Genomic DNA, 288,358 nt, shown 5'->3' on the forward strand with positions numbered 1-288,358 from the left:
TTATTTATTTATTTATTTATTATTATTATTTTTTTATTGTTGGGGATTCATTGAGGGTACAATAAGCCAGGTTACACTGATTCATTTTACTATTTTCATGTTAATTTTACACTTTCAATTTTGACTGTAGGCCTACCGCCGACATCGTAGGCATGCTCAACTGGATGGCAAGAGCCAACCAAATACCTTCTGTTTCTCTGCCTCAACTGTGCCCGCAACTGACTTGTGCACGTGGTGGCACTCAGCCCTCGACTGATTTGACAGGTGGAGGTGGGTCAAGGAAGGCTGGAGACTGACCAACCCCAAAAGGCGGTAGCGTGGGAGGGGGTCGACTGAGGTCGATTCAGACGTGGGAGGCAGGTGTGCGGCGAAGGGACCAACAGAACCAAACACCCGAAGCAGCAACAGACCGCAAACACGGTGGGCGCCCGGGGACCGGTCCCGCTAGGCGGCGGGGGCGGGGCGGGGCCGCCGGGAAGCCCTCCCTTGGAGTAGCCGAGGTGACGGGTTGGGCGGGGGCCGGGGGGCGGGAGACGCTCTGTCCTACGCTTTCCCAGAGCTCGGTGGTTTAAAGATGGCGGCGGCGGTGGCTTCGTTGGGGGTGCGGAGCCGCGGGAGGAGGAGGGAGAAGGAGAATCTGTGAGTCGCCTAGAGGCAGCGAGGCGGCTGCTGTGAGGAGTTCGGGTGCGGAGCTGCCCGCGGCCCGGCCGCTGAGGGCCGAGGCCGGGGCCTGGGCTGAGAAGGAGAGGCCGGAGCAGCGCCGGGAGCCCGAGGCCAGAGCCAAGAAGGAATGTGACCAGGGGTCGGCGGGGGCGCGGGAGTACGCGAGCGCAGGGATGGGGCAGCAGGTGGGCCGCGTCGGGGAGGCTCCGGGGCTCCAGCAGCCTCAGCCCCGCGGGATCCGGGGCAGCAGTGCAGCCAGGCCCTCTGGCCGCAGGCGGGACCTGGCGGGGCGCGCCACCGAGACCGGCTTCAATATCTTCACCCAGCATGGTGAGTGTGTCTAGCAGCTGGCGTGAGGGCGTAGGGGAGGCCAGGGGTGAAGTCGAGGCGGGGTGGGAGGTGGACAGGCAGCTCACGGGGGTCGAGGCGTGGAGCGGTGCCTGAGAGTGGGGGCGGAATCTGCTGCCATCTGGGCCAGTCACGGGAGGCGAGTCACACCCCTCCCCCTCGCGTCTCCAGCCTGGCTGGCATCTCCCGGGGGCGGAGAAGGAAAGAGAAGTGGTCTTAGGACCGTGGATGGACTATCCTCTACCCTGGGACGGTACTAGGCGGCTGGAGGAGGACAGCGGATGGTATCCCCAGGGAAGGGAAGAATGAAGGGAGGTGTGAGCTCAGTCCGGGAAGTGGAAGTATAAACCGGTTGTTAGCGAAGGGAACTGGAGTTATACCCCTAGGCATTGGGAAATAGGAACTGAACCTCAGTAGGTAGTGTCATATAAAGGTGTATATACAGATCCAAGAGATGAGCCGTGTCAGGAGGGTGGACTGTGAACAGTGCCCTGAAATACCCTTCTATAGGAAAGATAAGAAAGATAGGGTAGGATTGTATGTGCAGTGTGTCTATGTGTTTTGTTTTTGTTTGTTTTTTACTAGAAATGTAGGGCTTTGCTAAAACCTCAGCACTGCGCTTTTGAGTAGGACACAATTCTGAGATGGCTGACAGGGGCTAGATTGGTGGGCATAGTTAGGACTTTGGCTTGGGTACGAACAAGTTTTTCTTTGTACTTTGTGTGTGTGTATGCATGCATGCATGTACATGGTTACGTGTATATATCCTCTATATAGTCTGGAATCTATTACTTTGATCTCATTATGTATTTTTAGAATAGCTGTCTCCAAACTCTTTTGTCATTCACTCAGTAAAAATTTTGAGCATGGACTTGGCACCCGTAGCACAGTGGTTACAGTGTTGGCCACGTACACCGAGGCTGGCAGATTTGAACCCAGCCTGAGCCAGCTAAGCAACAATGACAACTGCAACAGAAAGATAGCCAGGCGTTGTGGCAGGCACCTGTAGTCTCAGCTACTTGGGAGGCTGAGGCAAGATAATCGTTTAAGCCCAAGAGTTTGAGGTTGCTGTGAGCAGTGACGTGAGAGCACTCCATTGAGGGCAATATAGTGACACTCTGTCTCAAAAAAAATTGTTTTTTTGAGCATGTATTTTAATAACTTATGTATCTTTATTAATTATATAAATGTACTAGTGCACTTATATGTTATGCAATTTATAAACATGCACAGAAATAGAATTTAGAGAGAATTAGTTAAAAAAAAAGTGTTCTAGGGTGGCGCCTATGGCTCAGTGAGCAGGGCGCCGGCTCCATATGCCGAGGGTGGTGGGTTCAAACCCAGCCCCGGCCAAACTGCAACAAAAAAATAGCTGGGTGTTGTGGCGGGCGCCTGTAGTCCCAGCTACTCCGGAGGCTGAGGCAGAAGAATCGCCTAAGCCCAGGAGTTGGAGGTTGCTGTGAGCTGTGTGATGCCACGGCACTCTACTGAGGGCAATGAAGTGAAACTCTGTCTCTACAAAAAAAAAAAAGTGTTCTAATAGTTTTTTCCCCCTGCAGTCCAGTGTATTTTTTTGCACTTCCTCAGAGGAGTACTCATGCTACTTTTGAGACCATATTTGTAGTGGAAGGAAGAGTAGAGAAGGAGAAAAAACAAAATTGACCTTCATGGGGTTGAGATACCCTAAGTCCAGAGAGGGGCTGAAGACACAGAAGTAAACTCTATAAGGACTGGATAGTTGAAAATGGATGAATGGTAGCAAGCTGGAGTTTCACTGATGATACATATAGAAACTAAAAAAGGACAAAAACGGACAGTGTGTTCTATACTACACAATTTAGGGAAGGGGAGAAATAAAAAGAAATGTGAATTATTCATTAGAGATGGGGTTTTGAAGGAAGTAGTGATAGATGGTAGAATGCAAAGAAAAAGATGAACCAAAGGATCCATGACTAATGGGTGAATTGTGTCAGAGAGTCCTGAGTTTGGACTTTGTAAATAAAGTGAGTTGTTTCTTTTTTTTTTTTTTTGTGGTTTTTGGCCGAGGTTGGGTCTGAACCCACCACTTCCAGCATATGGGACTGGCGCCCCATCCCCTTGAGCCACAGGCGCCGCCCAAGTGAGTTGTTTCTTAATGAAAGACATACAGATGATCTACTATTAAAGATGTGCTTGAGTTGTCTCTTTGAGGTATAGGAACATTTTATAAAGGTGCTATATGAGACAGTCTTTATTTATTTATTTATTTATTTAGACAGAGTCTCAAGCTATTGCCCTGAGTAGAGTGCCATGATGTCACAGCTCACAGCAACCACAACCTCTTGGGCTTAAGTGATCCTCTTGCCTCAGCCTCCCAAGTAGCTGGGTCTACAGGTGCCTGCCACAATGACCGACTATTTTTTGGTTATAGTTGTCATTGTTGTTTGGTGGGCCCGGGCTGGATTCGAACCCACCAGGTCCGGTGTATGTGGCTGGCGCCCTAGCCACTTGAGCTACAGGCCCCGAGCTGAGACAGTCTTTATTAAAAGCACTTCCTAAAATGTAGGAGGAAAGAATGGATTTTTAGTTTTCAGGGAAGAAGTCATCCAAACAGCTTTGCTTTGCAGGAAGTGTTACTATGTAGTAAACGTGACTAAGGGGGCAACAGGGAGCCTCTTTTTTCAGTATCTTATTCTGGCCATAATATTTTCCAAGAAGAAGTCATGAAGAATAAAATACAAAGAGATTTTGAAGGATGAATAACATTTGGATCAATTGAGCGGGCAAAAGAGAGCAGGCTGGGCAGGAGAAACAGCTTGAACAGAAAACAATGGGAATGGATATTAATTTGCTGGTGTATAATCTGTCAGGAGTGAAGCAGCATGATGCATTGGAAAAAAAAATCCTAGAGGGAAAATTGGAAGAGTCAAATTATGGTCTTGTCTCCACCTGGTTGGGTGATTTAGTTACCATCTTTGTGGGTTTCTTTATATGTAAAGTAAGGAGATTGAACTGAATGATCTCTAAGATATTTTCTTGCTTTAAGATTTTATGATTCCTGGGCAGTACCTATGGATCAGTGGGTAGGGCACTGGCCCTATGTACCGAGGGTGGCGAGTTCAAACCTGGCCCCGGCCAAACTGCAAACAAAAAATAGCTGGGCATTGTGGCAAGCACCTGTAGTCCCAGCTACTCAGGAGGTTGAGGCAAGAGAATCACCTAAGCCCAGGAGTTGGAGGTTGCTGTGAGCTGTGATGCCGTAGCACTCTACCAAGGGCGATAAAGTGAGACTATGTCTCTTAAAAAAAGAAAAAAAAATTTTGATTCCAATTGAGAAGCAGTGGGAAGAAAACTTTGAATAGTTTGGGAGTAGGTTATGGAAAATCTGGCAGAGAAGTTTATATCAGTTTACCTGATTGTGTGATTTATAGTCTGTATCAGTAAGTCCAAGTATGACATGCTGAAAGACTGTCCTTCATTGGAGACAGTGGAAATAGGAGAGATAAGTTCGAGAGACATTTCATTCAAAAACAAAAGGTATTTTGAGCACATATTGTATGCTCAAAATAGCTTTGGGAATGTTCTGTGACCATGACAAGAGTCCTTGCCCTTGGGCAGCGCCTGTGGCTCAGTGAGTAGGGCACCGGCCCCATATGCCGAGGTGGTGGGTTCAAACCCAGCTCCGGCCAAACTGCAACAAAAAATAGCCGGGTGTTGTGGCGGGCGCCTGTAGTCCCAGCTGCTTGGAAGGCTGAGGCAAGAGAATCACGTAAGCCCAAGAGTTAGAGGTTGCTGTGATGCCACGGCACTCTACCCGAGGGCAGTATAGTGAGACTCTGTCTCTACAAAAAAAAAAAAAAAAAAAAAAGAGTCCTTGCCCTTGTAAAACTTAAAGAAGTTTATAATTTGGGCGGTGCCTGTGGCTCAGTTGGTAAGGCGCCGGCCCCATATACCGAGGACGTTGTGGCGGGCGCCTGTAGTCCCAGCTACTCAGGAGGCTGAGGCAAGAGAATTGTTTAAGCCCAGGAGTTGGAGGTTGCTGTGAGCTGTGTGATGCCATGGCACTCTACCGAGGGCCATAAAGTGAGACTCTGTCTCAAAAAAAAAAATAAATAAAAATAACAAAGAGAAGAGGAATTCATCTAAGTTTATAAAAGAGAAGACTTGATTTTGAAAAGGGGAGAATTAATCAAAGAACAATACTTAATGCATTGTATCAGAGATTATCTTTTTTCTGGGCGGCGCCTGTGGCTCAGTCGGTAGGGCGCCGGCCCGTATACAGAGGGTGGCGGGTTCAAACCCGGCCCCGGCCAAACTGCAACCAAAAAAATAGCCGGGCGTTGTAGTGGGTGCCTGTAGTCCCAGCCACTTGGGAGGCTGAGGCAAGAGAATCGCCTAAGCCCAGGAGTTGGAGGTTGCTGTGAGCTGTGTGATGCCACGGCACTCTACCGAGGGCCATAAAGTGAGACTCTGTCTCTACAAAAAAAAATAAAATAAAAAAAAAAAGAAGTTTATAATTTGATAAAGAGGATGAAATACGAGTGATTACTTTGGAGTATTTGTCAAGGGTATTAGATTCTGGAGCCATTCTGCCTGGATTTGAAACCTAGCGTAGCTGCTTAGGAGTTGTGTGACCTTGCGCAAGTTGTTTAGCCTTTTTGTGCCTTAGATTCTCCATTCATAAATTGGGGATGATAAAAGTGCCTAGTATTAAATGAGTTAATACACACAAAACTGGCCGGGCGTCTCACGCCTGTAATCCTGCACTGTGGGAGGCTGAGGCATTTGGATTGCTTGAGCTCAGAGTTGGAAACCAGCCTGAGCAAGAGCAAGACCCTGTCTCTACTAAAAATGGAAAAACTGAGGCAAGAAGATCACTTTAGCCCAAGAGTTTGAGGTTGCTGTGAGTTATGATGCCATAGCACTCTACCCAGGGTGACAGCTTGAGAATCTTTCTCAAAAAAAAAAAAAAAAAAAAAAAAAAAATCACACAAAAACTTAGAATAGTACCTGGCACATAGTAGGAGCTAAATTGTTATCTGAGGCCATTACTACTACTGTTATTGTTATTTAAAAAAGGGTTGGCGGGAGAGTGAGTGAGTTTAAGAAAAAAGGGGTTAAGTCAAAGATGACTCCAGGGTTTTGAACTTGGCTAAATGGGTAGATCAGCGGTTTTCAACCTGTGGGTTGTGGCCCCTTTGTAACAATGAAAATACATGGCGACATTAGGAAGATGATGGAGTAGATCACTGGGGTAGATGATGATTCTACTGACAAGTTTGGAGTTAGCAGCTGATTGAAAGGGGGTTGGGGAAAGAAGCTGATTGAGAAAGGATGGGAATAGTGCAAGTTTATTGGCAAAGACAAGCATGAAAAGAATGCAATTACCAAATAATATGAGGAAAAAGGTTAATTGAATAATGTTTTTTAGACATATGAATCTTTAAAGGCTTTTCTGTATATCAGAGTTTCTCGTCTTGGTAGTATTGACATTTTGGTATAGATTATTTTTTGTTGTGAGGGGCTGTCCTGTGCCTTGTAGGATGTTTAGCAGCATTGCTGGCCTTTACCCACTATATCCTGTAACACCGTTTTTTCTGCCCCTTAGTTGTTACAGCCAAAAATGTCTAGGTATTGCTAAATTCCCTGGGGGATAAAATTGCCCCAAATTAAGGACTACTGCTTAGAAGCATGTGGTAGATTCTAAATTCAAAGAATAAATGAATTAGATTCAAAAGCTCTTCAGTGGATATATCATTTAACATCTACATGAAAAAAACGAATAAATGAATTAGATTCAAAAGCTATTCAGTGGATAGATCATTTAACACCTACATGAAAAAAATCTCGATTTTGGAACTGGTGTACAAATCAGTGTCTGAGTTGGCAATATTAAGGTATTACCATATAATTTCATGTGGATTTTTTTTTTTTTTTGCAGTTTTTGGCTGGGGCTGGGTTGAACCCGCCACCTCTGGCATGTGAGGCCAGCGCCCTACTCCGTTGACCCACAGGCGCTACCCTGGATTTTTAATGTCAATCAAGTATCGTATTTAGTTAATCAGTCAAAATGTACATATGTTATAGAAATGGTTTATCAGAATCCATGCTTTTTCTCTTTTTAGCCAAAATGGTAATTTTTTCATACTAAATAATTTATGGGTAAGCTGTTCCTTGTCAAAGTGATTTTTATAAATGTAATTTAGAAGGCACAAAAATAATAGGACCTTTTTATTTGGTATGAAAGGAGTGAGTGCTATGTGACTTTTCTGAACTCTGCTATTAAATCTTTTTGGTGAGCTGATGCTTTGTGACTAGTAATCTAGTGTTGAACATTTACTTATCTTTAAATATCTGACATACCTTTCAACAGCTGAATGATTTCATGTCCACTTATTTTCTGAAAATTCTAAAAATTAACCTTAAATTATGAAGTTTTGAATAATAAAATTTTTCTCTTAAATCAAACTCATTATTTTAAGTGATCTGATTTATTACTTTTTTCTTTTGGTCTATAGATCATGTTTTAATATTTGCAGAATGAAGGACATAAGCATCCCAAGTTGAAGATGATGAAAAGATAGAAAGGCTGTTGTAAGACAGTTTTAATATGGTGACCTATTGTAGTGGTGACTGATTCTTATAAGAACTAAACTTTTTAAGAAAGGATCAACTGTTAGATTTTCATTAACTTCCAAATCTGTAAGTTACAGATGTATAGTGGTGTCTATATTTTTACAAAGTGACAAACTGAGTTGTGGTACAGATCAGATTCTGTTCAGCCCAAATGGCAGTGGGATCCCAAGTAAAATTATGAAGTCTGAAGTTTTCCTGTAAGGGTTTTCAGTCTGCTTTAAAAAGAAAAGAAAAAAAAAAAAGAAAGAAAAAGAAAAGAGAAAGTAACTGAAAACCAAAGAAAAACCAGCATCTCTTCCTTCTCCCCCCTCATTGTATTATTGTTTTCTTTACTTCACTTTATGAAAATAGGGAATGCTGATAATATTTATGTAGTCTTTTTAGAGTTTATGAAGATATTTTTATGTTTTTAATCTTGTTTGGCCTTTACAACTGCTCTGAAATAGGTGAGGCAGGTAATTAATTTTCCCATTGTATAGATGAAGAAGAAATTAGGGAATTAGGTGACTTTCCAAGGTCACATAGCTAAGTGATAGTGCTGGGACTGAAACCCAAGTTTTTGTCTGCAGGTCTTGCTATAATGTAGAGATATAAAGAGCACAGGTTTTAGAATCAGAATTGGATTCAAATCCTACCTTGTGCCTGACATTGGTACATGGTTTACTGGTTCACAACAGATTGTTGAAAGAATTATGTCTTAAAGGGTCTTAAAGTTATGTAAGACCCTTAAGAAGTGCTAGGCACTCAGTACTCAATATGTAGCAGTTTTATTGTCTTATTTACTTCAAGGTGATTGTGAAGATTGTATGAGAAGTGCTTTCTTTTTTCTTTCTTTTTTTTCTTTTTTTGAGACAGAGTCTCACTCAGTAACCCTGGGTGAGACTTCGTCTACCTTCCTGTGAAGGTAAATGGTATCCTCTTTGGATGATTTGTCTTAGTGACCGGATGTCAGAGGATCCATAGTGCATAGTCCTTGCCGTCATTCCTTGCATTCCTTCAAAGACATTGAACCAGAAACACTGACAAAGGCATAGAGACCTCATTCTAAGCTGGCACATTTGTTTGCTAGATAATATTTTTTTTCTTTTTTTTGAGACAGAGCTTCAAGCTGTCCCCCTGGGTAGGGTGCTGTGGCATCATAGCTCCCAGCAACCTCAAACTCCTGGGCTTAAGCAATTCTCTTACCTCAGCCTCTGCTGGGACTACAGGTGCCCGCTACAATGCCCGGCTATTTTTTGGTTGCAGTTGTCATTGTTGTTTTGGCAGGCCCGGGCTGGATTCGAACCCATCAGCACTGGCATATGTAGCTGGCGCCTTAGCTGCTTGAGCCACAGGCTCCGAGCCATTTTTAGATCATATATTTTTTTTTTTTTGTGGTTTTTTTTTTTTTTTTTTTTTTTTTGGCCGGGGCTGGGTTTGAACCCGCCACTTCTGGCATGGGGGACCGGCGCCCTACCTGCTGAGCCACAGGCACCGCTCTAGATCATATTTAATAGCTATTTTTTGCAGACAATTTTTATTTTTTAAGTCAGTCTCACTCTATTGCCTCAGGCCAGAGTGCTATGATAGTTCATAGCAACCTCAAACTACTGGGCTCAAGCAATCCTTTTGACTCAGCCTCCCTAATAGCTGGGACTACAGGCACCCACCACAATATCCACTTAATTTTTCTGTTTTTGCTGAAGATGGAGGTTTCCCTATTTCTGAGACTGGTCTCAAACTCCTGAGCTCATGCCATTTACCTCCCCCCAAGAGTTCTAGGATTATAGGTGTGAGCCACTGTGCCTGGCCACAGACAAGTTTTTTTTTATTTTTTAAATTTTTTTATTTGTAGAGACAGAGTCTCACTTTATCACCCTCGGTAGAGCGCTGTGGCATCACACAGCTCACAGCAACCTCCAACTCCTAGGCTTTGGCGTCTCTCTTGCCTCAGCCTCCCTAGTAGCTGGGAGTACAGACACCTGCCACAATGCTGGCTATTTTTTGTTGCAGTTTGGCCGGGGCTGGGTTTGAACCCACCACCCTCCGTATATGGGGCCATTGCCCTACCCACTGAGCCACAGGTGCCACCCCACAGACAAGTTTTTTATTTATTTATTTTTTGTAGAGACAGAGTCTCACTTTATGGCCCTCAGTAGAGTGCCGTGGCCTCACACAGCTCACAGCAACCTCCAACTCCTGGGCTTCAGCGATTCTCCTGCCTCAGCCTCCCAAGCAGCTGGGACTACAGGCGCCCACCACAACGCCCGGCTATTTTTTGGTTGCAGTTTGGCCGGGGCCGGGTCTGAACCCACCACCCTCCGTATATGGGGCCAGCGCCTCACCGACTGAGCCACAGGTGCTGCCCAGACAAGTTTTTTAATGACTTTTTTATTGTACTCTTCTTCATCTGACATCCTGAGACTTTTTTTTTTTTGGTCTCTCTATTATTTTTATCTCGGGTTGTAAAGCTTTTTCTTAATAGCTTGTTTTAGTAGACTCTTACTATTATTTTTATTTTTGAGACAGAGTTTAATTCATTGATCCTGGGGTTGAGCTCACAGCAACCTCAAACTCTTGGGCTCAAGCAATGCTCTTGCCACAGCCTCTCGAGTAGCTGGGACCACAGGCACCTACCATAACCCCTGGCTATTTTTAGAGATGGAGTCTTACTCTTGCTCAGGCTGGTCTCGAACTCCTAAGCTCAAGCCATCCACCCCGCTTAGCCTCCTAGAGTGTTGGGATTACAGGCCTGAGCCACTGCGCCTGGTCTAAGACTTAACATTTTTAAAGTTGTGAGTCAAATTGGGCTTTTCCTCAATATGGCACTTCTCATAGATTTCAAAGAACTTATGAAGCTCATCAGTCATAACAGATGTCTTTTGGAATAGGTATCTTTGGAGTCTCACATCGATCCTTCAAATCATGTAGAACAGTTGTGAAACTTTAATGAGAGAGCTTGTTAAAACACAGATTACTGGGTCTTACCTCCAGAGCTGCTGATTTAGGTTTGACTTGGGAATTTGCATTTCTGACAAATTTTCAGGTGTTGCTGGTGCTGCTTGTTCAGGGCCACCCTCTTGGCACTCCTGGTCTTGAGAGATTAAGAAGAGTAATGGTTCAAAGGTGATTTCAAGATTATCAGAAAACATAATTACTCTTTTAAAGCAATATCAAAAGTCCATTTGTTTGAAGTCTAATAGTATACACATGTAAGTGACAACTGTCTTATTCTATCTTCCTGGTATTTTATCTCTCTAAATTCATATGTTGAAGGTCTCTTGGGAGATACATTTCTAAAAGAATCTGGAGTAACTGGGGAAAAGGGAGGCAGAAAACATAGGAAGAATTCTGCTGATGGATTTGTGCTAAAGTAGGTTGGGGCTTCATTCCTGGAAGAACTGGGTGATGAAATAATTGCCATTTATTGAGTGCCATGTGCCAGGCATGTTCTAAATTTTTTTTTTTTTTTTTGAGACAGAGTCTCGATATGTCGCCTTGGTACAGTGCTGTGGCATCATAGCTCACAGCAACCTCAAACTCTTGGGCACAAGTGATTCTCTTGCCTCAGCCTCCCAAGTAGCTGGGACTACAGGTGCCTGCCACAACACCCAGCTAAGCATGTTCTAAATATTTAATATCCTTCCATTTCATTCCATGGACATATAAAAAAGAAAAAAATTAATATCTTTTTTTGTTTTGTTTAAATCTCATAAAACCATACTTGCCCAAATTGGAAAAGATTAGAGACCAAGAAATTTGGGTATCTATTTGTGATTCATAATTTTGGTATGTTACGGTATCTAGTTACCTTTTGGGGTATGTGTGTAAGTACTTAGGTGTGTGTGTATGTACAAGGATTTTTAGGTTTTTTACCTCATCTCTCCTGAGACCAGTGATGAACTTTTCAGAGTGATAGGGTTAGAGTTGCATAGTCTGTGGCTATGGATTGAGATTTAGATATATATGATGGTCTAGTGAATGGAGGAGTAGGCACTATGCCGTTTGGAATCTCCTGGTAATATTTTAAATACTGTCTTAATCTCTAGGTTTAGTGTTCAGTAATATTTCTCATTAAAGTTTTTATATTCCCACCTCCCCCTCTGTTGATAGGTTATCAAGGAGATTTACAGGTATCAGTGATGGTATTATTGGTCTACTATAAGAAGATGAATGTACTAAGCCATATTTCTTTATGAATGTGGACAAGAGTATAAAATATTAGCTTTATATATACCTTCTAATACATATTAGTAGTTGGCCCTCCTGGCAGAAAGTCTTTTAGAGAACTCCTGAACTGATTGTATTATGTATATATAGACAATGAGGTACTGATTGCATAAATATTTGTGTAAATGATTACAGATTCTAAGATAATTAGGTTGCAAAGACGGATTTCTTTATCTTACATCTTTTACATAGTACCTGCCACGTAGTACGTATTCTTAAGGAATTGACATTTTCTCCTTGTTTATTCAACATATATATTTTATATATATCTATAACAGTCAATGTCAATTAAAAGCATTTTGTTTTTTTTTTTTTGAGACAGAGTCTCACTTGCTCATCCTGGGTAGAGTGCCATGGCGTTTTAGCTCACAGCAACCTCAAACTCTTGGGCTCAAGTGATTATCTTGCCTCAGCCTCTCAAGTAGCTGGGACTATAGGTGCCTGCCACAGTGCCTGGCTGATTTTTTGAGACAGGGTCTCACTGTTGCTCAGGCTGGCCTTGAACTTGTGAGCTCTGGTAATCCACTTGCCTCAGCTTCCAAAGTGCTGGAATTACAGGTGCGATCTACTGCGCCTGAATGCCCGGCTATTTTTTCAAGGTGAGGTCTTTCTCTGGCTCAGGCTGGTCTTGAACCCGTGAACTCAGGCAGTCCACCTGCCTTGGCCTCTCAAGTTCTAGGATTACAGGCGTGAGCCACCTCACCTGGCCTCAATTAAAAGCATTTTAAATGACAACCTGTCTGAATAATAAACTGTTTTACTTGATACAAACTTTGTAGATAACTACTTTTCTCTTAATAACAGAATATCGAGATGTATGAGCTTATCTGCTGGAGCATTTTTTTTTTTTGTTGTTGTTGTTGTTTTTCGTGACAGAGTCTCAAGCTGTTGCCCTGGCTGGAGCGCTGTGGAGTCATAGCTCATAGCAACCCAAACTCTTGGGCTTAAATGATTCTCTTGCCTCAGCCTCCCAAGTAGTTGGGACTACAGGTGCCCGCTACAATGCCAGGTTATTTTTTTGTTGCAGTTGTCATTGTTTTTTTAGCTGGCCTGGGCTGGGTTCAAACTCAGTAGCCTCAATGAATGAGCCGGTGCCCTACCCACGGAGCTGCCCTTTTTTTTTGAGACAGAGTCTCATGTGAGACTCGGTAGAGTGCTGTGGCGTCATAGCTCACAGCAACCTCAAACTCTTGGGCTGAAGAGATTCTCTTGCCTCAGCCTCCCAAGTAGCTGGGACTACAGGCCCCTGCCACAATGCCCGGCTATTTTTTTGGTTGTAGTTGTCATTGTTGTTTGGCACGCCCTGGCTGGGTTCGAACCTGCCAGCTCCAGTGTATGTGATGGGCACCCTAGCCCCTGAGCTACAGGTGCCACTGAGCCCCAGTATTGGCTTTTGATCAGCCAAAAACAAAGCTCAGTGGGCTCAGCCATTTATATTTCCTGGTTTGCTTTCTAGGGAGAGGAAAGATTTAGAGAACTTTCACTTGATGTGGTCAAGGTCAAAGAAAATGTTTTGGAGTTTATCATAATAAACAGTATGTACAAATACAATTTTGTTCATTTGTTCCTTTCTCTGTGCTAATTCCAGCAAATTAAAATAACAAAGTTGAGCTAGGATTGAAGACTGCCACTTAGCATTTTGTGTTGTTTTTTTTTTTTTTTGTAGAGACAAGAGTCTCACTTTATGGCCCTCGGTAGAGTGCCGTGGCCTCACACAGCTCACAGCAACCTCCAACTCCTGGGCTTACGCGATTCTCTTGCCTCAGCCTCCCGAGTAGCTGGGACTACAGGCGCCCGCCACAACGCCCGGCTATTTTTTTGTTGTTGCAGTTTTGGCCAGGGCCGGGTTTGAACCCGCCACCCTTGGCATATGGGGCCGGCGCCCTACTCACTGAGCCACAGGCGCCACCCAGCATTTTATGTTCTTAAAACTGATAATACTAACAAGCACAATTTGTATCATTTCTTATAGGTAAGACAGATTTATACATAATGGAGCTTTCTTTTATTAAATTTGAAATTTGCATTTTTCAATTGCATAAAAATATATTAAAGTATCTCAGTGTAAAAGAATAACCAGAAATACAGAATTATATAGTGTAGAGATGAAAGTCCCCTTTGACATCCTCCCAGTACGTATTCTTTTAGAGGAAGCTAAAAGAATGGTTTTAGTTCATGATTTGATGAGTCTTTGACCAGAATTTTCTACGTATTTACATTTAGGAGTATACATATTAATACTTTTCTTGCCATTTTATAAATAGCATTATACTAAATGAATTTTTCCTCCCATATTTGTTTTTTGTATTTGCTTTGTCTGGAAGACCTATTCATGCCAGTATATGTAGGTTTCTCATCCTTTTTAGCAGTTTTATGGTGTTCCATGTTCTTGCTATATAATTTAACCACTTCCTTATTGATGAATATTTGTTTACAAGATTTTGTAAAGAAACTCCTTTGTTTTTCTTGTATTTTTTTTCTTATGTTTCCAATTTGATTCTATTTGAAATTTATATGTATTTGAGGTTGGGACCAACTTAATGCTTTTCCATTGACTAATTAGTGAATAGTCTGTCAATTCTCAATGATTTCAAGAGCCACATTATCATATATATACATAGGTCTACTATTCCTTTTTTTTTTTTTTTGAGACAGAGTCTCTGTTGCCCTGGGTAGAGTGCCGTGGCATGTTGTCATAGCTCACTGCAACCTCAGCCTATTGTGCTCAAGGGATCCTGGATCCTCCTGCCTCTGTCTCTAAGTAGCTGGGACTACAGGTACCTGCCACAATGCCCAGCTAGTTTTTCTGTTTCTTTTTAGTAGAGACAGGGTCTCACTCTTGCTCAGGCTGGTCTTGAACTCAGCCTCGAGTGCTAGGATTAGAGGCAGCAGCCACTGCACCTGGCCTTCTACCATTCCATTGATTTTTGTCTTCTGCACATTGTTAACTATTTTAATTGTTGTTTCACATTTATATAGTGTATAGTATGTGTGTCTGGCTAGCTCCCTTATCATTATGTCCTTTTCAAAATTTATTTGGATGTTGTTAAATTGTTGATGTGGTTGATGTTTGGGCTCTCCAAACTTCATGTTGCATTTTGAGCCCAATGTTGGAGGTGGGGCTGTGGGAGTTGTGGGAGGTGTTTGAATCTTGGGGGCAGGATCCCTTTTGAATGTACCTGGAAACATAAAATGCTAAGTGGCAGTCTTCAATCTATCGATGGTTCTCTATTTATACCCCTCCCCACATTACAATTTTGACTGGAGAGCTGTCTTTTTTTTTTTGAGACAGAGTCTCACTATGTCACTGTGGTAGAGTGTCATGGCATCAAGGCTCAGCAACCTCAAAACTCTTGGGCTTAAGAGATTCTCTTGCCTCAGCCTCCCAAGTAGCTGGGACTACAGGCACCTGCCACAACACCGGGCTGTTTTTTTGTTATTGTTGTCATTGTCGTTAGCAGGCCCTGGCGGGTTCGAATCCACCAGCCTTAGTGCATGTGGCCGCTGCCCTAACCACTGAGCTATAAACCCTGAGCCATCGCAAGCTTGGAGAGCTAGTTGTTGAAAGGAGCCTACCTAGTACTACCTCCTTCCTCTTTTGCTCCTTCTGCCATGTGACACGGCTGCTCCCCCTTTCCTTCTGCATTGATTGGAATCTTCTTGAAGCTTTCATTAGAAGCAGGTGCTGGTGTGACCCTTCTTGTACAGTCTCCAGAACCATAAGCTAAATAAAACCTCTTTTATAAATAAACAGACTCAGGTATTTTCTTTACAGCAATCAATGCAAATGGACCGACACAATTGTGTGTCTTTCAGAGGTCTTTAGGATTATGTTGTTAAGGTTTAGAAATCTTTTTATTGTTTTTTCTTTTTTTTTGAGATAGTCTCATTTGGTCGCCGTTGGTAGAGTGCTGTGACGTCACAGCTCATAGCAACTTCAAACTCTTGGGCTCAAGTGATTCTCTTGCCTCAGCCTCCCGAGTAGCTGGGACTACAGGTTCCCCCACAATGCCCAGGTGTTTTTAGAGACAGGGTCTTGCTGTTGTTCAGGCTGGTCTGGAACTCCTGAGCTCAGGCAATCCACCTGCTTTGGCCTACCAGAGTGTTGGGATTATAGGTGTGAGCCACCACATTCGGCCTTACATTTCTTAATTGTTTATTGCTAATACATGGGAAGACTAGTGATTTTTGGATGTCAAAGTCCCCTTTGACATCCTCCCAGTACGTATTCTTTTAGAGGAAGCTAAAAGAATGGTTTTAGTTCATGATTTGATGAGTCTTTGACCAGAATTTTCTACGTATTTACATTTAGGAGTATACATATTAATACTTTTCTTGCCATTTTATAAATAGCATTATACTAAATGAATTTTTCCTCCCATATTTGTTTTTTGTATTTGCTTTGTCTGGAAGACCTATTCATGCCAGTATATGTAGGTTTCTCATCCTTTTTAGCAGTTTTATGGTGTTCCATGTTCTTGCTATATAATTTAACCACTTCCTTATTGATGAATATTTGTTTACAAGATTTTGTAAAGAAACTCCTTTGTTTTTCTTGTATTTTTTTTCTTATGTTTCCAATTTGATTCTATTTGAAATTTATATGTATTTGAGGTTGGGACCAACTTAATGCTTTTCCATTGACTAATTAGTGAATAGTCTGTCAATTCTCAATGATTTCAAGAGCCACATTATCATATATATACATAGGTCTACTATTCCTTTTTTTTTTTTTTTGAGACAGAGTCTCTGTTGCCCTGGGTAGAGTGCCGTGGCATGTTGTCATAGCTCACTGCAACCTCAGCCTATTGTGCTCAAGGGATCCTGGATCCTCCTGCCTCTGTCTCTAAGTAGCTGGGACTACAGGTACCTGCCACAATGCCCAGCTAGTTTTTCTGTTTCTTTTTAGTAGAGACAGGGTCTCACTCTTGCTCAGGCTGGTCTTGAACTCAGCCTCGAGTGCTAGGATTAGAGGCAGCAGCCACTGCACCTGGCCTTCTACCATTCCATTGATTTTTGTCTTCTGCACATTGTTAACTATTTTAATTGTTGTTTCACATTTATATAGTGTATAGTATGTGTGTCTGGCTAGCTCCCTTATCATTATGTCCTTTTCAAAATTTATTTGGATGTTGTTAAATTGTTGATGTGGTTGATGTTTGGGCTCTCCAAACTTCATGTTGCATTTTGAGCCCAATGTTGGAGGTGGGGCTGTGGGAGTTGTGGGAGGTGTTTGAATCTTGGGGGCAGGATCCCTTTTGAATGTACCTGGAAACATAAAATGCTAAGTGGCAGTCTTCAATCTATCGATGGTTCTCTATTTATACCCCTCCCCACATTACAATTTTGACTGGAGAGCTGTCTTTTTTTTTTGAGACAGAGTCTCACTATGTCACTGTGGTAGAGTGTCATGGCATCAAGGCTCAGCAACCTCAAAACTCTTGGGCTTAAGAGATTCTCTTGCCTCAGCCTCCCAAGTAGCTGGGACTACAGGCACCTGCCACAACACCGGGCTGTTTTTTTGTTATTGTTGTCATTGTCGTTAGCAGGCCCTGGCGGGTTCGAATCCACCAGCCTTAGTGCATGTGGCCGCTGCCCTAACCACTGAGCTATAAACCCTGAGCCATCGCAAGCTTGGAGAGCTAGTTGTTGAAAGGAGCCTACCTAGTACTACCTCCTTCCTCTTTTGCTCCTTCTGCCATGTGACACGGCTGCTCCCCCTTTCCTTCTGCATTGATTGGAATCTTCTTGAAGCTTTCATTAGAAGCAGGTGCTGGTGTGACCCTTCTTGTACAGTCTCCAGAACCATAAGCTAAATAAAACCTCTTTTATAAATAAACAGACTCAGGTATTTTCTTTACAGCAATCAATGCAAATGGACCGACACAATTGTGTGTCTTTCAGAGGTCTTTAGGATTATGTTGTTAAGGTTTAGAAATCTTTTTATTGTTTTTTCTTTTTTTTTGAGATAGTCTCATTTGGTCGCCGTTGGTAGAGTGCTGTGACGTCACAGCTCATAGCAACTTCAAACTCTTGGGCTCAAGTGATTCTCTTGCCTCAGCCTCCCGAGTAGCTGGGACTACAGGTTCCCCCACAATGCCCAGGTGTTTTTAGAGACAGGGTCTTGCTGTTGTTCAGGCTGGTCTGGAACTCCTGAGCTCAGGCAATCCACCTGCTTTGGCCTACCAGAGTGTTGGGATTATAGGTGTGAGCCACCACATTCGGCCTTACATTTCTTAATTGTTTATTGCTAATACATGGGAAGACTAGTGATTTTTATATCCCAGTCTTGGGTCTGGCTGCCTTATGGTACTTGTATTACACCTACTTTTTTTTTTTGGAGACTGAGTTCTACTCTGTTGTCCCAGGCGAGAGTGCTGTGGTGTCATAGCTCACAGCAACCTCAAACTCCTGGGCTCAAGCCATCCTCCTGCCTCACCTTCCCAAGTAGCTGGACTATAAGCATGCACCATAATGCCCAGCTAATTTTCTCCTATTTAGAAGAGACCGGATCTTGCCCTTCCTCAGGCTGGTCTTGAACTACTGAGCTTAAATATTCCTACTGCCTTGCCCTCCCAACAGTGCTAGGATTATAGGTATGAGCCACCTTGTCTGGCCTATATCTAATAATTTTTCTTTCTAAGTGGGCAAGCATGTTATTGCCTGGAGTGTTAACTTTTTTCTTTCTTTCTTTCTTTTTTTTTTTTTGAGACAGTCATGCTCTGATGCTCTGGCTACAGTGTTGTGGCATCAGCTAGGATTACAAGTGTACACCACCACCTCCAGCTAATTTTTTCTGTTTTTTTTTTTTTTTTTTTAGTAGGGATGGGTATCTCTCTTACTCAAGCTGGTCTGGGAATTCCTGACCTGAAACAGTCTTCCTGACTGAGCCTCCCAGCATTCCAGGATTATAGGCATGAACCACCGTGCCTAGCCTATAGTGGTAATTTTGTACCACGTTTTTATCTTCTTAAGACTAATATTTTTAGAAAGGTTTTAAAAAAATTTTTTTTAATTTTAAGTACTATTCGGAGGGAGTGTTTTATCATTTTCCATCCTAATCATATTTTATTGATACTTAATATATTATAAAACATTTGGTTGGGAAGAAGTAGGATGGGTTACAGGAAAAGAGATCATTTATCCTTGTTATTTAATGAATTTTGATTATTATTAGTAATAACACATGTTTTGTTAATTTACTTTTTCTAAAATATATATAGTGCATATACCTAAAGAGTATGTATATGTAATAAATGTACATATATAAAAAAACTTAACATACATAGGTTGAGTATCCCTAACCCAAAATCTGAAATCCAGAGTGCTCCAAAATCCGAAACTGTTTTGAGTACCAACATGATGCTCAAAGGAAATGCTTGCTGGAGGCCATTTTAGAGTTTGAATTTCCAGATTAAAGACGCTCAATTGGTAACCAAGTATAATGCAGATATTCTAAAATCTGACAAAATGTGAAATCTGAAATACTTCTGGTTCTGAAACTCACTGAAATATTTTAGTACGGTTGGAGGAATTGTGATTACTTCTCCACATTCTGCATACTAGTGATTAGCATCTAGGATAAAGCATACAATTGCCAGTTAATTTGGATTTTTGCACTGACGGGAATATTGAATTTGATAAATACATTTCTTTTTTTTTTTTGCAGTTTTTGGTCGGGGCTGGCTTTGAACCCACCACCTCCGGCATATGGGGCTGGCACCCTACCCCTTTGAGCCACAGGTGCCGCCCGATAAATACATTTCTAATGTTGATGAGCTTGGTGACAATTCCTAATCACAATGCTACATCAGTAAGTCAGACTATATAGTTAGAATTCTGAGCATGGGTTTGGCAAATATAAATCTTTCAGCTATGGAAAAGATATATTCTGTAAGATACTGTGGAGGAACTCCAGATTCTCTCTAGATTGCCTCTGGACTTGTGTTTAGCTTTTGAATCAGTATATTTTTATAACTCTGCCCGTTAACTCTAACACCATGGTCTATCAAGAAATAACATTATATTTCGTAAAAATGTTTAATTATCAGAAATTAATTATCTTTTTAATTTTTTTTTTAAGTCATTTGAGCTGATATCAGCCCAGCTCACAGCAATCTCAAATTCCTAGGTTCAAGTGATCCTTATGCTTCAGTCCCCTCCCCCATCCTGAATAGCTGGGACTATAGGTGCACACTACTTGCCTGGCTAAAGTTTTTCTATTTTTAGTAGAGATGGGGTCTTGCTGTTGTTCAGGCTGGTCTCAGAATTCCTGGCCTCATGTATTGCTCCTGCCTCTGCCTCCCAAAATACTAGGATTACAGGAGTGAGTCATTGAACCTGGCTTTTTTTTTTTATTATACTGTGTTTTTATGAGATGTAGCTATGTTGAAATACAAATATTTCTAGTATTGCATTGTTAAACTACACCATGGTTTATTCAGAATTTTTCATATTAATGATACTTTTTCTCATTTTGCAAAAAAACTGATACTTGGAGTTTCTATTTGCTATTACTAGAAAATTATCTTTAGTTATTTTTACTAGAGGTACCCATGCAGACAGTTTTAAAAGTCAAAGAATATGACAAGGTTTATACTGAAAAAAATAAATAAATAAATAAAAGGCCGAGTGCAGTGGCTCATGACTGTAATCCCAGCACTTGGGAGGCCGAGGCTGGTAGATTGCCTGAGTTTACAGGTTCAAGACAAGCCTGAGCCAGAGCGAGACCCTGTATCTAAAAAATAATTGAGCGTTGTGGTGGGTGCCTGTAGTCCCAGCTACTTGGGAGGCCGAGGCAAGAGAATTACTTGAACCCAAAAGTTTGAGTCACTGTGAGCTAAGATGTCACAGCACTCTACCAAGGGTGACCAAGTGAGACTGTCTCAAAAAAGAAAAAAAGAAAAAAACTACTTAAAGCCAGCAGTAACTGATTATTTTTTTCCTAAATTGTCACCGTCCAGTGTGGCAACTGCTAGGCACTGTGGCTGTTGAGCACTTGAAATGTCCATTGTCCTACCTGAGAAGTACTGTAATAAGATAATACACTGTGTTTTTAAAAGTTAGTATAGCTCGGTGCCTGTAGCTCAAGCAGCTAAGGCGCCAGCCACATACACCAGAGCTGGCGGATTCGAATCCAGCCCGGGCCTGCCAAACAACAATGACAACTATAACCAAAAGAATAGCTGGGTGTTGTGGCGGGTGCCTGTAGTCCCAGCTACTTGGGAGGCAGAGGCAAGAGAATTGCTTAAGCCCAGGAGTTGGAGGTTGCTGTGAGCTTGTGATGGCATGGCACTCTACCCAGGGCGACAGCTTGAGGCTCTGTCTCAAAAAAAAAAAAAAAAAGAATGTAAAGTATTGATTGTATTAATAGATTTTACATTGATTACATGTTGAAATGATTAGGCTGTATCAGATTATATAAATATATTAAAATTTTATGAGTTAAAATGTAAAATGGCATTGTGGCTCACATTATATTTCTTTCTTTCTTTTTTTTGTACAGACAGTCTCACTTTATCGCCCTCTGTAGAGTACTGTAATGTTACAGCTCACAACAGTCTCCAACTCCTGGGCTTAGGCGATTCTCTTGCCTCAGCCTCCTGAGTGGCTGGGACTACAGGCGCCCACCACAACAACCGGCTATTTTTTTGTTGCAGTTTGGCCAGGGCTGGGTTTGAACCCGCCACCCTTGGTATATGGGGCCGGCACCCTACTCACTGAGCCACAGGCGCTGCCCTCACATTATATTTCTTTTTGACAGTACTGCTTTAGATGGTAAGCTCTGTGAGAGCAGGAACTTGGTTTTGTTCACCACTGTAGTTTTTTTTTGACACAGTCTCAAGCTGTTTCCCTGGGTAGAGCTGGCATCACAGCTCATAGCAACCTCAAACTCTTTGGCTTAAGTGATTCTCTTGCCTCAGCCTCCCCAAACGCCCACCTATTTTTTTGTTGCAGTTGTCGTTGTTTAGCTGGTCCAGGCTGGGTTTGAACCTGCCAGCCTCAGTGTCTGTGGCCGGTGCTCTACCCATTGAGCTATGGGTGCTGCCCCCCATTTGCTGTCTATGGTGAATGTATCCTACTTTTGTAAGCTTTTTTACTCTGTAAGCCTATCTTTTCTTTTCTTTTTGAGACAGAGTCTCCCTCTGTGCCCTGGGTAGAGTGCTATGGTGTCATAGCTCACTGCAACCTCAAACTCCTGAGCACAAGTGATTCTTTTGCCTTAGTCTCCTGAGTGGCTTGGACTACAGATGCCTGCCACAACGACTGGCTAGTTTTTCTATTTTTAGTAGAGATGGAGTCTCACTTTTGCTCAGGCTCGTCTCGAACTCCTGAACTGAGGAGATCTACCTCAGCCTCCAAGAATGCAGCCTTTCTCTTCCTCAATAAATTTTGTTGCGTGCTTGCCTTAAAAAATAAAAAAGATGGCGGCGCCTGTGGCTCAAAGGAGTAGGACGCCGGCCCCATATGCCAGAGGTGGCGGGTTCAAACCCCCCAGTCCCGGCCAAAAATTGCAAAAATAAATAAATAAATAAATAAATAAATAAATAGAAAAGAAATCATGTATTCTAATATACTGTACTTACAGATGGGTAAACTGATACTTGGAGAGTTGAAACAAGTATTGGACACATAGCTTAGTGGGAGAAAAAGTAAGATCTTTTTTCCTCAACTTATTGCTGGGTTCATGACTGAGACCACTATGGCAAAATAAAGATTTAATAAGAGAAAAGCATATAAATTTATGTGACTGAAGAACCTTCAGAAATGAAAATGCAAAGAAACAGGGCAACCTTACGTTACATTTAATGGAGACTGGACGGCTGTGTAGAAGAGTGATTGGACAAAGGAAGAATGATAATGGTAGTAAGCCGGGGAGCTAGGGGGGGACTTAACAAGGCCTGTTTGTTCAGATTCTTCTCTGTGTCCCTGTGTCTTCAGAGATAAGGACATTCCTTCCCTCTGGTTATAGGGAGGGTACTTCTGGAACAAGGGTCTTATAACCTACTTCAGAGAAGAAGATCATAGAATTCTTTTATGGTCTGCTTCAGAGTAGGTGGGTAGGAGAAGGTCAGAGAGAACTTCTTGCTTCTGTTTCCTCAGATGCCAAGATGAATTTTGGAATAATGTGACCTAGACTCATAGAGCACAGAAAGTAGAATTGAACCTCTTTTTCTAGGTTTAGTTTGTTATTTTGTTATTTTTTTTTTAATTTAAGAGACAGGTTTTTGTTTTATTACTTAGGTAGGAGTATAGTGGCAGAATCATAACTCAATGCAGTCTCCTGGGCTCAAGTGAGCCTCCTGCTTCTGTTTCCCAAGTAGCTAGGACTACAGGCATGTGCCATCATGCCCAATTACAAAAAACTTTTTTTTTTTTCTAGATATGAGGCCTTGGTATTTTGGCCAGGCTGGTCTCAAATTCCTGGCTTCAGGCTGTTTTCCTGCCTTGGCCTCCCCAGTGTGCTAGGATTACAGGTGTGAGCCAACATGCCTAGTCCCTATTTTTTACTTTTAATAGTGTTATAATGCTATGCAAAATAGTAATACATACTCTTTTGAAAATTCTAGTATATTATATATTTTATATATATTTATTGAGCATTTATGTGCCAACTCAACTCTAAGCTTTAATTATCTCATTTAATTGTCAGCCAGTAAGTGATGCAAACATTTATCAGAACAACGCATTTATAATTCCAAAATTCATATTCTTAACCATTATGCTTTAGTGGTGGAATGGTTTAAGAGTTGGGTGTTTATGTGTCAGACACTTTATTCTAGTATCTCATTTAATCCTCAGAATTACTGTGGGACCTGAACAAACTCCCTGGCTTTACAGACAAAGACATTTTGCTGAGAGAGTGTCTCCGACCTTAAAACTACACAGCATGATTTTAAGTTTTGTGGTTTCCCCAGTTCATTGCTACACCTATGGGGAAATAACTTGCATTGATGTTCCACTGTCTTCCTATGGCCTTCATGTCACTTTATTAAGGGTTAATGAATATAACTGATTTGTTTATTTTGAGGCTAGTCTTCCTGTACTATTTTTGTGCCTTTCTTAGATACTTTTTAGACTTAAATGTAAAAGAAATGTTAATGAGCTAATATAAATGAGCTAGCAACTATACAGGGGTCCTTAAACTATGGCCCGTGGACCACATGCGGCGGTGTGATTGTATTTGTTCCTGTTTTATTTTTTACTTCAAAATAAGATAAGTGCAGTGTGCATAGGAATTTGTTCATAGTTTTTTTTTTTTTTTTTAAACTATAGTCCGGCCCTCCAACGGTCTGAGGGACAGTGAACTGGCCCCCTGTTTAAAAAGTTTGAGGACACCTGAGAGGATCACTATTACTAGGAAAGTATTTCTTTAAAAAATACATTTAAGGCTCAGCACCTGTGGCTCAAGCTGCTAAGGCGCCAGCCACATATACCTGAGGTGTGGTGGGTTTGAATCCAGCCCAGGCCCACCAAACAATGACAGCTGCAACCAAAAAATAACCCGGCGTTGTGGTGGGCGCCTGTGGTCCCAGCTACTCGGGAGGCAGAGACAGGAGAATCACTTGAGCCCAGGAGGTGGAGGTTGCTGTGAGTTGTGATGCCACGGATCTCTACCCAGGGCGACAGCTTGAGGCTCTGTCTCAAAAAATAAAAAATAAATAAAAAATACATTTAAAAGATTACTAGAATGTTACCTTGTTACCTTAATGTAAGCAAATGTTATTTACACTTGGCAATTCTTTTTTTTTTTTTTGAGACAGAATCTCACTTTGTCGCCCTCATTCTCTCACACTGTGGGTGCCTATAGTCCCAACTACTTGGGAGGCTGAGGCAAGAGAATTGCTTAAGCCCAAGAGTTCGAGGTTGCTGTGAGCTGTGATGCCATGGCACTCTACACAGGGCGACAGCTTGAGACTCGGTCTCAAAAAAAAAAAAAAGTTAAGGCTGGGATAATTTTGAGACTTTAATATAAGGTAGTATGTTGTATTCAGAATTGTATTCTGCTTAGACTTGATCACCAGATTTCTGTGCTTCAGGATATACAGGTAAACATGTACAGTTGTGTTTTGTTATAATGCCAGCATTCTGATTGGATAAGTCTGGCATTTCAGTCAGGTAAATCACAGTCTTTCTTTTTTCTCTCACAAAGGACTTTTTGAAATGATCCTAAAATACCTTCTCGCTCATATAGGTAGAAAAGCTAGTTATAAGGGCCTTAAAAAAAAAAAAAAAGAATGAAGAACCAGTGGCGCTAATTCAGAAGGTGGTAGAAGGGAATGTTGTTATATGTGGGTACACTGGCACTCATAGTTGGGAATCAGTGTACAGTTGGGCCTCATGGAAACTGGAGCTGGTAAGCTATTAGACATTAAAACTGTACTCTTTCTTTCAGAGACTGCAAGGTTTTGGCATCTTCTTTTTGCTCTGTACATCTGTTCAGTTTTCCTTTCTTCCAACTGGCTTTCTCGGTTGTCAGCTTGTATATGGAGCATAGTGGCTGCTCTGGTCCTCTGCTCTCTGCTCTCTGTGCGTGTGTGTTTGTGTTTGGCATTTATCTTTGCTGCTGAATGGCTCTATCTTTTAAAATTGAAATCTTTTTTTATTTATTGTAGGGCTAGTGCATTTATGGTGGTTCAAAATTGAAAGGGTATAGAAGTCTTCTGCCACACTTTTCTCCCTAGCCGCCCAGATTTTTGGCAATCCAATTACCAGTTTCTTGTATAAACTTCCAAATATATGTTATGTGTGTGTGTTTTCCCTCATTCTTATTTTTTTAGACTAATGGAGGTATGTTATATATGTTGTTTTTACTTTGCTTTTTTTCCACTTAATTTATCTTGTAAATTCTTCCATGTCAGTAAATAAGGGACTTGGACTTTTTGTTTTTGTTATTTTTGCTTTTGTTTTTAGGGGGCAGAATGAATTGCCTTTTTTTTTTTTTTAATGGATGCATACCACTTTGTGTACAGATGAATTATACAATTAGGTTGTTTTCTGTTTTCCTGTTTCAAACAGTTCTGCAGTGAAAACCCTTACATGTGTTATTTTAGACGTATGCTAATACAGCTATAGAATAGGTGCCTTGAATTGGAATTGTTGACAGAAAAGATCTGGGGATTTGAAAATAACTATTTATTGAATTAAACTTTTATCTGCCCTTTTGTATACTAAAATCCTGTATGCCTTTGATTCTATTTTTAGGCTTTCTGTTCTGTTAATTTGCCTGTCAACTTATGTGCCACTGTCACACTGTTTTAGTTATTGTGCTTTACAATATGTAGTATAGCATGGTGGTTAAAGATACAGACTTGAACTAAACTGCCTGGCTTCGAATCTTGTCTTTACCTCTTTCTTAGCTGTGTGACTTTGAGCAAGTTACTTAACATCTCTGTAATTCAGTGTCCTTGTTTGTAAAATGGAGATGATGATGAGACCTATCTAATAGGGTTATTGTGAGGATTAAATGAGTTAAGGTATACTTAGTAAAGTGCTTAGCTTATAGTTAGTGCTATACTACATGTAAGTATTAGGGCTTTCTTCTTTTGTTGCTGTTACTGATAGAGTTGATTCCTCTTCATTGCTTTTTGTTTTCAGAATATTCCTGGCTATTCTTGTTTGCGTGTATTTAATTAACTTCAGAATCAGGTGGTCTACTTAATCAGGATAGACTAGGCAACGAGTTAGTAACAACAATAGTCCTCCTTGATTCTCCTCCCCCAGTGGATTAACAGATCAAGAGTCTGTCACGCACACTACAAGTCTAGTATGTATCAATGGGGGCTGGTTCCCCCTACCCACTCTGGGCAGGAGATGGGGGATGGGTTATGTCCATTTTTTTTGGTCACTCAGAGACCTAGGCTGACAGTCTTTGTCCATCATTCTAGAATGGTGGCATATGTCATTGCAGAGGGAAAGAAATAGTGATCAATCGATGGTAGTGGAAACTTTAAAGCCAGAAAAGACACATACCACTTTTTAAATATTTAATTGGCCAAAGCAAGTATGGGCCTCACATAATGTCAAGGGAATGGGGAAGATGTATAGTATAGTTTTGCTATGTGCCTTCAGAGGGCAGCTGGAAATTTTTTGTTTGTTTTGGAGGCAGAGTTTGTTGCCCTTGGTAGAGTGCCATGGCATAATAGCTCACAGCAACCTCAAACTTTTGGGCTCAAGCAATTCTCTTGCCTCAGCCTCTCAAGGAGCTGGGACTATAGGCACCCGCTAAAAAGCCCTGCTATTTTGAGAGATGAGGTCTCTGGCTCAGGCTGGCCTTGAACCGGTGAGCTCAGGCAATCCATCCGCCTCAGCCTTCCAGAGGGCGAGGATTACAGGCGTGGGCCACCGCAGCCCAGCTGGCAGCTGGAAACATTTGATGAAGAGCTGTAATGACTACCATGATTTGTTCCGCTGATTTGCTAAGTATTTGGGTCACCCTTTACATTACAGATAGCACACTAACTTAGCAAGCCCAGGTTTCTATCTAGAAACTACATTGGTCTGAAACTCTAGAATTTGAATGGCATTCAAAGCCTGTCAATCAGATTAAAAGGAAGTTCTTCTTAGTCCAGATGATTATGAATGAAATAAATAAGTACTCAGTTGGCTTGTTAAAAAAATCATCTTATTAGTATTTTTTTAGGTTCCTTGGTTGGAGTGGAGATGCAAAGGGAACTTTCACTTTTAACTCCATATGTCTGTGTGGTTAGGTTTTTGTTTTTTTTTTTTTTTTTTTTTTTTGTAGAGACAGAGTTTCGCTTTACTGCCCTCGGTAGAGGGCCGTGGCGTCACATGGCTCATAGCAACCTCCAGCTCTTGGGCTTACACGATTCTCTTGTCTCAGCCTCCCAAGTAGCTGGGACTACAGGCGCCCGCCACAACGCCCAGCTATTTTTTTGTTGCAGTTGGGCCGGGGCTGGGTTTGAACCCGCCACCCTCGGTATATGGAGCCGGCGCCCCACTCACTGAGCCACAGGCGCTGCCCAGGATTTTTTTGTTTTTTTAACAGTGAGCAGGTAGTATGTAAAAAGAAAAAGAAATTTTTGTTTATTTCCAGATGGGGTTTCCCTCTGTTGTCCTGGACCAGAGTACAGTGGCATCATCGAAGCTCGCTGAAACCTCAAACGCGCAGTCTCAAGTAGTCCTCCTGCCTCAGCCTTACTTACCACACCTGGCTAATTTTTCTGTTTTTGTGTAGAGACTGGGTCTCACTGTGTTGCCCAGGCTGGTCTTGAACTCTTGGCCTCAAATAGTCCTCCCAGAGTGTTAGGATTACAGGTGAAATCCTATTTAAAAAAAAAACGAAATAGTTTGGCATGGCGCCCGTAGCACAGGGGTTACGGCGCCTGCCACATACACCAAGGCTGGCGGGTTTGAAACCAGCTCGGGCCAGCTAAACAACAGTGACAACTGCAACAAAAAATAGCCGGGCATTGTGGTGGGTGCCTGTAGTCCCAGCTACTTGGGAGGCCGAGGCAAGAGAACGCTTAAGCCCAAGAGTTTGAGGTTGCTGGGAGCTGTGATGCCATAGCACTCTATCGAGGGCGACATAGTGAGACTCTTTCTCAAAAAATAATAGTTTGGGTGGCGCCTGTGGCTCAGTCGGTAAGGCGCCGGCCCCATATACTGAGGGTGGCGGGTTCAAACCCGGCCCCGGCTGAACTGCAACCAAAAAATAGCTGGGTGTGTGGCGGGCGCCTGTAGTCCCAGCTACTCGGGAGGCTGAGGCAAGAGAATTGCGGAAGCCCAGGAGTTAGAGGTTGCTGTGAGCTGTGTGATACACAGTACTCTACCGAGGGCCATAAAGTGAGACTCTGTCTCTACAAAAAAAAAAAAATAATAATAATAATAGTTTAAGAGCCTAACACAAGGTACTGCAAAAGAATTCTCTTATCTCCTATTCTTAGTAAATGAAATAATGTATAAATAAGCACATAAGTACATGGGTAGGACCTGAAATTTAAGACTTAACTCTAAATTTCCTGTGCTTTTCAGTATGCCAAGATGACTGTCCTAATGCATGGGCTTCTAAACAGTAATAGAAATGTAGTTTTTTTTTTTTAATTTGTGATGAACATAGCAACAAAAAGAGCTATTTACTTTTCTCATGAGTTAATTTCTTTTAAGAAGGAAGTGTGGGTTTTTTGTTCAGTTTTTAGGCGGTGATTTATGAAAGACTAGCTTTCCCACTGTGTTAGCAGCTAATTTATAAATGTACATGCTAATTGATAATAAGTAGAAATCTAACGGAACTAAGGCCTACTTTTTTCTTTTTTTTTTAAAAGCGTTAACAGTTGCTGATTCTGCTACAGCGTAGAAGACCAATAATAATATCTGTTAAATCGCATCAAATGATATTTATCCCAGTATGCTTTTTTTTTTTTTTTTTTGAGAGAGAGAGTCTTTTTTTTTTTTGTAGAGACGGAGTCTCACTTTATGGCCCTCTGTAGACTGCCATGGCGTCACACAACTCACAGCAACCTCCAAATCTTTGGGCTTAGGTGATTCTCTTGCCTCAGCCTCCCGAGCAGCTGGGACTACAGGCGCCCGCCACAACGCCCGGCTATTTTTTTGTTGCAGTTTGGCCAGGGCTGGGTTTGAACCAGCCACCCTCGGCATATGGGGCCGGCGCCCTACCCGCTGAGCCACAGGCGCCGCTGAGAGAGAGTCTTTTTCTGTTGCCCCATGTGGAGTGAGGTGGCATCATTGTAGCTCACTGTATCCTCAAACTCCTGGGCTCAAGTGATCCTCTTTCCTCAGCTTCCCAAATAGCTAGGACTACAGGCATGCACTACCATGCCTGGTTTTTAATTTGTGACTGACAGACTTCTGTTTAGTTTCTATCTTTGTGAAGCTAAATCTTAGAGGTCTAGCTATATGCTAAGGTTCTGTAATGTATAGAAATATTTTATTTTGGAAGGGGAACTGAATATCAGAAAACATAAATGTGACTTATTTTTACAGTTTTTATTGTCATTTGTTTCTTCAGATTACGTTCCTTGAAGGCTTCTGTATTCTCCATTCTGCTGACTCATATTAAGTTCTATAAGAACAGGACATACATCAACAGAAGTAATTGTAGGGGAAAAGCAGAAAACATGTCAGCAGTTATTTCAGGGTACAGATCAATCACTAATTCCTTTATAGTCCACTTTTACTGGACTGTACAACAGTTAGTATAACCAAAAGCTAGAGAAGTACAAATTTGTGTATAGATATTAAAGTCTTAAAAAAAAAAAAAAGTGCATCTCGGCGCCTGTAGCTCAAGCGACTAAGGCCACATACACCAGAGGTGGCAGGTTCGAATCCAGCCTGGGCCTGCCAAACAATGACAGCTATAACCAAAAAATAGCCGAGTGTTGTGGCAGGCACCTGTAGTCCCAGCTACTTGGGAGGCTGAGGCAAGAGAATCTCTTAAGCCCAAGAGTTTGAGGTTGCTGTGAGCTTTGATGCCATGACACTCTACCACAGTGACATAGTGAGACTCTGTCTCAAAAAAAAAAAAACCAAACCCAGCTCTCCAGTGAAAATATTAATGTGGGGAGGGTTATAGACGGAGAACCATCTATAGATTGAAGACTGCCACTTAGCATTTTATGTTTCCAGGTACATTCAAGAGGGATCCTGCCCCCAAGACTCAAACACCTCCCACAACTCCCACAAGCCCCACCTCCAACATTGGGCTCAAATTGCAACATGAAGTTTGAAAAGCCCAAACATCAACCACATCAACAATTTAATAACATCCAAATAAATTTTGAAAAGGACATAATGATAGGGGAGCTAGCCAGACACACATACTATACACTATATAAATGTGAAACAACAATTAAAATAGTTAACAATGTGCAGAAGACAAAAATCAATGGAATGGTAGAAGGCCAGGTGCAGTGGCTGCTGCCTCTAATCCTAGCACTCGAGGCTGAGTTCAAGACCAGCCTGAGCAAGAGTGAGACCCTGTCTACTAAAAAGAAACAGAAAAACTAGCTGGGCATTGTGGCAGGTACCTGTAGTCCCAGCTACTTGGAGACTGAGGCAAGAGGATCCAGGATCCCTTGAGCACAATAGGCTGAGGTTGCAGTGAGCTATGACAACATGCCACGGCACTCTACCCAGGGCAACAGAGACTCTGTCTCAAAAAAAAAAAAAAAGGAATAGTAGACCTATGTATATATATGATAATGTGGCTCTTGAAATCATTGAGAATTGACAGACTATTCACTAATTAGTCAATGGAAAAGCATTAAGTTGGTCCCAACCTCAAATACATATAAATTTCAAATAGAATCAAATTGGAAACATAAGAAAAAAAATACAAGAAAAACAAAGGAGTTTCTTTACAAAATCTTGTAAACAAATATTCATCAATAAGGAAGTGGTTAAATTATATAGCAAGAACATGGAACACCATAAAACTGCTAAAAAGGATGAGAAACCTACATATACTGGCATGAATAGGTCTTCCAGACAAAGCAAATACAAAAAACAAATATGGGAGGAAAAATTCATTTAGTATAATGCTATTTATAAAATGGCAAGAAAAGTATTAATATGTATACTCCTAAATGTAAATACGTAGAAAATTCTGGTCAAAGACTCATCAAATCATGAACTAAAACCATTCTTTTAGCTTCCTCTAAAAGAATACGTACTGGGAGGATGTCAAAGGGGACTTTCATCTCTACACTATATAATTCTGTATTTCTGGTTATTCTTTTACACTGAGATACTTTAATATATTTTTATGCAATTGAATAATGCAAATTTCAAATTTAATAAAAGAAAGCTCCATTATGTATAAATCTGTCTTACCTATAAGGAATGATACAAATTATGCTTGTTAGTATTATCAGTTTTAAGAACATAAAATGCTAAGTGGCAGTCTTCAATCCTAGCTCAGCTTTGTTATTTTAATTTGCTGGAATTAGCACAGAGAAAGGAACAAATGAACAAAATTGTGTTTGTACATACTGTTTATTATGATAAACTCCAAAACATTTTCTTTGACCTTGACCACATCAAGTGAAAGGTCTCTAAATCTTTCCTCTCCCTAGAAAGCAAACCAGGAAACATAAATGGCTGAGCCCACTGAGCTTTGTTTTTGGCTGATCAAAAGCCAATACTGGGGCTCAGCGGTGCCTGTATCTCAGGGGCTAGGGTGCCTGCCACATAACACTGGAGCTGGCAGGTTCGAACCCAGCCAGGGCCTGCGTCAAACAACAATGATAACTACAACCAAAAAAATAGCCAGGCATTGTGGCGGGGGCCTGTAGTCCCAGCTACTTGGGAGACTGAGGCAAGAAAATCTCTTAAGCCCAAGCGTTTCAGGTTGCTGTGAGCTGTGACGCCGTGGCACTCTACTAAGAGTCTCACATGAGACTCTGTCTCAAAGAAAGTCCTTTCCTTTTTTTTGAGACAGAATCTCAAGCTGTCGCTCTGGGTAGATTGCCGTGGCATCACAGCTCACAGCTGCCTCAAACTTATTTAGTAGAGGTGGGTGGTCGGGCGGGTGGGAGGGGTCTTGCTTTTGCTCAGGCTGGTCTTGAATTCCTAAGCTCAGGCAATCCACCTGCCTTGGCCTCCCAGAGTGCTAGTTTATTTTTTAAATAGTAACAATTCTATGGCTGTGAAGTGATATTTCACTGTCATTTTCATGTGCATTTCTCTAATAATTAGTGATGTTGGACACCTTTTAATGTTCTCATTGGTCATTTATGTATCTTTTTGAGGAAAATTTTTATTTCATTTCATTTTTGAATTGAGTTGTTTGCATTTTTATTATTGTTGGTCTTTTTTAATAGTGTTTTTGTTGTCTTCATTTACTGTCATTACCCTCTTTTTTTCTTTAAGTATATTAAACACAATGTATTATTAATAGTTATATTTGTTGCTGAATAACAAATTATTGTCAACTTTAGCAGCTTAGAAACAACTAACATGTTTATTATTTCACATGAATTTTGAGTGTCAGAAATCTGAGAGTAGCTTAACTAGGTGGTTCATGCTCAGGGTCTCTCATATGGTTCCAAGGTGCTGGCTGGAGACTTTGTGCAGACTCCAGGCAGCACCTTGAGCCTGGCTATTTGTTTTGTTTTTGTTTTTTTTGCAGTTTTTGGCTGGGGTTGGGTTTGAACCTGCCACCTTTGGCATATGGGGCCAGTACCCTACCCTTTTGAGCCACAGGTGCCGCCCTGAGCCTGGCTATTTTTTTGTTGCAGTTGTTCTTGTTGTTTAGCTGGCCCTGGCCAGGCTCCAACCCACCAGCCTCAGTGTTTGTGGGTGCCTGTCCACTGAGCCCTATCCCCTGAGCTACAGGCACCGCCAACAGCCAGGCTTTGTAGTGGGTGCCTGTAGTCCCAGCTACTTGGGAGGCTGAGGAAAGAGGATCACTTGAGCCCAGGAGGTTGCTGTGAGCTACGACACCACCGCACTTCACCCAGGGGGACAAAGTGAGAATCTGTCTCAAACAAAACAAAACAAAACAAAACCCAAAATAAGTAGGAATTGAGTTCCACCTCTTAAAGGTGCCCCAGAATTTGACAAGAAATAACCTTAGAGTAATTCTTGTACTGTGTTAATGCTAGTAATAAAGTGGCTGATATGAGAGTTTCCTTTTTTGTTTCAGGTTAATTTGAGGGTACAAAGAATTAGTTTACAATTTTGCATTTGTTAGGTAGAGTCCCTCTTATAATTGTGTCTTGGCCCCAAGAGGTGTGCCATCCATACACCCTAACATTGTGCTCATCAAGTGTGAGCACACTACCCCCTTTCTGTGCTCCCTTGTTTCCCACCCCCCATCTTGAATTGATTTGAGTTTTTCTCTTACTGAGTGTGCATTAGATCATCCACTGGCTTCATATTAGTATTGAGTACATTGGATTCTTGTGATAATTTCTAAGAGGAATATCTTTCAACTCCATCCAGTTTAATACGAAGGATATAAAGTCTCCATCTTTTTTTTTTTTTTTTAGAGATAGATTCTCATTCTGTCGCCCTCGGTAGAGTGCCATGGCATCACAGCTCACAGCAACCTCCAACTCCTGGGCTTAGGTGATTCTCTTGCCTCAGCCTCCCAAGTAGCTGGGACTACAGTCACAACTCCTGGCTATTTTTTTGTTGCAGTTTGGCTGGGGCCGGGTGAGAACCCGCCATTCTCGGTATATGGAGCCAGTGCTCTACCCACTGAGCCACAGGTGCCACCTGTCTCCATCTTTTTTAATAGATGAATAGTATATGTATACCACAGTTTGTTAATCCATTTCTGGGTTGGTGGACATTTAGGTTGTTTCCACATTTTGGTGATTGTAAATTGAGCTGTGATAAACAATCTGGTGCAAATGTCCTTATGAAAAAATGATTCTTTTTCTTCTGGGTAGATGCCTAGTAATGGGATTGTAGGATCAAATGGGAGGTCTAATTTGAGTTCTTTGTGGATTCTGTAACTTCCTTCCAAAGAGATCGTATTAGTTTGCAGTCCCACCAACAGTGTAAAAGTGTTCACCATCTACAGCTTTGATACTTTGTGATGTGGGTTATTCTTACTGGGTTTAGGTGACATCTCAGGGTGATTTTGATTTGCATTTCCCTAATGATTAGAAATAATGAGCATTTTTTTCAAATGTTTGTTAGCCATTCGTCTATCTTCCTTAGAGAAGGTTTTGTTCATATCTCTTGCCCAGTGGTAGATGGGATTGTTTGCTTTGTTTTTGTTGATTAATTTGTGTTCTTTGTAGATTCTAGTTATTAACTGTTTGTTGGATTCATGCAAATACCTTTTCTGATTCTGAAGGCTGTCTTTTTGCTTCACTTGTTGTGTCCTTAGCTATGCAGAAGCTTTTCAGCTTAATTGAGTTCCATTTATTTATTTTTGTTATGATTGCTGCCAAAGTCTTTGTCATAAAATATTTCCCCAGTCTGACATCATCAAGAGTTTTTTCCACCCTTTGTCTAAGATTTAAATCTTTTATCCATCTTGAGTCAATTTTTATAAGTACTGAAAGGTGTGGGTCCAGTTTCAGTCTTTTACTTGCGGTTATCCAGTTCTCCCAGCACCATTTATTAAATAGGGGTTCCTTTCTCCAGTATATGCTTTTGTTTGGTTTATCAAAGATTAGATGGCTATAAGAGATTACATCAATATTCATTAGTGAATTTGGTTTGTCATTCTCCTTTTTTAGTTATTAAGGATATCATATTGCTCAGACCAATTAAGGTCTATTTCATAAATCTGGGAGCAAAACCTTTCTTGGTTTTGGTGACAAGGTGAAGTTTGCTTTATAGAACATGTTGGGGAAAGTTTCTTGCTTCTCAATGTTTTGGGACAGGTTCTGCCATAGGTACAAGCTCATCTTGTAGGTAGGTACAAGCTCACTTTGAAGTTTGATAGAATTGCATGAAGCCATCTGATCCAGGCCTTTTTTTGTTGTTGTTGGAAGCTTTTTTATTGTTTCTTCTATCTCAGTGCTTGGTATTAGTATGTTCAAGAGATCTATTTCTTCCTGGTTAACACTAGAGAGATGGTATGTTTTCAGGTATTGGTCCATTTCTTCCATGTTGTCAAATTTCTGGGCATAGTTTTTTATAGTAGTTGGAAATAATCTCTTGCATCTCTGTGGTGTCAGTGGTTATTTCCCCCTTTTTGTTTCTGATTGAAGTTATTAAAGATTTTACTTTCCTATTTCTTTTTTTTTTTTTGTAGAGACAGAGTCTCACTGTACTGCCCTCTGTAGAGTGCCATGACGTCACAGGACTCACAGCAACCTCCAGCTCTTGGGCTTACGCAATTCTCCTGCCTCAGCCTCCCGAGCAGCTGGGACTACAGGCACCCACCACAACGTCTGGCTATTTTTTTTGTTGCAGTTTTGGCTGGGGCTGGGTTTGAACCTGCCACCCTCGGTAGATGGGGCCAGTGCCCTACTCACTGAGCCACAGGCGCTGCCCTTACTTTCCTATTTCTAGTCAGGTCAATGGTTTATCAATTTTAATTATCTTCCATCTTTTTGTTACATTGATTTTCTGAATGAGTCTTCTGTTTTCAATTTTATTTATTTCTTATTTAATTTTGGTTGTTTCTTTTCTTCTGCTAGGTTTAGGATTGGATTGCTTTTCTTTCTTTTTTTTTTTTTTTTGCAGTTTCTGGCCGAGGCTGGGTTTGAACCCGCCACCTCCGACATATGGGGCTGGTGCCCCTACTCCTTTGACCCACACAGGCACTGCCCCCTTTTCCATTTTTTTTTAGGATGAGTTGATTAGGTTGTTGATGTGCTGCTCTCTTTCTGTTTTTTCAGATATAGGGGTCTAATTTGCTAAATATCCCTCTTAGGATTGCTTTTGCAGTGTTCCATAGGTTTTGGTAGCTTATGTCTACATTGTTGTTATGTTCGAGGAAATTAATGATTTTCTCCTTTATATTTTCCTTTACCTGTCATTCAGCATAAGGTTGTTTAGTTTCCATGCCTTTGTGTGGGGATGAAAATGTTTGTTGAGGTTGAGTTCTACCTTTATTGCCTTGTGATCTGAGAAGATACAGATATTGTATTCCTTAGCTTTGGGATGGAGTGTTCTATAGATGTCTGTTAAGTACAGTTGTTCTAGGGTTGCCGTTAAGTTTCCTTTGTACCCTTTGTTTAGTTTCTGTTTAGAGGATCTGTCCAGCTCTGTCCCCTGGTATGATGGTGTTATAGGATATCATATTGCTCAGACCAATTAAGGTCTATTTCATAAATCTGGGAGCATTTAACTTGGGTGCATAATATTTAGAATTGAAATGTCCTCTTATTGTATTTGTCCTTTGACCAGTATGAAGTGATCATCTTTATCTTTCTTAACTTTACTTGCATTAAATCTGCTTGTATCTGAAAATAAGATTGTGACCTCTCTTTTCTTCTGATTTCCATTTGCCTATAATACAACTTTCCATTCTCTTACCCTGAGTTTTGTTTTGTCTTTTGAGGCTATGTATGTTTCTGGAGACAGCATAAGGATAGCTTGTGCTTTTTTATCCAGTCAGTCTTGAATTCAGTGGGGAATTCAAGATACTAAATTTATCAAGATAATTGGTAAGTGTGGTGGAGTTCTATTCATCTTATTTTGTGAAAGTCCATTGCTTAGTTTTATCCTTTACATCATTGTGGAAGCTAGGTTTTATCCTTTAGTTTGTGGGTGTTTACTTTGCTAATGGTCATTGCGGAGAATAGGTCTAAGTATTTTCTGTAGAGCTGGTCTTATTATGGTGAAGTTTCTCAATGTTTGCATATCCGTAAAAGATTTGATTTCTCCATCAATTTTAAAGCTCAGCTTAGCAGGATATAGAATTCTGGGCTGCAAATTGTTTTGTTTGTGAAGGTTAAAGAAAGATGACCATTCTCTTCTGGCTTGAAAAGTTTCAGTTGAGAAGTCTGCTCTCACCCTGATGGATCTGCCCCTGTAGGTCTATTGGCACTTACTCTTGGCTGCTTGCATAATTTTCTTTTTCTTCTTGACTTTGGACAGGTTTAAGGCAGTATGTCTTGGAGAAGCTCTGTTTGAGTTGAGACGACCCAGGGTTCAATATCTCTCTGAACGTAATGTGTTGGAATCTTTGCTGACACTTGGGAAATTTTCCTTTATGATATTCTCTAGTAGGGCTTCCATTCCTCTGGGGTTTTCTTCTTCTTCTGGGGTACTTATAATTTGTATGTTTGAACACTTTGTGAAGTTCCATAATTCTCTGAGTAAACATTCTGCTTTCTCTCTCTTCTTTTTTGCTTTGTTAACTGAAGATCCAGTTAAGGAAGAGAGCTGCCTGTGTTAGCTCAAGAGCTTTATCCTCTAGCTTTGAGATTCTTCTAATCTATTACTGATACTTTCTACTGCATCTTTAAGTTCCCTGATTAACTCCTTCAATTCCTTAAGCTCTGGCTCAGAGTCCTTAGCACAGTGGTTATGGCGCCAGCCACATACACAAGGGTGGTGAGTTTGAACCCAGCCCGGGCCAGCTAAACAACAATGACAACTGCAACAAAAAATAGCTGGGTGTTGTGGTGGGCACCTGTAGTCCCGGCTACAAGGGAGGCGGAGGCAAGAGAATCGTTTAAGCCCAAGAGTTTGAGGTTGCTGTGACACCACCACACTCTGCTGAGGGCGATATAGTGAGACTCTGTCTCAAAAAATATAAATACCTTAAGCTCTGCTATATCCTTTTTATATTCTCATATCTTTCATCCCTTATTTTATTGTGTTTTTGGATTTCCTTTTGGTTATTTTCCACTTTCTTAGCAATTTCCTTCATTGTTTTTACCACTCATATTTTAAATTCTCCTTCTGTCATTGCTAGCATTTCTTTATAGGTAGAATTCTCTGTGGTAGTTACCTCATAATTCCTTGGTGGGGGATGGGTTGTTCTGTTCTGGTTTTTCATGTTGCCAGGATTTTTTGGTTAATTCCTCCTCATGAGTGTTTTCTGTTTGTCTGCTTTGTTCCCCTACTTTTTTTTTTTTCACTTCCTCCATAGAAGGAGGAATCACTAGGTTGCCCTCCATAGAGTGCTGTGGCATCACAGCTCACAGCAACCTCAAACTCTTTGGGCTTAAGTGATTCTCCTGCCTCAGCCTCCCAAGTAGCTGGGACTACAGGTGCCCGCCGCAATGCCCAGCTATTTTTTGGCTGTAGTTGTCATTGCTGTTTGGCAGACCCAGGGTGGGCTCGAACCTATCAGCTCTGGTATATATGGCTGGCGCCCTAGCTGCTTGAGCTATAGGTGCCAGGCCCCATCTCTTTAAATTACCTTGTCTTTGTGCGTAGGTGTTGAAGTGTCCTTTTGGTATAGGACCAAAAGGAAGAGAAGAGTGAATGAAAAGCAAGAAGGGGAAAAGATAGAAATAGAGAAATGAAAAAGGAAATTGGAGTGTAAAAGGAAAGATTGACAAAAAGGAAAGAAGAACAGAGAGAGACAGGAGTAATAGTGGTGTTCAGCAGGGTGCTTTGACACCTGCAATTCCTGGCTTCTGGGGGCCTGGGATGGGTGCGTCCTTGGAGCTTAGGAGCTTCCTACCAGCCTGAGCAAAAGCAATACTCCACCTCCACAAAATAGAGAAGAAAAAACAAACAGCAGTATGTTACAGTGGGGACCTATCAAAAGCCCAAGCTAGAAGGACCCCCTAGACTAGGGCAAGGTCTCCTTTAGCCAGTCCAGTGCTGTGGCGCCCAGCACATGCCTCAGAGTTAGGTCTCATAAATTAAATGCACATTGACAAAGAATAAAACAGATCAGGAAAAAAGAAAAAATAATAATAAAAGTATATAAAGAAAACTGAAAATAAAAATTATGTAAGATGTTAAAAAAAAGGAGAGGGAGAGTATCTTAGTTGTTATTTGAGAAATTTATGTGGGAAAGATAAGAAAAGTAATAGAGGGCGGCGCCTGTGGCTCAGTGAGTAGGGCGCCGGCCCCATATGCCGAGGGTGGCGGGTTCAAACCCAGCCCCGGCCAAACTGCAACAAGAAATAGCCGGGCGTTGTGGTGGGCGCCTGTAGTCCCCGCTGCTCGGGAGGCTGAGGCAAGAGAATCGCGTAAGCCCAGGAGCTGGAGGTTGCTGTGAGCTGTGTGACGCCACGGCACTCTACCGAGGGCGGTACAGTGAGACTCTGTCTCTACAAAAAAAAGAAAAGTAATAGAAAAAAAAGAAATGTAGAAAAATCTTTACAAAAAGAGAGAAAAGGAGAGAAATGGAAAGGAAAGAAAGAATAAAAGGGATAGAAAAACGATAGCAAAAATGGAGCCCTTATTATTGAAGAATGTAAAAAGGAAAAAATAAAAATGCAAGAAAGCAAAACAGAAAGCCTTAAGGGAAAAATGGGGGAAAAGAATAGAAGGAGCAGAAAAACTGTAGTAAAATTGGGGCTCTTAGGATTGAAGAAAGAATCAATGAATAATTATAAATACAAAAAGAAAAAAAAGAAAAATCTAGGGAGAAAATTGAAGGAACAAAAAGGGAAATAAGATATATTGCCAGCTCCGTGCCTGTAGCACAGTTGTTTCGGCACCAGCCACATATACTGAAGCTGGCAGGTTCTAACCTGGCCCGGGCCAGCTAAACACCAAACACAACTGCAACAACAACAAAAATAGCTGGGTGTTCTGGCCTGCGCCTGTAGTCCCAGCTACTTGGGAGGCTGAGGCAAGAGAATCGCTTAAGCCCAGGAGGTTGAGGTTGCTGTGAGCCGTGACACCACGGCATTCTAATGAGGGCAACATAGTGAGACTCTGTCTCAACAACAACAACAACAAAAAAGGCTCAGTGCCTATAGCTCAGCGGCTAGGGTGCTGGCCACATATACTGGGGCTGGCGGGTTTGAACCAGGCCCGGGACTTGCCAAACAACAATGACAACTACAACAAAAAATAGTCAGGCGTTGTGGTGGGCATCTGTAGTCCCAGTTACTTGGGAGGCTGAGGCAAGAGAATTGCTTGAGCCCAGGAGTCTGAGGTTGCTGTGAGCTGTGACACCATGGCACTCCACCAAGGGCGACAAAGTAAGATTTTTGTCTCAAAAAACAGCAACAACAAAACATATATTGCCATTCTGGAGTATGAGATGCTAATCATAACACTGATACTGCTGTATAAGATAGGGGCTGGAAGCTACTATCTTTGCCAAGGAGTCTTCTGTTCCTACTTTCTTTGCCCTCAGTCCTCACAGGGTTGGGAGCCTGAAGCTCTGGTCAGCTAGCCTACTTAATAGACACACCTCCACCTTTCTAAACAGTGTCCCTTGGCCACACAGTGGCTTTCTCATGAAAGCATGTTTTGCTCATGTCTACCCATGGGTGGCTGGCAGCTCAGCAGGTATGCCAGAACTGGCCTCCCACTAGGACCCTGTGGTCTGATCCTGCAAGGTAGCTCTCCAGGATTTTTCTGTTGGTTCCTCCTCATGAGTAAGCTCCGCTCTGCCCTGTAGCTCAGTCCTGGCCCCTGGGTGCTGTTTAGGATCACTTGCTCTCCCAAGCTCTCCCAACGTAACTTCAGCAAGTGCTGAGGTTAAAAAATAATAATAATAATAATAAACAAAATAAAATAAAAAAGCCAAAACCCTACAGGGCAGGCCTCTGTCAGAAAACTGCTGCCAAATCCACCAGCCTCTGGCAGCCCACAAAAACTTGTCCCGTGTGCTGATTCTCCACTGCTCCTGACCTATTTGTTGGCTCCTGGAGTCTCCTGCTGCCTCCCTGTGCTCCCAAAGCAATGTTTTTGGTTAGGGTCCCCTACCCTGAGGTGGCTAGAGTCCTCCCTCCCTGATCTTACCAGGAGTGCCTGCAAAGGAGATGTCTCTAGTCCACCATCTTGATGATACATTCTCAAAGTTTTTTTATAACAAGGTAAAATCCTAATCTTAGGAATAATCTTAGGTGACAAAAACGTATCTTTTCATCTGATAGGTTTTGAGGAGGTCAATACTAATAGTATTTACATGGTGATTGGCATTGTTTTAGGTAGTTTACACATTTATCATGTAATCTTCATAACAACCATGTAAGATAATAGAACGCTTTAAGTCGCCCACTAATAATATTAGCAGCCATTGCTGAAATAAATCAAGTATAGGTGGGGTATATATTGCTGTGAGAGGCAATAACAGTGGAATTTTACTTAGGGAGGTTTGTTGATGTAGATGAGATTTGAAGGATAGATAGGAATTAAATAGGCCATGAATAGGGATGAAAAGAGTGTTTCAGATAGAGGGACCAGAGTAAAGACTGGATAGAGCAAGCATGGGAGTATTGTTTTCACTGTGTTCAAGTATAAAGCCCTGTACCTTTTGTATTCTTCAGTAGATTTTAATTATTTGCAAAAATATGAAGTAGTTAATATTTAATTTTTATTTATGTATACGTTATTGATGGCTTAAAAATTGTTTTCCAATTATTCTACATCTTAGAAGAAATTATATGATCTGTAAAAAAATAATTTCCATGGGTGGTGCCTGTGGCTCAAGGAGTAGGGCGCCAGTCCCATATGCCAGAGGTGGCGGGTTCAAACCCAGCCCCGGCCAAAAAAAAAAAAGAAAACGAAAAAGAAAAAAATAATAATTTCCAAACCCTTATTAGGAGTTTTTTGAGTTCAATTTTGATAATTGGCTCTTTAGAAAGAACTCTGTTTAATATTTATGATTTGATTGTTGACATTTAGATCAGTTAAGTAGTATAATTTCTTTAATAACTTCCTTTGCTTTGAATTGTATTATGAGGAACTATTAAATAAGATTGATTTTCACTTTCTAAATTCATGCTTATCATAACTAACAAAATTCTTAAAAGAGGTTATTATTATTATTATTATTATTGTTGTTGGGAATTCATTGAGAGTACAATAAGCCAGGTTACACTGATTGCATTTGTTAGGTAAAGTCCCTCTTGCAATCAAAAGAGGTTATTATATTTGAAATACTGGAAACAATATTTTTATCAAGGAACAGATGTGTTTCTATCTTATAGGGCCCCCATTGAATTCAAAATTTTGAAATTTACAAAAACCAAGGTTAACTTTGCTTTGACTATGGGGAAAAAGATACTTGTCAAGTGAGACTGTAAGTGAATTTATCATGATTAAAGACTTAAAACAAGTTTGATTGAGTAAACCAAAAAACTGTTCCTCACGAGTCCACTAGGGGATACTCCAGTACTTAGGAAGAAAATGCAGTTGCCAAGACAGCTTAAGAATTATCTCCCACTTAGTAAAATAAAATTATTGCTTTCCTATTTGTTTGTATGAAAAAGAAGTAGACTTTGGGGGCTGGTTTGGGTGATTAATTTGACAATTATATTCACCTTTAGGAAGAGTCTGCTGCATTTTTAAAGTGTGGAAATTCATAGTTTGATTTTTGTTGACCACTTTTTCTGGTAGTCTTGTCTCAAATTGACTTCCTCGAGACTTAAAAATAATACCTGATTATTATATTTTTTTTCTTCCTTGGTACAGGTAAATAATGGTTCTTATTTATTTATGAGTTGTACTCTTCCTTAGAATGTCAGAAAAACTTATATTTGGTTTGAGTTTGTTATAATTTTCTCCAGTATATCATATAGGCTATTCTAAATATTTATCTTAGTATGAAATGTAACCTTTGATACAGGCAACACAGAGGATAACTTGTTTTGCTATCAAGGATATTTAACAGTTTAATATTTTTATTTGTTTCTGATAATATAAGTAGACACAATATAATGTGACTTAATGTTTTAAAGGTAAATATATAAAATGCTGAGTTCTGTATTTAAAATAGTGAAATTTCAAGAAAATAATTTAGTCTCTTAAATTTATTAAGAAAAGATTATCAGACTTCTTGGTTACCTGGAAATTTATTCTCTTCCTAACCTATTTTTAAAATTTCTTCGCTGTAATAGATGATTGTATAAATTTTCCTGTATGCTGTGTATTTCTTTCCTCTGTTCCTAGCACAATAAGTATTTAAAACTTAAGAGCCATTATGATAGCATGATTTGGAAAATGGCAGTTATTCAGGCAATCAGGGACAAAAACAAGTATATTTGTCTAGTGAAGATAAAGGTTGTATAGATTTACTGAGAATTTGTTGTTATTAGAGTCTGAGTGATGATTTCATAAGTTATCAGAGAGACAGTAGGGTTGGGTAGAAGGGTTGCAGTTGGCATCTTATATCTTGTATTTTTGTTTTATCCCCATCTCCCTAATGAAATAGGGAAAGAACTAGAAAGTGTTGGGATAATTAGATGTTTTAGTTGTGCCTTTGGATAGATTGAATAGCATACTCAAGATGCTACCTGTATGTACCTGTGGTAGAGTGAGACCCAAGGTGTTCCTGTGGACCATTAGTTTCTGAAAACACCCTGCCCATATCCTGGCCCACATAGGGATATGTCTGTAAGCCTGACTAGCACTAGAGATGAGGTGCGCCACTCTGGTCACTTCTCCATTCCAGCTGTACTTTACTTCCCCATTCCAGCTATGCTGAGAAGTCTAATAAAAGCTTTGTGCAACTTTGTGGGAGCTGAGCTGACTCCTGGCCAGACGCGACTCACCTTTTCCCTATAATAAATTCTTTTCTCGTCCCTAGACTGGCCGCCTCTCCTTACAGACCTTCACCCCGGTTCTATGCCAGAACCTCTCAATAACTAGTTCCATAATGGCTGAGTATGGTGAAGTGCCCTGCTATGTACAAAGACTATGAATAAAATGTGATTGGTTTATATTTTGTTATAATTTTGATTGGAGCAGAAAGACAAAATGTCATAGTATTACAGTTAACCCTTCTATTTTTATATTCTTTGTGTTTGCAATAAAATTTCTTTTTCTTTTTCTTTTTTTGTAGAGACAGAGTTTCACTTTATTGCCCACAGTAGAGTGTGATGGCATCACACAGCTCCCAGCAACCTCCGACTCCTGGGCTTAGGTGATTCTCTTGCCTCAGCCTCCTAAGTAGCTGGGACTACAGGTGCCCGCCACAACTCCTGGCTATTTTTTTGTTGCAGTTTGGCCGGGGCAGGGTTTGAACCTGCCACCCGGATATATGGGGCTGGTGCCCTGCCCACTGAGCCACAGGCACTGCCTAAAATGTATTTTTCTTAAAGGGAGTTTAAAAACAAAGTAAGACCATTGATAGCACCTTTGCTTGGGTCTAACCTGTTAATTAATTTATTTTTTTTTTTAGACAGAGTCTTACTATGTTACCCTCAGTAGAATGCTGTGGCATCATAGCTCACAGCAACCTCAAACTCTTGGGCTTAAGCAATTCTCTTGCCTCAGACTCCTGAGTAGCTGGGACTACAGGCACCTGCCACAACGCCGGGCTGTGTTTTGGTTGCAGTTGTTGTTTAACTGGCCTGGGCCGGGCTTGAACCTGCCAGCTTCAGTGTATGTGGCCGGCACCCTACTCACTGAGCTATGGGCGCCAAGCCTAAACCGGTGACAGTTTCCAAATGATTGTCAAATTTTCTCTCTAATTTTGATTGAGGGAGTAATTGTTACGTCTTTCATTTAACTCAACACAGACTGTTTCTTAGTAAAATTCATTAGGAAAACTTGTTAGTGATTTTTAAAAATCTTACCAGTGGGCTTGGCACCCATAGGTCAGTGTTTAGGGCGCCAGCCACATACACCGAGGCTGGTGGATTTGGCCCCGGCCCTGGCCCCAGCCTGCTAAACAACAATGACAACTGTAACAACAACAGCAAAAAAATAGCTAGGCCTTGTGGCAGGCTCCTGTAGTCCCAGCTACTTGGGAGGCTGAGGCAAGAGAATCGCTTAAAGTCCAAGAGTTTGAGGTTGCTGTGAGCTGTGACGCCAGAGCACTCTACCAGGGGGAGAAAGTGAAACTCTGTCTCAAGAAAAACAAACAACAAAAAAAAAGTTAATAGTGTAGATTAAGTGATTGGAAAATATGTGCATATGAAGTAATTTCATTCAGAAAGATTAATTTTGTCATAGAGCATCTAATAATTTAATGTAGAAGAGTTAGAAAAATATATGGTGTTACCTTATGGCTTATAATCAGCGCTTAGTCTTTCAAATTATGTCTTCATAATCCTCATCTTTTGTAACATAATAAGAGTATAAAGTACTGAGAAGGCCATTAGGTCTAGTATGGGTCCATGACAGATTTCTTTGCTATCATTCTGTATTTCCTTTTCTGAAAGTGACCTTCCTATGTCCTTCCTGTCAGTTGAAAGGAACACTGTTTTCAAGAGAAGTGGGAGGGGCTTCCTGTTCAAATAGGGACTAACTGTGGTTAGAAGGGATAACGGTAAATGCCTAGATGGCTATTTCTGCTTTCCTCTTCTCAACCCTTTTCCCACCAATCCCATTAGCAGGTTTAGGCCCTTAAACTCTGGATATACTGGAACATATCCTAGAATGTTTTTTGTTATAGCTACTTTTGGTGACAAATGTTCTGATAACAATGAAACTTTATGTGAAATATGTATTGTGTTTCCTGGCAAAAAAAGCTCCAAACCCTTGGAATCTTTGGAGGGATAAGCGTGTCTTTTGTTTGCTAATCAGATGACTGATGTCTGGTGGCTTTAGAAAAGGGCCTAGTCACTTGAGACCAAGGCATTATTAGAAGGTTGGGACTTCAGCCCCCATCTCTAATTTCTGGGGAAGGGAGGGGAGAGTAGCTGAAAGTTAAGGCAGTCACCAGTGGCCAATAACTTAATCAATTATGCCTATTTAGTGCAGCCTCCATAAAACCCCAGAAGTACTGTGTTCAGAGAACGTCTGAATAACTGAACACGTGGTGGTTCTTGGGGGGTGGTACTCCAAGAGAAGGCCTAGAAGTCCTTGTCAGCACCTCCTCTGCCACACTTTGCCCTATACATCTCTTATATCTGACTGTTCATCTGTATCTTTTGTAATACTTTTTATAATAAATGGGTAAATGTAAGTATGGTGTCTTCTTGAGTTCTGTGAGCCACTGTAACAAATTGAACCCAAGTGGGAGATATAGGAACCCCAATTTATAGCTGGTTGATCATAGTTGGCCTGTAAGTTGGGGTAGCCTTGTGGGACTGAGCCTTCATCCTGTGGGATCTAATATTGTTTTAGGTAGATAGTCTCAAAATTGAGTTAAATTTAACTGGTGTCCACTGGAGAATCTGCAGAATTGTTTGCTTGTGTGGGGAAATACCCTTACACATCCTTGTAAGAATTGCCTTGAGTTGGGCGGCGCCTGTGGCTCAGTGAGTAGGGTGCTGGCCTCATATACCAAGGGTGGCGGGTTCAAACCCAGCCCTGGCCAAACTGCAACAAAAAAATAGCCCCGCATTGTGGCAGGCGCCTGTAATCCAGCTACTCAGGAGGCTGAGGCAAGATAATTGCTTAAGCCCAGGAGTTGGAAGTTGCTGTGAGCTGTGTGACTCGATAAAGTCTCTGTCTCTACAAAAAAAGAAAGAAAAGAAAAGAAAGAATTGCGTTGAGTGGTGTGTGAGAGTAGGAAAATCACCGTGGGATTTTGTTGTTCCTATCCTCAGTCGTCCTGCTTGGTGGCTGTTTTATTCTAGATGAATGAACTAGTGGATGTAGCTAACAACTTCCTAGTGACAAGGCAATTGCTAGTTAAGATGTAATATGATGCAAGAGTAAGTGAACATTGAAGAAGGGAACATTTAACTTCTTGTGCTTTGAGAAATTCCTCAGTAATCTTGTTGAAACACCACAGAACAACATGAAGATTGTCATATTTTGGCCATTAGTGTTCCACATCTTGAGAATGAAGAATTAAACTGGTAGGTTAATATAATTCAATCATCCTTATTATCTATTAAAATTTTGAATTTTAGGACGGCGCCTGTGGCTCAGTCGGTAAGGCGCCGGCCCCATATACCGAGGGTGGCAGGTTCAAACCCGGCCCCGGCTGAACTGCAACCAAAAAATAGCTGGGCGTTGTGGCGGGCGCCTGTAGTCCCAGCTACTCAGGAGGCTGAGGCAAGAGAATCGCTTCAGCCCAGGAGTTGGAGGTTGCTGTGAGCTGTGTGATGCCACGGTACTCTACCGAGGGCCATAAAGTGAGACTCTGTCTCTACAAAAAAAAAAAAAAAAAAGAAAAAAGTTAACACATTAATATAGTCGAAGATTTAAGAGGTGTACTTTTAATATTGTTTCTTTCTCCTTTTAGTCACCCAGTTCTCTTCCTCAAGGCAATCAATATTCTCAGTTTAAGTATACTTTTAACATTTATTATTTAAAGGACTTCTTTGCTCATAGATAATTCATGTTGATAACATGGATTATAGAGTCAGACATTTTAAAATTTCATTTACTCAACAGTACTGAGCACCTACCAGTACTATCTTGGTGCTAGGAATGTAGCAGTGGGTAAGTCACAATTCTTGCCTTCATAGAGATTACACTGTAGTGGGTGGAGACAGGCACTAACTATGTATTTATTGTATGATGTGATAATGAGACAGCTGGGTAAAGAGGTGGAGTGATAGTGGTGTTTTGGATAGGATGGTGTTTTGGATAGATGATTTGAATAGGATGGTCAAAGAAAGCATTAGGTGGGGTAACATTTGATCAGAGTATTAGGATCTCAAGTAATCAGATTGTGACTTTGGGGAGTAAAGCACTCCAAGAAGACGACTGTGGAAGGCAAAATTCTGGACAGTATATTTAAGACAGAGGTGAATATCCTTAAGGATCCTTCTCCATCCTCTCCAGAAGGATGGAGAAGGCCTGAATGGCTAGAGAGGACTGACTCGAGGAGCACAGTAAAGGATAATATATAAAAGGTAGAAGAAGGTAAGGGTTGTGTAGGATGTTAATGGAGACTGCTGATGGTCAATTCATATAGGGCATGTATACCATCATAAGGAATTCAGATTTTATTCTGAGTGGGATGGGAATCTATTGGAGAATTTAGATTTGTAAGATTCAGTGTGGCTGCTTTGTGGAGAATAACTCTTAGAGGCAAGAGTAAAAGCAGAAAGACTAGTTATGACTTTAAAATAGCCAAAGCATACATGTATACACAGTACTACATACAGTGACCTTTATCAAATTTAATTAGAGGAGAAAATAGTTTTCTCCCCTAGATTTGACTTCTACCCTTGAAAAATGGGGTTAAAGGGCGGCGCCTGTGGCTCAGTGAGTAGGGCGCCGGCCCCATATGCTGAGGGTGGCGGGTCCAAACCCAGCCCCGGCCAAACTGCAACAAAAAAATAGCCGGGCGTTGTGGCGGGCGCCTGTAGTCCCAGCTGCTCGGGAGGCTGAGGCAGGAGAATCGCCTAAGCCCAAGAGTTAGAGGTTGCTGTGAGCCGTGTGACGCCACAGCACTCTACCCGAGGGCGGTACAGTGACACTCTGTCTCTACCAAAAAAAAAAAAAGAAAAAAAAGAAAAATGGGGTTAAGGAAAAAATGAGGGGGCCGAGCGTGGTGGCTCATGCCTGTAATCCCCTAACACTCTGAGAGGCAGAGATGAGTGGACTACCAGAGCTCACGGGTTCAAGACTAGGCTGAGCAAGAGCAAGACTTCATTTCTAAAAATAGCTGGGTGTTGTGGTGGGCACCTGTAATCCCAGCTACTTAGGAGGCTGAGGCAAACGAATCACTGGAGTCCAAGACTTTGAGGTTGCTATGAGCTAAGCTGCCAAGGTACTCTACCACGGGCAGCAAAGTGAGACTCTGTCTCAAAAAAAAAAAAAAGAAAAGAATCCTGGCAGTCTGAGAGGGTGAGGTGGGAGGATCACTTGAGTTCATGAGTTCTAGACTAGCCTGAGCAAGAGCGAGACCACCATCTCTACTAAAAATAGATAAATTAACTGGGAGCTGTGGTGGGCATGTGTAGTCCCCTCTACTTGGGAGACTGAGGCAGCAGGAGCTTATTGCTGTGGTACTCTAGCCTGGGGCAATAGAGTGAGACTGTCCTAATAAAAAAAAAAACGAATTTCTAATAAATGTAATATATTCTTAACCAGTAATTTAATTATAGTTAAACTCTGGAGTGATTTAAACTTGTTCTCCCAAGTGTCATTTATATCTTGAAGAAATGCTGTTAAGATTCCCAAAATAAAGTCTTATACCTTTTATAGTTATATTATAGCATGTAATACATTTTAGTAGGCCTTCCAAAAAAAAGGCTGTCTTGTAGTTTTGACAAATTAAATATTGGGTACTATTTTTTCCTCTTCATTTTGACTAAATGACATTTGAATTTGAAACTGCTTTGATTTCTCTGGTATGTGTCAAAATGCTGAAAAGTATTTAAAAGGCAGAATACTTAGACTTAAGCAAACAGGTTGCTAGTGTGAAAGTAAATGGAATATAAAAATGTCAACATGTAAGATTTAACTTTCCCAGAGAATGATTAATATGTCTGAATTTGTCGGCAAATGCTATGTCTGATATTCTGGAAGGGAGATACAATATAGGAAATAAACCAGAAATTGGAGGATTTCCCAATTCTTTTTTTTTTTTTTTAAGAGACAGAGTCTCATTTTATTACCCTCGGTAGAGGGCCATGGCGTTACACAGCTCACAGCAACCTCCAACTCCTGGGCTTAGGCGATTCTCTTGCCTCAGCCTCCTGAGTAGCTGGGACTACAGGCACTTGCCACAACACCCGGCTATTTTGTTGTTGTTGTTTTTGCAGTTTGGCTGGGGCTGGGTTTGAACCAGCCACCCTTGGTATATGGGGCCGGTGCCCTACCCACTGAACCACAGGTGCTGCCTGGATTTCCTGATTCTTAATATATGAGTAAATAGAGGCACTATGAGTCAACAATGAAATCCTGGGATAGGCTTCAACCAGTAATCTGGCCCTCCTGGAGTCTGAGGCAGAGAATTGCTTAAGTTTAAGACCAGCTTAAGTGACAGTGACACCCATCTCTACTAAAAACAGACAAAATTAGGTGTTGTGGTGGGTGCCTGTAGTCCCAGCAACTTGGGAGACTGAGGCAGGTGGATCACTTGAGCCCTGGAATTTGAGGTTTCTCTTAGCTACAGTGAATGTAGCCACTGCTCAGGGTAACAAAGCAAGACTCCCTTAAAAAAAAAAAAAAAAAAAAAATGGATCAGGGAGACAAAAAGACCAGACATGGTAAACATGTAGGAAATGAAAAAACAAAGGAGACACTGTGAAGCACATTAAAACATAAATAGTGTTGGAAAGGGAAGAGAAATAGCAAACAAAGGTTAAAGGGAAAGCCCAGCATATTGAGAGTTTAAGAAAACTTTTAAATAAAGATTCGGTAGATCCAAGTCAAGTTTAATGTTGAAATGACTAGCATAGCCATACCAGGCTCAAAAAGTATTTTGAAAATGAATTCCAAAGCTATTGTATCACTCATTAAGTGGTTATAGCCTATAAGGACATTGCTGTTTTTCTCTACTCTAGATTTCTATTAATTTGATTTGCTTGTGTAGGCTGCCGAAAATATAATTTATGATGTAGCTATTTACTGTATTAAACTCCAGTTCACGTACTTTTTATAAGAAAACATAATGTGACATACCTCAGTTTGGTTCGTGGAATCCTAAGACCTTTGAGCTGAAAATAACTTTAGAGTGATCTTTCCCCTGCCTGTAATTTTACAGATAAGGAAATGGAAAACAGTGGCAAATTCTGCCATCTGGTTATGGCACAGAAAAAGACTAGACCTTCAGTCTTTTGAGTTCTGGTTCAGTGCTCTACAACTTTTTCCCTTATGTTTGTTTCATATTATTTCAGTTGTACATTAACAAAGGCAGGAGTTATCTTTTTTTGTCATATAGCTGCTTTGTGATTAATCTATTGAGTGATTTATGCAAACATAGAAAGAAGGTTTCTCTTCATGTTGAAAAGCTTCGTGATTGTCTTCCACCAAGTGAAAGTCAATCTGTAATTTCTAGGAAATTTATTATTCTATTCTTTCATCCTAATTGCTAGCTTTGTAGGCTTTATAGTTGTTGCTTTCTTATTTATTTTGATTTGAGTTAACATTTCACATATTTAAAATTTATTTGGGAGAGTTAAGTATGCAAAGTACAAGTGGAATTTTTCTGTTAAAAACTTATAGAAGCTTATTAATTCTTATTAATAAGAAGAGCTAGTTTGGCCTTGTAGTATGTCTGATTTACAGAATATTTTAGGATTTTTGTCACTGTTTTTTTTCTCTCTTTTTTTTTTTTCTTGTTAAATCATAGCTGTGTACATTAGTGCAATCAAGGGGTACAATGTGCTGGTTTCATATACAATCTGAAATATTCTCATCAAACTGTTCAACGTAGCCTTCATGGCATTTTCTTAGTTATTGTATGTAGACATTTGTATTCTGCCTTTAGTAAGTTTCGCCCGTACCCATTCTAAGATGCACCGTAGGTGTGGCCCACCCATTACCCTCCCTCCACTCTAACCTCCCCCCTCTCTTCCGCTTCCTTGGCCCTTTCCTCATAATCTTCTGCTATAGTTGGGTTATGTCTTCATGTGAAAGCTATAATTTAGCTTCATAGTAGGGCTGAGTACATTGGATACTTTTTCTTCCATTCTTGAGATACTTTGCTAAGAAGACTATGTTCCAGCTCCATCCATGTAAACATGAAAGAGGTTAAGTCTCCATCTTTCTTTAAGGCTGCATAATATTCCATGGTATACATGTATCACAATTTGCTAGTCCATTAGTGGGTCAATGGGCACTTGGGCTTCTTCCATGACTTAGCAATTATGAATTGGGTTGCAATAAACATTCTGGTACAGGTGTCTTTGTTATGTTGTGATTTTTTTGTCTGTGTTACGTTGTTATGTTGTGTCTTCTGGGTATAAACCTAGTAAAGGAATTATAGGATTGAATAGCAGGTCTATTTTTAGGTCTCTAAGTATTCTCCAAACATCCTTCCAGAAGGAACATATTAGAGTGCATTCCCACCAGCAGTGTAGAAGTGTGCCCTTTTCTCCACATCCACGCCAGCATCTCTGGTTTTGAGATTTTGTTATGTGGGCTCCTCTTACTGGGGTTAGGTGATATCTCAAAGTAGTTTTGATTTGCATTTCTCTGATGATTAAGGATGATGAGATTTTTTTCGTGTGTTTGTACATTGTGCATCTATCTTCTTTAGAGAAGTTTCTCTTCAAGTTCTTTGCCCATATGTTCTTTTCTTGATAATATGTTTGAGTTCTCTGTGGATTCTGGTTATTAGACCTGTATCGGAAGTATAACCTGCAAATATTTTTTCCCATTCTGAGGGCTGTCTGCTTGCTTTACTTGCTATGTTCTTGGCTGTGCAGAAGCTTTTTAGTTTGATCAGGTCCCAGTAATGTATTTTTGATGCTGCTTTAATTGCCTGGGGAGTCCTCCTCATAAAATATTCACCCAGGCCGATTCCTTCAAGAGTTTTCCCTGCACTGTCTTCAAATATTTTTATAGTTTCATGTCTTAAGTTTAAATCTTTTATCCAGTGAGATTCTATCTTAGTTAATGGTGAAAGGTGTGGGTCCAGTTTCAGTCTTCTACAGGTTGCCAGCCAGTTTACCCAGCACCATTTGTTAAATAGGGAATCTTTTCCCCACTGAATATTTTTAATTGGCTTGTCAAAGATCAAATAACGGTAAGTAGCTGGATTCATCTCTTGGTTCTCTATTCTGTTCCAGACATCTATTTCTCTGTTTTTGTGCCAATACCATGCTGTTTTGATCACTATCGATTTATAGTACAGTTGCAGGTCTGGTAGCGTGATTCTTCCTGCTGTGTTTTTCTTGCTGAGTAATGTTTTGGCTATTTGAGGTTTTTTCTGATTCCATATAAAACAAAGTACTATTTTTTCAAGATCTTTAAAATATGACAATGGAGCTTTAATAGGAATTGCATTAAAATTATATATTGCTTTGGGTAGTACAGACATTTTAACAATGTTGATTCTTCCCAGCCATGAGCATGGTATGTTTTTCCATTTGTTAACATCTTCAGCTATTTCTTTTCTTCTTTCTTTTTTTGGCCGGGGCTAGGTTTGAACCCGCCACCTCCGGCATATGGGACCGGTGCCCTACTCCTTGAACCACAGGTGCTGCCCTCTTTTTTTTTTTTATTGTTGGGGATTCATTGAGGGTACAATAAGCCAGGTTACATTGATTACATTTTTTAGGTAAAGTCCCTCTTGCAATCATGTCTTGCCCCCAGAAGGCGTGGCACACACCAAGGCCCCATCCCTCTCCCTCCTTCCCTCTTTCTGCTTTTCTTCCCCCCCATGACCTTAATTGTCATTAATTGTCCTCATATCAAAATTGAGTACATAGGATTCATGCTTCTTCATTCTTGTGATGCTTTACTAAGAATAATGTCTTCCACTTCCATCCAGGTTAATACGAAGGATGTAAAGTCTCCATTTTTTTAAATAGCTGAATAGTATTCTATGGTATACGTATACCACAGCTTGTTAATCCACTCCTGGGTTGGTGGGCATTTAGGCTGTTTCCACATTTTGGTGATTGTAAATTGAGCTTTAATAAACAGTCTAGTACAAGTGTCCTTATGATAAAAGGATTTTTTTCCTTCTGGGTAGATGCCCAGTAATGGGATTGCAGGATCAAATGGGAGGTCTAGCTTGAGTGCTTTGAGGTTTCTCCATACTTCCTTCCAGAAAGGTTGTACTAGTTTGCAGTCCCACCAGCAGTGTAAAAGTGTTCCCTTCTCTCCACATCCACGCCAGCATCTGTAGTTTTGAGATTTTGTGATGTGGGCCATTCTCACTGGGGTTAGATGGTATCTCAGGGTGGTTTTGATTTGCATTTCTCTAATATATAGGGATGATGAACATTTTTTCATATGTTTGTTAGCCATTTGTCTGTCTTCTTTGGAGAAGGTTCTATTCATGTCTCTTGCCCATTGATATATGGAATTGTTGGCTTTTTTCATGTGGATTAATTTGAGTTCTCTGTAGATCCTAGTTAACAAGCTTTTGTCCCATTCAAAATATGCAAATATCCTTTCCCATTGTGTAGGTTGTCTCTTTGCTTTGGTGGTTGTCTCCTTGGCTGTACAGAAGCTTTTCAGTTTAATGAAGTCCCATTTGTTTATTTTTGTTGTTGTTGCAATTGCCATGGCAGTCTTCTTCATGAAGTCTTTCCCCAGGCCAATATCTTCCAGTGTTTTTCCTATGCTTTCTTTGAGGATTTTTATTGTTTCATGCCTTAAATTTAAGTCCTTTATCCATCTTGAATCAATTTTTGTGAGTGGAGAAAGGTGTGGGTCCAGTTTTAGTTGTTTACATGTGTATATCCAGTTCTCCCAACACCATTTATTGAATAGGGAGTCTTTCCCTCAAGGTATGTTCTTGTTTGGTTTATCGAAGTTTAGGTGGTTGTAAGATGTTAGTTTCATTTCTTGGTTTTCAATTCGATTCCAAGTGTCTATTTCTCTATTTTTGTGCCAGTACCATGCTGTCTTGACCACTATGGCTTTGTAGTACAGACTAAAGTCTGGTATGCTGATGCCCCCAGCTTTATTTTTATTACTAAGAACTGCCTTAGCTATACAGGTTTTTTTCTGGTTCCATACAAAACGCAAAATCATTTTTTCCAAATCTTGAAAGTACGATGTTGGTATTTTGATAGGAATGGCATTGAATAGGTCGATTGCTTTGGGAAGTATAGACATTTTAACAATGTTGATTCTGCCCATCCATGAGCATGGTGTGTTCTTCCATTTGTTAAAATCCTCTGCTATTTCTTTTCTAAGGATTTCATAATTTTCTTTATAGAGGTCCTTGACCTCCTTTGTTAGGTATATTCCTAGGTATTTCATTTTCTTTGAAACTATGGTGAAGGGAGTTGTGTCCTTAATTAGCTTCTCATCTTGACTGTTATTGGCGTATACAAAGGCTACTGACTTGTGGACATTGATTTTATATCCTGAAACATTACTGTATTTTTTGATGGACTTCTAGGAGTCTTGTGGTTGAATCTTTGGGGTTCTCTAAGTATAAGATCATGTCGTCAGCAAAGAGGGAGAGTTTGACCTCCTCTGCTCCCATTTGGATTCCCTTTATTTCCTTGTCTTGCCTAATTGTATTGGGTAGAACTTCCAGCACTACGTTGAATAGTAAAGGTGACAGAGGACAACCTTGTCTGGTTCCAGTTCTAAGAGGAAAAGCTTTCAGTTTTACTCCATTCAGTAAAATATTAGTTGTGGGTTTGTCATAGATAGCTTCAATCAGTTTTAGAAATGTGCCACCTATGCCTATACTCTTCAGTGTTCTAATTAGAAAAGGATGCTGGATTTTATCAAATGCTTTTTCTGCATCTGTTGAGAGGATCATGTGATCTTTATATTTGCCTCTGTTAATATGGTGGATAACATTTATGGACTTGCGTATGTTAAACCAGCCTTGCATCCCTGGGATGAAGCCTACTTGATCATGATGAATGACTTTTTTGATGATAAGCTGTAATCTATTGGCTAGGATTTTGTTGAGAATTTTTGCATCTATATTCATGAGTGAGATTGGTCTGAAATTCTCATTTTTGGTTGGGAGCTATTTCTTTTCTTAAAGTTTCATAGTTCTCTTTATAGAGATCTTTCACGTCCTTTGTTAGGTATACTTCCAAATATTTCATCTTCTTTGGCACTACTGTGAAAGGAATAGGGTCCTTGACTGTTTTTTTGGCTTGGTTATTGTTGGTATATATAAAGGCTATAGATTTATGGGTGTTGATTTTGTAGCCTGAGACATTGCTGTATTCCTTGATCACATCTAAAAGTTTTCTAGTAGAATCCCTAGTGTTTTCCAGATATACGATCATATCATCTTCAAAGAGTGAAAGTTTGATCTCTTCTGACCCTATGTGGATACCCTTGATCGCCTTTTCTTCCCTAATTGCAATGGCTAAAACTTCCATTACAGTGTTAATGAGCAATGGAGACAATGGGCAACCTTGCCTGGTTCCTGATCTAAGTGGAAACGATTTCCATTTAACTCCATTCAATACGATATTGGCTGTGGGTTTGCTGTGGATGGCCTCTATTAGTTTAAGAAATGTTCGTTCTATACCAATTTTCTTTCTTTTTTTTTTTTTTTTTTTTTTGTAGAGACAGAGTCTCACTGTACTGCCCTCAGGTAGAGTGCTGTGGCGTCACACAGCTCACAGCAACCTCTAACTCTTGGGCTTACGCTATTCTCTTGCCTCAGCCTCCTGAGCAGCTGGGACTACAGGCGCCCGCCACAACTCCCGGCTATATACCAATTTTCTCAAGTTTTCTGATCATGAAGGGATGCTGGATATTATCAAAAGCTTTTTCTGCATCAATTGAAAGAATCATATGGTCCTTATTTTTTAGTTTGTTTATGTGCTGAATAACATTTATAGATTTACATATATTGAACCAGCCTTGAGAGCCTGGTATAAATCCCACTTGGTCATGGTGTATAATTTTTTTGATGTGTTGTTGGATTCTTTTTGTTAGGATCTTATTGAGTATTTTTGCATCAATATTCATTAGTGATACTGGTCTATAAATTTCTTTTCTTGTTGAGTCTTTCCCTGGTTTGGGGATCAAGGTGATGTTTGCTTTGTAGAATGTGTTGGGTAATATTCCTTCTTTTTCTATATTTTGGAAGAGGTTTAGTAATATAGGTACTAGTTCTTCTTTAAAGGTTTGGTAGAATTCTGACGTAAAGCCATCTGGTCCTAGGCTTTTCTTTTTAGGGAGATTTTGTATAGTTGATGCTGTTTCAGAACTTGATATAGGCCTGTTCAACATTCCTACTTCATTCTGGCTAAGTCTTCATAGGTGGCGTACTTCCAGGTATTGGTCGATTTCTTTCATATTTTCATATTTCTGAGAGTAGAGTTTCTTGTGGTATTTGTTAAGGATTTTTTGAATTTCTGAGGGGTCTGTTGTTATTTCATCGTTACCATTTCTGATTGATGAAATTCGAGATTTTACTCTTTTTTTCCTGGTTAGGTTGGCCAAAGATTTATTTTACTGATCTTTTCAAAAATACCAACTTTTGGATTTATTGATCTGTTGTATAATTCTTTTGTTTTCAATTTCATTTAATTCTGCTCTGATTTTGGTTATTTCTTTTCTTCTGCTGGGTTTGGGGTTGGAGTGTTCTTCCTTCTCCAGTTGCTTGAGATGTCCCGTTAAGTTATTAACTTCCTCTCTTTTCGTTTTCTTGAGGAAGGCTTGCAGTGCTATAAATTTCCCTCTTATGACTGCCTTTGCAGTATCCCAAAGCTTCTGGTAATTCCTCTCTTGATTGTTGTTTTGTTCCAAAAATTTGGTGATTTCCTTCTTTTTTTTTGTAGAGACAGAGTCTCACATTATGGCCCTGGGTAGAGTGCTATGGCCTCACACAGCTCACAGCAACCTCCAGCTCCTGGGCTTAAGAGATTGTCTTGCCTCAGCCTCCCGAGTAGCTGGGACTACAGGCGCCTGCCACATTGTCTGGCTATTTTTTGGTTGCAGTTTGGCCAGGGCCGGGTTTGAACCCACCACCCTTGGTATATGGGGCCGGCACCTTACCGACTGAGCCACAGGCGCCGCCCAGTGATTTCCTTCTTAATCTCATCTATAACCCATCTATCCTTCAGCATAAGGTTGTTTAGCTTCCATGTTTTTGTTTGGGTATTCAGGTTCCTGTTGTTATTGAGTTCAACTTTCAACTTTTATTCCATGGTGGTCTGAGAAGATGCAAGGAATAATTTCTATTTTTTTTTTAATTTGCTGAGGTTAGATTTGTGGCCTAGGATGTGGTTGATTTTGGAGTATGTTCCGTGGCTGATAAGAATAATGTGTATTCAGTTTTGTTGGGATGAAATGTTCTGTAGATGTCTGTTAAGTCCAGATGTTGAATGGTTAAGTTTAAATCTAAAATTTCTTTGCTTAGCTTCTTTTTGGAGGATCTATCCAGCACTGCTAAAGGGGTGTTAAAATCTCCAACTAGTATGGAACTGAAGGAAATCAAGTTGCTCATGTCTGTTAGAGTTTCTCTTATCAATTGAGGTGCGTTTGGTTGGGTGCATAAATATTAATAATTGAAATCTCATATTGAATATTACCTTTAACAAATATGAAGTGTCCATCCTTATCCTTCCTTATTTCGGTTGGTTTAAAGCCTGTTGTGTCTGCGAATAGGATTGCAATGTCTGCTTTTTTCTGCTTTCCATTTGCCTGGAGTATAGATGACCATCCCTTCACCTTGAATCTGTATTTGTCTTTTAATGTAAAATGTGATTCTTTTCTTTTTATTATTATTAATTTTAAATCATAGCTGTGTACATTAATGTGATCATGGGGCACCGTACATTGGTTTTATAAACAGTTTGACACATTTTCATCACACTGGTTAATATACCCTTCCTGGCATTTTCTTAGTTACTGTGTTAAGATAGTTATATTCTACATTTACTAAGTTTCACATGTACCCTTGTAAGATGCACCGCAGGTGTAATCCCACCTATTACCCTCCCTCCGCCCATCCTCCCGCCTCCTTCCTCTCCCTCTCCCTATTCCCCAAATTATTAGGTTATAACTGGGTTATAGCTTTCATGTGAAAGCCAGAAATTAGTTTCATAATAGGGCTGAGTACATTGGATACTTTTTCTTCCATTCTTGACATACTTTACTAAGAAGAATATGTTTCAGGTCCATCCATGTAAACATGAACCAGGTAAAATCTCCATCTTTCTTTAAGGCTGCATAATATTCCGTGGTGTACATATACCACAATTTATTAATCCATTCGTGGATCCATGGGCACTTGGGCTTTTTCCATGACTTAGCAATTGTGAATTGGGCTGCAGTAAACATTCTGGTGCAAATATCTTTGTTGTAATGTGATTTTTGGTCTTCTGGGTATATACCTGGTAGAGGAATTATACGATTGAATGACAGGTCTATTTTTAGATCTCTAAGTGTTCTCCAAACATCTTTCCAAAAGAAACATATTAATTTGCATTCCCACCAGCAGTGTAGAAGTGTTCCCTTTTCTCCACATCCACGCCAGCATCTCTGGTCTTGGGATTTTGTGATATGGGCTAATCTTACTGGAGTTAGATGGTATCTCAAGGTAGTTTTGATTTGCATTTCTCTGATGGTTAAATATGATGAGCATTTTTTCATATGTCTGTAGGCCATGCGTGTGTCTTGTTCAGAGAAGTTTCTGTTCAAGTCCCTTGCCCAGCCTGCGATGGGATCACTTGTTCTTCTCTTGCTTATATGTTTGAGTTCTCTGTGGATTCTCGTTATTAAACCTTTGTTGGAGACATAACCTGTAAATATCTTCTCCCATTCTGAGGGCTGTCTGCTTGCTTTACTTACTGTGTTCTTGGCTGTGCAGAAGCTTTTTAGTTTTATCAGGTCCCAGTAGTGTATTTTTCAAGCTGCTTCAATTGCCCAGGGGGTCCTCTTCATAAAATACTCGCCCAGACTGATTTCTTCAAGGCATTTCCCTGCACTCTCTTCTAGTATTTTTATAGTTTCAAATCTTTAATCCAGTGAGATTCTATCTTAGTTAGTGCTGAAAGGTGTGGGTCCACTTTCAGTGTTCTACAGGTTGCCAGCCAGTTCACCCAGCACCATTTGTTAAATAGGGAATCTTTTCCCCACTGAATATTTTTAATTGGCTGGTCAAAGATCAAATAACGGTAAGTATCTGGATTCATCTCTTGGTTCTCTATTCTGTTCCAGACATCTACTTCTCTGTTTTTGTGCCAGTACCATGCTGTTTTGATCACTATCGATTTATAGTATAGTCTGAGGTCTGGTAGCATAATTCCTCCTGCTTTGTTTTTATTTTTGAGTAATGTCTTGGCTATTCGAGGTGTTTTTTGATTCCATATAAAACTAAGTGTTATTTTTTCAAGATCTTTAAAGTATGACAGTGGGGCTTTTATAGGGATTGCATTAAAATTGTATATTGCTTTGGGTAGTATGGACATTTTAACAATGTTGATTCTTCCCAGCCATGAGCATGGTATGTTTTTCCATTTGTTGACGTTTTCAGCTATTTCTTTTCTTAGAGTTTCATAGTTCTCTTTATAGAGATCTTTCACATCTTTTGTTTGTTTTTTCAGCTTGACTATTGTTGGTATTTATAAAGGCTACTGATTTTTTTTTTTTTTTTTGCAGTTTTTGGCCTGGGCTAGGTTTGAACCCACCACCTCTGGCATATGGGGCCGGCACCCTACCCCGTTGAGCCACAGGCACTGCCTGAGACTACCGATTTATGAATGTTGATTTTGTAACCTGAGACGCTGCTGTATTCCTTGATCACTTCTAAGAGTTTTGTAGTAGAATCCCTGGTGTTTTGCAGATATACAATCGTATCATCTGCGAAGAGCAAAAGTTTGCTCTCTTCTGACCCTATATGGATACTCTTGATCACCTTTTGTTCCCTAATTGCGATGGCTAAAACTTCCATCACAATGTTAAAGAGCAATGGAGACAATGGACAGCCTTGATAGAGTCCATGTACAGCAAACCCGCAGCCAATATCGTATTGAATGGAGTTAAACTGAAATCATTTCCACTCAGATCAGGAAGATGTGATTCTTGTATGCAGCAGATATCTGGCTTGAGTTTTTGTATACAGTCAGCCAGCCTGTGCCTCTTTAGAGATCAATTTAAACCATTCACATTAATTGAGACTATTGATAAGCCTTTTGAGAGTCCGGTGGACATTTTTAATCCTTTTGCGACTGTGGAAGTTGGAATTTGATCAAAATTTTCTGGGTGGGTTTACTTTTGTGTTGGAGGATTACGCTGGTCTTTATGGAGGATACGTCTGAGAATATCCTGGAGGGCTGGTTGAGGTATGGCAAATTTCTTCAACATGTGAATGTCACTGAAGTATTTAATTTTTCCATCATAAATGAAACTCAGTTTAGCTGGGTACAGGATCCTGGGTTGAAAGTTATTCTGTTTTAGGAGGTTTAGAGTTGATGACCATCCTATTCTAGCTTCAAAGTTTTCAGTAGGGAGATCTGCAGTTATTCTAATATTCTTCTCCTTGTAGGTGATGGTTTTCTTTCGTCTGGCAGCTTTCAGAATTTTCTCCTTCATATTAACTTTAGTGAAATTGTTTATGATGTGTCTGGGGGATGTCTTATTTGGGTTGAGTCGTGTTAGAGTTCTGAAACTGTCTGCTATCTGAATTTCAGAATCTCTTGGCATGCCTGGAAAGTTCTCCTTCGTAATCTCATGGAGAAGAGACTCTGTGCCTTCTGAAGCCACTTTGTCACTTTCGGGGATCCTATAAGATGAATATTGCTTTTCTTCGAATTATCCCAGAGCTCTCTGAGAGAGTGATCTGTTTTTGCCCTCCATTTCTCTTCCTCTTTGAGAGTTTGGGAGCGTTGGAAAGCTTTGTCTTCAATGTCAGAAATCCTTTCTTCTGCTTGCTCCATTCTGTTACTGAGGGATTCTACTGTGTTTCTCAGATGTTTGAGGGCTGCAACTTCTTGTCTCAATGTGTCAAAATCTTTGGTCATTTGGTATTTGAATTTGTTGAATTCTTGAGATATCTTTTGGGTTACTGCTTGGAGTTCTAATTAGATCTTATTTGCTATCCAGATTCTGAATTCAATTTCTGACATCTCAGCTATTTGTTTGTGCATGGGATCTTGTGCTGTGTCTGCCCCATTGATCCTTGGGGGAGTTGATCTCCTCTGATTACTCATATTGCCAGAGTTTTTCTGTTGATTTCGCCTCATGATTGTTTTTCACCGTTGCCTCTGGCCGTCCTCAGAGTTGGGGAAGTGAGTGTCTCTCTTAAATTAGACCCCAGCGGGATCATTCTGTTGTTGCTGGATCTTTGTAGGGAGTGATCCTGTGTAGTTACTCTTGGGTTGCCCCAGCCAGGGAGTTCTGGTTGTGGAAGCATCTCCGTGGTGTGACACACCTGGATCCAACAACAGGGTTGGAGGTGGTGCGCATGGTTCTGGGAGTGCCTGGCACCCAGTGACTTTGGCACAGAGAGTCGAAGGCTCCAGCAGTCTCTGGCGAGGAGAAGGGCTCTGTGCAGAGGCAGGGAGGGCTCCGGAGGGCACGTGGCTACTCGAGTCCCTGGCCAGACGAGCTGGCCAATGTGGAGGCAGGGAGGATGCAGGGTTGCGCGGCTCCCGTAGTTCCTGGTCAGGGCATGTGGAGGCCCAGGGGGCACGAGTCGCCGGTCGAGGGTCATGGTGCAGCTCTTATGGAGGTCCAGGCGGCACCAAGCCCAGGAGTTTGATGTTGCTGTGAGCTGTGACACCACGGCCCTCTACCCAGGGCAACAGCCCAAGGTTCCACTGTGCCAAAACAGGTCTAACTCTGCCCCTGAGGGTTAAGGCTGTAAGGCAGCTCAGTCCCCGCTTTTAGGCTGCTCAGTCACTAGGTTACTTGCTCCCGTGTAATCCTTGCTCTGCGACCCTCAGGGCAGAGCTTGCCGTGGCAGTTCTCTCACAATGGCTCCCTGCGGTCCATAGCCGAACAGTATTAGCTCTGTCTGGCTCAGCGGCTCAGTCTAGGGCCCCAGACAATGCCCAAAGTTCTCTACAGTCCTGCTCAAGCTCTCCCCAAGGCAGTCCAACTGAGTGCCAAGTCCAAAAACAGCGAAACAGTTCACAGGTAGGGCCTCTCCCGTTTGCAGTCTCACCGCTGCTTGTACTCACAGCTGCCAGCGGGATTCGGTCGATCGAACACGTGGAACCACTTGCCAGTTTTCCACTGTTTTTGTCGTCCTCTTGGGGTCTAGAAGTCCCTTGCTAACTCCCTGTATCCTCAAAGGGATGATCATAGGCAGATCCCACCAGCCAGAGATGCCTGGAGTCTTATCTCCCCAGACTCACCGTGCCCAGTTGCAGGGAAACTGTTACTTGGCCACCATCTTGCTCCACCTATATAACTTCTAATTTTTATTTGTGGGATGAATGACTATTTTGAAGTCACAGAAGAGCTTGCTGTACTATTTTTGGTAACTTCTCATTCACCGGGAAAGGAAGGAGGGGCTTAGTTCACAATTCTCTCTTCCACCCTTTCTCCTGAGAGGTGTTCTTGCCCAAGTGTCAACTCCTGCCGGGAAAGTTTCCAGCTCCCCAGTGCTGTTCCCTACCCCCAGGGCCGGGCCTCGGGGGTGGCCGAGGGCTCAGCGCTCGGCTGCTGCCTCTCCTCCCACTCCCGAGGCGGCAGTCGCTCCTGCAGCTGCCACAGCTAGGCTTTGTCACTGTTTTTGATGTATAAAATATTGAAAGTGGATTATCATAGTTTTGCTGGCAAGAATCATTGGGGGACCTGAACAACAAATAGCTAAAGATGTTTGCAGTAGCCTTTTAATTTATATAATAGTTTAAAAAGTTCAGTGGAGAAAGTATCTGTAAAAATAAATTTTAAGTAACTTTATCTGTGAAATCTTAGTGACATTATTTAACAAGCCTGATTTTTATAGATTTATGGAAAGACTATTAATTGCTAACAAAAGAATTTTAATTTCCAAAACTTTGAATTAATGTGGCTATTAAAATATCAATAAATGTTGACCTGTAAAGCAGCATATTGATATGTAAATTGATACACCCACAGAAACACACAAAATGCTTTCAGTCAAAGTGGAGGAAAAAATTAAAGCTGCTTATAAGGAAGAGGTCTGAAAAAAACTTCTTTCTAGCCAGGTTTTTTTGCGGGCACCTAAAGTCCCGGGCTACTCGGGAGGCTGAGGCAAGAGAATCTTCTAAGCCCAGGAGTTGGAGGTTGCTGTGAGCTGTGATGCCATGACACTCTACCAAGGGTGAGAAAGTGAGACTCTGTCTCTACAAAAAAAAAAAGAAAAAAGAAAAAAACTTTTTTTGAGCTAGGTTTGATACTGATCAGGGGTAGGCATAGCCAGCTCTGCTGACCTTTGGTTATAAAATAAATAATTGGCAGGAAAGTCACAACCATTAACGACAAAGACAAGAACACCTCATTTGTTAAGCAGTCAGTATCTGTGTCTTTGCTGTGATGTACACACACATAATGTAATATATTGTATTATATTACTTGAGATTTGAAACTTTACCCCATAGAAACGTTACTGTCTGCCTCATTTACCTGAGAGCTGTTGTGTTTTTTCTTTTTTCCTTTTGAGAGAGGGACTTGATTTATTGGCTGGGATACAGTACAGTTATGTAATCACAGCTCACCTCAACCTCAAACTCCTGAGCTTAAGCAGTCCTCTCAACTCAGCCTTCTGAGTAGCTGGGACTATAGGCACTGGCTACCACAAAACTTAGCTGATTTTTCTTTTCTTTTTTTTTTTTTGAGACAGAGCCTTTGCTGTGCCATCACAGCTGACAGCAACCTCCAACGCCTGGCTTAAGTAATTCTCTTGCCTTAGCCTTCTAAGTAGCTGGGACTACAGGCGCCCGCCACAACACCCAGCTATTTTTTTGATTGTCGTTGTCATTGTTGTTTGGCAGGCCTGGGCTGGATTTGAACCCTCCAGCTCTGGTGTATATGGCTGGCACCTTAGCCGCTTGAGCTATAGGCTCTGAGCCTGATTTTTCTTATTTTTCGTAGAGACAGGTCTTGCTCGTGCTCAGACTAATCTGGAACTCCTAGCCTAAAGCGATCCTCCTGCCTTGCTCTTCCAAAGTGCTACCGCACCCAGCCCTAGATTTTTTTGAAATATTAAATATTAAAAAATATTTAAGGCTGGGTCTGGGGGCTCACACCTGTAATCCTAGCACTCTGGGAGGCCAAGGCAGGTGGATTGCTTGAGCTCAGGAGTTGGAGACCAGCCTGAACGAAAGCGAAATCATTTCTCTACTAAAAATAGAAAAACTACCTGGGCATTGTAGCAGGTGCCTGTTGTCCCAGCTTTTAGGGGGCTGAGGCAAGAGGATTGCTCAAGTCCAGGGCAACAGAGACTTCTGTGTTAAGAAAAAATAATTTGTTAAGATAGTTTTCGATAAAAATAACACATAGTAAACAACAACAGAATTCTTGAAACTGGAAAAGGATTGTTTATTAGTTATAAGATGGGTTTAATAAGTGGGTCATATTTAACATCAGTAATTATTATCAGATTCAAGCCAGTTGTGGTTTTTTGTTTGTTTTTGAGACAGGGTCTCTCTCTGTTTCCTAGGCCAGCACGCAGTGCCATCAGCATAGCTCACTGCAACCTCAAACTCCTAGGCTCAAGCAATTCTCCTGCCTTAGCCCCATGAGTAGCTAGGACTATAGGTATGCCACTATGCCTGGCTAATTTTTCTATTTTTTGTGGAGATGAGGTCTTGCTTTTGCTGAGGTTGGTCTTGAACTCCTGACTTCAAGCAGTCTTCCTGCCTCAGCCTCTCAGAACGCTAGAATTATAGGCTTTAGTCACCATGCCTGGTTTCAGGCCAGTAGTTTTGATGGCTTAAGGTTTGGGCATTCTATTATTTTCTTATTTGGGGGACATATTTCCTGTCTCTTCTTCTTTTTTTTGAGACAGAGCCTCAGGCTGTCACCCTAGTTAGAGTGCTGTGGCATCACAGCTCATAGCAACCTCCAATTCCTGGGCTCAAGCGAGTCTCCTGCCTCTGCCTCCCAAGTAGCTGGGACTACAGGTGCCTGCCACAATGCCCGGCTATTGTTATTTATTTATTTATTTTTTTTGGGTTACAGCCATCATTGTTGTTTGGTGGGCCTGGGCTGGATTCGAATCCACCAGCTCACGTGTATGTGGCTGGTGCCTTAACCGCTTGAGCCACAGGTGCCGAGCCTCCTGTCTCTTCTTTAAAAATGTGATAGTATAATGTAATACTTTCTTATTACTCTTTGATACTCTCATACTTAAGAAGAATACCTGTTAAATATAATATATATCCTATCCTTATTTTTGTTTTTAGCTTTTGTCTCCTCAGTACTGAAAAAACATAAATTTTTTTGTAGATGTTTTGCAAGTCACTGAATCTAGCTAAGCTTTAGTTTCCCTATTTATAAATGGGGATAATACTAATGCTTACTTATAGGATTGTAACAATTAAATGGAGATAGTCCATGTAAAGTGTTTGGTGCATAGTAGGTATGTAGACTTTCTGAATTCATATCCCAGCTGTGCTGCTTATTGAGTTGTATGACCTTGTAAAAGTTATTTAAGTCTTAGCTTCTGTGTTCAGTCCTCTTGAGTCTTCATTTTCTAAGAATGAAAAATGTAATCTGTGTTTGCAGATGAATCATTTTCTCAGCTTATTTCCTGCTCATAGAAATGTTGTGATGAAAAGGCCCTTTTTTGTTTTGTACGATCTCTGTTCTTTTTAGAATTGACTGGTGCTGTTTCTGTTAGTGCAGTTTTTGTGATGGGAGAAGTTACAGCACTTTCATATACAGATGGAAGTGATCTGGGAGAGGGAGAAAGAGAAATTGATACAGAATAGAGGGGAAGAATTGCCAGAGCTGATATCACAAATTGGTAATAGGGATTGAAATTAGTGCACAAGAGAATGGATTGGCTAGAGAAAAGAGAATAGGTAATTTTTTATTTTTTATAACAAGAAAGAAGGCGGAGCATATAGATGCAGATAGACGCTGGTACTATGGATATATATAGTGGTAATCCATGGAAGTTCTTTTCTGATTGCTTTAATTTTTGAAGCCAGGTCTTCAGCTGAGCTATTAGAAGTTTTAAAAGAGGAGAGAGCATGTAATTGTCAGGTAGAGAAGGGGGACAGTGAACAGACTCTGGAAATACAGTATGGTTACCAGGCAGAGTTAAGGGCTCCTTTGAGGTTAAAGATCTTAAGTTAACAGTGAGGCCAGTTAGCTCCAGTTTTGTGCCTTGTTTTCTCCCTAACCACAGTCACTTTAGAAATAGGAGAGTAGACATTTGAATTTTACCAGGCTTGTGGTTTCACAAAGCAAATTGTGTTCAGGTGAGGGACGAACAAGTGATTTTAATGATGAATGGAACAATTTAAACTGGGTAAGGGCAGAAGAGAGGACTTAAGGGGGTGGGAGACAGTAAAAAAAATAGGTCAGTAGGGCGGCGCCTGTGGCTTAAAAGAGTAGGGTGCTGACCCCATATGCTGGAGGTGGCAGGTTCAAGCCCACCCCCAGCCAAAAACTGCAAAAAAAAAAAAAAACAAAGTCAGTAGATTGGAGGTGCCAGTGGGGTAACATGATATTAAGAGTTCATATACGAGGAAAAATGAGCTGGAAGCATAGAAGGTAGTATTCAAAGGAGGTTTCATGTTTCCACGGAAAAGAAGCCATATTCTATAAAATAAAGAGCTTTATTCTGAGCCAAATGTGAGGACCATGACCTGGAGCCACACTTGAGAAGCCTTGAGCAAGTGGACTCACTGTGGTGGGGATTCAGTTTGGTTTTATACATTTTAGGGAGACAGGAATTACAGGTAAAGTCATAAATCAGTATGTGGAAGATATACATTGATTTGGCCTAAAAATGTGGGATATCTTAAAGCAGGGGCCCCCAGGTTATATATAGGTGGGTTTAAAGATTCTTTGACTCACAAAGATTTTTGTACTGTTTTATATGCTAAATGTACTGTTTTATATGGCTGTGAAAGAGTTAGGCTCTAATAGACCAGGAGTTAGCAAAAAGGAATGCTGAGCTAAGTTAAGGGTCCATTAATCACAGACAAACTACAGGATATATGCCCAGACCTCAAGTAGTTTGTTCTGTATATTGAGGATCTGCAGGTATGTCTTACATAGCCTCAGGCCTGTTAATGAGTCTCAAGGACATCTCGAAGAGGACATGATGAGGTATGTCTGATCTTACGCATGGCTAGCAACTCAGTTTTAAGGATCCACTAGGCCAAGAAGGGGTCCAATCAGTCAGCTGCTGTGGGGGAAGCCTTAAGATTTTATTTTAGTTTACAGGAAATTGAGATTATTGATAGGGTACATTGGTGTGTGGCTGAGGTAGGGTTACAATTTGTTCTTTGATTTTCATAGCAACCTTATGATGTAGATTGTGTCAGCTTTATCATTCATACTTCATAGATAAGAAAACTGAAGCTCAGGAAAGTCGAGCAATTTTCCTAAGGTCACAGAGCTAATAGGTTGACTACGAAGGACTCAGACCCCATTAATCTAATTCTTAGTACTCACTTCTCCCCCATACTGTATCAATTTTTCTGTAAGTTAGGGACTTGTTATTTTCCTAATTTGAACCTAAAGTGCAATCTCAAGTCAAGACTTTCAAGAAATATGTATGAACAAAATTATTTTCTTCTTTAGAAACTAATCTAAGGGTGATGTTTGAGGGGTTTGATGCTGCTATTATTACCTAGCTGAGCTTATTGAAAACAAATGCATATTGGAGGCTTAAATATGACAGTTTTGTTTTAACTCTCTTTTAGAAGGGGGCTTAAGGTGGGTGGAGGACAGAACAAGTAGGAATGTACTGTTCTTTCAGCAGCATGCCTGGGCAGACAGCTGTACTGTTAGAATGTGTCTGCCCAAATCCGTGTGCATTCTTTTTGGTGGCATTTTGCACCGTTGCAAGTCTGAAGGATAGTTGGCTATTATATATTATACATTTGGGCTGTGATTCTACTTTCTCCCCAACGAATAATAATCATTGTGCTTTTTCTTTGCCGTCTTTCACATTTAGCTGTTTGGTAGGGGGTAAATGAGTTCTTTAAATGTGAAGGAAGAATATGGGGAATTATTAAATATAACATAGACTAATAGTTACCACATTTAATGTTTCCCGGAGTAGAAAAATGTTATGCCTAATTTCAGGTAATTTTTTAAAAATTAGAGTAAAATATATGCAACATGAAATTTACCATCTTACCAGACAGTGTTTTAATATGCTGTAGTTTTATTTTGTTTGTGTAATATTCTGTTTAAAATATGAATAGTTCCTGGATATGATCCTCATGCAGTTTGGTCAGAGGAGCTCCCCTTTCTTCTTTGTTACTTGTCTGGATCCCATCTACTACTAATATTGAAATTTTAATTCACTAGTGGTGTCTAATGATAGAATAAAGGGGTATGGAGGTTGGAGACTTTATCCCCTGATCCTGCTTTATGTAGTATCTGAGAAAGTTGGAGTCTGTCAGCTCCTTTCTTCCCTTGCCTCTGGAGACTTCATGACAGCTCTTCTGTGGGAGCATGTAGGAGAGCCTGAGTGAGGTGTATCCAACTCTCATCTTGTTACTTCCTTTCTTACCAGCTTTTATTGATTTCTTAGCATCTTTAGCATGAGCTCCAAACTCCTTAGGGCCCTGGTTCTCAACCTTCCTAATGCCGCAATGTATTTTCGTTGTTAAAAAGGGGTTGCAACCCACAGGTTGAGAACCGTTGCCTTAGGAGAACATCTAAGCTTTTTGTAATTTGGTGCATGTCCAGTCTCATACATGCTCCTTAGGGTCTAGCCATACTTGAATTCATGTAGTTGTCTAAACATGGGTGTCTCTGGCACAGAGGTATCCAGAAATATTTCTTGAGTAAATGAATATGGTATATGTCAGGTTGTACTGTTTTATATGCTAACCTGCTTTTATTTGATGGCCAAGTCTTGAGTTTCCTTTAATATTAAGGCCTAGAGTTCTCTTTTCAGAGGTCTTCTCTGCTTTTGTCTATCCCAGTAGACCCTTTTGCTCTAATTCCAAAAGCTTTCAGGCCACATATTTCTATTATAATAGCTAATTTTCTTTTTCATCTCCATTAGTATGTGAGGTTCTTGAGAGCCAGGAACCATGTCTTATTTACATTAGTACCCCCTAATGCTGGGCCTCTTCTTCGTAGGCACTTTCTATTACAAAAATCCTTAAACACATCAGGGTGAATTGTGTTTAACTTACCTTAGTTTTGAGCCTGATTAAGCACACAACTCACATGCCTCTTGTGTATTGACTGCCACACTAGAAAAAAATTTTTTTCCCTTCCACAGTGTTTTATTGGGTCAAGATAAATCAAGAGATGTGTAAGTTCCAAATGCTTTACGCCCCAGGCTCAAAACTAGCGTGAGTTTTTTTGTTTTTGTTTTTGTTTTTTTTGGAAGAAAATCTTACAACTTTACAAAACTAGCATGAGTTAAATACAGTTCACGTGCTTGATCTAATAAAACACTGTGGCCCCAAGGGCAAAAAAAATTTTTTCTAGTGTGGCAGTTAGTGTGTTAAGATAGTTATTGTTCTTGTTAACTAATATTTAAAAAATATTATATTATATAATGTTGTATGTTGAATATCCCTGGCTTTTAAATTTCATTTCCTTGTCTTTTCAAGGTGAAAATTCCTTTTGACACTTGACTACCAAAGTAATCAGTATTCCAATAACTGTGTATCATGACAGTCGTAATTAGTATAATGTGATTGCCTGTTCTAGGATTGGGGTGTTGAGTAGGAAGAGAATTGCAGAGTTCATCCTCATGTGGAGGAATTATCTGAGCACTTTAAATAATTGGCCAAGATTATGTAAGCCTTATCCTTTTAGATAAGTACGTCTGGAGTTTTATACATTTTAAACTGGTGACTCATTAAACCGTATTCCTACTTAGGATGTAACTATTGTTTATAAAGTTGTTTCCTAATTTTCATTCTCTTTTATCTATGCTGCTTTTCATTTATAGTTTAACATAAAAATTTGTGTAATCTGGGTATTTTGTAGAATTAATGACTTAATGGGTGATACATTATTTTTACTAAAGAAAGGCTTTATTTTAAATGTTCTTCCTTTTTAAAGTCCAGGATCTTAATCATTTACTGTAAGTTTTTATTCTCTCTCTTTCTGATTTTAGTTGTCTTATCATTTAGGTGAAGTAATAGTCAAGGAAACTGTAAGCACACTACATATGTCTTGGAATTTTGGGGGCATGAATCTAAGTACTGTAATGATTTATTGCACAAACAATTGTGGGAAAATAAAAATGTATTTAGGTATTTTTTTTAAAAATAACAAATTAGGGCTTGGGATTAAGGACATATCTGATCACTTTTTTCCCTCGTGTAGGGCAGCTCTTCAATTGCTTATAGCACACCAGCTTTAAAAGAGTCACTCTTTCACATTTTTAAAAAAATTGTTTTAAAATATGTTACCCATTTTATTTTTATTATTTTTAGATATAAGACTCTTACAGTACTGCCTAGGCTGGTCTTGAACTTCTGGGTTCAAGCAGTCTTCCACCTCAGCTTCCTGAGCTGACACTGCAAGCACACACCACTGTGCCTGGCCATTTTACTCTTTTTAAATGTACAGTTCAGTGGCATTAATTATATTCAAATGTTGTATAACCATCACTGCTGTTTCTAAAACATTTTCACTAACCCAAACAGAAACTCTGTCACCATTAAGCAATAACTCCTTCTTCTTCCCTTCTCATCTTCTGTGGTAACCTATATCCTACTTTCTATTTCTATGAATTTGCCTATTTTAGATAATTTGTATAATAATACAAAATTTATCCTTTTGTGTCTAGCTTATTTCATTTAATATAATGTTTTCAGAGTTCATCCATGTATCAGAACATTATTCCTTTTTATGGCTAAATAATATTCTATTATATATATACACCACATTTTGTCCATTCATCTGTTGATAGACACTTGGGTTGTTCCCACATTTTGGGGTATTGTAAATAAAGCCTCAGTGAACGTTGGCATACGTGTATCTGTTTAGGTCCCTGTTTTTAATTCTTTTGAGTGTATACCCAGAAGTGGAATTGCTGGGTCATAGGACAGTCTAGCTTTTTGAGGAGCTGCCGGACTGTTTTCCACAGTGGCTGCACCATTTTATAAACCCACCAACAGCTACAGGCATTCATTCTTAAGAGATAATTCTACCTGTAAGGTCTTTAGTTACATGACCTGGGATGAGTCTCTTAACCTCTCTATTTGTCATCTTATCTTTAAAAGTAGAACTTGGGGTAGCGCCTGTGACTCAAGGAGTAGGGTGCTGGCCCCATATACTGGAGGTGTGGATTCAAACCTGGCCCCGGCCAAAAACTGCAAAAAAAAAGTAGAGCTTGAATTATATACTCTGTGAATTTTCTCCTATCTCTAAAGTTCTGTGACTGGCTTTATAATGAATTGCCATGATGTTTACATTTGCAGTGGTTCCCTTCTCCTTCCTTCCTTTTTTATTTTTTTTTAAACCCAACCCCTGGGTGGAGTACTGTGGCATCACAGCTCACAGCAACTTCAAACTCTTGACTTTAAGTGATTCTCTTGCCTCAGCCTCCCAAGTAGCTGGGACAACAGGCACCTGCCACAACGTCCGGCTATTTTTTGGTTGCAATTGTCACTGTTGTTTAGCTGGCCCGGGCCAGGCTTGAATCCACCAGCCTCGGTGTATGTGGCTGGCGACCTACTCACTGAGCTACAGGCACTGAGCCTAGATCCTTTTTTTGATGTAAAGTTTCAGAGAACTTATTTCTAGATAAGTTTCTAGATAACTTTACCTCAAAGTTTCAGTAAGAATTACTGTAAAATTAAAAATTAAAGAATAATTATCATAGCAAAAGATGAAAAATTTGAAATAGAAGTGTATTTAGTTGGCATATGAGCAAGGCTTAATTTAGTACACACTTTAAATAGTTGTTACCGGGTGGCCCTGTGGCTCAGTGAGTAGGGCACCGGCCACATATACCAAGGGTGACAGGTTCAAACCCGGCCGGCCAGACTGCAACAACAACAACAAAGAAATAGTCCGGTGTTGTGGCGGGCACCTGTAATCCCAGCTACTCGGGAGGCTGAGACAAGAGAATCGCCTAAGTCCAACAGCTGGAGTTTGCTGTGAGCTGTGATGCCAGGGCACTCTACCCAGGGCAACAAAGTGAGACTCTGTCTCAAATAAATAAATAAATAAATAAATAAATAAATAATAAATAGTTGTTACTTTCAGTAGAATTTTGGCACTTTGGAACTTGTGTTACCAAAATTTTTCTATGTAATCATGTCCCTGCAGATATATTAGTATAAATTAATTTGCATAGCACCTCAGATATATAGCAGAACGCATTATACTACTGTGAGTAGCAAGACTAGAGTCCTGGATTTCATTTTATGGGTGTTCTATTAGAAGGCCATGAGCCCTCCCCCCAACCATAATTTGTTAAGGAAAAACAGTTTCAGTAATGATTATTTCTTGGCTACTGATAACTGAATAGAGAGAAGACTAGGAGTAGTTCTTACTCTCTGATCAAAAAGCCATTTTTTAACTGGCTATAAAACCTGTTAGTATATAGTCTGTCTGCCTCAACTTGGCAGAAAAAGGGCTGTCCACTTCATATTCTGAAGTATTTTAAAAGTTGATTTTAGTACCTGTGGTTTTCCAGATAGCCCTTGTTGAGATTAAAGAGGTAACTGTTTTACCCCTTCTTCCTTCCCCTCAATTAAATGAATTAATTGCTGTTAAATCCCAGGTTCTTTAATTTGTTTCTTGAGGTTTTAGTGGAGAAGGAAGGAAGTCAGCATATAACTGACTGTCCTGAATTCTGCCGTTAGTCCCAGAAGATATTCCAAAAGACTGTTCTCCCCGAGGGTGACTGTAGTTTGAAAGGGATGGTATGCCATGACTATTCTTGGAACTTGACTTAGCTGTTTCTGTGCCTTATTGGAAGAAGCTGGAAGGGCTGGGTTGGATCTCCAGGCATCTTTGGAATAATCAGGAGACTTAGCAGCCTGTCTTGCAAACAGGGCTCAGTGCCCTGGTAATCTTTTTTTGTTTGTTTGATCTCTTACATGGTTTCTAATGCTTGTTCTTGTCAGAAATAGGAATCTGCGATTCACTTTGTCCGTCTCTTCTCCTAGGCTAGGGTGTTAAATTAAAGCTTATTTTTCTATTGATTCACTCGGTCCTAAGTTTTACACATCAGAAGTAGGGTTTTACTTTTTCCTTTTGCAAAATTGCTTATATTTTTCTTTTTTTTTTTTTTTGGCCGGGGCTGGGTTTGAACCCACCACCTCCAGCATATGGGACCGGCGCCCTACTCCTTGAGCCACAGGCGCCGCCCAATTGCTTATATTTTTCTTAGGATGGGAAAATGGACCAACACTAAAAACTACACCTGCTGCTAATTAAAAAACTGAATGATTTTTGTTTACATAAATAGCACTTGAATATGCTAGAATTTGCCTTCATCTCCCAAAGTGAGATAATCTTAGATAGAACTTTAAGAAATCTTTTATGCATGTAGTTAAAAAGGAGTGATGTTCAATTTTGATCAATGTCTTATAAATTCTTTTTTTTTATTGTTAAATCAATAAAAAGCTGTGTACATTAGTGCAATCGCCTGTACCCATTCTAAGATGCACCATATAAATTCTTGACTGTAGAGACTGTGGTGAGAATTTGTCTAGCATGTAATCTCTTGTGTTAGTTTGTGTCATCATACCCTTTCATCAGCCTTTGGTCTCACTGCCTACAGCATGAGCTCACATTCTCATTTGTTAGACTTATAAGATAGTAGCATACCAGACAGTGGTAAAAATCTCCTTGGATATCTGTCTGCTAGGGGACTAAAATTAAGAGCTAGATGTTTTATCTCTTAAGGACCATTTAAGGAGAGTTGTTCCCTTCTCAACTAGCTAATTTATTTCCTTTAGGTGTCTTCAAACTTGTCTGTTCTAAAATTCCAATTAAGCCTTCATCTATTTCTAAGTTTTTATTATTGTGAAACATTTTTGGCAATGGAAGTCTGGTCTCTACCAGTTCCAAGTGACTGGTAGGTAGCTTTTCTGTGCAGAGTCAGGGCGGGGAACAGAAGGTCAGGGTTCAAGGGATGCAGAGAATAGGGTAAAGGAGTTAGCTATAACAACTAATCAGCCTGCACCTGTTTATTTTCTCTCCCTGGCATTGACATCCTATTGCTGCAGGGGCCATGTATGTTTTCTACCTTATCCTTCTATGCCCCAAACCAAACCAAACGAACCAGCAAACAAACAAAAAAACCCCAACAACAACAATCCTCCCTAAACCATCTTGTATCTTTTGTCTTGATAAAATCCCTTTTATATTTCTCTACCTTCTCCTATTTGCTTAGAATCAATAAAAATTTTGAGGAATATGAAGGTTTGTACAAGGTTTTAAGACCATACTGTGAACTAAATAAATAATATTCACGTACATGTATATATATTTCAAACTCACTCTTGGGTGTACAGGTGATACCAGTGAGGAATATCAACGTACTTTATAGTACTAGGAAGGCATTGGTCTGCAGGTATGAGGGTGAGATTAATTTTTTACGCTTTAACACATTAACTGCCTTGGGAGTTGTATTTAACGCTAGTTTTGAGGCCAGGGCCTTGTGGAAGCCATACACAACGCACGTGTGTGTTGCCTTATTTTGACCTAATACAACACTGTGGCCTCAAGGGAAAATTATTTTTTTCTAGTGTGGCAGCCAGTATGGTAATCCAAGGTGAGGAGGTAGAAGTAGGAGGATAATATACTCTTCAGAGTGTACAGGATAAGGGGAAGGGAAGTTGGAGTGTAGTAAAAGAAGAGAACCTGTGAGGAATAAAGGGAGGTTTGCAGCTGCTTGAAAGGCATGAACATAGGTCAGTACATTAGAAAAATGGGAATTGCCTTCTTTTTTTCTTTGCATAAAATTTGATATGAATATCTATATTTTTATTAAATCAAGGCCTACTTTTACAATCTTCCCTAGGATGAGACCTGATTAAGGAGTTCCCTTTTCTTGAAGTGTAGCATATACCAATTTTTAATTCTAGTCTTTGCTATTTGAAAATGCTAATAATCTATTAATTATGATTTTTAAAGTGAATTAATTTGCTCTGTACATTGCCATAAAATATTTTGGGCTCCAGCTCTGTGATTAGTTTTAGTAAGGACAAAGGTATTTATATGTGGCCTATATTAGGATTAAACAACTTTTTTCTTTTGTTCTTTCCCCTGCTGTAAGTGGAAGTAATGTCATAATTAATAAGGAACATCTTTGACCAATGGTAGGTGGTAGGTAGTTTTGAGTTTTATTCTCCCATCAATGGTTTTATTGTTCTTTTTTAGAAATGAGAAAATAAAGCAGACAAGACTTTTTTGGATACATGAAAAGTTATTCTTTGAGGTTCCTCAGAGTTTCTTACAGAATTTTGTTTCTATTTCCATGTATCTAGGTGGAGCATAAATAATTACATGTTGCACTTTACTTCATAACAGTATAAAATGAACTTCTCCTAATGAAATCTCTACCTTAGACATTAAGTTCCTCAAGAGCAGTTTCTAGATCTTTCATAGATCTTTCAGCTTAGTATCTAGCTAAAAGTAAAACCCAGCTGTTAAGTGGGGTACAAAATGTGGCGTGTTGCTATTCTGCATAGATGATCAATAGTTACAGAGGCAGTGAACAACTTGTCAGAACTATAGTCCCTAGGAGAGGGTAGTTGCTCAAAATTTTTTGAATGAATGAGGATTTTTTACCCATTAGCTAGTGCTAATATGGATTATTTGTTTAAGTTTACATTCTGGGCTCGGCGCCTGTGGCTCAAGTGGCGAAGGTGCCAGCCACATACACTGGAGCTGGCAGGTTCGAATCCAGCCCAGGCCACCAAACAACAATGACGGCTACAATGAAAAAAATAGCTGGGCGTTGTGGTGGGTGCCTGTAGTCCCAGCTACTTGGGAAGCTGAGGCAAGAGAATCGCTTAAGCCCAAGAGTCGGAAGTTGCTGTGAGCTGTGATACCGTGGCACTCTACCAAGGGCGACAGCTTGAGGCTCTGTCTCAAAAAAAAAAAAAAAAAAAAAAGTTTACATTCTGTATTTTATTCTTTGTTATTCTGAAATATAACTATATTGGGGAGTTGTACTTTATTTCTTCAGGAAAGTATTATTTAAGATTTGGTCACATTGATTAAAATAATCCTTTGTTATTAGGTTGCTATGGTTTGAGTATGTATCCCAAAACTCATGTGTTGGAAATTTAATTGCTGTTGTAATAGTATTAAGAAGTGGAATTTTAAGAAGTAATTAGGATATAAGGGCTCTACCTTTATCAAAGGATAAATGTCATTATCTTGTGAGTGGTTAGTTATCTTGGGACTGGGCTCCTGATAAAAGGACACATTCTACCCCCATTCCCTTTGTTGAGTGTCCTTCCTCACCATGATTGCCTCCCACTGTGGGATGATCCTCACCAGATGCTGGTGCCATGCTCTTGGACTTCCCCAGCATCCAGAACTGTGAGCTTAATAAATTCATATTCTTTATAAATTACCCAGGGTGTGGTATTCTGTTACAGCAACAGAAAATGGAGTAAGACACAGACACAAAATTGACGTATTATCTTAAATAATTCAACAAAAACTACTTGAGGTTCATTTCCTATGTTTGACTTTCCCCACTTGTGTTTGTCCCATTTAAAGTCCTTTGGTCTTGACTTTTGATGCTTCTTCTATTGGTGGTATGTCTGGTCTTTTGAGAAAGACTGGTTAAAACTCTCTTTTGTACAAAAGGGTTTATTCTTGTTTGCATTACAATTTTCATTTCTGAGTCTGAACTTTCTGAAAATAAGGCAAGCAAAAAAATAGGAGAAAGTTCCAACTCTGAGGTCTTTTAATACTATCTGGTGTAATCAAGCATTTCTGTTTAAAGATACAACTAATTTTCAGATTTTGAAATTAGGTTATGTCATTCTCTGGGGATGTTGTAGAGAAACTTAGGTTTTAATTGCAAAGGACTGTGAGTAAGTGTATCAGCTAGCTCTGTTGGTTTGCTTGAATATATAATTTAGTCCATAGAGTAGTTTTCTACCATTGTTTATCCAATACTTTGGCATTATTAACACATTAGCTGCCATGTGAATTGTATTTAACTTAAGCTGGCTTTAAGCACAGGGCCTTGAACCATACATAACTCACATGTTTCTTGACCTGTATGAGCTAACAAAACACTGTGGCCACAAGGGAAAAATTTTTTTTTTAGTGTGGCAGTCATTTAATATTACTAAATGAACTAGAATTTAGTCGAAAATTTAAAGCCTTAGTAATTGGATTAATTCATGCCAGTTACTATCATATAGCAGTGTTCTTCATAATTTTTTGTTCACTTCCTAAAAGAACAACTTCTTTTTTTTTTTTTTTTTTTGAGACAGAGTCTCAAGCTGTTGCCCTGGGTAGAGTGCTGTGGCATCACAGCTCACAGCAACCTCAAACTCATGGGCTTATGCGATTCTCTTGCCTCAGCCTCCCAAGTAGCTGGAACCACAGGTGCCTACCACAATGCCTGGCTATTTGTTTTTGTTGTTGTTGCAGTTGTCATTGTTGTTTTAGCTGGCCCAGGCTGGGTGTGAACCCGCCAGCCTCTGTGTGTGTGGCCGGCTCCCTGTCCACTGAGCTACGGGTGCTGCTCTAAAAGAACTTCTAAAAGCTGTCTGGATGGGAAGAGAATGTGACTATAAAGGGATAGCCTGAGACAGCTGCATCTACTCTGTGTCCTATACAGAGAGGTAGTGATTACATAAATTCATACATATATTAAAATCATAGAACAGTACACCAAAAGAAAGAAAATAGCGTTGTATTCTCACGTTTTGAGTGACATCCAGAAACTTTTTTTATTATAAGTTTAAAACATTGCAAATTGAATAATTTTTAGTGGGTTATAAATATAATTGGCCCTGGCCAGGCATGGTGGCTCACATCAATAATCTTATCACTCTGGGAGGCTGAGGCAGGAGAATCACTTGAGCTCAGGAGTTTGAGACCAGCCTTCATAACAGTGAGACCCCATTTGTACTAAAAATAGAAAAAAGTAGGTGAACATTGTGGTGTGCACCGGTAGTCCCTGCTGAGGCAGGAGAGTCACTTGAACTCAGCAGTTGAGGTTGTTGTGAGCTAGGCTGAAGCCATGCCACTCTGTTTCCTGGGGAAACAGTGAGACTCTATGTCTCAAAAAAAGAAAAAAGTGTGTATATATATATTATATATATATATATATATATAATATATATATATATATAATCGGTCCTTTGTATCCACAGGTTCTGCATCTGTGGATTCATCCAGCCGTGGATTGAAACTATTCAACAAAATAAAACAGTTGAAAATTAATGCAAATAAAATAACACAAATAAAAAACGGTGTAACAACTATTTACATTGTATTAGATATTATAAACCTAGAGATTAAAGTATATGGTAAGGGAGGTTATATGCAAATCCTATGCCGTTTTATATAAAGGACTTGATGTGGATTTGTATCTGCTGGGGTGGGAGGTCTTAGAACCAATCCCTCACAGATACCAAAGGATGACTATAATGACATTTTAAAATAAAACTACTACATCATTGTTTTAAATATATCCAGGAATCTAAATACCACAGTAATTTATTATTTACCATTATCCATTTTTAAAACATACATGAATAGGCTCTTCTTTAACAGCTGGAAGTTGTACGTTATTCCTGGTTTTCTTTGGAATAACGTATAACTTCCCTCAGAATTTTTTTTTGTTTGTTTTGAGACAGTCTCACTTTGAGACCCTGGGTAGAGTGCTGTGGCATCACAGCTCACAGCAACCTCAAACTCTTGGGCTTAAGCGATTCTCTTGCCTCAGCCTCCCAATTAGCTGGGACTACAGGCACCCACCACAAGGCCCGGCTATTTTTTTGTTGCAGTTGTCGTTGTTTAGCTGGCCCAGGCTGGGTTTGAACACGCCAGCCTCGGTTCATGTGGCTGGCACCTTAACCACTGTGCTCTGGGCACCGAGCCATTCCCTCAGAATTTTATTCTAATGTTTATGTTCGAACCCGCCACCCTACGTGTATGTGATCGGCACCCTGCCAACTGAGCTATGGGTGCCGCCAAATTCTTCTACTTTATAATAAATTTTTACTACTTGTTTTGGATTTTGACTTACAATCAAAACAACATAAGTATGGCTTTTTAATAGTTAAAGGTAAAAATTTATTAGAAATGCATTATATTAGCTATTGCTATAATAATGCTATGTAATAAGTAATCTGAAAATCTCAGTGACTTAAAACAAGATTTCCTTTTTTCCCTTCATGAGTCTCCAGGCCAGTTGGGATTTGGCTGATCTTAGCTGAGCTTGGCGGAGTTCAGTTGGATTTGGCTCCAAGCTCCTAGGTATGTTCTGGGTATCTCATCTTCTCATGGAGCTAGCAAAAGGACAATAGGGGGCTAAGAAAAAACACACTATAGGAAGCCTGTTAAGGCTTCTGGCATACTGCCCACATTGTTGACAAAATCCGCTGACTTAGGTCAGCAACAGGAAGGCAGAGAAATAACCCTTTGCCTATCCAGTGGTAATATTGCAAAGTTTTAGATATATAATTTGACAATAGGGAGGAACTGAAAAATTGGAAACAAGAATCCAACTTATCTGATGCATTTTTTATGAGATATTTTTTCTTGTATCTGTAGATTTTAATAGAATGAGACTTCTAAAATTAGATCTAAAGCAATAGGAGTTAGCCAGGCAAAGAGGAGATGGAGGCAATGGGCAGAAAATATTTAGGGCTAAGGAACATTTGCCAAAGTAAAAGATAGTTTGGGGAACTACAGAGTTCAGAATATCCAAAGCAAAGGATGAGAGAGGTTTAAGTGTTTACTAGGAAGAGAATGGGCAGGAAAGTAATGCAAGGTTGCTACAAAAGAACCCTTTATGTCTTATCAGGGAGTTTAGACTTTAACTTGGACGCAGTGGGAAAATCACTGCAAAGTTTCAATAGAGTAGTAAAGTGATCAGATGTGCTTCTACTCTAGAAAAAACTCCCCATCTTTGGCTGTTTATGCATATCAAATTGATGTTAGGTAAGACAAGAGACCAAGAAGAGACTGAAAAAAAAAAAAAAAAAAAAAAACCAGGTGAGGAGTGAAGTCACCTAAACTAAGGAAATCGGGGCCAAAAGAGATGTTGACCCACAGAAAACTAATTTGAACTCTTTTCACCTAATGAGTAAATTAGTCACATTCTCTCATTTATATGTAATTTAAATGTTAGAACAAGAGCAGTTTGGCTCGGTGCCCCATAGCTCAGCAAGTAGGGTGCAGGCCACCTACACTGAGGCTGGTGGGTTTGAACCCAGCCAGGGCCTGCCAAACAATGACAACTACAAACAAAAAAGATAGCCCGGGCGTTGTGACAAGCGCCTGTAGTCCCAGCTACTTGGGAGGCTGAGGCAAGAGAGTCACTTAAGCCCAAGAGTTTGAGGTTGCTCTGAGCTGTGATGCCATAGCACTCTACCAAGGGCGATATAGTGAGACTGTTTCAAAAAAAAAAAAGAAAGAAAAGAAAGAATAAGGGCAGTTTTCAATTAACATATGTCTTCAGTCTTTAATTTTATAAAATAATGTGAAAGCACTTTAAAATTATATATAAAGAGTAAAGGTATTTTTTGTTTTTTTTGAAATCTCTGTCATCCAGGCTAGAGTGTGGTGGTGTCATCATAGCTCACTGCAACCTCAGGCTTTCGGGCTCAAATTATCCTATCTGAGCTTTCCCCATAGCTGGGACTACAGGCACATGCCACCACACCCTGCTGATTTTTTTATTTTTGGTAGAGACATGGTCTTGCTCTTGCTCAGGCTGGTCTCAAGCTCCTAGCCTTAAGTGATTTTTCCCACCTCTATCTCCCAAAGGGCTAGGATTACAGGCATCAGTTGAAATGCCACTTAATATCACATTAATATTAATAATATTATGCGGGATGTTTTTACTCTTTCCTTCTCCTTTTTTGAGACTCACTCTTTTGCCTGGGCTAGGGTGTAGCTATCATAGTTCACTGCATCCTCTAGCACAGCAGTTCTCACCATGTGGGTTGTGACCCACAGGAACTGTATTAAAGGGCCGCGGCATTAGGAAGGTTGAGAACCACTGCTGTAGGATCTGGACTCAATCCATGCTCTTGCTTCAGCCTTCTGAGTAGCTGAGACTACAGTAGGTGCATGCCACCACACCTGGATAATTTTTAATATTTTTTTGTAGAGATGGAGTTTTGTCATGTTGCTCAGGATGGTTTTGAACTCTTGGCTTCAAGTCATCTTCTGGCTTTGTCATCCTAAAGTGTTTAGGATTACAGGTGTGAGCTACCGTGTCCAACCAGGATATTCTAGTAATTCCTTGGAAAAAGAGTTAATAGAATAATTTATTATACTAAGGTAGAGAATCACTGTTCAGCTGTTATCTCAGTGATATAGTGTATTGTATATATTTTATATTTCTGTGTCTTAACTTTTTGTCTTCTCCCCCATAATCCATAAAATTAAAAATACATATTTATCTGAAGGAAAAATTCTTTTTTTTGGGGGGGGGGGGACAGAGTCTCACTATATTACTCTCTGTAGAGTGCAATGGCATCACAGCTCACAGCAACCTCCAATTCTTAGGCTTAAGCAATTCATCTCTTGCCTCAGTCTCCCAAGTAGCTGGGACTACAGGCGCCCACCCTAACATCAGGCTTGGCTATTTTTTTGTTGTAGTTGTCATTGTTGTTTAGCAGGCCCGGGCTGGGTTCGAACCCGCCAGCCCCTGGTGTATGTGGCCGGTGCCTGTAGTTCAGTGGAGGAAAAAAATTCTTGAAATTGTTACTGTTCTTTCTAATGGCCAATAAGATACATCTAAACTTTTTAGTGTGACATTCAAGATTTTACAAGGTCTGATTCTTGCTTACTTCCTCTCCTTGTATTTATTTAGAACATCATTTCATGCACCCATACCCTCTGCACAAAAACCAGAGAGAAACTTGCCAGCATACTAATTTTTTTTTTTCAGTTTCCAAAATATACTAATGTGGTTTTGTTTTCATGGGTCATCCTTTACCTGAAATGCCTTCTCCCTCATTCATTTTAACTGCTTCACATGGTTGCTATAAAGACTTATTAGTGTCTTTAAACTGGAGGTAACACGTGTGTTGGGGGCATGATCTCATCTTTATAGTTTACTGATGTGTCCCTGGTTTTGGTCATAGCACTTGGCACAGAGTAGTAATTCAGTAAATAATTGATACATTGATGAATGAGTGATAGTTGTACATTTTAGAATTTCTTGTGTTCTGAGTTATTTTGTTTCAGTATGTGTACAGTAGTCCCCCTCTTATTCTTAGTTTTGCCTTTCATCATTTTAGTTACATCTGGTCAACCATACTCCTAAAATATTAAATGGAGAATGCCAGAAGTAAACAATTTGTAAGTTAAAAAATTTTTTTTATTTTTTAACAATTTACAAATTTCAAATGCTTTCACAAACCTATGTCATTCACCTCACTGTGTCTCATCATATAGCCATTTTATCATCTCATATAAGAATGCTTTACAATAAGATATATTTTGAGAGACTATATTCACATAACTTTTAATATATTATAAATTGTAATTGTTCTATTATTTATTATTGCTGCTAATTTCTTACTGTGCCTAATTTATAAATTAAACTATCATAGGTATGTATGCATAGGAGAATGCATATACATAGTATATAGGGTTTGGTAGTATTTGCAGTTGGGAGTCCACTGGGGGTCTTGGAACGTATACCCTAAGCCTAAGGGTAGACTACTTATACATGAATTCATATACATTTCATGCACAGAAACTGTAGTGTATGTGTAAACAGTTGTTGCATACTTCCATAGTCTTAGTGAAACAGCTGTCTACTTGGATTACAAAGGGGTGTATTACAGATTTTTAGGAATGATCTAAGTTTATTTGAGAGTCTCTCCCCAGGAATGTCAGCTCTGAGTTTGCATTGAAGTCATTGTACCAGGTGCTGGCTACATTGACTTTGGGAATTCCATGAAGGAAGGCGGATTGGCACATTCCTTTCATCTCTTAGATGTTCCATCATTTTTTGCCTAAACAACATAGGCAATGATGTGTTTCTGCTGACAAGCAAAGATCTTAGAATGCTGAGTTCCACAAATTTTAAGTCTTCAGGAAGGACTTTACTTTCACTTAAACCTTTATCAAAATTCTGACTCCATACTGAATCTCAGAGTCAAAGCATTTTATAATAGACATACTCTTATTTGACAATGTGAATGTTACTTTCTTTGCATTATTATTATTGCTTAATATTTCGATGTAGCAATTGTCTGATTCCTTTTCTAAATGTATTTATGTTCGTTCGTTCTTTACAAGGTTTTTGTTTTCTAATCCTTATTTTAAACATTGTTATCGTTATTAAATTTTAAGTCTTTTTAATTTTGTGAAGGCAAAAAAAAATGGAAACCTAATTAACACATGTATATGTAAAAGTTAAAATTAAAATTAAAAAAAAAAAAAAGCTTTAAGGGCGGCGCCTGTGGCTCAGTCGGTAAGGTGCTGGCCCCATATACCAAAGGTGACAGGTTCAAACCCAGCCCCGGCCAAACTGCAACCAAAAACTAGCCGGGCGTTATGGCTGGCGCCTGTAGTCCCAGCTACTCAGGAGGCTGAGGCAAGAGAATCGCTTAAGCCCAGGAGTTGGAGGTTGCTGTGAGCTGTGTGATGCCACGGCACTCTACCGAGGGCCATAAAGTGAGACTCTGTCTCTACAAAAAAAAAAAAAAAAAGCCTTAAAAAAATTCTAAACATAAGGCATTTATTTAGATCTCAAGTTAAGCGTGGAAACTTAAAATTCAAGTAAAGCTGCATATTCTCATCTGTAGGTATTACTGAAATTTGATTTTCTGTGATGTGATATTTATGGCATGAGTTTTTGTTATTTTCATATAACTGGTATGAAAATATGCTTCAACACATTTTTACTTGTTTTCTTTATTTAAAACATTATAGCACAGTAAAGTTGACATTTTTGGCTTCTTGTACAGTTTTATGAATTTTACACATGAAAATTAGCGTAACCCCTCAATCAGAACAAATCCATAACCTTAAGAGACTACCTCATGTATTCTCTGTAGTCATATCTTCTCCACTTTTAACTTCTGGTAACCCTTGTCTATTCTCGACCGCTGTGATTTTGAGCAGGTTAGTTACCTGACAGAATTAATATGAGAATTAGATAATTTTAATCTATGTATATCAAGTCTTTGACACCAACTGTCTCTCAACCTATCTCTTCTCATTTCATGTCTCAAGAGTCCATCCCCTGGAATATTAGCCTTTTAAGATGCTCAGTGAAAGGAACATCTGTGAGAAAAGAAATCTGAGATATGCTACATTCTGTTGCTGCCTTTTAAGGGGTTACTGTGAACATGAGTACGCCAATGGCTTTAGTAATTTAGATATTTCTTTGTTATAGAACTTGTATTTTTGAATATTATTTGACTACAGAATACTTGGCTTGTGACATCTATTTAACCTACTTTTATGGAACACACTTTGGGAGATACTGACTTATTTGGCATGTATGTGACTTATTCTATTTTGTGCTGTTGAATTTCATCAAATGTTTTCCTCTGTCTAATGAGAGGATCATCTGGTTTTTATCATGTTTGCTAATTTGCATATGTTGAATGATTGTTGTGCCTATGGGATAATTCCCATTTGATTGTGATATATAATCTTTTTTATGTGCTGTTGGGTTTAGTTTTTTGGTAACTTCTTGAGAATTTTTATGTCTGTGTTTTTACTTCTATTTTTATGTCAATATCAGGGATATTGGCCTATTTTTTGTTGTTGTTATGTCCTTCCCTGGTTTTGGTATTAGGGAAATACCTTATTGAATGAGTTAGGGAGAATTCCCTCTTCAAAGTTTTGGAATAGTGTGAGGGGAATTGGTGTCAGTTCTTTTTTGAAAGTTCGGTAGAATTCAGCAGTAAAATTCTAGACTTTTCTTTGTTGGGTGACTTTATTACTGATTCAGTCTCATTACTTGTTACTGGTCTATTTGGATGTCCTGTTTCTCCCTGATTTGATCTTGGCAGTTTGTATGTGTCCAGGAATTCAATTTGTTAGCATATAATTCATAATAGTCTCTGATGAACTTTTGTATTTTCTTTCTTTTTAGAGGCAGTCTCATTTTGTCACCATTGGTAGAGTGCTATGGCATCACAGCTCACAGCAACCTCCAGCTCTTGGGCTTAGGTGATTCTCTTGCCTCAGCCTCCTGAGTAGCTGGGACTACAGGTACCCACCACAACATCTGGCTATTTTTAGAGATGAGGTCTTACTCTGGCTCAGGCTGGTCTCAAACCTGTGAGCTCAGGGCAATCCACCCTCCTTGGCCTCCAAGAACGCTAGGATTACAGGCATGAGCCACTGTGCCTGGCCTGAGATTCTTTTTTTTGCTTGATAGAGCCTGTTGTTTAAACTTTCAAATGTATTTTGTATTTCATTCAAGTAATTCCTCAGTTTCAAAAATTTTATTTTATTCTTTTCAATGGTATTTATCTCTTTAGTCAATTTCTCATTAATATCCTGAATTGTTTTTCAGAATTCTCTTCTGTCTCACTGAGCTTCTTTAGAATCATTATTTTGAATTCTTTTTCTAGGATTTCATCAATTTCTTTTTGATTGGGAAGTGTTGCTATAGAATTATTGTGTTCCTTTGGAGGTATTATATTTCCTTTTTAATATTTCCTGTGTCCTTATGTTTATGTTTACACATCTGTTGTAATAGTCGCTTCTTCCAACTTATTGAATTTGCTTTTGTAGGGGGGACTTTTTCCTTAAGATGTATTTATACTATTAGTAGAATAGAACACTTCAGTTTTGATTCAGTTATGTCTGTGATTTTGTTGGGGCTTAGGGTGCATTTGTTATTGGATGTTGTAGTGAAATTTTATTAGCATATTACATTGACTTTTGTATGTTGAACCAACACTGCATTACTGGAATAAATTCCACTTGGTATGGTATATAATCTTTTTAATATGTTGCTGGAGCTGGGCCCAGTGGCACGTGCCTATAGTTGTAGCTATGTGAGAAGCTTGAGGAAAGTTAATCACTTGAGCCCAGGAGTTTGAGTCCAGCCTGAACAACACAGTGAGACTGCCTCTTAAAAAATATATCTGCTGCTGGATTTGGTTTGTTAATAATTTACGGAGTAATTTTGTATCTGTACTCATAAGGAATATTGGTCTGCAGTTTTTTTTTGTTTTCTTGTGATATCTTTGTCTAGCCTAACCTTAAAGTTATTCTCTACTATCCACCACCTCATCATGGGAAAGGCTTTGTTTTAGTCGCTCATTTCTAGCCTTAGATCAGAGGTCGATTTTACTACATAAGTGCAAAAGCCAAACAATTGGTTGTAGGAGCCCTTAAAATGTACTGGTTTTGATAGTCCAGGACAAATGATCCCTGGAACAGGAAGGTATTTAATAAGGCATGTATATTTCTTCAGTAGTGTTAATGGTTTTCATTTTTCCCTGTTGTTAGAGGCTTTGGTTGTTTTCAGAGTTATTAATTGCCCAAGATTTCAATACGCATAAATGCCAAAGGCAGAATTCCAAATCCTGCTCTGCAATTCTGTCTATATCATGCCACATGTTCTAGTCATCTGAGAAATGAACTAATTAATAGTATCTTTCTAGCAGAGTTATTGTGAGTATTTAGGGATAACATTTATTAAGTACTTGGATTATATAATCAAGTCCCCAACAACTGTTGTATGTGAGTTTTCTCCCATTTTCTGTCTTCTGAATTGTTCCTGGGTAGTGTTGTACTCAAAAGTCCAGAATTTAAGTTTTGCTGCTATGGAGATGGCAGAACATTGGTTTTGTGTTTGTTTATTTTACTTCTTACCTATTTGTCTCTATTCCTAGTGCCCATATTCTGTCCTAGCATTCAGAAAGAATTTTGATGACTGGTTTATTTCCTCCCTCCCTCCCTTTCTTTTCTTTCTTTCTTTCTGTCTCTTTCTTTCTTTCCTTTTTTTTGACCGTCTTACTTTGTCACCTCCAGTAGAGTGCTGTGAAATCACAGCTCACAACCTCAAACTCTTGGGCTCAAGTGATTTTCTTGCCTTAGCTTTTGTTAGACTCTTCTGCAGTCTCCTTTTATTTGTGAACACAATACAGTATTTTCCCTTTCTACCGTTAAGAGAGACTCAGTGGAAATACAGGAAAACTGAAGTGAATCATACTCTTGAGATGGTTTAAATACATGTGGTCATTCCTTATTTTAGCCTGGGCTAATCTATCCTGGTGAAGAAATCCTATTGACTCCTGCTTGTAAGGGTTCTGTATTTTATCTTTTGGATACCTCAAAAGATTTGATTCTTTTCCTTATTTTTCTTTCTTTCTTTTTTTTTTTTTTTAATCTCCTACAGCTGTCACCTGACCTGTGGACTAGTGTGCTAAAAAGACTTTGTAGGATGGGTGGTGCCTGTGGCTCGAGGAGTAGGGCGCTGGTCCCATATGCCAGAGGTGGCGGGTTCAAACCCAGCCCCGGCCAAAAACCACACACACAAAAAAAAATAATAAATAAATAAAAAAAAAAGACTTTGTAGATAGGGTATCCCTTAACTGAAATGCTTGGGAACAGAAGTGTTTGCATTTCGGATTTTATCAGATTTTGAATATCTGTATACCTGTTCAAACATCCTTAATCCAAAAATGTAAAATGCATCAGCTCAGTGCCCATAGCACTGTGATTACGGTGCCAGCCATATACACCCAGGCTGGAGGGTTTGAACCCAGCCCAGGCCAGCTAAACAACAGAAAAATAGCCGGGCGTTGTGGTGGGCACCTGTAATCCCAGCCACTTGGGAGGCTGTGGCAAGAGAATGGCTTAAGCCCAAGAGTTTAAGGTTGCTGTGAGCTGTGACGGCACGGCAGGGCACTCTACTAAGGGTGACATAATGAGACTCTATCTCAAATAAATGCAGCAAAGTTTGAAATTGACGTGACTAAGCACTGATGTAACATTCAAAGGAAACATTCATTGGAGCATTTCAGATTTTCGGATTAGGAATACTCAACCTATACTGGTAGTGGTGGAGGAGTTTTTTGCTGCCCCGTGGTTTTCACCTTATATCGTAAGTTAAGGCAGTGCTATAGTACACTTTACTATGAGCCAGTCACTGTTTTATACTGACAGATCTTCTAGTAAAAATAAATTTAATAGGGAGCTTTATTAATTAAGATATGTATATCATGAAATTTTCCAGTGCTTTTACAATTTCAGTGATTATCTTGTTTTAAGCTGGAAGAAGTAAAGGTACCAATAAAAGCACAGGGATTGGATCCTAAGTATGCTTTTATAGATTATTTGAATAAAAAAAATAGTAATATATGTTATCAGTCAAAAGAATTTTGTCATTTGAAGTATGTTTTTTTTTCTTACCTCTAACACTCATGTTGTAGGGAAGATTAGGATTTTGTTGCTTTGGGTAACCAGTAGCTACTGAAATAAAGGTAATGAATAAGTCCTTTGTTTTTCTTGGTTAAGGCAATTTGAAATATTAGCAGGAAATTGCTTGCAGTCAGAACCCAAATACATATAGAGAGTGTATATATACCCAGACGCACCTCTTCATAGATATTGGAGAACTAGCTCCACAGGTCTAAAACTGGAAGAACCAACTGTTTTTATTTTTAGCATAACATAAGAGAATTGTTACATTACTAAGTTATCTAAAGGGCAATGACAAGTGTCCTAAAAGAGTAAAGTTAGAAAAATTTTATAAGAAATATTTCCTAATGAATATTCCTTTTTGGAGGGGATGTCATGTTCATGAGATGAGGCATAGATTAAGGGAAAACTTTTATTCATTTGTTTTTGAGAGAAGGTCTTGTTCTCTTGCTGGGGCTAGAGTGTAGCCACCATTAACCTCAAATTCCAGGGCTGGAGTGATCCTCCTGCCTCAGCCTTCCACATAACTGAGAATACAAGATGCATACCACCACACCTACATAATTTTTCTGTTTTTTTTTTTTTTTTTGTAGAGTTGTGGTCTTATTGTGTTACTCATGCTGGCTTCAAACTCATAGTCTCACTATTGATTTATAGTATAGTCTAAGGTCTGGTAGCATGATTCCTCCTGCTTTGTTTTTATTTCTGAATAATGTCTTGGCTATTCAAGGTTTTTTCTCATTCCATATAAAACGAAGTATTATTTTTTCAAGATCTTTAAAGTATGACAGTGGAGCTTTAATAGGGATTGCATAAAAATTGTGTATTGCTTTGGGTAGTATGGACATTTTAACAATGTTGATTCTTCCCAGCCATGAGCATGGTACGTTTTTCCATTTGTTAACATTTTCAGCTATTTCTTTTCTTAGAGTTTCATAGTTCTCTTTATAGAGATCTTTCACGTCCTTTGTTAGAAAAACTCCCAAATATTTCATCTTCTTTGGCACTACTGTGAATGGAATAGAGTCCTTAACTGTTTTTTCAGCTTGACTATTGTTGGTATATATAAAGGCTACAGATTTATGAATGTTGATTTTTTTTAACCTGAGACGCTGCTGTATTCCTTGATCACTTCTAAGAGTTTTGTAGTAGAAGGTTAAAGAATCTGTTTTCCAGATATACAATCATATCATCTGCGAAGAGTGAAAGTTTGATCTCTTCTGACCCTATATGGATACCCTTGATCGCCTTTTCTTCTGTAATTACGATGGCTAAAACTTCCATTACAGTGTTAAAGAGGAGTGGAGACAATGGGCAACCTTGCCTGGTTCCTGATCTGAGTGGAATGATTTCAATTTAACTCCATTCAATATGATATTGGCTGTGGGTTTGCTGTAGACGGCCTCTATCAGTTTAAGAAATGTCCCTTCTATACCAATTTTCTTAAGTGTTCTGATCATGAAGGAATGCTGGATATTATCAAAAGCTTTTTCTGCATCAATTGTGAGAATCCTATGGTCTTTGATTCTTAATTTGTTTTTGTGCTGTTTTATACTTATAGATTTACGTATATTGAACCATCCTTGAGACCCTGGGATAAAACCGACTTGGTCATGATGTGTAATTTGTTTGATGTGTTGCTGGATTCTGTTTGTTAGGATTTTGTTGAATATTTTTGCATCTATATTCATTAGTGATATTGGTCTATAATTTTCTTTTCTTGTTGCGTCTTTTCCTGGTTTGGGGATCAGGATGACGTTTGCATCATAGAACGTGTTGGGTTGTCTTCCTTCTTTTTCTATATTTTGGAACAGGTTGAGTAATATAGGTACTAGTTCCTCTTTAAAGGTTTGGTAGAATTCTGACATAAAGCCATCTGGTCCCAGGCTTTTCTTTTTAGGGAGATTTTATATGGTTGATGCTATTTCAGAACTTGATACTGGCCTGTTCAACATTTCCACTTGATTCTGGCTAAGTCTTGGAAGGTGATGTGCTTCCAAGTATTGGTCAATTTCCTTCAGATTTTCATATTTCTGAGAATAAAGTTTCTTGTAATATTCATTAAGGATTTTTTTAATTTCTGAGTAGTCTGTTGTTATTTCATCTTTGTTGTTACTGATTGATGAGATTAGAGATTTTACTCTTTTTTTCCTGGTTAGGTTAGCCAAAGGTTTATCTATTTTATTGACTTTTTCAAAAAACCAACTTTTTGATTTATTGATCTGTTGTACAATTCTTTTGTTTTCAATTTCATTTAATTCTGCTCTAATTTTGGTTATTTTTTTCTTCTACTGGGTTGGGGTTGGAATGTTCTTTCTTTTCCAGTTGCTTGAGATGTCCCATTAAGTTGTTAACTTCCTCTCTTCCCGTTCTGTTGAGGAAGGCTTGCAGTGCTATAAATTTCCCTCGTAGGACTGACTTTGCGGTATCCCAGAGGTTCTGATAATTTGTGTCTTCATTGTTGTTTTGTTCTAAAAATTTGGCAGTTTCCTTCTTAATCTCATCTCTGACCCAGCTATCATTCAGCATAAGGTTATTTAACTTCCATATTTTTGTACGAGTATGCAGATTCCTGTCGTTACTGAGTTCAACTTTTATTCCATGGTGGTCCGAGAAGATGCAAGGAATAATTTCTATTCCTTTAAATTTACTGAGGTTAGACTTGTGACCTAAGATGTGATCAATTTTGGAGTATGTTCCATGGGGTGATGAGAAGTATGTGTATTCAGTTTTGTTGGGATGAAATGTTCTGTAGATGTCTGCTAAATCCAAATTTTGGATGGTTAGGTTTAAATCTCAAATTTCTTTGCTCAGCTTCTTCTTGGTGGATTTGTCCAAAACTGCCAAAGGAGTGTTGAAATCTCTGACAATTATGGAGCTGGAGGAAATCAAGTTGCTCATGTCTGTTAGAGTGTCTCTTATAAATTGAGGCGCATTCTGGTTGGGTGCATAAATATTAATAATTGAAATTTCATCATATTGAGTATTACCCTTAACAAATATGAAGTGACCATTCTTATCCTTCCTTACTTTTGTTGCTTTAAAGCCTATTGTATCTGCAGATAGAATTGCAACACCTGCTTTTTTCTGATTACCATTTGCCTGAAATATGGACGACCATCCTTTCACCCTGAGTCTATATTTATCTTTTAAGGTAAGATGAGATTCTTATATGCAGCAAATATCTGACATCAGTTTTTGTATCTAGTCATCCAACCTGTGCCTCTTTAGTGGACAGTTTAAGCCATTCACATTAATGGACAATATTGATAAGTCTGGTAAAATTTTGGTTATCAAGTTTTTCGAAAGTCCAGTGGACATTTTAAATCCTTTCGCCACTGTGGAAGTTGGAGTTTGATCAAAAGTTTCTGAGTGAGTTTACATTTGTGGTGGAGGATTGGGCTGGTCAGTATGGAGGATAGGTCTGAGAATATCCTGAAGAGCTGGTTTGGTTATGGCAAATTTCTTCAACATATGAATGTCATTAAAGTATTTAATTTCTCCATCATAAATGAAACTCAGTTTAGCTGGATACAGGATCCGGGGTTGAAATTTATTTTGTTTTAGGAGATTAAAAGTTGATGACCACCCTCTTCTGACTTGAAAAGTTTCAGCAGAGATATCTGTAATCATTCTAATATTCTGCCATTTGTAGGTAATGGATTTCTTACGTCTGGCTGCTTTCAGAATTTTCTCCTTCATATTAACTTTAGTGAAGTTAATTATGATATGCCTAGGGGTTGTCTTATTAGGATTGAGTCATGGTGGGGTTCTGAAACTGTCTGCTATCTGAATTTCAGAATTTCTTGGCATGTCTGGAAAATTCTCTTTCATAATTCCATGGAGAAGGGCCTCTGTGCCTTGCGAGGCCACTTCGTCACTTTCAGGGATTCCAATGAGGCGGAAATTAGCCTTCTTCGAATTATCCCAGAGCTCTCTGAGAGAATGATCCATTTTTGCTCTTTATTTCTCTTCCTCTTTGAGAGTTTGGGAGCATTCAAAGGCTTTGTCTTCAAGGTCAGAAATCCTTTCTTCTGCTTGCTCCACTCTGTTACTGAGGGATTCTACTGTATTTTTCAGATCTTTGAGGGCTGCAAATTCTTGCTTCAGTGTGTTAAAATCTTTGGTGGTTTTGTCTTTAAATTCGTTAAATTCTTGGGACAACTTTTGAATTTCTTCTCGAATTTCTAATTCCAACTTTTGAATTGCTCCTCGAATTTCTAATTCCAAATTTTCCTCCATTCTGTTAATCTTGTTTGCAATCCAAATTCTGAATTCGATTTCTGACATCTTGGCCAGCTGTTTATGAATGGGATCTTCAGTTACATCTGCCATATCTTTCCTTGGGTGTTTGATCTATTCTGGTTATTCATGTTATCAGAGTTTTTCCCCTGATTTCATCCCATGATTGTTTTACACCATTTGATTTTTCCCCTGGAGCTTTGTTGAGGACCCGTACAGTGCTACGGCCTGAGAAACTGGGGACCTGTTTGGTATGGTGGGGCTAAGTGGTTCTGTCTTGTTTTCAGCTGGTCTGTCCGACCCTAGTGAAAGAGTTACTCTGGGTTGAAGTCTGAGCTATGGAGAAATACCAGCAATTAAGTCACCCCGCCCCCCACAGTTAACAATTGGAAAAGGAAAATCAAACTTTCCTACAACTACACACCCAGGGCACAACTTGGATAGTTCTTGGGCTATTGGCTCAGTTCAAAAGGTCCAAATCAATTGTCTTAGTTATCACCTATCTTAGGTGGGAGAGTTAAAAAGGTCTATGGCAACTAGATTGCAGGGGTCTGCTGACAACTCAAGTATGACTTGCTTAGGTGTTCTGTGAAGTCAGGAGGACCCACCCAGCAAATAGATTAGTATGGGAAGGTTGATGCCTCCTTCCCCACCTTGCACCTCTGTCACACCCAGTCACTAATAGCCCTGCAGAGCTGTGACCCAGTTGCCTCCAATGAGCAGATACTCCAGGGATTTGCACCTGCCTGAATCACAAGGAAATCTATATCTGCTCAGCCAGGCCACTGCTCTCTGCCTCTTTCCAGCAGGGGATGTGAGGCTTGACAACCTCTGGAGCTTGATGGAGGTTGGGGGGTGTTCACTCAGTTCCAGCGCCACCCCTGATTGATGTTATTGACTGAACAAAACAATGTTGCGGAATTTGTTTCTGTCCTGGCTGAATTCCCCTGCAGAAGAGAAGCTGTTTTGAGTTCACAGAACCTGCGTCTCAGGCCCTGTCTTTGCTGCTGCGAAGGTTTGTATTCACAGCTCGGTTAGCTGTCAGTTCTAGCCTCCTGCACTCCTTTGTCTATAGGCTGCCGATCCCCTAAGGGCTGGGTGTGTCTTAGGCTAAGTAAAGCAGTCCTCTGGGTCAGCCCCACCCTGGGAGTCAGCCAGCACTGCGCGGGTGTTTTCTAGTCCCTGTGCTCCACCTAGTCCAGTACCGCCTCAGGCAAACTCTTTACTCATGGGGCCTGCGTTTCCCTCCCAGATCTGTTCCGTGGTGGTTGCCACCTGAGAAGATGCCCGGCCTCCTCTGGTTGCCCAGAGACAGGGGGTGTGGCTTCGGAATATTCAGGGGTGAGCCCTATTGTTGCCAAAAAATGGCTGCTGCTCTGCACCTTGGGGCACCGCCACTCCGGTGTGGTTCCCTCTCAGCCAACCGTCCTCTCTTCATTCCCATGCCACAGAATCAGCACTAGACCAGCTGCAGTCCAGGCCCTGTCCACATCCCTCGAGAAATCAGCCAAGAATCTCGACTCCTGGGGGCAGGCCTCCAGACCTCAGAGTGAGAGTGGAGGGGAGTGTTGAGAGCTCAGAATTGCAGGCAGAGAATATATACAGTTTTATGCCTGGCAGGAGAATGCCGTGGCACCCTAGTAGGGGAGGTAGGTCCAGTTTCTATGTAGTGGGAGGACCTTTGGACTCTGCTCGCTTGTTTGTGGGGCACTCCGAGCCTTTCTCATGGGGGAGGGGATTCTTGTCTGTGTGGTGATGGATTCTATACCATTTGTTTGTATCCTTGGGGTCGCAGCTTACCTCAGCAGGGTTGATGTGCGTTCCTCAACCTTCTCTTTTGGTGCAGCTCTTATCCACCAAGTTATTTGCTAAGTTTCTGTCCTTTAACTCTCCTGTGGAAAGCTGGCTTCAGTCAGCCATCTTGTCTCCGCTCCCCCAGACACACCCGCCCAGTGTTCACACAGGAGTGCGTCAGGCAGCATCGCGCATGCGTGGCTGGTGCAGCCATTTGTAACTTTTTGAAGGGCAAAACCTTTGCTCTTAGGTTAAAATGAAAAAAAAAAAAAAGGAAGGAGGAAAAAAGGCTTATTAATATAGTCAGGGATTGTAGTGTTTTTGTAATGAAGAGCCGGTTTTTATTCCTAGAGCCATAATGTCAGGAAAGGAAAGGAGAAGAGGTAAATGCTTAGAGAGAAGTAGAATAATGTGGAATTGGTGCTCTCTTTAGCATTATAGTCAGCTGCTATGTTGGAAGCATAGGAGGGGAGGGTTATTGGACAGGGCAGCTGCCAGCTTAGAAGATATGTGGTTCTGACACTATCTGTGTTTCTTCATTTCAGTTATAATGGAGTTGAACATACTTAAGGTCTACCAATAGATCCTGAAATATTCGTTAAAGAACCACTGTCTTAGAATACCTTACTGTGCCAAGATCTCTGTCATATTCTGTTTTAGGCTGATGTGAAAAGGGGTGGTCTGTGGTGGGAGTCATCTGAGATGACTCTCCAACTTCAGGAGATGTGTGGCTATAAAAATGGCAACTTTTTGTGAGGGTGTTTAAAATTGAGGACCTGCATAGGGAAGTGTCGTATGTTTTTATTTGTCACATCTAGTGATAAGAGTGCTATTAGAAGTTTTATTTTGTATATTTTTCGTTTGTTGATTTTTGGGGATGGAGGGGCAGTCTCACTCTGTCACGACAGCTATAGTGCAGTGGCATCATCAAGGTTACCACAGCCTCACACCCCTGGTTCCAGAGATCCCTCCTGACTCAGCCTTCTGAGTACCTGGGACTGCAGATGTTCACCACCATGCCTGGCTATCTTCTTTTAGTAGAAATGAGAGTCTCTTTCTTGCTCAGGCTGGTATCAAACTCCTGACCTCAGCAATTATACCATCAGTCCAGGGCCTCTTGGATTGCTAGGATTACAGGTGTGAATGACTGCACCTGACTTCATTTGTTCATTACTGCCTACTGCTTAATCCACTAACAGGTTGCAAAATAGGAAATATGAACATCAAAAGAAATGGGAAAGTCTTTAAACCAAATAAGAATAAATTGAAATGTAGTTAGCAAAAGAATTGGGAAATTACATGGATGGAGCTGGAACATATTCTTCTTAGTAAAGTATCTCAAGAATGGAAGAAAAAGCATCCAATGTACTCAGCCCTACTATGAAACTAATTTATGGCTTTCATATGAAAGCTATAACCCAGTTATAACCTAAGAATATGGGGAAGGGGGAGAGAGAAGAGAGGGAGGGGGAAGGATGGGCGGAGGGAGGGTGATTGGTGGGATTACACCTACTGGTGCATCTTACAAGGGTACATGTGAAACTTACTAAATGTAGAATATAAATGTCTTAACACAATAACTAAGAAAATGCCAGGAAGGCTATGTTAACCACTGTGATGAAAATATGTCAAATGGTATATAAAACCAGTGTATGGTGCCCCATGATTGCATTAATGTACACAGTTATGATTTAATAAAAAAAAAAGAAAGAAAGAATGAATTGGGAAATATTTTACCTTTGTTAGGGAGGAAATATAATTTTTCCTCAATCCCACAGTTTCTTAGTTGGGACTGATCCGTATAATAGAAGATAGAATAACAGGAGGAAAACAAATTTACTAACATGTACAGTACACATCATACAGGAGAAACCTCAGTGAAAACTACCTCAAAGTAGTAGCTTAGAGCTCTTGCATATACAGAGTGGACATAAAGTTTGTGTGCAATTTTAAAATAGTTTAACAGTAAATTGCACATGAACTTTATGGACACCCTTTATAACATCTTCAGTAAAGAATAATAAATTTGTAGTAAAACGACAGGACAAGGGAAAGCAGTTTTAGGCTTCCAAAGGTAGGAAACTAGAAGATAAATATATGGAAGGATACCAATGAAGCAAAGTTTCTTTTGCAGAATCTTTTGGTATCATCTCTGGGTTGATAAAAATCTAGAGTTGTCACTAGTAAAAGAGCATTTGTATTCTGTCTTTAGGCAGAGAAAAGGAGGATATGGAGAGCTTTTCCCCTGTTCATTGCTTCGTAGTTGTTTTTAGCTTAAAAATAACTTCTGTGTACAGAGAGGCATATTTTGGGGTAGTATATCTGGTGTTTTTCACCTTAAGAGCAGTGAGTTTTGAATTTAAACAGGTTTCTTCTATTTGCCCTTCAAACAAAACCTGAGTGAAGAGAGAATTCGCTACATAGCTGATGAATATAAAGAGGTAAATATTTTAGGAAGAGTATCATGAGCTTAAAAATGCCCTTTGAACTGAAAGTTGGTTGAATAGAGAAAAATTTGAGGGTATAAAGTATATATAAGGTTTAAAATAGGCCTAAATTGGGACTACCAGATGGCATATATATATATATATGCCAGGCACAATTACTCATGCCTGTAATCCCAGCACTGGGAGGCTGAGGTGGGAGGATTGCTTGAGGCCAGGAGTTCAAGATTAGTCTTTACAGAAAAAAGAAAAATTAGCTGGGCATGGTGCTGTGTGCCTATGATGCCAACTACCCAGGAGGCTTAGGTGGGAGGATTGCTTGAGCCCAGGAGTTCAAGACTGCAGTGAGCAATGATCATGCCATTGCACTCCAGCCAAGATGATAACGTAAGTAACATAGTAATAGAATAAAAGTAAATAAAGATAATTGTTAAGGATTTATAAGAAATGAGAATTTTTTATAATATAATTTTATTTATTTAGGCAGAATTTCACTCTGTCACCTTGGCTAGAGTGCTGTGGCATCATCATAGCTAATAGCATCCTCAAACTCCTAGGCTTAAGCAATCCTTCTATTTCCCAGCCTCCCAAATAGCTGGGACTACATGATGCCTGGCTAATTTTTCTGTAATATAATTTTTAAAAGCAATGAATTCTCTTCTGTACTCATATATTAACATCTCAACAGTAATCAACTCCATTGATCATTTCCTCTGTCCTTAAATAGTTGCCCTTCTCACTCAGCCTTTTGTAGCTTTCTCTTCCTTGCTAACTGTTCCTCATCTCATTTATGGGTTCCTCCTGTTTCTTTTGGGGCTTTCTAAAGTTGGCAGTTCTTCAAGGCTTAGTCCTGGATTTTCTACTTTAAAAAGTTTTGCTGGGATAGATGGCTTATGTCTGTAATCCTAGCACTCTAGGAGGCCAAAGCAGGTGGATCTCCTGAGCTCAGGAGTTCAAGACCAGCCTGAGTAAGAGCAAGACCTATCTAACTAAAAACAGAAAAACTAGCTGGACATGGCTTGGTGCCTGTAGCTCGGGCAGCTAAGGTGCCAGCCACATACACCAGAGCTGGTGGGTTGGAATCCAGCCTGGGCCTGCCAAACAACAGTGACAACTACAACCAAAAGATAGCTGGGTGTTGTGGCAGGTGCCTGTAGTCCTAGCTACTTGGGAGGCTGAGGCAAGTGGATTACTCAAGCCTGGTTATATAAAGTTCTATAAATTTTCACACACATAAATTTGTGTAATTACTTCCACAATCAGGATGTAGAATAGTTTAATTACACCATAAAACTCATTTTGTCATTAGACCATTCCCTGGCAAACAGTGATTTTTGTCCTTTGGAATACATAGGCTTTTTACTGTGGTTACTGGCTTCTTTAGGAAACTAAGCATAATGCTTGTTATGTATGTTAATAATTTGAGATACCAATATTTTTGTTCCTCTTTATTGCTGAGTAGTATTCCATTGTATGGATATACCACAGTTCATTTATCCATTCATCTGTTGATAAGGATTTAGGTTGTTTTCAGTTCTGAGCAATTGTGAATAGAGTTGCTACAAACATTTGCATGAACATGAGTGTTCATTTCTCCAGGATGAATACTCATGAGTGAGATTGCTGGATCATATGGTAAGTGTATGTTATACTTTTAAAGAAACTGCCAAATTGTGTTTCAAGGAGTCTGTACCATTTTGTATTTCACTGAGCAATGCATGAGAGTTTCATTTGGTCCGCATCCTAGTTAGCATTTGGTTTTGTTAGTATTTTTCATGTTAGTCACTGTAATAGATGGATAGTGGATATTGTGGCTTTAATTTGCTTTTCCTTGATGGCTGCTGATGTTGAACATCTGGTTTGTCATTCCTGTATCCTCTTAGATGAAGAAGATGTTTTACCTATTTTTTAAATTGGGTTGTTTATTTCTGTACTGTTGAGTTTGAGAGTTCCTTACATATTCTGGATGCATGACCCCTTTGTCAGATATATAATGTGAGAGTATTTTCTTCCAGCCTGTAGCTTATCTTTTCATTCTCTTAACAGTGCCTTCCACAGAGTGCTATTTATTTTTTGTTTTTTACTTTTTTTGGTGGGGGTGGGGAGGAGACAAGGTCTTGCTTTATTGTTCAGACTGGAGTGCAGTGGTACAGTTGTTGCTCACTGCAAACTTATACTCCTGGGGCTCAAGCCATACTCCTGTCTGAGCTTCTTGAGTAGCTGGGACTATAGGTGTGAACCACCACACCTGGCCAACTTAAAAAAAAAATTGTTCTGTAGAGAGGAAGTCTCCATATGTTGCCCAGACTGGTGAGGAACCTCAGTCCTCAAGAGATCCTCCTGTCTTGGCCTCCTGGAGTTCTGGGATTACATGCCTGAGTCACTGCACCTGGCCTATTTTTTTATCTTTTATGATTTTCTTTTCTTTTCCCCAGCTTCCCCCCTCAACATGTTAAGTAACAGCTACAGTTATTCCTCCTCCCTTGAATGCTTTTCTAAAAATAAAAACAGCTTTATTGAGTTATAATTTACATTCCATAAACCTTAACTGTTTTAAAACATGTACAATTCTGGCTGGGCACCCATAGCTCGTGAGTAGGGTGCAAGCCACATACACAGAGGCTGGCAGGTTTGAGCCTGGCCTGAGCCTGCTAAACAACAATGACAATTACAACCAAAAAATAGCCAGGCGTTGTGGCAGGCACATGTAATCCCAGCTACTTGGGAGGCTGAGGCAAGAGAATAGCTTAAGCCCAAAGCGTTTGAGGTTACTGTGAGCTGTGATGCCAGGGCACTCTAACCAGGGCAACATAGTGAGACTTTGTCTCCAAAAAAAAAAAAACACATACAATTCAGTTATTTATTTATTTATTTTTTATAGAGACAGAATCTCACTGTACTGCCCTCGGGTAGAGTGCCGTGGTGTCACACGGCTCACAGCAACCTCTAACTCTTGGGCTTACGCGATTCTCTTGCCTCAGCCTCCCGAGCAGCTGGGGCCACAACGCCCGGCTATTTTTTTGTTGCAGTTTGGCTGGGGCTGGGTTTGAACCCGCCACCCTGGGCATATGGGGCCGGCGCCCTCTCACTGAGCCACAGGTGCCGCCTCAGTTATTTTTTTCATTTTATTTTATTTTTTTTAGTAAATGCATGGAATTGGGCAGTCCTCATCATGATATTCACTTTTAGAGCATTTTTGTCACTCAGAAGATCCCTTGTACTGGTTTATAGTTTGTCAGTATTTTTACCTACCCACCCCCCCGTCCCAGGTAACCACTCACCTGCTATCTTTATATGTTTGCTTTTTTTCAGCATTTCATAGGAATGGAATCATATAATATGTAGACTTTTCTTTCCACATAGCATAATGTTTTTATTGCTTTATGGAAATACAATGCCCATATTGTATAACCTTATAACCTATTCATTTAAAGTATAGAACTCAGTGTGGAGTTTTTATCCATTTATCTCTGCTTTACTCCAAGTTACAATATAAGAGCAACTGAAAATGTGACTGTTGGCTAGGCATGGTGGCTCACACCTGTAATTTCAACACTCAGGGAGGCTGAGGCAGGTGGATTGCCTGAGCTCAGGAGTTTGAGACCACCCTGAGCAAGAGTGAGACCCCATCTCTCCTAAAAATAGAAAACTAACCAGGCATTGTGGTGGGCACCCATAGTCCCAACTACTTGGGAGGCTCAGGCAAGAGTATCACTTGAGCCCAAAAGTTGAGGTTTCTGTGAGCTGTGATGCCATGGTTCCCTATCTGGGACAACTGAGTGAGACTCTGTTTCAAACATACAAAAAAAGAAAAATAAAGAAACTGTAACTACTAAGAATTTAATAATCTGCTATTTATTGATTAAATAGTAAATCATATGGTATAGAATCTACATGTGGATAGAACATGGATTATGGAGTTCTCATACTTTTTTTAATAATCCAGAGAATGAGAAATTCACCCTGGTGTTCACCTCTTTGTCATAACCCAGGTAACCTTTAGTCATTTAACTCTTGCTTTCCCCATTATGTTGACAGTACTACCTTTATAAATATTAATCTTTTTTTTTTTTTTGAGACAGAGCCTCAAGCTGTCGCCCTGGGTAGAGTGCCATGGCGTAACAGCTCACAGCAACCTCCAACTCCTGGGCTTAGGCGATTCTCTTACCTCAGCCTTCCAAGTAACTGGGACTACAGGTGCCTGCCACAACGCCTGGCTATTTTTTTTGGTTGTACTTGTCATTGTTGTTTGGCAGGCCTGGGCTGGATCTGAACCCACCAGCTCTGGAGTATGTGGCTGGCACCTTAGCTGCTTGAGCTATAGGCGCTGAGCCATATAAATGTTAACCTTATTGAAAACATAAACTGTGTTCTTTTAAACTCTTAATAATTACCTACATCAAATTTACTCTTTCTCTAATAAAGCTATATTATCATTTCATTTTTCAACTTTATCGAAGGCTGTTTCAGTCCCACTGTTCTATAATTTTACCCTGTTGCTTTTATTGACCTAGTACAGTGGCTGGTACATAGTAGCTGCTTAATGAGTAATTATTGAGTCAGTGAGTGGTCTCATTACAGTTACAAATACTCTTTTGTATTATTTTTGTAGATCATACCACTAAAGTTAGCCATTATTTGTACATTTTACTAGTTTAATTATCATAGTTACTTTCATTTTCAGGTTTTTAAATTTTATTAAAATATTTAACTTTATTTCTATATATTAACAAATATTTTAAAAGTTTCTTTTTTTTTTTTTTTGAAACAGAGCCTCACTATGTCACCCTTGGTAGAGTGCCGTAGCGTCATTGCTCACAGCAGTCTCAAACTCTTGGGCTTAAGCTATTCTCTTGCCTTAGCCTCCCAAGTATCTGGGACTATATGCGCTTGCCACAATGCTCGGCTATTTTTTGGTTGTAGTTGTCACTGTTTGGCAGGCCCAGGCTGTGTTTGAACCCACCACCCTCAGTGTATGTGACTGGCACCCTAGGTGCTGAGCTACAGGCGCCAAGCCGATTTTACAAGTTTTAACATTCAAAAGTTTTTGAACTTTTGAACACCATGTGCCCTGTTTTTTACCTTAATTAAGCTACAGAGTTAAAATGTGAGTGAAAGCAGTTATTCCTGGCTTCTGTGCTTATGAATCAGATTGTAACTATTTCTTTCGTTTTGGATTTGTGGTTTCTTAAACTATTTAAGTGATGTTAAAAGATGAGTCTTGCTAGGCGTTTCCTTGTGATGTAAAAGATAAATCTTGCTAGGCGTTACCCCTCTTTTAAAAGTGTGTTTGGTGTTTAACTGTAAACAAGTTTTCTCCAAGGAAACTTCTCTACATTGTCTTACTTGTCATCTCCTTAGAAATGAGAACCCATCTCTATATACTGATCCCTACATCATTTTATTATTAAACTATGTGTTACTCATGAATGTGTGGGGTTTTATTTTATTTTTGTATATTTTGAAAATATCCACATGTTTTTTGAAGCAACTTTATTCTTAGTCTTCTGCTGATTACTAAACATTTTCCTTTGGGTTACTCTCCACCCACCTTGGGAGTTGTGAATACTTATCCTTTTATTGGTTTCCTCTGGCCACTGATGTCTCATGTGTGGTATTGCTTGTCGGAGCGTGGAATTCTTAGACTTCCTCTTTACATAGAACAGTTTAACTTTTGTGCTTCTGGGAAGAGACATGGTCCTTGGGACAGTTCTGCTTCCACTGAATAGTTATGGCAGAGATGAGGAGACGTCCCTGTGCTGCCTGTGCAGTGAGGCCTCTGAATCTGCTCTACCCAACTTAACAGGTATGGTCCAGAGTGGGTAGTTTGGGGAGGTTAGATAACCACATTAATCAAGTATGAATAGAGATTTAAAGAAATTAATCTTATTTAATGTTTTTGTTTTCATTTTTGGTCATTGAAGGTTCATGTGGTTTTTCTTAGCATTTCATAGTAGAATTTCATAACTATTAAATGGAAGAATATGAGTAATAATTTAATACTTTGTGATAATAAGATAGATATGGTTTATGTGAAGAATTTTAGCTATATTGAGGACTGTTGAATAATTTATCTAACATAGTTTTTAAAAGAGAAAAGTGATTAGCTTCTTAGAGAATATGCAGTCAGATAAAGTAGAATTCTGTGTGTTTTTTTTCCTTTTATTAAGTCATATACACATAGATCATGAATACGTTTATGCATATGTGGGGTACAATGTGTTGATTTTTTTTAATACAATTTGGAGTGCTTACATCAGACTAATTAATATAGCTTTCGCCTCACTTCCTTGATTATTGTGTTAAGACATTTATGTTCTATACTTGATGGATTTGACTTGTACCCTTGCAACATGCTCCATAGGTGTGGTCCCACCATTTACCCTCCCTCTACCAAACCTCCCCACACCCCTCCCCTCCCCCTCCATTTCTCTCCTTTATCCTGGGCTGTTGTTTTGATCTGTCTTTCATAAGAAAGACTGAGTAAATATAAATTGGTTTCATGAAAGTACTGAGTACATTGGATACTTTTTCTTCCATTCTTGAGATACTTTATTAAGGAGAATATGTTCCAGTTCCATCCATGTCTGTGTTTATAAAATACTTGAAAATGGCTAAACTAAAAATTTCGTATATTAACTTCTCCAAATACTACTTGACAAATTTCTAATTAAACTGATGAAGGTTATTGAATGTGACTGATTGGCAAGAAGTTTTTAATAAAATTAAATGTTACGCTTAGGAAATTTCTCTGAATTTGAGTTTTAGTTTTATTATTAAGGATTTTAACTTGTTTAATCATGATAATTCACTTGTTACAAACTGCTATTTCTTTCTTTCTTTTTTTTTTTTTAAGACAGTCTTACTGTGTCGCCTTCTGTAGAGTTTTGTGGTGTCACAGTTCACAGCAACCTCAAACTCTTGGGCTTAAGCGATTCTCTTGCCTCTGCCTCCCTAATAGCTGGGACTACAGGTGCCTTCCACAAGGCCCAGCTATTTTTGTTGTTGTTGTTCTTATTGTTAGCAGGCCCAGGCTGAGTTTGAACCAGCCAGCCCAAGTGTATGTGGCTGGCACCTTAACCTCTGAGCTATAGGTGCTGAGCCAGCAAACTATTTCTTTTTTGCCCCCTTTTTTTTTTTTTTTTGTATCCCGCAAATGTAGCAATAGAAAAAGAATGATAAAATTGCCTTTTCTTAAATGTCGTGGTTGTACTTGCTACCTGGGTCCTTTACATACCACAAGTGAAAATCTGAGTCTCCCATTGTCTTAAGTCCATGATCTACTTCTATAGCAGTGATTAGTGGTAGTTTGCTATCTAAGGTATCTAACATATACTAGTCACTTTACTTTGTTCAAAAATAGAACGCTGCCAGCCTACTTGCATTCGGGTGGGTGCAATACCTCTGAATCATCTAGACACGCGTGTCTGAACTGATGAGGACAGTGGCATGGAGTAGACCCACTCGGTAATGCTGTGACATTTACTTGCTCTTCATAGGCTTTTGTTTCATTTTGGTTTTGTCTTTATCTCTTAGCTTGTTTTGTCCCATTTAGTTCTTTTTACGATTCAACACGTTCATTCTTGGCCTCAGAAAAATGGTAGGACTTTTTTCTTTGGAAAAGTTTTCCTTTTGTTTGGTGCTCCTGGGTAGGATGGCATTTAAACGGATATCCTGTGCAGACAGATTGTACAGGAAATTGATCCTCAGGTCTGTGAGAACAAAAGAGGAGGGGGGAAGAAAGAAGAAAGGAAGGAAATAAGATCTTTTGACTCACTGAAAAGACTGTAACAGCAGAAATGGGAGGAAGGGAATAGAGAATAATAAGGATTTCCAGGTTGTGGTTTTTAAAGTACTTTGGCTTTTAGATTACATTTATCACTTTGTATGTTTCAGAAGTGTACAGTATTATTTGGCCTGTATATATCTTTAAATTTAAATAAATTGTGCTATAGGTCTTATTCTGTTTTCTTCTTTTGTCACATAACATGATTTTTAAGATGCTGACTTATCTTAAACAATCCTCCTTTGGGCTCAGACTTCCTTCTCAACAGAGATGAGCAATGTATTATACATTGACAGTCTGTCACTACTACAACTGTCATCAGTGCAGAGTTTCTGCTCATCTGGTTTAAATCCTTACTCAACTTAAAGTCTGAAGCCTTAATTAAAAACACTCTGTGGGGAAAAGATTCCCTATTTAACAAATGGTGCTGGGTGAACTGGCTGGCAACCTGTAGAAAACTGAAACTGGATCCACACCTTTCACCATTAACTAAGATGGACTCTCACTGGATTAAAGATTTAAATTTAAGACATGAAACTATAAAAATACTAGAAGAAAGTGCAGGGAAAACTCTTGAAGAAATAGGCTTGGGCGAATATTTTAAGAGGAAGACACCCCCCCCCACCCCCCCACCCCCGGTCAATTGAAGCAGCATCAATAATACACTACTGGGACCTGATCAAAATAAAAAGCTTCTGCACAGCCAAGAACACAGTAAGTAAAGCAAGCAAACAGCCCTCAGAATGGGAGAAGATATTTGCAGGTTATGTCTCCGACAAAGGTTTAATAACCAGAATCAACAGAGAACTCAAACGTATTAGCAAGAAAAGAACAAGTGATCCCATCTCAGGCTGGGCAAGGGACTTGAAGAGAAACTTCTTTGAAGAAGACAGGTACACAGCCTACAGACATATGAAAAAATGCTTATCATCCTTAATCATCAGAGAAATGCAAATCAAAACTACTTTGAGATATCATCTAACTCCAGTAAGATTAGCCCGTATCACAAAATCTCAGACTAGAGATGTTGGCATGGATGTGGAGAAAAGGGAATACTTCTACACTGCTGGTGGGAATACAAACTAATGTGTTCCTTTTGTTCTTTTTTTTTTTTTAACTTTTTTTTTTTTAGATTTTATTATTTATTTATTTATTTTTTTTGTGTGTGGTTTTTTGCTGGAGCTGGGTTTGAACCCGCCACCTCCGGCATATGGGACCGGTGCCCTTCCCTTTGAGCCCTAATATGTTCCTTTTGGAAAGATGTTTGGAGAACACTTAGGGATCTAAAAATAGACCTGGCATTTGATCCAGAAGACCAAAAATCACATTATTACAAAGATATTTGTACCAGAATGTTTATTGCAGCCCGATTCATAATTGCTAAGTCATGGAAGAAGCCCAAGTGCCTATCGATCCACGAATGGATTAATAAACTCTGGTATATGTGCACTATGGAATATTATACAGCCTTAAAGAAAGATGGAGACTTTACCTCTTTCATGTTTACATGGATGGAGTTGGAACATACTTTTCTTAGTAAAGTATCTCAAGAGTGGAAGAAAAAGTATCCAGTGTACTCAGCCCTACTATGAAACTAATTTATAGCTTTCATATGAAAGCTATAACCCAACTATAACCTAAGAATATGGGGAAAAGGGAAAGGGAGGGGAGGGGCAGAGGGAGGGTAGTTGGTGGGACCACACCTACAGTGCATCTTACAAGGGTACATGTGAAACTTACTAAATGTAGAATATAAATGTCTTAATACAATAACTAAGAAAATGCCAGGAAGGCTGTGTTAACCAGTGTGATGAAAATTTGTTAAATGGTATATAAAACCAGTGTATGGTGAAAAAAATAAAAATAATGAAATAAAATTTTAAAAAAAGTCTGAAGCTTTGCCTAACTCTAGAGTTTTTCTTTATATTCCGTCCTCTCATAGCATCCTCTGTGAGTATGGCAGTATGCATGATTCATTCATTTCCACAAATACTTTTTGAGACCCTCTTTAGATATAGGCTTTGCGGGTGGCGCCTGTGGCTCAGTGAGTAGGGTGCCGGCCCCATATACCGAGGGTGGCGGGTTCAAACCCAGCCCCGGCTGAACTGCAACCAAAGAATAGCTGGGCGTTGTGGCGGGCGCCTGTAGTCCCAGCTGCTCGGGACTACAGGAGAAGGCAGGAGAATCGCGGAGGCCCAGGAGCTAGAGGTTGCTGTGAGTCCTGTGACATCATGGCACTCTACTGAAGGCGGTAAAGTGAGACTCTGTCTCTACAAAAAAAAAAAAAAAAAAAAAAAAAAAAAGATATAGGCTTTGCTCTGGGTTTACTGTTCACTGAACAAAGCAGACAATTCTTGCCCTCATAAAACCTACATTTTAGTGAGCAGACTTAGATAATAAACATGAATATGAAAATGAGTAAATTATACAGTATGTTTGGTGAAAGGATAACATTTGAGTGAAATGTCATGGGGAAGAATGTTTTAAGCAGAGTGGCAGCCAATACAATGCCTGAGGCAGGAGTGTGCCTGCCGCGTTCAAGCATGGAGGCCAGTGGCCAGATGAGGTAAGCTAGAGGCAGAGTAGTTGGAGGAAATGAGCCTGGCAAGGCAAAGTATGAAAGACCTTGAAGGCCCTTCTAGGGATTTGGGCTTTTACTTTAAAATAGGGAGCTATTGAAGAGTTTTGAACAAAGAAGTGATACAGTCTGAGGTATGCTTTCAAACAGTGGTTCTCAACCTTCCTAATGCTGTGACCCTTTCATACAGTTCCTCATGTTGTGTGACCCCCAACCATAAAATTACTTTCGTTGCTACTTCATAACTGTAATTTTGCTATTGTTATGAATTGTAATGTAAATATTTGATATGCAGGATGTATTTAGGTTAGCCCTGTGAAAGGGTCGTTTGACCCCCAGAGGGGTTGCGACCCACAGGTTGAGAACCTCTGCTTAAAAAAATAGCTGGCGTGTTGAGAATATTCAGTTAGTTCTAGGGAAATAATCCAGCCGAGAGATGATGATGTGACAGGGTGGTGGGAGTGGAGAGGGTAGCTGAGAAATAGACTCTGGATGTGTTTTGAAGGAAGTGCCAATAGAATTTCAGAACAGATTAGATGTGGTATGTGACAAGAAAGAAATCGTGAATGATCCCAAGGTTTTTGTTTTTTTATTTTGTTTTTTGTAGAGACAGAGTCTCACTTTATGGCCCTCGGTAGAGTGCCGTGGCCTCACACAGCTCACAGCAACCTCCAATTCCTGGACTTAAGAGATTCTCTTGCCTCAGCCTCCCGAGTAGCTGGGATTACAGGCGCCTGCCACAACACCCGGCTATTTTTTGGTTGCAGTTTGGCCGGGGCCGGGTTTGAACCCGCCACCCTCTGTATATGGGGCCGGCGCCTTACCGACTGAGCCACAGGCACCGCCCGATCCCAAGGTTTTTGACCTTAGCATCTGAAAAGATAAAATTGCCATTAAGTGAGAATGAGGAATTCTGTGGGAAGAGCAAATTTGGAGGGAAGGATAGATAGTAGATCAATTTCTCATCCTGATTCAGATACCAGCTTCTGATGTTTTTGCTCTTTCCATAGCTCTCTACCTCAACCTTTATCACCTTGATAGCGCCGTTTGGAAAAGTTGTTTCATTCCAAATGGTATTATTAGTGATTTCTAATCATTATACTCTGAAGCCCAGTACCTTGTATGTAATACAAGCACAGTACCTTGTATGTAATAGATGTTTCCTGAAATTACTAGTTTGTAAACCTTAAATTTTAATATAATAAGTTTCACAAAGCAAGGTATAAATATATGGCATTTGCTGTTTTTGTCTTGATAGAGCTTAAGAAGTTGGCTTTAGTGTCTGCCTAATACTATATCTGGCTTGGTTGTTGATAGGTCAAAGTTCTTTCTGTTGAGTTTCTCTTTCTCTTTTTTGAGGGTGGGGGTTCTCACTATGTTCCTCAGGCTTCCTCAAACTCCTGGCCTCAAGCAATCCTCCTACCTCAGCCTCCCAATATGCTGGGATCACAGAAGTGAGCCACTATGCCTGGCTTCTTCTTAAAATTTCAAAAAAGGGAGATTCTTCTATCTAAAATGAATGAAATGTATCTGATTGATAGTCATTAAATAGAGTAATAGTTATAAAACATTGTAATTGTTATCACTGCCACTGGCAAAAAAAACTCAGTGTGGATCAGTAGTGTTCAGTGTAGACACTAATAAAACTTAGGGTGGCTGGTTCAAACCTAGCCCCGGCCGAGCTGCAACAGAAAAATAGCCGGGCGTTGTGGCAGGTGCCTGTAGTCCCAGCTGCTTGGGAGGCTGAGGCAGGAGAATCGCGGAAGCCCAAGAGCTGGAGGTTGCTGTGAGTCCTGTGATGTTGTGGCACTCTACCAAGGGCGGTAAAGTGAGACTCTATCTCTACAATCAATCAATCAATAAATAAATAAATAAAAATGGATATTTACTATACTTCTTTTTGGCAATTCTTTTTATTTTAATAAAGTATTGGTATTTTGTAGCCTAGTGGAAACTATGCTATGGTAGATAATTTTTTCATTAGAATAAAGACATAATTAGAAGAATGCTTCTTATAATAGGGATTTTTATTCATTTGGTAATCTTAAATTGGTTATCTTAGTAGATAATATAGCTGTTCCCATTTACTATAACTACATTTAAATAAGGAGCAACACACTTGCTTTAAATTAAATTTTCAGGATCTTTGGACATATCTTGAAGTTTATTATATTCTTAATGTAAAACAAAATTACATTAACTGGAATTTTAAACATATATTTCTCTTGCGAGAAGGAAGGAATGTGGCAAAGTAAAACTCTATAACTGTTAGGAGAATTACAGATCCAGCCTAAACAGGAGTTTTTGTCTATGTCAGACAGTTAGGAAGCTAATTTTTTTTTTAATTGTTGGGGATTCATTGAGGGTACAAGATGTGTCACACACTGAGATCCCACCCCCGTCCCTCCTTCTGTCTCTCTCTGCTCTCCCCTTTCCCCACCCCCACCATATCATTAATTGTCCTTATATCAAAATTGAATGCATAGGATTCATTCTTCTCCATTTTTGTGATGCTTTACTGAGAATAATGTGTTCCACTTCCATCCAGGTTAATACAAATACTGTAAAGTCTCCATTTTTTAAATGGCTGAATAGTATTCCATGGTATATATGTACCACAGTTTGTTAATCCATTCCTGGGTTGGGGGGCATTTAGGCAGTTTCCACATTTTGGTGATTGTAACTTGAACTGCCATAAACAGTCTAGTGCAAGTGTCCTTATGATAAAAGTTTTTTTTTTCTTCTGGATAGATGCCCAGTAATGGGATTGCAGGATCAAATGGGAGGTCTAGCTTGAGTGCTTTGAGGTTTCTCCATACTTCCTTCCAAAAAGGTTGTATTAGTTTACAGTCCCACCAGCAGTGTAAAAGTGTTCCCTTCTCTCCACATCCACGCCAGCATCTGCAGTTTTGAGATTTTGTGATGTGGGCCATTCTTGCTGGGGTTAGATGATATCTCAGGGTTGTTTTGATTTGCATTTCTCTGATAATTAAGGATGATGAGCATTTTTTTTTTTATGTTTGCTAGCCATTCATCTGTCTTCTTGAGAGACGGTTCTGTTCATCTCTCTTCCCCATTGATACATAGGATTATTGGCTTTTTTCATGTGGATTAATTGAGTTCTTTATAGATCTTAGTTATTAAGCTTTTGTCTGATTCAAAATATGCAAATATCCTTTCCGATTGTGTAGGTTGTCTATTTGCTTTGGTTGTTGTCTCCTTAGCTATACAGAAGCTTTTCAGTTTAATTAAGTCTCATTTGTTTATTTTGGTTGTTATTGTTCAATATGATTTTTCAGATGAAGATAACGTCTCATTGTTTCTTATCACTTATGGTTTTGTGTAATTTGGGCATTCATTTAGCTAGCAGTTATTGGATACATTGTGCAACTCTTTAAAAAAAAAATTCTTCTTTTTCTTTTCAAGACAAAATTTTATATGTTGCCCTGGGAGAGTGCCATGGCATCACAGCTCACAGCAACCTCCAACTCTTGGGCTTAAGTGATTCTCTTGCCTCAGCCTCCCAAGTAGCTGGGACTACAATGCCTGGTTATCTTCTGTTGCATTTGTCATTGTTGTTTAGCTGGCCTTGGCCAGGTTCGAACCCGCCACCCTTGGTGTTTGTGGCTGGAGCCATAACCACTGTGCTACGGATGCTGAGCTCCTTTTAAAATTTAATTTTTTTTATTATCTTCTTTTCTTCTCTTTTGATATTATGTAATTTATTTGTTTATTTTTGAGACAGAATCTCACTATGTCACCCTCAGTGCAGTGCTTTGGCATCTCAGCTCACAGCAACCTCCAACTCTTGGGCTTAAGTGATTCTCTTGCCTTAGCCTCCCAAGAAATTGGGACTACAGGTGCCTGCCACAATGCCCGGCTATTTTTGGTTGTAGTTGTTATTGTTCTCTAGCAGGCCTGGGCCAGGTTCAAACCCACCAGCCCCAGTGTATGTGGCCAGCCCCCTAACCACTAAGCTATCGGTGCTGAGCCTATGTAATTCTTGATAGAGAAAAAGTATAGTTCTTATTGCCAGGGAGCATACTGAGAAAGAAACACAGAGTACACTATAAATAACAGAGGTGAAGGTAGAAAGGGTCTTAATGTAGCCAGTGTAATGCTTTTGAGACCACAGAGAGGAGAAGAATGTTAGGCTTCCTAGGGAAGGTTACAGTTGTCCCCCCACCCCTTTTCCTCAGTTTTGGCTTCTGTAGTTTTGGTGACCCCATGGTCAATCCCAATCTGAAAATACTAAGATATTTTGAGAGACAGAGAGGCGCGAGAAAGACCACATTCATATAATTTTTATTCCAGTGTCTTGTTCTAATGTTTTGTTTTTAGTTATTGTTAATTGCTTACTAATTTTAATTTGTAAATTAGACATTATTATAAAAAGATATGTATGGGAAAAACATGGTATATAGAGTTCAGTACTGTCCACAATTTCAAGCATCTACTGGGGATTTGGAATGTATTCCCTGTGACTAAAAGGCACTACTGTATATTGGAGCTGAGTATTATGAGTAGACATCAGCCAGTCAAAAGAAAGGTGGTGTGAGAACCCATTTGAGGTAGGCTGGACTGTGTGAAGAAACAAAAAGATGGGAAGCAGCATGGTGTGCGTAAAGGTTTACAGTTTGAGGTGTGGAATGGGGAGAGGTGAAGCTGGAGAAGTAGGCAGAGACCTGATCATAAAAGGTCTAAAGGTCTTGCTGGCCATGATAAGGGGACTTTAGCTTGATGGTAAACTACTTACTGAAGAGGCTTAAGAAGAGTGACATGGTCAAATTTTTGTCTTAAATAGATCACTTTGCCAGCTGTGTGGAGGATGGATTTGAGGGAGACAAGACTGGAGGCGGTAGTCCAGGTGAGAGATGCTGGGGATCTGGACTAAGGCGTTGGCATTAGAGACGGAGAAGAGGGAATGGGTTTGAAAAGAAACAAAACTACAGATTCAAAGTCTTGCCCCTTCATATATGATAAACTGATTTTATGTTAAAAATGAGTTGGGAGTAGAGAAACATAATAGAAAATATTGTTATATGACATAGGCAATTAGATAATTTACCTTGGCAGACAACCACTAAAAACAGTCCCAATGATCAAGAAAATCACTTACTAGAACAGTATATTTTTTGAATCATCAGCCTGGGCTGTTAAGGTGGTGTAGGGTTCACCTGTTTATGTAGTATGAATTAGAAACTGAAAGGCCGAGTGGCACCTGTGGCTCAGTGAGTGGGGCACCGGCCTCATATACCGAGGGTGGCGGGTTCAAACCCGGCCCCGGCCGAACTGCAACAACAAAAAAATAAAATAAATAAATAAATAAAAAGAAACTGAAAGGCCTCGAGGAAGACACAGATCTTTTAAGGCTTCAACCACTACACATGGTAGAAACTCAACAAATCTGTGAAGATTTTTCTAGGACTTTCAATTAAATTATTAATATTTTACAAAAACCCACTGCCCTGAAATACAAAATAGAGTAAGAGAAAATTGTCATTGAAATAAGGAATAGCCTGGAGTCCCACTTGGGAGGCTGAGGCAGGAGGCTTGCTTAAGCCCAAATTCAAGACTGCATGTTCTATGATCATGCCTGTGAATAGCCAGAGCACACCGCCTGGACACCCTTCTCTTTAAAACAAAACAAAATAAAAAAACAAAAAGCTATTATACTTAGTGCATAGTAATATAAAGGTATTTTGGAATGATAGGAATATTTTGTTATAAACCAAAACAGATTTCTTTTGTTTTGCAGATGATTTTAGGATTTTTTCCAGAAGCACTATTTCTGTAATTTTTTCTATATGTAAATAGAGGGCCTGGATTTATATAACATGTGCATAGTTCTAAAAAGTAATCTCTTGCCTGTTCTGTAATTTGTTTTTTATGAAGAGAGTAGGGAAACAAGTGTAATTTGGAAGGACTTATAAGACATACTGTTTCTTCTTTAAAAACCACTACCACCACAACAAAATAATCCTACATTTTATAAAGCTAGAGCCATTTCTTTTTGTGGTTTCTTTCTTTGAGATTTCTTTTTTTTTCATTTTGAGAAAACTGTGCTTTTCCTATTTGTTTATGTTTGATTTTGGTGAATGCATGTTAAGTCCGGGTTAAACTCTTATTTTGTGGTCTTTTCTCTGACTAGACTATCTTGCTATAATTTCAACAAGTAAATTGCTACCCCATGCTCAGGAGACATGGTGCCTATTTGCTCATTTTTCATGACTCCACAGACTTTGGAGCCAGCAACTGAAACACCGTGCATGTACTGAATTCACATGAATTTTTAGCTGTTGGACTTGTGAATTTCTTTCTTTTTTATGTCTTTCAGAAGCCTTGCATCGCCCCTATGGTTGTGATGTTGAACCCCAGGCACTGAATGAAGCTATCAGATGGAGCTCCAAGGAGAACTTGCTTGGAGCCACTGAGAGTGACCCTAATCTCTTTGTTGCACTTTATGATTTTGTAGCCAGTGGTGATAACACACTCAGCATCACTAAAGGTGAGGCTTTTCATTGATGGTTAAGAAATAAAGGACCTGTTCTGGCTTCTGCTGATAGTTATTTTCTATTAGCTAGATAATTTGGGCTCAGATTACTTTTGATGAATTGCCTTTTTTCACTGTGTATAGGATAATGCCCTGTGAAGTATGGCTCTGCTCTTTAGGGTTTATTAAAGATGAAATGACATAAAGTACCTTAGAAAACTTCCATAAACTTTTCCTTATTCTCAGAATTCTGTACTATATGTAATTTGCCAGCATATTTATGTACCCCAAAGGTAAGATCATACACCTAAGTGAACTGTAGCTTGCTAAGATGAGTCAAGTTGCCAGACCCTAGTGCTACTCAAAAGTATTGTCTGTGGGCTTGCCTGACTTCTATTTCCTATTCATTTATGTCTGATTTTGGTGAATGTATATAAATCAGGGTTAAACTCTTATTTTGTGGTCTTTTCTCTGACTAGACTACCTTGTTATAATTTCAACAAGTAAATTGAACTGTAGAAGACTGTTGCATTACCAACCCAAAATGAGATTAAGAACTTGCACCCGGGCAGGGTGGGTATGATGGCTCACTCCTGTAATCCTAACACTTTGTGGGGCCTAAGTGGGAGAATGGCTTCAGGTCAGGAGTGGGAGGTTACTGTGAGCTGGGGTGATGCCACAGCACCCTAGGCTGGGCAACAGAATGTTACTCTGCCTCTTAAAAAAACAAAAAACAGGGCGGCGCCTGTGGCTCAGTCGGTAGGGCGCCGGCCCCATATACCGAGGGTGACGGGTTCAAACCCGGCCCCGGCCAAACTGCAACCAAAAAATAGCCGGGCGTTGTGGCAGGCGCCTGTAGTCCCAGCTACTTGGGAGGCTGAGGCAAGAGAATCGCTTCAGCCCAGGAGTGGGAGGTTGCTGTGAGCTGTGTGAGGCCACGGCACTCTACCCAGGGCCATAAAGTGAGACTCTGTCTCTACAAAAAAACAAACAAACAAACAAAAAAAAAACCCTGGGAGGTCGAGGTGGGTTGATTGCCTGGGCTCAGGAGTTGGAGACCAGCCTGAGCGAGAGTGAGACCCCCATCTCTAAAATATAGCCATGTGTTGTGGTGGGTACTTGTAGTCTCAGCTACTTGAGAGGCTGAGGCAAAAGGATTGCTTGTGCCTAACAGTTTGAGATTGCTGTGAGCTATGACGCTATGGCACTCTACTGAGAGCAAAAAAAAGAAAAAAATTGTTTTTGCACCAACTGTATCACTAAACATACTATTTATTTAGTTCACTAATATTTCATTCTTTTTGGATCAAGACTTCCTGCATGAATATAGTAGTCGTGGACCAGCTTGATTAGTACTGGCCTACTCCACTTAAATCTTTTATCATTTGTGTTTATACAGGTTAGTTAAGAGAATAGTAAGACCAGTATAGTAATAGTCTCATGAGAGTAGCAGTTTATTTCATATTCTTACAACAGTAAGTAAAATCACCCATTATTGATTTTCTGAACAAGAGCAACAAAAGTAACTTTCATGGGAAAGAATTAGGAGGATGGGACATTCTTGTTGTGTACATAAATTGGATTGCTAGTCTGCCTAGGCCTTTTGAACCTATTGGGAAAAATGTATTTCAGGATAATTTTTAACTAAATGAATTATAACTTAAATGATTATTTGTCAAACAGGTGTCTTTTATTTGTAAGGTTCAGAATGAAGTATTAAACTGGAATAGATAAACCAAATTAAGAAGAGAAGCCACCCCCCATTCAAGGAATATTACCTTTATATAACATTTATATATATGTATTTTTTAAATCCAGCCAGAGTAATCAAAAGCAGGAATTATTTTTTTAATTATTGTGGATATATAATAGTTGTGTATTATAGGGTACATGTGATGTTTGATACAAGCATGTTATATGAATTAATAAAATCACAATAATGGGGTATCTGTGACCTCAGGCCATTAACATTTATTTGTCTTAGGAAATCCCAATTCCACTCTTATTTATTTTTTTGACAGACTCTTATTTTGTTGCTCTCAGTATAGTGCGTGGCATCACAGCTCATGGTAACCTCCAACTCTTGGGATTAAGTGATTCTCTTGTCTCAGCCTCCCAAGTAGCTGGGACTACAGGCTCCTGCCACAACACCTACTTTTTAGAGCCAGGGCCTTGCACTTTGTCAGGCTGGTTTCAAACCTGTGAGCTTAGGCAGTCTACCCACCTTGGCCTTTCAAAGGGGGGCCAGTGCGCTAACCATTGGGATATGGGCACCCAGCCTCCACTCTTATTTTTTTGAGACAAAAGTCTCACTCTGTTGCTCTGGGCTAGAGTGTTGTGGAGTCCCACCCTAGCTCACAGCAACCTCAAGTTCTTGGGCTTAAGTCATCCTCCTGCTCCAGCCTCCCAAGTAGCTAGGACTACAGGTGCCCACCACAAGGCCCAGCAATTTTTTTCTACTTTTAGTGGAGATGGGGTCTTGTTCTTGCCGAGGCTGTTCTGAACTCCTGAGCTGAAGGGATCTTCCTGTTTCAGCCTCCCCGAGTGCTGGGGTTACAGGCATGACCAACCATGCCTGGCTAGCTCCACCGTTTTAGTTATTTTAAAGTATACCCTAACTTATTATTCATTATAGTCACTGTTTTGTACTGTCAAACTAAATATATTTTTCACCTATTTAACCATTTCTACTTTGTTCCCCTAATCCCTGTTACCCTTCCCATTCTCTGGTAATTGTTATTCTACCTCTGTCTCCATGAGATCAATTGTTTTTAATATTTAGCTCTCACATAATGAGTGAGAATATGCAAGATTTGTCTTTCTTTGTTTGGCTTAGTTCACTTAATATAATGTTCTCTAGTTCCATTCATGTTGTCGCACATGGTAGGATTGCATTCTTTTTGTGGCTAGGTTAATTCCTGATGACTAATGATGTTGAACACTTTTTCATGTACCTATTGTCCATTTGTATGTTGTCTTTTGAGAAATTTCTTTTTCTTTTCAGATCCTTTGTCCTTTTTTTTTCCTTTGCCAATTTTTTAATCAGATTATTTGATTTCTTTTAATTGAATTGTTGGAGCTCCTTATATATTCTGTTTATTAGTCCCTTGTCAGACAAGTGGTTTACAAATATTTCCTTCCATTCTGTGGGTTGTCTCTTCATTTTGTTGATTGTGTCTTTTGCTGTGCAGGACCTTTTTAGCTTGATGTGATACAGTTTGTCCAATTTTGCTTTGGTTGCCTGTGAAAAGGAGTTCTTAAAACTGAATTTCTTATACTGAGGTATAGATGTATCCCAGAGTAGATATGATCACACATATGCATGTGCCAGGAGTTTTTACAAGCACAGGAAAAGTAAAAGTGTATCATCTCTTAGTGTCAATTTTATGTAAAGATTTTGGATAGTTTGAGGAGTAGGGTCATGGTATGTGCTATATTGAGGGGGACGTTTGTGTTTATGCAGTAGAAGGAAAATTTTACACAATGGGGAGAAAACAGACTTCATTGAAATTTTATATACTGTGCAGTAGTATTTTTGGACTATAGTACACTTTATTTTCCCTTCACTGATTCTTCAGTAGAGAAATTTGTGAAGCAGTGACTCAGAACACTCTTTCCTAAGTATGATTTTCTTTTTTTTTATTTGTTTGTTTTTATTTTTGTTTTCTTTTGTTTTGTTTTCATTGAGGCATTTCATTTGTTCAATATGTATTGCATCCCTAGAAAAAGAATCGCAGGATTTTCCCTCCTGTGTGTTTTCTTCTTGCTTCTTCGTGGTCCGTGATGCCAGCTGAAGTTGTCAGTACAGTGAAACCAAACCGGCAGGATGGGAGCAGACAATTCTGCCATCTTTCTAGAGTTGCACAGCAAACCTGGGGCTGCATTTAACCTGTCTGTGAGGTTCTCAAAGATTTTCCCAGCTCTGCGATCATTGAGGATTTCAAATTTACCAATGTAACCATGCTTAATCATCACAGTGGACAATGGGGTGGCGCCTGTGGCTCAAGCAACCTCCAAGTCTTGGGCTTAAGCGATTCTTTTGCCTCAGCTTCCCAAGTAACTGGGCCTACTACTGGCAGCCGCCACAACACCTGGCTATTTTTGGTTGTAGTCAGCATTGTTGTCTGGTGGGGCCCGGGCTGGATTCGAACCCGCCAGGTCCAATCCACGTGGGTGGCGCCCTAGCCGCTGAGTTACAGGCGCCAAGCCTGTTGATGCTCTTAAAGAGCATTCATGCGTACCGTTACGGTGGCACGCACGGAGGCCAGGCAGGACTGCTATTTTTGCCTTCTGCCCTAGACAGACAGAGGGCCTAGAGTTTCCCTAAGTATGATTTTCTTATTAGTATTTTCCAAGATAGCTTAGTCACCAAGAAATCATTGATAAATAAAGTCTGTTGATTCCTCAGTTAACGAGTTATATATAGCAACCAGTGTGCAGCTCAAGGACTAGGGTTTCCTTTATCTTATGGCCAAAAATGGTTTCTCTTAAAATCCACGAAATTTCAGGGTTTTATTATGTGTCATGATAAAGCTATTTATTGTCTTACAAGATAAGAAAATATATGTCATGATAAAGCTATTTTATTGCCTTACAAGATAAGAAAATATATTTAAAAAATAAAACAATAGTACTTACTTTAGTTCCTTTTTCTTTGAAGATGATATTTTACTTTTATATATACATATACTGTTATATGTATATATAAATATAAATTATTTATATATATATGTGTGTGTGTGTGTTTTTTTTTTTGGAGACAGAATCTCACTATGTCTCCCTGGGTAGAGGGCCATGGTGTCACAGCTCACAGAAACCTGAAACTCTTGGGCTTAAGCAATTCTTTTGCCTCAGCCTCCCAAGTAGCTGGGACTATAGGCACCCGCCACAACACCTGACTATTTTTGTTGTTATTGTTGTTGTCATTGTTGTTTAGCAGGCCCAGGCTGGGTTCAAACCCACCAGCCCCAGTGGATGTGGCTGGCGACTTAAGCACTGAGGTATGGGCCCCGAGCCTATTTTGCTTACATTTAATAAAAGACAAAAGAGTGGAACCCTCTTTTAAAAAAAAAAAAAAAAAAAAAAAAAATATATATATATATATATATATATATGGATATATTGTTTAATAAATTATTTTTTTGAACAACAACAAAAACTGTTCTCTCTAGGATTCCTTTGTTAGTAGGACCAGTGTTTGTATCTCTATTAGTCATCCCCCTGTCAATTTCCATGGTAGTTAAAACTTCCAGAGTAGAAAATTCTCCTGATTAACTGTCCAAAAGAGAGGAAAACGAACAAACAAAAACCTAGGGTGTTTGTGTTCAAATTATAATGGCTAGTCATTACCAGTTCTTTTTAAGGAAGTGACAATATTAAAAATATATAAATAAATATATAAAGTACCTAATCTTCATTTTTTTTTTTTGAGACAGAGTTTCAGTATGTCACCCCAGTAGAGTACTGTGGTGTTACAGTTGATAGCAACCTCAAACTCTTGGGCTCAAGTGATTCCCTTGCCTCAGCCTCACTAGTAGCTGGGACTATAAGTACCCACCACAACGTCCGGCTATTTATTTTTTTTCCTTGGCAAGCCCAGCCAGTTCGAACCTACCAGCCCTGGTGCATGTGGCTGGCACCCTAACCACTGAGCTAAGGGTGCTGAGCCCTTAATCTTCCATTCTAGTTCTTGTGGCCTAAAGAGAAAACTACAGAGCAACAAGTTTTCCTCAGTTTTTCTAGCAAGATTCTCCCCCTCCCCGTAAATATGGTTGGCAAATATTTATCTATGCACTTATGCTTATCTACCACACACAGACACACTCCTGTCTGTTGGTACATATGCATATTTGTATATGTGTGCTGTGTATATACATGTACTTATTGAATGCCTCACATCCAGGTGTCTCAGCTGAATTTGTAGGGCTCAGAGGAAGCTACTACAGTAAATATTTCTGTAGGCATTTCTGTAAGACAAATTGTTACCAGAATAATTATTTTGGATTTTTCCTCAGTACCAGAATAATTTTTTTAGGTTTTTCCTCAGTAGCCTTTGCTCATTAACTTCTGGGTCATATGCTTTCGATTAATTTGGCTTCCTTCTATTTTCTGACACTGAGGAAGTAGATATGAACTCTGGAGGAAGGTTTACATCTCTTAAGAGATATAAGGAGCGTAAAGCACTACAAGGATTCTTTAGATTAACATTTTTTTATTACCAGTGATATCTTTTTCAAATTTTTAGTTCTACCAAAGGAGCCTCTCACCTGTGCTGCAAATGTAGGGGAAAGTCGTATGTTGAAATCTAGTCTAACCTTGATGTTTATAACTTTTTTTTTTTTTAGTCAGGATCTCACTCTGGCACCCTGCATAGAGTGCGATAGGGCAAACTCCTGGGCTCAAGAGATCCTTTTGCCTCAGCCTCCTGAGTAGCTGGGACTATAGGCACCTGCCATGACATCTAGCTAGTTTTTTTTTTTTTTTAGTTTTTCTATTTTTAGTAGACATGGGGTCTCGATCTTGCTCAGGCTGGTCTTAAACTTCTAAGCTCAAGTAGTCCTTCCACCTGAGCCTTCCAGAGTGCTAGGATTACAGTTGTGAGCCATCACGCCCAGCCAATATTCACAATTTTAATAGAGAAATGAAGAACATCGAAGTAGAAAGCAAAAATATACTAAGTGACTAGGGTTATGGCTTCCAGGTTCAGAGTTAACTTCCCATTCCACACTAATTTTAGAGAAATAGAAAAGAATGATTCATTCTTCCTGGAGTATGCAAGGTCTGACAGTTAAGTTCACAGACTCATTCTAGAAAATGTGCTACATGCCTCATTGCTGAATATCAGCTACAGTCACCTTCAAAGTATTCCCCTTGGGAAGCTATGTACCAACACCAGCACTTAGTCCACCCTTCAAAGCAGTTTTGGAATTGTTTTTTTGTAATGGCCATTAGAGCTGTTGTTGTATTACCCTTAATGTCCTGAATGTCCTCAAAATGTCTTCTTTTCAATATTTCCTTTATCTTTGAATAAAGAAAAATATCACTGGGGGCCAGATCAGGTGAGTAGGGAGGGTGTTCCAATACAGTTATTTGTTTACTGGCTAAAATCTCCCTCACAGACAGTGCTATATGGACTGGCGCATCGTCATGATGCAAGAGCCACGAGTTGCTGGTTAAACTTTAGGTAATTTTTCATCTAACTTTTCCACATAGTCTTTCAGCGCTTCTAGATTGTAAAGTTGGTTAATTGTCCATTTGCTACAAATTCATAATAAAGAATTCCTCTGATATCAAAAAAGGTTAGCAACGTTGTTCTGACTCTTGATTTCACTGATGGAAATTTTTTAGTCATGGAGAATTGGGTGACGTCCATTGTGCACTTTTGGGAGGGGGCAGAGTCTTATTTTGTCACCCTCGGTGGACTGCTGTGGCATCATAGCTCACAGCAACCTCAAACTCTTGGGCTCAAGTGATCACCCTGCCTCAGCCTCCCAAATAGCTGGTCTACAGGCACCCACCACAATGCCCGGCTATTTTTAGAGATGGGGTCTCGCTCTTGCTCAGGCTGGTCTCAAACTGTGAGCTTAGGCAATCCATCTGCCTTGGCCTCCCAGAGTGCTAGGTGTGAGCCACTGCGCCCGGCCTCATTGTGCACTTTGATGCTTTGTTTCAGGGTTGTATTGGGGTCCCCATGTTTCTTCACCACTGATAACACGGCCTTGAACATTGTCTTGCCTCTCCAAAAGGTCTTGGCCAACTTTTATTCTCCTTTGCTTTTCTTTATTGGTAAGCTCCTTTGGGACCATTTTTCCATTCACCTTTCTCATGTCAAGATTTTTAGTTAAGATTTTCCTGTTTCTCCATCTTTGTTTACTTGGTCTGGTATGCTTCTCACAGTCAGACAATGATTTTTGACTCACAATTTGATGGATTTTTGCAATGTTTTTGTCAGTTCTGCTCATTACTGGCTGCCCTGACCTCTCTTCATCAATTATGTTCACTCTCCCCTCAGAAAAACATTTAATCCATTTGTATACTGCCGTTTTCTTCATGGCATTATCTTGGTAAACTTGGAGTAACATGTCCCTGATTTCACTCCCAGTCTCGCCAACTTTAACAAGAATTTTAATGTTTGTTTGTTGCTCTAATTCAAGCTCTGACATTCTCATGACAACACGCAACAACAATAATGAATGCCACTCAGCAAGACACTGCTACACTCCGACACAAACACAGCTGTGAGTCACTGATATCCTCAGGTCAGGAAACCTTACTGAGCTGTTGTACAGTACTCTCAACATAAGTGCACAGTAGCAAGTTCATGAATTCAATTGTCAAACCTCATAGAAAGAAAATTAGGAAACTATTACTGTTGTAAAACTTGAGTATTGGTAAAGATTGTGCTTTGAGACCTGACTGCCTAGCCCCCCAAACAGTCTTGTTGAAAACTCTATGGTTAGTGCTGGGTATTTTTTAGTTTGTTTTTTATATCAGTGGTTTTATTGCCTTAGTGCCAACTGAAATTTAGAGTAACTTTCTGTTTCACAGCCTTAATCCTTGATTGTTGTTAACTTTGAACCACATATATGTAAGATACATTTCTTGTTTTGAAGGAGAGAAGATTTTATTTTTCTTTTGAAGAATGAACACTATGTTCTTTCCCAGCCATTTTGAGTAATCTTTCTATCTTGGTATACCATCTTAAGCTGTTCAGCGTTTCCTAAGGATAGTTTTAGGTGGTATATAAAGCTTTAAATAATGTAGTAAAGGAGGCAGTGCATGTGGCTGAGTGAGTAGGGTGCCCGCCCCATATACTGAGGGTGGTGGGTTTGAACCTGGCCCTGGCCAAACTGCAACAAAAAAATAGCCAGGGCGTTGTGGCGGGCGCCTGTAGTCCCAGCTATTTGGGAGGCTGAGGCAAGAGAATCACGTAAGCCCAAGAGCTGGAGGCTGTTGTGAGCTGTAATACCATGCACTCTACTGAGGGTGACAAAGTAAGACTCTGTCTCTAAAAAAAAAATAATAAGAAAGAAATATAAAGAGAGAATTTACATTTCCTTAAAAAAAGATGTAGTAAATGCCAGAAAATCATTTCTGACTGTGGTTCTGTGGTTTAAGCTACAAGCTACAAGATAGCAGCCAGGATATGATGAGTACCAAGTTTGTTTTCATTATTTACAAACATCTTTTGGCAAGGCATGGTGGCTCACACCTATAATCCTAGCACTTTGGGAGGCCAAGGTAGGTAGATTGCCTGAGTTCAGGAATTTGAGACCAGCCTGAGCCTTTAAGCAAGACCCTGTCTTTACAAATAGAAAAACTAGCTGGGCATTGTGGCAAGTGCCTGTAGTACCAGCTACTTCGGGGTCTGAGAGAAGAGGATTGCTTGAGCCCAAGAGTTTGAGGTTGCTGTGAGCTATGATGATACAGCCCTCAATCCCAGGGAAACTAAGTCAGACTCAAAAAAATTAAAAAAAAGTCTTTTGACATAAAAGTTTCTGATTAATTTTTAAATGAATTTAAAGTTTGACAGTACGCTGCTTCAGTTTGAAAGTCTTAACATCTTTTCTTTCATTCTGTAATGACCTCATGGTTAGGTGAAAAGCTACGAGTCCTTGGTTACAACCAGAATGGCGAGTGGAGTGAAGTTCGTTCTAAGAATGGACAGGGTTGGGTGCCAAGCAACTACATTACTCCAGTGAACAGCCTGGAAAAACATTCCTGGTACCATGGACCTGTGTCACGTAGTGCAGCAGAGTATCTGCTCAGCAGTCTAATCAATGGTAGTTTCCTGGTGCGAGAAAGTGAGAGCAGCCCTGGGCAGCTGTCCATCTCACTCAGGTATGAGGGACGTGTATATCACTACAGGATCAATACCACCGCAGATGGCAAGGTAAGACTTGACAGTAAACCACCTCTAGGTGTGAACTGGCTGCTCTGTAGAAATAAGACTTAGAATGGCATGAAATACAGTTTTTATGTCTGATATGAAATAAAATATTTGCTAACTGTGTGAGTTTGGGCTGTTAGAACTTGCTCTTTTCAAAAAGATAATGGTAATGGAAATTAAAAAGCACTGTTATATTAATAGTTTCATTATAAGCTAAATTTAAAGGTGAAGAATGAAGGTAACTGCCAGTATAAGTTAGCTGTTGTAATCTTCAGTACACAAATAACCCAGTACATCGGCATAGGATTTATAAATTAACCTTCTGTCTTTGAAAAGTATAATAATCTCTACTAGAAAGTTCATGGAGTAAGAATTTAGACTTCTGAGACTGGAGTCAATCATTAACGTATGTTAACATAAATAGATAATTCAGTCACTTAGCAATTTGTATATTGGAAAGACCAACCATGTTGGTTAGAATGGTTGTGATAGAATGGAACTGTTACATGTTACAAACTATTAAGTATGAAGTTATGTCACTTGTTTTTCTATTGAACAGTAAACTTAGGTCAAACCATTTCTCCCATCCTTCCCCTCTTTGTGATTGTGTGTAGTGGTGGGAAAGCACAGGTTCTGGAGGGAGCAGACCTGGGTTGCTTTGTAACTATGTTGTTTCTTGAGTTTTGTAGCCTCACACAAGCCTCAATTTCCCTGTCTGTAATTAAATCTCAATGTATTGGATTGTTGTAAGGATCAAATGAACTAATTTCTGTAAAACGTAATAGCTGGTACAAAGTAGGAAATAAGAAAATTATTCTCTTTCTCTTTTGTACCAATATACATATGTAATATGTTGTCTCTTGACCAAACCAAATAGAATTAGATACATAATAATCTAAGAGAGTTACATACCCAACAGAAATGAGTACATTTGGGTACCAGAAGATGTATAGAGAATGTTCATACCAGCGTTGTTTGCGATATCCCCAAACTGGAAACACCCAAATAATCTAACAGCGGTAGAATGGATTAATAAATTGTGGTATATTCATAAAATGGAATCTCATATAGCAACAGAAATGAGCATAATACTGCCACACATAGCACCATTAAGGCAAACCATGGCCCACCAGCTGATTGCTTTTTGTGAATAAAATGTTATTAGAATATAGCCATACCCATTTCTTTGTATATTATCTATGGTTACCTTTTATTACTAGGCAGTACTGAACAGGGTTGACAGAGACTTTATGGCCATAAGCCTAAAATATTATCTAGCCCTTTACAAAAAAGTTAGTAAAGTTGAGTGAAAGGGATTAGTGTTTTGTTTTTGTTTTTTTTTTGTTTGAGTGACAAGATAGGATTTATTAGATAGAAAGGAATGCAGAAGGATGTTTTGTTTTTTTTAATTGTTTTTTTTTTTTTTTTTGAGACAGTCTCATTATGTTGGTCTCGGTAGAGTGCTGTGGCGTCACAGTTCACAGCAACCTCAAACTCTTGGGCTTAAGAGATTCTCTTGCCTCAGCCTCCCAAGTAGCTGGGACTATAGGTGCCTGTCATAATGCCCGGCTATTTTTTTTGTTACAGTTGTTATTGTTGTTTAGCTGGCCTGGCCTGGGTTTGAACCCAACAGCCTGGGTGTATGTGTCTGGTGCCCTTCCCACTGAGCTACGGGCACCGCTTGCAAGGGATTGGTGTTTGCCCTGGATGAGGAGAATGGGACAGATATGAGGTTTCTTTTTTGGGGTAATGAAATGTTCTAGAGTTAGATAGTGGTAATGTTTGGACAACCTTGTGTATATACTAAAAACCACTGAATTGTCTACATTAAAATGGTGAATTTTATGGTATATGAAATAAGCTGCAATAAAAAAAAACTTGAGTAAAAGAAAGCAGACACTACAGGTGAAGCTTTAAGTCATTAGAAGTCAAAATAATCGTTACCTTTGCAGGGGTAAATAGATGGGGAGGGCACAAGGGAGGCTTGAGGGGTGTTACAATTCTTGGTGTAGGTAATACTTACATGGGTGAGTTTATTTTGGAAGAATCATCAGTTCTCCATTTATGAATCATACACTTTTCTGTATGCAATAAGACAAAAGTTTCTTTTTAAAAAATAACAAATTCCCTTGGGAGGTGTGGCCAAAGATTGCTCTTCCTTTATACATCCTAATTGCTTATCACAAATTAACAACTGGTTTGTTAACAACTCTCTGAAATCAAATTATGACTCTTCTTTTTTTCTTTTTCTTTTTTTTTTGAGACAGAGTCTCACTATGTTACCTTCAGTAGAGTGTCGTGGTGTCGTCACAGCTCATAGCAACCTCAAACTCTTGGGCTCAAGTGATTCTCTTGCCTCAGCCTCCCAAGTAGCTGGGACTACAGGCATGTGCCACCATGCCCCACTAGTTTTTCTCTTTTTAGTAGAGAGGGGTCCTGCTCTTGCTCATGCTGGTCTCAAAGTCCTGAGGGCAAGCAGTCCACCTGCCTTGGCCTCCTTGAGTGTTATGGTTTACAAGCCTGAGCCACTGTGCCTGGCCTCTGAAGGAGTATTTTAAAAATTATTACAAGAACCAAGTCCTTGCTTGCCTGCTTTAATCATAGGGTCTCTGAGTGCAGTGGTATCATCACAGCACACTGTAACCTCAGACTCCTGGGCTCAAGTGACTCTTCTACCTCAGCTTCCCGAGGAGCTGGGATTACAGGCATATGCCACCAAGCCTAGCTAGTTTTCCTTTTTTTTTGACTGAGTCTCACTCTGTTACCCTGAATAGAGTGCTGTGGTGTCATAGCTCAACAACCTCAAACTCTTGCGCTCAAGAGCTCCTCTTGCCTCAGCTTCCCGAGTAGCTGGAACTATGGTGTGAGCCACTGTACCTGGCCTAGGTTTTCAATTTTTTGTAGAGATGTAGTTTTGCTGTTGCTCTGGCCGGTCTCAAACTCTCGAGCTCAAGTAGTCCTCCTACCTTGGCCTCCTGAGTAGCTGGTACTACAGGCATGAGGCACCACAGCTGGCCTAGTTTTTTTCTATCTCTTTTTGCAGTTTTTGGCCGGGGCTGGGTTTGAACCCTCCACCTCTGGTATATGGGGCCAGTGCCCTACCCCTTTAAGCCATAGGTGCCACCCAGTTTTTCTGTTTTTTTTTGTGAAACATAGTTTTGCTCTTACTCAGGCTGGTCTCAAACTCCTGAGCTCAAGCAGGAGTCTAAGCCTCTTAAAGTCTAGGATTACAGGTGTGAGCCAGGGCACCTGCCCCCTTTTGTATATATTTGAGTTCCTCAGTCTTGCTGCTTAAAAAATATCTGAAGACCAATGAGCTAGATGAGATATCTTGAAAGTTTTCCCCCCAATACTGGGCTGACTTAATTTGTGAAGAATAGGAAGAGTAGTTTAAATAAGATCAAACTGAAGTTCTGTGTTTCCCCTTGCCGTCAACATTGCAGTCTTTTATTTATCTCAGTTACGGTAACCTCCTATCTATATATTTTGGCTAGTGAAATAAGGGCTTAAAAAAAAAAATCTTGATTTCTTTTCATGTTGTTAGCTTTTCTTCTTCTCTCACTAGGTATATGTGACTGCTGAGAGTCGCTTTAGCACCTTGGCAGAGCTTGTTCACCATCACTCCACAGTGGCTGATGGGCTGGTGACCACATTACACTACCCAGCACCCAAGTGTAACAAGCCTACAGTCTACGGCGTGTCCCCCATCCATGACAAATGGGAAATGGAACGAACAGATATTACCATGAAGCACAAACTTGGGGGCGGTCAGTATGGAGAGGTTTACGTTGGCGTCTGGAAGAAATACAGCCTTACAGTTGCTGTGAAAACACTGAAGGTGGGTTGCTGAGGATTAACAGTTTTCAGGCATCTTTTCTTTTGTGCTCAATCACTTGGAAATACCAGCATGCCCTTCTTTATCTTTGGAACACTTTCCACCCACTGGTGCCAAACACATCAGCAAATTGTGGTGATTAACCCTACTGCCATCGCTGACAATGCAGGGACAGGTTGTTCTCTGCAATGCGGTGAAACCCGTGTGTGGGAAAGATTTGTCTCTGGAAGCTGTTGGTGTAGGTCTTGGTGGGAGGTTAGAAGCAAATTATAAGTTATAAAAGCAAAACAAGCTGTTTCGCTTCCCAAGAATGAAACCTGCTAGGTTTGAGCATTGCTGGAGAATCACCCGGTTCTCTCTTACTGTGTTTTATCTTCCTGCTTCTCACTCTGCCCATATCTTTGCAATTAGATTACTTTTCCTCTGAATACTCACAGAAATCTTTTTCCTGATGCTACTCTATCTTTTCAAGTGTCCTGGTATCAAATTGTAGGGTTTTTATTCATTTGATTCTTTAAAGATTCTCCCAGAGCCTCAGGAGCTTTGGTATATCATTAATAAAAGGGCTATTCTTTGGCTAGAAGTAGTAGTCATTTCTGTTTATTAAGCATATTCTGCATGTGAAGCAATACATGAAGCCTTACATACCTGCACTGCTCCTTAAAAAGCTGATGGTCTAATCAGGAAGGGAAACATGTCAGTCTCTGTATTGATCTAATCAGGAAGGGAAACATGCTCTGTCTCTGTATTCCAAGGCTGAGACATCTAGAGATGTAAACTGAGAACGGAATCATCCAACCCAAGTCTCCTGCATTTCTGTTGAGCGGACATGATTGCCAAATTTTTTTTTTTTTTTTTTGATGGTTTTTGGCCGGGACTAGATTTGAACCCACCACCTCTGGCATATGGAACCGGCGCCCTACTGATTGCTAAATTTTTATCATCTGCTGATTTTTACTCCAGTTTCTAATATTGGATAAATTCAAGGGCAGTTTTCTTAGTTGGACTTCAGTAGAAGCATATTAGTTTGTGATAAAATTTCTTAAAATAATATGCTAAAATATTCAAAAGACACTCCCTTTTACTTTTAAAGCTGAGGTTTTAAGATGGTGAGTTGATTCAAATGATTAGGATGGGGGTTTGTTCCTCTCCTTTTTTTTCTCTCTTGCCTTTCCAGGAAGATACCATGGAGGTGGAGGAGTTCCTAAAAGAAGCTGCGGTGATGAAGGAGATCAAGCACCCCAATCTGGTACAACTCCTAGGTGAGGAAGCTTGCCTGAATCCTGGGTTCCTCACTTAACCTCCCAGCCTTTTGTTAACAGATTCTTCTTTGAATCACCCTGGAGAAAGCTCTCAGTGTTAATCCATTTCAGTAAATAGCTATCATTTTAGTCAGGAGGCTCTGTGTTTAAAAATTGCCCAAAATACAGTGGCCTGGATTGATTTCAGTACATAAAACTGCTTAGTTTGTGGTAGTTGCCTCAGATTAAAAGTTCAGAAGTGTTCAAAATGTTACTAAGCCAAAAACTATCACAAAATAGTTTTATAAAACAAACATTAAGCAAAGGGCTGTTAAAAGAAGCAGATTAGGCCAGGCTGGTGACTCATGCCTGCAATCCTAGCTCTCTGGGAGGCCAAAGCTGGAGACCAAATCCCTTGGGCTCTCTGGGAGGCCACTGGGCTCAGGAGTTCAAGACCAGTCTAAAAATAGAAAAAAAATAGCTGAGTATGGTGGTACATGCCTATAGTTCCAGCTACTTGGGAGGCTGGGCAGAAGGATCACTCTAGCCCAGGAGTTTGAGGTTGTTTTGAGTTAGGCTCACTCTAGCCTAGGCAACAAAACAAGACACTGTTTTTAAAAAAAAAAAAAAGAAAGAAAAGAAGGAAGGGAGGAGAGAGGAGGGGGAGGGGAGGAAGGGCAAGGGAAGGAAAGAAAGAAAGGAGGGCTAGGTGCAGTGGCTCACATCTGTTATCCCAGCACTTGGGAGGCTGAGGCGGGTAGATTGCCCTGATCTCACCAGTCTGAGCAAGAGCAACACCCTGTCTCTAAAAAATAGGCGGGCATTGTGACAAGCACCTTAGTTCCGGCTACTTGGGAGGCTGAGGCAAGAGGATTGCTTGAACCCAAGAGTTTGAGGATGCTGTGAGCTAAGACGCCATGGTACTCTACTGAGGGTGGCCAAGTGAGACTCTGTCTCAAAAAAAAATAAAAATAAAAATAAAGAAGCAAATTTAAAATTAAACCTGTCAGATTTACCTTTGCAAGGAGAAAATGCTATATTATGATAGATTGGCTTTCTCACCTGTTCAGGTCACAGTGCAATCTTTCACCAAACCCCTTTCCCTTTTTCAAATATGGCCAGTTTCTCTGGATGTTCAAATCGAACCAGTGTACCCCAAAGGAATTGTTTTCTCATTGGTTCAATATAAAGAAGCTGCCATATATCAACTAAATCCTAGATAACTATTGTTAGTGTGCAGTCAAGGAGGGGAATTAAGAGCACATATAGATCTCTAGAAATTTTGGTCTTTGTGGCCCCTTATGGAATTAATACAGGTAACTTTATTTTTGCTCAAACAGACAAATACTGAAAGGCATATGAATTTCCAGAGAACAATATAATGGAAGCAAAGACTCCCTTGTCAACCAGCTTCTTAATGTTTGCTATATTAATTTCAAAGAATATGGTGGTAAGAAGGGAAAAGATTACTGCTGAACTAGACCTAAAATATTATCAAATTATTCTTGGCTGGCATGGTTTGGAATGTTTGAATGTATGTATACTAATAAAACTAACTCTATTCTTCAACTCTCAGGTGTGTGTACTTTGGAGCCACCATTTTACATTGTGACTGAATATATGCCATATGGGAATTTGCTTGATTATCTCCGAGAATGTAACCGAGAAGAGGTGACTGCAGTTGTACTGCTCTACATGGCCACTCAGATCTCTTCTGCAATGGAGTATTTAGAGAAGAAGAATTTCATCCATAGGTGTGTAAAATCTGCTTTACATTCTTCCCTTTATCTACATAAAGGGAAGAATGTGAAAACCTTCCCAGAAATTTTTAAATGACTCAAGCAAGTAGTTCTCTATTTCACAGGGCCCGGTATAACGTTAGTCTCAAATGCACTCTTTAGTTTGCCCTGTACTACACCCTAGATCCTTTTGCTCCATCTAGTGGCTGAATCTTAAAAATAGCTTTCTGTGTTAGGAAAGAACTTAAGCCTTGTAGAAAAGCAACTATCTATTGCTTACCTGTGAAACCTATCACAGTGTACTTATAAATAGAAATCAATTTTATAAAGACCGCTTTATTTGGCATCACATGACTGCCTCTTGATGAGCACTCTGTAAGTGATACATAATTAGTGGCTTTCTACCATGTTAGTGATTATTATAAATATAACTTATTTTTCAGCACTTATCAACTCTGCTTGTAGCACAAAGAACTAAGAGTAAGCATTCACAACCCTTGTCTTCACCATCTGAATGAATCACATTAGGATTGTCTTTCCCACAGAGATCTTGCAGCTCGTAACTGCCTAGTGGGAGAAAACCATGTGGTAAAAGTGGCTGACTTTGGCTTAAGTAGATTGATGACTGGAGACACCTACACTGCTCATGCTGGAGCCAAATTTCCTATTAAGTGGACAGCACCAGAGAGTCTTGCCTACAATACCTTCTCGATTAAATCTGATGTCTGGGGTAAGGTTGAAAGGGATTATTTCCTAAGTATGTCCTTTTCTTTTTGTTATAAATGCCCTTACTTCTTTAGAGCTTCTCTTTTGTATGATAGTCTATACCCTCTGCCTTTACCCTCATCCATCTTTAGTCATGCAGCAAGCATTCTTAAATACCTATCTGCCAATACTGTGCTAAGAACTTAGCATAGAAATAAAAATAAAAAATTTTATGAAGTCCCTGCCTTCAAAGACCTTATAGTCTAGATCTCATATTTCCTGGGAGTTCTAATGATCCTCTCTCTATAGAGCACCCTGATGTTTTTCACATTAGGTTTTATTGCTCACTTCTTTATTGCTACGTTTAGTGACACAGAGCACTCTTTACAGAGAAGGCATGATGAAGTTTCATTTTGAATTTGTCCTTTGTAGCTGATCTTGTATCTCTTGCCCTGAGAAATAGTATGACTTGGTATAGGCTTAAGATACTGTAAAAGTCTGGAAATTTGGATTGTGGGTCAATAGAAATAGTTGTAGGATTCTAAATCACTTTTTAACCAGAAATCTCAAACTCAGCATTTGAATTTTACCTAAGTGAATCTATTTTTATTTTACTCCATTATATTAGCTAACTTTAAAACTAGTAAACTCATTAAATACAATAGTTCCCCTTTGTCCTCAGGAGAATATATTCCAAGACCCCCAGTGGATGCCTGAAGCTGAGCGTAGTACTGAATCCTATGCATACCGTGTTTATATATACACACCATGTTTGAGTCTGATAACTAAGGGGGCTACTAAGTGACTTAAGGGGGTAGGTAGTATCTACAGAGTGAGTACACTGGAGAAAGCAGGCAGGAAGGAGCAGGATGGCTTGAGATTTTTATCATGCTACTGAGAGCAACATACAATTTAAAAATTATGATTTATTTATTTCTGGAAATTTCCGTTTAATATTTCTGGTCTGAGGTTGACTTCAAGTAACTGAACTGAAGATACTGGAAGAATGCAAAACCACAGATATAAAGGGGACTACTGTAGATCAAGGACTATTCTAAGAATAGTTGGATCATGCTCATACTTCTTACATGGTCAAAATTTATCCTCCCCCACTGTAGTAAAGGAAATTAAATAAAAATTGGGAAATTTAAATAGAACTGCTTTGAGATTATCTGCAGCATTCCTGTAGCAGATACCTTACAGCAGTTCTCAACCTGTGGGTCGCAACCCCTTTAGGGGTTGGAAAACACATATTTCCGATGTTCTTAGGAACCGAGACACAGCTCCTCTATCCATCTCCAGGTGGGTCCACCCACATACAAGTACCCGCGTGATGACATAACCTGTATTAAAGGGTCGTGGCATTAGGAAGGTTGAGAACCACTAACTTAGAAGGACAGGTCATGTTATAAGAATTGATACAAGACGTGGATGTGGAGAGAAGGGAACACTTTTACACTGCTGGTGGGACTGCAAACTAGTACAACCTTTCTGGAAGGAAGTATGGAGAAACCTCAAAGCACTCAAGCTAGACCTCCCATTTGATCCTGCAATCCCATTACTGGGCATCTACCCAGAAGGAAAAAAATCCTTTTACCATAAGGACACTTGTACTAGACTGTTTATTAAAGCTCAATTTACAATCGCCAAAATGTGGAAAGAGCCTAAATGCCCACCAACCCAGGAATGGATTAACAAGCTGTGGTATATGTATACCATGGAATACTATTCAGCCATTAAAAAAAATGGAGACTTTACATCCTTCGTATTAACCTGGATGGACGTGGAAGACATTATTCTTAGTAAAGCATCACCAGAATGGAGAAGCATGAATCCTATGTACTCAATTTTGATATGAGGACAATTAATGACAATTATGGTTATGGGGGGGGGACAGAAAGAGGGAAGGAGGGAGGGGGGTGGGGCCTTGGTGTGTGTCACACTTTATGGGGGCAAGACATGATTGCAAGAGGGACTTTACCTAACAATTGCAATCAGTGTAACCTGGCTTATTGTACCCTCAATGAATCCCCAACAATAAAAAAAAAAAAGAATTGATACAAGAGTATATTAATGTTATTGTGACCATGTGTGAATGTTATGCAAAATTTGAGAATTACTTAATTATATAAAAGAAATAGTAAATCAAAGAAGACACTTTTTTTTTTTTAATCTCTTACGCAGCTTTTGGGGTACTGTTGTGGGAAATTGCTACATATGGAATGTCACCATATCCAGGTATTGACCTGTCTCAGGTGTATGATCTATTGGAAAAAGGATATCGAATGGAACAACCTGAGGGATGCCCCCCTAAGGTTTATGAACTTATGAGAGCATGTGAGTATTTTCTCATATTTTAATTTGTTTGTTTGAGACAGAGTCTCACTTTGTCACCCTGGGTAGAGTGCTGTGGTGTCATAGCTCACAGCAACCTCAAACTCTTGGGCTCAAGTGATTCTCTTGCCTCAGTCTCCCAAGTAGCTGGGACTAGAGCCCGCCACAATGCCTGGCTATATTTTAGAGATGGGGTCTTGCTCTCGCTCGGGGTGGTTTCGAACTCCTGAGCTCAGGCAGTCCACCCATCTTGGCCTGTCAAAGTGCTGGGATTACGGCCTCCTCACCTAGCCATTGTATTTTAATTTTGAAAGTTTAAGTTAGCAGTTCAGACTAGTTAATAAAATTAGAAACATTTCTCCTCTCAGTGTTATTAGGTTGAATCTAGCCTATGACATGTAAAGAGTTTGTCATTGATTAGCCAGTTTTCATATAATACAGCATTTAGTCTTATTGGAATCTAAGAATAGTTGTTCATGGCAGAAATATTGACCTGATTTTTTTTAAGATGTTGTGTATTTAATAAGAACAAAGTTTAGAGATTAAGTAGGGGAGGGCTGCTTTCAGCTAGATAAGAATGATCCATAAAGACTAATGCAAATGCGTAGAAGTAACTTCTGATGAATCAACAGAAGCATCTGAGTGCTTAAAGATGTGAAAATAGAAAGGTGAGCAGTGAATTACATTGCAGTTGTGTTTGAACATGAGACTTGTGTTCTTTTCTCCTTGAGCATTGGCTGCTACCCTTTGTCAAATGTGAACTATGAGCTCTTCCTTTCTGATATCCTGTTGTATCTCTGAATTATATACAGTTAATTATTTATAAAACTAGACTGAGTTTGAAGACAGGTTTCGTTCCATTTTTCAAGTGGAAGAAAACTTGTCATTTTCTAAACCATTTCCCCATCTCTTCTACTTACCATAGAGGGAGTAGAGGGCATGGGCACGCAGGATAAGTAGAAGGGCCAGCCTCAGGAAGTGGGTTCATTTTCCTCTGAGTCTAGAGTTGAGCAGCAGCCCGTCAATCACTGTAGCCATGCTTTTACCTCTGCTCTGATAAGCACATATCGTGATGCATGACTCATTATTCGGTATGCCACTAGACATATAATCCCTGCAAAGAGCTTTTGATATTTTCTTCTGTTACACAGGCTGGAAGTGGAGCCCTGCTGATAGGCCCTCTTTTGCAGAAACACATCAAGCTTTTGAAACCATGTTCCATGATTCCAGCATTTCTGAAGGTGAGAATCTGGTGTATTTACTGTTGGTGGCTAGTTCTGGGTGCTGGTGTTGGTAAAGATGGTAATTACATTTCAAAACTGGTCAACTTTTGGGTGGAGTCTTGGTGTGTGACACACCTTTTGTGGGCAAGACATGATTGTAAGAGGGACTTTACTTAACAGATGTAATCAGTGTAACCTGGTTTCTTGTGCCCTCAATGAATCCCCAACAATTAAAAAAAAAAAAAGTCTTCCAGTTTGAGACTCCATTTGAAGATACTGAATTAATTGTTGACCTTTATTATTTTGCTATTTCTCGGTTTGTCTTTGTGTCTCATGTGTTTAATATTGAAATTATTTTTTAGGGCAGCACCTGTGGCTCAGTGGGTAGAGTGCCGTATACCCAGGGTGGTGGGTTAGAACCCGGCCCCAGCCAAACTGTAACAAAAAAGTAGCCGGGCGTTGTGGCGGGCACCGTAGTCCCAGCTACTCGGAAGGCTGAGGCAAGAGAATCACCTGAGCCCAGGAGTTGAGGTTGCTGTGAGCTGTTATGCCATGGCATTCTACCGAGGGCAATAAAGTGAGACTCTGTCTTTAACAAAAAAAGAAATTATTTTTTAATTAGAAATTAAGTCGCTCCATAGAGAAAATTACTAAGTTTGGTAGTTCTTTAAGTATCAGTACTTGTGATGTAGGGAAGAGACAAGAAAATAATAAATATAAAAAAATAATCCAGGGTGGCGCCTGTGGCTCAAAGGAGTAGGGCACCAGCCCTATATGCTGGAGGTGGCGGGTTCAAACCCAGCCTCGGCCAAAAACTGGAAAAAAAAAAAAAAAATCCAACTTTCTGAGCATATCTACAAAGGCAGAACCAATACATAAAAGCAACATCTAGAAATTCTGTTTCTAGAACTAGATCTTTTATCTTTTTTTGGACACAGAGTCTCACTATGTTACCCTCAGGAGAGGGAGCTCTGGCCTCAGAGCTCACAGCAACCTCCAACTCTTGGACTTAAGCAATTCTCTTGCCTCAGTCTCCCAAGTTGCTGGGACTACAGGCATCCGCCACAATGCCCGGCTATTTTTTGGTTGTAGTTGTCATTGTTGTTTGGCAGGCCCAGACTGGGTTCAAACCCGCCAGCTCCAGGGTATGTGGTTGGCGCCCTAGCTGCTGAGGTACAGGCACCGAGCCTAGAACTAGATCTTAAGGAAATAACTAAGAGCATATACAAAGATTTAGCTACACGGATGTTGCATTGGTTTATAGCTTATAATATTGAGAAATTAAGAGCAACATAAATATCTAGTTGACTTTATTATAGCCATATAATTTAATATATTTAAAATGATTTTATTACGTATATTGATATGGAAAAGGCTTTAGAATAAAGGCTTTATCAACAGGTTAATCTGTTGATAAAGATGAACCTTTTTTAAAAAAATTAAAAAACAAGTGTATAGATACATACAGGTAGTTTCTTTTTTTTTTTGAGACAGAGTCTCAACCTGTCCCTCTGGGTCAGGCGTCCTCAAACTTTTTAAACGGGGCCAATTCACTGTCCCTCAGACCGTTGGAGGGCCGGACTGTAGTTTAAAAAAAAAAAAAAAACTATGACCAAATTCCTATGCACACTGCACATACCTTATTTTGAAGTAGAAAAACAAAATGGGAACAAATACAATTACACCGCCTCACGTGGCCTGCGGGCCGCAGTTTGAGGACCCCTGCTCTGGGTAGAGTGCTGTGGTGTCACAGCTCACAGCAACCTCAAACTCCTGGGCTTAAGCAGTTCTCTTGCCTCAGCCTCCCAAGTAGCTGGGACTACAGGCACCTGCCACAATGCCGGCTATTTTTTGGTTGTAGTTGTCATTGTTTGGCGGGCCTGTGCTGGATTCAAACCTGCCAGCTCTGGTGTATGTGGCTGGCACCCTAGCTGCTTGAGCTACAGGCACTGAGCCAACAGGCAGTTTCTTACTTTCAATAGAAAGCCTCTACAATTAGTTGGGCAGCGCCTGTGGCTCAAAGGAGTAAGGCGCTGGCCCCATATGCCAGAGGTGGCAGGTTCAAACCCAGCCCCGGCCAAAAACTGCAAAAAAAAAAAAAAAAAAGAAAGAAAGCCTCTACAATTAGTTATCTGCAAAAGTCAAAGAGAGAGTGCCTATACCTAAGGAATTAAAAATACAGAATTCTTAGTTTCACCTGCCTATTAGACACTGTGATATAGTTCTGCAATTTCATACCTATTTTTCAGATTATTCCTTTCTTTCATAATTGAATAAAGTTGACTACTTAAGTTCAAGTTTAAAAATCTTAGAAAAGAAATCAGGCAGATTGGTTTTGTCCACTTCCCTTAGTGATTTATCATATTACATAAGAAGAAAGGGAAGGCCTGGCACAGTGGCTGTTAATTCTAGCCCTCTGGGAGGCCTAGGTGGGTGGATTGCTTGAGCTCAGGAGTTCCAGACCAAGCTGAGCAAGAGTGAGACCCTCTTCTCTACTAAAAATGGAAGAACTAGCTGAGCAGTATGGTGGGCACCTATAGTCCCAGCTACTTGGGAGGCTGAGGCAGGAGAATCATTTGGACCCAGCAGTTTGAGGTTGCTTTGAGCTATAATGATGCAGCAGCACTCTATTTAGGATGACAGAGTGAGACTCTGTCTCCAGAAGAAGAAGAAGAAAGGGAAAAGGTAAGTATAACACTAAAAGTTTAATGAAAAATACTTCATCCTAGTCTTTTGATAATAGGGAACTTCTTTTTTTTTTTTAGAGGCAGAGTCTTACTTTTATCACCCTTGGTAGAGTGCTCTGGCGTCACAGCTCACAGCAACCTCTAGCTCTTGGGCTTAGGTGATTCTCTTACCTCATCCTTCCGAGTAGCTGGAACTATAGGCTCCCGCCACAATGCCTAGCTATTTTGTTGTTGTTGTTGTTGCAATTTGGCCAGGGCCAGGTTTGAACCCACCACCTTCGGTATATGGGGCTGGCGCCCTACTCACTGAGCCACAAGCACCGCCCGATACATGGAACTTCTATGGGTCAGAGAAGGCATAGCTGTCTGTCACAGCATTCATCTTTCCTCTGCTTTATTTTCTATGTTGTCAATATTAGCCAAAGTGTAGGGTTCACTGTTTTGGTACTTTAGTTTCAACTTTAATTCCTTTTGAGTCCTTTTCTGTTTCTCTTGAAAATATATCCTGTTAGAAAACCAACCTTTGGGCAGCACCTGTGGCTCAAAGGAGTAGGGCGCTGGCTCCATATACTGGAGCTGGCAGATTCAAACGCAGCCCCGGCCAAAAACTGCAAAAAAAGAAAACCTTTATCAAAGCTAATTTTTTTTTTTTTTTTTTGGAGACAGAGTTTCATTATGTTGCCCTTGGTAGAGTGCTGTGGTGTCATACCTCAAAGCAACCTCAAACTCTTGGGCTTAAGTGATTCCCTTGTCTCAGCCTCCCAAGTAGCTGGGACTACAGGTACCCACCACAACACTCGGCTATTTCTGTTGTTGTTGTAGTTGTCATTGTTGTTTAGCAGGCCCGAGCTGGGTTTGCACCACCAGCCCAGGTGTATGTGGCTGATGCCCTAACCACTGGGCTATGGGCGCTGAGCATCAAAGCTAGTTTCAATTCAAATAGTTAAACAAGAAATTTAGCATTCAACCCACATTGTATTAATCATTTAATCTGAGTTAGGCTATTTAGTAGGTCTGGAGGTACAGAGGTAAGACCCCGTCCCTACGTTAAAAGGATGTATTTATGAATCAATTATATGGGAAAGAAATCCAACTCAAACTTTCTTAAGCAGTAAAAGGATGTTTTATAACCAAACCATGGAAAGGCAGGGAAGGTGCTAACCTCAGGGGTGACCAAAGCTAACAGACTCCAGTTGTTTCACGTCTTCCTTCCTCCCCACTTTTTCTCTCCCTCCCTCCCTGTACCACCCACTCTCATCTAGTTTCTCTTTACTTCTGCATTGACCACATCCTCACAGTCCTACAAGTAGCATGGGACACACCATCCTTGAAGTCATGTCTTTGAAACTCATGACCTGAAAGACAGAGAATGTCTGGCTCCAGTTGCTTCTCTGAGTATGGTGGTGCTACGCTAGAAGCCAAGGAGGAAGGGTCGCTTGAGGCCAGGAGATTGAGACTTCAGTGAACTATGATCGATTGCACCATTGCAGTCCAGCCTGTGTGACACCCCTATCTCTAAAAGAAAAAGAGAGGAACCTTATTGGCATGGCTTAGTTATGTACCATGTATCCACTCCTGTGGGAAGTTAACTTTTAAAATAATTGCCAAAAAAAGGAGCCAGACACAGTGTTGTGTACCTTAGTCCCATCTACTCAGGAGGCTGAGGAAGAGCTCTTGAGTCCAGGCATTTGAGGCTAACCTGAACAACATAGCAAGACCCTCTCTCTTTAAAAAAATACCAAAACAGTTGTAAAATAAGCCCAAAATTTCACAGTTTAATTGATCCTACTTGCTTCATTTTTGCTCAGGAATGAATAGCAAAGTATGTCTTTGCCTCCGTAAAAGCCACAGAACCCATGGCCAAGCTTTAATTAGCCAAGGCTTACTATTGGGATGAACACTTACTTTTTCAAGAGCCTAATTTGTGCTGCTCAGACCCCAGCTTCAGCTGTCTTATCTCTGGAGGGGCAAAACACTATTTCCAGTTTAGGATTTTCACTGAGCTGATTATCTCAGTGACGAAGCATCTAGTCATCACCCTTGTGTGGTGACTTTGTGGATTATCTGCCACTTCCCTTCCACACTGATCACTGTATATTCAGGAAAATAAAATCATGAAATGCATTCTAATCAAAATTACTTTTTGTTACATCCATTAGAAGAGGTAATAAGGTACACACCTTTAAAGTGTGGCAAATACTGGTTTGGCTTCTGCTTTTTTGTTTTTGGGGGTTTTTTTTTGGGGGGTGCAGGGGGGTTGAGATAAAGTCTTGCTCTGTCACCCCAGCTACATTGCACTGGGGTCATCATAGCTTACTGCAAGTGATCTTCCTGACTCAGCCTCCCAAGTAGCTGGGACAATAGGCACACACCATACCTGGCTGATTTTTCTATTTTCAATAGATCTATTTTCTATTTTGCTTAGGTTGGTCTTGAACTCCTGAGCTCAAGTGGTCCTCCTGCCTTAGCCTCCTGGAGTACTAGGATTAAGGAGTCCTGCACTTGCAGGTGTGAACCACTGCACCCAGCCTGGCTTCTGCTTTTGATAGTGACAGATGACAGTGACAGATGTTGCAGCATAGTGCTAAGATTTAGTGGAATGAGTTGGAAAATTGAAGCTTAGCCCTGTGGATTTCACTTCTGTGAGACTGTCAACAGCAGGCTTTCCTTGTCTTCTGTTTGTTCAGATAACTTCTGACTAGAGCTGGCTGTAGGATTATCAGTACTTTGAAATTCACAACCTGTTCTAAAACCTTATTTTCAGCATAAAACAAAAAATCCAACTCCAGGGGGGTGCCCATAGCTCAGTGGGTAGGGCACCGGCCACATACACCGAGTCTGGCGGGTTCAAACCTGGCCCGGGCCTGCTAGACAACAATGACAACTGCAGCAGCAACAACAACAAAAAAAATAGATGAGCATTGTGGCAGGCACCTATAATCCCAGCTACTCGGGAGGCTGAGGCAAGAGAATCGCTTAAGCCCAAGTGTTTAAGGTTGCTGTGAGCTGTGACACCACAGTACTCTACGTAGGGTGACAGCTTGAGACTCTGTCTCAAAAAAAAAGAAAAAGAAATCCAACTCCAATGTTTAAAGATCTGTGAAGTCATTTGCTAGATTTTGGCATAGCGTTTTTTTTTTTTTTTTTTTGAGACAGAGCCTCAAGCTGTTACCCTGGGTAGAGTGCTGTGGCATCACTGCTCACAGAAACCTCAACCTCCTGGGCTCAAGTGATTCTGCTGCCTCTGCCTCCCAAGTAGCTGGGACTACAGGCGCCCACCACAATGCCTGGCTGTTTTTAGGTTGTAGCCATCGTTGTTTGGTGGGCCCGGGCTAGATTTGAACCCTTCAGCTCAGGTGTATGTGGCTAGCGCCTTAGCCGCTTGAGCCACAGGTGCCAAGCCAGCATAGCATTTTTGATTTAAAAATCTAAGGGTTTTTTATTTTTTGGCAAGTTTAAGATATGCAGTAGTATATTTGTAGATTGCATTTTTATAAAGTTAATAGATACTGTCAGCTGAAATTAAATACAGATTCATGTCTGTGTAACTCTTGGTAAGGTATAAAAACTCAAAGTTTAAAAATTTTGGAAATTTTTAATTAAAAAATTCATTAGGGGCTCGGTGCCTGTAGCTCAAGTGGCTAAGACGCCAGCCACATACACCAGAGCTGGCAGGTTCGAATCTAGCTCGGGCCTGACAAATAACAACGACAAGTATAACCAAAAAATAGCTGGGCGTTGTGGCAGGTGCCTGCAGTCCCAGCTACTTGGGAGGCTGAGGCAAGAGAATCGCTTAAGCCCAGGAGTTGGAGGTTGCTGTGAGCTGTGATGCTACGGCACTCTACTCAGGTCTACAGCTTGAGGCTCTGTCTCAAAAAAAAAAAAAAAAGTTGGTTAGGAAGTCAGATGGTGTGACTAAAGTACCTTCTAATTAAAATTTTAATGAAATTCTCAGATCTTGTATGTATTTAGTTGAGTAAGAATAAAGTGTGGTAAAGTTTGATTTCAGTCCACTCAAGGATAGGATATTTATTTATTTATTCGTTCATTCGTTTTTTGAGATAGAGTCTCACAATGCCCGGCTATTTTTAGAGATGGGGTCTGGCTCTTACTCAGCTGGTCTCAAACCTGTGAGCTCAGGCAATCCACTGCCTTGGCCTCCCAGAGTGCTAGGATTATAGGTGTGAGCCACCAAGGATAGGATATTTAGTTACACTTTGTTTTCATTTGTTTGTTTTGTTTTGTTTTTGAGACAGAGTCTCACTTTGTCACCCTTGGTAGAGTGCCACAGCATCATAGCTCACAGCAACCTCAAACTCTTGGGCTCAAGCTATTCTCTTATCTCAGTTTTTCATTTTTAGTAGAGACAGTGTCTCACTCTTCCTCAGGCTAGTCTTGAACTGGTGAGCGCAAGTGGACACCCACCTTGCCTCCCAGAGTGCTAGGATTACAGGTGTGAACCACCATGCCCGGCCCTAGTTCCATTTTGGTCACTCACAGTTCTACACTAAGTACACAGATGACACAGTCCCTGATGTTTATGCTTTACCCGTGATTTATAAGATTTTTGTAGCAGTAAGGCAGATGGGGAGTACCAGAGCCTTTGTTAATGTAAACTGATAAAAAAATTATATCCTTTTCTGGTAGGAGATGATAAACTGATAATAATAGGCTTAGAAATGTACAAAATGATTTTCTGTAGGCAAGATGGTTTAAAACCAGGGAAGAATGAGTCTACCAGGCAGCAGAAACTTTGCTATTTAAAATAAAGGGTCATTAGCTGGGCATTGGGCAGGTGCCTGTAGTCCCAGCTACTTGGGAGGCTGAGGCAAGAGAATTGCTTAAGCCCAAGTTGCTGTGACACCATGGCACTCTACCGAGGGCAACATAGTCAGACTCTGCTCAAAAAAAATAAATAAATGAATAAAATAAAGGGTAAGCCAGGCATGGTAGCTCATGCCTATAATGCTAACACTCTGGGAGGCTGAGGCAGGTGGATTACTTGAGCTCAGGAGTTCAAGACCAGCCTAAGCAAGAGCAAGCCTCCGGCTCTACTAAAAAATGTAGCTGGGTGTTGTGGCGGGTGCCTGGAGTCTCAACTACATGGGAGAATGAGGCAAGAGGATTGCTTGAGCCTAAGAGTTTGAGGTTGCTGTCAGCTATGACACCATGGCACTCTACCAAGGGCAACAAAGTGAGATCCTGTCTAAAAAAAGAAAACCCACAGTGTAGTAATACCATTACATGCCATGCCTACCAGAATGGGTAAAATTAAAATCAAACAAAAAATATGATAACATCAAAGTTTAGCAAACATGGGCGGCACCTGTGGCTCAAGGAGTAGGGCGCCGGTCCCATATGCCGGAGGTGGCGGGTTCAAACCCAGCCCCGGCCAAAAAAACCACAAAAAAAAAAAAAAAAAAGTTTAGCAAACATGCAGAATAACCAGAACTTATATATATTACTACTAGGAGTTTAAGTTGGTATAGCCACTTTGGGAAAGTTTGGCAAGACCCAGTAAAGCTGTACCCTGTGACCTACCAGTGTTCCGAGGTCTTTACCAAACAAATGTGCCTACAACTGTGAGCCAGAAGACACATGGCAGGATGTTTCTAGTAAGATATCCATACTCCAACTATCCATCAAGAGGAGAACAGATGGATTTTGTAATATTCACACATTGGAGTATCACACAGCAACGAGAGAGACCTCCTGCCACAGCCAGCAGCGTGGATGAATGTATAGGTGTAATGTTGAGCCAGAGAAGCCAGACAAAAGAATACATAGGATTCCATCTGTATGTCTTAGTACTGTACTCTCCAATTCTTCCTCAGTTGTATGCTGTTTCTCTGTTACAGAATTGTTCTTTTTATTAGTTCCCTTGTCTTTTTTTTTTTTTTTTTGAGACAGTCTTGGTATGTCGCCTTTAGTAGAGTGCTGTGCTGTCACAGCACTCTTGGGCTTAAGCAATTCTCTTGCCTCAGCCTCCCAAGTAACTGAGACTATAGGTGCCCACCACAACGCCTGGCTACTTTTTGGTTGTAGTTGTCATTGTTGTTTGGCAGGCCTGGGCTGGGTTCGAACCCACCAGCCTTGGTGTATGTGGCTGGTGCCCTAGCTGCTAAGCTACAGGTGCCGAGCCATGTTCCCTTGTCTTGTTCACAGAGGTAGCTGAGGAGCTTGGGAGAGCCGCCTCATCATCATCTGTTGTTCCATACCTTCCCCGATTACCTATACTTCCTTCTAAGACTCGGACACTGAAGAAACAGCTGGAGAACAAGGAGAACATTGAAGGGGTACAAGATGCCACAGAAAACTCTGCTTCCAGTTCAGCACCAGGTATGGGCCCCTGGGCAGGTAGAGTGAAAGTGTTTTAATAGGAACTGTCTTGTTGAAAGAAACCTGCAGTATAATGCTTTTATGCCCATTCCCATGCCCATTGTCTTTGGGGAAAGTATGGCATTTGTTTTACCTGTCATCCTAGTCCCTGGTTCTATATTGCCAGCTAGTAGTCTTGATCTATCTGTCTAACACATGACTCTGCCTCCACTTCCACGTCTTCAGCACCAGATTCCCAGTTAGTTACCTTTACAGTTCCAGCAAAAAATGTCATTGAGCCTGATAGATGAGAACAGGTTATGTAGTAATTTTTGAAGAAAGGGGGAATGCTGAGGTAATAACCAGCAGGTTATTCTTCCCCACTTATAACCCATATTGCATTTGGAAGACTAATCATTCTGAAAGGACAATCTCACATTTAATAAGTGCTGACAAAACTTAAAATTTGGTCTTAGTAACTTAAAGGTAATGGATTCACTTTGTGTCTTCCACTTTACTGTTTCAATCTTTCTCATCAGGGTTCATAAGAAGTGCACAGCCCTCCAGTGGGTCCCCAGCACTGCCTCGAAAGCAAAGAGACAAGTCACCCAGCAGCCTCTTGGAAGATGCCAAAGAGACATGCTTCACCAGGGATAGGAAGGGAGGCTTCTTCAGCTCCTTCATGAAAAAGAGAAATGCTCCCACACCCCCCAAACGCAGCAGCTCCTTCCGAGAAATGGAGAATCAGCCCCATAAGAAATATGAACTCACGGGTAACTTCTCATCTGTTGCTTCTCTACAGCATGTTGATGGGTTTTCTTTCACTCCTGCCCAGCAAGAGGCGAATCTGGTGCCACCCAAGTGCTATGGGGGGAGCTTTGCACAGAGGAATCTCTGTAATGACAACGGTGGTGGGGGTGGAGGCAGTGGCACTGCTGGGGGTGGGTGGTCTGGCATCACAGGCTTCTTTACACCACGCTTAATCAAAAAGACACTGGGCTTACGAGCAGGTAAACCCACAGCCAGTGATGACACTTCCAAGCCTTTTCCAAGGTCAAACTCTACATCTTCCATGTCCTCAGGGCTTCCAGAGCAGGATAGGATGGCAATGACTCTTCCCAGGAACTGCCAGAGGTCCAAACTCCAGCTGGAAAGGACAGTATCCACCTCTTCTCAGCCAGAAGAGAATGTGGACAGGGCCAATGACATGCTTCCAAAAAAATCAGAGGAAGGTGCTGCTTCCGCTAAGGAAAGACCAAAAGCCAAACTATTGCCCAGAGGAGCTACAGCTCTTCCTCTCAGAAACCCCTCTGGGGATCCAGCCATTGCTGAGAAGGACTCCGCAGGGGTGGGAGTGGCTGGAGTAGCTGCCCCCAAGGGCAAGGAGAGGAATGGTGGGGCACGACTTGGGATGGCTGGTGTCCCAGAGGATGGAGAGCAACCAGGTTGGTCTTCTCCAGCCAAGGTTGCAGCAGTCCTCCCAACCACTCATAACCACAAAGTGCCAGTCCTTATCTCACCCACTCTGAAACATACTCCAGCTGACGTGCAGCTCATTGGCACAGACTCTCAGGGGAACAAATTCAAGCTTTTATCTGAGCATCAGGTCACATCCTCTGGAGACAAGGACCGACCCCGACGGGTAAAACCAAAGTGTGCCCCGCCCCCCCCACCAGTGATGAGACTACTGCAGCATCCGTCCTCATGTTCAGACCCTACGGAAGAGCCTGCTGCCCCAGCCGCAGGACAGCCCCCATCAGAAACACAGGAAGGAGGAAAAAAGGCAGCTGCAGGGGCCGTGCCTCTCAGTGGGAAAGCTGGGAGGCCAGTGATGCCTCCACCTCAAGTGCCTCTGCCCACATCTTCCATCTCGCCAGCCAAAATGGCCAATGGCACAGCAGGTACTAAAGTGGCTCTCAGAAAAACCAAACAGGTAGCTGAGAAAATCTCAGCAGACAAAATCAGTAAAGAGGCCCTATTGGAATGTGCTGACCTACTGTCCAGTGCAATCACGGAACCTGTACCCAATAGCCAGCTGGTCGACACTGGACACCAGCTCCTCGACTACTGCTCAGGCTATGTGGACTGCATCCCTCAAACTCGCAACAAATTTGCCTTCCGAGAGGCTGTGAGCAAACTGGAACTCAGCCTGCAGGAGCTACAGGTGTCTTCAGCAGCTGCTGGTGTGCCGGGGGCAAACCCTGTCCTTAATAACTTATTGTCATGTGTACAAGAAATCAGTGATGTGGTGCAGAGGTAGCCACTGTTGGCCTAGTGGGGAGATGCACACATTTCTGAGGGGAGAGGGAAAGAGAACTTGTTTTCCTGTGTTCTTATTTTCAAAAAAATGAAAGATTGATACTTGAGTGTGTTTATGTGAAGTACCTCAGATCCCTGAGTTCTCACGTTTACAGGTTCATCTCAAAAATAACAAAATGCAGACTACATAAGCATAGGAGTGGTGAATTAGGTGGGGGCAAGGCAGTTGCAGACAGGTGGGAAGCTGTACTGCAAAAATCAGGGAACATGTATGTGTCATAAAGAAATGCAGCCCATCCTTGCCTGGAATGTGAGGGGCTGGACAGCAGGCCACAGGGGCTGTGCCCAGGCATTGGATTGGCACTCATCCTGCACCGGGTGAAAGATTATTGAACGGGACTCTGGTAGGTGTTCATGATGACTACCCTCTAGCTTACCTAACGAGTTTGGTGGGATAGGACAAAGCTGGGAAAGTACCAGGAGAAGTTTTGTTCATGGAAATATACCAAGAGGCATTTTTAGTCAAGGCAGTTGGAAGAAGCTGTTAGCCTTGCTTCCACAGGGTCATTGCTGCTGAAATAACTGCAAATCAAATCGCCAGAATACAAAACTGGGGAATGAGGCTCTGTTTTCCAGTGGTGTATTAGTTGGTACAGGAGTAAAGAATGCTGAGTTTAGCCAGGGAGATGGCAACCTCCTCCTAAATCTTACATTGATTATCAGAAGCCACTTCTAGTCTAGTATATTATTTCTCAGTGGGCCAGCATTAGCTTTCTGCTTGTTGGTGGCTATTTGTAAACCATAAGGACAGGGAGGTCTCCTTAGGGGTTCTTTGTCCCTTGCTGAGCAGTCTTTATTCCTGGCAGCAGTCAGGGCATTAACCAACATTGATTTTTGAAAATAGGTGTCCCTACAGGTTCTCACTGGGAAATGAATCTTTTTCTGATACAGTGCCCATGCATGCTAATACACTGGCCGATGACTTGAGCAGCTGTATATTTCTTTATCAACCAGAATACCAGTGAGATGGTCTCTTCTTAAAACCCAATAGTCCTCCTTCTGACTGAGAGAAGCTGGCTGGCTTGGTCCTAATGGGTGTTTCTCTGAACCTTCCCTCCCTTGTCACCTTAAGCCTCATCTAGGTAGACAGTAGGGAAAGCATTCTCTCTCTCTCTGGATTTAAAGTGAATTACCCCAAATCACTATCACATGCTTTTCTTCTCACACGTATTCTCTCTCCCACCACCCCTATCCAATCATTGTGCTTATTTGTGCAGATCTTACTGGGAATGCTCTTTATTTTGCCATTTCACCCCTATTTTAAGAATGCATAATTAGAAGAGTAGGTCATTTTCAGGGAGCACAGTTAGACCCTAGAAACCTAATAATTTAATCACCAAATATGTTTTGCCTTTGAAAAACAGGCCTTTTCCTTCCCTACTCAGTTATAATTATGGAAGCTAACTAAGATCGTATGGAAGTGAATCTAATGGGTTAGATATTAATGTTCTTGGTATTAGCTCTAATTTCAATTACTGCTTCATTCTCTTCATAAAGCTTTGTGAACACTTCCCCCTCCTTTCCTCAGGAGAGCCCACTACATATTTTTTCTCTTTAAGGAATATTAATGGGAATTCAACCTTGAGCAATGAGTTTTCTTCTTGGCTTTGCCATCAATCCATTCATAGTCAAGCCACAGTCCCATTTCTTAATCTAGTGAATAAAGGTGATAATACATGTTCTCAAGGGTGTTCTACAAATAATTGTATAGTTATCCCTATAAGAGTCTCTCTGGAAAGTTGTTTAGTGCAGTGTTGTTATGTTGAAGTGTTTTTCATTCTCTTTTATGAGTAGCAGATATTAATGAAATTTAAAACTGCTGAGATTATATTAATTGAGATACAGTAATAAGGGGGAAGCTATGTTTGAATATATTTTGACATCTTTGCCCAACGAGGAAATTGAGTTTTCATTAGAAAGAAAGGAAACCTTGGTTCTTCATTGCTGCTCCAGAAGGAGGCCCAGGTTAGGATTACAGAGAGCAGACAGTACTGGCGTTTTGGCAGGTGGCGGTGTTCCTCCCAATGTGTTACCTACAGCTGCAGCACAGGAGCTAGTGATCCAGTTAATTTCCTTATAGAGTTTGGAAGAGAACTTAGATTTAAAAACCAACAGTCCTCCCCCCCCTTTCTTTCCTTCTACCCCCCCCATACATGTCCATTAACTTGAACTTGTTTTAGCAGACAGCCTTTCAAGAGTAGGGAGGGGAAAGCTAAAACTTTAGAATGTTACTATGCTGCTTTTAAGTTTACGCTTGTCATTGTGGGATGCAAGTTAAGGGATTATATAATTTCAGGAGTTTTAATTTAATTTAATTTAGTTTTTAAGCAAGGATTCTATTTTCCTTGAGAGTTCCAAAAGTAAGTCTTGGAGAAACACTACTGAGTATATTTAAGCTCCCTGGTTTTCTCACTGAGTAGCAATCCTGAGGGTGGGGGTGGGGGCTCTGTCTCACTCAGGGGCAGCACCTAGCTCTGTCTTGCCTGCAGTAGGTGCTCAATACATAAATGGGTTTTTGTTAACACTGTCAAGGGTAGCTTTGACTGTTGTAGCATACCCCATCAACATGATGCTTGAACTGTGCAACTTCAGGGGGTTGAGGGCTCAGGGTTTAGGTTAAAGAGGCACTGTCAACCTACTATAAAGTATAATTTAGGTTTTTCTTTATTCTACTTGAAAAGGACCAGCTTAAAAAAACCTCATGTAAATTAAAAGGTTTGAATCCAAAGCAGAGAAAACTAGTTCTAGAAACTAAAAATGTAGTTTAAATGTACCTAGTCTAAGAGCAAAGCAAATAGCAAGAGTCCCTTCCTTGTACAAGGTATTGGCAATTTTTCTAAGATGGTTAAACGATGTGTGTATACGTATATATACACATATATGCATACCTTTGGGCTGCCACAGCTTGATTCCTTTCATGTACAGGTAATATATTTTCAGTTTAGACTTCCTACCTTAAAATGAAGTGTTTTGTGTTGAATACATCTAAAGTATTTTCTTAAAAGGCTTAGTGTAAAGTTAAAATGTGTATATTTTCTTCCAGACTTCCATCATGATTTTCAGAGATAGAGCCTTAAAAAAATTGACCCTAAGAAATTCATTCCGTGCTTTTCTAGATGCCCTCTGTACGTAGAGATCATTATAATAGAGACCCCTTACTAGCAGCATTTTAGGGTTTCAAGTAGGAATTTTCTTACAAGTCAATGAAACATTGGCTAGTAAAATAGTGAAATATGCCTACTTTGCCAAGGCACAGCCCGTGTTCTAAAGTCATGGAGCTTTTGAGTTTAAGGGATGCAATACAAATAGTGGTTTAGAGTTCAGGCTAGAAGGCAAGTCATTTAACCTTCCTGAGCCTCAGTTTCCTAATAGTAAAACAGGGATAGTAACTACCTCAGGGTTGTTAAAGGATTAAATAGGATAATGTTTGTAAGAGACTTAGCACAAGTTGTGCCTGGCACACAGTGAACACTCCATAAACGTCAACTACCATTATTATTAACACCCAGGCCAGGAAGGTATGCAGAATCTTCTAAGTGGGGGATAAAAAAACTGATGAATTAGCCTCACTACAGATCAGAATTTCCAATGGGGTAGGATCTCAGTCAATATATTTTCTAAGAATCTCTCCAGGTGTTTGAGACACCTAGCACTATCTGAAAACTGTCAATACCCCAACTCCTTTATAGGTTAAGAAACTAGAGGAGAGAACGGTTAAGTTACTTGCCCATTAATCTCAGAACAGTTAATCAGTGGCAGAGCCAAGGCTAGAATTTGAGTCTCCTGACTTTATGGTTGTGGGGCCTCCCGCCATACCTGCTGCCTTGTGAGACACTGCAAAAACAGTGGCTCAGATAGACAATCAGCCCACGTGGTGCTGCACACTTTCTAAAGCACATGCTCCTGACACTGGCCTGATGGGGCTTGAGTGTTGAGTAATGGCAACACGAGCAAAGCAAGCATTCAGTAGAACTCACTAGTTAAAATTATTTGGGGTCATTCTTTTGGACAGACTTCCAGTCAGTGTGCAACACAACAATGTGCACTTTGTAGTAAAGAAGTATCAACTTGAGTGCTTTTTTTAAAACTAGTTAGTTCTGCATTCCTTTTTCTTAAAAATAAAAAATAAAAAACTTTATTCAGTATCATTTTAATGACTATGAGATAATGTATATGAAAGCACTTTGGGAAAGCATCAAATGTAACGTAACTCTAAGGTGGTATTATTGTCTGTTTAGAAGATAAAACAATTGACTAAATGCTAACTGACCTGGAGATGTACCTGTGGGGGACCTGAAAATGCAGATATGTAATTACCTCTGTAATTTATCATATTTATAAATATGAAACTGCTAAATGAATATGTGCAGATATAGCATGTGTTTTTGCTAAGTTGTAGTTCAGAGCTAAGTAACTTCAGAAAACTAGGGACCAACGTTTTGGTTTAACTTTGATTTTTAAAAAGTAGTAATGTGTACTCACTCCAGAATACAGAAGCTCTTCCAGGGACCTTGGCTCAAAAAGGGTGAAGAGTCTCTTACTTTTGTGCTCCACATTGTCCAGTACATGCTCACCCTTTTAATAACCTAAATGTGGTGGGAGCAGACGCGTTACCTGTTGCTGTTGACAGTGTCTTTTTTAACCTATGTCCTGTGTGGTTTCGTTGATTGGTTTTTTTATGTGTGTGTTGGGAGGGGAGAGCTAGATGGCCATAGAACTAGTGCACTTTGGGAATTACTTTTCTATGATTTCCTGCCAGTTATAAATGGCATTGACATTTATCCTTTGTCTTTATTTGTTTTAGAAAAAGAGTAACTGATTCACCTATTGGATTATAAAACACTCAAGAGTAAATTGCATTGGTGTCCACTTGTGAGTTACACCTGACTTCGCCTACGCCCTTCCATTTTAGCTACTGATGTTATAGTATCAGGCACTGCCCCTATAGCAGTTTCTGTTGGGTTGACAGGGTTATCTGTGGTTTGGTTCTTGATGATTTTCGAGTTTCATTATCTTGCTTGTATTAACTTGCTCCACCTGGATCTGGGTTCATCTCTGGGCCCTAAGCATCTGTTATGACCAGTCCTCTTGAGGTGTGTCTCTAGACTTAAAATTTCCTTTCATATCATAGATTCCAGCTGTCTGTATATCTCTATCTTAGCTTCTGTCAGGCCAGTACTTTGGTTCCTTTGTAAATATCTGTTTCACTCTGAGATATGTGGGAAGGAGAGAACTAGAGGAAGGAAGCGCCAAGCGAGCCTGTATCTTTCCACATAGCTGGGAAAGGCAGCCCCAGGGTACTTGTGATAAGGCGGGGGAAATGCTGCAAGCCGCTGCCTCTAGTGAGACAGTGGGGGCCTTGGGCTGGTTCTGAAACTTTTCCCACTCTTGGCAGTCAGGATATCTGTACTGTTTGGATACAGTTCCAGTTTTCCAACTACTAGACTTCTAATGCAAGGCTTGCTTGTTACCTGCTCTGTGGAACACAGCTACAGTTCCCCTGAACTGTACGCCACCTGCTCAGCTCCCACATCACTGCAGCAGCATGGGTGGGTTGCGTTCCGGACTGTAGAATGAGCTGCTCCCTCTCCAGGGCATTGGCCTGGGTGACTTGCTCAGTTCCAGCCTGCCTTTGCAGAAGGAGTTTCTGCTCAGGGGCTGCTGCTTTTGATGCTGCCCACATGAGGTATATGTTCTATATTGAGTGTGTGCAAGATGATACCCTCATTTCTGACTCAGTATCCTAGATCCACATCACAGGAACTCAGGAAAGGCTTCACCCTGGATAAACAGCCTAAGAAGATCTGATGCCTCTTCCTGGGTGAGGAGAGCTATGGCCAGTCGTCTACATTCTAAGCTAACTTGGAGTGGCAGAGGTCATCCCTGGAGATGTGTGCCTTCAAAGATGGGTTTCATGAATCTTTCGGAGGAAAAGACATGTCAGCTGGGTTAATTCTGCGTGCTCATTGAAGTAGAACTGGTAGAAATGAGCTTCAAGGATGGTAGAGGCTCAAAGCCCTAGTCAGCGAGAAATCCCCACTTTAAATCTTTTCCCGACAGCGTGCCAATTTGGCAGATTGCTGTACTTTTCTCAGTCTAGATTGGTGAGCCAGGAGAAGGAAGCTGTCACTGAATCCTTCCCTCCCGGTATACTTACTTCTTTGCTCCCATGTACAGGAGGTGCAGTTATGAATCTGAAGTGGTTTACCTTGCCTAGAAAAGTTATGTCTTTCAACATCCCCATTGCTGAGCAACCTGACAGGAGCAAAACCCTGTTAGCGCAGTCAGAGGCAGCAGATAGCATTATGAATGCGTCTTCAAACCTGCACACCGCTGAAAGGGAAAGGATAGCTGCTTTAAGTCTAAGGCAAGGCACAGCCGTGTCCTCAAACTACACCGTATTTGGAGAATTTTGATACACGTCCTCTGTGTCTGTTCTGCGAGATTCTTCGTCTATCCTTGTATTCACAGCAGCAGATTTTGGTTCCACCTTGTGGTCTCTGAGCATACTACTTAACCCGTTAGCACATGCTGGAGGCAAACTTACCAAATGCTAGCAGACTTCAAAAAATGAAATGCAGGGAGTGTATATACTTGGAACTTGTTTAGATTTGTTTCTGGGTCTCAAAATAGTATTACATCGTGTAATTAGGCACCATAAACATTAAAGAATGGAACTGTGGTTAATAAAATTTTTAAATATATGGATATTTAATGTTCAATTAAGGAATATACGAGTATGCCAAATAAATTTATTCTTGTTTTAGAAAACATTGCAGGACCCTGCAGTGTTTTAAGGTCCTTGGTAGTAAATCCCAACTGCTGTGGTAGAGTTCAGAAGTATTGGACCATGCACGTGTTGTGGGACACAGGAGACAGAGATGCTTGTGGTAGATATGGGTCAGATAAACCAGCTTTCTTCCATTTGACAGCCATTTCTCACTGCCACTTGGATTCCATTGTAAGAGGGATTTTCTGATATCTTGAGAAATCACCTTGGTTAAGCTGATTATCCTTCAAGGAACTTAGTATTCAGAAACTAGAAAGAACAATGAGGTATTCATTTTGTAGTTCTTTAGGGCTTATATGTAAAAGTCCTCACCTCTCAGATCTGTCTAGGGGCTCTACACTGAAGTCCATAAGCGCACATACACTGTCGACATCACGTCCATTCAGACAGGGGGAGTAAGTGAAAGAGTCAGTTAAACCTTAGCCGATGGCAAACAGAAGCAGTAGATGGTTGATGTGCTGGCCGTGAACACATACTCAGAACCTCCATCTCCCTCATAGACCCTCCACTTTTGCTTCTTTAAAATCTGATTCTCTAATGAGTATCAATGGAAAAACTCCAAATTTTATGCTCACTTTAGTAAAAATGTTTGAACATTTTAGGGTGGTTGACAGAACTTTGTCCTAAACTTGCTGATTCTTTAAAAGTCGTTTAACAATTATACCAAAGGTCACATGCTGCGTGTGGTACACAGAGGGTGAGGTCTGGAGGTCAGGCACTGCGTGCATTGCTGAGGGGACGCAGGGAGGCAATATGGGATTTAACTGAAAGTATGTCAATCATGGGTCACACTACTAGTGTTGTCGGGTATTTGTTCTTAATGTTATTGTAATATATTTTCAGTTGTTTTGTTTTTCTAATTTAATTCTTTCACTTTGTTGTCTGACTGTGAACTGCTAACAGTGTTAAACTTGATGTAAATAAATGAGGCCCTTGAAAGGGACTGTGCTTTCTCTGCCTGTTGTCTCACAAGGTTTGCCAAGTTGTGTCTTGTTTTAAATAAAGGTTGCAATATTTTATTGGCAAAGTGGGCTTGAGATTGGAGTGTTTCTCCCATGATTTTAATCGACAGAGAATCTAAGCAGAATTTATATTAAATAGATGTCTGTAAGGGTAAAGAAGCTGATTTTATTTGTTTTACATATTATTATTTTTTTAGAGACAGAGTCTCACTTAATTGTCCTCAGTAGAGCACTGTGGCATCACAGCTCATAGCAACCTCCAACCTTGGGCTTAGGTGATTCTCTTGCCTCAGCCTCCCAAGTAGCTGGGACAACAGGCGCCCACCACAACACCCGGCTAATTTTTGTTGCAATTTGGCGGAGGCCAAGTTTGAACCTGCCACTCTTCGTATATGGGGCGCCCCCAACCCACTGAGCCACAGGTGCCACCAAAGAGGCTGATTTTAGCAAGCATCCTTGTGGCCCATTTTTTAGAATGTCCTCTGGAGTGAATACTCATTCTTTGAAGAATTACACTTTTGTAAATGGACAAAAGGCATCATTTGGCGCCAAGGCTGGTGTACATAAGGTGGGTGGTGTGTGTGTGTGTGTGTGTCTAACGTGAAGTAACTATAATGTGAAATTTATCTCAGTCTATGCTGAGGACAACTCCAAATAAATTCTAAAAATGTTATGAGTCAGAGTGGCAATAATAGAGTAAGTGTGGGTCCTCCCAAGGGAACAGTCTAGTCTTGTTTGGTCTTCAGTTTGGGGGGTGGTCAGTGAGCTACTGCTTTTAGAAGTAACCTTCATTAGGTAGGAATAGACTGTACATAAGTGGAGAATCCCTGTGGCCCACTTAGAGTGGCTGTTAGACATCAGTTTATACACCTCCTCACATCTGTCCTTCAGGCTTTTCCTCCTATCCATTTTTGGCTTAGTTTAGGAAGTCTTGCTTTTTAGAATCTTCCATGAAGAATCTCACATTGTTATCTCCCTGTTTATGTTACAGATAATCCCTGACTTTTGGTAATTCAGTGAACTATTTTTTTTTAGAAACCATACTTCAAGTATCCATGTAACCATCTTGTTTCTCACTTTCAGTACAGCATTCAGGAAATTACACAAGACAGTCAATACTTTACCATAAAATAGGCTTTCTGTTAGATGATTTTGCCCTGCTGGAGGCTAGGCTTAGCTAAGACGTTTGGTAGTAAATGCACTTTCAACATTTTATATATATATATATATACAATTTATTTATTTATTTTGAGACAGAGTCTCACTTTGTTGCCTTTGGTAGAGTGCAGTGGTGTCATAACTCATAGTAACATCAAACGCTTGGGCTCAAGCAATCCCCTTGCCTTAGCCTACCGAGTAGCTGGGAATATAGGCGCCAGCCACAATGCTGGACTTTTTTTTTTTTTTAAGAAACAGGGTCTCGCTGTAGCTTAGGCTGGTCTCTAACTTCTGAGCTCAAGAGATTCACCTGCCTCAGCCTCTCAGAGTGCTACAAGTGTGAACCGCCAAGCCCAGCCTTACTTATATTTTTAACTGACAAGGGGTTTAATGGGAAAAACCCCATCATAAATTGAGGAGCATCCATACTTACAACCTTTTCCATACCAGACCTGAGACAAGGGCACTTTCTGAAGAAGTCATTAAAAGGATAGCAGCTGGAGTCAGACCGCCTGCAGTTAAATCCCAACTCCTTCCCCCACTAGCTTTGTGACTTTGAATTTTAACAGCTAATTAAGTTTGTATTTTATTATTAAACACCTTGTGACATTGTGATATAATATATATATGGTCTTCATGCTCTTCCCAACATAGAGCTTCTAAAACTCTTACAATTTCCTAGGGTATAAGGATGAAAGAAGCATCTTAACGTTTTTCACAATCCCCTTTCTACCCTAACTCAGTTTATGCTGATGAGGCAACTGCTGGAGACAGGGACTATTTGCCAGAGGAACCAACACTGTGATAGAAGATTGGAACTTTCAGCCCCACCCCCTGACCTCTAGGGAGGAGAGAGAGGCTGGAGATTAACTTAATCACCAGTGGTCAATTATTTGATTATTTGTGTGTATGTAATGAGGCCTCCAAAAACCCATAAATGATGTGGTTCAAACAGCTGCTAGGTTGGTGATATTGAATAGGGTGAGATGCCTAGAGAGGGCCTGGAAATTGTGCCCCTCCACCCTACCCAAATACCTTGCTATACACATCTCCACGTGTCTGTCCCTGGGTAGTAGTCTTATACCTGTAATTTAAAGCCTTTCTCTGAGTTCTGTACAAATCATGAGACCCATCCTTATTTGTAGCTAAATTGGACTTAAGTGCTTCCTTTGGGGACTCACTACTTCCAACTGGGATTAGAAGTTGGGGCAACCTTGCAGGACTGAGCCCTTACCGGAGTTTGCACTAATTTCAGGTAGTATCAGAATTGAACTATAGACCACCCAGTGGTGTCTGCAAAGAACTGGGGAATTGCTTTATGGAAAACCAACACCTTTGATGTGTGACTATGTATAGAGCTGTGATTTTCAATTGTGTCGTAACACTGATGTACTGTGAGAGGATCTTTGGTGTGCCAGCAAAATTTTTAAACATCATTTTATTTCAGATAAGTTCAAAGTACAGTAAGTGTATTCTTCTAAAATTTTTTTCATCGGTGGCGCCTGTGGCTCAGTAAGCAGGGCACCGGCCCCATATATCAAGGGTGGTGGGTTCCAACCTAGCCCCAGCCAAACTAACAAAAAAATAGCCGGGCCTTGTGCCGGGCGCCTGTAGTCCCAGCTACTCAGGAGGCTGAGGCAAAAGAATAGCCTAAGACCAAGAGCTAGAGGTTGCTGTGAGCAGTGATGCCATGGCACTCTACCGAGGGTGACAAAGGGAGACTGTCTCTAAAAAAAAAAAAAAAAAATTTTTTTTTTTTAATCAAAATAATTAAGTGTGCTAGGGAAGTTCAACTGTAGGTTCAAGTGGGCCATGAGATAAAAAAGGTTGAAAAACAGGGTGGTGCCTGTGGCTCAAGGAGTAGGGCCGCTGGTCCCATATACAGAAGGTAGTGGGTTCAAACCTGGCCCCAGTCAAAAACTGAAAAAAAAAAAAAAGTTGAAAAACATTGCTTTAAAAGTTGAAAGTGAGCCAACAGTTAAAACAGGCTCATTTGCACAGTTTTGTCCCATGAATGGTGTGAAACTAATTTCTTTTCATTTATCTGAGTATTTACTGAATGCCTAATGTGTCTTAGGCTACTTTCTAACCTTGAGGCAGTTATTTGAGTAAATGAATGCAATAAAGTGTTGAATGAGGGAGAGACAGAAGTGTTCCATTCTGAAAGGGCTAAAGGAGAGAGGACTGGGGGGGACTTTAAATAAGAGGGACAATGAGATGACAAGTAGACAAGACAGACCTATGTGTTATTATAGAAGTGTGGGAGAAGGGAAGAACCAAAAAAGGGGAACAACACATAATAAGCACTTTGTGTACAGGCCCAGTGCTTCACATTTACACTCTGCCACTTAATTCACAAAAATGACTGCTGTCCTAATTAGAGCTGAGAGTACAGGAGTAAGTGCTTTCCTATGGAAGAGCAGTAAACTGCGAAAGCCTCTTCAGTGAGGAGCTGGTGCAACCCAGATCAGCCCATGTGGTCCCAGTGCAAACTGAAGTAAACCAGATGACCAGTTCATCCCCTGCCAGGGCTGAGTGCCAGGATCCACCCCGTCTCCACCAGTCCCCATCAGGATTACCTGGCATTTGAAATTTTGCTAAGTGAGCACAATTATTAAGCCTCAGAAAGTAGGCAAAAGATTTTAGAAAAATACAAAATTTTAATCTTTACAAATGACAGTCATGTTAAGACCCCTAATCATAAAAAATTTTGAATCTTGGTCAATCTTAGTCAACTGACCTGATTTTGAAAATATCTTCTGCTGTGCACTTTTCAGCCTGGGGCGCTCTGTAAATCTCCCAACAGAAGCTGCTCAACTTTCCTCCGGGACTAACAACCTGAAAGCCAGCCCACCCAGCTCACAAACCTGAGGTGGACTCTGCTCCCCTAGGTCACAGAACTTCATTCTTCCAGCTCTGTAACCCAAAACTCCTGCAGCCTCTGAAACCCAACACCCAAGTCCAGGCATCTGCAAGGAAGAGCTGAGATACTAAGGAGACCATCTGGAGAGCTGCCATGAGCCCTGGGGGTTTGCCCATCTCCCGCTTGGCTTTCTCCAGCCACCTACCCCACGTCTTCAAAGGTGTGTCCTTAAGGCACCAAGTGAGCTTAAGAACTGGCTCTGCTTCTCCTATAAGGATGTCCTTCTACACACCAGTGTGCTGGTTATTGCTGGATGCCAACCTGTTCCTCCACACCTTACAGTCCCAAACATTAGTGGAAGAATGGTAGCTCCAGGAAGTCTTTATCCATCCTTCACGGCAGGAAGTAGTTAATTCTCTGGGAAATAGATTTGCAGCCCTGAAAAGAAAAGAGTTGCTCCTCTTTGGGGACATACACCATCATCTTTGCGATTTCATCCAGTGCCTCTTCAGTGTACTGGAGCTCCTGGCTCAGAAAAGCATCGCGGACACACAGCCTCACATGCCGGTACTCCAGTGGCAGGAAGGGGACAAAGAAGTCAATCAGCTTTTCCTTCACGAGACAGCTGTGGCCAAAGCCACTATCTGAAATCAAAAGCAAAGTTACAGGGGAGTCTGACCTGGGGCTGAAACCAGCTCGAGTTTTAAGGTATCCCCAGGCGTAAGACCTGGGCAAGGCTTGATCCTGATCTCACATGCCAACTCCAGGCAGGCTATCTGCTGTGCCTGACCAGAACTCTACAAGTTGTGTCTGCTATAGCCAGGGTTAACTATGGCTATAACCACATAGTTGGGGGGAGGGGCTGACTGCCAGGTCTACAGTTTTGTTTGATGACAGAGGGTGGAGCAATCCAACCTCTGGCTAGACTAGAGGTTGAACCCCGAAGGTTCTCAGGGTGAAACTTTGCTTCAGAGTCTACAGACCACTGCCTGTACTCCCAGGGTCAGTGCAAACTACTCTCTCAAGCATTTTCAGAACAGGAGTTCAGGTCTTCTCAGCACTTTTCTTGTGCCTGCCCAAAGCTGACAAGGTGAGATGATCATGTTGTATCTTTTATGATCCTAAGTATGCCACCTGCCTCATAAACACACAGCTGTGGCTATCACCAGATGATTACTTTCAATGTGGCTGGAAATGCTATTTACCTGTGGACTCCACAATCTCAGCGTGGAGGTGAGGCTCCAAGTGTTCCATAGTAATTTCTTCCCGAGACAATCCAGACTTAAGCAAATTCAGGACCACCTCATTGATTATGTTGCCCCTAAGGTTACTAAAAGAGAAAAGGGGCTTGTGAACAGATTTTTTCCCCCTCTTTTTCTTTTTTTATCTTTTTTAATTTTTATTATTTTATTTTTCATTTCAAGTTAATGTGAGTGTACAAACAACTAGGTCACCATGTTTGCATTTGTTAGGTAGAGTCCTTCTTAGATTTCTTTGAGACAGAGTCTCAGGCTGTCACCCTGGGTAGAGTGCCATGGTAACATCATAGCTTATAGTAACCTCCAACTCTTAGGCTCAAGTGATCCACTTGCCTCAGTTTTTGTATTTTTAGTGGAGACAGGGTCTCACTCTGGCTCAGACTGGTCTTGAACCCATGAGCTCAAGCAATCCACATGCCTCAGCCTCCCAGAGTGCTAGGATTATGGCCATGAGCCACTGCGCCCGGCCTTCATAGATTTCTTTCTTTCTTTTTTTTTCTTTTTTGAGACAGAACCTCAAGCTGTGGCCCTGGGCCAGTGCCCTACCCAATGAACCACAGGGGCTGCCCAGTTTTTCTATTTTTAGTAGAGACGATGATCTTGCTTTTGCTCAGGCTGGTCTTGAACTCATGAGCTCAAGCAATCCACCCACCTTGGCCTCCCAGAGTGCTAGGATTACAGGTGTGACCCACCTCACCCAGCACTCCAAGGAGATCTTGTCACAGTCCAAAGGTCTGTGCAGGAAAGATACTGTTCTGCGTTGCCACCAGGCTCCCTCTCTTGCTCCCTCAGTAAGTGTCTACTTACTGAGACTGTGCTGGGTGCAGGGAGCATGAAGATGGTAAGACACGGGTCTTTCCCCTGAGGGAAAGGTGTATATGTGATTCCAGGCAGTGTGGCAAGTGCTGATGTAGGAGCAAGTAAGGTATAGGGAGAAGGCTTCAGTAGGAGGGGGAGGCTTCTACAGAGTAGTGACCATCAGACATGAGGTATGGAAGGGCATGGGCCCTCTGACAGGTGGGTCAGAGGCTTGTGGGGCTCAGGGGGTACAGGAAAACAGGCTCCTGGGGACCCTGGCATGGCCTTCCTATCCTGCTATGGAGGGGATTCTAGTGGGGCAGCTTTCCCACAGGCCCTGCCTCCTCACCGACCAACAGCTGCCTGCAACCACGTAGCCTCAGGCAGTTCACCATGGCCAGGTCACTGGAGAAGGGCATAACAGTTGAGGGGATGGAGGCACTCCTGGTGGGTTAACGACCAAAATATGATTGCTTAACGCAATGATTCTCAACCTTCCTAATGCCACGACCTTTTAATAAACTTCCTCATGTTGTGGTGACCTCCAACCATAAAATTATTTTCGTTGCTACTTTGTAACTGTTATTCTGCTACTGTTATGAATTGTAATGTAAATATCTGATATGCAGGATGTATTTTCATTGTTAAAAAGAACAGCTGGCCTAATGCAACCCAGTGACCCGCTATCTCTAGGCCGAAGTTTGCCTGGGTATGGCAGGTCACTGGGTGGCAATAGGCAATCTTAGCCCAGGCAAGGGTGAGTTTCTGAGCTGAGAAGCAGGTGTGAGAATCTGGGCGGCTGGCACCGCCCAAGGCCTGTGGGCCCCAGTGGGTGAAAGGTGAGAGTGGGGAAGAGTGGAGCCACTTATGCACAAAGGAGATCCCTGAAGAAGTGAAAGGGAGCCCTGAGCTGTGGCCCTTATGTTCTGCTCTCTCAGTGCAGCAGTGGCTCAGGGGCTTCCTTGGAATCTCCCACCCCTGCTAAAGGGCTGAGCTTGAGAGCCTCAAAGCACACAGGACATTCCTCTGCTTAGCCTCCTCTGCACTGGGAGCTTCCACCTACATCACTGCAACAGGAGGCCTGAGCCCAGTGCCTCAGGCGCTGGTGCCTAGAGGTAAGAATTAGTTTGAAAAATATGCCATCCTCAACTCCTAATTCTAGGCACTTTCATCATTTGGGAAGAGATCTCTCATTTAATATCACCCTGGGAGCTGTGCTTCCCCGACCTCACCAGGCATTCTTTAAGTCTCCACCAGCCTTACTTACAGATCTAGAAATCCCACCCCAAAAATAGTTTAAACCTGTCCCATCTCTTCTCGTGGGTCCACACTGAAATAAGATCTGCCTTTCACAGCACAATCTCTCACACTCTCCAAGCTTGGATGGAAATCAGCAACCCTCCCCCCAACACACTTCCCTGTCCTCACGACATGCACCATACAGCTTGGGGAAATCCTCCAGCAAGTGCTGGCCTGGGTAGGGGTCAGGGGGTAGCACCTGACTTCCACTGAGTCTGCAAGAAGTTGCTGTGAAGCATTCCAGTTGGACCACCAGGGGCCCCAATCTGACCTCTGAAGGATGTTAAGAGTCCTCCTGTTAAAGCCTCCATAAAAAGATGGAGTTGGGGGTGGTGCCTGTGGCTCAGTGAGCAGAGCGCAGGCCCCATATGCCGAGGGTGGCGGGTTCAAACCCAGCCCCGGCCAAACTGCAACAAAAAAATAGCCAGGCGTTGTGGCGGGCGCCTGTAGTCCCAGCTACTCGGGAGGCTGAGGCAGGAGAATCGCCTAAGCCCAGGAGTTGGAGGTTGCTGTGAGCTGTGTGATGCCACGGCACTCTACCAAGGGCAATAAAGTGAAACTCTATCTCTACAAAAAAAAAAAAAAAAAGATGGAGTTGGACAAGTTATTTCTAAGTTCGTTTCCTGCAAAATCATTTCAACAAAAGCATGGAAAAAAGTGTGGTTAAGTGACTGGTTCTACGTTGTAGTGTTGGCAGTCTCACTATGGGTACTTAAGAGTGGGTGTTTCATTCAATACTTTGTACCCTGAATTTTAAGCCCAGGACTCCCTCTTGTGATCAGAGAAGACCTTCCAAGGCTGGAGGGAGAGTTGGCTGTGTTGGGCTTAGTGGAGACTAAGCCTTCCTTGAGAATTTCAGAGGTACTTGGTACTTCATTTTCAACTAATGGGCTGACTAGCAAACTCAAAGTCTTTCTAAGGGGGCCGCTCACACTGATTCTGAGGGAGCCTCCCAATCCTAAGAGAACAGACCACAGGGGCACAGGGCAAGATGAGGGCCACAGCTCTGCTCCAGGCTGGCCTGTTAACTAACCAGCCTGTGCTGGAGAGGTGAGGTCAGAGTCCCTCAGAAGTGCCTTGGGGGTAAAATCTAGAAGGAGCAGGGAGACCCCAGCCTACCCCGCTTTCACCCCAGCAGCTACGTTTGTGAGTTCTCTAGCAGGATTTGTGTTGACTTTTTTTGAGGAAGAGCTTCCGGAGCCTGAGAGAGAGTGGAAGCCCTCCACTACCTGCTAATACCCTACCCTCACCCAGCCCTCCTGACTGGCATTTCTCAGAGCTCATTTCACCTGAGAAACAGAAAGATGGTTCGTAGGGGCTTAGCTTTGTGGCCCTCAGGGACCCTGTGTTCCAAGTAATGTCCAAGGACCTCCAGTAGATCTGGATGCAGCTTCTCAGCCTCATCAAAGATGAACAGGGTCTGGGGGCAGAGCTGTTGTGTCTCCTGGATCTGGCCTGTCAGCTGTTCCTGCACAAGATATAGGGAGTTGTTGGGAACTGGTCCACCCCCAGCCTTGAAGGTGTCGCTTCTCAGGGCATGAACAATAGAGGCTTCACCCACCCTCCCCTCTGCCTCCCCTCTGCAACTATCAAATCCAAACCTCTGGGGACAGGGGTAGGCCATTGCACCTAATAAGCTTCCCAGGTGATTCTTTATACTCTGAAGTCTGAAAGCCAAATAAGCTGGAGCTAGCCTGGGAAGAGGGAGGCCTTTGCCCTAGGGAAAAAGCACCAGCTCCAGCCTTGTTCTCCTCTCCAGGATTAGGTCCCATCCCAGAACTAAGTGCCAATTCATCTGCCCCAGGGGGGAGGAGTCAGGCTTTAATCTGGGATGATGGACAGAGGAGAAGCTCATGTGCCTAGCAGCAGCCACAAGTGTCCAATGGCACCCTGGCTGGGCTGAGATCTTAAGGGAGCAAGCCTGTGGCAGGCCTGTCTGGGGCCTACCCACCCTGCCTCGTGGGGGCTGCCACAGGGAGCTCTGCTGAGTTCCCCAGGTAGGAAACTAAACTGTCAATTGAAAAGACGGTTCTCTTAGCTGGGCGTTGTGGCGGGCACCTGTAGTCCCAGCTACTTGGGAGGCTGAGGCAGGAGAATCGCCTAGGCCCAGGAGTTGGAGGTTGCTGTGAGCTGTGTGACGCCACGGCACTCTACTGAGGGCGATAAAGTGAAACTCTGTCTCTACAAAAAAAAAAAAAAAAGAAAAGACGGTTCTCTGCAGTGTTCATTAGAACTGGGCAAAGAATACACAGTTGAACCTCCATAGCTAACCACCTACCTACATCGACTACCTCCTTAAGTTGACCTAATTTTCAGACTGGACATGCACCACATGTACATATCAGTACAGTGGGCCTAGCTCCTTATGTTGACCACCTCTGTATTGAACAGTTTGTCACAGTCCCTTGGGCGGTCAACTTAACAGAGGTTCTATTTGGGGCTAGCTCTCACCCTAGAGCCCATATTCCCTGTCCAGTTACCCCGAGTGCATGTGTGAGGGTGTGCAAGGTGTGAGAGTGTGTATGTGGCAATTTTCACAGTGGGGATGCTTAGATCTACAACAGCTTTGCCACAGTTCTTTGCCAGTTCTCCCTGGGAAGGCTCAGCTGATCAGCTACCTGACCTTAAGATAGCTGGGCTTTAGGACAGTTTTCCTGGCCCCTGCCCTCCAAGGCCATATATGTGTGTGTGTATACATAAATATATATATATTTTTACAGGCAGCTTTGAAAGAAATTGGTTTATCTTAAATGTCTTATTTGAATACTAATATATTTCATCCAAGCACTAACCCTGTTAGCTTCCGAGATCAGACAAGACTGGACACATTGGAGGATGGTGTGGTCAGAGACCCAAGGCTGTATTGAAACTGCCAGGAGATTGAAGACAGTTTGTTTTCAAAGGCTTATGCAATCTTCCTGAGTTAACAGACTCCAACTATTAGATAGGAAAGCCAAAGACAGATGCAGTTATCTGTCATGATGCAATAGAGGTTTGGTCATCTTCTGGTGCATTTTATTGATTGATTGATTGAGAGTCCCCTCTGTCACTCTGGGTTGAGTGCCATGGTATCATAGCTCACAGCGGCCTCAAACTCTTAGCCTCAGCCTCCTGAGTAGCTGGGACAATTATAGATAACTGCCACTATGCCAGGCTAGTTTTTCTATTTTTAGCAGAAATGGGGTCTTGCTCCTGCTCAGGATGGTCTCCAACTCCTGAGCTCAGGCTATCCACCCACCTTAGTCTCCTGGAGTGCTAGGATTACAGGCCTGAGCCACCGCGCCCCTCCTTCTGGTGCATTTTAAATACTCTGTGTCTGCACTGGAAGACATAGTTGGGGAACACCAACAAAATTTCTGTCCATTTGCTTCCTTGCATATAATGGGCCGATATAGGAAGACACAGAAAATCACTCATGATACAATATGCTTTTTTTTTTTTTTGTAGAGACAGAATCTTACTTTATCGCCCTCGGTAGAGTGCTGTGGCGTCGCACAGCTCACAGCAACCTCCAACTCATGGGCTTAGGCGATTCTCTTGCCTCAGCCTCCCGAGTAGCTGGGACTACAGGTGCCCGCCACAACATCCAGCTATTTTTTTGTTGCAGTTCGGCTGGGGCCGGAACCCACCACCCTCGGTAAATGGGGCCAGCGCCATATACAGATATGAGCCACAGGTGCCACCCCAATAATGCTTATTTTTTAAAAAAGGCAGGACATGGGTAGCACCTGTGGCTCAGTGAGTGGGGCGCCGACCCCATATACCGAGGGTGGCAGATTCAAACCTCTGCCCCAGCCAAACTGCAACAAAAAATAGCCAGGCATTGTGGTGGGTGCCTGTAGTCCCAGCTACTGGGGAGGCTGAGGCAAGAGAATCGCTTAAGCCCAGGAGCTGGAGGTTGCTGTGAACTGTGATGCCACAACACTCTACCAAGGGCAATAAAGTGAGTCTCTGGCAGGACATGAAACTTTCTGTCCATTATAATTCATACAATAACATAAACATGGGGAAAGTAACAACAGAGGAACCAAAATGCTGTTATTAATTGTGTCTGTGGGGAGACTGTGATAAAGCTATTGCTTTTCTCTGTTCCACATTTCCTGTGATGCTTCACTACTTCTATAACAAAAATCAACAGGCAGCTGCTGTTTGAACTTAGCATCTGGCCTCTTATGCGGCTGTTAAGGAGACAGCTGGGCATGGTGTTTAACATCAATCTTTCCTCTGGATGCTCAGAGCCTCCCCTGTGAGAAGTGGAGCAGGAGTCTCTGTAACAGTTTCTATCCCAGTAGCTGCCTGCACCCCTCCAGCCCCCAGCACAGAGGCCTTGTCCAGTCAGGGTAGATAACGCTCCTAGCACTGCCCAGCCTCACCTTGTACAGGTCCACATACTTGGGGTGAGGAAAGTGGACCGTGGCGATGAACATCTTGACACAGTCACTTCTCAGCCCATCCCGATACAGGTTCTCAGCCAGCATCCGTGCCACGAAGTTCTTGCCAGTGCCAGACCAGCCATGGAACAAGAGAGCCAGGGGCTTTTCTGGCTGGGGCATCACTAAGTGGCCCCTCACTGTTCTTAGGACCAGCTCCCGGGCCAAATGCTGGCCATGCAGTCGTACATTCAGGTCTGACTCTAAGCCTAAAGGCAGGAAAGAGGGGGTCACAGTGAGACTATGACACACAGGCACATTCCCTGCCAACAGCCCAGAAACTAAAACTGAGTATCTCTTCTTCAACTATGACAACAGCACCACCAGATAGCAACTCCCTATTATTTCCCCTACTTCACAAATGAGGAAAATGAAGCTCAGAATTGGGAAATGATTCCATCATACCACTATCTCCAATAAACATGTTTTCTATAGAAAAATTAAAAAATAAAATAAAATAGAACTGAGTATCTCCGAGGTGGCACCAATAATTCATCCTGTTTGGCCTTAGAACAAGAAGCCAGACAGCAGACCTCGTAGCAGAAGGGATTGAAGGGCTATTTTCCAAAGAGCTAGAAAAAGATTTATCACTTGAGCCCAAGAGCTTAATGTTGCTGTGAGCTGTGACACCATCGCACTCTACTAAGGGCAACATAGTGAGACTCTGTCTCAAAAAGAAAGAAAAAGTAAGATTGGATTAAGGGAGAATTAGAATCACTCTTTCTGAAGAGGAGCCCTGTCCACCAGTCCCTAGGTGGCTCCCATCCCTACTTGACTCTCTAAATGCTTTGCTGAGAATCTTCATTTGCATTTTTTTTTTGGAGACACAGTCTCACTCTGTAGCCCTGGGTAGAAGACCATGGGGTCATAGCTCACAGCCATCTCACTTAAACTCCTGGGTTCAAGCAATCCTCCTGCCTCAGCCTCCCAGGAGCTGGGACTACAGGCACCCATGACACCTGGCTAGTTTTTCTACTTTCAGTGGGGCAGGGTCTCCCTCTTGCTCAGGCTAGTCTCAAACTCCTGAACTCTGGGGATCCTTCAGCCTCCACCTCCCAAAGTGCTAGGATTACAGGCCATTTCTTCCATTCTAATTCAATTTAGCAAACACTTGTTGAGAGCAACTATTGTGCCTAAAACCCTATGATGTGCCTTATGCAGGATTCAGAGATGGTGATGTACAGATCCTTTTTCAGAACAATACTCAGTACTTGGGGCTAAAGATCCCCATTTTGACTGAGAGTCAAAATGCAAAGGCAAATCAAGTGCAATATGCAAATAAAGCTACCAGAACTAATTAGAAAATGCATGGGAGGAGGGTGGGTTAGATTCACATGCAGCTGAACTCTAGAGCAGTGTTCTCAACCTTCCTAATGCCACGACCCTTTAATACAGTTCCTCATGTGCTGTATTATGTATGGTTGACCCCAACCATAAAATTATTCTTGTTGCTTTCTACTTCATGAAGTAGCAACGAAAATAATTTTATGGTTGGGGGTCACCACAACATGAGGAACTGTATTAAAGGGTCACGGCATTAGGAAGGTTGAGAACCACTGCTCTAGAGGGAGAGCACAGGGAAACTGGAGTGAGCATTTCCAATCCATGATGGTTAATATATATCTTAGTTTCTACTCAGAACCTATCTCCTATTTCTTGAAGGCAGTGTTTTCCAACCTTTTTTATTTCACAACACACTGAACCTATAGTTAAACTTCTACAGCACATTTAAATTGTTGATTAAAAAAAAAAGTAAAAAAAAGAATATACTTACTTTGCTTTGACCTTTCAAAAATAATTAATGATCTTTAAAAATTTTCACAAGCAGTCTGGGCGAGTTGGCTCAGGCAATTACAGGCTCACCTGTAATCCCAGCACTTGGGAGGCCGAGGTGGATGGATTGCCTCGGTTAAACCTCGAGCTCACAGGTTTAAGACCAGCCTAAGCGAGAGCGAGACCTCTTCTCTAAAAATAGCCAGGCGTCGTGGTGGGTGCCTATAATCCCAGCTACTTGGGAGGCTGAGGAAAGAGAATCGCTTAAGCCCAGGACTTTGAGGTTGCTGTGAGCTGTGACACCACAGCCCTCTACCAAGGCTGAGAAAGTGAGACTCTGTCTCGAGAAAAAAAAAAGCACATCTAAAATCCTCTCATGGCACACTGGTTGAAAATCACTGTTCTGAGGATCGCTTGTGCCCAAGAGTTTCAGGGTGCTGCAAGCTATGACATCACAACACCCAAACCACAATAGAGTGAGACTCTGTCTCAAAAAGAAAAGAATAGAAGAAAAAAGAAAAGAAAAAATCACTGCTGGGCGGCGCCTGTGGCTCAGTGAGCAGGGTGCCGGCCCCATATACCGAGGGTGGCGGGTTCAAATCCAGCCCCGGCCAAACTGCAACAAAAAAATAGCCGGGCGTTGTGGCGGGCGCCTGTAGTCCCAGCTACTCGGGAGGCTGAGGCAGGAGGATCGCCTAAGCCCAGGAGTTAGAGGTTGCTGTGAGCTGTGTGATGCCACGGCACTCTACCGAGGGCAATAAAGTGAAACTCTGTCTCTACAAAAAAAAAAAAAAAAAAAAAGAAAAGAAAATCACTGCTGTAAGGGCACTGTCTCACTGAGGCATCCCCCTGATGCCAGATAAAGCAGGAAGACAGTGTTGTATCACCCAGACATTTGTTGGCTAAAGCCTAGAAAGGGATACTTTTAACTACAACCTACAGAATACGATGAGTTCTCTCACTGGATGCTTCCAACTACCTTCTGAGAGGTTACTGTTTCTGTGTTTAGAAAGAGACAAGGTGCTCAGGACATAACTCTCCTAACGGGTCTTAGATGTTGGATTAGGAGTTAAGCCCCACAAAACTCTTAGCACAGTGCCTGGTATATGGCAGGGGCTCAATAGATCACAGCTATTCTTTCCTCCTTGAACACGCTCCCAGGGATGGCAGGAGGACATGGTGAGAGGGTAGATGGCAGAGAGCAAAGGAAACCTAGTGTACACCAGGGACAGACATGCGGTGGTAACCAGGGGCCTGTGCTATATCTGTCACCATCCCTTCCTCCTAGCTGTCTTCGCTGGGTGTGACATGTTCATGGCTTCCCATAGATCCCCAAGACCATGAAACAAGCTCAGTCTGGACAAGCCATTCAAGTAGAAGCTAACAGGGGATTCCTAGTTCAGGTATTCTGGTGCTCTGGCTTCTGTTCCTAGATAAAAGAATGCACCATTAATGTTAGTGCCATATCGTCCCCTCTGTTAGAGGGTGTTATCTTGCCCAAAGATCTTCAAATAAATGCAGACCCAAGTTCAATCTTTTTGGGACATTTCCTGCTTTGTGGGAGGTTGGGCAGGATGATGAAAGGTCCCTTGCACTCTAGCTATTTTCCTCAACTGTCTCTCTTCCCCACAGATCCCTAGGCCGGTGAGGGCACCGGAGTCCAACCTGTGAAGTTGTTGGAGATCCTGCAGTCCCCACTGTCGCAGCAGTCCTGCAGGCTGCAGTACCATGTGGTCAGGATATCCAGGTACTGCTGGCCCAACACCGGAAGGCTCCAGCCTAGAAAAGGAGGGGCCATGAGACAGAGTGCAGGCCATTTGCTCCAGGGCGGTAATGTCACAACACTGTTGATTGATTTGTCAATGACAGAGCCAGAATTAGTACTCAAGTCCCAACTCCCTACCCAGATCTGCCCGTCCTCAAGCGCTGCTTAAGCAGCAAAGTAGGAAGAGAAGGTACTTGAGGGTGGAGGACAGTCACCAGGTGTGTCCGTAGAGTTGTTTTCTTTTTTTTTTTTTTTGTAGAGACAGAGTCTCACTTTATGGCCCTCGGTAGAGTGCCGTGGCGTCACACAGCTCACAGCAACCTCCAGCTCTTGGGCTTAAGCGATTCTCTTGCCTCAGCCTCCCAAGTAGCTGGGACTACAGGCGCCCGCCACAACGCCCGGCTATTTTTTTTGTTGCAGTTTGGCCGGAGCTGGGTTTGAACCCGTCACCCTCGGTATATGGGGCCGGCGCCCTACCGACTGAACCACAGGCACCGCCCCGTAGAGTTGTTTTCTTAAAGACGTCAAGAAGGTGGGAAAGATTAGCACCTTGGGATCACACTGGGGCGGCGAGGGGGGTGGAGCACACAGGCAGAGAACATGTTCGAGGAACAGTGAGAAGAGGGGTGTTTAAAAAGACAATGCAGGCAGGGCGCGGTGGTTCACGCCTGTAGTCCTAGCACTCTGGGAAGCCGAGGAAAGCGGATTGCAGGAGCTCACGAGTTGGAGACCAGTCTGATCAAAAGCGAGATTCCCCCCGCCCCCCTATACTAAAAACATAAAAAAACTGAGGCAAGAGGATAGCTTAAGCCCAAGAGTTGCAGGTTGCTGTGAGCTATGATGCCACAGTACTCTATCCAGGGCAACAGCTTGAGACTGTCTCAAAAAAAAAAAAAAAAAAAAAAAAAAAGAGAAACAATGTGCTCCGGACACGACTCTCCTAAAGGGTCTTAGACGTTGGATTAGGAGTTTAATCCCCACAACTCTCAGCACAGTGCCTGGTGTGGCTTCCTAACCACAAGAGCTGCATGGAGGATGGAAGGGGGACAGTGACAGTGCCTCCTGACCCGCGCAGGCCGTGTGGCTGACACGGTGGTCCCGGGCAGGAGCGAGGGACTGACAGCGAGCCCCGCACGTCCCCACGGCCTCAGCGCAGCGCCGCCCCGCTCGCTTCCGCGTCCCGGAGCGGCAGGCGGGCCAGGCGGTTGGCCGCGGGGACCGGGTCTTACCGAAGGGCCCCGCGGCTGCCTCCTCGTGGTCCTCACAGTCGTCCGGCCACACCCGGCAGCTGAGGAGCGCCCAGTACCGCTTGGAGAGGGCCCCGGCCGCGCGCAGCCGCTCCCGCAGGCGCCGGAAGCCGGACCAGGCCCAGGCCGAGCCCGGCTCGTCCGTCCTCTCCCAGGGCAGCGCTGCGCCGCGGCGCCCAGACGAGCCTGGCAGCGGCAGCGGCAGCAGCAGCAGCAGGAGGCAGAGGCCCAGCGGGCGCCGCGGGCCGCGAAGCATGGCCGCTCCCGGCTGCAGGTCCCGGACGCCGCGCCTCGCCTGCGCCTCTAGGCCCGGGGCGGGGCGGGCGTTGCCGTGGCAACTACCGCCGGGCGGAGAGCGCACGGGTCGCCTTCCGCCCCCCCGCACACTTGTGACCCGGCGGGAACCGAAACTCTGCAGTCCCCGGAGGGCATCCGGAGGCTGAGTTCAGGCCCGGGGCGCACAACTGGCCCCCGGGAAGCAGTCCGTTCTGGTCTGGGGCGTGATTGTGGTCGCAGAGAAGACGAAACCAGGCCTTGAAGTGGCCACTGTCGGTCACTCCGGTATTGCCTTCGGGCAGCTTTGGTGGCCCGAGGCCTGTCTGCTAAGGACACCGCAAAGCAACTTGCTGCCACCTTGCCGTCCCAGCCGGGGAGGGAAGAGGTGTGTTGGCCGCCAGAGCCAGTAGAGAGGAAACGGGCGCAGCGGGGCCCCGTCCGGCCGAGGCTGCCCAGCTCCTCCGCGGAGAGAAACGAAACTTGGCGAGTAGCCCCAGAAGCAAGAGAGAGCAGATGGGCGCCAGCCTGGAAGTACTCGGGACTTGGAAAGCCCCCGAGTCACGAGTGAAGCATAAGGTCTCACGTCAATGTAATTATATCTCATAGGAAAAAGGTTAGGTGCTGTGTGCGCTTTTTCTTTCCTTTTTTTCTTGACAGAGCCTCATTTTTTTTTGAGACTCGTCGCCCTGGGTTGAGTGCCGTGGCGTCATAGCTCACAGCTGCCTCAAACTCCTGGGGTCGAGCCATCTTCCTGTCTCAACTTTCCAAGTGGCTGGGACTACAGGCACCGGCCACAACTCCCGGCTAATTTTTCTGTTTTTAGTACAAACGGGTCTTGCTTTTGGTCGGGCTGGTCTCGAACTCCAGAGCCTCCAGAGTGCTGGATTACAAATATGAGCCACCCTGCTTGGCCTATTCTGTATCTTTAAAATTCCCTCACTCTTTTTAAGAACTAAAGCTTGTATCCCTGCCTCAGCCCGGTTGTCCGAAGGTGGAGGGGAGTGTCCCCTGTTCCTCCAACCACTAGGAGATGGCTTAGTGGGAACTGTCGTCCCTTGGAGAGATTCCTGCTGAGGTCACAGGTCACAAGATTGTCTTGAGATTGTCTTTGACAGAGATGGGATCAATTCAAGCCATCAACTGTATTTAAAGGACAATACCCTTTACTTGCAAACCCTCCCTTTGAAAGCTCTGTATTTCTGCTTATGGAAGGAAAATTGGTATTTATTTTTATCTTCTGAGATAATGTCTCACTCTGTTGCCCGGGCTAGAGTGCAGTGGTGTCATCATAGCGCACTGCAACCTGGAACTCCTAGGCTTAAGCTGAACTCCTGCTTCAGCCCCGACTCCCAGTAGCTAGAACCACAGGTAGCACCCCCATGCCTTGCTAGTTTTTCTGTATTTTGTAGAAATTCGGTCTCCCTCTTGCTCAGGCTGGTCTTTAACTCCTGGTTTCTAGCAGTGTTCCCACTTCAGACTCCCAGGCATGTCCAGCACCCACCTTCACTTTTATTTTCATATATGGACATCCCTGCGTTAAGGTGAAAGAGAAGTGAGCCTAACTCCATTTTGTTATTCTTGTTCCTGAGAATCAGTGGGAAGGCAAAGCAGATCTAATTCCATTCTGTTTTGTTTTTTAATACTTAAAAAAAAAAACCGGTTCATGGGCAGTGCCTGTCGCTCAAGGAGTAGGTGCTGGCCCCATATGCTGAGGGTGATGGGTTCAAATCCAGCCCCAGCTAAAAAATTGCAAAAAAAAAAAAAAAAAAAAAACCGGTTCCACTTGCCTCCCCACCCATTGCATACATAGTATTTTAAGTGTACCTGGTTAGAACTGTTAGAATTATTATTGTGTAGAAAGTCACTAACCACCCTTGTGACAACTCTCATGATTATGTTAAGGTGGTCTTCATATGGTTATACCATATATAATATTGAAATGTTAATAGAACAAGCTTAACTCCTTTTTACCTTCAAAACTAGTTCCTCTTGTTTGCCCTCCCATTATAACTACAAATGCCTTTAGCTAAAATTGTTAGCAATGTAAATTACTAACCACATAGCCCTCGTGATAGCTTTTTATGATCACACCCTTTATGACTCTTAAGTTCCCTTCCCTGCATTCCCCCTTAGGACATTGTGGTTTGTACCTGTTTTGTCAGGAAGAAAGTCACTAATCATTCTCCTGACCATAGTATTGTGTAAAATGATTAACTGAACTGCTGTTTTTGCTTTGTAATAATGCTTGCTTGTTCCCCCCACCCCCCACCCCCTGGAAAAGTTTTACCCTATAAAAACCAGAGCAACACACAATTCGGGGCTGCTGTCTGAACCACTGTGTTGAGTAAGAGGCAGTTGCCTACCCGCTCTCCAATAAAGGGACTCTGCTGTGAATTCAGTTTGCTTGGTAGTGTGGTCTTTGTGGAACTCCTGGGCAAAACACCTGGCTCTCAGTGGTCTACACAGGAAGTTTGAATGGCTTTAGTTAATCCTGAAGTTTATGAGTGAATTCATGGTGATAAATTGCTAATGGTAACAGTAATTTATTTTTAAAAATCCAGGTTTTAAGACTTAGTGTAATGGGCCGGGTGTGGTGGCTCATGCCTATAATCCTAGCACTCTGGGAGGCTGAGGCAGGTGAATCACCTGAGCTCAGAGTTCCAGACCTGCCTGTGCAAGAGTGAGACCCTGTCTCTAAAAATAGCCAGCATTGTGGTGGGCACCTATAGTCGCAGCTGAGACAAGGGGATCACTTGAGCTGAAGAGTTTGAGTTTGCTTTGAGCTATGACATGGCTCTATACCTCTACCGAGGGTGACAAAGGGATACTCTGTCTCACATAAATAAAAATAGCCGGGTTTTGTGGTGGGTGCCTGTAGTCCCAGCTACTTGGGAGGCTGAGGCAAGAGGATCGCTTGAGCTCAAGAGTTTGAAGTTACTGTGAGCTTTGACGCCACCACACTCTTATGGATGGTGACAAAGTAAACCTCTGTCTCAGAAAAAGAACAAACTTACTGTAAAGAATTATCACTCTACGTGTAACTTCCTTGTGCACCTAACTACTAATTTCTGAGAGGTTCTAATTTAGATGTAGCATTTCATGGAAGTTCTTAGACAACCAATTTGATTTCAAAATTTCCCTTTTAAAAACAGGTAAACAGGCTCAGTGCCTGTAGCTCAAGTGGCTAAGGTGCCAGCCACATGGCGGGTTTGAATCCAGCCTGGGCCTGACAAACAATGACAACTAAACCAAAAAATGGCTGGATGTTGTGGTGGGCGCCTGTAGTCCCAGCTACTCAGGAGGCTGAGGCAAGAGAATCACTTAAGCCCAGGAGTTGGAGGTTCCTGTGAGCTGTGATTCCGTGGCATTCTACCCAGGGTGACAGCTTGAGGCTTTGTCTCAAAAAAAAAAAAAAAAACATTTTTTCACCACTCAGTTCCACATAGAAGCAATGAATCCAAACACATTTCTAGACAAGTTTTTTGTCTAGAAATATTTCAATAAGTTGCTAACATTTCAGTTTCAGGGCTTGGAGGCTGCTAGCTGTAAAGTTATAGGAGCAAAAATCTCATGGGAAATGGGGACATCTAGAGGCTGTTGTGAAAACTAGAGCCAGCTATGATACCTTAGCAAGCATTATTCTAAGTGTGGTCCAAGGACCCTGGCATTAGCAATGTCCAGCATCTTGTTAGAAATGCAGAATGTCGGGCGGCGCCTGTGGCTCAGTCGGTAAGGCACCGGCCCCATATACCGAGGGTGGCAGGTTCAAACCCAGCCCCGGCTGAACTGCAACCAAAAAATAGCCGGGCGTTGTGGCGGGCGCCTGTAGTCCCAGCTACTCGGGAGGCTGAGGCAAGAGAATCACTTAAGCCCAGGAGTTGGAGGTTGCTGTGAGCTGGGTGAGGCCACGGCACTCTACCGAGGGCCACAAAGTGAGACTCTGCCTCTACGAAAAAAAAAAAAAAGAAATGCAGAATGTCAGGAACCAGACTTATTGAATCAAAGCCTGCACTTTAAGGTCTCTGTGAGGTAAAATGGCACACAACACCTTTACTGAGGTCATATGAATGGTACTGAATTGTAAAGCTTTATAATAGACATCTTACCCACCCTGCTGAAGGCAGTCAGAACCATCTGCCTTGAAAACAATCTTTGAACAAATAAATCAATCTGGTACATGAAACAAAAACTCTGAAAACAAAATGAATGTTTCACAGCTCATCTACATGTCAGGATCCCTTTAACATCTATGCCACAGAGCACGTGAAGCATCACAGTGGACTGAGAATGTCCTCTTGAGACAGGGCACACCATGTTTTCTTGATGAAGACCACAGGAACCCCCTGAAGGGATATTTCCGGTGACCCAGGTAGTGAAACAGATTACAGGCCCAGGAGGCACTGCACCTTCTGCACACACAGCGCTGCATTTCCAGAGTCAGGGGTTCCATTCTTTGTCCGCCTGGATCGGCCTCCTCTTCAGTGTAGGTCTGGTCTCCCTCTGAGAGATCCTTCCTACTCAATGTTGTAGTTATCTCAGCCCTGGGGCATTTGGGCCTCACAAGCAGTTCTCATATGCCAGGACTAGACTATGAGTTCTTTGAGGGAAGGGACAGTCACCATCATCTTGGTGGCATCTACAACGTGCAGTACAATGTCCAAATATCTACTGAAGAAAAGCCAAACATCTCACGTAATCGTGATTTAATACCATTCTGCCCTGGGACTTATACCAAACTTACCTTAAAAAATCCCACCCATGGAAAACTAGTGGTGATGACCATTCTCATATATTTTACAAAATGAAAATTGGTTTTGTAGGCAAATAATTTTTTTTAGGAATCGGTTTTTTTAGTAAAAAACTACCCAGTAACTGACTCCTCCTCCCACTCTTGCCACTCTGAGCTGCCTCTCTCAAGCTCTAATTCCAGTTCTGATATGCTTGAGGAAAAAAAGGAATCTTGAATTGTAGCCTGGAGAGGAGTCTGAGTGTGATGAGTCAGTGAGATATACGGACCAGATTTCAGCTTCCCACATGTATTCAAGTACAAAAGACAAAAACTATACAGATGTGCTGCAAATAAAACAAAAATCTTGAGAATTATCTTCAGTTGTCTGGTTGAAGTTTATAATGCTGGATTTCCATTTCAAAAGTGAAAAGCCTAAGTGTTCTAAGAATTATAAACTGGCCTTCTCTTCCTGTCTTTATGGTACTGTGTTAACAGGTTCTTCAAGATTCATAATTATTTTCCTCTGAGGCAGCTCACAAATGGAGTTAATCACTAAATACAGAAAAAGCACTTAAGAATGATCCTATGGAAAATTTTGGTGCAGTTGCAACCTAGTATGAACTTTTTTTTCTTTTTGAGACAGAGTCTCCCTCTGTGTTATCCCAGACAAGAGCACTGTGGCATCAGCCTAGCTCACAACAACCTCAGACTCCAAGGCTCAAGTAATCCTCCTGCCTCAGGCTCCCAAGTAGTGAGTAGCTGGGACTACAAGTGCGTGCCACCACGCCCTGTTAAGATTTCTATTTTTAGTAAAGATGGAGTCTCACTCCTGCTCAGGCTGATCTCAAATTCCTGAGCTCAAGCAATCCTCCAACCTCAGCCTTCCAGAGTGCTAGGATTATAGGCATGACCGTCCCCAGGTATGAACCTTTTGAAGACTGGTGAAGGAAGTTAAAGGTCATATCCATCAGATACTATGAAACAATCCCTGTTGAAGTTTCAGTGGGTATAAAATATGTAATCATCTCTGTTCCTAAACAAAACAGGTAAGAAATTTATAAAAGGAACACTGGAAATATCCTGAATGGAGGGAAAAAAGATTAAGAGGAAAAGATGATACATCAATATTAATTAAAATCTTTATTCATATTCTTTTTCAGAATTGAAACCCATTGAACACATTAGAAATTTAGATGTTTATCTGTCTTGTTTGGTGTTTTACCAGATACAACCTCCATTTGTGTAACAGTTCTGAGACGAAATCCTTGGCAGATCAAAACAGAAGGTTCTACACTTTCCGTTTAAGCAAATAAATTAAGTTTCCCAGTAAATTATTCCTAGTTTCCCCCAACATTTTGTGTGAGGAACACCTCAGTTCCTAAAAACCTGTGGCAGTACAGTACCCATCCCCTATCTTTTCACTACCCAAAATTAAAGGAGAAAAACTGGCCTTCCCTGTACAATAAACTTCATCAGGTCTGCCTGCTTCACACACCAGAGTTGCTCAGTAGCTGTTTGCTGAACAGTCTTTATGTCACTTCAGGTCCACTCTTAGAGACTGAGAACCTTTCACTAGCTTCAAGTCCTCCAGCAGTGTAAGGAGTGTTCCCCTGTGCCAAAATAAATATATTTTTCTTGCTAGAATGCATAAACAACTATATACACACATATATACCTTTACTCATATTTCCTGAAGCTCAAGCTCACAGGAGGAATCATAAGATAGCTCACTGACACATGCTGTCTTACCATCAAGGTGTGGTCAATTACTGGTCACCAAAGAACACACAGGTGATGGAGAAGGAAGGCTGAAAGAATATGATAGATGGGAAGGGGTGGCCAAGGCATTTTTTTTTTTTTTAAATAAAGGAAAAGACAAATTTCTTTGAAAGACAATGCCATGTAAAGGATTCACCTTTCCCAAAATAATATGCAACGGATGCATCTGAATTCTTCCATTTCCTTCTTAAATTTCATTTGCACCCTGAGTGCAAACATGGCGAAATGTGTTATTAATAATACATTATTGAACAACACTCTGAGCAAATCAGATCCAATTAATTTGTTTTGCACACAAGATGATTTATACCCCTTCCCAAACCCATAATACAGTCTCATATTAAAGAACAGTTCTAGAAACTTCTAAACTTCAAATTTTGGAATAAACATTTTTAAGAAGTAGGAGGAGGGCAGGAAATGGCAATTAGTTTATAATATAAAAGTGTATCCACATCTATCTTTGGATGTTTGGGAGGCACACCTAACTTAGAGCTACCAAAACCCCTCCCATGACTTGCTGTAAATAGCCTCAGAATCTAATAAATAAATGATAAAGACAACAGTGTTCCAAAACTTTAAAAAAAAAAGAGATCCGCCTTTTTTTTCAAAAATAATTTAGTGTTTCTGAGTTTTAGGGCTGTAAGCTTATGGTTGGTTTTCTCAAAGATCTGCCTAAACACGCTTTTGCTTTTTCTTAGTGCCATGCCCACACCACTACGTTAGCTTAATTCTAACTTTAACCACTGTGGATCAAAAAATCTTTTAATATCAATGAGTTTGAAAATAGGAAAGAGAATGAAATGATCCATTTTCTGTGAATGCTTTGATGAAAAGGATGAAACCGTTTTTCAAAGCAGCATTCCCTTCTATGCATTTCCTTAGAAGAATTTTCTGTCTTCAACATTGCGAATGAAGATCCCAGTTTGAGAACAGTTCTTACTCATGACAGTGTGGCATACTAAAGGCATCATGTGTTTTAAAGGACACAAATCCATATTTATTTATGTTCTCTCAAGTAAGAGAGCTGACATCCTTCCTACTATCTCCTGCCTCCAAAATCTTAAGGCTCTTCCTGGTAACCTCCTTAACTGCAAGGCTCCGAGGCTTAAAAAATCTGTTTCCAAGTCTTCTGCATGGCCCAAATCACAAATAAGTCTGGCCATCTGTACAGTGTACACTCTCATCTATAGAAAAGCACAAACATGGTGACCAATTATGAATTTCCCTGGACACACAATAGCAAGTAGCCTTAAAACTGAAATCTCAATCATCTTGAAGTGTTTAAAAAAAAGAAATCAAAATCGATGCCTTCTTTTGTTAACTCTTAATTTAGCATTTTGTATTTAATATCTATCTTCTTAAATTCAATATCCTTTTTTAACTCAACCTACTGTTGTGTTCATCTCAAATGTACATAAAAAATATTTTCTAATTTCATGCTATTTTATAGTAGTTATGGGTTATTCAATTATCTTCCAATGTGAGAAAAGTTGGGGCATAAATTCTAAAGCTGATTTTTAAACAGTGGTTGCCTAAAACTAGTCTCCAATGGGTGGCATTAAATTTGTTCAACCACACTGTTTAAATATCAGTATCTGGCAGAAATGCAAAACTGGAACAGTTCCTGGATGGGTAGTTCACGGGGAGTGGGCAACCAGGCCTGTCCTCCTCTGGCCCTGTATTTTACTGCAACTGGCTAGAACACAGAACTAAAACTGTGTTGTAGCAACCTGAAATTTGGGAATGCTAAGAGCAGATGGGCATAATAGTACATGATGGGTTCAGAACTCCAAATAAGACTAAATAAGGAAATAAGAATTTGACATAAATCAAAATCTTAAGGCTCTTTCTGGTAACCTCCTTAATTTTGAGGCTCAGAAGGCTTAAAAATCTTTGTTTACAGTCTTCTACATGGCCCAACTGCCCAACTGCAAGGTAAGTCCTGCCACCTCGAGGGTGTACACTCTCATTTGTAGGAGTAAGCAGCCTTTCCTTACAAGAAAGGCACAAACAGGTTGGCCAATATCTTGAGAACAGCAGCTCCAGTGACCAGATACCTTAAAGGCAGAGGTGAAAATTATTTTCAGGAGGGAAATGAGGATGGCAGAGATTACAAGGAACCTGTCATTCAAGGTATTATTTCAGTTAACTCTGTTAATTTAGAAAGGATTTGCCTGCTTTGGGTAAAAGGGAAAAATATTAGTCTCCATAAAAGAATCATGCTTGGGCGGGCGCCTGTAGTCCCAGCTGCTCGGGAGGCTGAGGCAAGAGAATCGCGTAAGCCCAAGAGTTAAGAGGTTGCTGTGAGCCGTGTGACGCCACGGCACTCTACCCGAGGGCGGTACAGTGAGACTCTGTCTCTACAAAAAAAAAAAAAAAAAAAAAGAATCATGCTTGGGTTGTAAAAGTATTTTCTCTAGAGACAACTTTTTGATTAATCTGGACGTGACTGTGAAAATGCAGATTTTACTCAGGTACAAAGTCGTGTTTGCTTTTTACCCACTTTAAGAACCTAATACAGGGGAACCCTGTTTGCACTAACTCAGTCATCTCCCTGATTCTGGTTCTACCAAGTGGGTCTCTCTCTTCTTTTCTCCCCTAAGATCAACAAAACAGTACTAGTCAACTGTTTGAAGGCCCGAACATCTTCCTGCTCCTGCCCTTCCCTCCAATTCTATCTTAGAACCATATCTCCTTCAGCAGAGCATGCTATTTTGGCTTAATGGAACATAAGGTGTTATTTGCTGTCACTCTGTAGGAGGCAGCAAGCTTTCTGATTTGACTAGTACTGGTGAGAGAAAAAAAAAAAATTCAAACGTGTTTCCACAAAGTCCACAGATGTGGAGAAAGGACTGCAAGGTTCAACTCCAAACACACACTCCAGAACCAACCTTTCCATTCCCCTGTCCAAATGTCACACCTGTTTGTCCTTTGGCATGGAATAAAGACTGACTATGATGTCCGCTTCTAGGATGGGCAACTGCAGGGAGGTCATGTGACTCAGCAGGAACATCTCCATGCTCTGAAACTTGTAGTCTTTGCATCAGCGTCTACTACAGAAAATACCAAAGACATCCGAGGCCACCCTGTTCCCTCTCACAAGAACTTGCTGTTGGCCGTTTCCAATCCATCTCATGCCACCTAGAACTGATTGTGCTGTTTCTCTATCTTTGTAAAAAGAAGTCTCACTTAGTTTCTGTTGAGAATTACAAGTGGGAGAGAGGCATCCTGTCTTCCACCAGCACAGTGTCCATCCCAAACTGGTCAGTGCACTGCTTCACGGTGGCCAGGACACTCAGGAGCCGCTGGTCCATGGCGTCCAGGTGAGGATTGGCGAGCACGGGGGAGATGGGGTCATGGGCCATGGCAGATTTTAAGGCAGACTTTAGCACACCATTCTTTAGGTAGTTCAGTCTGTTCCAGGTAGAAACCCGAATGCTGGAAGAAAAAGTTTTAGGACAAGTTACATGAAACCTCTATCAAATGGAGTTTAAAGGCTGCTTGGCAGGCAAAAGTAAAAAAAAAAAAAAGTAAAATATTTTAACCAAAAACCCATTTGTTTCAGAATTACCCCTCCAATATGAGTATGCCACATTACCACATTTTGATACTTTTTCCTGGATAATTAATCAGAGATATACACAAAGATTCACATATGTTCACTGCAGTGCTGTTTATAACAGGAAATACGTGAACCTGAATGTTCAATAATTGGGAAATAGTTAAATTATGGCTTATTCATTAAAGAGATATACCATGCAGCCATTAAAAACAGTTTTGAAAATTCAGTGGTATGGGAAATGTCCATGATATAATGCTGGGGGAAAAGGATAGAGGAAAAAAACCTATTTTACTCCAAATTTGTGGGAAAATAAAACATATGCGCACACGCGCGCACACACACACACACGCACACACACACACGACTATAATGAAGCACACTGCAATGTTAGCAGGAGGTATCCTTACATATCGGCAGGTAATTTTAACTTAATTCTTCATATGTTACCAAATTTTAAAAAACATCTACCAATGTTAAAAATAGAAAAGTTATTTTAAAGTACCTGTTTTCCTTAATTATTTCACCAACTGCTATGGTTTGAATGTTTGAAACTCGTGTTGAAATTTAATTGCCATTCTAACAGTATTAAGAAGTAGGACCAGGCGGTGCCTGTGGCTCAGTCGGTAAGGCGCCGGCCCCATATACCAAGGGTGGCGGGTTCAAACCTGGCCCCGGCTGAACTGCAACCAAAAAATGGCTGGGCGTTGTGGCAGGTGCCTGTAGTACTCGGGAGGCTGAGGCAGGAGAATCGCTTAAGCCCAGGAGTTGGAGGTTGCTGTGAGCTGTGTGAGGCCACGGCACTCTACTGAGGGCCATAAAGTGAGACTCTGTCTCTACAAAAAAAAAAGAAGTAGGACCTTTAAGAGGTCATTAGGCCACGAGGGCTCTCCAAGAAGGCCAGATATGGACACCTTGATATTGCACTTATTATTGTGAGCCAATAAATTTCAGATCATTATAAATTGCCCGGTCTGTGTGTTATTTGGTTATGGCAACACAAAATGGATTAAGACACCAACTAAAGAGGATTTTTATTTTTTTTTTTGAGACAGAGTCTTTGTTGCCCTGGGTAGAGTGCCGTGGCATCCATAAAATTGATTATTACCACAAAAACCTCCCCTTCAAACATAAAGGCACATATTTTGATTGTATGTATCGCTGCTTCCCAGCATTAACAAAGATAATTTAAGGGTTGCAGATTTTTGTTGCTATTAAAAAAAGAAAAGAAAAACAGACTGATTGCTAAGAGGGGCGGCCTCATGTGGCATGATTGTTTCTGGGAGTTGACCAGTAATAAGTGGTGCTCCTGGACTTGCTCTTCTGAATAGCCCTGAAAGGTGGGTCCCAGGCGATTCTTGATATGCAGGCTTTAAAATTATACCAGGAATGATAATCTGAAAAGGAGCTTTTGAGAGTCCAGTCTTTATCTCATTTTCTTGATTTACTTTCAATTTCTTTGTTCTCTAATGTAGAGTTTTTACTTTTTATTTTTGAAAACAGAGTCTCACTATGTCACCTTCGGTAGAGTGCTATGGCACCATAGCTCACAGAAAGCTCAAACTTTTGGGTTTAAGCGATTCTCCTGCCTCAGCTTCCCAAGTAGCTGGTACTATAGGCGCCCACCACAACACCCGGCTATTTTTTTGTTGCAGCTGTCATTGCTGTTTAGCTGGCCCAGACCAGTTTCGAACCCACCAGCCTGGGTGTATGTGACTGGCGCCCTAACCACTGAGCTATGGGCACCGAGCCCAGAAAAGTTACTTTTGATTCAGATAATTTCAAATTGAGATTTGCAGACACCAGGTGGTATGTGGTAGGTGAGTAAGAGGACTTGAAACCCCAAGTAAACTAGGTGCAGCAATCACGGATACAGATTTTGCTAGAGTCTTTATTTTTTGGCGGGGGTGGGTGGGGTGGGTGTAGGGGGATGATTATAGTCTGATATTAAACCAAACATAGATATGTATTACTCAACAGACTACAAACTTCTACTCACACAAAATTTGAAATGAATTCTGAGCTTTGGGTTACCTGCCTCCACTTTTCCCTGATCCCTCATCTCAAAATCTCTAGGGGGTTCTGAGTTGGAAAAGTATGATAAGCACTGCTCAAGTACCAGAAAGTTTCAAGGCCAAGAAAACCAACCTACTGTTCCCTGAGCCTGGGAAGGCAGGCAATGAAGCACATGCTATTTGCTGTGCACAACTTACATGCAACACTGATAGAGAGGGGCAAGAATGCTTCTTTCCTCCAGCAAGGGGTTCCCAAAGCTGAAAATTAAAGTAAAACTCAGTGAATTCAGTGGCAGTTTCAGTTCCCTTCTTAGCACTAAAGCAACAACAAATTCTATAAGAAGGCCAAATGTGATCCTAGATAATTTCATGCTCAAGCAGCTCAAACCACTTAAATTGAAAACAAGCAGAGCATGACCAATTAGACACGGGATCCCTAACACCCCATACTGCAGTATCTCACAACAAACATACTCATTTACAAGGACCCTTTTTCCTGTCAAGATATCGCAAGGAGCTGGAGCACAACCATAGTGAACACACTGTAGACACAGAACAAAGGGCGAACTTGGAACCCCTCAGCCTGAAAAAGTTTTAAGGCATAAGGGAAGAAAAAAATTCTATTCATAGTAGTTTCTCACAAATAAGCAGATGGCCATTACTTATAAAAAGAAGCTATACTTGTTCTACTCCAAAATTACCAATATCCTATTCCCTTACAGGGAAGTATAAGGGCAGATTCAAAATGGGAAAACTGCTCACAGAGGTTCAAGAAACACTAATTCAAAACAGATGCATAGGGCAGCACCTGTGGCTCAAGGAGTAGGGCGCTGGCCCCATATACCAGAGGTGGTGGGTTCAAACCCAGCTATGGACAAAAACTGCAAAAACAAACAAACAAACAAACAAAACCAAAAAAACCCCCAGATGCATAAATGATCTTAGCAGTAATTCAGAGTCAGAAAGAACTGATGCTGTAGAAACTGTCAACCTTCCACTCTTTTCCCAGAAGCTCACCTTGATAGCTGGCTGGCTTGGTAGCCCTCAGTACAGTGTAGGTCCTCCAATAACATAAAACAAAGGCAACTGCCATGGTCTAATGTTTCTGTCCCCTCTAAATTCACATGCTGTCATCTAATCCCCACTGCAACAGAAGTAAGAGATGGGACCTTGGGAGATGATTACATCACGAGAGCGGAGCCCTCACAAATGGGACTAGTGTCCTTATAAAAAAAGCCAGAGGGAGCTTGTTGCCTCTTACACATAGAAGGCACTACCTAAGACAAATGGGCCCTCACCAGATACTGACTCTGCTGGCACCTGGTCCTACGACTTTCCCAATTCCAGAACTATGAGCAATAAATTTCTATGGCTTATAAATTGTCCAGTCTAAGGTATTTTGCTACAGCAGCCTAAACAGACTACAACAGCCACTATTTTGATGTATCTATCAAATGTCATGTGTTATCACAGTACACTTGCTCATTTTTTTAAAATGTATGGATAAAGATTTTTAGGCACATATATAGCAGAATGGCCACAGCCTGGTTTGCTGTGATGGGTTAGGGGGAGAGGAAGTATCTGCTACCTTTCATCTTCTGTGGCTGTCACCATCTCTCATGAGGCATGAGGCACTCGTGTTCAGTATAAGAACCTCATTAGTAAATGAGGTGGCCTCATTAGTAAATGCTGCACAAGCTCTCTTTGACAAGAAGCCATATCTCAGCTTGCTTCTAGCAAACCAACGTTAACAGCAGCGACCAAGTGCCTGGACAATTCTGGGCTCCAAGGAAGCATTCTATTTAGCAAACACTTACCAACTGTAACTAAACATGTGATACCAAATTGGCCACTATGGAGAATGCAGAGTACAAAATGATAATAAAATGTGTTCTCCAAATAGCTTAGGCCTAAAAAAAATATAGACATTCTCTTTATTCAAAATGAATAAATGTATTTAAGATAAAAGTAACTTATCTTTATATATAATCACTAAGCAACTGCTCTTCTTCTCATGATAGTGAAAGTTTGGGCCTGCGCTGCCACAGAAATAGCAAAACATCCTATCAAATAAATTCATTGTTAGAATTGCATGAACCAAAAACAAACAAACAAACAAACAAACAAACCAAAAAAAACTGCATGAACCTTTAGAGAGAATAAATTTAATACACATAATGTTCCATTAAATGTGTACTTCTCCAGATTTTAAACATCATAGGCAAGAATAAATGATGTAGGAAGTAACAAACTAAAGGCCGTGGTTTCTGGTTGTCAGTGAAGAGGCTTACAGAGTCCTCAACTCCTTGGAAAGAACCACTTTTCCATTTTTTTAATTTCTGAGATCCCTGAGGGTAGAAGGAGGGATGCCAACAGCAAAGGTCCCAATTGAAAAAAGAACACCTTCTATCAACTGTGTGTTTGATGTTGTCCAGAACACCTGTGAAAATGTCCTCCTTTTATACAAAGAAAGCCCTCACTGAGAAGGAACAGTCCTGCTGGCCCTACCTTTTGGCATTATCAAGAAGGATGAGCATACTAGCGCCTTCATCATCTTGAAAGCTCTCATAGTGATGGCGGTCAGCATTGCCTATCAGGTAGTCAAAGACAGCTGTGTCGATAATGTCCAAGAGGCGCGGGCCAGAGTCATAAGGGGACGTTTTCTTCACAGCATCACAGTAGCTCTCATCATACTCCCACCTGGAGGCAAGCAGCATCGCCAGAGTTATTGAGTGCCAACACTGCACCTGGCACTGTTAAAAACAAGGAGAAGACAGAGTTCCCACCTACTGAGTGTGCCCTGACCCCATGGTTCTTTGCATCCTTGGACAGAATTGCTGGCTCCTGCACAGGGTTGGCACCTGGCCAGGCACAGGAGAGACTTAGTAGTGGCTCGCAGGAGCATTTACCTGGCCAATTTGCCTTCTCGGTAAGTCCTGCCCCACGGGTGTCGGTGTTTCTGCAAAGGCCACACATCTGGAAGCCAAAGTGTGACAGATCCCTCCATTGTATCTCCATCAGCACAAGCTGGCTCTGTTTCTCTGCAGTAATAACACTTCCCATAGAAACAAGTGTTGTTTCCTAAAAGACAGAAAGGAGCCAAATACACTTAAGGAAAGAATGGTGACTCCAAACTCTTCCCTAAGCAATGTAGGAGGGAGCAGCTAAGTAAACGCGCACTGTGAAAATAAAGATCCTGAAATTACTATATTTCAAACACTGATGTTCCTAGATAGGTTTTATTAATAAAAGCACACAGTGTAAAAAATGCAGAAGGTATTATAGGATATACATCAAAAAGTAAGTCTCCTTTTCCGGCATCCTTTCTGCCCGGTCTCTCCCAGGAGTCAACTCCCATCACAAGTATCTTTCTGAACTCACTTTAATTAAAGGAAAATAATATACTCCTCCTCTTCATCAGGGCTAAGATTTCCGTCATGAGTACCCAGGAAGGGCAAGCGGGGGCATCTACTGGGGCAGGTGCGGCCAGAGTTTGGTTATGTACACGGGCAGGGGACTGGTGAGAGGTGAGCAAATAAGTAGAGAGAGAACTGAACGGGAACCAGGCCTCTCACAGATGGAGAAGGGAGTTAAACATACAGAACGGGAGATGGCCAGAATACATCTGTGGTGTTGAATTAGAATTAGCGATACCGGTTTGAACTGATGGTTTTAACACACACACAGATACACGACATATACCTACAGACGCTTCTTACTTCAGTCCTTCAAGAGAACCTGGAAACACTGACACCCAGGTAGAACTCAGCATACCTACCATCCACGTATTAGTCTGTAAACACCATGTTCACACTACATTAAAAGGAACCAGGGCTCCTTGAAGGGCTGAGGCACAAAATGTGCCTGGACCATGGTGTTTTTGGCAAATGTAAGGAAGCGCTCAGAGAATGATGGGACCATTCCAAAATGGCACAGGAGCTAATATGTAGGAGTTTCCACGGGCCAAATCTGGGACAGTTTGAGAATCAACATAAATAATACCAGTAATTAATTGTAACTCTGAGCAACTTAAGTCTATGAATTCACATGATATAAATAATAAATGTGTATGTAGAAGACGTTCCACCCTTCAATGGAATGACAGAATTAAAAAAAAGTCATCATTTAGTAACTGTCATATAACTGAATCAAACAAAAACTGTCAACAAATCCCAAAGGTGGTTAGTGAAAATTTGATGAGGAATGGAACATTTACATAGCTCTAGAGTATCTCCCTACAAAGTACTTAGTGATCACTTACTAGTAAATATGAAATGCTTATGAACTTTACACTGAAGAAACCTTGTGGACACTCATCATCTTAATCAAGTGATAAAATTAACATCACCACCAATGGGACATTTCATTAAATGGACATCAGGTGCACAAAGAACAGCATAGTATCACTTCCCTGGTTTCCCTGCCAAACATAGACAAACTCAAATTAAGAGATTTTTTTTTTTTTTAGAGACAGAGTCTCACTTTATTGCCCTCGGTAGAGTGCTATGGTGTCATAGCTCACAGCAACCTCCAGCTCCTGGACTTAGGAGATACTCTTGCCTCAGCCTCTTGAGTAGCTGGGACTGCAGGTGCCTGCAACAACGCCCGGCTATTTTTGTTATTGTTGCAGTTTGGCCAGGGCTGGGTTTGAACCAGCCACTCTCAGTATATGGAGCCAGCACCCTACCAGCTGAGCCATAGGCGCTGCCCCAATTAAAAGATATTTTATAAAGTAACTGCCTGCACGCTTCAACAATGTCAAGGTCATATAAAACAAGGAAAGTGAAGATTGTTAAAAGGACTGATGTCCTTTTGCTACAAGGCAAAAAAAAAAAAAAAAAAAAAAACTTAAGCAAAGATTCTTAATTCAAAACAAATTAAAAAATTGGGAAAGAGGGGTGGTGCCTGTAGCTCAGAGGGGTAAGGTACTGGCCCCATATGCTGGAGGTGGCGGGTTCAGACCCAGCCCCAGCCCAAAACTGCAAATAAAAAAAAAAAAAAATTTATAAAAAATTGGGAAAGAACATTTACATCTCATCTCACAAAGGACTGCTCACCCTAGGTATGAGCTCCTATAAATCTGTAAGGCCAATGACACCACAAAAAATGAGCAAAGGATAAGAAAAGACAATTAACAGAAAATACAAATGGATCTTAAACAAATAAAAAGATGCCACATAACGAAATAGACAAAAACCGAAAGTTTGATAATACTTTGTTGGTGACGCTAAGGAAAAGAGGCACTGTCATGTATTACTCCTGAGAGTATAAACTGGTTAAACATCTACGCAGAATAATGGGGCCGTACTTATCAAAATTTAAAATGCATATGCCCTTTGACCCAGCACTTTCACTTTTAGAAATATTTGCTCATGTGTGAAATAACATACATACAAGGTAATTTGGGGGCAACACTGGTTGTAAAAATAAAATACTGGAATATTTAAGTCCAATAAGGAACTGGTTAAGTGAATTATGGTAGATCCACAGAAAGGAATACTTTGCAGCTGGTTAAACAATAAAAGAATGAGCCACATGTATAAGTGGTTGAGTTAAAAATATGTATTCATATTTCAAACACAAAAAAGACAAATTAATAATAGAGGTTTCCACTGGGAGGAAGGGGAAGGAACTGGATGGATGGAAGAAAAACTTTTCATTGAATTTCACTGAAGTTTGGATTGTGTCACCGTATTACTGATTAAAACATTAAAAAAACAAACAGAAAAACAACACTGCTTGGTACAGGAAATCTGCTGCCTATAGGATAAAATCCAAACTCCTGAGTTTTGTAAATAAGCCTCTTCATAACTTGAAGGGAGTATGCTGTATTGGCTAAGAGTCTGGGGTCAGGTTACCAGGGTTAAAATGTACACTAGGTTTGTCAGGAGACTGCAAGAATCCAAGCATGTAATTTCATTTCTCTACATGTCCTACGCCAATGCTCAGCACAGTGCCTGACACACTGTCGGAGACCAATCAATGCCAGCTATTTATCATTAACAACATGGCTCAATCTACCTTTCCAGACTTCAGTTAGTGCTCTGAGCCTGAAGCTCTGAACCTTTGACTATTTCCTGGATATGTCAAATTTTAAAAACTGGTTTTCTGATCACTGTCTCTAAGCTTTCCTAGGGTGAAATGTCAATTGAGATAAAATCTATGCCTCCAGCCAAGACTTGCTTCCTAAACTGTAGACTTTAGTTTCCAAATGACTACTTGACATTTATTCCTGAACGTTCCTGTCAAGGAAACAAAATACCTAAAATTCATTCTCTTCCTCCGCTGCATCTCCTGAAAGGCTCCTTTCCCTACATTCCTGAAACTTCGTTATTCACTTAGAGTCATCTAATCCAGAAATCTGGGAGTCTTTCTTAATTTTTTTCTTCTCTCTCAATTGCCTTTCCTAGATCAAGTGGTTACCAAATTCTTTTCATTCCAATTTTTAGTACCTCTTAAATCTTTCTATTCTCTGTCCCTGCTTCTTTCCTTCCTTTCTTTTTTTTAAGAGATGGAATCTCACTGTGTTGCCCAGGCTGGAGCGCACTGGCACAATCACAGCTCACTGCAGTCTCGAACCTTGGGGTTTAAGTAATCCGCCTCCCGAGTAGGCTAGGAATACAGGTATGTGCCACCACACCTGCCTAAATTTTCATTTTTCGTAGAGATGGGGTCTTGCTATGTTGCCCAGGCTGGTCTTGAACTTTTAGCCTCAAGCAATCCTCCTGCCTTGGCCTCCCGAAGTGCTGGAATTATATAGGCATGAGCCACTGAGCCCGGCCTCCTATTCCTGCTTTAGTTCTGTCTCTTACTACATACAATTTTACAACACCAGCCCCCAGATGCTCTCAGCTCCTGATTCTCCCCTTCCCAATTCATCTTCTATGATGCTGTTACAATTAGTTTTCTCTTTCTTCTTCTTTTTTTTTTTTAATCGAGATAGTCTCCTTTTGTTGTGCTGGGTAGAATGCCCTGGCATCATAGCTCACAGCAACTTCAGTCTCCTGGGATCAAGAGATCCTCTTGCTTCAGCCTCCCAAGTAGCTGGGACTACAGGCATCTGCCACAATGCCCGGTTAGTTTTTTTATTTTTAGTAGAGAAAAGGTCTCACGCTCACTCAGGCTGATGTTGAACTCATGAGCTCAAGAAATCCACCTGCCTCAGCCTCCCACAGTGCTATGGTTACAGGCATGAGCCACCACACCCAGTGCCCAATTAGTTTTCTAAATCCAAGCATCATTTTTCCATATTCAAACTCTTTTTTTTTTTTTGCAGTTTTTGGCTGGGGCCACGTTTGAACCTACCACCTCCGGTATATGGGACTGGCACCCTACTCCTTTGAGCCACAGGTGCTGCCCTATGATCAAACTCTTTTAATGACCTCCCAGTGCCAAGAGAAAATCTCTCCTAGACATGGTGCACAGGCCCTTCAGTGACACTGCCCTACTGCCCTCTCCACTTGTCAACCCCACACACTTCCCTTTCTTCAGCTAAACTAGTCTCCAGAGACCGTCACGCTCTTTCAGGCTTGTCACCCTTAACTGCTCTGTCCTTCACCTGAAACAGCGTTAACTCATGGAGCCTACGAGCTGAAGGGGAACAAAATTACATATTTATTTTCACTAAGCTCTATCTTAAAATTACCATTCCTTCAATCATAATGGTAGGGAACAAACCATAATATTGTCATTGCCCATCACTTTGTTATTAAAAGAAGTCGCATATTTTTCTTTTCTTTTTTTTTTTTTTTGTAGAGACAGAGTCTCACTTTATGGCCCCCGGTAGAGTGCCGTGGCCTCACACAGCTCACAGCAACCTCCAACTCATGGACTTAAGCTATTCTCTTGCCTCAGCCTCCCGAGCAGCTGGGACTACAGGCGCCCGCCACGACGCCCGGCTATTTTTTGGTTTTGCAGTTTGGCCGGGGCCGGGCTCGAACCCGCCACCCTCGGCCTATGGGGCCGGCGCCCCACCGACTGAGCCACAGAAGTCACATATTTTTCATATTGTTTTAGCATTGTTGCGGGTATCTCAGTGCTCCTTATATTCATAGTTTGAAATGACTGCAGTGACTAGATCTCGGACAGATCTTATATAATGTGTTAATAACAAAGCACATGATACTGTACTATGTATCATAAACTTGTTTTTTGTAATTTTTTTTTTTTTTTTTGAGACAAGGTTTCACTCTGTCACCCAAACTAGAATGCCATGGTGGCCTCAGCCTAGCCCACAGTGACCTCAAACTTCTAGGTTCATACAATCTTTGGGCCAGAGCCTCCCAAGTGGTTGCAACTATAGGTGCCTACCACTAAGCCCAGTATTTTTCTTTTTTTAGTAGAGATGAGGTCTCACTTTTCTCAGGGTGGTCTGAACTCCTGACCTCAAGCAATCCTCTTGGCCTCCAAGAGTGCTAGGATAACAGCCATGAGCCACCACGCCTGGCCACTTTTTGTATCAAAGTTATAGCTCAATATTTTTTGTTTCATGTATAAGTTTATGTATTTTAATTCATTTAAACATTATTCTGAGAAAGTATCCATAAGCATCTTCAGACTGCCAAAGGAGTCTATAACACAAAAAAGTTATGTCCAAACCTAGAATGTTCTTTCACATTGTATCTACCTGGGGGGCTGCTATCATTCCTTTAAGGCTTGTTTAAAACATCACCTACAGAAATTAACTGTCACTCTGGCCCTAACTTCTAGACAGCTCCTCCACACTGCACTGGCCCTTTACACATGTCTGGCTCCCCTGTTAGACAAAGTTCTTTGAAGGCAGGAAGGTCTATGCATTCTGTATATTTAGCATCTAGCTCATAGCCTGTCACACAAGAGTGAAATACAGTTTTGTTGAATAAATGAATATAAAAGTACACAAACAGATGAAAAAGTAAAATCTAGGTTTGAGGGCGGCGCCTGTGGCTCAAGGAGTAGGGCACTGGCCCCATATACCAGAGGTGGCGGGTTCAAACCTGGCCCGGCCCAAAACTGCAACAAAAAAAAAAAAAAAGGAAAGAAAATCTAGGGTTTTTTTTTTTTTTTTGGCTGGGGCTAGGTTTGAACCCACCACCTCCAGCATATGGGACCAGCGCCCTACTCCTTAAGCCACAGGCGCCGCCCAAAAATCTAGGTTTAAATCCCGGCTAACAGTAGCATTGTGACTTTTTGTTTTTGAGACAGAATTTCACTCTGTCACCCTGGGTAAAGAGCCAAGGCATCATCATAGCTCACAGCAACCTCAAACTCTTGAGCTCAAGCGATCTTCTTGCCTCAGTTTTTTCTATTTTTAAGTAGAGACAGGGTCTCCCTCTTGCTCAAGCTGGTCTCAAACTCCTGAGCTCAAGCAATTCACCCATCTTGGCCTCCCAGAGCACTAGGATTACAGGCGTGAGTCACTGCACCTGGCCAGCTTTGTGACTTTGGGAAAGTCATTTAATCCTCCTTAGCCTCCTTTCTTGGGTATGAACTGTAGGTAACTACAGTTACCTATTCACTCCTACTTACTGTACCTACTTAAGAGGATGAAGTAAAGTTACAGCATGAAAGTGCTCTGTCAAGTTGCAAGGGCTAATGGAATTTAGCCCCTATTACTTAGTGATCATGTTGCTGACATGCTAAGTAATGTACAGTAAGTAATGTAAGTCATACTGACTTATCTAGTGATAAGTTAAAAAATACTGTGCCAAGAGAATGAAAAGATAAGCCACACATTGGGAGAAAGTATTTGCAAAAGACACATGGGATAAAGGACTAGTATCCAAAATATACAAAGAACTGCTAAAACTCAACAATAAGAAAACAGCCAACCTAATCTATGGGCCAAAGACCTTAAAAGATACCTCATCAGAGAAGATACACAGATAGCAAATAAGCATATGAAAATGCTCTACTTCATATGACATCAGGGAGTGCAAATTAACACCATCAGATACCACTATATACCTACTGGAATGGTCAAAATCCAGAATATGACAACAGCAAATGGTGACAAGGATGAGGAGTAACAGGAGCTCTTATTCACTGCTGGTAGGAATAAAAAATGGTTTGCTGGTTTCTTGTAAAACTAAACATGCTGTTACCGTATGATCCAGCTATGGGCTATGCTAGATCACACAGCCTCTGTATTTATATTTTCTAGTATTTTCCCCAAAGAGTTAAAAACTTATGTCTACACAAAAACCTGCACATAGAAGTTTATTGCAGCACAATTGCCAAAACTTGGCAGCAACCAAAATGCCCTTTAGTAGGTGAATGGACAGACTGTGACATATCTAATGGAGTAACAGCAACAAGCAATAACAAGAAGTTAAAGAAGCCAACCTGAAAAGGCTACGTACTGTGATTCCAACTGCATGGAAAACGCAAAATGTGGAGACAGTAGAAAGACCTAATGGAAGGGATGAACTGGTAGAGCATTGGGGGTTTTTAAACCAGTGAAAATATTCTGTGTGATATCACAATGATGTACGCATGCCATTATATATCTGTCCAAATCCACAGAACATGCAATACCAAGAGTGAATCCTTTTTTTTTTTGTAGAGACAGAGTCTCACTTTATGGCCCTCGGTAGAGTGCCATGGCCTCACACAGCTCACAGCAACCTCCAACTCCTGGGCTTAAGCGATTCTCTTGCCTCAGCCTCCCAAGTAGCTGGGACTACAGGCGCCCGCCACAACGCCCGGCTATTTTTTGGTTGCAGTTTGGCCGGGGCCGGGTTTGAACTTGCCACCCTCGGTATATGGGGCCGGCACCTTACCGACTGAGCCACAGGCGCCGCCCCCAAGAGCGAATCCTAATGTCAACTATGGATCCTAGGTGATTACGGTAACGACTGTACAACCGGGACACGCGATGTTTGTAATGTGGGAGGCTACACATGTGTGGGGGCAGCAGTACTTGGAAAGTCTCTGTATCTTCCTCTCTATTTTGCTGTGAATCTAAAACTGCTCTAAAAAAAGTCTTAAAGATACAACAAAAACAAGGCTGTGCTAAGATCAATCCATTATTAAAAACCTCATCTCTAACCAAATACTTCTACCTCCCTATGTGGGGGGCTGGGGTGTCTGTAACCTCATCATTCTCCAAATATGCCAATCCCATATTACTTTTGGGTCTTTATTCCCATTATTACTTCCTGTTACTCTGCCTCATACCTTTTCCTCTTTGCTACCTGAATAACTTATACTAATTCTTCAATACTCAAAGGGTTAGCAACCTCCTTCACAAATCTCATCTGGCCTCTCCACATTTTGTACATGTCAGAGTTAACCTGTGAGTCTCTGAAGAGCAGGGACTCTGCCTTATTCCTAACCCCCCATCCCAGCACCCACCAGGAATTCATGTTTGCTGAGCATAAAATGGAAAAAGGTGATTAGAAAATATCTGAAACAAATCAGTGACACTGTATGCTTTTGATTATCTGTAAGAAAAGCATAGCCCAAGCCTTAAAAGTAATTCTGAACAATGACTCGGTCACAAGTTCTTTAAATATTCAGTTTTAGCTCATTTTAAATGTAAATCCATTCATTCACTTCACCAAAAAAGCAAGGTGAAGTTTATCTTAAAATGTCTGTTTCAATAGTCATACCAGAGTGCAGAGCACTGTCACTAAAAGTCACCATGAAAAGGTTGAAACAAGAGACCACAGAACCTCTGAATTCTTCCCATTCTCCTCATTCCCACAAGAATAGGAGTGAGAAGTTAAGCTCCGAGCCCACACCACAGAGTAGATATGGAAAAGAGAGGGCAGAGGCACCATAGCCAGCTCCAGGCACGGGTGTTACAGGCTGACAACTGCAGAGCAGTAGGGCTTAGTAGAGGGTGATCTTCCAGGCACAATACAACCCTACAAGGGAACTGAAGAAACACCAAAGAACAGAGTTGCTGACTCTCTAACTCGCTTACAGAGTTGCTTTAAGATTTCCTCAATTCTAAGGAGACAGGAGAAATTCCTCAGGAAAGCACATGTATATGAAAAAACAAACAAGTCAAGCATATGCAAATGTAACCAATTTAAGCCAAATTCTGAGTTTGAAATTTAGCTGTAAAACCCATTAGAAGAAAATATAGTTATTCCCTGCTGTCACTATCAGTAAGTGACCTTAATTCTTACCCCGCAGACACAGTTGGGTGAGCACTGGGGAAAGCTTACAATTTCCTGACATCTACTTTTAGATTCATTTTCCTGAGTAACCTGAGAACAGATTGTCTGATTTGCTTTGGTGTTTCTTTTGAGTTCTTCAATTTCTAAACGTTATGAGCCAGCTCTGCTCAATGATGCCCCTTTAACTTACTAGCTATTCCCCTGTCTAGATGTCCTTTGTAACCTTCTCACCTGTACTGAGGAAGGTGCTCAGTAGCTGCTCCGTGGCAACAGGCTTGATCTCTGTTCGCAGATTAACAAATCTGCCAACCACCAACGGGGCTCGGCGGAAACCCAGAATCCTGGTTTGGAAAGTCAAAGAACAGAAAAAAAAAAAATCTTTGTATTTTAAGTAAAATTCGATGTATTTTAAGTAACGGATCAAACATTATAGCTAATCACAATAAATGTGCAATATAGGTTTTGTAGCTAGGTAAGTAAATATTATTTTTTAAAAGGACATATATTTAGGAATTTAATGTCAAGATGCATTCAATTTAATACACACTCCAGCAAAAAGGATAAGGCAAATCTGGTAAAATTGAACTATTAGTGGATACATGGGTTCATTATGCCATTCTTTCTACTTTTGTTAAGAAATATTTTTGTAATAAGAACTAAAAATAAAATTTACAGCATAAGAAAAAAAAAACAGGGATAATCTCATACATGGGTTTAAGCTTTGGATGAAATAGCAAACTGACAAAAAACTATTCGGATTAATCTAAAAGGATAAGCCTCCAGGACAACTCAAATACACTCACATATGAAGATCTCTCTAATGATCAAAAAGTACTACCTTACAGTTGAAAACAATCCTTTTTTAAAATAACTTATCCAGCTAAAAAATACACACTCACTAATGCAAAGGTGGAAGGGCAGAATTTGGAACACAGAAAATTTATATGAAAAAAAATAAAGATCAACCCAGAAGTAACTACAGGTACAACCATTCTGGAATATAAGCATGTTTTCCTTTACATGTATATATAAACATACACATACGCACTTATGTATAATTATACCATATGTAGTTTTGTATGCTGCTTTATACACCATGAACTTTCCCCCACATCATTAGAAAGCCTTCAAAAATGGCTACATAATAAACAATCCAGGGCGGCGCCTGTGGCTCAGTCGGTAAGGCGCCGGCCCCATATACCGAGGGTGGTGGGTTCAAACCCGGCCCCGGCTGAATTGCAACCAAAAAATAGCCGGGCGTTGTGGCAGGCGCCTGTAGTCCCAGCTACTCGGGAGGCTGAGGCAAGAGAATCGCCTAAGCCCAGGAGTTGGAGGTTGCTGTGAGCTGTGTGAGGCCACGGCACTCTACCGAGGGCCATAAAGTGAGACTCTGTCTCTACAAAAAAAAAAATAAAAATAAAAAAAATAAATAAATAAATAAACCCCAAAAAGTTAAAAAAAATAATAATAAAATAAACAATCCATTGTTTAGAGCTGCTGATTCTCTCTCTAAACCTTAGAAAAAAGGTACAAAAGCAAGATCAACCACAATTTGTCAAAATAACAGAAATCAAGAGAACCCCAAGGCCAAGGGAGGTGGTTAAATCTGAATGTAATAGAGAAATAGCAACCCAAAGCAGAAAAGAAGTCAGGAACCAAAAGTGAAATGAAGGTGAGGAAGTAATCTTTCTCCCCACTGACCACTGCCAGGCCAAACAACAACAGCCAGGTTAGTGCTGAGTGGCGATATCACAGTGGCACTTGAGCCAGGCTAGGGTGGTATCTAACAAAAGAGGTGAGGGAATTGGGAGAGAATGTCAGAATTTGAGGTAAGGAAGGATTTGTAAATATAAGACCTTCAAAGTACAAATCAAAAGTAACAATTTCTGTATAAAAATACTTATGCTCTGCTCTAAGTTAAAAAATAACAGCAGTGTCCTGATGTGAAAAGACAAACTTTGCCAGTAAATACAAAACAAAATAACAAAGAGATGCCATTTTACAGATACATTAACAAAAATTAGTATGTTGGGTAATACAATACAAAACATTGGTATGGAAATGAGTATCTTCATTCCCTGCTGGTACCCAACAAATAGGAAATAAGAAGGGGTTTAGGGATGGAGAAATTAGCAAACAATCAAGGTCTTGGAAAGCCTTATTCTAGTGTGTCATTAAGTAGAAGAATAGATTTATCCAACTCTGCCACTAGGTCTTAAAAGAGGCAATTAAAATTCTTGGTAGTGTTAAGTATTTATTTCATCTTTTCCATATCAATAGAGCTATTGATATGGAAGCTTTAGGTTGCAACTAGTCATTCATTTCTGAAAATGCTACAACTAACACCATACATATATCTTTAAATTTTTGATAATTTCTCTAGGGTACTTCCTAAAAATATCTTAGATATGTGTCTAAAAAGGTCATTATTCATTCAAAGGGTATGAACATTAAGGTTTTTTTTCTGTGTGTGTGGAGACAGTCTCACTTTATTGCCCTTGGTAGAGTGCTGTACCATCACAGCTCACAGCAACCTCCAGCTCCTGGGCTTAGGAGATTCTCTTGCCTCAGCCTTCCCAGTAGCTGGGACCACAGGCGCTCGCCACAACGCCCAGCTACTTTTTGTTTGGCCGGGGCCGGGTTTGAACCCACCACCCTCGGTATATGGGGTCGGCGCCCTACTCACTGAGCCACAGGTGCCGCCCAAACATTAAGGTTTTTGATAGATAATGCCAAATTCCTTCCTCCCCTCCCCGCCCTCCCTTTCTTCCTTGTCACCCTTAGTAGAGTACCATGGCATCATAGCCACAGCAACCTCAGACTCTTGGGCTCAAGTGATTCCCTTGTCTCAGCCTTGCCAATAGCTGAGACTACAGCCACCCGCGACAATGCCCAGCTTTAGAAATGGAGGTCTCACTCTTGCTCAGTCTGGTCTCGAACCTGTGAGCTCGGACAATCCACCCACCTCAGCCTCCCAGGGTGCTGGGATAATAGGCATGAGCCACAGCGCCCAGCCTTAATGCCAAATTTCTTAAAGAAAGATTGAACCAATTAATGCTTGGTACCTACAGCTCAGTGGCTAGGGCGCCAGCCACATACACTGGAGCTGGTGGGTTTGAATCCAGCCTGGGCCTGCCAAACAACAATGACAACTACAAGCAAAAAATAGCCGGGCATTGTGGCAGGTGCCTGTACTTCCAGCTGCTTGGGAGGCTGAGGCAGGAAATTGCTTGAGCCCAAGAGCTGGAGGTTGCTATGAGTTGTGACACCACAGCACTCTACCTAGGGCAACAGCTTGAGAGTCTGTCTCAAAAAAAAAAAAAAGCCATAAGTAGCACACAAATGTCAATGTCTTTCTGCCAATAAAGTAGTCTTTTTCTTAATCTTTGCCATTTTCAACAGGTAAAAATAGGATACCATTGTTTCATGAATTTTAAAAATTTCTGATGAGGATGAACTTCTTCCCCATAATTCCTACTCAGTTAACAGCTTGTATTCTCAACTCATTTTCTTTTCTTTTATTTTTTGAGACAGAGCCTCAGGCTGTTGCCCTGGGTAGAGTGCCGTGGCATCACAGCTCACAACAACCTCCAACTCCTGGGCTAAAGCGATTCTCCTGCCTCTCCCTCCCAAGTAGCTGGGACTACAGGCACCTGCCACAAGGCCCGGCTATTTTTTGGTTGCAGCCGTCATTGTCGTTTGGCAGGCCTGGGCTGGATTCGAACCCGCCATTTCTGGTGTACGTGGCTGGCACCTTAGCTGCTTGAGCCACAGGAGCCAAGCCTTCTTTTATTTCTTTTTTGAGACAGAGTCTCACTATGTTGCCCTCGGTAGAGTGCCTTGGCATCACAGCTCACAGCAACCTCAAACTCTTGGGCTTAAGCAATTCTCTTGCCTCAAGCCTCCTGAGTAGCTGGGACTAAAGGCGCCCACCACAATGCCTGGCTATTTTTTGGTTGCAGTTGTCATTACTGTTTAGCAGGCCAGGCAGCGCTCCAACCCTCCAGCTTTGGTTTATGTGGCCAGTGCCCTACTCACTGAGCTATGGGCACCAAGCCTCAACCCATTTTCCATTAGTTTTTTAGTATACATATAGATTTGTATGACACTTATATTAAGGCTATTAACACATAGATTACTTTAGCTTTTAAATTCTCATGCTGTTTCTGAACATACAAGCTAATATTTCTTATTAAGTCCACTGAACTTTTTCTTTGTGATTTTTAAAATTATTGCTTTTACCTTACAAAGTCCTAATTTGCCTTTATTTTTTCTGCTTTCCTTATAGATTCATCTTTTTTTTTTTTTTTTTTGTAGAGACAGAGTCTCACTTTATGGCCCTCGGTAGAGTGCCATGGCCTCACACAGCTCACAGCAACCTCCAACTCCTGGGCTCAAGCGATTCTCTTGCCTCAGCCTCCCGAGCAGCTGGGACTACAGGCACCCGCCACAACGCCCAGCTATTTTTTGGTTGCAGTTTGGCCGGGGCCGGGTTTGAACCCTCGGTACATGGGGCCGACGCCCCACCGACTGAGCCACAGGCGCCGCCCATAGATTCATCTTTTAAACAAATATTGTTAATAATTTCTTTGACAGTCTGTCAATATGCCCTGACAAAAAGGCTGGTCGGAAGAGCACGTGGGATACCAGATAGTTTAGCTACAAGGTTCCAGACTAGCAACCAGCTGGAAAATAATATTAATTTTCCTAGTTAACTTATAAAGCTTGAATTTATATCTATTTTTCTTTTAGAATTATTTTGATTTTTACAAGTTGTGCATAAAGGACAATAAAACTCATTATATAATTCATGCTGTGTATTTCCAGCATATGGGGATCAGTCAGTGTTACTTAAAAACAAAAGAAAACAATAGGACTGCCAGGCCCAATTAATGGCCAGTTCCATTCAGGAATTTGAGTGTAAAAGTTACTTACTAAGAGTATCTTCATTCATGATAATGACAGACAGCATACCAAGAGTGAAATGACTTAAAAATTCTAGAGTTAAAATATTTACTTGGGTATTCCTGGTGCCATATGAATTATGAGGGACCCATCCAAGTTTAATGCGACTAGTTAATCAGCTATCTGAAATAGGCCACATGTCAGTCATGAGCACTGCATGCTTTAGAAAGAGCCCACAAGTCCCCTTCAAGAGAGATTTTAATAAGCAAACAAAACGAACGTAACCCACGGAGATTACACATACCTGTCCAGATGGAAGGCTGCTACCTCTGCATTGTGTCTGTCATAACCTGCGTACGGCTCCCCTTCTACCACATAGTCTCGGCTGTACCTGCAAAGTCAATGGAAGTGCAGATGGAGACAAGAATTACATCAGTACCAGAGGTGACGGCAACCTTAGCAAGCCTGATTCTACTCTGCAGACACCTCCTCCGCGGCCCTGAGAACAGTGTTAGCTAGATGGGGTGATGATGAGGTGGATACGGAAACTACAATTCTCTACCTGTCCCACCAATCATTCTAAGAATGAAACATGGAAGATGTTATTTTTACCCCTCAAAGGGCTTTCAGTGCAGGGTAAGCACAAGTACAGGTAGTTTTCTGGAAGGCAGGAGCCAACTTTTTTTATCACCAGCACATGACATTAAGTAAAACATTTATTAGACCGAACTGAAGAAATGAAGGCTTACCAGAAAGGCTATGGTAGGGCTTGTAAGAGAAGTTTCAATTTCTTAGGGAAAAACAGTCTGATATGCCTCAGTTTATATTAATGAGAAGGCAAAGGTACCTTCAAAAAAGTTGTTCTATTCTCTTTTTAAGTTTATGACAATGTAGTGGACAAAATCTTGGACTGGCAATAATAGGTAAGTGTGGCTCTGTCGTTACTGGCCTGGGTAACCTTGAAAACCTTTCTTTTCTCTGGGTCTCAAATTCTTCATCCTACAGTTTTAAGGGCTGGACTAGGAGGTAATTTCTAATGTTTCCTTCAACTCAACCTGCATTCTGATGATTTTTTACATCACATGCATGATATAACAAAGGATAATGAAAACTGGCATGTTTCTTTCTACTAATCATTTTTTTTTTTTTTTTTGGCCAGGGCTGGGTTTGAACCCGCCACCTCTGGCATATGGGACCGGCGCCCTACTCCTTGAGCCACAGGCGCTGCCCCTCTACTAATCATTTTTAAAGATACAATTTAAACCTATTATTAGGGGAGGGAAAAAGTACTTAATTTATCTATGATGTCTACTGGTCACCTGAATTTCCTGAATCAAAAGGATACCTATTAGGCTTTACAAAGGAACTGTGAAACAGAAACAAATTGAGATTGAAGCAAAGAAGAGCAGTTCTACTAAGGATAGTTGGATATCCAATGCCTGAACAGCTATGGGAAAATAGAAAACAATAACATAAAAGGCAGTAACCTCCAACCTAAGTGACCTTAGAATATTAAGTCAAATCATCTCTACAAAACATATCTTTAAGGCAAAGTGGTGAAACATTTATGTTAGAAAACAGCCCTGCATTACCACCTGGTTAGACACCAGTTTCTCCTTAGTAAGGTCGATATATTCAATCCTTTGTTCTTAGTGAAAAGGATTATTTAGGCTGCCTAGGTTTATATTGGCTACCTTTAAATTAAAAGTCAATTTTTAAACACCTCTGCAGCAAAAGCTGACATTATTCAAGCACTTTCCTCTCTATCACAGGTGAAGGCTATCCAGAAAGCTGGGGGAAAGTCCTTGAATACTTTATTTTTTAGTACTTCAGGGGAGCCACAGGAAGATATATGGTGATATGCACTATATCCCTGTCTGTGAAACATTGAAGAGCTTCCGATACATCTAAAGCCTACTTGGAATAAAATGTAAAACCTAAAGGAAATCTAGTAACTCTGGGGTTGGGCTGGTGAAGAAGAGAGGGAAGAAAAAGGAAAAAGAATAATCAAAATAAGCCAGGCATGGTGGCTCATGCCTATAATCCTAGCACACGGGAGACTGAGGTGGGCAGATCTCCTCAGCAAGTTCAAGATCAGCCTGAGGAAGAGTGAGACCCCATCTCTAAAAAAAATAGTTGAGCACTGTGACCTATGCCTGTAGTCTCAGCTACTTGGGAGGCTGAGGCAAGAGGATCGTTTGAGCCCAAGAGTTTGAGGTTGCCGTAAGCTGTGACACCACAGCACTCTACCAAAGGCAACAAAGTGAGACTCTGTCTTTTTTTTTTTGTAGAGACAGAGTCTCACCGTACCGCTCTCGGTAGAGTGCCGTGGCATCACACAGCTCACAGCAATCTCCAACTCCTGGGCTTACGCGATTCTCCTGCCTCAGCCTCCCAAGCAGCTGGGACTACAGGCGCCCTCCACAACGCCCGGCTATTTTTTTGTTGCAGTTTGGCGGGGGCCGGGTTTGAACCCGCCACCCTCGGCATATGGGGCCGGCGCCCTACCTACTGAGCCACAGGTGCCACCCCGAGACTCTGTCTTAAAAAAAAAAGAATCAAAATAAAAGGAGTGCACAGGAGTGAGAAGGTCTGAATCCCTAGCTCATGTTTTGGCTATGCGACATACACAAAGTCACAATTCTGGATTCCATTTTCCTAATCTGTAAAATGAATAGTTGGACTAGTTGACCTCCAAGGTTCCTTTCAGCACTTCCTAAGATCACTCACTCACTTCTACCCTAATCCTAGGCCCCTGCCTTCTTGTTCCATTTCCACCATAACTGCAGTTTTTGACTGTGAAAATAAATTTACTTCTAGAATGGATAAAGCTACGTGGAAAAAAAATAGCGTTTATAATATAAGGGAAAATGTGTAAATGAAAAGTATGATTCAATTCCTACACATGTCACCTCCCTATCCTGTGTGGATCTTCTATCTCTAACAGTAGGACATGGATAATCAGGCTCCAGAAGTGCCGAAACCACATGTGGCTGTTAACGAAAGGTAAGGACTCAGATCCTCCTCTCGGCAGAAAGCGATCCATCTTAAGTCGCTGACAGAGCAGCAAAATTCATACAGTAACTGCCAATAAATCACTCCACTCCTTTTGGTAAAGGACATCAGAGTCTGACCAAGGGCATTAATTTACACTTACATCAGGAGTAAATAGCCTCTGAGGCCCTGCGTCAAAACAGCATCTTGCTGGGTGTTTAGGGATGAAAGTCAATTTCTACAAGCACTTAACCCACACCCACTTTTCCCAACCAGGATAGTTCCCGGTGTAAAGCAGCATAGGTCAGTGCCTGCAGTGACTAAGAGAGTTAACACTGAAGTCAGGGGCCAAAGCCCCTGGCTGCGTGAGGGAGGAGAATGCCCCACAGGCTGTTCAGGAAATAGCTGGGGAGTGTGACAGAAACAAAGAACAAAGGGAGGACACGGGCTGGGTGTAGAGTGAAGGACCAGACTGTGAGGGCCTTGACCGTTAGGCTGTGGAGACTGGGTTGTCTGGTGGACAACAGGAAGTCCTGAATATCTTAGGCTGAGGAGCACAGTGATAATATGGGTCTTCTGAGGAAATGGTTTGCAGGATGGTCTGGAAGAGGAAAGTAATAAGAAGGCTGGAGTGGTGGTAAGAGAGATGAGATGGAGCCAAGTAGTAACAGGTTTCAGCATCTACCTGCTGCCACCGCCCCACCCATCAGTGTGGCCTCTCTTTCCTCTGCCTGTGTCTTGTTTGCACACTCTGGGCCTGTCTGCAAAGCACTAGGGCTGACACTGCACTCTCAGGAGTCGCTGTCTTCTTACTTCCTGCCGTCTCATCTCCCCTCAATTCTTCAGGAACAAGTGGTGGGTACGGAGAGGGTCTCCTCTTGTTTAAATACGAAGCGTGCATAACTTTTCTCTTTCTACACAAATTTAATTTAATTTTTGGTTTTCGTTTGTCTTTCTCTATCACTCTACTTATAATACTGATTTCTCAGGCTACATATTATGAAGTCAAGGACCATTAGTGGTCCTTCAAAACTAAATTAGTGTTTTTTGTTTTTTTGTTTTTAGAGACAGGATCTGTCACTGAGGCTGGAGTACAGAGGTGCAATCATAGCTCACTCCAGCCTCAAATTCCTGGGCTCAAGCAGTCCTCCCACGTAGGCCTCCCAATTAGCTGGGACTATAGGCTTGAGCCACCACACCTAGCTTAAATTAGTGATTTTTGGTGACGCATACTACACATCATCGCCCTTAAGGAAGGCAAACAAACTTACCAGAATTACATGCATATAGCAGAACACAAGCTGCTTACAACTCAGACTGAGCTGGGTTCAATTCCCAACCCTGCTGATTAATGTGAGGTGACCTTGTCAAATTATTAAATAGTTACTCTCTCTAACCCTCAGTTTCTTATTCTAGATATAAGAACTAAAACTGCCCATAAAGGTTAAAGGCATTAACAGAGAGAAAAGTATTTGGCATAGTGTCTGGCAAATGGTGTGCATTCAATGGAAAGCAGATCCCAAGGTCCAATAACCATACTTTTCCCACATTTCCAGCTAATCAGACTATTTTTATTCTCCAACAGTCTGCTCTATTTTTTAACTTTCCTGATTTCCACCTCATCCACACATCACCATCACACTCGCCAGTTACAGACAAACACAGATCTCTTTCATGTCTGGGATCTAATCATTCTCCTGCTACCTTTTATCTACTGATAATAAAAGTAGTTGAATTTTGTACATCTTTTCCCCGTATTTCTTCTCCCACTCCAGAAAGAAATCCAAAGGTATATTATAATTCTCTTAAGAGCTCCCCTGCAAAATGAACAAAATGCTTAGTTCACAACAAATTTTAGACACTACAAACTTTGAAAATACTCACTGATAACTAACTCCTGGCAAAAGAATATGAATCCCCATCATGTTAACCTACTTTAAATTCATATATTCAAAGAGAAAAAAAAATTATTTTTACTTATTTATTTATTTATTTTGGCCGGGACTGGGCTTGAACCCGCCACCTCCAGTATATGGGGCCGGGGCCCTACTCTTTTGAGCCACAGGTGCCACCCAGAGAGAAAAAAAAAATTTTAATTAACTATACCATAGACTCGCCATACAAATTATCTCCATAGGAAGTCCAAATCGATCACGAACAGTACACATATTGCTAAGTTACTGAGGTAACTAAAATGGCCCAGTATTTTGTCTAAAGCAGATGGTATGAGGTAAGAAACCACAAGACCTATTAGAATGATATGAAGCAAAAGGAATTCTTACTGCAGGTAAGAATTTGGAATGGTAAAGCCAATTGGGAAGACAGTTTGGCAGTTTCTTACAAAACTAAATATACTCTTACCATACGATCTAGCAATTATTCCTCTGGTATCTATCCAAATGAGCTGAAAACTCATGTCTACACAAAAACCTGTACACGGGTATTTACAGCAGCCGTATTCACAACTGACAAAGCTTAGAGGCAACCAACATGTCCTTCAGTGAGTGAGTGGATAAACAAACTGTGGTACATCTGGACAATAGATTATTATTTAGGGATAACAAAGAAATATGCCATCAAGCCACAAAAAGATATGTAGAAACCTTACATGCGCATTACTAAATCAAAGTAACCACTTTGAAAAAGCTGGGTGGTGCCTGTGGCTCAAGGAGTAGGACGCCGGCCCTGGCCAAAAACTGCAACAAAAAAAAAAAAGAAAGAAAAAAAATTTAAAGAAGAAAAAGCTATATACTATGATATTTGAAAAAAGATAAAATAGTGGAGACAGGCTCGGCACCGTAGCTCAGTACTTAGGGCAATGGCCACATGCACAGGGCTTGGGGGTTTGAACCCAGCCAGGGCCTGTTAAACAACAATGACAACAACAAAAAAAATAGCCGGGCACTGTGGCAGGTGCCTGTAGACCCAGCTACTTGGGAGGCTGAGGCAAGAGAATCGCTTAAGCCCAAGAGTTTGAGGTTGCTATGAGCTATGACACTGTGGCACTCTACAAAGTGAGACTCTGTCTCAAAAACAAGAACTGTGGAGATAGTAAAAAGACCAGGAGTTCAACAGCAGGAGGAAAGGATGAATAGGTAGAGAATAAAACATTTTTAGGCCTGCAAAACTACTTTTTATGATGCTACAATGGTAGATAGATGTCATTATATATTTGTCAAAATCCATAGAATGTACAATGCAAACAGTAAAACCTAAACTATAGACCTTAGTTAATAATTAGTGGATGGCTCATGCCTGTAGCTCAAGCAGCTAAGGCGCCAGCCACATATACCAGAGCTGGCAGGTTTGAATCCAGCCTGGGCCTGCCAAACAACAATGACAACTACAACCAAAAAAATAGCCAGGCATTGTGGTGGGCGCCTGTAGTCCCAGCTACTTGGGAGGCTGAGGCAAGAGAATCGCTTAAGCCCAAGAGTTGGAGGTTGCTGTGGGCTACGGCGCCACGGCACTCTACCCAGGGCAACAGCTTGAGACTGTATCTCACAAAAAAAATAAATTAATTAATGTATGAACATTGGCTCATCAATTTGTAACAAATGTGCTATACTAATGGAAGATGTCGATAATCAGGGAAACTGTGAGGGAGTTATGGAAACTTTCTGTACCTTCCCTTCAATTTTTCAACAAAGCTAAAACTGCTAAAAAAAAAAAAAGTCTATTAATATAACAAACCAAAAAAAAAAAAAAAAAAAAGTCCTAGATAAGAGAGTCAAAGCTTCTGCACGAAAATGGACTTTAACCAGTCACACATCTAAAACCCACTCAACTCTGGGTAACTCCTACTCTACAGCATACCTGACATGAAGTTATCCACTCTTTAACTGTGCATTTTTGGTGATAAGTTGCTTATTTCCTAACCAATTCATTGTCTATCTCTAACACCTAGCACATAGCAGATACTTGATAGATTGGAAATCAAAGATCGCTCTAACTGTCAAAAAGCTCAGTCATGGCCAAGCACAGTAGCTCATGCCCAGCAGGGAAGCTGAGCCTGGAGGATCGTTTTGAGGTCAGGAGTTTGAGACCAGCTTGAGAAATATAGGGAGATCCCACCTCTATAAAAAAATAAAAACTACTTTCCAGTTCTTGCATGGTAGTATGTACTTTTAGTCCCAGCTAATAGGGGGATAAGGCAGGAGGGCCACTTGAGCCTAGGAGTTCAAGGTTGCAGTGAGCTATGATGATGCCACTGTTCTATAGTCTGGGCAACAGAGCAAGACCCTATCTCCAAAAATGAAAAGAAAAAAAGTTCAGTCTTATACAGAAACAAAACATATTCCTATAAATTTCCCCCCTTAAGGGCTAGAGAAGACTTCAGAGACTTTAAGACTACCCCCTCTCATTTTACTGAAGAGACTTCCAAGAGAAGACAAATACTCACATAAATCCCAAGTTACATGAATCAACCAACTAGCACATATAACTTTTGAAATGAAGATTTACCGCTTAGGTTTGAAGACAACTTTCTGTCCTCCTTCAAGAATCAGTAAGGCTTTCAGCTGCGTCCCTTTATAACCTACGTCAGCTTTAATGATTTTCTTGGTGGCCATAGCATGCATGATTGCTCCCAACTCTGGCGTCTCTTCAGGGTACACTTCCCGAGGAACCACCCACTGGGCTGCAATCTCCCAGGGAGACTGCAAGGTGTGGTCCAGCTTGGGTGCCAGCTCCACCCGTAAGCCAGTCATCATTCGGTGAAAAGCCCTCTGGTCCTCCCGGTTGGCAGCTGATGTATCTAAGTTGTCAATCAAGAAAACTTTGGTGAAGATAAAGATGACAAGGAGAATTGCTAACAGCACGACTCGCTGCTTTAGCTTCATGTTGGTCTCTTTTCCTTCTCCCCAACCAACTGTGTCGTTCACTTATCAAGGAGAGCAGATGGTGATGGTTAGCAAAGAGATTCCATGATTATACACACTGGTCCATTTCTTCACTGAAGTGCCTTCCACAGTTCCTGCAAGCCCAAGTATAAAGCAAAATTCAATCAGAAATTGTCTTTCCACCCCAGAATCTTTTGCAATCCCTCAATATATGAGTTTCCCCTTTCAGACTTGCTAGTCATAAGCTTAAGAAAGTGTACTAACTTAAAATTAACTAGTCTTGAGAAGGCCTTATTAAGAACTGGGTATTGGCGGCACCCGTAGCTCAGTGGGTAGGGTACATGCCACATACACCAGGGCTAGTGGGTTCAAACTCAGTCTGGGCCTGCTAAATAACAATGACAACTACAACAAAAAAATAGCCAGGTATTGTGGCAGGTGCCTATAGTCCCAGCTACTTGGGAGGCTGAGGCAAGGGAATCACTAAAGCCCAAGAGTTTGAGGTTGCTGTGAGCTGTGACACCACAGCACTCTACCCAGGGCAACAGCTTGAGACTCTGTCTCCAAAAAAAAAAAAAAGAGAGAGAGAGAGAGAGAAATGGGTATGCTGAAAATTTTTAATTAGTTAATCCTGTTTTAATTAGGATGCAGAGCCATTTGGCTGGCTACACATGCCTAACAACCAAAAATAATGAGGAAAAATACAAAAGCAAGAGGGATATGGTAGCTCACACCTATAATGCTAGCACTCTGGGAGTCTGAGGCAGCTGGATTGCCTGAGCTCAGGAGTTCGAGTCCAGCCTGAGGAAGAGTGAAATCCCATCTCTGTTTAAAATAGAAAAAAAAAAACTACCCAAGTATTGTGGCAGACACCTGTAGTTGCAGTTATTTGGGAGGCTGAAGCAAGAGGACTGCTTGAGCCCAGGAGTCTGAGGTTCCTGTGAGCTATGACACCATGGTACTCTACACAGGGCAACCGAGTAAAATACTGTCTAAAAAAGTAAAAAAACACAAGAGCAAAACATGAAGATATACACAATTCCTTAACTTTCATTTTTACTTTTCAAAATTCATGAAAGACTTCCGAATATCCCAAACCACAAGTTTCTGGTAACTTTCCAGTTCTTACCTTGTCCAAATATAAATTTTATGACACCTTGTTAGAGGGTACAAAAGAGTAATAACCCTTTCTCTAAATCCAAATACCCAGCAATCCTGGTCGTGTCACATCTGCTCCTCACGTGTTTAGATACAATACCCAGACATGTATTTCCACTTAATCAGTTCCCTAACGATTATTTTTCAAAATTAAAATTCCTATAAATTACAGATAATCAAATCTGGATAAATTAAGTAAAGGAAAAACATACCCCTATGTCATCTAACTATTAGTTGACTATTAGTTTTCTGGTACTGTAGCAACATTGCTAAGTCCTTAACAAGGATATTAATATGTGTACAACAGCCATGAAAAAATTGCTGCTTCCAGGCTAGAGCTGACCACACTCTGGGCAATTCCCAAGCCAAAAGATTACAAATACAAGAGTTTTGCAAGGGTGTTAAGAACATACAATTCAGTCTCATTTGTATGCTGAGGTTGCTTTCCACTCTGCAGGGCCATTTAAAAACATGCACAGGCTTGCTCTGCTATATGCCTACAGACAGCACAGCATTAAGGTAAGACAAGAAGATAACACGGTGTTGCTTCACTTTCTATTCATTTAACAACCCAAACCATTAATCAAAGAAATAAAACCAATAAAAAAGACAGGGCAAATGATTCAGGCTAAGTCACTCCCACCCAAACTTGATACCGCTCTCCTAATAACAGCTGGAAACATTTGTCTACTAGAAAGTCATCCCAAGTTGCTAGGACTACAGGCAGCTGCCACAACGCCCGGCTAGTTTTTCTATTTTTAGTAGAGACAGGGTCTCACTCTTGCTCAGGCAGGTCTCCAACTCCTGAGCTCAAGCAAACCACCTGCCTCAGCCTCCTAGAATGCCAGGATTACAGGCGTGAGTCACACATCCCACCAGGGACAGTATATTCTAAAGGTAACACCCTGTGGTGAGCCAGCTGACTGAAGTTTATTCTCAGTGATTAACCACTCCTCTACTGTTCACTTTCAGGAAAGAAGCAGAAAGTTAGAGTTAAATTCAAATTCTAATTATCCCCAGCCACCTGTTTTGTTTCATCATCATCTCCCAGGGAGCAGATAACACTATTAACTGAAACAAAGGCAATTCAAATGCATCTAAAATGTAATTGTGATGGTATCAAGTTTGATGTGGAATTCAGTAAAACAGTTCTCAGTGATTACCGATAACAGCACGGCTAGGAGAGCAGATGTCAGAGATTTTTGCTAGTTCTAACACGACCTAAACCACACAATTTTTTCAATTGTTTGAACAGTACACATCATAGGATGCAGTGATAAAAAGCAACACCGAAATCAAGCTGCATCAGCAATCGCTTCCTCAGTGCCTCCAGATGCAACTAGCTACAGACATACACCATCTGAGCACAAAGGGGTCAGCTTAACAGGCTTTCACTTTCTACAAAACAGCTTTCAGGACTCAAGTCTGATTAACACACAAACTTCTAATGATCTTGCTCATTCAGTTAGAATAAAGAAAATCCTCCCTCATGCTATATAAACATATCATATCCAAATGTTTGGCATAAAAGGGCTGTGGCTTTTTCCTTTTGTTTTTAATCATCAACGCAATAGGGAGTTCTAGCAACTCAGAAATTCAGTTAAGACAAATGTCCAATTTCACAATCCAAGTTTGTGTGCTTTTAAAGTTTTGAAATCTCATTATCTTTTGAATAGGCCTTAGAACACATTTATCAATTCAGGTCTGCAAACATTTCACCCAGTCAGCAAGGATAGAAATTTATACTAACGGGGTTCAATTGTTATATTATTTCCCTATTTACTTCTGTAATTCTAAGTAAGGGCAGGTTTAAAAAAGAGGCTGAACGAGTTTTCACGTTTGTGGTTAGTCACTACATGCCAGTAGATCAAGTAAGATCTGCCCTTCATTTCCACAGCCACCAACTTACTTCAGTGCTCATCTGTTGGACCACAGAAGGAACTGACATCTGGGCCTCCAGGTTCTCCAAGCCAGCCTACATAATACAGCCAAAATCATTTTTTAATCACTCAACCACCTTTGATGCTACAAAAATGTTTAGCAGGGTATTGAAGCTCTACCCAACATGGCCTGAAGCTAGGCATCATTCTTGCCGTTCCTCTTCCCATCTTCAGCTAAAATGGACCAATTGAACTTGCTCTTGTCCTCCCCTTTTTGCCTCGTCACATTAATCCCTCTTTCTTACCCTTTCTTCCTATCTCCTCCTGTTTGACGTCTAATCTTTCTTTCAAATCCCATCTCCTACACCATTTTTGGTCCCTCCTTTCTTTCTTTCTTTTTTTTTGCAGTTTTTGGCCAGGGTGGGCCTGAACCTGCCACCTCCGGTATATGGGGCCTGGGCCCTACTCCTCTGAGCTACAGGTGCCACCCATGGTCCCTCCTTTCAACTAGTACTTAACTACATTCTGCCATGCATAATATCTTCTTGTACATGGGCATAGTTCTCCTTAAAATGACTCCCTTCCCTCCTTCACGTTTGAGAGAAGAGAAGGCACCCGAGACAGGGCTTCCGTGCCATATTACCTTCCTTTCCTATTTGAAACAAGCAGCATACTATACTCTATGAATTTAGAGTACTCAGACTGAATTCTGAATTTATATTATAAATAATATAAATATATATATAGAAAATCTATAAATAAATTCAGAATTTATACAGACTGAATTCTGACAAAGATTCATTTCAGATGTTAAGGAAATAAAAACAAGTTTGCAAGGCATATTCCAACTATTCATGAAAACCTCACTAGCATTTCCGGAGGAGTATGCCTGCCCTATTTCCTGCCCTCGGCTCCTCCTACAAATGCTTCAAACAGTGTAACAATGTCCAGTTATATTATGGTCATTTATTTTAATGTTTCTGTTAAATAGAACAGAACCTACCTCAAAAGAAAAAATTGACTCAAGGTAATAACACAACACGAAAAACGTTAACTATAAAAACGGAAATGCAAATGGTACATTTGTAAATAGCCCTCACACTAACTGCTGGCAAAAACTCCCACTCTCTAGAAAGCAACCTTTATAAGGAATTTCCCCCACTGAATCCTAGTTTCACTCTCTCCTCCATCAGCTACAAAGACTCACTCACGTTCTTTCTTCACACATATACCCCACCCTACTTGCTTGATAAATATTTTATAAGAACAAATTTAAGAATACAAAACTGTTCAAGAAGAGACACAGATTCCACAGGAAAAGAAGTGAAGTACGGTGCATCTTACAAGGGTTTATGTGAAACTCAGTAAATGTGAAATGTAAATGTCTTAGCACAATAACTAAGAAAATGCCAGGGAGGCTATGTTAACCAGTGTGATGAAAATGTGTCAAACGGTCTATGAAACCAGGGTATGGTGCCCCATGATCACATTAATGTACACAGCTATGATTTAATAAAAAAAAATAAAAAGTGAAGTATTAGTATAGTCCTCTGTTCAAGAATCTGGTTGATGTACAAGGAACATATACAGAAAAGCATGTTTGTGCAGAGGTCTGTAAATCACCTGACAAAATTCAAGGTATGTGACTGTTGAAGATCATGAGATCAGGGACCCCAACATTCACTACCTTACTAGGCCTCCTACAAGCCACCGGTAAGGTTTCAAGCTCATTAGTAGCAGTGTCCCCTTGAATTTCCCTCTGATTAAGTGACAACTTCATACTAGTACTTCTGAAGTCATAGAGAAGAAATCCCAACCTTTGCATACAGCAATAAAAAGTGAGAGTTTCAGTAAAAGTAAACAAAAATTTCACTTTTTGTCTAATTCAATGGCCAAATCAGGATCTTAGCATGCAAATGGAATATAACAGGCCTTGTGAAGAATGTAAGTACCACATGGAAATTGTTCAATATAAACATTTCGTGCAGGGGACTAGTAACAAAGGAAATTTGAGGTAAAGGAAGTGGAATTTATTAAATAACTAGTATAGAATTGTATTTATGCACATAACCTTCCTGCACTTGATCCTGAGCAGGAACAACAAGGACCCTTTTACAAAAATTATTCTTTGGTAATTGTTGGTTTCAGTAGAACTAAGAAGGTTTGGTGAGAGTATATAAGAAGAAGTAAGATTTGAATTTAATTTTTTGTTGATTATCTATAAAAATAGACACCAACAATTCCTCCCATCAAGAGGTGGAGTCTGTTTGTCCTCCTCTGAATCTGGGCTGGCTTTGTTAATTGCTTTGACCAACAGAATGCTGTAGAAGTGACTGGGTGCCAGTTCTGGGCCTATGCCTTAAGAGACCTGGCAGCTTCTGCTTTCACTCTTTTGGGATCTAGCCACCATGTCAAGAAGATCCAGCCAGACTACCAACGGCAAATGATCTATATATAGAGCAAAGTGTAGCCAGCCCTCTAGCTATTCTGGGCACCTCAGCTAAAGCACCAGACATGGAGCGATGCTTTCAAGGGCATCCAGTCCTAGTAGAAGGCCCAGGTGAATAAAGCCTCATGTGTCTTCCTAGCCTATGCCACAAGGAAAGTAACACGAGACCAGCTGACCCACATAATTATAAGAAATAACAAATTGCTGTCTTTTTTTTTTTTTTTTTGTAGAGACAGAGTCTCACTGTACCGCCCTCGGGTAGAGTGCCGTGGCCTCACACAGCTCACAGCAACCTCTAACTCTCGGGCTTACGCGATTCTCTTGCCTCAGTCTCCCGAGCAGCTGGGACTACAGGTGCCCGCCACAACGCCCGGCTATTTTTTTGTTGCAGTTTGGCCGGGGCTGGGCCTGAACCCGCCACCCTCAGCATATGGGGCCAGCGCCCTACTCACTGAGCCACAGGCGCCGCCCACAAATTGCTGTCTTAAGCCACTATATTTTTGGGTAGTTTGCAAAACCCAACTTTCTCACATCTGTTCTGCCCCTAACAACTCTTTTGGGGATATTAAAAATATCAGAGGAGAAAACACAGGGAAATAAGTTATGTGACTAGAAACAATTCCCTCAGGGAGGGAAGAAAAAAATTAAATTAAAATTAAGTATATTGATACATTGTTAGGTCATATTTGTAAATAATTTTTAAAAATCCACTTGCCTATGTTAGAGCCCTATTTAGATAGACATAAGCTATGCAGAGCAAGCAAGATTAACCTCACACATTCATGCAACTATACACCCAAGTTATAAAGCCTAACTTTTATACTTCAGCCAAAACATAAACAGTAGCAAAAATCATGTTCCCTTTTTCAGAGGCAGAGTCTCACTCTGTCAACCAGGCTGGAGTGCAATGGTGTGATCATAACTTATTGTAACCTGGACTCAAGGAATCCTGAGTAGCTAGGCCTACAGGCATGTACCATCCCATGTAATTTTTTAAATTTTTGTGGAAATGAGGTCTCACTATGTTGCCCATTCCTTAAGCAATTCTCCTGCCTTTACCTCCCAAAGTAAAAAGTGCTGGCATTACAGGTGGGACCACTTCATCTGACCAAAAATCACATTATTTAGTGCCAAAAAAAAAAAAAAAAATTAGACACACACTTCACCTGGGCTAAGTCCGATATACTGCCCTTCTGGGGTTTTGTTGTTGTTGTTGTTGTTTGTTTTTGAGATAGAGTCTCACTTGTCGCACTACCTCAGTAGAGTGCCATGGCGTCATAGCTCACAGCAACCTCCAACTCTTAGGCTCAAGAGATTCTCTTGCCTCAGCCTCCTGAGTAGCTGGGACCGAAGGTGCCCATCACAACACCTAGCTATTTTTAGAGACAGGGTCTCGCTCTTGCTCAGGCTGGTCTCAAACCTGTGAGCTCAGACAATCCACCCACCTCAGCCTCCCAGAGTGCTGGGATTACAGGCACGAGCCACCTCATGACCCTTTTGTTTGTTTTAACTGGTGTGACTTTGGAGCACTATACACATTATTATTATTTCTTTTCTTTCTTTCTTTCGTTTTTGACACAGAGTCACACTCTGTTGCCCTGGATTAGAGTGTTGTGGCATCACAGCTCACAGCAACTTCAAACTCTTGGGCTTGAGTGATTCTCTTGCCTCAGCCTCCCAAGTAGCTGAGACTACAGGTGCCTGCTACATACCCAGCTAATTTTTCTATTTTAAGTACAGATAGGGTCTCATTCTTGCTCAGGCTGATCTTGAACTCCCAAGCTTAGGCAATCCACCCACCTCAGCCTCCGACTGGTAGGATGACAGGCTCGTGAGCCACCGTGCTGAGCCCACTGTGCACCTTATTGTTAGCTGTTATGGGTTTATATCCCCAGCCCCCTAGAAATAAATGCACTCGCCTGATGGTTAGTGGCAGTGATTATAGGTAAAATCAAGAGCACATTCAGAAATCCTTCCACTAACTACTGTGTGCTTCCATCCAGGAAGTCAAAATTTCTACTACTACACAGCATCACATGTTTTTTTACCTGATTAATGTTGAGCGCCCCCTCAGAAAATCAGACCATTCCTGCTTTGCCCCCTGCTGCCTGCCACAATATCACATTATTCTTCATCTTCAAATGGGGGTCTCTGGCTAAAAATAAAAACTAAATACCAAGCAATATCATTAATCTGTATCTATAGATATATTTTCTTTCTCTGCTAATTCTCCACTTAAGAAATACCTTCTTAACTCATCTTCTTATTCTAAATATAAGCTCTCTGCAGCAGAGAGGTTATGAGCATGTGCTCTGGATTCAGAGTGCCTGGGCCTGAACGCCTGCTTTAGCACCTCATGTGAGATTTGTGAAAGAGATTTAACCTCTAACCTCTCTGGGCCTTAGTTACCACATATAAAAAAAATGAAAGATGAACACTATTACCAGTTCACGGGGTTATTAAAAATGAACGAGAATGCCATCTGTATCATGCTAAGATTAGGACATGGATGCTGCACAATGATACCTGTTAGTCATTATTACCATATCCAAAACCCAAAGATGACCTCCTGAGAAAAAATGACAAATAGGTTTCACTGGAGTCAATATCCCCAAACACTGCCTTCTCGGGGGCTAAATGCACACAGTGCATTACTAAGAGTTTAGCAGCAATGAGCACTCTCGTATCACTGAACCAAATCCTTTTCTAAATTTGAGATACAAGACTATAAGGAAATATCTTCATAGTAAGTGAAGCAGAAGACTGAGAAGCTGTCACTAATTTGACCAACCTGCTTCTCTTTTCTACAAAGTTCAACTATACCACATTCAATGTAACTGAAACAGATGGGAAGTATGAACTTAACCCATTTCACAAAAAAGACTAAAACAGAATGCCTTTCACAACAATCTTCAGTTTGGAATACCAGTCCTGTGTTTTAGAGATGACAATTCACATGTCCTAAATCCCTTAAAATAAGCCTTAAGAGTAATTTAAAGGCTGGGCATGGTGGCTCACTCCTGTAATCCTAGCTCTCTGGGAGGTAGAAACAGGTGTATTGCTTGAGCTCAGGAGTTGGAGACCAGCCTGAGCAAGACTGAGACCCCATCTCTAACACAGAAAAATTAGGTGGGTGTGGTGGTGCATGCCTGTAGTCCCAGCTACTCAGGAAGCTGAGGCAAGAGGATTGCATGAGCCCAGAAGTTTGAGTTTGCCGTGAGCTATGATGCCAGAGCACTTTACCCAGGGTGACAGAATGAGATTCTGTCTCAAAAAAAAAAAAAACAAAAAAGAGTACTTTAGGGCAGTGCCTGTGGCTCAAGGAGTAGGGTGCCGGTCCCATATGCCGGAGGTCCCAGCCCCGGCCAAAAACCACAAAAAAAAAAAAAAAAAAAAAGAGTACTTTAAAGTTACAGGTTTAGAAAATCTAATTTCCAAATACTTCAAATTGGTCCAAGTGGTAGACTTTCCTTGCTGTTTTCATATCCATGCAAACATTTACTCACATCTATAAATTCAGAACCATTATGTAAAATCCTCTAACAAGTTCCCTTGTGAAGGAAGCCAAATAAAACCATCACTAGGCATTAATGAAGCATTAAAGTAACTTTTCTTCCTGGTGTGAAAGTAAAAATAAAATAGGCAATAAAGAGTGTCTTGTCTTTGAAAAAAATTCAATTCCTGCAACCTGTCCCATTTAAACCTTGATTTAGGGCAACCCCTTTTCCTTGAAAAAGGAAAAGAAGGGCGGCGGCTGTGGCTCAAAGGAGTAGGGCGCCAGCCCCATATACCAGAGGTGGCGGGTTCAAACCTGGCCCCAGTCAAAAACTGCAAAAAAAGGAAAAGGTAAATAAAAAAATCTTAGTTCATAGTGCTAGTGAAATTTGTTCTAAACAACCAACACAAGGTCGGGTTCACTGATCTTGACAATATGTAGAAGTAAGAGCTTGCATTTTGCTTTAAATGAGCCAGGTATAATGAAGTATTCCAAGTTCTAGACATTTCACTGGTCAACTGTCAGTACATAACAACTCTTGAAGGCTACATTAGAGAATGTAATTTCCGTACAATGTGGAAATATGGAGTTTCAAAAAACATTTTCATTCAGCTTTTTATATACTTTCCATCTTTACTGTTCAATTTACCAGAGTTCTTGGAAAGATACACAAGGTTTATACAACAATAGCACCTCACACTTTTAACCTTATGTTCTAGGGTATGCCAAGATGCCAGCCCACAGGAGGTACTTTCAGAAACAGTAGAACCTCAGATAGGTCTGTGCTAAAACAGGTGGCTCCAGGTATGATCCCTTTGTTATAATATGAACACACACACACACACACATTTTTTTGGCATTCTCTTCTAGTACATTTTGAATTTCCTGAGGACAATGATTATGTTTTACTCTCTTGTTGTACTTCCATGTAACCTAGCATAGAGCAGGGCATTTAAAAAGTATTCAGTAAATGTTTGTTGAATAAAAGGCATGAAGAGCATGGGAGAGAGACCCTTGTGGTTATAATAATTTGTACTGAACTAGCAACTCTCTGGTTTAAAGACTGCCTTTTTTATAGACAAGGGGAAATAAGTCCTGTAATTAATTCCAATATACAATATGGTAAAAGATGTAGAAGTATCTAATATGTATACCAATTTTATATATTCAATTTAAAATTGCTGCCTTCTGTACATCCTGCTTCCACCTTTGAAGGCCATTGCTATTGCCAACCTGGTTTGTGGTATTGGCTGGGACTGAGAGTAAAGACAATCTGGAAATCTAGCAGGGAAGAATGGAGGTAGTCCAAGACACTGCCCAAGAATGTCACAAGACAGGGCTGGAAGCAGATCTTCAAGTGTGACTGGTGATGCTCTCTGAAACAAGGACCAACACTGGTACGTGCTTCCATATTATTTTCTTTGTTCCACAGAAAGAACTGCAAAAGCACAAATGCACTTATGCAAGAGTGCAAGTTCACTATTTAAACCAAGGATAAGAAACAAAAAATAAACAAAACAGCTTTTTGGGCAACCAAAACAGTGGTTACAAAGTTCATATATTAATACTCAAAGAAGAGCTGCCAGAATATAACTAAGCCTATTTAGCTGTTTTACATGCAACTTCAGGAAGCAGAGTGATCTGGGTTCCTACTCCACAGATCAGAAGCTGCACTTTTCAAAAAGGGCAGCATGGACACTATCAGTAGCTCAAGAGCAGCTTTCCACCATTGAAAGATGAGCCACACTGACTACTGAATCTTACTCAAGTAGACTCAATAATTCAAAAAGCAGAGGGAGCAAACAACCTACATTTTTCAATCACCTCAAAGCCTTGCTTGATTACTGTCAGTAATGATGCTAGTAATCATAACCTTGAGATAATTTTTTAAAAGTTTAAATTGTATTACTTAAAAGGAAGCAGAGTATATAATACAATGTAAATTTTCCACAAGAAATATAGTTAAAATAAGATTCTTCACACATAATACCTTGTTTCCCCAACATTAGATAAATGAGGCATTGCTATGTACAGAAAGCAGAAAGTCAACTTTTCAGAGCATAGAGTGATGATGACAGACTTCACACTGCCTCAACCTGTATTTGCTTCTGTCCTCTCCACACATTCATAATTTCATATTCCTTGACCTCCTTTTATAATGTACCCAAATTAGGACCCTCTCCCCTAAAGGGGTTGTTACCTTGCCAAAAAGTGCACGCCTCAAATACACACCAAAGCTCAATGTCTCTTTTCTGTATCAGCCTCCCTTTCTTATCTCATACCGGGATGACAGACATACCCAGCAATATTCTTTAGGTCCAGACAGAGGCATTAACACAAAATCAGATGTGAGATCTTTGCATTTTCTTCTCTTCTAGGCAGCTCTAGAAGTCATGTTGACATTGTAAGTTGGTTTCAGTTGCAAATAAGGCCTGTTATTCCCGCACCCCAGACCCAAGTTATTGAACTCAGTCCTTGGGGATTACAGAGGCAGCTAAAGTAAGGAAAAGAGGGTGATGCATGGAAGGAAGAACTGCTGAAGAAGCACTTAAGGGAGGAATAACTCCCCTCAATATAAGGAACAAAGGACAGTCAGCGTCAATGCTACTGAGATGGTATTACCAAGAGTGCTAAGTTTTTCTATTAATGCAAAAACACTGGCCACCAATCCAACTGCTTAGTTAGCCTACTCAGAGCAGACTGCAGAAGCCACACCTGACCAGAACCTCCCAGGCTGCAGGTTGCTGGAACACCATATAATCACAGAACTGAATTTCAAGGAAGCTCCAGCAAATAGCTCACTTCAACAGCCTATTTTCAACAGGAATCTGAAACACGTTTTCTTGGCTTTTTCCCTCTTTGACAAAAAGAGAAACTAAAGAATTTAGTATATACACTAGAATATGTCTTTTATTTTTTATTTTATTTTTTTTATTGTTGGGGATTCATTGAGGGTACAATAAGCCAGGTTACACTGATTGCAATTGTTAGGTAAAGTCCCTCTTGCAATCATGTCTTGCCCCTAGAATATGTCTTATGTCCTCATACTGTTTTCCATTTATGTATTCAACTGGCAAATATTTCCTGCACACCTACTATGTACTAGGCACTGTTTGGTGCAGAAAGAAAAGTATACACTGTAACTGCGCTCCCTCTAATTTACAAAACCACCTGGCACTAAGTCCCAGAGAGAGCTGACATTCAGATTCAGAAGACTGTCTCCTTTTTATTGTTTACAACTGTGACCACAGAATACAAAGAGCAGCCTCCTGCTTCTATTATGAGACTGTAGCAATCACCAAAAGACAACCACTGTGGTTAGCTATTTTAAAAAGTTATCAATTCAGGGTGGCGCCTGTGGCTCAGTGGGTAGGGCATCGGCCCCACAAACCCAGGGTGGTGGGTTCAAACCAGGCCCCAGCCAAACTGCAACAAAAAAATAACCAGGTGTTGTGGTGGGCGCCTGTAGTCCCAGCTACTCGGAAGGTTGAGGCAAGAGAATTGCCTAAGCCCAGGAGTTGGAGGTTGCTGGGAGTTGTGACACCACAGGACTCTACCACGGGCAATAAAGTGAGACTTTTGTCTCAAAAAAAAAAAAAAGTTATCAATTTAAGGCTAGGCAGCTGTAGCTCAGTGGCTAGGGTACCAGCTACATACACCGGAGCTGGTGGGTTTGTATCCAGCCCGGGGGGCCTGCCAAAACGACGACAACTACCACCAAAAAATAGCTGGGCATTGTGGTGGGCGCCTGTAGTCCCAGCTACTTGGGATGCTGAGGCAAGAGAATTGTTTAAGCCCAAGAGTTTGAGGTTGCTGTGAGCTGTGACATCACAGCACTCTATTGAGGGCAACACAGGGAGACGCTGCCTCAAAAAAAAAAGTTACCAATTCAAGGCTGAGTGTTGATGGCTGTCTCTATTAAAAATAGAAAAAAATAGCTGGGTGTGATGATGCTTGCCTATAGTCCTAGCTACTTGGGAGGCTGAGGCAGGAGGATCCCTTGAATAGAAGAGTTTGAGGTTGCTATGAGATAGGCTGACATCATGGCACTCTATCCAGGGTAACAAAGCAAGACTCTGTCTCAAGGCAGGAGTGGTGGCCCATGCTTATAATCCTAACACTTTGGGAGGCCAGAGCAGGTAGATTACTTGAGCTCAGGAGTTCGAGACCAGCTTGAGCAAGAACGAGACCCTGTTTCTCCTAAAAGAAGAAAAAAATAGCCAAGAGTTGTGGCAGGCACCTGTAGACCCAGCTACTCAGAAGGCTGAGGCAAGAGGATCTCTTGAGCCTAGAGTTTAAGGTTGCTGTGAGGTATGACACCATAGTACTCTACCTAGGGTGACAGAGTGAGACTCTGTCTCCAAAAAAAAAAAAAAAGATTCTGTCTCAAAAAAAAAGTTATCAATTCAAGAGTTGAAGTATCTGGCTTTAGGATTTACATCATTGAAATTATAGACAAAGTGTAGGAAACTGAAATCTGCCCTGGACGTAAAGAAACCAAAGAAAATTTAGGAATTCAAAGTTTAGAGGAGAGAAAAAGCAGAAACTTTAATACTATGTGAAAGTTGAAATCTACAAATGGAAATCAAGAGAATGCGTAAGTCAAAGAATTATCAACTTAACATGAAATAATTGCATGATATAAAGGATTATTAAAAGTAAAGACAGAAACAGTGAGTTGTTTGTTCTCTAATCTAAGGTACTCAAAAAGAAAGGCAAGGCATGTGTTTGTTGCCCTAAGTAGAATGCCTTGGTTTCATCTTAGCTCACAGCAACCTCAAAACTCCCAGCTTCGAGCAATCCTCTTGCCTCAGCCTCCAAGTAGCTGGGAGTACAGGCACATGCCACGGTGGTCAGCTAATTAACATAGCTATTTTTCTAGTAGTCCTAGAGAAACATAGCAAATTAATGTCATATTTTCACCAGCCAAAAGAAAGCTGTTTTATCTCCTTCCATATTTATCACTGCACTTTATCGTGAGATTGAGAGTCTGAATTATTTTTTGCCCTTTCATCCCCTTTGATAAGCAATTTCATATGTGAAAGGCTCTCTGTTGCCTGATTCCCTTGTATAGTTCGAGGGGCTAGAGTACATCTTCACAAGCTTTAGAAAAGTTATCAATTTAATCTACCTTAGATTAGCTATGAGACTGAGCAAGTAATTTCACAACTTTAACACACCTGTACCTCAGTTTCTTAAAGAGACATGTCCTAATAATAAGTCATATATGTAAAAATGCTCTAAACTTAGCTCAAAGGTCCTGCATAAATTCAAGGAATGGTTGTCATACATAAGCACACTGACCTCTCTAACTCAATTTTCAGAAACCAACCCCGGTGAAATTGATCCAAGAATTTACAACACAAGGAAGATAGGCATGATTAATAAATGGCAATCTTAACTTTAATAGATTACAGATTTACAAAGTCCAATAACCTAAAAGTTACTACATTACTACCTCCCTTTCAAGGTGAGAAATCGAACCTTCAGAGGGAAATTGGCTGGGTGAGGATGATACTGACTACGTGGCTCTAGATCCAAGTCTCAGCATCAAGTATCTCTCATGTTCCCAAATGATATACTGCTTACCCATCCCAGTAGCGTTATAGCCTTTAAAAGGGCTAATAATTCCATAAAGATCAATCATGCCCTGTCCTCTCCAGCTATCCTTCTCTCCTTTCTTTTCCTATCGTAGGACTAGCAGGTCATAGAAGCCTGATTAGAATAAATTTCTCATCAGACCCCCACAACAGAGGATGCAGCTTGACAACTGTTCACATTCATCATTAATGGCAACGTTTCAGTTAGCTCTTAATTGCCGGGCCATCACACCCGGAAATGAAATCTCAAGCGCAACCCACTTTGGACTATCATATCATTTCCTTAAGTTGTACCCCACGGCGAGCACCCGGCGCACGACCCCAAAGAGACCGAGGGCTCCTGGACACGGTTGCCACCGCCGCCCGCTTCCGGCCTGCAGGTCACTCGCGCTTCTTGGCCACGAGGCGAGTACGGTAGGGACCCCTCCAGCGCGCGCTCCTCCCCGGGCCTTTGCAACCGGCGTTTGGTGGAACATGGGGTGGCTCTGGGGCCGGTCGCCTGTGGGGACCGCGCACCGGGGCGAGAGGTGGTCACTAGAAGGGCAGCCCCAGGTAAGGCCCGTGCCTCAGGTGGGCTGGGGAGGCGGCGACCGAGGCTGCGTCCCGTCAGCCGCGACCGCACGCAGGGACACGCGGCTCGAGCCAGTCTCCGAAGCAGCGAGGGCCCTCTCCCGGGAGCCGCCCGCGGCCGCTCGCGGACAGCTTGGGGCACCAGTGCCCAGCCCCTCGGGGAAGCGCCCCGCCCCCGGGCGGCCCCAGCCCGGTGCCCGCCACGCACCGCGCCCCGCCCGCGTGCCGGTCCGCATTTTCCCGCCCGCCGCGTCAAGGGCGGGGGTCGCGCGCCCTCCCTCGCCCCCAAGCCACTCACCTGTCGGGCCCTAGGCTCGCTCCATGGCCGCCCGCACGGTGCGGTGCGGCGCGGCCCCGGCCGCCCCCGCCGCCTCCGGGGTGGGGCAGCCCCACGCCGAGCTCACCACCCCTGGCCGCTGCCGCCACTGCGGTTCCCGCCCACCCCCGGCCCGGCCATTCCCTGACCACCTCTCCCGGCGCTGAGCCGGTAGTCCCACACCCACCCCCCGCCTCCGCGGCCCCCGATCGTTGGTACGGTCCTAGCGTAACGCCTTCCTTGTGACCAATCCAACGCCTTCCTCGGCGAGGCCCCGCCCCGCCCTCCAGTAGGCGGGCCCTACGGGACGCACTCCGGACGGCCCCTCTAACCCTTTCGGTCCCGGGCCCGCCTAGCTTAACTCCATCGTCTTCGGCTCGTTTCTACTCCTTGTCCCGTCGCCCCGCTTACATAAACTGAGCTCTCACTTCTCTCTTGCCTTCGCTTTTTTCTTCCTGCTTTTCTTAGGTAGGTAGGTAGCTAGGCAGGCACGCAGCGGGACTGGAGAGCTGCAGTCCCCTAGGTCAACTTTTGTTTGTGAGAATGATTTTCCCTGCTCCTTTTTTTCCTTTGAATTTGTCTTGACTTCTATACTTCCTCGCCCAAAAGAGGCCAGGCTTCCTACACTGAATGCAAGTGGCTCTCCTTCGGACCAGAACAGAACTTTTAGTAGCATTTAACAAAATTGTGATTCTTTCACTGTATTAATTGTTTTATATCCTCCTCTTGCCTTGGACCCTAAGCCCCATAACGGCAGGTCTGTCGCCTCGGGGTCTCCAGGGCCAGGCTCCAGTTAGTGCTCCTAGTAAGCTCCTGATGAGTTGAATGAAAGATTCTTCCTTTTCTGTTGTTTGTTTTCAGCTGACTATACACAGAGCATCTACTATATCCATTCACTCATTCACAATATACTAAGCTTGGGCTTCATGTGCCTGCCTCTGAAATATAATGCACCATGGGATAAGATATGTAATGGGGGAAAGATTGAGCTGACATTGCAGTTTTGGCCAGGGCCGGGCTTGAACTGGTCACTAATGGTATAGGGGGCTGGAGCCCTACTCCTGAGCCACAGGCGCAGCCCAAGCTGATACTTTTTTCAAGCAGTTCATTTAAGCAGCAAATTGTAGTGGAAAGAACTCTTCTTTACTGGCTGTATGATTCTGGATGTGTCACTTAACATCTTTGATCATTGGCTTCCTTCTCTGGAAAATAGGAGTTAATCATAGTGCCTACTGCACAGGGTTGTTGTGAGGATTAAAATAGAAATTATCTTGGGAAAGTACTTGAAAATTATTGTATAAGGTTGTTATTCATGTGTGTGTTTATTGAGCACTTATTATCAAGGGATCTTAGAGAAATAGTCTGACTTGATACCTACCCCTTGATAATGTAGTTAGGGAGGCAGCATTAATCACTGCAGAAAGCAGTAATCACTGCAAAGAGCATATAGCCAAATGCAGAAAGTGTTGATCAGCCATTTACTGAATGTAGTTGAAAAGGTTTGAGGGTCATTTTCTGACCAGGGAATACATAATTCTTGGGAAAATAAGCTGGATGATAATGAGAATCTCTTATTTCTCTGCACAGGAACATCGGTCTGCCTGCAGTCAGCTAATCTCCCCGAACCTTGTTCACTACATCAGGAGATCGTAAAGCAAAAGGGTAAATCAACAGTTCCTCTAAGACATTTTGCCCAAAAGGATTCTCCTTTCTTGCCTGCGACTTTGACAAGGACGGCAAGGGTGAACACTCCAACTGTCACTTTTCAGAAGAAAGCCAGTTTATCCTGCAGCCTCCAGCTTCCTGGACAGATGATTCCTTTTGTCTTTAAGGACTTTCAGAGTAGGGAAGGGAGGGATTTCCTGGCCCCTCTAAGCCACCCAGTCCAGTGTATAATTTCATATCATCCTACGAGCCACAAGACAGATACACTTCCTCCTCTTTTGTCCTCGGAGAAGGTGAGCCACAGGTTTGGGGCAGCTGTGTTAAGGGCATTTAGACAAAACAAAATTGTTTTGTTCTCCAGTTTTCCCTTCACCAGGCCAGTTACCGAGACTCTGTCAATGTATACACTGCACCAACACTGCCTGACACTCCGTAACATCAGTGTCTGCTCCCTATTCCTGTATTGGGTTATTTCCCAACTAATCAGCAGCCAATATATTCTAAGTTTTGTGAGACTTGCAATCATTTAAGAAGGGAGCTTATATGACTAGCACACAGGAAGCAGCTGCAAGGAATAGGGACACTTAAATTATGCAGCACAGACTCTGTAATCACTGAAAGAATCAGAGTTCTGTAAAATAGTACTGGGTGGGGAAAATATGGGTGAGAGAAGAGAGGAACAATGTGAACCAAAGTTAGGTATTGCATGACAGGAGAATTTGTTCATTTAACGAACATCTACCAAGTGCTGGGCACTGAGCGAGACCCAGGTCACACAGAGATGAAGAAAGCTTGGTCTCCATCTTGGAAAAGCTGACAGGAACCCCATCAGGCAGGTCTAAGATTTCGTTGAGACTCTGGCAGATGCCCCTTTCACCACTCATGTGCTGTATTGTGATTCTAGGTATCTTTGTCTAATTTCTTTGCCTCTTTCTTCCCTGTCCCCAAACTGCAAGGTTCTTAAAGACATAGACTGTGTTTTATGCAAAGTACCTCCTCCACACTGGTGTGTTAAAGCTCCCTGAGCTGAAACCAGAGCAGGAAGTTGGCTGTTCCCTCCAGCCAAGGGTGGTAGATATCCTTAACAGAGGAGACTTGGTTATTAGCCCCACAAGAGGCTTGTTCACAGCCTGCAGAATTCGCTAGGAGCTTCTGGTGGCAATTGCAGACCCTATCCACCTTTCCAGGCCCAGTTTCTGCTGATTTTGTCATCCTCCACCCTAAAGGACTCACTTGCTCACCTTTCCCTGCCTACACTGGTGTGATTACAATGATTCTTCCTCTGGGACTCTTACTTCACCCTCGCCTGTAAAAATGTTATATATCTTTCAATGGCACTTGTCCATGAAGACTTTCATGGCATTTCCAATGGTATGTGCTTTCCTCAGCTTCTGGAGACCCAACACTTCATTCGTACCTCTCTTATGGTTTGGTTTGTATCAAAGTCTTTGGAGATCTGCCTGATCCCATTCCCCTGGATTATAAAGCCTTTGACACCAAGGACAGACTCGTATTGATATCTGTGTCTTCTGTTGTGCTAACTCTGTGCATGGCCCATGGTAGACATGCAGAACTTAAAAAAGGAGAACATGACCTGCAGTGGCTCATTCCTTGGCCCCTTCATCATTTTATGCATTTTCCTTAACTGTTTGAGAAATTTCCCAGTCTCTGCCAACTTGTCAAGCCCAAGGACTCCAATAACAGTCCAGCAATCCCAAGGTATAAGGGGAGTGTTGTCTCAAGGTGCCTGCACACCTGAAGGCAAACACACAGAGTTTCTTTTAACTCTGGTAATGAGTGTACACCACAATGATGGATCCCCCTGAAACTAATTAAGTCTATTCTACATCAGGCAAGTTGAGAGGAGCCCTAGGAAAGCTCACACTGTTCCAAGACACTGGGAGCCGGGGGAGAGGGTGGCAGGGAAGGTTAGTAAGTAAAGGAGCACACGTATCCCTTAGGTCCCTGCCAGGAGCACGTCATGCACTGCCATGGCTGCCTGCCAGACAGTTTTGCTCTCTGCATCGGGCTCTCAGTGGACAGCTGCTTCTTCGTTTCTTTCCCAACAGGGCAAACTCCTTTCTTTGTCTTTGCCCCCAGCTCTGTGGAGCTACTCCCAGCCCTCTCCTTGCTTATAGCAATGGACCACCCACTTAACCCTTCCTGTGGCACCTCCATCGATGCTATCTGAGCAAAACACTCACATCCCAGGGACAGCATCGTAAACCACATACACACCCAGCTTCTCTGCTGAGACATTCAGACTGTGTATTCTGAAAGTGCTAAACATCAGTTCTTGGTTCACTCTGGTAATTTTTTTATTTTTTGAGACAGTCTCATTTTGTTGCCTTCAGTAGAGTGCTGTGGTGTAATAGCTCGCAGCAAACTCAAACTCTTGAGCTCAAGCGATTCTCCAACAGTCTGGGTCTCGCACTGGCATAGGCTTGTCTCTAATCAGTGAGCTCAGGCAATCCACCCACCTCGGCCTCCCAGAGTAGTGGATTATAGCTGTGAGCCACTGTGCCCAGCCCCATTCTGGTAATATTTTTGAAAAGAGCAGTTTTATTGAGATATAACCTAGATACTATAAAACTTGCTTGTTAAAAGGGTGCAGTTCAATACCTTTTAGTATATAAACAGAGGTGAGCAATCATGCTCATGATCTAATTTTGGAACATTTTTATCACCCTATAAAAGTAAAATGGGCTATTTTCTCTTTTATTCTGAAAATATATTTATCTATTTAGTTTTGTTTTTGAAATCTTCGCATTAAAAGCAAAAAGAAAAATACAAGAATGGGACGTGTAGAGTTAGTAAGAAATGCACAGTTATGGGTCCAAAAGCTATGTTTCACTTAACCGCCAGTGATGGCTACTGTAATTTATTTAGCCACTCCACAGTGTGCACTCTGTTGTGGTATATACTCCAGTAAATGTCCAGGGCCGTGCCTTTGATGTGTTCCAGTTTGTTGTGGCTTTCTCAATGGGTTGGGCAGAGATAATATTGCAAATTCCAGGTTGCTAATTCCTACCAGGCAATAAATTGTCCTGTGCCTAGCATGGTACCATATGCACATGGATATTTACTTTTTTTTTTTTGGTGTGAGGGAAGCTCTTTAAGTTTTATTAACTCATTTAATACATGAAGTAATTGCATTAAATACTTCATGAAGTAATTGTGGCCGTGTCGAAGTTTTCAGTTCTCCAAACTTCTTTGAGACCATACCCAGAAAGCCAGGAAGCCTGTACTGTATGTAGGTGGTAAGGAATTCAACAAAAGGCTCTCTAAGCCTCTCTTATAGCTGCCCCAGGGATGTGCTAGAGCTGTAACTCTCAATATGGCTGCATAGGCTTTTTTTTTTTTTTTTTGAGACAGAGTCTCACTCTGTTGCCCTGGTGCTGTGGTGTCATCATAGCTCACAGCAACCTCAAACTCTTGGGTTCAAGAGATCCTCTTGCCTCAGTCTCCCAAGTAGCCGCCACTACAGTCATGCAGTAGACATCTGGCTAGTTTGGGGGATTTTTCCCTCTATTTTTAGTAGACCTCACCCTTGCTCAGGCTGGTCTTAAACTCCTGAGCTCAAGCAATCCACCCTCCTCATCCTCCCAGAGTGCTAGGATTACAGATGTGAGCCCTGGTGCCCAGTCTTGCACAGGAGCTTTTTAAATATCTCAATACCTTCCCCATCCTCAAATATTTGAATTTAAGTATCATGGGGGTAGAGTCCTAACAAGGGTATTTTTTAAAAGCTCTCCATTTATTTTAATTTGCAACCAAGGCTAAGAACTACCCTCCTCCTAGCAGCTAAGCAAGGACCACATTAATAGGTTGAATCATGTGAAACTGCAATCTTTCTTGCAGGGGTGGCCAAACTTTTTTCTTTTCCTTTTTTTTCCTACTACACATTGGAAGAGGCGTTGTCTTGGGGCACACATTAAATACACAAACACTAACTAAAGCTGATGAGCAGGAGAAATGTCACACATGATTTTCACAATATCTGACACCACAGATAAGCAAAACATGCATCAAATAGTCTACATGTGGCTTGCAGGCCACAAGTTGAATAGCCCTGTAGGGCGAAATCAATTGAACATTTGCAGTTTCATATGGTTCAGTCTAATATATGAATAATTGGTTTATTTTCAGGGGTAGGTAGATGGGTCTTTCAGAAAACCTTCTGTAAGAAAGCACTCATTTCTCTCCAAATTCCCATCCTGCAGCAAGTGAAGGTGAAAAACATGTGACAGGGAAGGAAGCCCTGTTGGCCACGGTGTTGTCCCTTAATGGACCAGACACGCTACATCTTCCTTTCCAGTGGGGCTTAAACATTAGGAGCCTGTGGCTGCCAGGCACGAAGGGCAATGAGCAAAGCAGGCCGAGGGAGAGACCAGCTGAAGTGTTGAGGGACCATGACAAATCCGAGAACCTGCCCCTCCTTCAAAAACATTTATGTTTAAATAAATTTATAGAGAGAGAGGGCAGGAAAAATAAAAAGGGATCTGTGGTTTGAAATCTGGTCCTTCTTCCTGCAGTTTGTGACTGCCCCCTAGAAGGTAGAAGTTTGTGGAACAGGGAGGTGGCCCAGAACAGAGGAGGACAAGTTGCCTGACACAGTGGGCGTACAAGCCCAGGGATCAAGGAGCCGGTACCTCACTGTCATGCCTGGTGTACCCCTGGGAGATCTTGTGGGAGAGATGGGCAGACACGACCTTTCTGAGGCAAGGGAGGCCTCTCAGGCAAGGATGTGCAGGGACCTATGAAGGGAATGTGCAGGGATTTTCAGAGAGGTTAGCAAAGCCCCAGCAGAAATGATGATACCAGGCTGGTATTTTCTCCATGGCAATGCACAAGAAAAGGGGAAAACAGAAAAATAGGGGCTCAGACACCCACAAACCTATTACTCCTCTGTATTCTGGTTCTTAAAAGTCATGTGACCACCACTCACCCAACCAGAAACACCAGTTTTTTTCTTCACTTCCACCTCTGAGGAGCATCAAGTTCTGCCCACCAGGTCTCCTAAGAACTCCTTGATCCAGCTCCTTCCCTCTCCCACCACTGTTCCTGCTCAGGCTCCATATTCTCTCCCTGGATTACAACAATAGTTAATTTTATGTGTCAACTTGTCTGGGCCATGGGATTCCCAGATATCTCATTAAACATTGTTACTGGGTATATCTGTAAGGGTATTTCTGCTGGGTTTTGTTTTATTTATTTATTTATTTATTTTGGTCTTTTTATTGAGACAGAGTCTCACTTTGTCACTCTCAGTAGAGTGCTCTGGCATCATAGCTCACAGCAACTGCTGACTCTTGGGCTCAAGCAATTCTTTTTTTTTTTTTTTTGAGACAGAATGTCACTATGTCACCCTCAGTAGAGTGTTGTGGCATCACAGCTCACAGCAACCTCCAACTCTTGGGCTTAAGCAATTCTCTTGTCTCAGCCTCCCAGGGAGCTGGGACTACAGGCGCCCACCTCAATGCCCAGCTATTTTTCTGTTGCAGTTGTCATTGTTGCTTAGCTGGCCCTGGCTGGGTTCGAACCCACCACCCTCAGTGTATGTGGCTGGTGCTGTAACCACTGTGCTACAGGCACCAAGCCAGGGCTCAAGTGATTCTTATGCCTCAGCCTCCAGAGTAGCTGGGACTACAGGCACCTGCCACAATGCCCAGCTATTTTGTTATTGTTTAGCAGGCCCAGGCCTCAATCTAACCCACCAGCCCCAAAGCATATGGCCAGCACCCTAATCACTGAGCAACGGGTGCCAGATCCTGTGAGGGTGTTTCTGGAAGAGATTAGCATTTGAGTTGGTGGGAGGAATAAAGCATATAGGGATGGAAGGGTGTGAATAGAACAAAAAGGTTGAGGAAGGTTATGTCTGGTCTCTTCCTAACTGCTTTAGCTGAGACATTGATCTTCTACTCTTGGTGTTCCTGGTTCTTAGGCCTCTGAACCAGACTGGAATGCGTACCCTCAGCTCTCTGGCTTTCAGGTCATTGAACTATACCACCAGCCTTCCTTAGTCTTCATTTTGCAGATGGCAGACTGTAGGACTTCTCAGCCTCCACATTCGCATAATGAATCTATATATACAAATAGATAGATGATAGATAGGTAGAGAGAGAGATAGATGGCAGATAGGTCTATTGGTTCTGTTTCTCTGGAGACCTCTGGCTATTGCAAGTTTAATGCTATGGACTGAATGTTTGTGTTCTCCACAAACTCATAACTTAATGATGTATCATGAATAACCCCCCACATTACTACATATTCTTTTGCTATAACATTTTCTTAAATTACTATATCTTAAAAGATCATATGCTTTCAGGATATACTGAAATTTATTTAGCCAGTTCCTTTTTTTAGACATTTAGGCTGTTTGCATTTGTTTGCTATTTTTTTTAAAGTTCACACAAGTAGACCCACACAGCAGAGACGAAGATGTTTTCCCTGGACCCAAACAGACACAACCAAGAGGCAGCTTGTCACGTAGACAGCACTGCTACACTTCATGGGCTTCTGGAGAATCCATAAGCAACTGGAATTATCCTCTTTGATGACCCATCCAGCTGTCAAGGGCAGAACACCCGAAGGGCCTTCTTAGCTAGCTGCCTGCTAATCAGCTGCTTACCAAGAAAAGGCAATGCTCATAATTTTTAAACTCCTGTACAGTTTTTCATTTTCTCCTTTTCCCTACTTTTTGTAATTTACTCCTAATTTTGCCTCTGATATATGAAATAAATCTCTTATTGATTTTCCTTGTATACAAGTAAAGAATGAGCTAATAATTAACTTTGTGTCTTTGAATTGGTCTTTGACATTATTGTATACAATGTTTCCATGCTCGGTTCTCATAGCTAAATGGATATGTTCAGCTAGGATCATGTTCTGTGGATACATCAGGCACTGTCTTACTTCTGGTGGGTGCTGTGTGACTGTCCTGTCCCACCTGACTCTGGCATATAATGTGGAGGAAGGCAGCTTTCAGTAGCTCAGGTTATAAAATGTACTGGAGAATGACATAATGACCCAGAAATAAATGTAAAACGTTCCGTGAAAAGCTAACTACTGAAGAAATTTTGACCCTTCGAGTCTTTACCTTCCTCTATACACAAATACAGACTGGCAATTCACAAGTAAATGCAGGGTTTTCAACAGGCCACAGTTTGTAGCAATGAAAAAAAAAAACAGTCAAAAGTAAAACATTTCATACAGTGCCTTCCCTTATACTTTTTAAAGCTCAAAAGAGGCTCAAGCAACAACATTCTCCATCTGAGTTGAAACCCACAGGGGCTGAGGCTGCCCTGGGACAGTGGTCCTTTTATGAACTGTGAGCGAAGATTGGGCTTATTCACAGGACTCGCAGGGCAGTTAGACCACGCCCTTTCTGGGCTGCTGCTTGTCAGCCTGTAGCTTAGGGCCCACCTTGAGGGAACCCTGGATCTCCAGAAGGTAATATGAGGTCTACTTTAGAAGTGGCCTTTCCTTGTGGGACACACACTGAGGTGGAAGCTTTAATGTCAGGTATGAACTGTGGCTCTTGATGAGACTTTCAACCTGCCTTTCCTAAGCTGCTGCCACGTGCTGAGACTGGGGACAATACAGGTCACCATGCTGGCCTGTGGAGGAGCCCAGTCCAGTGGAGAGAGAAACACACAGACCCGGAATCACAATACAATCTTTTCATGCCATTCGCTTATGTAACAGACACCCACTGGTCCGCGATCTGTGCCAACTCCACTATTTCAATAGAGAAAGGGTTTAGGAGAGCCCATCTGGTTGGTAGGGGGCAGCCGAGGAACTAGATGGAAGCCTTTTTTTCTTAGATTGTACAATGCAGACTATAAATATAGCAAAGTTTTCCAAAGATGCTTTTATTTATGTACATAAGATTGAGAAAATGTTGGTTTTCCATGTCATTACATATGTTTGCTACATTTAAAAAATGTTTTTTCTGGGCGGCGCCTATGGCTCAGTCGGTAAGGCGCCGGCCCCGCCAAGGATGGCGGGTTCAAACCCGGCCCCGGCTGAACTGCAACCAAAAAAATATCCGGGCTTTGTAGTGGTGCCTGTAGTCCCAGCCACTTGGGAGGCTGAGGCAAGAGAATCGCCTAAGCCCAGGAGTTGGAGGTTGCTGTGAGCTGTGTGAGGCCACAGCACTCTACTGAGGGCCCTTAAAGTGAGACTCTGTCTCCACAAAAAAAAAAAAACAAAAAAACGTTTTTTCTTATGTTATTATTACTTAGGTGGTAGGGGAGCCTGTAGGAAGCAGCTTTATCCTCCCCAAACCACCTCTTGGGCTGCTTCTAGCCAAGCCTCAGCACAAAGCATGGCATCTAACCCTGTCCTCATGGCGGAGGGGCTTACCTCGCAGCGGGGGCTGGCCCACAAATACCAAATGTAGAATAGTGTAACAGGTGCTGCTCATTTCTCTGTGGAAAGGCTCATTCTTTCAGCGTGTTGAAGCCACCCACATACCCACAGCGCGGGGCCTGAGGGTGCGTGATCTCTGAACTCAGGGCCCTGAGATCCTAGAAGCCGGGTTGCCTGAAACAACACAGGACACCCAGTTAAATTTGAATTTCAGATAAACAAAGAGCACTTTTTTAGTGTAAGTATATGCCCCATGCAATATTTTTGTGTGTTGAGTCTGGCAAGCCCACCTGGGACAGCCCACAGAGAATGCACAGTGCTCAGGGACACAGAAGGAGAGGACCTCCTGTAGGTCCTGGTGTAATTGGTGTAAGTGCCATCCCCTCAGCCGGGCCTCCATGGCCTTTTTTTTTTTAGACAGAGTCTCACTCTGTCGCCCTGGGTAGAGTGCCTGGTGTCATAGCTCACTTCAATCTCAGACTCCTGGGCTTGAGCAATTCTCTTGCCTCAGCCTCCAAAGTAGCTGGGACTACAGGTACCCACACTGCCCAGCTAGTTTTTCTATTTTTAGTAATGACAGGCTCTCACTCTTGTTCAGGCTGTTCTTCAACTCCTGACCTCAGGCAATCTACCCACGTCAGCCTCCCAGAGTGCTAGGATTACAGGTGTGAGCCACCGCCTAGCCTGTCGTCGTCTTTTTTTTTTTTGTAGAGACAGAGTCTCACTTTATGGCCCTCGGTAGAGTGCCGTGGCCTCACACAGCTCACAGCAACCTCCAACTCCTGGGCTTAAGCGATTCTCTTGCCTCAGCCTCCCGAGTAGCTGGGACTACAGGCGCCTGCCACAATGCCTGGCTATTTTTGGTTGCAGTTTGGCCGGGGCCGGGTTTGAACCCACCGCCCTCGGTATATGGGGCCGGTGCCTTACCGACTGAGCCACAGGCGCCGCCCCATCTTCTTTTTTTTAATGTACAAGTAGCGCATCTTCTTATCACTCTTTCCCCCTTTGCCTTAGTTACTCTGAAATTACAGTGTGGGTTTATGTGATGATTATCTGCTCCACAAGGGCAGGTCCTTATCTGTCCTATGCACTGTCCCAGTCCCTGTAACTACTTGTTGAATAAATAAATGAATGTTCCTAGAGAAATGGAAGGGAGGTGTTCTGGTCAGGGAAGGCTTCACAGAGGAGGTGGCACTGGAATAGGTTCTTAAAGAAAACTAGGGGTTTACTAGGTAGACAGGGTGGGAAGGGCACTCCAGGCAGAGGGATGAGTTTGAGCAGAGACATGGAGGAATGAAAGAGCAGATGGTCAAGTTTTGCAGGAATGCCTGCCCAGGTGAGGGGAACCAGGGGACGTTGTTGGAGGAGGCAGAAAGGACGTGTTTGGGGTCACAGCAGAGTGTGTTCTGGAAGGCAACCTCAGCCTGGCAAAGGTCTAGGCAAGAGAGGCTGAAGGTCTGAGGGTCTGAACCAGGCAGGGATGGCGCAGATAGAAAGGAGATCAGTTGTGGGTATTTAGGAGAAAGGATCTATAGGACTTGGTACCAAACAGGTCTGCCTCCATTGTGGCAGAGGGGGTGACGTTCCAGCAGGATCTGAACACTCCAGGAGGGAAGAGGTAACCCTTGGGTTGGGACGAAGGAGTTCTAAGACAGCAAGTAGCATGTGCGCATGGGTGGAAGTGCAAGGGGACATGACCTTGTAGGGGAGTGTTGGGCACTCTGTATGTCCAGGGCTACCTGACCCTCGTGGCCCTATCCCAGAATCCCCTCCACATGGATGAATTTCCACTCATGTCCTGGCCCCACCAGCAGGGAGGAGCCATGGGTTATGGGTAAGGTACACATAGTGGGCGATAAGTGCTCCCCTGTGCCCCTAAAGGGACTCTGCATTGACTGTGACTTCAGAGAACACGTTCTCCCTCAGGGAGTCATGGGGAAAGCTCCAGCTCACGAGCTTAATGAATGTCTGCTTGGAGCCAGGCCCTGTCCTAGTCCTTGGAGGCCTCTGCCGTCTGCCCATCCTATGTGAGCTGAGAGGATTAAGGCCTGGAGCCTATGAGGAGGGGGCAGTTTCATTTTGGGTTGTGGGTAGAGATTTCTGTATGTATGTTTGTTTGTTTTAATGGGACAAAGTCTCACTTTGTCACCCTCGGTAGAGTGCCATGGTGTCATAGCTCACAGCAACCTCAAACTCTTGGGCTCAAGTGATTCTCTTGCCTCAGTCTCCCAAGTAGTCCTAGGACTAGCCTACCACAACACCTGGCTATTTTTTTTGTTTAGTAGCCCTGGAGCATGTGGCTGGTGCCCTAACTATGGGAGCCCCTGCTTATTTGTGTTTATTAAAAATATTTTTATTTCCATATAGTAAAACTGACCTTTTTGGTGTACAGTGTACACATTTTACATACTTATAAATTCTGGAGCCACCACCTCAGGCAAGATACAGAATAATTGCAACACCCCGAAGATTTCTCTCATGCTATCCCTTTACACCTAGACCTTTCCCCCCTCCATCCCTAACTCTGGCAACCATTGATCCTTTTTACTGTTCCTATATTGTCTTTTCCAGAATGTCATAAAAATGAAATCACAGAGATTGAGTTTTCACTCAGCATAATACGTTTGAGAGTCACCCATGTTGTTGCCTGGATCAGTGGTCCCCCCTCTGCAGTCTGGGTAGTATTCCAGTGCACAGGTGTTAACAGTTGTTTGAAGGACATTTGACTTGTTTCCAGTTTGGGGCAAGTATGCACAATGCTAGTGTGAATACTTACACACAGGTTTTAGTGTCAAATAAATTTTCATTTTTTTCTAGGATCAATATCTACAGGTGGATTGCTGAGTCACCTAGTAAGTGAACATTTAACTTTTTAATAAAATGCCTGTTTTCCAGAATAGCTTAGCCATTTTGCGTCTGAGAGGGCAGAGTCTTGCCAATCTTCCCTTCATTCATCCCTTGTACTTCTTTCGTTTCTTCCTTCTCTCCAATTTACATTTTTATTGAAGTATAACTTGCATACCTTCATAAGCGCACCACCTTAAGTGCACAAGCAGGTGGGCTCTTACATATACACACATATGGTATACCTCATACTTCCGTGTAACCACCACCCACATCAAGTGACAGAATAGTTTCAGCACCTCCTCCCAGTAAACACTTTGCAGACTTGCAAAGGAGTAGCTATCCTGACTTCCTTCACCATAGATCAGGGCTGCCTGTTTTATAACTTCATATCAATGGGATCAACTGCATGGGCTCTTAGGTCTGGCCTCACTTCACTCAGCACTATGGAAAATTCATTCATGATAACATGTGCTGCCCCCTTTTTCTTTTTTGTATTGCTGAATAGTGTGGAGTTGTTTGACTATGCCTCAATAGATTTCACTCTCCTGGGATGGACATTTGGTTGAATCCAGTTTTGGGCTATTAGGAATAAAACTACTATGGACATTCTTGTCTATATGTTTTAATATGTGTTTGGTAGACACAGCACTCATTTCTGTTGGGTATATTCCCAAGAGCAGAGCTGCTGGGTATGTTTAGCTATAGTAGATACTGCCAAGCGGTTTTCCAAGTAATTGGCCAATTTACAGTCCCTGCAGCAACAAATAAGATTTACAGTTGCTCCACGTCCCATCACTGGGTTGGTATTGGCAATCTTTTTCATTTTAGCTATTCTGGAGGTCTCAGGGGTTTTCATTCCCCTGATGACTAATGACGCTGAGCACCTTTCCTGTCTGCCTCATGGCCCGTTGGATATCCTCTTTTGTGAGGTGCTTGCTTGAATCTTTTGTCTTTTCTGCTGGGTTATCTGTGCTGGCCTTTCTTTGCAGAAGAACGGAGGCTAATAAAATGCCTGTTTTCCAGCGAGAAAACTGACATTAGCTGAGTGGTGCAAGTTGCCTTTTGGGGTGAGTCAGGGCATGGAATAGACACCCCCAGAAATCTTGTTTATAGGCCTTGAGTTGGGAGAGGTGACCTGGGAGGTTCTGAACAGTTGATCTTTCCATCTCAAAGATCTTGAAAGGTCCTTTCCCATCGTGGCCTTCTTACAGGTCACCATGGTAAATGTTGGGAGACTGGGGATCCGGGAGGCAGAATTCACCTGCTGTCACCCTTGAGCCTGCCACTTGACTGTTTAAGTTATATCTACATCACTTGCCTTTTTTTTTTGAGTGTAACTTAATTGTTTAAAAAAAATTATTAAAATGAAATGTAATGCAGAAAAGTTTGAACATTATAAGCTTACAGATAAACAAATAATCACAAACCGAGCATACCCATGTAACAACCATCTGGGCCAAGAAATGTAGCATTACCAAGCATTCCAGGAGCCCCCACTCACGCCCTCCCCATCTCTATCTTTGTCTTTCTCAAAAGTAACAACTATTCTGGCTTTTAAAAGCAAGATAGGGCTGGGCAAGGTGGCTTGTGTCTATAATCCTAGCACTCTGGGAGGCCAGGCAGGTAGATTGCTTGAGCTCAGGAGTTCAAGACCAGCCTGAACAAGAATGAGACCCCTGTCTCTACTAAAAAATGGAAAAACTAGCCAGGTGTGGTGGTACATACCAGTAGTCCCAGCTACTTAGGAAGCTGAGGTAAAAAGAGCTTCTTGAGCCCAAGAGTTTGAGGTTGCTGTGAGCTATGTTGCCATGGCATGCTAACCAGGGTGACAGAGTGAGACTCTGTCTCAAATAAATAAATAAATAATTACATTAAATTAAAAGCAACCTAGATGGGTTTTGCCTGGTTTTGAATTATGTATAAAACCTAATTAGATTCATGCAATTGTGTTTTTCCTGTCTGGCTTTTTTGCTCAATATTATGTTTGGAAAGTTGCCCACATCACTGTGTGCCCACATCACTCTGTAGACCACCCCTCTATTCTTGCTGTAGCTTTCTCCATTTTGTGAACGCAGTGTCGTGCTGTTATCTATCCCATTGCTGCTAGACATTTGGGTTATTACAAAAAGTGCTCTGATGAACCTTCTTATCCATATCTTTTTTTTTTTTTTTTGGTAGAGACAGAGTCTCACTTTATGGCCCTCGGTAGAGTGCCGTGGCCTCACACAGCTCACAGCAACCTCCAACTCCTGGGCTTAAGCGATTCTCTTGCCTCAGCCTCCCGAGTAGCTGGGACTACAGGCGCCCGCTACAACGCCTGGCTATTTTTTTTTTTTTGGTTGCAGTTTGGCCGGGGCCGGGTTTGAACCCGCCACCCTCGGTATATGGGGCTGGTGCCCTATGGACTGAGCCACAGGCGCCGCCCTCTTATCCATATCTTTTGATGCATGCATGCGCAAACTTCACTTATATACCTAGACAGGGAATTGCTGACTTGTAAAGTAAACACGTGCTCACCTTTAAAGGCTACTACCACAGAGTTGTCCAAAGTAGCTGGACTATCTTCTGCTCCCAGCAGCAGTGCATGAGAAGTCCTGTTGTTGGTCTTGCTAGTGTCAGTGTTCACATTTTAGCCATTCTGATGGGAATTGTTGCTTCCCCCCCCCCCCCAGTGTAACAAAGAGAAATTTTATTTAGGCATAACAAAGAGAAAGTTTAGAGTATTTATCCAAAGAGAGTTGGAAGGAGGTCCCTCTCATGGAGGAAAAAGAGTGAGGGAGACCAGAATCATTGCTTTTAACCACTTTGATTGTGACAACTAGTGAGGACAGGGTGATGTTTCCTGAAGGTGGAGGGACGCAGGAGAAGGTGTCTTATATTTATCTATATATCTATTTCAAAACCCAGCCCATGCTCCTCTCCTTGAGCCTCTCCTCCCCCCCTTACAGCAGTTGTGGGATGTTCAACCTCATTTATGTTAAATATCATTTAGGAATTCCACTGGCCAATCAGCAGTGACCTTGAAATTACAATTTAATTTATAAATATAAATTGTGCTTATAAATTAAGCATAAGTAGTATTGCTAAATAGGTTTGGAGTCAGGACTTGGCAGGCTCTCTTGAACCTTTTAAAGTCAGGCCGATTTTTCAAAAAGGCAATAACATAATTCACATTTAAATGGCACCAAAACAGTGATGGGGCCATGGTAGATGCTCAGTGTTCCGTTCCATGAGTAAAAGTAGCATCTTACATTATCCTAGAAGAGAAATGCTAGTAGCTTCGAGTGACAGTAATACTAGCTTACAAATGTCACTAAGTAGAGCTGTCTGAGAGTCCTCTTCCGTTTCCAACTTCAGGAACAAGGATCAACAAAGGCTGGGGAGAAGGAGATGGTATTGACCATGGGTTCTGCATGCCAGGCTCAAGGAGCATATGTGTGTTCATGTGTGTGTGTGTGAACCTGTGTTTACATACGCCAATGGCCTGATTTCCGCTGAGCTGGAGGGGAAATCAGGCCACCTAAACCCCTTCAGGCCCCCATAAAGCTTTTCCTTCATCATTGCTGTTGTCTCTTGAGACAGTTTTCTTTTTCTATCTATAGAAAGTATAGCAAGAGGGCCAAGTACATGAGTGATTACCCCCAGATTGCTTGGGGTTCAAATCCCAGCACTGCCAAAGCAATTATGTGAACCTGGCTGTGTTATTACATCTCTCTTAGCCTCTGTTTCCTCCTCTGCAAAGTGGCCTAGTACTAGTCACTATTCCACAGGATTGTTGTATGTGTGCTATTAATGCCAGCCATTGTTGGGGTGCTGCTGGTTATAGCAGTCCCCATGGATCAGGCTTTACCTACTAAAGTTGCTGGAGAGGAAGAGCAGTGTTGGGGGAAACAATCCTCCTCTAAGGATGGACCCTCCGTGAGTGCCATCTCAGAAGTTCTTTTGTCTAGTGTGTTCATTTGTTTAGCAGTGATATGGCATTCCCTCCCCTTGGAACATAAGTTATATGAGGTTAGGAATTTTGTCTATTTAACTGTTATATTCCCAAAGTCCGGAATGGGGCCTGATATATATTGGGGGCTCCATAAGTGTTGAATGAATGAATTTTTTTTTTTTTTTTTTTGAGACAGAGTCTCACTCTGTCACCCTGGGTAGAGTGCCATGACATCATAGCTCACTTCAACCTCAAACTCCTGGGCTTAAGCAATCTTCCTGCCTCAGCTTTCCAAGTAGCTGGGACTACGGTTACCCACTGCAATATCCAGTTAGTTTTATTTTTTAGTAGATACAAGGTCTCACTCTTACTGAAGCTGGTCTGGAACTCTTAAGCTCAAGCAATCCACCCACATCAGCCTCCCAAAGCGCTGGGATTATAGGTCTGAGTCACTACACCCAGCCCATGAATACTGTTTAAAGGGCACCATCCTGTCACTGCTTCTGAATTTAAAGTTAGTAGCCCTGGATGTGGGGTGGAAGGATCATGGCTGGGAGCTGGGAACTGGAAGAGCAAGCAATGATGTCCGGAGAATGGGGACCAAAAGGGGTCCAGAGACCTTTGGGGGGTGCAGGAAGAGACCTCATGTGCACACCTGAGAGGTCCCAGACAGGCCAGGTGTCCAAAGTGAAGTTTACACCTAATGTCCTCTCCCCCTCCTACCCCCAGGGTCTCCCCTCACCTGACCCAAACAACAGGAGCCTCTCTCTGCTCAGATGATTGTGCTGAAGTCCCCTTTGCTCACCTAAAATCAGGCTCCAACCAGCCAGAGTCTTAGATAAGACTAAACTTTCTCTTAATAGTAAGACACGGAGGGTCTGTTTCTCTAAGGTCTGCATTTAGCAAGAAAGAAAAAAAAGGAATAAAATCCCATTAGTGATGAGGACTTCTGGAGGCTGCCAGATGTGAGCTGCGGCCAATTTCCCTCTGTACTGAAGCTTCAATTTTCCCGAAGTTTGGGAGAAGAAGGGAGTTATTAAATGCTATATAGGCACAGTAACCAAGATAGTAATAATAACATGGAATAGAAGAAAACTCAATTATTCATTCTAGCTGAGAGGCAAAGCAAGAATCCATGCCATTCCAAATGCGTTCATTTCAGCATTGATTTTCCAAACATTGACTCAGCACTGACTTTGAGTCCGACACTGTGCTAGGGAACCTGGAATGTAGAAATGAATAAGGCACTGGGCCTATCCACGACAATTTCATGGCTTAATGGAAGCCAGCCAACCTCTGAACACAAGATCGTAAGTGGTACGTTTGTCACTCTGCCTTGGGCAAATGCCATTGAAGAATTCCATTGCCTTCTTATTGTTAATCTCAGAAATTTCCAACTCGCTGTGATGCATCCCGATTCCCTTCGTGGTCTGGCTCTCCTGACTCGAAAGCCCACCTTGCTTTTGTGATTCTGTTTGGAGCTCTAGCCCCCGGCCCTGCCTGTTAGGGTAACAAGGTCTGGAAGCTTGCTCCCTGCTGGGGGAGCCAGGTAACCTCCTCTTTTGGCTTTCCCAAGCCTACTGCGCACACACGCTAAAGGGGGTCCTGCTAAGGGGGATCCTCCGGGGAACAGTCTCCGTGGGTGAATGTACTGCGCTTCCTTCAAGCTTGCTCCTCCCTCTGTATTGCTCATGCCTTTGAATGGCATGACTGTTCAGCCCATTGTTCAAGCAGGAACACCGAGGTGATGCTCCTCTCCTCCTGTCCCTTGCTGCTGGTGGCTGCCACGAGACCTCAGTGTGTTAAAGCAGACTGGGTCTGAGCAGATGGGGTTGGACAGTGGTGTAGAGAACAGCTCATCCTCAAATCCTAGGGCTCCTGGTAGCTTCACACTGTCACTGTGTTGCCACTCAGGGACCTACAAGACAGCTCTTTGGTCTCGAGCACTAACTTACCCCATTAGTCCAAGTGGGATGGGGCCTAGATACCTCACATCTCTTCTACCACCCATTGCTTCTTCTTTCTCTTTGGGTATCTCTGGATAAAACAAAACAACATCCCACCCCACTCCACCCCTGCTTCTGCCGCTTTCATTCAGCCAAGAAACATGAGCTTCCATTCATATGAGCTCATACAAGTAGGCCAGGCCTGGTGGCTCACTCCTGCAATCCTAGCACTCAGGAGGAGCCCTTGAGCTCAGAAGTTCAAGACCAGCCTGAGTAAGAACGAAACCCTTTCTCTACAAGAAACAGAAAAATTATCCGGGCATGGTGGCACGTGCCTGTAGTCCCAGCTACTTGGGAGGCTGAGGCAAGAGGATCACTGGAGCCCAAGAGTTTGAGGTTGCTGTGAGCTGTGATGCTACAGCACTCCAGCTCGGGGCAAGAGAGTGAGACTCTGTCCCACCCCCCAAAAAGGAAGCTCATACCAGTGGCTACTTTGGAGACATGGTGTGTCCATCATGGCAGAAAAATCTGAAGCTCAGACACTGGACAAATATATATATTTGGTGATTGAATGAATGAATCCCTATGACTTATGTTCCAACAGCTTTGAATGTCACATACGCATTCACCCTTCTGCCTTATACACAGAAAAGTTCCAGTGTCTAAATTTACTTTCTTCTTAACCATTTAAATTGTTCTCTCTGCATCTTTTGTACCTGGATGGATTTGGAGAACATTTTAGTAAGTATCTCAAGAATGGAAAACCAAGCATTCTTTGTACTCAGTACTATGTTGAAACTAGCTCAACGACTACAGGCTGACACGAGAGAAAAACAGAATTAAATTCAAGAAGGGAGGCGAGGGTTTGGTAAGTTCCCACCTAACAGGAACAATATAGGGGTATCCGGCACACTACGTGGGTCAAGAACTCAGTTGCAACTCAGACTTCACCTCACAAATGCAAATAATTTAATCTAATCACATGCACCTTCATGTTAACCCGAAACTAAAGATAAATAAGTAAATTGATTCTCTCAAGTGCCATCAAATCTTTCTTGGGACACAGTAACCTTCACAGAGGATTCCTTTATGTAGCATAGCTTTACATAAGGCAGAACAATACTCGTTTTGTTTCAACATATATTTTCAATGATTTATTTCTTTTCTGACAACTCACATAACTTGGCAGGATTTTCATTTACTCATTCAACAAAAGTGTGTCAAGCATTCACTCTGTGCCAAGCACTGTGCTAAGGGCTTGTGAACAAAACATAGTACAATCTCAGCACTTGAAAAATTATACAACTCATAGTGTGGTATAGTAAGTGGTAGGACAGGGGTGGGCTGGGGCAGGCAGGGGAGTCACCTAAGTGGGGATATGGGGGCAGCACCTAGCCCAAATTCATTATTTATTTATTTATTTTTGAGACAGAGCCTCACTTTGTTGCCCTGGGTAGAGTGCAGGGGTGTCATAGCTCAAAGCAACTTGAAACTGTTGGGCTTAGGGGCTCCTCTTGCCTCAGTCTTCCAAGGCAGGCATCAGCCATGATGCCCAGCTAGTTTTTCTATTTTTATTAGAAGCGAGGTCTCACTCTTGTTCAGGCTGTTCTCGAACTCCTGACCTCAGGCAATCTATCCACCTTGGCTTCGCAGAATGCTAGGATACAGGCATGAACCACCGTGCCTGGCCCAGGCTTCATTTTTTTAACCTTTTTATTTTGTAAACTTCCAAACATATACAAATATTGAGAGTGTAATACAATGAGCTCTCGTGTATTCATCATCCAGCTTCAACAATGTTCAATATTTTGCTATTTTTGTTTCACCTACTTCCTGTTCCACTTTCCTTCTTAAGTAACTTAAAACAAATCTCAGACATCGTATCATGTCACTCTAATAGACAAGCATTCCCTAATCAATCTCAAAGAGGTTGGAAAAGTTTCCTGGAGGCAGTAGCCCCTAAACTGAATCCTATAGACAGATTTATTGGCCAGGTGAAGGAGGCGGGGGAGGAGGCAGAAAGAAGCGGGAGAAGTTTGAGTTCAAGGGAGGTCTGGCAGAGGTCACAGGTGAGGGGAACTTGGTTCATGTAGCGCCTCATTACTCACCTGTGGTCTGGAGACTTGGCACCACCAGGGAACTTGTTAGAACTTCAGAACCCAGAGCTCCACCTCAGGCCTGGTGAATCAGAATCTGTGTTTTATCAAAATCCTTTGGTGATTTGTTTGCACATCCGGGTCTGAGAGGCTGGCTGGTTAGGGAGCTGCCTGAGGTGCCACGTTGCAGGAGGGAAGATTGGTGCATGGCGTGGCCCGAGGCCAGGAAGGCCTGCAAAGCAAAGACACGTGCTTCATCTTCATCCTGATGTCAGAAGAACCACTGAAAGTTCTGATCAGTGGGTGATGGGATCCTATTTGCCGTGGGACAGTGGCTGTGCTGCAGCGGGGAGAGTGGATTAAGGTGGCGGAGCAGCAGCGAGTCAGGCTTGTGTACCCCTAGAAGCTGCAGGGGGCTGGACATGGACTCTGGAGCCCAGTGGCCTTGCCAGGGTGTATGAAGCTTGGCCTCTTATAAACTGAGTGGCTGTGACTTGAGGCATAACTGTTTAACTTTTCTGAGCCTCTTTTCCTCATCAGTCCTAAGTACAGCACCTTCTTTTTATGGGGCCTTAATCACAGTGTCAACAAAAAATGTCTAGAAGGAGACCTTATTTTGATACATTAGGAATTCAGATAGAACCAGACTGGCTCCTTACCGACTCCCTGTCCTAGGCCAGATTGCAAAACACAGGGCCCTTCTCTTCCAGGCAGCTGTGTGGAGTTGGGGCTGAGAAACACAGCTTCCAGAAAATCGAACCCTGTGCTCCAGCTCCCCTGAGACCTCCACTGAGAGGCAGCTGCACTCCCCAGCCCTCCCTGCACGTTTTCAGTCCTGCCTGTCTCTGCCCAGGCTATTCCCTGGAATGCAAGGGTGCATGCGTTTTTTCCTTGCACATTACATTTGGGACGTCGTACTCGGTACTTTTGGGGGTCCTGATGATGTACAAGAGACAGGCACATCCTCCCCTCAGCCTGTCAAAATCCATCCCGCACTTTGAGTTCATGTCCTGCTACCCCACCCATCTAAAGTGAAATGGCTCCTGATGTCATAGCCCGATAAAGGAGTGCCTGATGGGACATGTCACCAGGGGAGAACGAGTGAGCAGGTCCCCTTCCTCGGTTCCCCTGCTGTGAGTAGGGACACAGCTAGGTCTGTCAAAGAGGGCCGGAAGGGGTCACCTGCAGCGGGAATAGGGCCAAAGGACCGCCTTCCTCTCTCCCTCTGCGGTAGCCCCACGCATGACCACACGGGGTCAGTGTCCTTTCATGCTTGGATCGCGCAGCTGCGGCGGGGTAGCCCTGGCCCTCGCCAGCTCTCTCTGCGGAGTCTTTCTACAGAGCGTTCGGGCTAATTGTGCAAAAACTTCCCTGAGGCTGGGAGCAATGTGTCCCTGTAGGCTAGAGTGACCCAGGGCCAGGGTGAGGAAGAAGAGTAGCAGATGGTTTTCGCTGTCACATCTTTTCTCTGAGAGGCGCTCCAGGGCCCCGCATGGGTGCCCGCCCAGGCTGGCTCTGGGCTCTCAGGCTGGTCAGGGAACAGGAGCATTGTTTGGACTGTTGAGGGTGGCGGGAAGGTCTGCCACAGCGGGGAAGAAGTCTGGATTACACAAGCTTGAGCCCCTCTGGGACGTTCAGGGTCCCAATCCACAGCAGACCACCCCTGCTGGTCCTGTTGTTAAAGACTACAGGCGACTCAGCCTGGGGAACTACTGGCGGTCTGAGGCCTCACCCTGCACCAGGAGATGTCAGGTACCATGGTCACTCATCCTACTACGAGGCAGGGCTTTGTTGGCGGGAAAAGCCACCAAAGGTCTAACCCAGCAAATACACGTCTCACTAACTCATGTATCCTCCGGCTCTCTAGAGGGGCGAGGTGTTCCTCAGCCTCAAGTTGTAGGTAGAGGGGGCCCCAGGGACTGGCTGCTGCGGTAGAAACCCCTGCGCCCACGCACAGATCTAGGTTTTGTGGGGTCAGGAGCTTAAACAATTTGGAAGTCCCTTTAAGAAAAAATATAAAATTGCAACTATAAAATTGGGCACAAAAGTAAACACAATGAGAAAATAGATGACATCCAATTGTAATTTGTTAAAGGCAAATCCATTAGAATTTGTTAAACATCACAAAATCCAGAAAAATCACTTTTTTTTTTTTTTGTAGAGACAGAGTCTCACTGTACCGCCCTCGGGTAGAGTGCCGTGGCGTCACACGGCTCACAGCAACCTCTAACTCTTGGGCTTACGCGATTCTCTTGCCTCAGCCTCCCGAGCAGCTGGGACTACAGGCGCCCGCCACAACGCCCGGCTATTTTTTAGTTGCAGTTTGGCCGGGACTGGGTTTGAACCCGCCATCCTCGGCATATGGGGCTGGCGCCCTACTCACTGAGCCACAGGCGCCGCCCGAAAAATCACATTTTTATAACTGACATCGCTATCATCTTTTCCCATGTGTTTTTAGCTACATATCCTTTGATGACCACTTCATACACCAACATTTGTAATATCATTTTCTATGGAAAAAATGGATCATTCAGGCCGTGGGGCGCAGTGGGTCATGCCTGTAATCCTAGCAATTTGGGAGGCTGAGGTGGGAGGACTGCTTGAGCCCAGGGGTTTGAGACTGCAGTGAGTTATGATGATACCACTGCACTCTAGCCTGGGCAACAGAGCATGACCCTGTTTTCTAAAAAAAGAAATGAATAAGAAAATAATATAATTCAGTCTTTCCTCTAGCTTGGCTGATCCACATTTTATGTAGTATTGCTATAGATTTGTGCTTACAAACTCAAGAATTTGATACATTCTATTATGTCAATTCCAACAAAGAAAACGATGTATGGTATGCTTATTCTTGTACAGCATATGCTGCATTAATAAGAACGTTCCTGACTAGAGAGAATATCCTGGCAGAAGGAAATTTCACTAGACATCAGTGAGAATCAAACCCTGACTTTTACATCGATAAAGGCCGAACAGAATTTTCCACAGGGGCAGCACCTGTGGCTCAGTGAGTAGGGCGCCGGCCCCATATGCCGAGGGTGGCGGGTTCAAACCCAGCCCCGGCTGAACTGCAACCAAAAAAATAGCCGGGCGTTGTGGCAGGCGCCTGTAGTCCCAGCTGCTCGGGAGGCCGAGGCAAGAGAATCGCGTAAGCCCAAGAGTTAGAGGTTGCTGTGAGCCATGTGACGCCACGGCACTCTACCCGAGGGCGGTACAGTGAGACTCTGTCTCTACAAAAAAAAAAAAAAAAAAAAAAAGAATTTTCCACAAACTAGTTTCTGACACTGTATATGTTGAGCCTTGTTTCTCTAACCCGTCTCACCTGCTTCCAGTGTCAGGTGTCAAAGGTCATGTTCATACTGCAGTATGACCTTTGGTCATAAATCAATACAGTGGGCAGTGGGGATATTCCTAGAAGCCTTCACAGCGGCTGAGGCAGGGGTGGTGCTAGGAACTATTTAACTATACCAGGAAGTGACTGAAATCACATATGTAAATAAACATATACTAGGAAGTGACTGAAATCAACATGTAAATAAATGTACTCTTAACTCAATTTCTCCTTAGCTGGATACTAAAAATGCCTGCAGCCATCACCCTTCATGAAAGGAAGTGTGACTGAGGATGTCAGACGGAGAGAGAAGACTATGGTCCTGATTGATTCTGGTTAATATATCTCACTTTGCTAAATTTTACACATTTTAAACCAGTGGTTGGGGGCACCAACGTGGAAGTGTCCCTGTAAATAAGGGGTCATGAGTCTTAAGTTTCTTTAGCTTATTGCTAAAGTGCCCATATCACTCTTGCCTCTCTTCTTCCCTTCCTCCCTCCTCCAGAAATTGGTCTGCCTTTTTTGCTCTCTGCTGCCCAACTCATGTTGCTTCCGGTGGTGGAGTTACCTCCCCTTCTAGAGAGAAGGCAGAGCGGGTCTGAGTCCCCAGAATCTCCCTTCCTTCAGTAAGCGTACAGCCCTTCTAAGCTTTATCTTCTTCTCCCCATGTGGGTGCCAAAGAATGGCAAGGTCACACACAGATGTATGTGGATGGTGCCCCTTTAGCTGTGATGAATGTGAAGTGAGTCCTCATATTTCAGAGGAAAACAGATTTGCAATCTCCAGGTCTTTTCATCCCTGGAGTTGGGGTTGAAGTGATGGGAGAGAGGCTGGGCAGCTGGTGGCTGAAGTGGGGTCACTCCGTCCTCCCCTCTTGGTCCCAGCAGACCCTGCCCTAGGTTGTTCCTTAGATGGGACAAGGTGTCCCGAGGGCAGAAGCTGTATCTTACTTACCTCCATGCTCCCTACACTGGTATAGCTCGTGGTACATGGTTGGTGCTTCATGAATGCTGAACTTGAAGAGCAGAATGAGGTTTGGGGATTCAGTTGCTCCAGGTGGCCCCTGGGGGAACAGTAAAGTACACATCATGCCTGGGTAGCTGTGGGCGCATGAGGATCAGGGCTGCCCTCAACAGGCAGTCAGGGCCTAACCCCTCCCTTCCCTCCCCCAGGCACTCTCCTGTATAGTCCTCTTTTGTTTAACAAGAGTCTAACTTTAGCAAGCAGGCCCAGGCCAAGGCCAGCCTAGTGTTTCCATGCAGGAATTTCTTCTGGGCATTTTGGGGGAAAGTATATATTTTTCCAAATTCTAAATCCTGAGAAAAATCAATCTGGTAAAACAGGCCGAAGTGTTACAGTTCTCCTGTGAGCACTGAAGCTTAACAATCAACACAGTTTGTTACTGCTTTGAAGGACTCCACTGACGTAAAGTCAAAGTCAGGAGCAGGAAAGTGGTGACAACTCTGAGTTGAAGGTTAAGGTTTTTGGGAACAGGAACAGGAAGGAGCATGTAGGAGAGACGTGGTCACCACACAATCGCTCTTGTGTATAGCTGCTGCAATGTCATGAGTGTGTGTTTGCCGACCTGCCTGGTGCTGTGAGTTATTGTTGCAAATAAAATAAATATTAATACATTTATATGCTCTCTTAGTATACCTTTTACAAATCCTGTGAGTGAAGTTCCAGGAAATAACAAGTTTTGAAAGAAAACTAAGTCCCTAAGCTGGCGATTTCAAACCACGAGTCTGTGTAGTGCTGTTTATTTTGGTAGAAGATCTGAATGTTACATTATCCAAAACAGGCATACCTCATTTTATTGCACTCGTTTTATTACATTTTGCAAAGATATCGCACTTTTCACAAACTGAAGGTTTGTGGTGGCTCTGTGGTAAGCAGGTTACTGGCACTAAACAGCACGTGCTTACTTTGTGTCTCTGTGTCACATTTTGGTAATTATTGCAATATTTCAAACTATCATTATTATATCTGTTCTAGTGATGTTTGACCAGCAATCTTTGACATTACTAGTGTAATTGTTTTTTGTTTTTTGAGACAGAATCTTACTTCCACCCTTGGTAGAGTGCCATGGTGTCACAGCTCACAGCAATCTCAAACTCCTGAGCTTAAGCAATTCTCTTGCCTCAGCCTCCCAAGTAGCTGGGACTATAGGCACCCATCACAATGACCGGCTATTTTTAGAGATGGGGTCTTGCCCTGGCTCAGGCTGGTTGTGAACCTGTGAGCTCAAGCGATCTACCTGCCTTGGCCTCCCAAGTGCTAGGATTACAGGCGTGAGCCACTGCGCTGGGCCTGCATTAGTGTAATTATTTTGAGGCACCACGAATCGTGCCTAGATGAGATGTTAAACTTAATTGATAAATACTGTTTGTGTTCTCACCATTTCACTGACCACTCTTTCCCCCATTTCTCTCTTCCTCTACTAGGGCCTCCTTATTCCCTGAAACACAACAATATTGAAATCGGGCCAGTTAATAACCCTCCAATGGCCTCGAAGTGTTCAAATTGCATGTTTCTCTCTTTAAAGCAAAAGCTAGAAATGATTAAGCTGAGTGAGGAAGGCATGTCAAAAGCTGAGATAGGCCAAAGTCTGGGCCTCTTAAGCCAGTCAGCCAAGTTGTGATTGCAAAGGAAAAGTTCTTGAAGGAAATTAAAAGTGCTACTCCTATGAACACATGACGGTAAGAAAGCAAAACAGCCTTGTTGATATGCAGAAATTTTCAGTGGTCTGGATAGAAAATTAAACTAGCCACGACATTCCCTTAAGCCAAGCCTAATCCAGAGCAAAACCCTAATTCTCTTTAATTCTGTAAATGGGCTCCGAGAGGGGTGAGGAAGCAGCAGGAGAAAAGCTGGAAGATAGAAGAGATTGCTTTATGAGGGTTTTTTTGTTTGTTTTGTTTTTTTTTGAGACAGAGTCTCACTATGTCGCCCTGGGTAGAGTGCCGTGGCATCACAGCTCACAGCAACCTCCAACTCTTGGGCTTAAGTGATTCTCTTGCCTCAGACTCCCAAGTGGCTGGAACTATAGGCAGCCACCACAATATCCAGCTATTTTTTTTTTTTTTTTTTGTTGCAGTTGTCACTGTTGTTTAGCAGGCCTGGGCTGGGCTCCCAGCCGCCAGCCTCAGTGTATATGGCTGGTGCCCTACTCACTGAGCTAAGGGCGGCGAGCCTGCTACATGAGTGTTAAGGCAAAAAGCCATCTGTATGACATAATAGTGCAAGGTAAAGCAGCAAATTATCTAGAAGATCTAGCTAAGATAACTGATAGGGTGACTACACTAAACGACAGATTCTCAGTGTGGACGAAACAGTCTTTACTGGGGGAAAGATGGTGTCTAGGATTTTCATAGCTAGAGAGGAAAAATCAACACGTGGCCTTAAAGCATCAAAGGACAGCTGACTCTTGTTAGGGGCTAATGTACATGACTTTAAGTCAAAGCCAGCGCTCATTGACAATTCCCCAAATCTCAGGGGGGAATCATGCTAAATGCACTCTGCCTGGGCTCTACAACAAAGCCTGGGTAACAGAGTATCTGTTCATAGCATGATTGGATATTTAAACCCATTGTTGAGACATACTGCTCAAAAAAAGGAGATTCCTTTCACAATATTATGGTGACAAGGCACCTAGTCACCAAGAGCTATGATGCAGATGTACAAAGAGATAAATGTTGTTTTCATGCCTGCTAACACAGCATCCATTCTATAGCCATGGATCAAGGAGTAATTTCAACTTTCAAGCCTTATTATTTAAGAAATACATTTTGTAAGGCTATAGCTGTTACAGTGATTCCTCTGATGGATCTGGCCAAAGTCAATTGAAAATAGTTTGAAAATGGGCTGGCGTGTTGTGGATCATGCCTATTATCCTAGCACTCTGTGAGGCCGAGGCAGGTGGATTGCTTTAGCTCAGGAGTTCGAGACCAGCCTGAGCAAGAGTGAGACCCTGTCTCTACTAAAAATAGAAAAACTTGTTGGGTGTTGTGGCAGGTGTTGAAGCTGTAGTCTCAGTTACTCAGGAGGCTGAGGCAAGAGGATTGCTCAAGCCCAAGAGTTTGAGATTGCTGTGAGCTATGATGACACCACAGCAATCTAACCAGGGTGACAGAGTGAGACTCTGTGTCAAAAAAAGGAAAACATTCTGAAAGGGATTGACTATTCTAGATAGCATTAAGAACATTCATGATTTGTGGAAAGAGGTCAAAATACCAACATTAATAGGAGTTTGGAAGAAGTTGTTTCCATGGATGACTTGGAGGGGCTTAAGACCTCAGTGGAGGAAGTAACTGCAGATGTGGTGGAAACAGCAAGAGAACTAGAATTAGAAGCAGAGCTTGAAGACGGGGCTGAACTGCTGCAATCTCATAAAAACTGAATGAATGAGGAGTTAACTTCTATGCTTGAACAATGAAAGTGGTTTCTTGAGATGGATCTAGTCCTAGTGAAGATACAGTGAAACCTATTAAAATGACAACAATGACATCCTAATGATCATCTGAGCCTTTAGCGAGTTGTAATCTTTTTGCTGGTGGAGGCTCTTGATGTTGATGGCTGACCAAGCGGTGGTTGCTGAAGGCTGGGGTGGCTGTGGCAATTTTTAAAAATAAGCAACCTCAAACTGTGGGGCTTGAGCAATCCTCTTCCCTTGGCCTCCCAAGTGGCTGACACTATAGGCACCTGCCGCAATGCCCACTTGTTTTTCAATTTTTAGTAGAGACCGGGTTCTCACTCTTGTTCAGGCTAGTCTTGAACTCTTGAGGTCAAGCAATCCACCCACCTCGGCCTCCCAGAGTGCTAGAATTATAAGTGTCAGCCATTGTGCCTGACCAACAATTTTGGAAGTATTTTATAAATAACTTATGATCTGGGGAATTTCTGATAATTACCAGGAATTCTGATTTCTTATTCCTGAATCCCGAAGGTAAATGTCAGTCAGAAATTTGGAAACCATGCTCCAGTCTCAAGAGGATCCAACTCCGAGTTAGGGGACTGAGTGATCAAGTTTTGTGGGAGTAGGATGCTGGCTGGGAATCTCTTAGGTTTGCGTCAGTGCCTTCTGGAAGACATTGTTCCAGGTGGAAACCTCTGCCCTGCCTCCATATGGCTTTGGCCCAAGGGGTAAATCACTGAGGGATGTGAGAATTGGAAGGGAACGCAGTGGTCGTTAGTGACTTTGCTGTCTTACGGGTTGTCTAGAGCACCAAAGACGGGGCCTCACAGCCACTGTGTCCTCAGCCATGACCCTCAGCCTCCTGCTGCCTTCACTTCTGCAGAGGGGAGACCTCACCTCCTTCCAGGGCCATCAGTTCTTCTGTCGTGTGCAGGTCGGGAGCTTTGGAAGGCAGCAGGAGATTCTTTAACTTGGCTTCTCACCGTGGAAAGTACAAAAACCTAGACATGAGTCCCCAGTCTGTCCATTAGAAGCTTTAGCATGCCGGACTTTACCTGGTCTGTCAGCATGCGTGTCTCCCCCGACCGCCGGCTATGAGGCCAGGATGGGGCACTAAAAAAAATCCTGGTTAAGTAAATAAATAAGTGACTATGTGAATAAATGAACAATTGGGAAGGCTTTTGGGAAGAAGCTGGCACCCGACAATGGCATAATCTCTGATCTTTACAAAAGCAAAAATGAGAACTTTTGGGTAAACATGATGGATTGAAAACATATGTATGTCTGTCCTCTTTCTCCAAATTCCACTTAAGAAGTTTTATTAAAAAATAAGAAAGGTGTAAACTCCTAAGGAGGAAGATAAGGGGCCTTGACAACTGTTTGTTTAGAAGACAACGAGTAAGGGGAAACTGGCTGTGAGAGCCAAGGGAGCTGAGGAAGGTGCCAGCTCCCTCAGGACGGGGGAGACCAGGCCCCCCAAGTCTGCATGAGGATGCGGAGCAGTCTGAGCCCACCCTCCTCTCCTTACCCCTTGTAGGAGGCAGGAAGTTCATTCTCTGGAGAAGCAGACCTGGATTCTAGGTACTCTGGAGGGCAGAGGAGGGCCGAGAAGGGGATGCCCTGAAATCCAGGCAAGCCTCCCCCTCATCCTGTCCTGAGACCCCTGGAACCTCCTCCACTAAGTTTTGAGCAGCCCAGTTGCTACTTTCCAGGTGGGCGATTAGAAGATTCTCTGGAAAACCTGGCCAGCCCAACAGAAAAGACCTACAGCAAGTGAAATTTGGATTCCCCCAACAAAACAAGCAGGTCTCAACCTGGTCCCTCTGCAGAGAAGCAAAACAGGCCCCGTGCCCTGTCCTTCTGCTCAGTGCAGCCCCACTCAACCCCCAGGCCAGCCCAGAGTAACCAGAGATAAACACACATGGTGTCTATGTTCAGAGTTTAGGGAAAATGTTCAGAAATAGCTTTATTTAAAACCACTACCACTCAGTTGCAGTATTAGGAGAACTTGTAGAAAGTTATTCTTATCTGCTAGGGGTGTGTGCTGAGCTTTGAACCATGCTTTTTATGAAAAAAGCTCCTATCACTTTAAATCATTAATATTCATATTGCTGTTGATTTATGTTTAATGTAATTATCTAAATTAGTTTTCACAAGTCTGGTAACCAATTCGAGAATGGGAAGGCTTACAATGTGTTTCTTGTGTTAGAAACCAAGTTTTAATGCAAATGAAGTTTCTTTTTAATCTTTGAGTGTCAGGAGAGTCTCAGAAAATACTGAGTACAGCAAAATGCAATCTGATTTGGGATTTTAAATTTTACAGTAATGAATTTACCTAGCACAGCCAATTTTCTTCCGTAAAAAGAAGACTCATATATTTTTTATTATGGGTGTTTTATTTTTAAAGGAAGGTTTATTTATGTTTAGTTTCGGGGATTTATTTTTTAGCTTATGCATTTTTTATCCATACCAGACAACTCCCAATACGAAAGACAGAGCCACGAATAAACAAACATAAATCAGAAAGAGAAAAAAGAAGTTCAGAAAAGGTAATTAATATAAGTTACAGAAGAAAACTTTAAAGCACCTTTAATGATCCTCTGAAAGATTGAGATCCATAAAATAAAGAAGATACTATTTTTAAAAAAAAGTAACACCAAGAAAATAAGAAATTGCTCTGTAATTCCAGCACTCTAGGAGTCCAGAGGAGGGGGATTGCTTAAGGCAAGAGTTTGAGACCAGCTTGGGCAACATAGTGAGATCCCAATTCTATAAAAAATTTTTTTTTTTTTTTTTTTGTAGAGACAGAGTCTCACTTTACGGCCCTCGGTAGAGTGCCGTGGCCTCACACAGCTCACAGCAACCTCCAACTCCTGGGCTTAAGCGATTCTCCTGCCTCAGCCTCCCGAGTAGCTGGGACTACAGGCGCCTGCCACAACGCCCGGCTATTTTTTGGTTGCAGTTTGGCCGGGGCCGGGTTTGAACCCGCCACCCTCGGTATATGGGGCTGGCGCCCTACCGACTGAACCACAGGAGCCGCCCTCTATAAAAAATTTTTAAAAATTAGTTGGGCATGGTGGTACACATCCATAAGTCCTGGCTACTGGAGAGGTGGAAGTGGGAGGATTGCTTGAGCCTAGGAGTTCAAGTTATAGTGAGTTGTTGTTTTTGTTGTTGTTTTGTTTTTTGTTTTTAGACAGAGCCTCAAGTTGTTGCTCTGGATAAAGCGCTGTGACATCGGGAGGCGCCTGTGGCTCAGTCGGTAAGGCATCGGCCCCATATACCGAGGGTGGCGGGTTCAAACCCGGCCCCGGCCAAACTGCAACCAAAAAATAGCCGGGCGTTGTGGCGGGCGCCTGTAGTCCCAGCTACTCGGGAGGCTGAGGCAAGAGAATCGCTTAATCCCAAGAGTTAGAGGTTGCTGTGAGCTGTGTGACGCCACGGCACTCTACCGAGGGCAGTAAAGTGAGACTCTGTCTCTACAAAAAAAAAAAAAAAAAAAGTGCTGTGACATCACAGCTCACAACAACCTCCAACTCCTGGGCTCAAGTGAGTCTCCTGCCTCTGCCTCCCAAGTAGCTGGGACTATAGGCGCCCACCACAACACCTGGCTATTTTTCGGTTGTAGCCGTCATTGTTGTTTGGCGGGCCCGGGCTGGATTTGAACCCCCCAGCTCAGGTGTATGTGGTGCCTTAGCTGCTTGAGCCACAGGCGCCGAGCCATAAAAAGAGTTTTGATTACACTACTGGGCAACAGAGAGAAAACCTGTGTCTTAAAAAGAAAAAAAATGGCCATAATACAGTTAGTAGCAGAGTTGGAATATAAACTCATGGAAATATCTCAAGAAGTAGAACAAAAAGATGGAGATACAGAAAATAAGACAGGTCAAATATCATACTAAAGAAGTTTCAGTGAGAGTGGAAGAGACCAGAGAAAATTGAGATGTCGTCAGTACACTAATATGAGAAATATTTTCAGCACCAAGGTCATAAGTCAGTATTTTGAAAGGACTCATGGAACGCTCAGCAAGAAGGATGAAAAAAGACCTGGATGAAGGGCACTTGATCCTGAATTGTCAAAACATCAAGAATAAAGAGACAATCCTAATAGCTCGTTGTGTAGTGGAATAAGTGATGTGCAAAGATCAGTAATGAGGATGGAGGACGTTTTTTATCTACAGCACTGGAAGCTAGAAGACCTTTGAAATCACAGGGGAAATTTTCTCCAAGCTCAAATTCAATTCCCAGTCAAATTTGGAATGTTGTGAGGACAGATTGAAGGCATTTCAGATATATAAAGTTTTTATAAAGGCATTTTCAGATATATAAGGTTTTTATAAAGGCATTTTCAGATATATAAGGTTTGCTGCCTCATCTGGAAGCTACTGGGGCAAACCAAGATGAGGGAGCAAAACAAGAAAGAGAAAGATAAAAACCGCAAGAAACTCAGGAGAGAGAGAGAAATCTCCAGAATAAGGTTGAAGGGAAATCCCCTGATGGCAGCTCTGAGCTCCCAGACCCACATCAGAGAAGGCAGCAGTGGATGGAGAAGGGATATCTCTGAGAAAAAAAACCAATACTGCCTATTACGCAGATGTCCAATCACATGGCCCCCCAGAGTGGGGGGAGATTTTGGAGAAAAATGAGGCTGAGGCGGGAGGATTGCTTGAGCCCAGGAGTTTGAGGCTGCAGTGAGCTATGGGGATGCCACTGTACTCTAGCCTGGGCAACACAGCAAGACTCTGTCTCAGGAAAATAAAAAAAGTAAGACAAGTTTTTAGCTCCCACATCTGTGTGAGAACATATGATACTTGTCTTTCTATACCTGGCCTATTTCACTTAACATAATTATCTCTAGTTTCATCCATGTTGCTGCAAATGACAGAATTTCATTCTTGTTAATGGCTGGATAGTATTCTGTTGTGTTTATACAAGGTTGGATAATTAAGTCTCAAACTCCTCCTAGAAAAAGTAGTTCATATGTACCTCCTTGCTGAGTATCACTTACGGTCACCTTCAAAGTACTCCCCCTAGGAAGCTATGTACCAATGCCAGCACCTAGTCCACCCTTCAAAGCACTTTTTCTAGGATGCGTTTGGGAACTCAATGGTCTGACCTTGTATACCATGTTCATTTTTATCCACTCTTCTGTTAATGGACGTGCAGATTAGTATTGTACCTTCAGTATTGTGAACAGTGCTGTAATAAACAAGTGGGTGCAGTATCTCTTTGAGATATGATTTCCTTCCTTTGGATAAATACTTATTAGTGGTTTTGATGGATCACAGGGTAGTTATAATTTTAGTTTTATGAGAAGCCTCCATACTGTTTTACATAATTGCTATGCTAATTTACATTTCCGCCAATGGTAGATGAGTTCTCTTTTCTCCACACCCTCACTAGCATTTTTTTTTTTGTCTTTTGATAATAGCCATTCTAACTGGCTACTGTGGTTTTGATTTGTATTTCCCTGGTTATTAGTGATGTTGAACATTTTTTCATATATTTGTTGGCCATTTCTATGTCTTCTTTTGAGAACTATCTATTCAGATTCTATATCCACTTTTTTTTTTTTTTTTTGAGACAGAGTCTCAAACTGTCACCCTGGGTAGAGTGCTATGGTGTCACAACTCACAGCAACCTCAACCTCTTAGGCTTAGGTGATTCTCCAGCCTCAGTATCCCACGTAGCTGGGACTACAGGTGTCCACCACAATGCCCAGCTATTTGGGGGCTGTAGTTGTCATTGTTGTTTGGCAGGCTGGGGCTGGATTCGAACCCCCCAGCTTTGGTGTACGTGGCTGGCACCCTAGCTGCTTGAGTTACAAGCACTGATCCTAATATCCACTTTTTAATGGGATTATTTGGGGATTTTTTGCTATTGAGTTCTTTGTATATTCTGGATATTAATTGCTTGTCAGATGAATAGTGAATATTTTCTCCTGCTCTCCAGGTTATCTCTTCACTTTGCTGTTTTCTTTGCTGTGCAGCAGCTTTTTGGGTTGAAACAGTTTTATTCATCTATTTTAATTATTGCCTATGCTTTTGAAATCTTAGCCATAAAATCTTTGCCTAGGCCAATGCCTTAAAGTATTTCCCCTGTTTTCTTCTACTATTTTTATAGTTTGGGCCTGACTTTTAAGTCTCTAATCCATTTGCGTTTATTTTTGTGTATTATGAGAGTTAGTGGTCTAGCTTCTTTCTCTTGCATATAGATATCCAGCTTTCCCAACAACATATATTAAACAGATTTTTCTCCCTGTATGTTCTGGGTTCCTTTGTAAAAAATCTATTGGCTGTAAATACATGATTTCTGGATTCTCTTTTCTATTGGTCCGTGTGTCTGTTTTTATACGAATACTATGTTGTTTGGTTATTATGGCTCTGTAGTATATTTTGAAGTCCAGTAGTATGATGCTTCTAGCTTTGTTCTTTTTGCTCAGTATTGTGTTGGCTATTTGGGGTCTTTTGGGGTTCCATACAAACTTTAGGATTGTTTTCCCTATTTTTATGAAGAATGTCATTGGTATTTTGGTAGGGTTGCAATGAATCTGCAGATTGCTTTGGGAAGTACAGTCATTTTTGTCAATATTAATTTTTTCCAATCCATGGGCATGAGATGTTTTCATTTGTTTGTGTCCTCTTCAATTTCTTTCATTGTGATTTTGTAGTTTCCATTGTAGAGGTCTTTCATATCCTCAGCTAAATTTATTCCTAAGTACCTTAGTTTTTTTGTAGCTAGTGTAAATGGATTTGATGTCTCAGCTTGTTCATTATTGGTGTACAGAAATGCTATTCCTTTTTGTATGTTGATTTTATAGTTTGCAACTGTTTAACAGTTCTAAGAGTTTTTTGATGGAGTCTTTAGGTTTTTCTATAAACAAGATCATGTCATCTGCAAAGAAAGATAATTTGACTTCTACTTTTTAAATTTGGATTTCCTTTGTTTGCCTAATTGTTGTGGCTACGACTTCCAGAGCTATATTGCATCAGAGTGGTGAAAGTGGGCACCCTTGTCAGTTCTACTTTTTTTTTCTTTTTTATTTTTTTGAGACAGAGCTTCAAGCTGTTGCCCTGGTAGAGTACCGTAGCATCGCAGCTCACAGCAACCTCCAACTCCTGGGCTCAAGCGATTCTCCTGCCTCCACCTCCCAAGTAGCTGGGACTACAGGCACCCGCCACAATGCCCGGCTGTTTTTTGGTTGCAGCTGTCATTGTTGTTTGGCGGACCTGGACTGGATTCGAACCTGCTAGCTCAGGTGTATGTGGTTGGTGCCTTAGCCACTGGCGGGGCCATAGGCGCTGGGCCGTCTGTTCTAGTTCTTAAGGAAAAGGTTTTAGCTTTTCCTCATTCAGTGAGCTGTGGGATTGTCATATGTGGCCTTGGGTGAAGCACGATGTGGGCATTTCCACAGTGGCTGCCACTGCTGTCTTGCTGGTTTGCTTTCTGCGCCAGTGCAATACCGGGCTTGCCTGAGGGCCACAGTTTCTAGGGCCCACTTGCCACTGAAATTTATCTGGGGAGCAGTGCTGCTTTAGTCACCTGGTGATGGAGGGGCCAGGACTCAGGCTTCCCCCACCTGGACAGTGGATTACCCTCTGGCCTGGGGAGGTTGACCTGCTCCCTCTACAGACCCCAGCCCAGAATCTTGGGCTGCAGGAGCTCTGCACAGAGCTGTGTTCCATTGTGGCGGGGCCAGCACTAAGTTCAAATTCAAAGCCCCACACTCACTTCCCTTTCCCTCCCTCAGGCAGGCAGTTTCTCCCTCAGCGCTGCAGGGATTGGGAGGAGTGGTTTAGGCAGTGTGGGACTATTCTTCCCACCCTCTCCAATGCATCTCTAACTCTTTCAAGGTGCTTTCTTGCATGGATAGTTGCTCCATTTGATGTTCCTGTAGGAGATGGTTGCTGGGTGGTTCTACCTGGCCATTTTGCTCTGCCCTTCTCCAAGGTAAATTAAAATAATTAAAGGGAATAAGGTGGTTGTTCCAGAGGTTGGAGCTGAGAGTTGGAGAACGATTGTCTTTCTTCTTTTACAGATTTATTTCCAAAGGATAAAACACTTAACACAATTTAAATACAAGTCCAACAGAATTACTCTGTCAAAGTCAGCAATCATGGCAAAATATGTTCTCGCTTCCAGACACTCGCCAGTATCATCTGAGTCTTCTCTCAGTGAAGCAGAAGGGTCTGATTTTTTATTCAGATACATCTTTCCTATCTGCAATGTAATCTACAATCTCTTGTGGACACATTAACTTTTCTGCATCCATATCAGGAATTTCAAACCCAAATTCATCTTCCATGGCCATGATAATCTCCACTTGGTCCAAACTGCCTAAGCCCAGGTCTTTCATAAAATGATAATTTACTGAGAGCTTCTTTGGGTGTCAATCTTGTCATAGAGTTTCAAGACGTAAAGAACACGGTCCTTGATTTTCTCTAGTGTCAAAGGGGGAGCGTCACTGTACTGGCAGCACAACTGTGTAACTTGATCTGGAACCTGTGTGAGCACTGAGGATGGCTGTGAAGCTCCAGGCCTTCTCCAGCTCCCCGTGGGGCACAGCACAGGGCTGGTCGGCCGGAGCTAGCGTGGGGATGGGCTGTGGGCAGGCAGTGGACACAGGAGTAAAGGACATGAGTTGCCACGGCTACAGTGCAGGACAATTGTTCTAAGCCTTTACATACTATTTAAATTTGGAATGCATGTAGCCTGTAGTATAACCTCAAATATAAAAGTTAATGGCAATGCTTCAAAATTCTTGTTCCTTTCAATTTTATACTTCATTACAATCATGCCCTCTCTCCTCAGAAATCAGTTCATCAAACATCTAAGGGAGACTCAAGTCCCCTGAAGCCACCAGAGTTCCTGAAGGCAGAAAGCAGCCCCCCATACTCCCTCCTAAGAGATAAAGCCAGCCACTTGCTCACTGGATGGTCAAGCTCAAGGCTTGTTCCCACACCTTCCTTCTAAGCTGCTGGGCTCCTGCCAGACTCAGTTCCTTACTAAATCAAAGCAGCAATCTCCTGCTCACCCCCACCCCCAGCATAGTTCAGCCAGACCGACTTTACAGGAAGATTCATTAAACTGGAGGAACCTGCAAAGTGGGAAACACACACACACCTCCGACCACAAGGCGTCTTCAAATGCTTTTGTCCTCTGGAGAGCAGGGAACGGATGAGCGGCTCGGGGAGATGCCAGATGGGAAACTCATTACAGATGTGAGTTTCAGAAGAAGAGGGACACTTGGAGACCTGTGTGTTTCAGGAGTTTGGGGGTTTTCATGTGTTGCCTGGAAACCAGAGACCAAATAGGAAACAGGAAGCCCCAGGAGAGAGAGGCTGAAATACTTCAGCATCATTTCCAGAGGTGAAGGCTGCTCACCAAGGCGAGGGCAGCCCTGGTCCTTGGTTCTCCTCAAGCCTCAGATCATCAGCACTCCTTCCCTCGCATCCCTCCTCACCCCCCCAATTTGACTTTGCACCTCTGGGAGGTAGCGGTAAGCTTCCAAAGGGTTGGGGGAGCCCAGATACACACATGTACACACTCACACACACACACACACACAGAGCTGTAAAGCCACTTCCTGGCACTGATTTCTGATGAAATGGACACTGTAGCAGAAACATCATCTCACACCTCTGGTTTCTTGCAGCTGCAGCCGCTGCCTGCATGGGGTATTGACTTCTCACTTCCATTTGTGTGACCTGGGTGAGGCTGGGCCTGTCTGAGTCCCTCCCAGAATCCACAGCTGAAGTGGATTGTGGCCAAGCTTGGAAGATTCTCAGGGCACAAAGGAGTCTAGCAGGCATCCTCAAACTTTTTAAACAGAGGGCCAATTCACTGTCCCTCAGACTGTTGGAGGGCCGGACTATAGTTTAAAAAAAAAACTCTGAACAAATTCCTATGCACACTGCACATATCTTATTTTGAAGTAAAAAAACAAAACAGGAACAAATACAATCACACCGCCTCATGTGGCCTGCAGGCCTCAGTTTGAGGACCCCTGGCTAGAGCATAAAACCCAATTGACCTCCACGCGGGGCCTCTGCTGAACATGCCAGCTGTATCTTTCTGTGCTATGGATACAGGCCTCATAAACGGGGTCCCCTGTAGTTTGCCTTGCTGGTCCCTGCCCCTTGCACTCAGTCTCTCCACTGCCTCGGTTACTCCAAACCCACTCCAAATTCCAAGCTTCCCACCCAAGGCCTTCTTGGGGGCTGCAGTTTCTGGTGCTCACCCCTCCTTCACAGCCTGCAGCTCTGTGACTGCAATTCTCATTGGGTACTAGCACCTGTGTACCTGAGTGTGTGGGGGCATGCCTGTGGCATGAACTTCAGAGTCAGGCAGACCTTGGCTTTCCATCACCAATTGGAGCTGGGGGACTCCTATAGCCTGTTTTTTTTTTTTTTTTTTTTGAGACAGAGCCTCAAGCTGTCACCCTGGGTAGAGTGCCATGGCATCACAGCTCACAGCAACCTCCAACTCCTGGGCTCAAGTGATTCTCTTGTCTCTGCCTCCCAAGTAGCTGAGACTACAGGCGCCCGCCATAACGCTCGGCTATTTTTTGGTTGCAGCCGTCATTGTTGTTTGGTGGGCCCAGGCTGGCTTCGAACCCGCCAGCTCAGGTGTATGTGGCCAGCGCCTTAGCTGCTTGAGTCACAGGCGCTGAGCCTATAGCCTTTTTTTAACCTGGTAAAACATGGACAATCATTTCCTCTCGGGGGGCTATGAGAATTAGGGGGGAGAAAATATCTGGGTCTGGCCTAGACATTACTCCAAAGAAGATACACAAAGGGTCAAAAAGCATATGACGAGATGCTCAACATTTTCATCCCTCAGGGAATTAAAATTAAAACTACAACGAAATACCACTTTACATCTACAAGAGTATCTATAATAATAAAAAAGAAAACCAGAAAATGACCAGTGTTAACAAGGACGTGGAAATCAGAACCTTGGTGCTTTGCTGGTGGGACTGTAAAATGGAGCAGCTGCGGAAAAGAGTTTGGCTGTTCATTAAAAAGCAAAGCATCAAGTCACCGTATGACCCAGCAATTCTGCTGTTAGGCACATACACCAAAGAATTCAAAACAAAAACAAAAAGCAAGGATTCAAAAAAAGTCTCATATGCAAAAGTTCACAGTAACATTATTCACAATAGCCACAAGATAGAAACAATCTACATGTTCACCAGCTGGTAAGTGGGTAAATAAAATGTGGTGTATCCACACAATGGAATATTATTTATTCTTATTCACAAGAAGGAGCGAAGGACTGAAACATACCACGACCTGAACTAACGCCGAGTGAAGAAGCCAGAAACAAAAGGTCACATATTGTACTGTACCATGTACACGAAATGTCCAGAATAGATAAATGCACAAAAACAGAAAGCAGGTTAGTGGTTGCCAGGGACTGGAGGGACAAGGAAAGGGGAATTATTGCTTGATGTGTACAGGGTTTCTTTTGGGGGTGATAAAAGTGTTTTGGAACTAGAGGTGATTGTACAACATTGTGAAAGTACTAAATGTCACTGAATTTTATACTTTAAAATGTTTAGTTTTATGTTATGTGAATTTCGCCTCAATTGAAAAGGAATCTCAGGCAGATGCAGTGGCTTACACCTGTCATCCTAGTACTTTGGGAGGCTGAGGCAGGAGGATCGATTGAGCCCAGGAATTGGAGACTAGCCTGGGCAATATAGTGGGACCCCATCTCTACAAAAAATGTAAAACTTAGCTGGGTGTGGTAGCATGCACCTGTATGCCACCCACACTACTTGGGAGGCTGAGGCAGAAGGACTGCTTGATCCCTGGAGTTGGAGATTGCAGGGAGCTGTGATCTCACCACTTTTTCTCCAGTCTGTCTTTTACTCATCTAATTGCCATTAGAAATATTATAATGTAAATGGAACTTTACCCTAGAAGTGAGTCGATGTAACCTAAAAATTTGTACCCTCATATTAATTTGAAATTAAAAAAAAGAAAAAATAGGGTGGCGCCTGTGGCTCAGTGAGTAGGGCACAGGCCCCATATACTGAGGGTGGCAGGTTCAAACCCGGCCCCAGCCAAACTACATTAAAAAAAAAATAGCTGGGCATTGTGGCGGTCGCCTGTAACCTGTAGTCCCAGCTACTTGGGAGGCTGAGGCAAGAGAATCACCTAGGCCCAAGAGCTGGAGGTTGCTGTGAGCTGTGACGCCACAGCACTCTACTGAGGGTGACAAAATGAGACTCTGTCTCTATTAAAAAAAAAGAAAGAAAAAATATATTTATAATTTAGCTAGGCATGGCAGCACACTCCTGTAGTTCCAGCTACTCTGGAGGCTAAGGCAAGAGGATCGCTTGACCCCAGGAGTTTGAGGTTGCCGTGAGTTAAGATGCCATGGGACTCTACCCAGGGGCAAAAGAGTGAGACACTGTCTCAAAAAAAAAAATAAATAAATAACCCAACCAAACAAAACTTATAATCTTTTCAGCAAACACGGGACTAGACAGCCATGGGGGTACTTTGGTTTTAGCCTCTTTGTAGAAAGCTCCCTCTTAGGAGAGGGCACATAAGGACCCATCGACATTAACCAGTCTTGGGACCAGGACATTTCAGTGAGAAAACAGCTACATTAATGTCAACAAATTGTCTTGTCACACAGGGGAATGCCCTGAATCTTTAAACTAATCCAGCTCTATACCAGAGCATGCAGAGAATATGCCCAATCTCTGCTTGGTCCTCTTTGAGGAGGAGTCTTAGAGAAGGCAGGAGGTGCCAGGAAATGGTTCAATATGTTTAGAATGAAAAATGGAAAAAGAGGTAGATTCCAAAACTGACATACTTGAACCTCGGCAAAACCTTTTGAAAAGGTTATTAAATAGACGATTTGTAAACCTTTAGCAGAGGAAATGGTCTCACTTCCTTTAATACTGGGGTCACCAGACTGGAGGATCAGTGAGAAGTTAGAGAGACTCTGGAGTGCAACGTGGACCTCAACAAAGACTCTCGTTACACCCTCTAGATCAGTGGTTCTCAACCTTCCTAATGCCGCGACCCTTTAATACAGTTCATGTTGTGGGGACCCCAACCATAAAATTATTTTTGTTGCTACTTCATAATTGTAATTTTGCTACTGTTATGAATCATAATGTAAATATCTGATATGCAGGATGTATTTAGGGGACCCCCAAAGGGGTCGTGACCTACAGGTTGAGAGCCACTGTTGTAGATCAAGATGGAGAAATGTCATCCAGATGGCAACCTGGTTAGACAGGCTAAGCTGGTTCAACAAACGTTCCCTAAGAGTGTTTATTAATGGAATTCTATCAAGGGGGATAGGAAGGGATCAAGGCAACCCTCAACTAACATGTGCCAAGTGGATCTAGCCTGGCCTCATCACATTCCACACTGGAATAACTTGTAGGATGAAGCAGAGCCATGTCTGGAAGCATAGCATGTGCCACTGAGCTGACGGTAGGGAGGAAGATGGCTTGGGCCAGACACTGACCCCATGTCTGCTTAGGAGCACTTTCGCATCCTAAAAAGATGCAGGTTATGACACTCCCATGATGTGACTACAGGCCTTGTGTTTCTGTTGCTGAGTAGAATTGCCAGGGAAGAAAGGAGAATATTTTTAGGGTGTGTGTGCGTGTGTCTGATTTCAATCCATGTGAGAGATAAGAGGAAGAAGAAATGAAAGGAACCTTGTTTTGAGTCACTGAGGTAGTGGGGATATTTATTACTGTGGAATAGCCTAGCTCATCTTGACTGATCTAATAGGCCCTCAATAAATATTTGCTGAAAAGCTGTCAATGAATCCTTGTGTAGTCTTCATAAAACCCTGAGTTAAAGAACCCCACTCTAGGTATTGATATATATATTTATTATATTATATATAATGTTATATATTATAATACATATGATTATCTTTTGAGTGTAAAGCATTTAAAAGTTTACAAGGCACCGATCTAAGCATTTTACATGTACTTACCCACTTAATTCTCTCACTAACCCTATGACAAAAGTGCTATTATTCTTCCCATTGTTCAAATGAGGACACTGAAGCCCAGAGAGATTGAGAGGTTAATGTCAGACCCACCGGACTCCACTTGACTTTTATCTTTTTTATGAGACAGAGTCTTATTATGTCACCATTCGTAAAGGGCTGTGGTGTCACAGCTCACAGCAACCTCAGACTCTTGGGCTTAAGTGATTCTCTTGCTTCAGCCTCCTAAGTAGCCAGGACTATAGGCGCCTGCCACAATGCCTGGCTATTTTTTGTTGTAGTTGTCATTATTGTTTAGCTGGCCTGGGCCGGGTTGGAACCTGCTAGCCTCAATGCATGTGACCAGTGCCATAACCACTGTGCTATAGGCACCGAGCCTCCACTTGACTTTTAATCAACATTGTGGAGCTCACAGTAGGTGAACCCAGGCAAGCAGCTTCCAACAAGCCACAGTCAGGTAATGCTACCTGGCCGCTGAATACCTGCAGCCATCATTTCCTCGGCCACTTGGTGTGCAGCCTCTGGGTGGGGAGCAAACAGGAGGCGTGTTTAGCTGCAGGGAGAGGGGCAGACAACTTGCTAACCTGCCAAGCTGGGGGATGGGACACCTGGATGACTCCATGTCTGGTTAACATCTCAAGATACTTTAAGGGGTTTGGCTGCCAGTAAAATCCCCCAAAACGTGCTTTGGGGGAAAAACACCCAATCAGAAAAAACAAAAAACCCAACCCCCTCCCTTGCCTTTTAATTTTTAAATCCCTGTGCATTCTATGGGAAAATTCGATCCATATGTCTCTCAGTCTTTCATACAGTGAAATGTTTCCTAGGGAGTATTTGACTTCCAAAAACCTCAGAGCCTTCCCCCACTTGCCTCTCCCTGTCTCCTGCATTACCCCATCGCTCCAACACGTCAGAAACAGAAATTCACATCCTGGCGAACCTCGTGTGAAACGCTAAGGCTGTACTGTGAGACGCTGGACACTGAGCAGCCTCAGAGCCGCGTCCCAGGCCGGACATTCCGGACCCCTTACCCAGCTCGCGGGCGTCCCACTCCCTGTTGGAACAATGGGTACAGCTTGTGGGGCCGCACTATCTCTTTACATGCTTGGAGTGAGAACAACCAGACTGGCCAGTGTGAAACCAGATGGAGAGTCGCATTTGTTCAGGGGCTGGAGCCCAGGCCCACGAACGTGTCGCAGTGGCCTCACCCACTCCCGGTGGTGGCGCCTCCTAATGGCAGAGCGTGCAGCGCGGCAGGTCTGAAATGCAGGCTTCCAGGGGAGCTCCAGCCAGGCTCCAGGAGGCGGAAGTGATGATAATTATTAATGCCTGACATGTGTGTGGCACTTCATACTTTCAGAAATGCTGTCAGCAGCTTGATGTTGCCAGTTTTTTGGAGCCAGAAAACTTGCCTTTGGATTCTTTGTCCTAGTGGTACAACCCAGGCAAATCATCTCAGCTCTCTGAGCCTCAATTTATTCTCTGTGAGTCCCGTGAGAAAATGTCATTGAACATCTTTTCTATTTTTTTTTTTTTTTAGAGACAAAGTCTTATCTTGTCATCCCAGGTAGAGTGCTGGGGCGTCACGGCTCACAGCAACCTCCAGCTCTCTCCCAAGTAGCTGGAACTACAGGTGCCCACCACAACGCCTGGCTATTTTTTTGTTGTTGTTGTTGCAGTTTGGCCGGGGCCGGATTTGAACCCGCCATATACCCTCGGTATATGGAGCCAGCGCCCTACCCACTGAGCCACCGGCGCCACCCTGCTAAGGGTGCTGCCGCTCAGAAGATACCTCATCTCATTCGGCGCTCAGGGCCTGGCACCCTCAACAATGACAGACAAATGTTTAGTTTTCCATGTTTTTTCCTTTTTTCAGAAATGAAAACAGATGGTGTCACTCTCTGGCTTACCCTCCTGTCTTGGGTGCCCTCCATTGTCAGACAGTATGCGTGGCCCCTGCATCCCAGGTGCCGGGCCCATTTCTAGGAGGGACCAGGGGGCCCTGAGGGAGATGGCACCCCTAGGGAAGACAAGCGAAAGCAGAGCTTGGGTTGGTTGTTCAAAGGAGGGGTGGCTTTCAGTACTTCTGAGGAGTCCTAGCAGGAAGGCCAAGAGACAAAAAGGATGGGGTGGCTTCCCCAGTGCTCTGCAGGACATGGGAGGGCCCAGCAGCTCGGCTCTCAGGTGCTCCATCTGCGGGCTTTGGGGAGTGCTTGATGGTAGACACGTTTGCAGGAAATGGGAGAGAGATGTGGCAAGAGCAGGGCCAGAGGCACAGTGCTGTCTTCACATATGTTGATATGACCCGCGGAAGCCGAGAATTATAATACCAGGTGGAGGCAGATAGAGACCTATGAGGCTCCTCAGGCTCACGCGCATGGGAAGCTGGGTCCCACGATAAGGCTCAAATACTCAGCACAGCACATGAGGCATGGCTGGGTCCCTACTTGTCCCTTCCCTGCAGAACCCAGTTCTTGCCACCTCCATCTCTGTGCCTGTGCCCAGCCTGCTCCCCACCCACCCGGCAACACCTGCACCAGCATGTGGTACACTGGGATGCAGCCTTCAAGCCTCAGTTCAGGCTCCAGCCCTGCTGCTAGCCTTTCCTGACCTGCTTTGCTAAAATATCTCCGTCCCTCCTGGCCAGCCACCTTCCAACCCAGCACTGGCTGCCATTAGCTCCTTCAGAGCAAACTCCTCTTTTCTCCTTAGGGCTCAGCAGAATGCTTGACAGACATTGGTGGAAAGGGTGTATAAAAAATGAATTGATGGGTGGCACCTGTGGCTCAAGGAGTAGGGTGTCGGTCCCATATGCCAGAGGTGGTGGGTTCAAATCCAGCCCTGGCCAAAATAAAAATAAATAAATAAATAAATAAATAAAATAAAGTGAGCCTTTCTTTAAAAAAAAAAAAAAATGAATTGATAAGGGGGGAGGCTGGGGGACTCGCCCAGGACCACCTAGTATTCAAACCAGGATCAAAATGCTAATCTTCACCAGCAGCAGCGTGTCAGTGTTCCGTCCTTCCGCCTGCCTCCAGGTTCCTGCAGAGATGAAGTCCCCGCACATACAGCCCTACAGGGCCTGCTGTTTGCAAACAGCGCACTCTCTCTTAGTGAGTAAGTGGGGTGGGCAGGGTGGAAGGCACCCTGTGTGCACTGCCACAGCCAAGGCCCCTCTGCCCATTGCAGGGTCCTCAGCTTCACAAGCTCCCTTGGGCAATGCTGGCCACTCCTGGCTCTGATCCCACTGGGCTCTCAGGGTGCCTCTTTCTGAGCAGGAATGAAAGTCTCACAAAACCGAGGGAGCCTAAACCAGCCTGTGCAATGCAAGTCTCCTGAGGAGATGCCTCCAGGTGAGTTGTGTTTTTGCTGCACATTAGCATCACCTGAGGAGCTTTGCAACCCACCAGCACCCAGGCTTCCCCCCTTATCAAGTATATCAGAATCTCCAGGGTGGGGGGGGAAACCCAGGCATCAGTCTTTTTATTATTATTATTTTTTTTTATTGTTAAATCATAGCTGTGTACATTAGTGCAATCAAGGGGTACAATGTGCTGGTTTCATATACAATCTGAAATATTCTCATCAAACTGTTTAACGTAGCCTTCATGGCATTTTCTTATTGTATGTAGACATTTGTATTCTGCCTTTAGTAAGTTTTGCCTATACCCATTCTAAGGTGCACCGTAGGTGTGGCCCCACCCATTACCCTCCCTCCACCTTAACCTCCCCTCTCCGTTCCCCTTCCTTGGTCCTTTCCTCATAGTCTTGTGCTATAGTTGGGTCATAGCCTTCATGTGAAAGCTATAATTTAGCTTCATAGTAGGGCTGAGTACATTGGATACTTTTTCTTCCATTCCTGAGATACTTTGCTAAGAAGAATATGTTCCAGCTCCATCCATGTAAACATGAAAGAGGTAAAGTCTCCATCTTTCTTTAAGGCTGCATAATATTCCATGGTATACATGTACCACAATTTGCTAGTCCATTCGTGGGTCGATGGGCACTTGGGCTTCTTCCATGACTTAGCAATTATAAATTGGGCTGCAATAAACATTCTGGTACAGATGTCTTCGCTATATTGTGATTTTTGGTCTTCTGGGTATAAACCTAGTAAAGGAATTATAGGATCGAATGGCAGGTCTATTTTTAGGTCTCTAAGTATTCTCCAAACATCCTTCCAGAAGGAACGTATTAGTGTGTATTCCCACCAGTAGTGTAGAAGTGTGCCCTTTTCTCCACATCCACGCCAACATCTCTGGTTTTCGGATTTTGTTATGTGGGCTACTCTTACTGGGGTTAGGTGATATCTCAAAGTAGTTTTGATTTGCATTTCTCTGATGATTAAGGATGATGGGCTTTTTTTCGTGTGTTTGTAGATCGTGCATCTGTCTTCTTTAGAGAAGTTTCTCTTGAAGTCCTTTGCCCACCCTGAGATGGGATCATGTGTTATTTTCTTGCTAATATGTTTGAGTTCTCTGTGGATTCTGGTTATTAGACCTTTATCAGAGGTATAACCTACAAATATTTTCTCCCATTCTGCTGTCTGCTTGCTTTACTTACTATGTTCTTGGCTGTGCAGAAGCTTTTTAGTTTGATCAGGTCCCAGTAGGGTATTTTTGATACTGCTTCAATTGCCTGGGGAGTCCTCCTCATAAATATTCACCCAGGATGATTCCTTCAAGAGTTTTCCCTGCACTTTCTTCAAGTATTTTTATAGTTTCATGTCTTAAGTTTCAATCTTTTATCTAGTGACAGTCTATCTTAGTTAATGGTGAAAGGTGTGGGTCCAGTTTCAATCTTCTACAGGTTGCCAGCCAGTTTACCCAGTACCATTTGTTAAATAGGGAGTCTTTTCCCCACTGAATGTTTTTAATTGGCTTGTCAAAGATCAAATAATGGTAAGTAGCTGGATTCATCTCTTGGTTCTCTATTCTGTTCCAGACATCTACTTCTCTGTTTTTTGTGCCAATACCATGCTGTTTTGATCACTATAGATTTATAGTACAGTCTCAGGTCTGGTAGCGTGATTGTTTCTGCTGTGTTTTTATTGCTGAGTAATGTTTTGGCTATTCGAGGTTTTTTCTTATTCCATATAAAACGAAGTATTATTTTTTCAAGATCTTTAAAATATGACAATGGAACTTTAATAGGAATTGCATTAAAATTATATATTGCTTTGGGTAGTATAGACATTTTAACAATGTTGATTCTTCCCAGCCATGAGCATGGTATGTTTTTCCATTTGTTAACATCTTCAGCTATTTCTTTTTTTAAAGTTTCATAGTTCTCTTTGTAGAGATTTTTCATGTCCTTTGTTAGGTATACTCCCAAATATTTCATCTTCTTTGGCACTACTGTGAAAGGAATAGAGTCCTTGACTATTTTTTGGGCTTGGTTATTGTTGGTATATATAAAGGCTACAGATTTATGGGTGTTGATTTTGTAGCCTGAGACATTGCTATATTCTTTGATCACTTCTAAAAGTTTTGTAGTAGAATCCCTAGTGTTTTCCAGATATATGATCATATCATCTTCAAAGAGTGAAAGTTTGATCTCTTCTGACCCTATGTGGATACCCTTGATTGCCTTTTCTTCCCTAATTGCAATGGCTAAAACTTCCATTACAATGTTAAAGAGCAATGGAGACAATGGGCAACCTTGCCTCGTTCCTGATCTGAGTGGAAATGATTTTAATTTAACTCCATTCAATACAATATTGGCTGTGGGTTTGCTGTAGATGGCCTCTATTAGTTTAAGAAATGTCCCTTCTATACCAATTTTCTTAAGTGTTCTGATCATGAAGGGATGCTGGATATTATCAAAAGCTTTTTCTGCATCAATTGAAAGAATCATATGGTCTTTATTTTTAAGTTTGTTTATGTGTTGGATTACATTTATAGATTTACATATATTGAACCAGTCTTGAGACCCTGGGATAAATCCCACTTAGTTGTAGTGTATAATTTTTTTGATGTGTTGTTGGATTATGTTTGTTAGGATGGTATTGAGTATTTTTGCATCAATATTCATTAGTGATATTGGTCTATAATTTTTTTTTCTTGCTGGGTCTTTTCCTGGTTTGGGGATCAAGGTGATGTTTGCTTCGTAGAATGTGTTGGGTAATATTTTTCTATATTTTGGAAGAGGTTTAGTAATATAGGTACTAGTTCTTCTTTAAAGGTTTGCTAGAATTCTGACGTAAAGCCATCTGGTCCTAGGCTTTTCTTTTTAGGGAGATTTTGTATAGTTGATGCTATTTCAGAACTTGATATAGGCCTGTTCAACATTTCGTCTTCATTCTGGCTAAGTGTTGGTAGGTGGCGTACTTCCAGGTATTGGTCGATTTCTTTCAGATGTTCATATTTTTGAGAGTAGATTTTCTTGTGGTATTTGTTATGGATTTTTTGAATTTCTGAGGGGTCTGTTATTATTTCATCGTTACCATTTCTGATTGATGAAATTAGAGATTTTACTCTTTTATTCCTGGTTAGGTTGGCCAAAGGTTTATCTATTTTATTGATCTTTTCAAAAAACCAACTTTTAGATTTATTGATCTGTTGTATAATTCTTTTGTTTTCAATTTCATTTCATTCTGCTCTGATTTTGGTTATTTCTTTTCTTCTGCTGGGTTTGGGGTTGGAGCGTTTTTCCTTCTCCAGTTGCTTGAGATGTCCCATTAAGTTATTAACTTCCACTCTTTCCGTTCTCTTGAGGAAGGCTTGTAGTGCTATAAATTCCCCTCTTAGGACTGCCTTTGCAGTATCCCAGAGGTTCTGGTCATTCATGTCTTGATTGTTGTTTTGTTCCAAAAATTTGGTGATTTTCTTCTTAATCTCGTCCTTAACCCATCTATCCTTTAGCATAAGGTTGTTTAGCTTCCATGTTTTTGTATGGGTATGCAGGTTTCTGGTGTTACTGAGTTCAAATTTTATTCCATGATGGTCTGAGAAGATGCAAGGAATAATTTCTATTTTTTTAAATTTGCTGAGGTTAGATTTGTGGCCTAGGATGTGGTCGATTTTGGATTATGTTCTGTGGGCTGATGAGAAGAATGTGTATTCAGTTTTGTTGGGATGAAATGATCATACATGTTTATTAAGTCCAGATGTTGAATGGTTAAGTTTAAATCTAAGATTTCTTTGCTTAGCTTCTTTTTGAAGGATCTATCCAGCACTGCTAAAGGGGTGTTAAAATCTCCAACTACTATGGAACTGAAGGAAATCAAGTTGCTCATGTCTGTTAGAGTTTCTCTTATAAATTGAGGTGCGTTGTGGCTGGGTGCATAAATATTAATAATTGAAATCTCATCATATTGAGTATTACCTTTAACAAATATGAAGTGTCCATCCTTATCCTTCCTTATTTCCGTTGGTTTAAAGCCTATTGCGTCTGCGAATAGGATTGCAATGCCTGCTTTTTTCTGCTTTCCATTTGCCTGGAGTATAGATGACCATCCCTTCACCTGGAGTCTATATTTGTCTTTTAATGTAAATGCGATTCTTGTATGCAAGCAGATATCTGGCTTGAGTTTTTGTATCCAGTCAGCCAACCTGTGCCTCTTTAGAGGACAATTTAAACCATTCACATTAATTGAGAATATTGATAAGCCTTTCGAGAGTCCGGTGGACATTTTTAATCCTTTTGCAACTATGGAAGTTGGAATTTGATCAAAATTTTCTGAGTGGGTTTACTTTTGTGGTGGAGGATTATGCTGGTCTTTATGGAGGATAGGTCAGAGAATATCCTGAAGAGCTGGTTTAGTTATGGCAAATTTCTTCAACATGTGAATGTCAGTGAAGTATTTAATTTCTCCGTCATAAATGAAACTCAGTTTAGCTGGGTACAGGATCCTGGGTTGAAAGTTATTTTGTTTTAGGAGATTAAAGGTCAATGACCATCCTCTTCTAGCTTGGAAGGTTCCAGCAGAGAGATCTGCAGTTATTCTAATATTCTTGCCCTTGTAGGTGATGGTTTTCTTTCATCGGGCTGCTTTCAGAATTTTGTCCTTCATATTAACTTTAGTGAAATTGATTATGATGTGTCTGGGAGATGTCTTATTTGGGTTGAGTTGTGCTGGAGTTCTGAAACTGGGTCTGCTATCTGAATTTCAGAATCTCTTGGTATGCCTGGAAAGTTCTTCATAATCTCATGGAGAAGAGACTCTGTGCCTTCTGAAGCCACTTCGTTGCTTTCAGGGATCCCTATAAGACGAATATGATTTTCTTCGAATTATCCCAGAGCTCTCTGAGAGAGTGATCTGTTTTTGCCCTGCATTTCTCTTCCTCTTTGAGAGTTTGGGAGCATTGGAAAGCTTTGTCTTCAATGTCAGAAAGCCTTTCTTCTGCTTGCTCCATTCTCAGTAATCTCTGTTACTGAGATTCTACTGTGTTTCTGAGATCTTTGAGGGCTGCAACTTCTTGTCTCAATGTGTCAAAATCTTTGGTCATTTGGTCTTTGAATTCATTGAATTCTTGAGATATCTTTTGGGTTCCTGCTTGGAATTCTAATTCGATCTTATTTGCTATCCAGATTCTGAATTCGATTTCTGACATCTCAGCTATTTGTTTGTGCATGGGATCTTGTGCTGTGTCTGCCCCATTAATCCTTGGGGGAGTTGATCTACTCTGATTATTCATATTGCCAGAGTTTTTCTGTTGATTTCGCCTCATGATTGTTTTTCACCGTTGCCTCTGGCTGTCCTCAGAGTTAGGGAGGTGTCTCTCCAAGATTAGACTCCAGCGGGATCACTGTATTGTTGCTGGATCTTTGTAGGGAGTGACCTTGTGTAGTAACTCTGGTTTTGGAAGCAGCTCTGGAGTGTGACACACCCAGATCCAGCAACAGGGCAGGAGGTGGTGTGCATGTTTCTGGGAGTGCCTGGTGCCCAGTGAGTTTGCCACAGAGACTCCAAGGCTCCAGCAGTCTCTGGCCAGGAGAAGGGCTCTGCGCAGAGGCAGGGAAGGCTCCGAGGGGCACGTGGCTATCAGAGTCCCTGGCCAGATGAGTGGGCTGGTGTGGAGGCAGGGAGGGTACAGGAGGGAGGATGCAGGGTTGTGCGCCTCCCGCAGTTCCTGGTCATGGCATGCGGAGGCCCGGTGGGCATGGGTCGCGGGTCTGGGGTCTCGGCGCAGCTCTCATGGAGGTCCGGGCAGTGCCAAGCCCAGGAGTTTGAGGTTGCTATGAGCTGTGACACCACAGCACTCTACCCAAGGCAACAGCCTGAGGCTCCAGTGTGCCAAAACTGATCTCACTTTGCCCTTGAGGGTTAAGGCTATAAGGCAGCTCAGTCCCTGCCTTTAGGCTGCTCAGTCACTAGGTTACTAGCTCCCACCCGATCCTTGCTCTGCGACCCTGAGGGCGGAGCTTGCCAGGGCAGTTCTCTCACAATGGCTCCCTGTAGCCCACAGCTGAACACTATTAGCTCTGTCTGGCTCAGTGGCTCAGTCTGGGGCCCTAGACAATGCCCAAAGTTCTCCACAGTCCTGCTCAAGCTCTCCAAAAGGCACTTCAACTGAGTGCCAAGTCCAAAAACACCAGAACAGTTCACAGGTAAGGCCTTTCTGGTTTGCAGTCTCACTGCTGCTTGTACTTAAGGCTGCCGGTGGGATTAGGTCGATCGAACACATGCAACCACTTGCCAATTTTCCACTGTTTTTGTCCTCCTCTTGGGGTCCAGAAGTCCCTTGCTGACTCACTGTATCCTCAAAGGGATGATTATAGGCAGATCCCACCAGCCAGAGATGCCTGGAGTCTTATCTCCCCAGACTCACCATGTCCAGTTGCAGGAAAGCTGTTACTCGGCCACCATCTTGCTCCACTGCTGCATCAGTCTTTTTAAAAACTCCCTAGGTGACTGCCACATTTGAAAAATGCCATCCCGGAGCTTTAGAGAATATCCATACCCCAGCTTCACCCAAGCCAATTAAATGAGACTCTCTCTGGATGCCTGGGCATCAAGGATGGGAAGGTGACATAGAAAGCACTATGTTTTTGGTAGGGCTCCAGGTGATCCTGACAAGCATATGGGCAAAAACCACTGTGAAGCTTTAAGCCCTCACTGCACCAGTTAGGAATCTACAGCCAAGAGTGGTCAAGGCACTTGCCAAGGACCAGTACATGATCCCAGCTCCGGGATCCTGGGCCCTCATCCAGTGTTCTTCCTGTCACACATAGTCACACATTCCTTCCACAGCTTAGGTGTCAGGGTGGCACCTTTAGGCAGGGGGTTGACTTTGATCAGAGAGCTTATGTGGGGCAACTACTCCCCTCCCTTGACCTTGACAAACCCAATGGGAAAAACTTCATGGGCGCTGGTTCTTGTGACATGGACATTGATACAGATGGTGAAGGTAAAACACAAATGTATGTTGGGCACAACTCTATAAGAAAGCACTATACCCAGAGGAATTTTCCAGGTTGCACATCCCTGTGCTCTCCTGCAAGCTGCCCGTGGTCTCTATGCCTTTTGTCCGTCTTTCTGCCCCTCCCATCACATGGTTCCAAGGCAGCACTGTGGACGGGGACACAGGCTGCTGGGGTTCCCTTCCAGCCCCACCCACACTAGGTGCTGGAAGCCAACAGCTATTATTTGCCATGGGACAGGCATGTCTGTCACCTTCCCATCCTTGACCTCTCCTGTTATGCAGAATAGGAGATCCCCTCAGGTGGGAATCATTACATTTCCATTTCACAAATAAAAAAACTAAGGCATGAGGAGGTTAATAGCTTGCCCGATGGCCTTGGTATGTAATAAACTGAGGCTGCCAAGTCCGTGCTTTCTCTGCTAAGGCACACTGACTCCAAGCACAGGCCTCACCCAGACCACTGCTGTCAGCTCTGAACTCTTCTTCATCTGCTAAAATCCCCCTCATTTTTTGAGACCTCTGTGACTTGATCCCTGCCCTTATAACTCCCACCCTGGCCTGGATTGAGCCTGGTGTGTCTGTTCATGGAATGGGGCACTCAGGACCTGGAGCCACCTCTCATTTGCCTCTTCACCCCTGGGTACCCAGCCTGTGAGAGAAGCCCAGAGAAGTGTGATGGTTTCTATAGCCACAAGGGACCCCGGAGTCTGAATGCTCCACCCCTATAAGGAGACACACCAGGTATCAGGAGCCCAAACCTTGTTCCACTCCTCCCTGGCTACACCCCATCTCCTAGGGTCTCCATCCAAGGAAGCTTCTCTTAGATCCAAATATACAATCAAGGGAAGGTACCCACAAGCTAGGATCACCTTGACATGAACTTACTTGGGATGGGACAGTGGACTGACACTTATTTTTATATGACATTTGTTATTAATACTTTACAATAGCATGAAAGGAATTTAAAAACATGCCACTGCATAATCTTACCTACTCATCGTACATAATGGTTTTCCTTTATCCGTGCCCCTTTCTAATCTTCAGCCAGAGAAATACCCATTTTTAAACTTATTTCTAATCACTGTTTATAAACAATTTTGTGTTCTGCTTATTTTACTTAAAACTAGCTTATAAACACGATTCCACACTCTCGTCTTCACTCTATTCTAACATCTGTGGAGTCTTCTGTCACATTTTCTGTGCTGTAGTTAAGTTGCTCAACAATACATGAGGACTGAGGTTCATTTTATGAATGGTTGAACATCTTTGTACAGACATTTTTCCTTTTTTCAGAATTATCTCTTCGGTATGTTTCAGAGGAACAGTGGGACACGTGGGAGGTGGCAGAGAAGGGGCGGGAGGTTGAGAAGGGGAAGGAAGAACTTTTCCCGTCACTTGGGTCTGCCTGAGCCATCCCGTAGGCAGCTGAGTCACAGGCATCACTGGGAGTGTCTGCGATGTCTCGGGCTCTGAAAACCTTCACCCTTTCCCGTGCCTAAACTGGAAAAGAACTGGAAAAGCTGACCACGAGGAAAGGATCTCATCTCAGCATACTATTTATTTAGAGCACATGGATGCAGAACAGTGCCTGTGTCTACCGGCCATTAGTGTTGGCCTCAAATGCAGTCTCACAATTAAGTTTAAGTTCACAACCTTGCCATGTGTGTATATTGGCAGCACTGCTGCAGATAGCTTGGTCAGGCAACCTTGGTGTTTCAGTGTCTCAATATCCGTGTGAATGTCAACGTGTGGTGGTGTCTTGCTGAGGGGTGTTCATTATTGTTTTTCTGTGCCATATGATGACAACTCTGATGGTCATTCCAGAAAAAGTTTCAAAATTGCTTTGAAGGGGGGACTAGGCTCTGGTGTCAGTGCACAGCTTCCCAAGTTGTGGGTGTGGGGGTCCCTGAATGACTTCAATGATATTCAGCAATAAGGTACGTAGTACTTTTTCTGGTATGAGTTTGCAAATTTAATTATCAGGCCTTGTATGTATGCCTGAAGGAGAGAGGAGGAGACACGAACCACTCTCGGGGTTCTGGGAGGCGGGGTGTGGAACGCGTTGATACTAATAGGGGTGGTGCGGTTATGCTGGCCTGTGTGGATGCAAAGGGCCCACCTGAGTGACCTCATCGCACCTCCCCCGCAGCGGGCAGGCATTGCCCCTCCCCGGGCGCTAGCCGGTGGTGATCACAAGGCTTAATCCACGTGTGTCTGCTCGCTTCACTTCCAAACCCTCGTGGGGAAGGAAGACTCAACCCAGTACAAGCTGTCATTCCCCAACAACTATAGGAAGCAGCTGGAGCTTTAAGGCCAACTTGAGGATGGGCTGGCGGGTGGTGGTGAGGTAGCAGGCAGGGGCTCAGAGAGAACTGAGGATGGTGAAGACTGCGTGAGGATTTCCTGTACAAATGCAGGAGGAATTTCCCATCCCTCCCAACTGTCAGTGTCATTGTTAGCACACAGGATCTGCCACCATCCGGGTGAGAAGCTGCTGGAAAGCAGGGCTGGGTCACCTTCTTCTTTGGTCTTCTACCGTGGGCTGGAAGCTATGAGGGGTAGCTGGGCCCCCAGGTGGTGTGCAGCAGTGGGAAGGGCACCCAGACAGGGGACAGAGGATAAGCTCCGGCTGGCAGAGGGGAGAGAGCCAGGAGTGTGATGGGAACCAAGAGAGGACAGAACTCACTAGTTTGGCTTCATCCTGGGGACAGTGAATGGGAAGGCTGGAAACAGGGCGCTGGGTGAGCTTTTGGCCTGGAACTAAACTTTCTTTAGGTCTGACTTTCTCTGGCTCAGAGCAGAGAACAGAGATGGGGCTGAGGAGGCTGATTACATTTGCCAGTTTCTTGCATCAGGAAAGGAGGAAAAAATAACCCAACACTAGATTAGGGAAACAACTGAGATCCAAGTTGCCATGTTGAGATCCTGAATGAAAACAAGCTGCCTAGTGCCTGTTGCAACTCAAACAGCACGCCCAGATGAGTAGCGTTCTGCTGAGGGTCCCTGGGACGGGGCAGCGGTGTCTTCTGTGCAGGTGGGGCCTGGCCACTGCCTCGGCCAAGGCTGAATCCTGGGGAAAGGGGATGTTGAGGCCAGACTTGCCCCCCATCAGAATGGCTGCGTTCAAGGTGGGAGGGAGACTTTTCTATACACACCCTCCTCTATTCCTCACCTCTGCTGCCCCTCCAGACATCTCAGAAGAACCTGGGAGGCAGAGACCATCTTTGGATTAGCCAGGGCTTGCTCTAGAAGGCTTTGTGGCCTTGGTTCCAGGCCTCCAGTACTGTTGCCACGTTCTCTAGGGTCAGCAATGGGGGAGGCGGTCAGCCCCCTCTCTGAGTTTCACCTCTTGGGCTGTTTGCTAATTTTGGTTGGAATTCTGGTGCTAAGCAAAAACATCGGGGATTCCTGGCGAGGACTTACATAATATGAGAATTAGAAAAGCAGAAGAGTCTCCAAGTCTTCCCAAGCAGTGTAAGCAAACAGCCTACGCTGTTGACAGCCTCTGGAGAGCACCCCTTGGCAACAGACAGTCCAAACCACCTGCTTTGAGCTTGGGAGGCTTCCTGTGCTTGTGGTTCCTATTAAGTTCCAACCTATCTACCCAAATGACTGTTGGATGTTTCCTTCTCAAACTCAACAGGTCAAAGCCAGATCCCCAGGCCCCTCATGTGTCTGTGTCTGTACCCTGTTCTCTCTTACACTTTGGAATTGTCTTCCCCCCAGAACCAGACACCCGGGACACACCTTCATCTCTCCTGTCTAGACACCCAACAATCCCCAGCTCCACGTCCTCCTCCCCACTTCCGCCGGTGCTTCCTTGGGGCAAGGCTCTCGTTATAGACTATCTCATCCCACCCTTCAATGATCTAGCCTCTGTCCTGCCCATTCTCAAAACCGGCCTTGACTCAAGGAATCCATCCAAAATGCAAAGTCAGTCACATGGCCCAACCTATTCAGTGCTCATTAGCACATACACTGGAGAAAGCTGGAGGAAACCACATCATTGCTGAGCTGCGTCCTTCTAAGGGCGAAGTGGTGGAAGTTTCTGTTGGTCAGAGAATGAATCTCTGGGCTCAGCGCCTGTAGCTCAGGGGCTAGGGCACCGGCCACATACACCAGGGCTGGCGGGTTCAAACCCCACCTGGGCCTGCCAAACAACAATGACAACTACAACCAAAAAATAGCCAGCGTTGTGTTAGGCGCCTGTAGTCCCAGCTACTTGGGAGGCTGAGGCAAGAGAATCACTTAAGCTTAAGAGTCTGAGGTTGCTGTGAGCTATGATGCCAAGGCACTCTACGTAGAGCGATTTAGTGATACTCTGTCTCAAAGAGAAAAAAAAAAGAAAAAAGGAAAGAAAATGAATCTCTGTCCAGCTCCCTTCCCTTTGAAAAAAAGGGTGGGGAGAATAGGTGAGAGCTGACGTCGCAGCTATGGGTTAGCTAGTGGAGAAAGTATTGTGGTTGCTGAAGGCTCATACTCAAAAGTAGGCAGAACCTACCAGACACTTTGTTTTAAATTGGAAAGAATAGTTGGAAGACAAACTTGAAAGGAAATAAGTTTCTGTCTCTGTCACCACCAAGGCAACACCCCTGACCCCTCCTTTCCTCCCCTCCCTGATGCTCATATGCGCCCCAAGCACCTACATTGTAGTTTTTATTTTATTTATTTATTTAGTTTTTGAGACAGAGTCTCAAGCTGTCGCCCTGGGTAGAATGCCATGGCATCACAGCTCACAGCTACCTCAAACTCTTAGGCTTAAGATTCTCTTACCTCAGTCTCCCAAGTAGCTGGGACTACAGGTACCTGCCACAATGCCTGGCTATTTGTTTTTTGTTGCAGTTGTCATTATTTTAGCTGGTCTGGGCTGGGTTTGAACCCGTCAGCCTCAGTGTATGTGGCTGGTGCCCTAATGACTGAGCTATGGGCACTGCCTCGCATTGTAGTTTTTAATATCATTCTTCATTAAAAGGAATGAGGATTCTTTAGAGGACAGCTGATGGTATGCCTCAAAGTAGGAAAAAGCCAGGAAGAATCTGGAACATCTTGTTGCCAGAAAGTAAGAATGCTTTCAGGAAGTTAGGGACAATGCTATAAGGACCAAGGAGCTGAACCAAGGGGGCCCCTGAGCCAAGCCTTGGCAATTTGGGCATTAACTGGAACACGTTGAGCCAAATACAGACTGCGGATTACACTGCTCCAACTTCACCATACACAGAGAAGTGACTGGAGACTAAAATGGATATGGGATATGTTCATTTGTGTTGGCTTTCATAAGCAGGGCTTTTCATATAAGCAGGTCTCTCGTTTCCTCCATTTGTTGCATATCTTTATGAAGGATAGATAGGCCCTTGTCTCTGTATAACGCAGGGAAGTCTGAGTCAGCCACTTTGTTGGGGGGAAATAGGTCCTGGCACAGGACAGGGCTGCAGGGGTCACACGTGACAGCCAAGTAAAGGAGGGCCCCTGCGTGTCCCCAGTGGTCCTAGAGAGGCGTACTACCTACACGACTCAACACCTAATGAGCCTTCACAATGGCCCTACTGAGTTATATAATACAGCACCAACAAGGACAAACATGGTTTCAATCATGCTGGCAGTCCAGGTCACCCCTGAGTCGTGATGATAGAGCAATGGTTTATGCAGTGCTATGTGAATTCATCTCATCCCAGGGTTGCAAAACACCTTCCTGAAAGATGTGGACTTTAAAAGTCTTATTGAAGTAACAAAGTTTAATTATAGAAAGGAAGCTCCTCTATTTGAATCTCCGTAGAATTTTCAACCCAAACGCATAACCTGGCCCCAAATCTACTGCTCAACCACTTAGACTTTGCAACTCCAGCGGTTTGGGGTGTTTTTTTTCTTCTTTTTGTAGTCTGGTAAGATTGTCAAAAACCCTAGGAAGGTAAAAATAGTATTCGGTAAAAATCTCTGAAATCCTAGGAAGGTGTCAAAATTGGCACCCCCGGAAGGTGGAATTTAGGACGAGAAACAGTGAAATTCACCGTATTAACACTTTTCTAACAAGTTTCAGAGGAAGAATATTAAACAGCTTTGGAATCATGATTTGTTTTTTGAGTTTTATATATTTAATATGCTTAGAGTATTTAAAAGGAGCTGGCTGCTATTTATGAATTTAATTAAACGTTTGGATGTGTTTGTTCAAGTTTGCAATCAATGTTAAACGTTTGTGAAAATCCAATTTGCTAAATTCATGAATTTTTAAAATAGACTATTTTTTAGAGCAGTTTTACATTCACAGCAAAATTGAGCAGAAAGTATAGGTAGTGATCAAGTACACCCAGCTTCCATGCACGCCTGGTCTCTCCACTATCAACTTCCCAAATCATGCGTAGGGAAAGAATTTATGAAGTAGACCCTGTAGCAATTGTAGTTGCAACAAAAATAAATAAATGGGACCTGATCAAGTTAAAAACTTTCTGCTCAGTTAAGGATACAATCAAAGCAAATAGACAGCCTCCAGAATGGGAGATGATATTTGCATGCTACACATCCAACAGTGAATAATATACAGATCTATAAAGAACTCAAGCAAATCAACAAGAAAGGATCAAACAACCCCTTTAAAAATGGAGCAAGAGATATGAACAGAAACTTTTCCCATGAGCACAGATGAATGGGCCAACAACACATGAAAAAAAATGCTCATCATCTCTAATCATCAGAGAAATGCAAATCAAAATAACTTTAAGATATCAACCTAGGCTCGGCGCCTGTGGCTCAAGTAGCTAAGGCGCCAGCCACATACACCTGAGCTGGTGGGTTCAAATCCAGCCCAGGCCCGCCAATCAATAATGACGGCTGCAACCAAAAAATAGCCAGGTGTCGTGGAGGGCGCCTGTAGTCCCAGCTACTTGGGAGGTGGAGGCAGGAGAATTGCTTGAGCCCAGGAGTTCGAGGTTGCTGTGAGCTGTGATGCCACAGCACTCTACCCAGGGTAACAGCTTGAGGCTCTGTCTCAAAAAAAAAAAAAAAAAGATATCAACCTAACCCCAGTGGGAATGGCCCACATCACAACATCCCAAAGCATCTGATGGTGTCATGGATGTGGAGAAAAGGGAACACTCATGCACTACTGGTGGGACTGCTATGGAAAGAAATATGGAAATTCCTCAAAGAACTCAAAGTAGACCTACTATTTGATCTTGCAATCCCACTAGTAGGCATTTACCCAAAAGAAATAAAGACTTTTTATCATAAAGACATTTGCTCTTGAATGTTTATAGCAGCTCAGTTCACAATCGTAACTTATGTGTGGAAACAACCGAAGTGCCCTTCAACACATGAATGAATTAATAAATTGTGGTATATGTATACCATGGAATACAATTCAGCCATAAAAAGATGGAGATTTTGTATCTTTTGTAACAACCAGGATGGAATTGAAGAATATTCTCCTAAGTGGAAGTATCACAAGAATGGAAAAACAAGCCTCCTATGTACCCAGTACCAAATTGGAACCAGTAGATTAACCACTACATGCTCACACGAGAGAAAAACTCAATCAAACTTGACATCAATTACAACCCTGAAAACAGCTGCTGGATGCTTCCTAAGGCCAAGTACTGAGCTCAGCAATGTACAGGCATCATCTCACTTAAGGTCTCAACACCCTGTGAGGAAGGGAAGTATTATTAGTATTGTCATTTTTCAAGTGGGAAAAGTGAGGCTCAGAAAGTTATCGAATCTCATACAGGATAAGGTTGGGATTTAAATTCAAATCTTTCAGACTGGGGGTGCCACAATGCCTTCCTGTGACTTATAAATTCAGTCTGATGATCAAGTGTAAAGTCTAACTTTGACCAGTCTTTGGACAACAGGCAAACTTTATAACACCAATATCCCTTTGACAGAGGAGAAAATTGCATCACTACGAAATCTCTATCAACATGTTATTAAAAGGTAGAATGAATGTTGATTTTACCAGCTACTGACAGGTACTGACCTCATTCTGCTGTGTTTTCTCTCTACAACTTGTGTTTTCCCACCTCCACCTTGTACCTGGAGTGCCTGTGTTAGTTTGAACCCTCTGGAATCGAAGTTATTATAGGTCAAAACCAGTAAAACATTACCAATTTCATGCACTCAACCTAGCAAGAGACATGGCAACTTGAAAAGCCTTTAGTATCTTTATTAGTCCATCTCCCCCACCTCCAAGCAACAATGCTTCTTGTCCAGATTTTACCCTCACTTCTAGTTCCAGCTTAAACAATGCCACCTCCTCCGAGAAGCCTTTGCTAAATTCCCCACTGGAAACAAGCTTTCCTGAATTCCCTTGGCATCTTATTTGTATCTCTTGTCACCATCTTCTAGGCAACTTGGTATTTGTGTATATGAGCACATGCTTTGGTCTGATCACAGAGCCATGTCTAATTTATCCCTATCTGACCAACTCTTACAGAGTGTCATGGCATCATCGTAGCTCACAGCAACCTCAACTTCTGGGTTCAAGAGATCCTCCTGCCTCAGCCTCCCGAGTAGCTGGGACCACAGGTGCATGCCACTCCACCCAGCTAATTTTCTCTATTTTTGGTTAGAGATGGGGGTCTCGCTCTTGCTCAGGCTGATCTCTGCTAGGATTACACATCCTGCTTCTTGTGGTGGCAGTGTCTCTCCTGGGAATCCACACTCTGGCTTATAGGATAATCTGCAGAGGGGGCAGCAGACCCTCCACCCCCCTCCCCTGCACTCTCCTGGGAAGGGGGTGGTAGAGATGTTCCTCTAGCTCTGCCAGAGTGTGAGGGACACAGGAGCTCTCTCTTGGTGATAGCATATGAGGATGACTCCAAATGTGCCAGGGACAGGACCCTCTTAATGTCATCCAACCCTAGAGAAACATGTCCTGGATTTGGCTTGACTGGCAGAGCCAAGAGCCACAATTTTGGCCATTGCCTCATGTACAGTCTTAGGATGTGGACTGCTGGCCAACAAGTCCAAAGGCACATGGCTTTGAGATTCCCCCACTGAGTACGTTCTGGAAAGGATCCCCTGGCAGCCCTTCCCTCCCAGGCTTGATTAAAGTGGAAGGGATTAGTGAATTTATATTTCCTCCAGAGCATGAGTCCACACACGCTGAGTCTGCCTCCCTTCTCCACGATGTTGATGGGAGGAGACTGCATGCCATGCCTAGTTTGTCCGAAACCACACAGAACCGCGCTTTCCACTTCATTCCTCCTGGTTTGAAAGCGTGACTGGAAAAGGCAAAAGGCAGGAATCTAAGTGGCTAACAATCTCCATCTCTTTGTGGGCAACCACCCAGCGCAGACTCCGAATCCAGCCCCATGGAGCCAGCATGCAGGGGGTATGAGGGGAGGGGGGTCACAGAGGTCCCCAGGGCCCCTGCTATGTGCCTTGGTTCATACCCTGGTCACTCTGCACCTCATTTTCACCCTCTTTCCTCTCTGCCAGGTTCACCCAGGCTCAAGTGAGCATACAGATTTTGCTCGTAAGACTTTTGAATTCTGAGGGCACAAAATCTAACTCCAAACACATATAAACACACTTAAAAAAATCATTAAAAAGCTGTGTGAATTAGATTCAGTATCACTCACTCACTTCTTACCTCATTGAATGCCTGGGAAATGCCAGGCACTGTGGAGGTGCTGGGCACTGAGATGAAAGCGCCTAATCCTCACGGAGGCAAAGAGCAGGGGGTAGAGGGATAAAAAGAAAAGACCAGAAGAATCCCCAATGCCAGACCCAGAGCCTGGCACAAAGCACGTGGGAGCAGGAAAGAGGGCCATGGGGAGCGGTAAAGGGAAGGCTCCATACGGGAGGAGGCCCCAGGGCAGGGGCTAACCTGGGCAGGGCACCCCGGGCCTGGGAGCAGCACTGGCACAGGCTGTGAGTCCGGGAGACAGCGACACAGCTGTGGCGCATAGTGGGTAGGAACTGTGCAGGGTGAGGGGCCATGAGATCAGAGGCTGTGCAAGAGGGGAGGGTCGGACCCACAGGGCTGTGTGGGCCATGAGAGTCGCTGGAAGTGTGATCTGAAACTACGAGGAAGCCACTGAAGGGTTTTCTGGTGACAACCTGGTGCCACTTCAGACCTGGGGTGAAAGTTAGGCTCGAGAGATAGAAGAGGAGCTCTGGTCTGGTTAACCTGAACTTCTTTCCTTTTTAAGTGGGAACTAGCCTCCCCTTTCTCCCTTTATACTATTGCCTGGTTGCTTTGTAGCAAAAAAAAAAAAAAAAAAAATCAGGACGCAGAAAAGTACGTAAGTGAATAAAAACTCCTGCTAATGCTGTTACTTAGAGATCCTCAATTAACATATTGATGAATGTTCTTCCAAATCATTTTTCTATGCATATATGATTTTTTAAAAACGTAATTAGGAATAGAGTATAATACTTTTAAAAACTGTGTTCAGCCATATCACCCAGATCAATACAATTCGAATTTCTGGGGGTTGGGAACCACTATCAGTGTTTTCGACGCTTCTGGGGATGGTGCCATGTGCAGTCAGGGTTGAGGACTGAAGAGCTGAAACAGTCCAAGAAAGCAGCATGCAGGCGGCCTCTGTGTCAATTCCATTTTCCCGAAGGCTCCAGAAGGAATCTGCAGTCTGTGCAGTAACAAGGGTCAGTGACCATAAGGCAGTTAAGGCTTCCACCCGATGGAATAAGACCAAATCATGACTCAAAGAACTAAGGGAAGGACAGTGATTTTAAGTATTCTGCTGAAGTCTGATGATGCTTTGCATTGGGTGACAGAGGGTGGGGACCCACCTTAGTGGTCATCTTATGTTTATTACATTGGTGCTGCAAGACTCAGGCTTTCCGCTGCCTGTGGGAACTGAGGAAGTTGTTAGTCTCTTAACAAGGTTAACTGCGGGTGGCGCCTGTGGCTCAACGGAGTAGGGCGCCGGCCCCATATGCCAGAGGTGGCAGGTTCAAACCCAGCCCTGGCCAAAAACTGCAAAAAAACCCAAAACAAGGTTAACTGCAGGTAAAACCAAGAAAAGGGATTATAAACTCTTGGAATGAGATTTGCCTCCTTAGAGCAAGAAAAGAAGGTGAGGAGGAAAAAGAGTGACTCCGATTCACAGTAGAGCTTTGAGTCCAAGAATTGTAAACATGGATAGGCTGCCAAATCGCACTCTAAATATATTCCAATGATCTCATGTTTTCATATGCAGTGGAATAAAAAGAGGCATTTTTATTCAACGTGGATGACAGCATCTTGAGATTTTATGGGAGTGTTGGAGAATTATTAGTTAAATCAAGAGCTTCGGTCAACATTGCAGCCACTCAAAGGCACCATGACAGGCACACACATTAAACACACCGCACGACAATTATCTCGTCATTGCGAGTTGGACCCTCAAATGTGTTTGCGA

General features: G+C 42.2%; 4 protein-coding genes across 11 annotated transcripts; 2 read left to right on the forward strand and 2 right to left on the reverse strand.

Annotated features, from left to right (window-relative positions):
- The first annotated feature begins 555 nt into the window (after positions 1-555).
- Positions 556-154,829, forward strand: ABL2 (ABL proto-oncogene 2, non-receptor tyrosine kinase). 6 transcript variants are annotated; one of them, XM_053604116.1, is made up of 13 exons: positions 588-993; positions 113,034-113,096; positions 114,567-114,737; positions 124,319-124,614; positions 128,177-128,449; positions 129,624-129,708; positions 131,264-131,441; positions 131,972-132,156; positions 134,316-134,468; positions 135,617-135,706; positions 144,541-144,714; positions 145,233-145,466; positions 145,776-154,829. In XM_053604116.1, exons 1-13 carry the CDS (start codon positions 837-839, stop codon positions 146,951-146,953), a joined length of 3,237 nt encoding a protein of 1,078 aa, XP_053460091.1. In that variant the 5' UTR covers positions 588-836; the 3' UTR covers positions 146,954-154,829. The 6 variants fall into 6 exon arrangements, with proteins under 6 accessions (XP_053460092.1, XP_053460090.1, XP_053460091.1 ...); XM_053604118.1 differs by lacking the exon at positions 588-993 and adding an exon at positions 103,521-103,671; XM_053604117.1 differs by lacking the exon at positions 113,034-113,096 and having other exon boundaries at positions 556-993.
- Positions 154,830-156,082: 1,253 nt separating this feature from the next.
- TOR3A (torsin family 3 member A) lies at positions 156,083-173,632 on the reverse strand. Its single transcript, XM_053604126.1, has 6 exons — positions 171,339-173,632; positions 170,010-170,123; positions 166,515-166,780; positions 163,431-163,609; positions 159,991-160,115; positions 156,083-159,429 (listed from the first exon to the last, which is right to left on the reverse strand). Exons 1-6 carry the CDS (start codon positions 171,610-171,612, stop codon positions 159,179-159,181), a joined length of 1,209 nt encoding a protein of 402 aa, XP_053460101.1. The 5' UTR covers positions 171,613-173,632; the 3' UTR covers positions 156,083-159,178.
- A 3,856-nt stretch (positions 173,633-177,488) lies between these two features.
- On the reverse strand, positions 177,489-224,186 carry FAM20B (FAM20B glycosaminoglycan xylosylkinase). 3 transcript variants are annotated; one of them, XM_053607215.1, is made up of 8 exons: positions 224,013-224,186; positions 208,185-208,695; positions 201,031-201,117; positions 196,053-196,162; positions 186,624-186,795; positions 186,223-186,414; positions 183,913-183,972; positions 177,489-181,578 (listed from the first exon to the last, which is right to left on the reverse strand). In XM_053607215.1, the coding sequence occupies exons 2-8, from the start codon at positions 208,559-208,561 to the stop codon at positions 181,347-181,349; spliced, it is 1,230 nt and encodes a 409-aa protein (XP_053463190.1). In that variant the 5' UTR covers positions 208,562-208,695; positions 224,013-224,186; the 3' UTR covers positions 177,489-181,346. The 3 variants fall into 3 exon arrangements, with proteins under 3 accessions (XP_053463190.1, XP_053463192.1, XP_053463191.1); XM_053607217.1 differs by lacking the exon at positions 224,013-224,186 and adding an exon at positions 223,923-223,987; XM_053607216.1 differs by lacking the exon at positions 224,013-224,186 and adding an exon at positions 223,406-223,554.
- On the forward strand, positions 218,914-227,173 carry LOC128596455 (uncharacterized). The gene is made up of 3 exons (XM_053606079.1): positions 218,914-218,941; positions 223,433-223,696; positions 225,618-227,173. The coding sequence occupies exons 1-3, from the start codon at positions 218,914-218,916 to the stop codon at positions 226,223-226,225; spliced, it is 900 nt and encodes a 299-aa protein (XP_053462054.1). The 3' UTR covers positions 226,226-227,173.
- Positions 227,174-288,358: the final 61,185 nt, after the last annotated feature.

Source organism: Nycticebus coucang, chromosome 10 (assembly GCF_027406575.1).
Source record: "Nycticebus coucang isolate mNycCou1 chromosome 10, mNycCou1.pri, whole genome shotgun sequence".
In the NCBI taxonomy this organism is placed as follows: Eukaryota; Metazoa; Chordata; class Mammalia; order Primates; family Lorisidae; genus Nycticebus; species Nycticebus coucang.

Bases quoted from the DNA above. Each gene is read 5' to 3' on its own strand.
- ABL2 (XM_053604113.1), top strand. From the start codon at position 837: ATGGGGCAGCAGGTGGGCCGCGTCGGGGAGGCTCCGGGGCTCCAGCAG. The intron at 113,097-114,566 runs GTGAGAGATGCT...TATGTCTTTCAG, and splicing joins GACTGGAGGCGGTAGTCCAG to AAGCCTTGCATCGCCCCTAT. The intron at 114,738-124,318 runs GTGAGGCTTTTC...CCTCATGGTTAG, and splicing joins CACACTCAGCATCACTAAAG to GTGAAAAGCTACGAGTCCTT.
- TOR3A (XM_053604126.1), bottom strand. From the start codon at position 171,612: ATGCTTCGCGGCCCGCGGCGCCCGCTGGGCCTCTGCCTCCTGCTGCTG. The intron at 170,124-171,338 runs GTAAGACCCGGT...CTCCTTTTCTAG, and splicing joins GGCAGCCGCGGGGCCCTTCG to GCTGGAGCCTTCCGGTGTTG. The intron at 166,781-170,009 runs GTTGGACTCCGG...TCCTGCCTTTAG, and splicing joins GATCTCCAACAACTTCACAG to GCTTAGAGTCAGACCTGAAT.
- FAM20B (XM_053607215.1), bottom strand. From the start codon at position 208,561: ATGAAGCTAAAGCAGCGAGTCGTGCTGTTAGCAATTCTCCTTGTCATC. The intron at 201,118-208,184 runs GTAAATCTTCAT...TTGACTTTGCAG, and splicing joins GTTGTCTTCAAACCTAAGCG to GTACAGCCGAGACTATGTGG. The intron at 183,973-186,222 runs GTAGGGCCAGCA...TTTAATTTTCAG, and splicing joins CTTCTTGATAATGCCAAAAG to CTTTGGGAACCCCTTGCTGG.
- LOC128596455 (XM_053606079.1), top strand. From the start codon at position 218,914: ATGCTCTCTGAAACAAGGACCAACACTG. The intron at 218,942-223,432 runs GTACGTGCTTCC...CATTTCCTTAAG, and splicing joins TGAAACAAGGACCAACACTG to TTGTACCCCACGGCGAGCAC. The intron at 223,697-225,617 runs GTAAGGCCCGTG...TTCTCTGCACAG, and splicing joins CACTAGAAGGGCAGCCCCAG to GAACATCGGTCTGCCTGCAG.